Source organism: Desmodus rotundus, chromosome 3 (genome assembly GCF_022682495.2).
Source record: "Desmodus rotundus isolate HL8 chromosome 3, HLdesRot8A.1, whole genome shotgun sequence".
Classification (NCBI taxonomy): Eukaryota; Metazoa; Chordata; class Mammalia; order Chiroptera; family Phyllostomidae; genus Desmodus; species Desmodus rotundus.
This window is the reverse complement of record NC_071389.1, coordinates 182,397,903-182,664,505: the sequence shown is the minus strand read 5'-3', so window position 1 is coordinate 182,664,505 and position 266,603 is coordinate 182,397,903. Positions and strand designations below refer to the sequence as shown.

At 43.2% G+C, this 266,603-nt stretch overlaps 5 protein-coding genes, 2 long non-coding RNA genes, 2 other non-coding genes and 1 pseudogene across 9 annotated transcripts; 5 read left to right on the top strand and 5 right to left on the bottom strand.

Annotated features, from left to right (window-relative positions):
* Window positions 1-68,058: 68,058 nt before the first annotated feature.
* Window positions 68,059-85,020, bottom strand: LOC123478595 (uncharacterized). The gene is made up of 3 exons (XR_006653848.2): window positions 84,947-85,020; window positions 72,386-72,483; window positions 68,059-68,308 (listed from the first exon to the last, which is right to left on the bottom strand). It is a non-coding gene; the product is annotated as an uncharacterized lncRNA (long non-coding RNA).
* Window positions 68,300-69,471, bottom strand: LOC128780486 (cofilin-1 pseudogene; annotated as a pseudogene).
* Window positions 85,021-109,622: 24,602 nt separating the features above from the next.
* Window positions 109,623-109,694, bottom strand: TRNAD-GUC (transfer RNA aspartic acid (anticodon GUC)). Its single transcript has one exon. It is a non-coding gene; the product is annotated as a tRNA-Asp (tRNA).
* Window positions 109,695-110,043: 349 nt separating this feature from the next.
* Window positions 110,044-136,233, top strand: LTA4H (leukotriene A4 hydrolase). Its single transcript, XM_024579466.4, has 19 exons — window positions 110,044-110,333; window positions 115,871-116,001; window positions 117,491-117,611; window positions 119,917-119,985; window positions 121,013-121,117; window positions 122,050-122,102; window positions 124,448-124,520; window positions 124,789-124,929; window positions 125,798-125,821; window positions 126,265-126,335; window positions 126,809-126,920; window positions 127,459-127,603; window positions 128,552-128,655; window positions 129,068-129,138; window positions 131,128-131,182; window positions 132,065-132,160; window positions 134,417-134,499; window positions 135,146-135,250; window positions 135,929-136,233. The coding sequence occupies exons 1-19, from the start codon at window positions 110,175-110,177 to the stop codon at window positions 136,044-136,046; spliced, it is 1,836 nt and encodes a 611-aa protein (XP_024435234.1). The 5' UTR covers window positions 110,044-110,174; the 3' UTR covers window positions 136,047-136,233.
* A 3,736-nt stretch (window positions 136,234-139,969) lies between these two features.
* On the top strand, window positions 139,970-163,057 carry HAL (histidine ammonia-lyase). The gene is made up of 20 exons (XM_024579536.4): window positions 139,970-140,612; window positions 141,471-141,531; window positions 141,635-141,662; window positions 141,986-142,060; window positions 142,147-142,219; window positions 142,331-142,397; window positions 142,705-142,742; window positions 143,549-143,674; window positions 145,674-145,813; window positions 147,629-147,676; window positions 148,332-148,479; window positions 149,208-149,303; window positions 149,407-149,465; window positions 150,431-150,511; window positions 153,140-153,205; window positions 153,283-153,448; window positions 156,131-156,265; window positions 159,815-159,923; window positions 160,021-160,090; window positions 162,122-163,057. The coding sequence occupies exons 1-20, from the start codon at window positions 140,366-140,368 to the stop codon at window positions 162,260-162,262; spliced, it is 1,974 nt and encodes a 657-aa protein (XP_024435304.2). The 5' UTR covers window positions 139,970-140,365; the 3' UTR covers window positions 162,263-163,057.
* Window positions 143,222-143,342, top strand: LOC112322109 (small nucleolar RNA SNORA32). Its single transcript, XR_002976601.2, has one exon. It is a non-coding gene; the product is annotated as a small nucleolar RNA SNORA32 (small nucleolar RNA).
* A 5,492-nt stretch (window positions 163,058-168,549) lies between the features above and the next one.
* Window positions 168,550-182,438, bottom strand: AMDHD1 (amidohydrolase domain containing 1). Its single transcript, XM_053921902.1, has 9 exons — window positions 182,180-182,438; window positions 180,570-180,676; window positions 179,268-179,332; window positions 177,164-177,441; window positions 174,996-175,221; window positions 172,339-172,463; window positions 171,049-171,142; window positions 170,313-170,473; window positions 168,550-169,428 (listed from the first exon to the last, which is right to left on the bottom strand). The coding sequence occupies exons 1-9, from the start codon at window positions 182,314-182,316 to the stop codon at window positions 169,341-169,343; spliced, it is 1,281 nt and encodes a 426-aa protein (XP_053777877.1). The 5' UTR covers window positions 182,317-182,438; the 3' UTR covers window positions 168,550-169,340.
* Window positions 182,439-183,263: 825 nt separating this feature from the next.
* On the top strand, window positions 183,264-220,413 carry CCDC38 (coiled-coil domain containing 38). Its single transcript, XM_045187145.3, has 16 exons — window positions 183,264-183,485; window positions 188,924-188,977; window positions 191,662-191,762; window positions 192,172-192,337; window positions 196,634-196,698; window positions 198,720-198,883; window positions 198,995-199,075; window positions 201,464-201,627; window positions 203,914-204,000; window positions 204,731-204,812; window positions 207,585-207,642; window positions 209,111-209,262; window positions 210,518-210,653; window positions 215,027-215,232; window positions 217,230-217,323; window positions 219,694-220,413. Exons 2-16 carry the CDS (start codon window positions 188,938-188,940, stop codon window positions 219,805-219,807), a joined length of 1,710 nt encoding a protein of 569 aa, XP_045043080.2. The 5' UTR covers window positions 183,264-183,485; window positions 188,924-188,937; the 3' UTR covers window positions 219,808-220,413.
* Window positions 220,414-220,838: 425 nt separating this feature from the next.
* SNRPF (small nuclear ribonucleoprotein polypeptide F) lies at window positions 220,839-227,343 on the bottom strand. The gene is made up of 4 exons (XM_053921901.1): window positions 227,206-227,343; window positions 225,217-225,342; window positions 221,575-221,639; window positions 220,839-220,970 (listed from the first exon to the last, which is right to left on the bottom strand). Exons 1-4 carry the CDS (start codon window positions 227,206-227,208, stop codon window positions 220,904-220,906), a joined length of 261 nt encoding a protein of 86 aa, XP_053777876.1. The 5' UTR covers window positions 227,209-227,343; the 3' UTR covers window positions 220,839-220,903.
* A 125-nt stretch (window positions 227,344-227,468) lies between these two features.
* On the top strand, window positions 227,469-239,966 carry LOC128780613 (uncharacterized). Its single transcript, XR_008426548.1, has 3 exons — window positions 227,469-227,621; window positions 231,744-231,836; window positions 234,638-239,966. It is a non-coding gene; the product is annotated as an uncharacterized lncRNA (long non-coding RNA).
* Window positions 239,967-266,603: the final 26,637 nt, after the last annotated feature.

Here is a 266,603-nt window from a genome sequence, read left to right as displayed (position 1 = left end):
CCCCAGCACTCACTGGCTTCCAACCACACATGGGTCTGGGCTGGCTGGATTCAGGTCCTCTTCATTCGTTTTCTCATTCTGGGACCCAGACTGAACTTGAGATGGCTGGTTCTCCAGGAGAACCTGGAGGGACAGCAGGAACTCAAAAGAAGTGAGTGGAGGAGACATATGATGCCTCTTCACACTTGTGCTTAGAACTAACATGCGCTCAATTTGACTCACAATCTATTGGGGAAAGCAAGTTGTATGGCCAAGTCTAAAGTCAATGGGACAGGGAGGACAGGGAGGCAGGGAGGATTCTGAACAAGTAACACAAGCTACTACAAGAGGACATGGATGCTAAGTATACAAAACAACACATCTCAGGTCCCTCATGGTTGAACATTCCACAACGGATAACAGAACAGAGCACTATAAAAGGTAAAAAATATATAATAATAATACAGATGGATGAGAAGGCACAATTAGATGGGGCAGGGGGGAAAATGAATTTTAAAATCTATCAAACTAAAATATTCTAGAACATAGTGGAACAAGTAATATATGACACTTGTGAATTGATGGCATTAAATTTATGAATTGATGAGTTTCTGTAGAAATTCAAAAGTGGTTTGCCATCATTCCTTACTTTGAGGATAGCCTCAGTATTGAGGGAATGTGGGTACGAGTTGGGGGTGGATAGCCAAAGCCCGATGGGGAGGTAGCCCACGCTGGTGGGAAGGGTGCATGTGGAGGCAGGGAATGTGGGACCCTGTCCCATGCTGACTTGTTCTAGCTGTGTGACCTTGACTGAGTCACTCACCCTCTATGACTCTCAGCATCAGTTTTTATTGACTTTTTATGGTGAGCGCCAGTGTTTTACATTAAAACAATATGTTACGGACTAGCATTCAAAAACTTTCCTAAACTTCTTTTGAAAGACTATTTAAAAGAAATTTATAGACTTGCAGGCAGACCCTGTGGGAGATTTTGTTCTCCCTTTTGTGTTGTTAGAGGTCTTCAGTAGGCACATTTGAGAAGCATTAAGTTGGACCATCTTTTTTGCCCTCAGGCTCGTCACCCGGAGGCCAGAGTGGACTAACTACAGCCCACAGAGCTGGCCGCCTGTTCCTATATGACTTTCAAATGAAGAAAAATTGATTTTTCCTTGTTTAAAAAAAATGTTTAATTGTGGTAAAACATATAACATAAAATTTACCATTGTAATCTCTTTAAGTGTGTGGTACAGCAACGTGTTAGGTATAGTCACGTTGTTTTTGTGCAACCGATCTGTACAACTTCTTCATCTTGCAGAACTGAAATTCTATACCCCTTAAACACAGCTCCTCACTCCCCCTTATCCTAGCCCTAGCAAACACCGTTCTGCTTTTTGTTTTTGTGAATTTGACCACCTCAGATACCTCATATAAATGGAATCACACAGCATGTATCTCTTTGGCTTATTTCATTTAACGTAATGTCCTCAAGGTCCATTCATGTAGTATCGTGTGACAGGATTTCCTTCCTTTTCAGGGCTGAATAATATTCCATCGTGTGTATAGACCAGAATTTTCAAACCATTCATCTGTTGATGGACCTGCGGATGGCTTCCACATGTTGGTTGTTGTAAACAATAAGAATGTACATGTTTAAATGGTTAAAAACAAATCAAAGGAAAAATGATATTTTGTAACATGTAAAAAGTATATGAAATTCAAATTTGTGTCCATAAATAAGGGTTCATAGGAACATAGCCACGCTCAGGCACTTACACATGGTCTAATGCTGCTTTTGTGCTACAAGGGCAAGGTTGAATGGTTGTGACAGTGTCCACATGGTCTATAAAACTGAAAATATTTACTTTTTGGCTCTTTACAGAAAAAGTACGTCAATGCTGGCATAGGCCATCAGAGATGAGTGAGACTCTATCCTGTTTTCTAATTTGATTTAAAATGCATTTTCCCCCTTGTTTAAAGATGGTCCTTCCTTGCCATATTGGGTAAAAACCTTGGTGTCATTAACAAATGTCACATCCAGGAACTTTATCTTCAAAGGAAACCAAGTCATCGTGCTTTATTTAATTATTCTTATTTGGTCTTCTGATGAGGTGCAGAATAGCTGGCCTGCATTGTCCCAGTCTCTGAGACAGCCATTCAAGCCTCTCTCTTGTCTCTGAACAGACCCGAGTCTTTGTTTCTGATGGTTCGTTAAACATCACAACCGCACATGCCAGGGCCTCACCTCTGAGATTCTGAGGTTCTGAGCCCAGGAATCGGTATTTCTCCAAAGCTCTATCCAGGTGACCTCTCTCCTCATGAAACTCTTGTGAATATCTTACTCTCTTACTCATCCTTTAGGCTCAACCCCCACCTCCTCCAAGCAGTCCTCCAAGATCCACCAGATAAAGTACATGGCCCTTTCCCTTGCACTCTCACAGCATAATGTTCGAACCTTATGGCTTAGCATTATTTATATGCCTACCACTCCCTCATGCACCCCACATCTAAATCCCTAATGCCTGCCCAAAAGTACTAACATTTTTTTGTTGAACCAATCAATTCACCGATAATAAAAGGAATAATATAAATGAAAAAAATTTAAATGATGTTGTATAGTACTGATTGAAACATGTGAACAATCACCAAGAGGGAGAATAATCAATGGTATTTGGAAGGAATTAAAATGATTCTAGTGGAGGGATTAAGAAGTTCAAGCTGGCATTGACAAGACAGTCACGGGGATGTGAAGTACAGCATAGGGCATCTCGTCAAAAACACTGTAATAACTGTGGTGCCGGTGGGCACGGGACTTACCGGGACGGACCACTTAGTAAGTTACATGAATGTCTCACCGCTGTGCTCTACACCTGAAACTAATATAATCCAGGGTGGGCAAAAGCAGGTGCACAGTTTTAATACAGATAAACAATACAAGAATAAATTGTTTCACGTACCCACAACTATACACCTACTTTTGCCCACCCCTGTATTTATATCAACTGTAAATGAAAAAAAAATTTTAAGCAACCTAATTCCAAGCTTCATATTTCTTTAAATTCAAAATTGATTGAAATTCATGAACACTGAATTTATGTCCCTACACTCACCCCAGGTCCACACTGTACCATTAGAAAGGAAGGGAGATGAAAACATATTGATGGGGAGTCACAATTCCAAAAATTGTGAGTCACTGCTGTCACTTCCAGGATGAATACAACTGAGAAACTGTCTTGACCAGCTGCTGGTCAAAACCAAACATGGTCATAGGGCCTCGGCTACCCACAGGCCTACGAGGCTATGGCTGTACCTCAAGGTGGAGGAGGACAGAACACCATTCCGCAGCTGTGTTCAGGACCAGGCACCGGGGTTCGGAGATGAAGGAAGCTGGGGCCGTCGTGCTATTGCACTAGCTTTACGTTAACCCACTTCTGTAGGTTCTGCGGACACAAGGGGTGAGGTGGCCCCTCCCTGGAAAGTGGCCGTGAGTATTCCTAAGAGGGGGTCAGACATGGTAACATTACATTCATCCCCCTGTTATCCCCACAACACTACGTATTTCATGACTAAATGTCATGGATACGCAAGAAACAAAAATAATAATTATTAGGAAGTGTGTATACTGCCTCAGAGTCTAAAAATGCCATTAAATAGGTAAATTCAGCTGGTCCCCTAATAGTATGAATCCTGTTTTCTACTTGACAGCTGAGGAGCAGAGATATTAAGCAATTTACGGGTTCAAGGTCACACAGTGGTAAGTGATGGAATTGGGACTGAAATCCAGGTTTATGACGGAGATCCAAACCCTGCCCACCATCCTTTGCTGTGTGGCAATAAAGGATGGCAAAATGCCAGGAGAAAGAACTCAGGCAGAAGAGGTAGAGAAACTGCATGGAAGGGCAGGTTCCTTCCCTGACTTGTCCTATTGCCTTTCCTAGACTCAGGCTCTTCCCTGTAAAACTGCAAGCCAAGGGCGTAGGACCTGAGAGTGTCTAAGACCCTGACATGCTGTGCAGGTGTGGCTGGCTCTCAGCATGCCTTACCCCCTACCCGGTATTCACAGCACTTCTGTCTCGGAAGCACATGGTCTGGGAAACCTCTCAGCACAAGGCTGGGCCATTTGAATCTACCATCTAGAGCAGCAAATCGAAAACGTTGTCCCAACCCACAGAAGGAAATTAAGTTCACATCTAAACCCCATACACATACACATGGAATTGAAACAGGTTTCCCAAAACGGTTATTATTTTCTTTTTCTTTTTCTTTTTCTTTTTTTAACATTTACTGTTTTATTTGTTTGGAAAATGTCGGTTGCAGCCCACCAATTTGAGTTCACGAGCCGTGAACAGTTGAGATGCGCAGACTGGAAAGTTGAAAATGGAGGGTTTGTTTGTAGGGACAGAGCGTGGCAAGACGGGATCACAGAAGCCCGATGAGGCCACTGGGGGAACTGGCATAATATCAAAGGGAGAGTATTTGGCCGCAGACGCGTGAGTCACTGTCCTTGACGCCCCCCTGCATGTTCCCATTGCCTACCATCTCACCAAGCACTTCGCAGCCCTGTCTTCCCCGCATGTGATGTTTCAAAGACACTTTTGAATGTCCTAGCTTTGTTTATCCCTGGCTCGATTACCAGCCGGTCAGGCAGCACGTTTCTTGAGGGGGACTCATGGGGTACAGAGCCACCAGCTGCTCTACTTACCCTGGTGGGACATGTGCTGTTTGTAAGGCGGGCACATGACAGGGTCAGGGTGTCGCCACTGAAAGGCTGATTTGGCTGGTGGTCCATGGATAGCATCACCTTGGAGATGGTCTGAGACCGAGCTGACAGGTTCAGACAGTGAACTACACCGCTGAGCATGGCCGTTGACCTTGGGCCTCACCACGCAAGGCCTCATATTTAGCTCTGACCTTAACACCAAATGATCTTATTCTTACAGTACAGAGGCAGCTTGACAAAACTGAAAATAGCAGGTGGTCATCACATATCTTTTTAAAAAAAAATCCTCACCCAAAAGTACATTTATTGAATTTGGAGAGAGAAAGTGGGGGAGGAGAAACACTGATCTGTTGCAACCTAGGACTGTGCCCTCACCGGGGATCAAACCCACAACCTTCTGGTGCACAGGATGATGCTCCAACCAACTGAGCCACCTGGCTGGGACCATCACAAACCTTTAAATGTGCATCCCATGCATCCCATCCTCTAACCACATGCTTAAATGGCACTAAGAACTTGAAATTTTTGTTTTAAGAACTTGAAAATTTTGTATCCTTAATGATACGGTCACTAGCACAATAATATCGCATTGTGCCTTGTATATTAACAATTAAAATACAATGTGAGATTTATAATTCTTTTGTTTAGTTTTTAACATACCCAGACCCTTAAAAAAATGGCAGTGGAGTCTGCCTTTCTCAACTTTGAGAGGCCTGACCCACCAGGAAAAACCAGATTCTCGGTGACACAATTTTCTTCCTCAAGAAAGGAACATGGGCAGGTGAATTTCCTTATAATGCAGAGCATTCCTTCCTCCAAATGACTGACATGCTCGCCCCTCCGGTCCAGAGGACCCCTCAGGTAACCAGGAAGCCAAATTAACATCGGAGAATTTGCTGCCTGGTGATCAGCAAGGACGGCTCCCTGAGGCGAAAACCCTATCACAGAAAGTGCTCTCTGGAGACCAGAAGGTACCTGTTGCCCACACACAGTGTCCCCAGTTCTGCCGGACATTCCAGCCGAGGATGGCCCTTCCATCTGTGCTCTGCTCCTGACCATACCCCGCTCTGCTCGAACATCCTTTCTTCAGACGTTAAACTCCAGTCAGGTGGCTCCTCCAGGAGCCCCTGAAGAGGCCTGTTGTTCTCACCACATGCGAATTTAATTAGTTTAGTTTTCTGAGAGAGAACTCCCAAGCCCCAGACTGAACCTCCCTCTAGGCTCCACGCACCTTCAGCACCGCGGGCACGAGAGAGACGCTGTGCTGACCTTGAGGATCTGCCGGACTACAAGGGCGGGTCAAACCGAGAAACCTGTCGTGAACAAACCAATTGCAGACAGCCCGCTTCGGTTCAACAGCCTAGGCTGGCATCCCAGCCCTGTTGTGTGATTTTCGGAAACACAATGTCCTGTCTTGAAAATGGTAGCCCTGAAGTGTGGCTCAGCTGGATGGAGCATTGTCCCACAACCGAAAGCTTGTGGGTTCGACTCCCAGCCAGGGCACACACGTAGGTCGCCGATCTGGGCATGTATGATCCCCGGTCCAGGCACATACAGGAGGCAGCCAATTGATGTTTCTCCCTCTCTAAAAGCAGTGAAAAAAATGTCCTCAGGTGAGGATAAAATAAATAAATTAAAAATGGTAGGCCTGAGGCTGCAGGTGATTCAAACAAACCTCTCATGACTGGAATTCATTCATTCATTCATTCATTCATTCGTCAGCTATATCAGGAACTATGGCACAACTAAATGGCAAAGTAATACATGATCCCTGCCTTCAAGGGACTTCTAATCTCTTAGATTTCACCCTTCAATATATGATGATCATCAGAAAAATGTGTTAGCACGGGGATGACATGACCACCTTAGCAAGGCCATGTGCTACATGGGAAGAACTCCCACAGTGGAGTTCAATAGTCCTAGGTTCAAGTTCAGTTCTGTGACCTTGGGCAAGTTTCTTTAGCCTTTCGGCCTCCATTTCCGCATGCATAGAATGGGCATAATACAATCTACTTTGAAGTGTTGGGAGGATTAGAGCTAAAATACACAAAGTATTTTACAGCCAGCTTCAATAAACCATCTTTCCAATTTCCCTTTTGACCCTCAGCATCTAGTCTTCCTCCAAACAGCCAGACTGATCTCTTAAAAATGTAAATTGTTCTTCATATTACTGAGAACGAGCCCACTCAAATACATAGATTCCGACAAGGCCCTGCATGCTCTGTCCGGCCTCTGCCCCCCTTCCTGCTCTGTTTCCTTCTCTCCTCACCTCTCTCTCCAAGAAAGGTACGTCTCTCCTCTGTTTTCTCAAACAAGACAAGGTGGTCTCAACCACAGGGCCTTTGCTCTCTTCATTCCATGAGGAGTTATTGGTCCTTCACCAATCAGGGATCAGCTCCAACAACACGTTGTCAAAGAGGCCTTTCCTGACCAAATGCCCCCCAGTCCAGCCACCTCTATCCCATTTTCCTGTTTACTATTTATAACACCAGGCTCTCGTTCTCTTATTTGTTTTCTTGTGTACTTTCTGCCCCACCTCCCTCAAGAAGGTAAATTCCCCACAGCCAGAGTTCTTGCTTCTCTTATTCACTATATCCCCCAAACTGAGGCAGTGTCTGGCACATAACAGGAGCTCCATGAATATGTTTTGAATGTATGGTGTTGCCATTATGACTATTATCATTTGGTGGTTGAGTTTATCTGAGGAAAGATTCCACAGGTAATGTCTGAATCTTGAGCCAGATGAGAAATCTACTGTGCCTGAGACACAAAGCTGAAGAGAGTGAGTGAACTCCAAAATCAGGAGAAAGGAGGGTGCGGATCCTGGATGGGACTTTTTTTAGTCAATCCTCGCCTGAGGACACATTTTTATTCATTTTTTTTTTTGAGAGAGAAACAGGTAGGAAAAGAGAGAGAAATGTGATGTAAGAGAGAAACATCAACCAGTTGCCTCCCACACGCCACCAGACTGGGATAGAACCTGAAAGCTATGTATGTGCCCTGACCGGGGATTGAACCTGCGACCTTCACTGCGTAGGATGATGCTCCAACCAATTGAGCCACACCAACCATGGCTTGAGGGGAACTTTTAATGCAATATAAAAGGTTCTGGATTTGAAGCTAAGAGGTCTGAACTCTATGCCTAATTTTACCTTAAGCTCTTTCTGTTCCTTAACATCTCAGGCCTTAGTTTCTTCATATGTGTCATTTTTTAAAAGGTAGAACTAATTGGGCCTTAAAAGTCACTCCCCACACCCACCAACCCCTAACCCTAACCCTAACCCTTTAGGACCAGGCTGTTTCTGAGGACACCCAGAAATATGCACATGAGATAGGAAAGCTGAGAAGGGGGGAAGGGTGAGCCTCTCTCCTGCAGACCCCATGGATCCTCTCACCCGCCTACTGCACAGCCAGACCTACCTGCACCACATCACTTCCCCAGGTAAGGCCTGGAGCCTAGCAGCTGCTCACAGGGTATCAGCTGAATGAATGAATGAATAAGTATCCCTGGAACCAGCAAAGAGGGGCAACTGACAACTCAGTGGCTCAGAAGGAGGACCACTGAGTCACCAAGCCACTTATTGTCTTACTCAGTGTTCTCCAAGCCAAGTCTTAACAAAAGGTGGCAAAGAGTTTAACCTCCAGTAGGTCCACAAACAACAGTGCAGCAAAGAGAAAGCCTTTGGGGCCAGTAGCTGGGGGAAGGGGGGAGGAAATGAAACAGTGTGCTCTGCACACAACTAGCACACCCTAGCACACAACCGAAAGGCCTTATAGTCTGATTCCTTTTTCAGAGCAATAAAACCGGACTCTAGAATGTCAGCCATAAAGGGGGCTGCATCAGCTATCTATTCCTATGTAACAAACCACCACTTACCTGGGTAAAGCAACATTTACATTTGTTCATGCTTCTGTGGATCAGCAATAGTGGCTGGGCTCAGCAGAGCGGTTTCTCTGCTGGATTGCTCCTGGGACTGTGTTCATCTGGCCACTTAACTGGGCTTGGATAGTTTAAGAGGGCTTCATGCACATGTCTGGTGGTTGGTGCTGGTTCCTGGCTGAGCCTCTCTCTCCACGGGATCTTTCCTCCTCAAGGAGGCTGCCTAGCTTGTTCACATGGCCACAGCATCATTCCACGCTGCAGGACCTCTTAATGCTTAGATGAACATAGTGTTGCTTGTTCTGCGTTCTGTGAATCAAAGTAAGTCATAGGGCTATCCCAGTTTCCAGGGGAGAGGAAACAGATTCTACCTCTTGAAAGGAAAAAAAGCAAAATTACACTGCAAAGGAAGCACACACGCAGGGGTGGGAGAAATTGTGGCCACCTTTGTAAACGTTCCACGGCAGAGGACTGGAGGCTCATACAGGCATTTCATTAGAAACATGAGGAGACTAGATATACGGGCTAAGTGACGTGGTCAAGTTCAGAGAGGTAGTGGCACATCCAGAAGAGGAACCCGGATCTCCTGCATCTTATGCCAATGTTTTCACAATTCAAGGACCTCTTCTGCCTGCAGCCTCTGTCTTCTTTATCCAAACCTAGTGACAGAACCAGTCTGTGGAGCCCTCCGGCTTCTCAGGCAGGCTTCCTTCTTTGGATTAGCTGACCCATCCAAGCAACAGCACCAGGGCTCTGTTTCCAGGGCTGGCCGCAGCTGCCTTCGTTCTATGGGTCTCCTCAATAGGAAAGGAGATTCCACTCCACCTTCTGGTCCCTGGGGAACCTCTCAGGCTCCTAGGCCATTGTTAGATTTGACAGCAAAATCTCACTTCACTGGGTTCTGTTACAGCCATTTAATAAATGAGTGCTTTCTTGTTGTGGTAGTTTTTAAGGTAATATGTCTCTAGTATATCTTGGGAGGGTAGTAAACCAATCTGTTAGACACAATATAACTTTGAAGAATTATTTTGCCAAAATAGCTTCTAAAAGGGAAGGCTAGAGAGAATGATCATCATCATCTAACATTTATTGAACTTTAATTACATCCAGACACAGGGCTTAGCATTCACATTCATTTATTTCTCACAACTACCACATATGTGATATCGGTATTATTGCTATTCCCATTTCTAAAGAAGTCTTTCAAATGTCACCTCTTTGTCCACTTGCCAAATCCAAGGTCTCATTTACAATCTTTAATCTTCCCAACTCTGCAAAATTTGAAAATGCTTATTCACTCATTATTCCACTCATGCATTCTGTTAGGTGACAAGTCCTGTTCTAGGTGTGGGTGTTATAGCAGCAATCGAGTCAGAAACCTTTCTTGCACTCATGGACTCTCCTGTCTAGTGGGATGGACAGGCATTGAATAAGTAACAGCCAACAGGATGGTGTTGCAAAGCGGGAAGCCCTCTGAAACGTGAGTTTCTCTTCCCTTGGTTTCTGGACATTTAAACTCCAGATTCTAGTTCCTATTTCTCTGACCACTTCTTTGCTGATTCCTTTTCCTCCATATGCCCTTTAAACTCTGGCATTCACCAAGGATGAGTTCCTACAGCTCTTTCTTTTCTTTCTCCCGGTGGTGAAGGCAACAGTCCTCTGTCAACATAAGAACATCCATACTTGTAGAGAATTTGTATGAGTTTATTTGAGCCCTAGTGAGAACATATGCCAGGGAGCAAGATCTCAAATGCTCCTGAAAATAACAGTTGTGCAGCTTCTTTTAGGCATTTAAAGTTAAGGCAGGAACATAAGGAAGATTCCATAAAGCCGCGAGGAAGCGGGTATTGGATTACCGGATTGTTAACAAGACGGTGTGCTTTCTTGGGGAGACACAAACATTCAGTCTATAGGAGTTGCTGGCTAATTGAATGATGAATGTAAACCAGCTGCACACAATCACACCCAAGTAGAGCTCTGAGACCCTATAAAGATGGCGACTCCGGGCAGTTAGAAAGGAGTACCTATTTAGTTAGGAAGAGGAATTCTATTTTTTCCTTTTTGTTGAATGTATTGGGGTGACACTGGTTAACAAAATTATACAGGTTTCAGGTGCACAATTCCACAACACATCCTCTGTGCACTGGAGTGTGTGTTCACCACCCCAAGTGAAGCCCCAGTCCCCAATGTAATGGAATTAGGAGGCAGGGCCTCTGAGAGATAATTAGATCAGGAGGATAGAGCCCTCAGAAACGGGATTAGTGCCCTTACAAGAGGAGACACCAGAGAGATAATCCCTCAGCCTTGTGAGAGAACCAAAAGCAGATGGCTATCTATACACCTTGACCTTGGCCTTCTGGCCTTCTGAATGTGAGAGATAAATGTTCTTTAAGCCACCTAGCCCATGAGATCTTATTATAGCAGCCAGAACTAAGACAATTACCATGGTATCCTGGGCTGAATTGTGTTTATGCCCACAATTCATATGTTGAAGTCCTAACCCCCAGTAATACAGATTTGAAGATAGGGTCCTTAAGAAGTCATTAGGTTAAATGAAGTCCTTAGGGTGGGCTTTAATCTAATACGACAAGTGTCTTATAAGAAGAGGAAATTAGGACACAAACACATACAGAGAGATGTCCATGTGAAGATACAGGGAAAAGATGCCCATCTATTCAATACAAGCCAAGGAGAAAGGGCCTGAGAAAAAACTAATTCTACTTATACCTTGATCTTGGACCTCTAGCCTCCAGATTGTGAGAAAATAAATTTCAGTTGTTAAAAAAAAAAAAAAACCTATTATGTTCTCTCTTAAGTATGTCGACCTAGGTACAATGGACAGGGCTGGCTTAAAAACCTCTCCCTAAAGAAGTTGTAGGTCTGGGGCATGACCACCCACCATGACTTTTCCAGTTAGGAATTTATGATCAGACCACCCCGTGAGGTTACTTTCCATAGAACCCTCTTGTTCGTCCATACGTTCTGCTTCAGCCATCGACACTGGTTTGGATCTTGCCTTCTTCCCTCTGACTTGATACACTGTACCCGGGAGCTCTCCTGCACTCTGCAGCTCCACACCTGCCAAGGGCTCCCAAACTTGCCCTCCAGTCGCCTTACCTTTCCAGCTCCCTCCAGGATGTCATCATCAACTTACCCAGAATCACACCTTGGCCATTCATACTGATATTTTTATTTCTGCCTTCATCTACCCTAGCCTTTTCAGTCAGCTAAAATCCCACTCACCTTCAGGGCACAGCTCATGGCCAGCTCCTTCCAGAAAGTCCACCCCACCCTCTTCAGGTAGAGCCAATCTCTTCTTCCTCTGAACTGTTCTCAGATTTCCTCCTGGCCACTCCCATATTTATCAACTTAGAGAACAATTAGTTTTGTTGATCTCTGCAAGGGCTATGGTTTGCAGAGCAGTAAATGCCCAAATACTGTTTATTGAGCTGTGGAAGTCAATTTGGATCTAGGAAACTTTTTAAATTCCCCAGTCAAAAGCAATGCTTTTTAATGAGACTACACTTCTTTTAGCGTTTCTCTTAGGATTAGCTAAGTGCACCTGTCTCAGTCACGAGATCGTGGGCAAACAATCTCTTTGCAGGCAACTCCCCCCCTTCCCCCGCTCCCACCTCCCCATTTTATCTACTGTCCACCAACACCCTCCAATACCAACCTGAAAGACCAGTTACAAGATTGTTGCAATGGTCTCAGGCCAGTATGCTGGTGGCTTAGAGTAGATGCTGCTGCGGAGGGGAAGACGGCACCAGACTTGGTTCTGTCTGCTCTTGCTGTCATCCCAAACCATCCCACCAGCCGAGAGAGTCCTGGATGATGCCACTGTGTGCCCGGGGCCCCTGAGAAATCCACACGTGGTGGACGAGAGATACCCGGAGTTGGCCAGGAGCTCACATCCTCTCGTCTCTCCCTGTCTCCTTGGCCCTTTTCTTCTGGCTCAGCCCCACAAGAAGGAGAGCCTTGTTCTGTGCCAGCCCTTCAGAAGTTTGGGGAGACTGGCAGGGCACAGGAATGCCAAAAAGCTGATATGGCTGCAGGATTTGGCAGGCACGGCAGCAGCGGCGGTCTCTGCTTGTTCCAGCCGTGTGGCTGCCGATGCCAGTGCCTGCTGTCCCTACCCTGACACATTCTCAGATGACCTCTAAACGCTTTAGTGTTGCCCTGACTGTGAAAATAGTTTGCTATTGCTGTTGGTTTCCCCTTCAAAATAGATGAGCATTTTACATCCATTAAACCAAGGTGAGGCGCACTGGGCAACTGCTCGAAGGGGCTGAGAGGCGTCCAGTGACATTGGACTTCCCCACCTGTGCACCTGCTACGATTCACCCCACCTTCACGCTCCTCCAGAGGGCCAGCCTTCTTTCTCCTGGGACCCACGGTGCTCTCCCCTGCTTACCTAACTCCTCCTTCAAGTCTTTGTCGTCTATCACTTCCTCCCAGAGGCTGTCCCTGAGGGCCGCCTGCCAGTCTATGTTAGGTGCCCTATTAAATGCACTAGGGACTTTTTCTTCATAGGACTCACAACAATTATAATTACATACTTGCCCAGCAGGGTGGAAAGACATGCTAAAGCCCAGGTGTTTTCAGCAGTAGTAGTTTAATTTTTTTTTTTTTGTAACTCATTTCATCTACTCCCTCTTCTGCTCAGGGTCAGGGTAAAAACAAACAAACAAACAAAAGCCCTTAAACTTGACATGAAAGGTAACAGCCTCTTCCAGTTAAAAACAATCTGTTTTCCCCAAAGAATCAGTTATTCAAGGTTGATACTTCCTATCACGGTTGCCTCCTTCTGTCACAAGCCCTTTCTCACAGTCCTCCTTCCCCAGAGGGGGTCTGGCTGCAGGGAAGGGTGGGCCAGGGGCCCTCGGGGTGTTGGGTGTGGCAGGTGCACTGCCTGGGGCTGAGGAGGCCTCACCCTGCCCACCTGGGTGTTGGCCTCTGATGGCGGCCTTGCCCAGTCCCTGCTCTGGGGGAACCCAGGGGTCTCCTCCTGCCTCCCCATCCATGTCTGCTCTCACTGGCTGCAGGAACCCCCGTGACACCTGGGGCTGCCAGGGGGAGGGTCAGCTCCACCCTCCAGCCCTGGGCTGTGAGGCTGCATCCTGGCCTGCTGTGACAAGCTCCCACACTGGCATTCTCAGTTGTCCTGGGCGTATGTTTTCAGGAACTTGTATATCCTTGGTTTGCCACACACAGGAAGTGAGGAGAAATCTCAGGTCCCTTTCTACAGATACCCACCCACCACCATTTGGACTCCACTGTGGCTGCCCCATGGTTTGGGGAGGGGGGGTGGTGTCTGAGAAAGAGAATTTCCTTCAGGTTTCAAGCAGAAAGCAGAGCACTGTCTCCAGTGATCTGACCCTCCCTGTGCCACCTGAACTTTTCTCGTCCCTGCTTGTTTAGGAGAGGGGGACCTTACTCTTTCTCTCCCTCCTTCCTTCCTCCCAGGGGAGTAGGGCTGTCCCCTTCCCTTCCGGTCTCGCCGGTCCCTGCAACTCTGTGGAATGGACTCTGCACTTATGGGGTTGGCTTAGGTGGGCTGAAGCCCAGGAGCTAGGTTCGCCTTCCATGTGTAGACCTAAGCGTGGAAATTAGCCTTCCCTCTTCCCCACCTTACACATTTTCATTCCCTCACAAATTCTGTCTTTCAGGATTCTTTTCTTATGGGTTTAAAAACCGAGTCTGACCCTCAAAGCTGAGCGGAGACCGCTTTGTGCAAGCTGGCATCCTCCCTCTCTGAATCCGTCCATTCATGGCAGGGCTACATGGTTTTCAGGAAACGAAACTCACCTCGGCTCCATGTTAAAAAAAAAACACAACAATTTCTATTTTAGTAATTTGTGTGGCTCTTTGCTGAAGGTCTATCTCATATCTCTTTGGCTCAGGACTGTTTTCTTTATGATTAACACATGTAGCTGTGACTCACACGCACAGGGTCCGGCACACGTAACACTCCTCGTTTTACTACAAAATCTTTTATTACAAAATCATGAGCATGTAATTCTGTAACATAACAATATCCCACTCAAGCACACCATGTGACATTTTAGGTGAAACATTCAAATAAAAACTATACATTGTTACACCCATATTATTACTTTACCAGCCACACTCAAGCAGGCGTTACTTCTGCCAGACCCTGTGTTTTGTTGCGTGTTTAAAGCGAATGATTTAACTTATTAATTATCATAAAATGTCAAAGTTTTCAGGGACCATAGAGATTATTTAGTCCAATCCCTTTATTTTAGGAACCTAAGGCTGGAATGACTGAACTTATCATTCAACGTCACACAAATAAGGGCCGGCGTGGACCTTGAACCTCTCATTTTTCTACTCCTGGCTTATTACTGTTTTCCAATTCACCCACCTGCCTTCGCAGGAGATTTCATTTGCCTCTGTCTCTGAGCCAAAGTTAGGTAATTTCATAGAGAACCGGTTACCTCCACAGATTGGTTTATGGAGACAGACAATATTCCCCCTCGTACTCTCTTCACCTGGCAGATAAATATACAGATCTGTCATTTTCAGAATGGAAGTAGTTTTTCCATTATTACAGAAATCATACATTCCCACTGTAATGCAAAACTATAAAGAAATCTTTTTTTTTATTGTGTTGGTTTCCTAAAGAAATCTTTACACTGTATTCCTAACATTTAACATAGTCCTGTAAGCACGGAATCCTTGTTGAATGAATATTAATAAAGAAAATAAAAATCATGTGTATCTGCATTATACAGAAATAATTATCATTTACTCAGTGTGTATGATTCATGCACACGCATTCTATTCGTACCTATATGTGCACATTAAAAAATAGAATTAGATATTTATTTCTCTCTTACCAGAGCCCTTAACCAAACACACCAAACCATGTTTTAAGAAAACATTGGCCATTGAAGGAGGTCCCCTTGAGAGGCCAAGTTCCTATTTCTATGATGTCCCTGCTGCTGATACGCTTATGGAATCACCTTTCAACATTGTTGCTAATTATTTTATTCTCAGGATGAATAAATATTCATCCTTTAATGGATTTTAATTTGGAACAAGAATATTATTTGAATAATGGTAAAAAGGTGAATGTTACCGTTTTGGATCAAAAACAGCAAGTGGATATAAAATAATGAGATTGACTTTTACTGTCTGGCTCGTAAATTGCTTCGAAGATTACCCCCCACAAAGAGCCCCAAAATATCTCTGGCAGGGGATCATGGGAAAAGGTACCTATCTTCCAAGAGGATCCTTGGAAAGGATGGTTTGCATCTGAATGCAAAAATTCCAGCAGATGAGTTTTAAAAGGTAATTATATTGATTTATAATAATAGTTTTTACAAAACTTTATAGAGAACTATTTGTAGTTACAGGAAATTTAGCTTAGTAATCAGATTGTTTGTTTGTTTGTTTTTAATTAGAAAATTTAGGTCTCACAAGATTTGGGTTGAGCAGATAGAGGATTTTCTTCCCTATTGTTACAAGCTTTCTCCAGCAGTTGCTTTGAATTTGCCCATCATTACTTTGTTTCTCTCCCTCTGTTATCATTTAAGTTTCTGCTACTTAGTAACAATTCACAAAAGAAGTGAGCTCTTCACATCCTTCTGCACATCCCAATATATGTGTTACAGCAAAAGAGCATCTTGTCTTTAGGAAGACTCTAGTTGAGGCTCACAAATGTCTGTGGGGCCAGGCAGGTCACATAAATGAGTGCAGAGGGCTGTCTGTAAGGAAACACCAGGGCTGGCTCAATGACAAATGGCAAATGGCGGTCAGCCTCAGTGTTGGAAGGCAATAGGGAATGGTAGGAACTGGGGAAAGCCAAAGAACACACCCCCATGTAAAAGGTGTGCCTTTTACCTTGAGGGTATGTCAGCTCGGGGTTATTGTAACTGCTGATTTTCCATTCTGACAAGCAGTAACTCTGGATTTTTATCTTACCTCTCTTGATTTTCAGATGTCAGCAAATAATTCAAACATACCAGAGAGGCAGAGGAGCATAACGATGAAGAACTTGCACTGTGGAGTTCGACTGCTTGGGTTCAAATTCCACCTCTGCCATTTATTAATTAACTGTGCCACTCTAGGCAAGTCACTCGACCTATCTCTGCCTTAGTTTCCTTATCTGTAAAATGGGGATGGTAATAATAACACCTACCTTGTGGGTTTGCTGTGAAGATTAAATGAGTTAATATATGTAAAGCATATACATGCCTGGCCTATAGTTAGTACCCCAGAAATGTGAGCTTTTGTTATATAAGGTGAGAAATCACTGTACGGGTTAAATAAAGCCCACGTGCAGGCTGAAGTCTGCCCATAGACTTCCACTTTGGGAATTGTGGTCTAGATCTAGCAAGACACCTTTTGGTAACCCCAGAGAGTTTGTATAAAATTGTACTCACCAACTCGTCATCTTCCCCAGCACACCAAGACTGTAAAAGTCCGTCTAACCCTTAGCAACCCGCCAACTTGCTGATGAACACACAGCCCCAGTAGTCACACAGCGGACCCACAGGAGGGGGACCTGGGCAGGGCTCTGCAGGTAGAGCTGTCTGTCGTTAACATGCTGAAATACCTCCATGCTGGTTCACAAACCGCTGCTAGCCTAGCCAGCCCCACCCAGGACCTGGCCACCCCAGCCTCTCCCCGGTGGCCCTGGGCCTCAGACCTGCCTCTGCTCCCCGGCCTGGGACCTGTTCTGATGGGTTAGTGTCCATGCCATACCAGTTAAATATTTTGTTTGCCACCTCTGCACTTAGCAAAGCCAAGTAAGTTACAGATGCAAACATTAAAAGGCTTTTTTTCCCTCCTAAAACGTGTTATGTAACCTCTGAGTCTAAGTTTCCTTGTCTGTGAATTGAGGATAATATCAGAAGCTACATGTTGAGTTGCGACAAATGAGAGAAGCCACGCACAATGCTTCGCACAGGGCCTGAAACACGGCAACCTGCCCTCTAGAAGCGCTGCTGTGGGCACTGATTTAGGCCCTCCACCCCCAGCGGAACGTCGTGCCTTGGATCTCTCTTATCTTAAGGAAGACAATCTGCTTCAGTTGGACTTGCTCTTCAAGGCCTATGGATGTTCCCCTGTGTATGTTCCAAAAATGTTAACAACTGAATATAAACAATGTTAATAAAATTATAGAAGTATTAATAAAATAGAATATAGCTATATATTCTAGCTATATACTGTAAATATAACTATATTTATAATATAACATTGTAAATAATGTGGACAATAAGAAATGGAAGAAATATCTAACATCCCAATCCAGAACACCAGCTTCTAAAATAAGATATTTAAACATGATTATATAAGAAGAAATTTTCAAGAACAATTTGATACCTTTCGGTTATTTGGCCAAACTTTTGGCCCCCTGAGAGAAGGGTCATGTCCACCTTGGTCACTAGTGTATCCCCAGCACCTGCAGAGTGCCTGGTCAGGATAAGTACTCAATACGGATTTATTGAATGAACACTCGAATGGTGAATAATGAATGAAGACTGCGGAGAAGTCAGACACAGAACATTTGAGTCCGGGGGAGACCCGGCCTGGGTGTCCGCTCTCCAGGGGTTGGCTGGCAGGTACCACTGATTCAGAATTCAGTTTCTGGGAAAGTAGAGGAGGAAGTTGGAGTCAAGGTCCAGGATTCTACATGGGGACAGACCAAATCAGGCTCTCGGTGTCTGACGAGAAGCCCCAGCACTATTTTGCCCACCCCTGTATAAATCCAGTGGTCCTGAGCACTCCCCACCCCTCCTGGGGCACCTGCTGGGGTTGGGGTGTGGTGGGTGCTTTTCCATAGGCAACTACACCCCTGCTGAGCCAGGTGGGATGCAGAGCACCCAGGGCCCAGGCAGTCCCTCGCCTGGTCCATCATCTTGAGCATAACTCCACTGCCAGTCTCAGCCCCATTTCACACTCAGCCCTGGATGAGAAGGGCCCTTCCTGGTTCCTGCTGCTTCCCTTCAGTGGGAATTAAGAACAGCCTGGGGTCCATGTCCGACTTCAGGTTCAGGTCAGCTTGAGACTCAAAGAGCCTTATTATATCATGTCTCTCGGTGAGTAGCTCCTAATTTAGAGCCACAGGCCCTGGACTGTTGGCTTCTACAGAGGAGGGACTGTGTTTAGTGCATCACGGTATTCAGGGCTGCTATGCAGCGGGCACACACCAGCACAACTGTGGGCGTTTCTAAAAACATTCCAGTGCTCTAAGTGACTAAAGGGTTAACAGCTGGCGCAGGAAAGGGGGTCTCCAGCAGAATGTCCAGCAAGGTCTCCAAGAGCCAATGACTGGCTGCTGTGGAAACCCTCTTGGTTGTCCATGAAATGTAACCTGATGTCTGGCACCTTAGTATACAGGGTGGGTAAAAGTAGGTTTACAGTTGTGCGTACGGGAAACACAGTTTATTCTTGTGTTATTATTTATTAATTATTGTATTATTTTCCATACAAACCACTGTAAACCTACTTTTGCCCACCCCTGTATAAATAAATAAATACATGAATAAATGAACGGAAGGGTGTAGGCAACAGCTCTTCCACAAATTTGTGTTGCATGAAAGCGTTCTCTCATCAACTGCTTTCTGAACATTCGAGGGTCCCTTACCTGCAGCAAAGCATCCTGAACACATCTTAACCAGTGTTTGAAACTGGTTTCAGAAGTCAAGGTCTCCCTCTTACGTGTACCTGGGCTTTTATATAACACGCTTCAGTCCCCAGTCTGGGGCCCCTGTCAGAGGAGCTTTCTATTGTGAGTAACATGTCTGGAGCACAAGCCATATTTTGCTTTACATACTCAAGTGAAGAACTGGCCCCTGGCTGGACACAACAGCAGCCATTTGTTCTGGAAAAGGCAATTCAGAAAAAGATGTCGCCTAAAAAGCTGGAGTAGTCCACTCGGAGCTGTTTCCTGCGATGGGCTGGGAAAGATACTTGGGCTTAAGAGCTATTTGGGGGGGGCAGGGGGGAAGTTGGGAGGGAGTGATTTCATTTCCCATAATGGCATCTTCTAGGAAGTCTGTCTGTTCACTGTAATCATTTGCTCCTGCAGTGTGTGATTGGCCCGGCTGGAGAAGTAAAGGGTGCTCCTTTTAGCATCTGGCTGCTCCAGTAGAGCCTGGTTGGAAGCGGCTTCCACATCCCTACCAGGGTGTCCAAACTTTTGGTGTTTCTGGGCCACCCTGGAAGGAGAATTGTTGTCTTGGGCCACACATTAAATACATTGTGACATGTAAGCACAAAAGATCTCATCATGTTTTAAGTAAATTTACGATTTTGTGTTGGGCTGCGTTCACAACCATCCTGAGCTGCACGCGGCCCGTGGGCCACAGGTCAGACACCCCTGCACCTAGCCAGAGTTGAAGGTGTTTCAAGCAGTGGGAAAGTGGGGAGAAACTTCTCTCACTTCAGAGGTTGCCCTTGAGAGACCCTTTGCCTGGAGTCCCCATTTGGGGATCTGGCAACATTTTTCTATTGTCGTTCGTTCCCCATCTCTGCAGCTTGAGGCGAAGGGGAGCCATTTTGGTTTCATGCACAGGGACCAGGAATAGGGAGAGGAGGTCCCCCAAAGCTGCTCTCTTTTTTCATCTCCTTTCAAACTTAACCACGGGATTACTTCTCCATGTTAGAGCTGTGGTTTCCATAACTCGACCCTAAAACCAGAGAGCCGTGTGGCCTCAGGGCGGGTGGCAGAGATTCCTAGGGCAACTTCTTCTGAGCCCGAGTGGATAGAGAATAGCAGGGAGGTTGAGGGGGTGGGTGGGCAGGAATTCCAGCCCTTACCAGAGCAGGGATGCAATTCTTCTCACATTCCTTAAAAGTGAGGTGCATTTGGGCCAAGACTGGGGAGCTGAGCCCAAACCCTTGCTTTGTGGTAGGAGCAGTCACTCAGCCACTTTCAGCTTCTGTTTGAAGCTCCTAAAAGGGAGCCGCCCTGCCCCACACGGGACTTCAGGGAAGCCTGCCCTCCCCAGAAATGACAAATGGAAAAGACAGAATGAACTTGAGCCAGGCCAGGATACAGTCTCTGGAAAGAGGTTGTTTTTGTCTCCAATGCCATAGAAAACACATCCTTTTAACTTATTTAGTGGGGAAACAGCATGCTCCCCCATGCTGGAGGTTACCAAGGTGAACTGAATCCAAGATTAAAATCTGCCAGCCCAGTGGTACGTGGAAGCCTGGAAAGCCCAGAGAGGAAATCTAGTTCACTGTTGGTAAATTTTTTTGGATGCTGTTTATGTTTGAACTTTTCTCTGTTTTCCTGTAGAAGCTTCCGTACCCTCTTCCTGTGTCCCTACAAAAGGCCTGGACAATGCAGTCCCGGCACTGCTGTGGGACATGGGCGGGGCCCCACCTTCCTCCTTCCTGCAGGGATATCCTTTCCTATAGAAGAGGTAAGAATGTAAGGTTCATGTGAAAATGTTATTATATTCCTTATCTCAGTCATTTCGTGATTTGCTCTTTGGCGACAATAAGCCAGCCTGGCCACATTCACAATAGAGGTGGCCCCAGGTCCTCGTTTGGACTCGTGCTGTTTTCTCAGCTGAAGAGGGCAAGCAGCCGGTAAAAACGCCACTTGTTTTCCAGGATCTTATCAAGAGTTCATGTCGAAGGCCAGAAAGAGAAGGGAGGGCTCCATTTTTTTTTTTCTCTCCTCATTGTTTCCAACTGAATTGGCAGGAAACAGGAATCCTCTACCTGTCCCTCTTGGGAGCTAAATTGATTCGATTCCATTTTTCAGATGTATCCGCTACCACCAGAAGTTGGGGACATTTCCGCTCACCCCCAAAATGAATGTGTTCGCATTTACACAAATGACATCTTTCAAAATTGGAAATAAATTGAACAAAGAGTTTGAGATTGGTGATTGCTGTAAATTGCCTACCAGAATCTCAGATTTGTTTTCTTTTCTTATTCATCCCTGTGTAAAGTCCCTTTTCAGGTTGTGGAAGCCTGACTTAACTCCGTGTGTGTGTGTGTGTGTGTGTGTGTGTGTGTGCTCTCGATGCCATCAACCGCCGGAATTAAAATCTTTCACACAGAATTTCACATATGTTACAGGAGTTCACATTAACAGCTGCCTCAGAGCTAATGTGACAGATGGACAATGTGGAATATGGACAGAAGGTAAGTCAGCTTCTCAAGAATCATAGTGTGTTTGTGGTTGACCCAGTATTTTCCATTTAAATCAGTGCAGCCAGTTTAGTCAACTTGGACAAAAGTCACGGTCCATCTAGATTCTTCACTTTATATGAAATCAATCTTAGATAATTATATTTTGAGGACAACGGTTGTCTTACTGCCTATGGATGAAGTTTAAACATAGGAATTATACGAACCACAGTATCCCATAAACACAAGGAGCCTTCCTTTCAATGTCAACCCTTCACCTGAGAGCTCAGACTCAGAACCTCAGCTACTAGCTGGAGTCCTGAAACAACCCATTTTTAACTACTGGCAAGAGCACGGGAACCAGGACAAGCACTTTGGTTCCGTCTAGTGGACTCTTGGTTTTCCCAGGTCTCAACATCCTCAATCCAGGGTCTTGCCTCTGATCAAAGAGACTCTGCCCCCACCCAGTCTTACTATGGAACTTCCTGCTCCTCACCCCTCTGCCTACCTGGCAGCTCTTTGTGGCTCTTCTGCTGTGTTACGACAGTTGAGGGAGAAAGTTTCCAGTCTCCCTCTTCCTGTGGGTCCTTGGTGGCCCCTGGGGCAGCTGCTGCTCCCACACCTGTCTTCTCCTTTACTCCCGTGGCTGTGTTGGGTGAGAGCCATGCCCTCTGGGCCCCTCCTTGAGTACCCAACTGATGTTTTGGACACAGAAGTCCAGTAGATCTACCAAGAGTCACCCCAGATCATTTTTCCACCCAAGTGAGACAACCAACTTTAGATCAGCCTCTTAATGAATTAGACTTACGGGAGAATGATATTTCACATCCTTGTATTGTATTAGCCAATGCTTTCCCATAATCCCAATATTTCCTTTCTCCACTTGGTGTTTCCCTCATATTTCTGTTCCCTTTGAAGCAGCTGGGCTCTTCTGTGCAAACAGCCTCAGAGAAAGGATGTTACCATGGAAAACAGAGTCTGGAAAAGACTCTCCCTCACCTTTGATTCCAAAGCTTAGGCCATTAGGGAAATGGCAAAGACCCACAGAAAGGATAAGATATTGGCAGAAGTACCATGAGTGAGAACAAAGTTCCTCACCGGCCCTACCAAATGAGCTTCAGGAATTCAGAAGAACCAGAGTTGAGAAAATAATTGGTGTGGTCTGGGCCAGGAGGGCCAGATCCGAAGGGGCTGGAGAGCAGGCACAGAAACAGCATGTATAGAGCATCTCACATGATGCCGTGTCTCAGCCATGCCCATGGCTACACTAACTGTTTGTCCTCTGGCCTCTAGTAAGGACATCTCATCGACTATTTAGAGAAATAACAACTGGCCGCCCCCAACCTTGGCTATGTTATCACAGTTGAACTTACCCAATGTGATCAACCCAACACACAGTATCTCAGGACACTTATAAGCCCTCAAGATGGAAAGTGGGGCCCTTAGGCACTTGACAAGGTGTGCTATGGCATGGAAAGTCCCTTGTGTCTACAATTAAACAGAGTCAGCTCAAGATTGTCCCTGAATAAAACCAGTGGTTAATCTTCACACTCTCGGGACTTCTCAAGCGACCACGTTGCTCTTCCATGTTGGAGAACTTTGAACTGTTTCCCCAGAGCTTGTCCAGTGGTCTATTTGGGTTATCCTACCCTGAACTGCATTTCTAGTGTCTGACACAACCTTGACTTTGACCTCGATCTTGTATAATTGCCTGGTTTTCCAGGTTCTCGTTCCCTTTGCCACAGAACCCTGAACTCCCCAGCTCCCAGGCCAGGGATTTTTAGCAGCTTCCATCTCTCCACTTCACTGGGGTATCAGTACCAACACCCCAGCCACCCTCCTTCTCACAGGGGACACATCAATCACACATCTAGCTGTTTCACAACTTCTAAGACCCTCATCCCTCATCCCGTTTCCCTATGATGGAGTTAATTACAGATAAATGGAGTCCTCAGGGCCACACCATAAGTACAAGAAGGTGGAGGTTTTGCCTTGGATGAGTCAACATATTACATTAACAGAACAAACTTGGTCCAACGGCTGGGCTGGATCCTTTCTCACCAACGTGGAGTCCCTTCCTTCTTCATCCTCTTTCCACACATGTGACTGGCATGGTCAGAAATCCGGAGGACAAGCCTGCCCTCCTCCTCACCAGGGAAAGGATAGTAGGGTAGATCCAGACCCCACAGAAAGCCTTCTCCTGTAGCCTGGTGAGAAGACCCAGAGGGCTGCAGAAGGGGTTTGAGGGGCAAGTGCCGCAGCTGAGGTTTTAAACTCAAGAAGAAAGGGGGGAGGGACACCAGGTAAGTCTTCAGTGTGAAAGTTCTCTGATTGTGCCCGCACTGAAGAGATAAAAATGGAAATCACAAAGTGGAAGTATCATTTCTGGTTTATGTCACACACTTAGCATACTGATCATTTGCATGTTTGCTCTTTCCCCTTGCTTTTTCCTGCTTCACCGCGGTGTGGTAGGGCTCAGCTAATGCCTATGAAGGGTTCTACGGGTCTCACTCAGACGAAAGTTGCTGTCAAAGTGCGAGAATGAGCGCCATCACTCACCCTAATTAGACTGAAGTCAAGTGAATATTAACTAGATTGAAAGGTATAGAAGTGTTACTGTGTGTTTCAAAGGCTACCACCACCTGGCGGGAGGAAATGCTCGATGAAAGGCGATTTTTCATGGTGAAGTTATAAAAGTCTTCAGAGTAAAAATAAGAAAAGGAAAGGAGCAAACACCAAGGGATTCTGAGTGACCATGGCAGCGGACTCGTTAGCACAAACAAAGCAGGCCCTCAGCCAGGGCGACAGGATGACTGATTTTTACGCGGGATTTTCGGATCAAGTCTATTAAGGGATCTGCGGGCTCCGTGAGACTTTTGTGGTGGTGGCACTCGTAGGGACTGAGTTCCGGCTGAATCAATGGAGCATGGGTTGGGGGTAAAAGTTTTTATGAAAACACAGAGATTTTTGTGGTAAATTATGGTAGCTAGGGAGGTGCTGTTGGAGGAGGGGAATGTTCTAGAACACATCTTCTACCAGTTGCCCTAACAATCATTTCCATCTTTGGAGGCTCACTGCCTGACTTCTAGTGCTTGGTGACCAAGGGGCAAGTTATTTAACAGTTTCAGGCCTCAGTGTCCTCATTTCTAAAAACTGGAATAGCAGTGGCTACCTCTATGGGTAAGATTCCACTTTTAACTGTATCGCTGGGCCTCTTACAAGGAGCATTGTCTACTTTTATGATAACAGTGATAATGGCTATTGCTCATTGAGCACTTACTGTATACCAGGGATGACTCTAAGTTTGTATGACAATCCTCACAATATAACGCTATGAAGAAAGTATTTTTAAATTGAATTTATTGGGTGACATCTGTTAATAAAATTACATAGGTGTAAAGTGTAAAATTCTATAACACATCATCTGTATATTGGATTGTGTTCACCACCCCAAGTCTGTCCCCTTCCTTCACCATGTAACCCCCCTCTTCTACCTTCCCCGCCCCTTTTCCCTGTTGTTATCACCATACCGTTGTCTGTGTCTACAAGTTTTTTCCTTTGCGTAATCTTTTTCACCCAGCCCCAACCCTACTCCCCTCTGACAGCTGTCAGCCTGTTCTCCGTGTCTATGAGTCTCCTTCTGTTTTGTTTGTTCATTTGTTTTGTTCATTAGATTCCATATATAAGTGAAATCGCATGGTACCTGTCTTTCTGTGACTGGCTTATTTCACTTAGCTTAATGAAGAGAGTATCTTTACTATTCTTGTTCAGTGGATGAGATAACCGAGGAGCAGAGGTGTGAGGCGATTTGCCCGGAGCTAGCAAGTGTTAAATCAGGACTGGAAGCCAGAGTTCCGTCACATGACGTGTGCTCTTAGCCATTGCAACCAAAATAAATAATAACCACGTTTAAAAGCCTGTTCCACCTTCAAGATACAGTTCAACTCTCACTTCTGTGATGCCGCCTCTGACCACATCTGGCCATTCATTCATTCAACAAACACTTACTAAATACCTGTTATGGTCAAAAGGCTGGTTGGGGATATTATAAAATATAAAAGTCAAATAAGTGACAATCCTTGCCATCCAAGAGCTTATGGCATAGCAGTGGAAGATAAAGGAACCTTAAACACTAGAGTGGAAGGGCCACAAGGCAGAGAGTTCGAGGGAAAGGGAAGATGCTTCCATCTCTGGGAAGCAGAGCCAAGTCTGAAGGCAGGAAGAGCATCAAGACATGCAAATCATTCCGTGTGACTGGAGCGAAGGAGAGTAATAGACAAAGTGGCGGAGATGGAGAAGGACTTGACAACATACTATGGCTGTGGCCTTTGATGGTAAGGATGAGACCCAATGAGAAAGTGTTGCTTAGGCCAGCAATAGGGTCAGAGAGCAATTTAATAATAATAGCAAATATTTATAAAGTGCCAGACAGGATGCTAAGTACTTTTACATAACTTATTTAATCCACAAAACAACCCTAAGAGGAAGAAGATACTGATACTTCCCCAATTTTACAGGGAGCCAAAACGACAAGCTATTTAGGTGGCATAGGTAGGATTAGAACCCGAGCAGTCTGGGACCAAAGTCTGCATCTTTAACCACCCTATTAAACTATCACACACACACACACACACACACACACACACACACACAACTGGAATTATATTCTGGAGGGCGGGCCCCTTGTAGTACAGGCTTCCCCCACTAGCTGAGTGTTCCAGGAACCCATCTGTGTCAGTGTATTAGCTGGCGTTGTTGTGAGAGGCTGTGAGAGACTTCAGCGACTTATTTTAAAAGACTCTCTCAACGCATTTGCCCATTTTGTGCCTGGTGATTTATGAGCCCACAGGCCCACACCAAGCTGAGTGCTCAGCAGCTTCAACCAGAAACAACGTGACCCTCCCTAATCACCTGACCTCACTCCCAAGTGACTTTTTTTATTTCCTGGATGAAAAAAGTCCTTAAAGGTTAACATTTTGCCAGTGTGGAAGAGGTGGAACAAAAAACAGCAGACGCACTAAAAGGCATCAAAATCATCGAATTCAAAAACTATTCTGAGCAGTGGAAAAGAACATCTCGGTGGGTATATTGCATCAAATGGAGAGTACTTTGAAGGTGACTGAAGTTTAAACACATATGAATAAATACACAATTTTTTATAAACAAATTCTGTTTGTTTGCCTCCCCCCAGAAATATACAATGGAATATTACCCAGCCATAAAAAAGAACAAAATCCTACCATTTGTGATAGCTTGGATGGACCTAGATGGTGTTTTGCTAAGTGAAGATCAGAGAAAGACAAATACCATGTGATTTCACTTATATGGGAAGTTTAAAGAATAATATAAATGAACAAATAAAATGGAAACAGACTCTGACACAGAGAACAGACTGAGGGTTGTCAGAGCGGAGGAGGGCTGAAGGGCTGGGCGAGAAAGGTGAAGGGACTGAGAAGTCCACATTGGCAGTTACAGAATAGTCACCGAGATACAAAGTACAGCGTAGGGAATACAGGCAATAATACTGTAACAACTGTGTATGATGCTCTACTGGAAATATCAGGGGGGCACTCGGTGAAGCATGTGATTGTCTAACCACTATGCCATACACCTGAAACTAATATGAAATCCTATTAAGTATAAACTGTAATCGAAAAAAAATTACAAATAAAAATTTTTAAAAATTCCAAATAAAAGTTTAGTACCACCCACCCCCCAAATAAACTCCCTTTTGTCAGAGAAATATCTCTGGGGCTACCACGTGGGGTAGGTTGGGGAGGGGAGACACTCAAGTGGCAGGGAACCTGGTTAGGAGGCTATTTCAACACTCCCAGCACCACCCCAAACTTCCGTAGCTTTTTGTCCAAAGCTCACATTTGGTTCTTTATTCTACTGTTACCTTTCCATATGTTTAGTGGTGTTTTCTTCTCAAGTGAATGGGAAAAACTCTAAAACATGTGGTTTCTACAGTCCATGCAACATATAAACACACATGCACACATATACCATATGAAAGGGTTTGCATTAATAATTTCTAATCGTCCATCGTTCTCGGATGCCTCAGGGGATGGATCTTGATAATAATTACAGTAACAAACTGCAATGCAGGGCACTCTACAGGGCTGCCCTTGCCCACAGAGAAGGGTTCTGGTTCTGACCTTTAGGACACGCTTCTGAGGTGGATGGAGCAAGCATTATTTTTATGAGGAGAAAACAGATTGGGCGAGATTAAGTGACCTGTCCAAAGTCACAGAATGCCTAAGCACTGGAATCTGGACTCAAACCTAGGTATTCGATTCCCAGCCTGGTGCTCTTTTCAAAGCTGAAGGAAATTCGGTGATTCCCTATGGCAGCGCTCTCCTGAAAGCACAACCTAACGTTCACGTTGAACTTTGCTTCTGAGAAACCCAGTGTTTCAGAAACTGCATTCATCTTTTCAGCATCAAAAGGGGCAGACAGGTAGGACAAAACCTGCTTGCAAGGGGGATAAGCCCTAGCACAATGCATGGGCGCCCCAGAGCTGAGTGATGAGGAGCGAGACTGCAGACACTGGTGGGTGCCCTCACGGCGCTACCTTGGGCTGCAGCTTCCTGCATCTTCCATTGTAAGGTCAGGTTAGTTTTTTGGTCCTTGCATTCATCCATAAATACTTTGATGTGGAGGGACTTGGGTATAAATCACACTCTCTGACTCACTTCCACTTCAAAGAAATAATTCTGAATGAACTCACCCCAGGTATGTCAAAACACTGGAAACCACTGGCAATTCCCTGCTAACTGTTGCAAGAAACCCTCCTGGACGTGATCACAGGAACTGCTGTTTGTAGACATGTCCCGCACAGTCCCAGGCACAGGCTAGTCTTTCAATAACCAGTCGTTTCTGAGCACGGCTTGGGCCAGGCTCTGTTCCTGGTGCTAGGAATACAGTAGCTAATGAAACAGGTGAGGCTCCTGTCCTTGAGGAGCCTAGTTGGGGAAGACAGAGAATGAACCAGGAAATGAGCAAGAAGGTGTATCAGGTCCTGGAAAGTTCCATGAAGAAAACAAAACTGGTGGAAAGTGACTGTGAATGCCTCGAGATACAGAAGTCAGGGAAGGCCTCAGTGACTGGATGTCTTTCTTTGAAGGGCCAGCCGCCCAATGGCTGCAGGAACGCCATTTCGGCAGCAGCGCCCGTGGAATTAGCCTGTGGGGGTCAAAAGAAGGCGATGCGGCTGGCATGTGAACAAGAGGGAGACGGTGAAGACAGAGTTCTAGAAAGGAGGTGGCGGCCAGATCATGGAAGGTCTTTGTAGGCGGGGGAAAGGAGTGTGCGTTATATTCACACGCGACTGGAAGTCAGTGGGGGTGGTTAAGGCACAATGGCTTTATCTGACTTATATAGCCAAACCTTGGAGGTGTTGTGGGTTCAGGCCCAGACCACCACAATAAAGCGATTATTGCCATAAAGCAAGTCATAATCTTTTTGCCGGTGGAGGGTCTTACCTTCAATTTGTAAAACAATTTTAAAAATTAAAAAATAAAACGCAAATCTGCGAAGTGCAATAAAGTGAGGTATGCCCATATCGATAAAAGCTGGCATTGGGTTCTGGGTGCAGAGTGCAGTGCGGGGGACATGCCTCAGTCAGCGTGGGCTGCTGCAACCAAATACCGTAGACTGAGCGGGCTTAAACCACAGACATACATTTCTCACGCTCCTGAAGGCTGGGAAGTCTAAGAGCAAGGTGATACCAGCGGCACTTGTTGGTAAGGGTCCTCTTGCTAGCCGGCAGATGGCCTCCTTCTTGCTGTGTCCTCACGTGACAGACAGAAAGAGAGCTACGGCTTCTTTTCCTCTCCTTACCCCATCATGAGGCTCCACCCTCATGGCCTCAAAGGCCCCACCTCATACCATCACCCTGGGTTTAAGGATTCAACATATGACTTTGGGGGAGACACAAATATTCGGTGCATAACAAGGCAGGTAGAAATGGAGGAGCTGCACAGAGAGGTCCAGGTGAGGCACGGCGGGGCTGGGCCAGGATGCGCTTACGTGGGTGGAGAGACGCAGGCGGATTCGGGCTGTCCTTTGGAATCGGAGCCCACAGGGCAGGCCTGGAATAATTCCTTCCACACAGGTTTGCTTTTCTTTGTTTCCTGCCTTCCTCCCTGGCTAGCTCCTTCATTTCATTTGCTGAGCTTTGGCATAAGGTATTTCTTAGGTAATTTGCATCTTTTTCTTTAACTGTGCAGGTGAAAATTGTGCAGATGAGAATCGGTTCAACGAAACCCTATGGGAAGAGAATATGCCGTATGGGAAATACACAACCATCTCTCATCAGATGCTTTTCTTCCACTTGTTTCTGTGCAATTCAACAATGGGCTGTGATTGGCAGTGTTGAGCCAGGCATTATCTTTGCTCCTGGAAGTTTGGATGAACAAGACACGGACCTAGCCCTCAACAACATCACAGCTCAGTAATGGAGAAAGATGAGCAAGGAAACAAAATACAATAGAGAGAGACACCTGAAACACAAGAAATACGTAAGCTAGAGAACACCAAGGCAGGACAGCAGGAGGGAGTAAGTCTGAGAGAGAAGAAGAGGAAAGGCTTCCCAGAGCAGGTGCCCACTGGCCTGAGTGTCAGGCAGGATGGTTTCCTGGCTGACAAGGAGGGTGTTGTGGGTGGGGGGAAGAGCACAGGCAAATGCATGGAGGAAGGAAACAGTAGGGTTGATTTAAGGAACCGCAGGCTGCTCAGCAGTACCGAGGCAAACGCAACAGAGGGAGATGGGGCTGTGAATGTAAGCAGGACCCAGATCGTAAAGGGCCTCATTTATGATTATTAACGAGCTTGCACTATATTCTGTAAGTGAATGGGAATCGGAGAAGTAGTTCCCACTGGGAGAGACCCTCCAATTCGTTCAACTCTACTACGCATTCGTCAAGTGTACCTTTACAACTTGATGCACACACAGACACACACGTTATTTTTGAGAATATTTGCAAAGGTGTGTGAATGAGAGACTTTGAAAACATGTGGTTCCAAGGAAATTATATAATTTGGAAAGGACAGAGAATGAGGAGAGGGAAAATTCCAGCGGCCCAAGCCGAGATTCTCGGCCCCTTTCCAGCCGCTGGGGAAAGTCCGACGCGGGTAGGGCAGTCTGCTCTGTCTGCAGGCGTCTGAGGCAAGCCCTGCTCCTCCACAGAACAGAGCGATTCATGCAGAATGTAATGATAAGAGGCGCCCAATTTCCAGGGGCTCACATCCAATTACAGTTGCAGTAAGAAGGTGACAGGAGCCTGGAGGCCCGGTTGTGCCAAGGTACACATTTCCAGTGGGCACACCATTAAGGCATCTAGTAAAAAATCCTAATTGTGCTCAGAGGACTTTCCTAGAGCTTGGCAGCTTGGCCCCGGGTGTGGAATGTGGGGCTCCCAGCCCTGGCTGAGCAGTGCCTTGCAGCGTCTCAGAGGCTCTCGGGAGGTGGCGTGAAAGTCTGCAGCAATGCATGGAAACAAAACTAATTAGAATTCCACTAAATTTTTTAAGATAAAGCTTGGGAAAGGGGGTGTTGCAAACTGAAGATGTGAGAGGATGGCATTGCTCTGTGACGTTCCTGCTATGCAGAAGGAGCTGGGAATGTCGAGGTTTCGACATGGAAAAATCCCCACCAGGGCTTCCAGATGTTGTTGTTGGCTTTTTGGCTTGCTTGTGGGAATGGTAGGGGTGCAATCCCAGACTTTGTAGTGGATAAATGAATAAGATAAATAAATAAAATACAGCTCAGTGCATGGCCAGAAAATAAAGTGGGAATTGTTATATTATTTGGACAGAAAATGCTCATTGTCTCGCTGTCAGCTGCTACAAGAATCATTTAAATCTGCCCTGCCTAATGTGGTAGCAGCACTTTGCTGTTTGGGCTTAAACTTGCCTGGGCCACACATCAAGTGTTCAGTAGCCATATGTGGCTATGGACTACCCTTGGACAGTGCAGGTAGAGAACATTTCCATTGTAGCAAAAATTTCTATTGGGCAGCGCTGTTTTGGATGTCAGCTTCGCGGTGCTTTTTCCTCCGACCATAGACTGTGACTGCTGCTTCATATACGGTTGTGATGAGAGAAATAATTACAGTAACAAAAGCAACAATGGTCCACGTTGCTGAGCTCTCTCTCTGCCAGGCATTATGCTGATATCTTTCCAGATCTGGCTGCTTAATTCATTGAAAAGTTGATTTTTTTTTTTCTCATTGCTTTTTCCCTCTCCCCACCCCCACTCCAAGAAAGAAGCGGTTATTGGTTCTTGTGTAGGAGAGGTTGGTTCACAGAGCCACAGGCTGAAGTTGACTGAAGGCAACGTATCTGTTTATCTTTTGCAAAATGGCTAAGCTCACGGAAGAGATTGTGCTGGGTCTCAGGGAAGGGCAGAGGAGGGAAGGGAGAAAGGGAGAGAAAGGAAGGAAGGAGGGAGAATAGGGTGAGTCCCCCAGACTGAAAAGGGGACAAGGGTCAGAAAGACCTTTGGGTTGTGGAAAGAAACCCCCTTCTCTGGCAGCTGGGTGGTGGGTAGGACTGCCAGAGGGGGATGGTTGTCTGTGTCCCTAGGGAGGCTGGATGCAGGCCCTAGGTTCCCAGCCCTGACAGAAGCTTCTGGGCCCCAAGTGTGACACAGTCTCGAACCACTGAATTCTACAGGACCACCAGCTGGGCCACCTCTCGTCCATAAGGTGTTCTTATGTTAATTAGAAAAAGGCACCTTCTACTCCTATAAAACAGTGTGCTGTGAAGCTAATAGATTCCTGATATGGGCCAAATTGTGTCCCACCATCAAGTTCATACGCTGAAGCCCTGACCCCCAGTACCTCAGAACACGGCTGTGTTTGGAGTTAGGATCTGTAAAGAGGTCATGAAGTTAAAAGGAGGCCACAGAGTGGCGCTTAATCTGATCGAACTGGAGTCCTTATGAGAACAGGAACTTTGAACACACAAAGAGGCCACAGGAGCCCACATGTAAGAAAGACCATTCGAAGAAGCAGCAAGGGGTGGGGTGCGTTTGCAAGCCAAGGACAGAGACTTTAGAGGAAACCAGCCCTGCCAGTGCTTTGATCTTGAACTTCCGGCCTCCAGAAGTAGGAAAAATAATTTTGTTGTTTAAGCCACCCAGTCTGTGGCACTTTGTTACGACGGCCCCAGCAAACTAGTACAATGACTGTGCAGTCGGAAACCTCTCCCAGATTAGTCCTTCCAGAGCCTTTTCTGGGCGGCAGCCTGACTGTGGGCCCAGACATCAGGAGTCTCTCCTGTTCACGTACGAGCTGGGGCTGCTGGGAGGAGACGAGACCCAGTCGGGTTTACAGGGGTGGACACACAGGGATGGGGCCTCCAGGGGCTGCAGGGGATGGAGAAGAAACTGCTGGAGTGAGCTGAGTGTGTGCACAGCTGTGTGTACCTCACTGCTCTAGAACTTAGCTGACAGGCCTGGAATCTCCACGTCCACCTACACTCTCCCATAAACCTTGGTCTGCCTCTCTGGTGTGAAGGGTGCTCCTGCAGAGGAGACACAGGTGCAGAGCCTGACCTGCATGTGGACTTGGACAGCGAGGGAGTCAGCAGCAGCAGTGAGGTGCTGGAGGCCGGACAGTGCAGTTCCGTACTCCAGAGAGACCCTAGGAAGAACTGCCACAGGGCAACCCGCCGACCCAGTGGAAGGCGCGACTGCAGGCACGGTTAACGTTACGCAACAGAAACAGATTTCATGACTCTTCTTGCACACCTAACTTTGTGAAATAACATCTTGCTTTCTGTGATTTTTTAAAAACCTTTTAGTTTTATTGTGTAGTACACCACAGTATGTAGTTTATTATCCGGGTGGTGATATTTTAGATAAATACATGTTGGAAAAGGCTGCACTGAGACGATGGTACAGCGGGCTTAGGTCTCGTACTTCTCTTGTCAAACTTGTCTATTTGTCTGAAAGAAACGCTCTGGCTTCCCCTGGGACCCTGAGTGACAACGAATACATGATATTTTAGTTTCTCCACACACGCACAAAAAACGTCCGTGCTTTCTGTGTGACTCAGGAGCAGGGCTCCAGCAGGACGCTCACTGGTGGCTGCTCAAACAGAGTAGCTGGGGAGGGGTGACGGGATGATTGGGAGAGGTGGGCAGGGAGCGCTTTCTGGAAGGGCGGAAGCTGTAGGACAGGGCGGCATGGTAGGAGCTGTGGCCACTTCTACCAGAAGTGCAGCAGGCAAGGAGCCCGAGGAAAAAGTACCCCAACCCCATTTTCCCACCCTGTGATCTCTGTCATGAGAGGTCTCAAGCTGAGCCCAACCAGAAGCCCAGAGCAGGGTGATAAGAAGGGACAGTAGAACCAGGAGAATGAACGGGGAAATCAGCACACCTTCTAAACATTTGCCACTTCATTCAGATCCCAGTGACCCTCCAGGTAGGTCCGATTTTCCCTATTTGGTAAACACAGAAGCTCAGGCTTGGGGATGACTTGAAGTGATTTGGCCAGTTATAGCCCCTGTGCCTAGAAAAGTACCTGGCAAGTTGTAGGTGCTCACTATGTGTTCGTTGAATGAATACATGAGCAAACTCCTCCAAGATCACACAAGGACCACGTGGGAATGCAAAATTCGAACCCAGACTGTCTGAGGGCAAAGCTCACGGGCCTCAGGACCACATCAAGCTTCTTAAACCAAGGGCTGCATATCTCGGTAGGTCTACTAAAAGTTTGCTGAGACAATTCTAAAGGTGTATGCATTTATGTCAATGATTGCTTTAAAAAGTTAGTACTAGCATATCGTGGATCATCTAGATGATCACCTAATCCCCTAAAAAGCACCTGTTGTTTGATTTCGGCGCCCATGTCTGTGTTTGCATTCGCTGTCCTGTTGGCACAAAGTGGTGTCACGGTAATTACCTTGGGCTGATGGGAAAGGAACGGGTGTAATTAATTCCTAAGTAATTCGTGAGTGATACCTGTGGAAGTCAAATGGCCTCACAGAACACTGTGCAAACAAGAAAAGTCGGTGGGGGGCGGCTGCACACGAAAGAAGCGGCAGTGGGAGGTCAAAGCCAGAGTCTCTCTGTGGTCAGTGATTTAGGATCGTGCAAACACCATCTCTCACACTAACGTTTTCATGTCGAATTGCAGTGATTATACGCACATCAGTTTTGGGTTTTCTTAATTCAGTTTGGTTTTACAGTTGCATAGGAATTTAGCTATAATTTTATGCTTATATAGTTGTAGGTGAAATGTATTTTAAATCAACCCTTAAATGGTTTTTTTTCCCCTTTAAAATACACCCAGGCATCAGTCAAGGGTAGGAAATGCTTGTGCTACAGGCTACAAACTATGGTGTGAACTGCTTGCGGTGAGAACTTAACAGAGGCAGCCAAACCTGACCAGGGCTGTCTGAGAAAAGGGGAAATGTTGATCCCCACCCCAAAGCTGGGAATAGTTATTACTTATTAAACACCTACTAGTCACTGTATTGAGCTTCTTGAACATGTGCTATGAACTGAATATGACTCCCCAAAAATCCTATGTTGAAGCCCTAACCCCAAATGTGGTTGTACTTGGAGATGGGGCCTTTAGACAAGGTAATTTGGTTTTGACGAGGTCATGAGCATGGGGCCCTTGTGGTGGGAGCAGTGTCCTTGTAAGAAGAGACCTCACAGACCCCTCTCTCTCTCTCTCTCTCTTTCTGGTTGCCACATGAGGACATGCAACAAGGTGGCCATCTGCAAGCCAGAAAGAGGACCCTTACCAAGAACTGAATCTGCCAGCACCCAGGTGGACTTCTTGGACTTCGAAGTCTCCAGAATGTGAGAAATACAAGTTGTTATTTAAGCCACCCAGTCTATGGTAGTACTCTTTTATAGCAGCCTGAGCAGACTAAAACAACGTGCATTATCTCAAATCCTCCTAAGAGCTTTGCAATGTAAATATTATTTCCCCATTTCATAGATGAGGAAGCTGAAGCTCAGGGAGGTGTGTAACGTGTCAAAACTACAAAGAGGAGAACAAGAATTCATTTGTAAAGGTACGGGAATAAAGGCTTCTGGATGTTTAAACTACGCTCTACCTTCTAAGTCCTTTTTAATAGTTAACCAAGGATACTCCTACTGTCCCTGGTGAGTGTCGTGCTGCTGACCCTGCCAGAAACACTTCCCAGTCCCACGTGGGTACAGTCTGAAAATTTCCTCAGCTTTGATCTGTGCACCGCTTGTTCCATGGGTGCTAACCAGGGTGAGGCTGGCGGTCCAACTCGAATTGTTTTACATCTGAGCATCTTCGAGCTTAACCTCTCTGCCCACTGAAAAGCATTCCTTCTATAGTCACACAGCTAACACTTAGATGACGGAGGACTATAGAAGTTCAACTTCGTATTGCGTGAACCTGGGCTGCCCTCACTACTGCAACACCTTGTAATGAGGCTCCAAATCACCAGCGGCATTTGGGCTGACAAACAGACTTACAGGTCAGTCTTGCAGACAAAAGTAATTAGTGACGCAATCCCTCATAGGTGCACAGAGCTTCAGAGTCCAGACAGAAAATTCACATATGTGAATCATAGAGACTTCATATCAGGGTGTTACTCTTCACTTAATAATAGTACAACTGAGTTTCAAAAAAGCGAGATGACTTGCTGAAATTTTGAGCCCAGATCTTTGGACTGACTCTCAACCTAGTGCCCACTTTTCCTATTCTATCGGTTTCCCCCAGTCTGTGGAGTGTGGATACCTCAGAGGCCTTTGTGTGCTTACAAAGGAAGCTGTACCAGCAAGTGCTTGAATTCCACAAGGCCAGGGCTTCTTCCAGTGGTGAGGAGGCCAGGCGCTGGGCCCAGACTGCTGGATTGAAATCACAGTTCCCCAACCAGCCAGCTGTGTGACTTGGGGCAAGTACCTTAGCCTCTCTGTGCCTTAGTTTCCTCATTAAAAATTTTTTATATTACTATGTAATAATTTATAATAACATTAATAGCATCTACATTATAGTGTTTTAGGAATAAATTAATAATACACATAAAACCTTTAACATAACGCTTAACACAATGAGTACATAAAAAATACTCAAATATACTAACTATAATTATAATTATTTACCACTGAATTATCTGGCATCTAGATTAGTGCCTGCTACATAGTGCATCCTTCAAATATTTTTAGATGAGTTAAATATTTTAACAGAGGGTTCTAAAATTAATATTGTGGGGAGGGTTCCTTAAAACATTTTTACTTGCAGAAGTCAAAAGAAAGTATCTTCCTGTGGCAGCGATGTCTAACCTTGAATTTACAACATTTCTAGACGACTTCAAATACCCAGAAGAAGGTCAATTCCAAATTGCTCTGACTCTTAAAAACTCATTTCACATCCGTGGCTAGCCCACCTGGATGGCACCCCATCGGCACTCGCTCAGTATTTATTGCGGATGACGAATGCATTGTTTTGGGTCTGTTTCAGGCAGGAACAAAGGAGAGGAGTGGATCACAGTCTGGAAAATAATTTCTGCAGAGACTTGACCAGAGGAACTCGGAGGGCTGGTCTCGACATGACTGATGCTGCTTGAACGTTTCTCGTGGAGCATCAGCCCTTATACATAGGAGCAGAGGTGAACTCCCTCACGATCACGGAATTTCAAGAGGCCTTTTCTTTCCGTTTTCTAGATCCTCTACTTACTTTGCTGCAGTAATCTGAGAAATAGAGGTAGTTTTTCACCCGGGCGAGAGAGGCAGGAACTGGGCACGCAGTGTGTCTGCACAGCAAAACTCTTAGGCTGCAGCCTCTGTGATTGAGAAAGAGCCTTGGACAGCCCGTGATCGCGGGTGCGGATGGCCAGCAGGGCAGCCGAGAGCGTGTGAGCGAAATACTGCAGCTCGGGGGCGGGGAGGGTTGTTCTGTGGAATGCTGTTTCTCTCTTTGCCATCAACTTTGCTTCTCTTTTCTTATTAGACATTCCTAACTTGTATACGTTTATTTAGACAATTACCTTCTCAGAGCAATGGGGATTCCTCCTTCCAGGATGGATTTGCCCTTTTTGCCCTCTGCCACAGGGAATTTTCCCTGAGACAGGTTTTCGAAAAAGCACTCAGGGTCTTTTCAAGGCGCGAGGACTGTCCACAAGGCACAGTTGTTTTTCTTCAACTGGGCATTCAGTTCCACTGAGCCAGGAACGGAATCAAGGCCACAGAGGCTTTAACATTCAGACAGGAAGTTCTGCCCTTTGCCCGGGGAAATCAAGAAGAAGGTGAGGAGGAAAACTGTAAAGAAAGATACCAAGAGGAGGTCTGATACCTGCACCTCTCATATACCTTCCACGTTTTCCCAACACGTTTTTTAAGGTAGAAGTTGTCTTTTTAAAAACTAGTGATGAACACCCTTGAGCCATGGTACATCCCCAATCCCCATCTAGGCAGGGTTCTTGTCCTAAAGTCCTTTTCACGCAGATACAGCTAAGGAAGGTAGTTCCAAGAGAGGAAGGGGAAAGAACCTTAGAAAAGAGCTGGTCCTGTAGCCCTCCCAACAGAGTGTTCTTTCCACATGTAAGTCGTGCATTTCCCACTTTTTTCTCCCTGTCCACATGTTCACATCTTCCCCTTCCTTCCTTTCTGCTTGCTCTAGCCCCAGCCCCGTGTCTATTTCTGGCTTCCTTCAACCTGTCTCCTCCCATAATTCTTGTCACATCCTTCCTCCTTCTCCTACTCTGCCCCAGGGACCCTCCTCCCTCCCACCCGAAATCAATTTATCTTTATTTAAACCACTTTGTCCCACTTCTGTCCTCTCTACCATTTGGTTTCAGGATTTGGAAAACAGCATCTCTTCCCTGTGTGTGGTACCAGAAGCTACTTTACAAACTGTGGGGTCGCAGGCGCAGGGTGTACACACATCTAGGTAAATGTTCCACTGACAAATGTCCATTTTTGGACATTCCATGGACAAACGTCCCCAGATTGTCCATCTGGGGAAAAATGAAACCAAATTCACCACCTTCGTCCCTGTTCCTCTCACTCCCACTACGACTTTTCTGGTCCTTTTTCTCCTCATCTGTCTGGACACCCCCAAACTAGATTCCTTCCTCTCCTTCTTCCCCCAAAACCTATTGATATCACTACAGTGCCTGCCTTTTAAATGTTTTTCTTTGTCTCTGTTCCCAGCGCCCTGGTTTGACACTTCATCATCCCTCACCTGAACTGTTTTCCTACCTCCTAACCCTGCTCCAGAGCACAGTCTGTAAAACACAGGTGGGACCGCAGCCCTTCCCTCGCTTACAAAATTTCAGTGGCTCCTGTTTCGAAGGGCAAGTCCACACCCTACAGCAGGACATTCAAGGCCCTTCGCCATCTGGCTCACATCTATTTTTCCAGCCCCGTCTCCCATCATATGCTAGGTCCTCAGTCACCATGCATTGAATTAAAAAATGCTTCATTCTGTGATTATAGCAGCCGGGGTTCGGAGCCAGGGCTCCTGAGCCAGGTAAATGCTGAGGAACGGCTGCATTGAGGCGTCTGGGTCCTAGCCAGGCCCCTAACACTAACTAGCAGTGTGACCTCTGGCCAGCCCTCACCTCTTCAGGCCTAGGTGTCCCCGTTAATACCATGATGACTTTAAAACTACCCTCCAGTATTAAAGATGATGAATACGATGTGCAGCGTCTCCGAGCCAGACTCCATGGGCTGTGGTTCCTTGCCGAGTTACCCAGGCACTAACTCTGATCTCTCCGTTCTGTCCGCCTGACGCCATCATCTCATTCGGGGATGAGATCAGACTCTGGGAGAACTGACTCATCCCTCCCAGATTCACACAAGTTAGATTCGTACCAGAAAGCTCCTTTATGAATATGTAGTAGCAAGAAGATCTCCATCTGCCATCCAGAACAACTTTTCCCTCCCTAATGGTATACATGTATGAATATATTACCTAAATTTTTTTTTCCTTAGTAAGTTAAATTAGTTATCAAGAGACTGTTTGGACACATGGATTCAGAGCAAGAAGGGCTCATGATCCAGAAGCTCGTGTTTCCAGGCTGTGGTGGGGTCTGATGAGTTTTCTTTCTTTCACGTGTATGTCAGGAGTGTTTGAATGCCAGCAATAGACGTTGTCCCTAATCTCTTGAAGGTTTTCCCTGACCTTCACATCTGAAGTGGCCTCCCCGGCTGGTCTCTGTCATGCCACCCTACTTACTTCATAGCACTTAGCTACTGTATAATTATTTTCTTAATTTGTTTGTCCTTGGCCTCCCTCACTAGACAGCTCATTCCATGAGAGCAGGAGCCCTGTCGTTCGTGTTGGTAGCTCTGTCTCTGGAACCTAGGACAGTGGCCTGCCCACACAGCATGCTCAGAAATACTTCTGGGGTGAGTAAGTGAGTAGTAAGGGGGAGCTGAAAAAGTAAGCCCTAGGAACGACTGGAGACAGGGACAAATGGTAGCAGGAATTTCTGGACTTCTGTGTAGCCATCGACATGGAATGACTTCACTCCAGTGGCATTCGTCCCTCTGTGTTTCTGCTGCAGGTTCACACGCCCCAGACAGAGAATTCAACTGGCCCAAATGAGGATCACACGCCTGCCCTAGGGGCCTTGAAATTGGTTGCAGAGCAGAGCCTCACATGCAAAGTAGGGACGGTATATCCTCAAAGACATGGCTACCAGGGAGACATCCACCACGGTGATCGCCACACTGAGAGACTAGTCACCTGGACATAGCAATTCTGTTCCCTAGCGATACCGCCATAAAGTCTTGTTTGCTGTTTGCCACTTTGCTTGTCTCCATGGGTTCTGCTGATGTGGGTCTCACCCACTCAAAATCGTCACCTGCCCAAAGGAGGCAGACTCGCATTCTGCAGACATGATCTCTGTGCTCTCTGCCTAGCATATCCCAGGACATCTTTTTGTACATTTGTTTCTGATTTTCTAGCTCATGAATAAAACATACATCTACTTTAAATTTTAAAAAATGTGTGTGCTTTCACTTAGCCTAAATTCCTTGTTTTCTGTCAACCCAGTTTTGGATTACTTTGTTGTGGCTAACGCTGTTGGTTGTCCACCCAAAAGCAACTCAGGGCTGCGATTCACCCTGCCTCAGGGATGAATCATAATGGAAGCCTCTTTCTCCTTTGCCCGTGATTGGACTAGAGCTGACATGTAACCCACATCTGAGCTATGAGAAATAATGCAAGGTCTATTGGGGACTTCTGGAAAAGATTTTCCTCCCTGATGAGAGAGTCATATGGAGAGGAGGGCTTTTGTGCTTTTCCCTCCCTTCTTCCTTCCTTCTTGATGGGGATGCTATCCTGCAGGGATGTGATACTTGGAGCAATGGCAGCTATCTTGCACATATGAGGAGATCAATGTAAGGACAACTAGCAGAAGATAGTTGAGGGGAAAAATGTAAAGGCCTGAGTCCTTGATTGATTTTATTATTGAAGCACAGAAATCAACCTTGGATTTCCTAAGTAAATAATGGGTAATTAAGCTCCTTAAGGCATATAAGTAATTAAGGCATACCTTAATCTACTTTGTTGGGCTTACTGTAGCTTGCAGTCAAAAGTGTCCCTGCCCAATGGACCTGTGGCAAACAACTTCTTCTTGATCTAAGCTCCTACTCCTCAGCTTTGTCACACCAGAAACACTTCTGTTCCCTGGTAATAGGGGTTCTACTGAGCATTAGTGTAAGAGCAAGTCTGAGGAACAGCCCCAAAATTCACTGAGTTCCATTATAAACACTCTCTATGATTTACATCTACTTCTTACAAAGCGACCACGATGAATATCGTCTTGGATAAATACTATGACTCTTCATGCAGACCTCCCATGAGTAAATATATATTATCTAAATTTTTGGGTTCAGTTTCACATTACAATTTAATAGATTCTACTCTGATGTGATTTCAGGGTTTCTATTCAGAAGGGAGTTAAAAGTAGCAATTAGGTGGGAAGCAGGTGTGACATCTTAAAACCATATTTTTATTGCACTTTTAAGACTAAGAAGCACGTAACTGTCCATATAATGAGTGGGAGGGGTGGGGGCAGCCTCACCCACCCCATCTGCTCCTTGTCACTACTACCACTCCTGCCCTCAAAACCAACTGCTGAAGGATTTTAACCTCCCCCCTGGAAGCCAAGGTATCTGTCTCGAAGGTTTTCCAGCACAGGTTTCCAAGACTGGATACCTGATGAAATAAGACGACTGTACATCTACATTGTTATTGATGCTGTCACAGTCACTTTCTTGTATGGGTTATCACTCGCATTTCACGTAGAAAAATGCAGGCTCAAAGGGTGTAAGCGACTGCTCAAACCACACAGCTAACCCACAGAACCAGGTCTACGACGACCTTGGCTTCCTGATCATCACTCTTCCCGCTGCATCAGCTCAGGGGTGGGGTCTTCTGGATCTAGAACAGTGTGGCTACAAGGGAATGCTCCTGGTCCGAGAAGGAACCTTAAGAGCATACCTTTTCCTACCAGAGAAGAACAGAAAACCAGAATGTTTGGGGAAAATAAGGGGTTGTCCAATCACTCAATGGATCTGGAAGGCGGCTACCACTAAATAAGCAGCTCCATGTTATCACTATATATTTCTCCAGAATATTAACTGCCTTCTGTGCCACAATTGCCTAAATGATACTGACCAGTCTTAACTAGAACAAGCGCACCAGGAGGGACTTTAAATCTTTGAGCAGGAGGGAGAAGGAGTGGGCATACCCCACATGTCTCCCTGCACCCGTGGGCAGGAGGAATGTGCTTCCAATTCCTCTATAGGAGTGTTATCTGAGAGAAGGGTGCTGTGTCCTATAGAAAGGGAAGAGTGTCTTCAGGAGCAGGCTGGCCGACCAAGTGAGCAGAGGAGTTCCGGTCAAAGTCAGCCCTGGGTTTTCCAAGACCAAAGGGAAGCCAAGCTCCAGAAGAGACATGGAAAGTTAGAACAGGGCCAGAATGCGGGTGAACTGGAACTAAAGCAAAAGGAAAACTTATGTTGACAGACTGACTGACTGAAAAGGTTTATACATAAATGTGAAGAGGAGATTCTGACTTAGCTCACAACCAGGGTAGTGAGGTAATCAGCAAAGTGAGACATAGTGGCTTGGCAAACATGCCAAGAATGTGGGCCAGAGGGCCTAGAGGGGCCTGGGTTATTCCAGGTTGCCATGGTTTTTAGCCAAATGTAATAGTGCCAGGCAGGGAGGGTAGGCAGCCTTATGCCTCAAGGATGTCCACGCATACTCTGAAGTCTAGGACAAAGGAGTCTTGTTCATTCCCTTACAATATTGGCCAATGAACAGAGCAAGCAGTAGAGTGTAACCTTTAAAGGCATAGAATCTGGAATCAGACAAGACAGGAGTTCAAACCCCGGACCCACCATTTACTTGCTATGGGGCTTCGGCAGAATGACCACAGATATCCTAGCCTTTTAGCTCTCTTGTGGAGGACTCAGTCCCAGTCTACTGGCCCTCTTTGCTTCCTTCCTGTCCAGCCTGGATTCTATTAATTATCAGTTTGAACTTGGGTGCTCTGCTCCTCGATAACTTTCTCTTCCAACATCTGTCCTCCAAACTACCAACCTTCGCTCAACTGATTACCCTCCCTCATCCTACACTGGGTCACTTAGTGCTGCTGAGCCAACCAATACCTTGACCAATGCCCAGCTTCACTAAGCTCTGACTACATTAAGGTTAGGACCTTGAAATGCTTCCTCTTTTCCAACCTCCAACTTGTCTACTTCCGCACCCATTGTATTTCCGTCCCCCCACCGCTATCTCAGAGAGTCCTTGCTCCTTTTCTTGGGACCCCATCTATCTCCTCTAGGACTCTGTCCTTTCAATAATCCTTTTTGTCTCCTACATATTAAACTGTTCCCTCTCTCCTGGGTCCTGCACAGCCCCTAAACATATCCACATTTGTCCCATCCTTGAAGCAGACTTCCTGGGAACTCCAGTGGAAATGACTACCAAATGATAACATTCAGCATTCGAAGGAAGGAAGGAAGGAGAGAAATCAGCGAGATAAAGCAAACAGGCTGCAGGAAGGTGCGTTTCTTCTAGCTCAGGGTTTTGGCAAGAAAAAGCCAATGGGAATGAAATCTGAGGAACAAAGGGTCTGCATGAACAGGATGCCCTTTTCACATCCCACACTAAATTTGTCGTAATGCCCTTCTTATGTACAGGGCCGTGTCGCAGACATGCAGCGGTTCGCTCGACTCTCAGTTCAGTCTGGTGAGACAGGCGTGGGGAGACTGACTGAGTAAGGCGTGGCTGCGGGGGTCAGGGACAGAAATGATGAAACAAAGGGCAGAGTGAAGAACTATAAAAGCAGAGATTTCATGAAAGGAATGCTGCCACCATGTAACCAAAACAGACGCCCCCTTGAACTAGCTCTGGGGGTGAGTCTAGGAGGCTTACGCCCCGCTCCTCCCCCAGCCATTTACCAGATGGGTGACCTAGAGCCTTCCTGGTCCTCTGTTTTCTTCATCTTCCTAAGCCTGCCACCCAGGAATCAAATGAAAAAGCACACGGGGGCATGCTTTCGGAGTTACGAAATGTGCCAATGCAAGCCAAGGCCGCTGACACTGGTGAAAACTGGTCCAGAAGGGCCACGTGGGTCTGGGTGTGAGGATGGAGTGAGTAGAGACAATACCAAGGGGAAGTGAAACTCTGAAGGTTGGAGGGAAAAGGAACAGCTTTTTAAGGGTCACGAGGGAACTGCTATCTCCACCAATAAAATACACTCACATATTTCAGGGTCCACCCCAGCAGGGGGTTCTCCACAGGGACTCCCTTCTCAGCCATCTCAGAGGACCAGCATTGATTTTATTTAAAGAAGACTACAGAGTTCTTACAAGACAAAATCCCATCTTGGACAACGGGGAAAAGATGACATCAGTAATTACAAATCATGCACCCACCTAGAGAAGAGGTGGTACGAGACAATGGAAAGGGTAGGGGCTTTGGATCCTGGCTGATGTGAGTTCAAACTTGCCCCTTGGTAGCTGTGTGGGACTGCATCCATAGCTCAGCCGCTCTTCATCTATTAAGTGCAAGTGATAGTGTTCATCTCAAAGGATGCAGTTAGCTAATAAGGAAAACCTCCTCAGCGTTATGATGAGTGCTCAGCCCAACAGTTCCTGGGGTGCTGGGTAGGAAAGAATGAGGTCCTATTGTGAGCTAATTGACTTGAACCAATTTACTTTCTGTCTGGAAATGGAAGTCATACATTTGGAACACTAGTTTTCAACCTGGGGTCGGTTTTACACTCCAGAGGATATTTAACAATGTTTGAAGATGCTTTTAATTGTCATATTGGGGGGGCGGGTATTGCTACTGGAATGTGGCAGGTGAAGTCCGTGGATACTGCTAAACGTCCCACAATGTAAAGGACAGCTCCTTGGAATAAAGAATTCTTTGGCTCCAAATGCCAGTACTCTAAGGTTGAGGAACCCGGATCTGTCCCAAAGCTAAGTCTTTATTGCTCCTTCTATGGTATCTAGGCAATAAACCTGTGAACCCAACTGCACATGCGGAATTATCTGAGCTCTGAAGCAGCTGGTGGAGGGAGCTTATCATTGGCGATTCAGATGTGTTAGTTTAGGGCTGTGGGTCTTTGTCTGAGGCTGGAGTCATTCATTTAGAATGTGTTTGTTGGCCACAGAGGACACCAAGTTTGGTGGATATGTTAACATTTTGGAGGAGGGACATCATGTCCTAAGTCACCTTGACAAATAAGAGAAGTTGTTTCCCAAGAGCAGAACAGAATCCTTACTGGGGAAGAAAGACTGAGGCTTCCAGGTCATGGAGACGACCTGAAGGCCTCTGGGGACCCAAAGGAAAGCATGACCCATGGTTGAGAATGTGAGAGACAAAGATGAGACAGAATCTTCAGGGCTCTTCAGACAGAGCAAGGCCTTTTAAACACTATAGTGTAGGGCTTTACACTTTATTTTTTACCCTCACCCAAGGACGTGTTTACTGATTTCAGACAGAGGGAAGGGAGGGAGAGAGGGGGGAGAGAAATATCCATGTGAGAAACATTGATCGGTTGCCTGTTGCATGTGCCCCAACCTGAGCCACACTGGCCAGGGCGGGCTTTATACTTTAAAAGAGATGTGGAGCCCTGGCTGGTATGGGTTCAGCAACATCCTGCAGACTGAAAGGTCGCCAGTTCGATTCCCTGTTGGGGCACATGCCTGGGCTGTGGGCCAGGCCCCTGGTTAAGGTATGCGAGAGGCGACCAATTGATGTTTCTCTCGTACATCTGTGTTTCTCTCCCTCTCTTTCTTCTTCCCTTCCCCTCTGTCTAAAAATAAATAACACTTTAAAAAAAGACATGGAGAAATTCATAGAAAAGCCACAACAAAATCTGGAAAATAAAAGGAGTGTTCTGAAACCAGCTAAAGGAGTTTGGGTTTTTTAACATGGAAAAGAGGACTGAGTGTGCTTTGAACAAAAAAGATTATCACAAGGAGAAAAATGGCCAGCTGTTTTCCATCTCCATGGAGGAGCAAATTATAGGAAATAGGCTTAGATTGCAGCACAATGGTGGTTATGAATACGAAAGCATTTCCTAATTGGACCCTGGAACAGACTTCAGAGGAAGACAGTTCCATTCCCGTTACTCAAGTTTACTAAAAATAGGTGACGTCTCAACCTGACCACAGACAGGGTGCTGGGCTTGGTGACTTGCTGAGCCGCTGGTTTGACCACTCTCTGTGCCTGTGTCCTCACAAGGCACAGCTTCTTTGCTGCAGACTGAAAAGTTCAGTTGTTTTTCAATTCAGTTGTAGGGCTTATATATGAGTTTCCTAAACAACTCATTTGATGGATTTTCATTGGTTGATTATATTATGAAATTAACTGGTGGTTTTAGAGTCATTTTGACTTAGGAATTTTGTAACATTTGCTTTACTCATGGAGCGTGGACATGAACTTGTAAGTTATATTATGCTTGTGGGTCATCGAGTCAGCCTTGCATTGACCATGACACTATAACGTAACCCGATCCAGCCATTCAGACCACAGTAAACAAGGTTGGGAAATGGTTCCAGGCTTTCCATTTGCTCCAAGGGGGTGCTGTTTGTAGCTAGAGAGTATTATCGCATTAATGTCCAAGTCAACATCGACGTTTGAATGTGGCAGGTGAGGGGCTGGAAAAGAAGATGTGATCCTGCTGTGTTGTACAGAAATGATCCCTTCCATCTTCAAGGGAACTTACTAAATTGCTGGTAGAAAAGGACTCAGGCCATCGCAGCCTCATGCCATGTCCCGTGGGAGTCCGGGTGGTGTGTTTTCGTGGGTACTCTCGTGCACAGACTTTCACTCTTCTGTGCTCACACCCTAAGTGGGAGCAAGAACGTAGAGTGACTTTGTCATCCATTGAGTTTATAGCTTCTCTGCTAAGAAAATATTCACATTAGAGGCCAGGAACCAGTCAATCCTTGTGTTCTTAAAAGTTACAGACAACTAGTGAAATCATTGATGTGAATACAAAATGGTATGCATTCAACAAGAAATAAGCCTTTGCAAGGCAGAGTTCTAAACGAGACCCTACTGACCTGGTTTGGTCCCCTGGCAGGATTGCTGGCTGTACCCTAACAGCCAGCTCTCCCTTCTTCCTTTGATAGTATAGCTTCTGAGTTTTAGCCAGACCTATGACTGTTCACTAGACGATGTTTTCCAGCATCCTGTGAACTTAGGTGAGGTAAGGAATAAGTTTTGACTGATGGGATGTGGGCAAAAGTGATTTGGGCAGAAACCACATGTGCTATTTCTGGGCCATGTCTTCCTTCTTCCTGGAATGCAGACATGATGGCAGGACCTGAGCAGTCATATTTAATCATGAGGTAGAAGTCTTCTGTTGAAGATAATGGAGAATCAAGATGGAAGAAACTTGGATTTCAATATCATGAAGCTTCCACATTAGCCTTGGAATATTTATATCTTAACTGCTACATGACAGAAAAAATAAACTTCTACTTGTTTAAGCTACTGTAGCCGAGCAAACCGGGGCCTGTCCATGTGTTTCCTTGATGCATGACCCAACAGTTAGTGTTGAAGTAAATGGGTTTTGTTTACAGGATTCCAACCTTGGGGGGCTGGGGGCACTCCTGCTCGGGGCCCTGTTCTCCCACAAGACCCAGCACTTCCTTTTCTCCCCACCAGGCTACAAGCCAAAAACATGCCCCAGAGTTCCCCGTATCCTTATCTGTTCTTAAGCCAGCTACACAAACAGGTCTCCGTCCCCTCTGGAATGTGCACTTGTGGGTTTCAGAGTCGCCATCCTCTCACAGCAGCTCTCTCCTTCAGGATCTGGGGTACGTTGTCTTCAGCCTCCCTGTAGTGGTTCAGGGAAGCAGGCGCCGTGTTACATTGGACCATGGTGGAGCTCAGGGAGACACATGTCCCAAGAGAGTGGCCTCTCCGTATGTCCTTCAGAAAAGCAGAAGTCTACATTCCTGGTCAGGGTTCAGTTCAGATCCAAGCACCTCTCGCGAATCCGTGCTTGGCTTGGCAGGTCCCCACACAACTCCATAAGCTCTCTCCTCACACCCTTTCCTCAGACCGCACGGCTGCTTTCCTCACTACCCCAGGCCACACGGCATAATCCTAACTCCCGTCCAGCGTGGCTTCTACCTTACACACCAGCCCTCATAGTGGACCAACTTCATTACCAACTGCATAGCTGCTTGCTGCTTCCTCTCTCAGACCTCATGGCCAGAAATCCCCTGGCTCCTTCCTCAGGGCTGCCTGCTTCTCTTTCAGCCTGCCCTCATTTTAAATACTGACCCAAAACTTCCTATGAGACCTCATATATGGCCCCTCCTACAATGTGCTACTTTTGCCAGTTCCCCTGCATCTTTTACCTTCTTTTGGCTACCATCTTTAGTCAGGGCAAGAGTTCTCAGTGACACAGGGACATCACACCTCCCTGCCTCTCATGCAGGTGCTGTATGTGCCCCTGCTATGTCATGAGTCACTGTATGTTTTGAAAGTCATGTATGCCTCTTGCCCTGGGCAGCAGCACACATATTAACTTGCCTTTTGCTATGCAAAGTATCTTAAGCTGTATCATCTACTCCCCTTCCCCCAATTGTGGGCTGTGGGGAATTTCTTCTATATTCTGCGGTTATTTTTCATTTAGTAGAAAATATATTTATATATTGTAGCAAGAGGGATGGATAGACAGACTCACACACACAAACAAACAATACCTGAGATTTACTGGCTAGGGACCTAGTGAAGATCACCAAAGCATCAGTCATGAAGGACTCACCCCACACCCTGAAGTGGAAAGAAACCTTTCTAAACCACCACACTAAGAAAAAAAATAACCATGCAAAAGGAAAGACAGGGTTATCTTCCTATTTTCTATAGATAACCACTTCATAACACTGTTGTCACATGGAGAGGTAAAAGAGTATGCAATCAAAACTGTATAGAAAAATAGTATTTTCAGGTTACCTACCTGCCCATAGGGCACAGACAACAGTGTGGTGATTGCCAGAAGGACAGGGGGTGGGGAAGATGGGGGTGGGAAAAGTGAGGGAGAACGAGGACAGAAAGAGACTTTGCTTGGGGCAATGGGCGCTCGATGCCATGTGCAAATGATGTCTTATTGAGTTGTACACTTGCAACCTGTATGGTTTTGTGGACTAATGTTACCCCAATAAATTCAATAAAAAGTGTATTAAATACAAAGATGTTATCTCAGGTAGTTAATTAATAAATAAAATATTGTTATTTTAATGGATTTTATGGTGTCTATGGTATGTGTCAACATTTTAAATTTTGTAAATACTCATTTCATACCTAAGTTTGTACTTGTAATTTTGTTCTCTTTTCCTTAAAAAACTTCTCCAAAACTGAGTAAGCCTCAGGACCCACCACACCTGGATCTTCTCCCAGAAGGGAGTTGCTATGCACTTTAGTGAGAGGAGTGCCTCTCGGTGGGTGTTTCAGATGAGGATACACTGATCACGTCACATGACATTGTCTAGGAAACACCATCGGTCAGCCCCTCAGAAGCAAGCCTTCGGGCACTTCTGCGGAAACGGCCGCTGCTCGGGGTGGGGTGTGTTACATGAGTGTTAGTGATTAACCTCTAGATTAACCTGGAGGTGATGAGAGTGAGCTGTGTGTTTCCTTTCGATCCCTTGCAGACCACTTCTAAACAGCAAGAGTGTGCTGTTACTTCCCATCTGTCTAAAACTCAAAAATCAAGAAAAAAAATTTTTTTCATTTTTGGTCTTTCTCACCTCAAAACCTCAGTTGGGCACATTCTAGTTTCATTGAGCACTGTGACAATGACCTTTCTTCTGCTGTTGTCTGGGAAAAGCCACGATTCCATTCTCCCCATGCTCTTCTTGCCCCTGCCTCAAAAGGAGTTCTTAAATGGAGAAGACTGGTTCCATTTCTCAACCAAGCAGGCGGAATAGGCTAACTCTCTGGCAATGGCCTTGGCTAACCTCATCAAGCTGTCTGCTGAAGGGGGTGTAGGAAAAAGGGAGGATAGGTCAAAGGTGGAGAGAAAGTGAAGTCTATTTGTTAGAGACGGTGGCCACTACAATCCCCCAGTCCATGATGCCGAACCTCTCACGTGCCCCCTAGAATGACTTGAGTTCCCCACATCCAGGCTTGCCACCCTCCCCCAGCAAGAGCCAGAGTTATTTTTTATCATCAGATCATATCAGCCTTTTGCTTAAAAGTCTCCTGTGGCTGCCCATGGCAATGAAAATAAAAGCCAAACTGAATTTGCCTGAAAGTCCTTCAGTAATGTGGTGACTGCTTCTGCTTCTGCTGCTACGTACTGCCATAGTGACCTTGCCCGCTGCAACCCCCATCTCCAGGCCTGCATGCTCTAGCCTCCCTCCCTCTGTCCCTTCCTTTCCCCCGCCTCTCTCCTCTCTTTCCCTTTTCCTTTCTACATAACAGCTGTATTGAGATATTCACCTTCCACACAATCCACCTATGTAAAGTGCGCCATCAACGGTTTTTAGCACATTCAGAGTTGTGCAGCCAGCACCACAGCCAATTTTAGAACACTTCATCTCTGAAAAGAAAACTGTACCTGTGAGCAGGCACTTCCTATTTGCCCTGCAGCCCTGGCAACCACTAGCCTGCTTTCTATCTTTATAGATTTGCCTATTCTTGGACATTCCATGTAAACAGAATCAGACACTGTCTGGTCTTTTATGTCTGGTTTATCTCACTTAGTATGATGTTTCCAAGGTTCTTTCATGTTGTAGCATGTATCAGCACTTTATTCCTTTTTATAGGTAAATGATATTCTATTATAGGGATATACCACATTTTGTTCATCCATTCATCACCTGTTGGGCATTTTGGTTGTTTCCACTTTTTTGGCTATTATGAACAATGTTACTGTGACCATTTGCATATACATTTTTTGTGTCAACATATGTCTTCAGTTCCTTGGAGTGAACACCGAGGATTAGCACTTATGGACTGTGTAATAACTCTGTGTTCAACATTTTGAGGACCTGACAAACTCTCTTCAAAAGTGGCCGCACCATCTCACACTCCCACCCACAACAAACGCAGAAGGGCTCCAGTCTCTCCACATCCTCGTCAGTACTTATCAGTATCTGCTTTTTAAAATTGTAGTCCTCTTAGTGGGTCTGAAGTCATAATGGTTTTGATTTTAATTTCCACGACTGACAGTGTTGTGCCATCTTCTCTTGTGTTTATTGACCATTTGCATATCTTCTTTGAAAAAATGTCTATTCAGATTAATTTTGTAAGTGGGTTGTCTTTATGTTGTTCCACTGTCAGAGTTCTTTATATATTATAGATACTAGATGTATATCTGGTATGATTTGTAAATATTTTCTGTTATTCTGTGGGTTACCTTTTCATTTCCCTGATGGCATCCAATTTATCTACTTTTTATTCGTTGCTTATAATTTTGGTATCAGATGTAAAAAGGGCTTTGTTTAACTTCAGGTCATAGAAATTGACTTATATTTTCTTCTAAGAGTTTCGTAATTTTGGCTCTTACATTTAGGCCTATGATTTCTTTTGAGTTAATTTTTTAATATGGTGTAAGACGGGTTCCAATTTTATTCTTTTACACATGGATATCCAGTTATCCAGCTCCATTTGATGAAAGGACTATTATTTCCCTCATCAAATTGTCTCAGCATCCCCAGGCACACTGCTTTTTGTCCCTCAAATGGACAAGCAGATTCCTGCCTGATGGCCTTTGCACTACTAGTTTCCTTGGTCTGGAATCCTCTTTCCTTGATTGTCATTGGCTGTCTCCTTTTCATGCTGTAGGTTTCAGCTCAGAGATGCTAACCCTGGACACATCTAAGGCAGCCCCCATCCTCCACCCACCCAGCTCTTCTCCACCCTTGTTTTATTTTCTTCTTAGTACTTTATTGCCTGGACATATTTAATTTTTCAATAGCGAGAGCTATTTAAATCTTTTAAGGGGATAGGTAGATTTTCAAGTCAAGATAGTTCAGAATATTGACTTTGGAAGTGGAGGATTTATATAACTGCTATGTATGTGTGTTGGGGGACGGGTGGGGCGTGACTAAGAGAAGGGCCTGTGAATAAGAGTGAGAAACAACTGCGTGAGTTTCGGAGTATTCTGGGTGAACATCAGAATCAAGAAGCTATTTCTGGACACTGATTTTGGCAATGATTTTTTTTTGGATTTGACATGGAAAGCACAAGAAAAATAAGCAAAGGTAAACAAGGGGGACTATATCAAACTAAAAAGTTTCTGTATAGCAAAGGAACAATCAATATGAAAAAGCAACCAATAAAATGGGAGAAAATATTTGCAAACCCTATAGCCTATAAAAGGTTAATAGCCAAAATATATAAGGAACTCATACAACTCAATAGTAAAAAACCAAATAAACCACCCCCCCAAAAAATTAAAAATGGGCAAAGAACATGAATAGACATTTTTCCAAAGAAGACAAACAAATGGCCAACAGGTATGTAAAAAGATGCCCAACATCACTAATCAGCATAAAATGCAATCAAAACCACTATAAAATATCACCTCACACCTGTTAGGATAGCTATGACCAAAAAGTAAAAAAAATAAAGCAAGAATTGGTGAGGATGTAAAGAAAAGGGAACCCTGTTCACTGTGCAAATGTGAATTGGTGCAGCCATTATGGAAAACAGTACGGAGGGGTCCTCAAAAAATTAAAAAAAAATAAAAATACTCTATGATCCAGCAATCCTGTGTATACACACACACACATAGGAATATTATGTAGCCTTGAAAAAGAAGGAAATCCTGTCATTTTTCAACAACGTGAGTGACCCTAGAGGACATTATGCTAGATGAAATAAGCCAAACACAGAAAGACAAATACTGCATGATCTCACTTATATGTGACATCTAAAGAAAAAAGAAGAAGAAGAAAAGAAAAGAATTTAATTATAGGTAACAGAGTAGAACAGTGGGTATTAGGGGCTGAGTTTGGGAATAGGGGATTGATGTTGATCAAAGGGTACACATTTTCAGTTATAAGATGAATGAATAAGTTCTGGAGACCTAATGTGTAGCATGGTCACTGTATTTAATAATAATGTGTTATATACCTGCTAAAAGAGTGGATCTCCAATGCTTTCACCGCACACACAAGGTATGAGGTGATACATATGCTAATCAGCTTAATGCTGCTAATCATTTCACAATGTATATGTAAATCAAAAGATCAAGTTGTCCACCCTAAATATATGTCATTTTTATTTGTGAATCATACCTCAATAAAGCTGAAAAAAGAAAATCATCATTTGGTAACCGTCATACATAGTTCTAATTGACTCTGAAAGAATCATCGATTAGATTCTAAAATTAGTACAAGTTTGATGAGGAAGTGTCTATGAGAAATTACTTAGTAATTACAAAGACAGAAATAGTTATTTAATAACAGAGAAACCTGGCCGTCCCCACCTTCATGGTCAAAGGTAATAACACAAGGAATGGAAAAGGCTGACGTCATGTGTCTCCTGACAGGAAGCACTGCAAAGCAGCAGCGTCCCTTCTGTGGGAACCCTGCCAGACACACGGTACCTGAATCTCCAGAACTGCAGGCAAATCCGGGCTAGGGAACAGGCTACGGAGTAACTCGTCCATGCTCTCAGAGAATGTCAGCATGGAAGAGAATCTGAGGAACACTTACAGGTGAAAAGAGACTGAAGAGATATGATCACCAAATGGGATTTGTGACTCTAGACTGGATCCTGGACCAGAAGAATTGATTGTTTTTGCTGCAAAGGAAATTATTGGGCCAACTCACAAAATTCAAATGAGAACTGTAAATTAGAAAACAATATCCTGTCAATCTCAATTTGCTAATGTGAAAATAGGACTGTTATCCCACTGTAGGAAATGCCCTCGTTCTTGGGAAATACGCACTGGAGGTTTTAGGAGTACAGGGCATCGTGTCTGAATTTCCTCTCCAATGGTCCAGAAAAAATAATGCACACACACAGTGATAGAATGAAAAAAATAATTAGGTGATTGTTAACAGTTGGGGAATCTGGATGAAGAGCATACAAGGGTTCTTTGTATTCTTCTTGTAACTTTTCTATAAGTTTGAAATAGCTTCAAAATAAAAATTTCTAAAACTAAGAAAGAAGATGGATATCTCATGTGAGTCTTCCAAATCCCATTCACAGATCTCCATTTCGGTGTCTTCCCCAGTGGACTGGAGATTTATGATTACTTGGTAAAAATGGATTGACGATTGATGGGCGCTCAGAGTGCTTTTACATGTTCTCTTTTGAGTCTTATGGGAATTTTTAAAAAGCATCTACAATATAAATTTTAATTTATAAAGGTAGATACTGGGACAAACAACGATTGTCTAAGGAACAACAAGGAAGCAAATATTTGTCAACAGCTGACTGTAAAAGCTAGAACTGAAAGATCCCCACCAATAGGCCAGCCCTTCCTCTTAGAGTTTATGGCAACTGGTATAAAACAGAATCGTGGCCCAGAGGTGGCTGTAAGGGGGAACGAAAAGGCAGCTGAGGATATGAAACATCATGAGACCCTGAAATTCAATACCGCAAATTAATGACTGGGTATGGTTAACATAAAAAAATGAGTAGGTGCTGTTTTTCATCAAAAACTTTCTTAAAACGAAAATATATTTTCAATATAAATAAAGTCCCATTGCTTTTTTAAAGTAAAAAAGAGGAAGAGAGCCTTTTTATGAATTTCTTGACTATAGAAAGATTTTAATCTGCTGCTTTAAAGAATCCCTGAAAAAAAAAAAAAAACCCGTGTGAGGTGAGAGGCAGTGGGGACAGAGTTTGATTTATTACTTTTACTTAAAATATTTAGATTACATGTGAAATTCTGAAAGATTATTACATAAAACACCTTCTCCACATACTTCCAGTTGCCTTAATTAAACTCCCCCCACACTAAATCGGTAGTCTCTGGTTTGCAGGCTGGCACTCAATCCACTGAGCCACAGCAGCCAGGGCGGTAGTCTCCAATACTAATTTTGAGTTGGGGCTCACATGTAAACCTGAACATTGTATTTCTATTTTCTTTTCACATAAAACTTGTAATCATATATTCTATAATTTTTTTTCTTATGGATGGACCTTGAGGGCATTACGCTCAGTGAGATGAGTCAAATACTGTATGATCTCGCTTATGTGTGGAATCTAAAACCACTCCATCAAACCCATGGAAAAAGAGATCAGATTTGTGGCTACAAGAGGCTAGGGGCTAGGGGCTAGAGAGGGGCAATTGGAGGAAGGCGGTCAAAAAGTACAAAATTTCAGTTATAAGATAAATAAATACTGGGATGTATGGCATGATGACCACGGTTAACACTACTGCCTGTTGTGGAGAAAAGTTTTCAGAAGAGTAGACCCTACGAGTTCTCACCACGAGGAAACACTGTTCTCCTTTTCTTGGATGTTTGTGCGATGATGGGTGTTGACTAGACCCATTGTGGGGATCACTGCCGGCATGTGCATCTCAAACCGTCATGCCGCACGCTTTCAGCTTACACAGCGATACATTTCCTTGACTCCTCAATAACACTGGGGAAATACTTTTGCTTTTTAAATTTTATTTAGTGATTTGAGAGGGAGAGAGCGAAACATCGGTATGTTATTCCACTTATTTATGCATTTATTGATTGATTCTTGTATGTGCTCTGACCAAGGACTGAAGCTGCAACCTTGGTGTATCAGGACAACGCTCTAACCAACTGAGCTACCTGGCCAGGACGGGGAGAAAAATACTTTCTCTACTGTGTCAAAAAAAGAATCCAGGAACTGTTCTTGGCCAAAGGCTATCTATCCTTTTACATACTTTCCACAATGGATTGAGAGGTATAACTGGTTCCATTTCCATCTCAAATTTGTAATTTTACAATTCTAGCTTTTATTTCAATTGAGTTCTAAAATGTCACAGGTTTTCTCCCTGACCTGACCCAGTGGATGGTCTGGACCTCTCAGAAACTCCTGTACTTGGGTCAGACTTTTATCTTTCTGTCTAGACCCAAGTCCTTCTCTATGAGGCCAAAGCTCGAATTGCCCCAGAAAGCACTAGGAGGCAGCCATTCACTTTCCCTGCAATGCTGGTGACAGTCATTCTTTTTTGTCAGGAAGTTGCGAATTCCTGTTGACTCTGCAGCACCTGGGAGTTGGGGGGAAGTGGGTGAGTGAGGGCGAGCGAATGTCTGGCCTGTGTTATTCTATCTGCCCAGCTCCTCCCCACAAAGGCACAAAGGAGCACATTCAGAGGTCTTCTCTGGGGGGTCAGGGGGAAGACAATGATGACAAGCTCTGGGAACACACTCCAACTAGGGAAATTTTGTCTTTAACATTCTTGAGCGGTACTTTGGCTTTTAGTTCTTGCTTGCACAGAGTAATTCTTTGGAGGAGGTTTTTAAGGTCATGAAATCAATTTAGTGGGCTACAGCCATTCATTTTTCAAAAAAGATTTTATTTATTTATTTTTAGAGAGAGGGGAAGGGAGGGAGAAAGAGCAGGAGAGAAACATTAATGTGTGGTTGCCTCTCATGTGCCCCCAACCTGGGCACCTGGCCCACAACCCAGGCAAGTGCCCTGACTGGGAATTGAACCAGTGACTCTTTGGTTCACATGTGGCACTCAGTCCACCGAGTCACACCAGCCAGGGCTACAGCCATTCATTTTTTTAAAAAGTGTAATAGATTTTATTAGACCAGAGAACATTAAAGTGTAGTTAACTGTAGACTCTGGAGCCAGACCTGTTGAATTTGAGTCTCTGCTGTGTGACCACTTACTAGCCATATGGCCTTGGGAAAATTACTTAACTTCTCCATGCCTCAGTTTACTCACCTGAATAATAATACATACATACATATTTCATAGACTTACTATAAGGATTAAATGAGTCAATCTATGCAAAGCACTCACTCACTCACCTGCGGGTCAGTGGAGGCTTGGCTAATCCAGTTTGGCTCCTCACTTCTGGGCCCAGGTCTGCTCCACATGGGTTCAGTTTGGGGCCTGGGTGCATTTCTTCTCATCATAATGTTACAAGCAGAAAAGAGCAAGCCTAACTTCATAAGTGCATTTGAATCCTCCTCTGCTTGCCTTACATCTGCTGATACCCCAGTGGCTGAAAGGCAAGGTGCAGGAGAGTACATTTCCACAATCCCATTGACCAAAGCCAGGCACAGGGCAGAGCGCAACATCAATTAGGCAGGGAATAATAATCTAGTGAACTAAACCACTGAGCAATGATCTGGTGGTTGTAATCAAAAGAGTTTGCAAAGCATTGCTCCAAAGCAGGGGCCAGAAAATGACTGCCTACAGGCCAGATCTGCCCAGCCATCTGTTTTATAAATAAAGTTTTATTGAAATAGTCATGTCCATTTATGTACCTGTGGCTGCTTTTGTGAAAAAAATGGCAGAGTTGAGTACTGGCAACAGAAACCATGTGACCTACAAACTCTAAAATATTTGTTATATGGCCCTTTGCACAAAAAGTTTGCAGATCTTTGTTCTTAAAAGTGGAAGTTTAGGAATTGATGAGAATTCAGCATCAAATCAAATTACATAGTCCGCATACTCCTTCTATGCACCGGACAATGGTGATTGCTGCTCGATGACTGTGTGATTTGATTTGACACCCAATTGTCATCCCTGCAAGAAGTGGATGCTTCCTGGTTTGCAGCAGTCGCCATGTGATTTGAGGGAGTCCCACCCTACTCTGACACTTGGGCCTACCACAGGGCGTCCTCATTGGAATCCATATGCTGACTTTTCTATTCCTACTCCGTAAAGAATTCAATATTGTGACTTTGGTTAAAAGACACGCTACTTTTGTGTTAATGATCCTCTGGATTTTCCAAACATTTAAGCTTAAAGAAAATTATGCAATCATCCAAATAAAACAAAATATTTTGAAACTTCATTGGACCCCAAGCCCTGGGAAACTGAAGTCTTAGGTAGAAGCCCACACAGTAAACTGATCAGAGTGGAGTTGCTAAGGCTTGGGGTGGGTGGGGAGGGGACTGGGCTCAGGGCCACGCCCACTGAGCTAGGCCTTGCTCACAGGCTGTCCCCTCCAGAGTCCAAGGGCAACTAGAAGCTGCCAGGGCGTGGGATTCCTTCTGCCTTTGTGAGTTTTCTAATGCCCCAGAGGAGAACTCAGTTGCACAAAAAATATTATTGGGGGTTATTTTATTTTTGTAAGCCATATTCCATTTATTTGAGTAATAAATTTAGAATCCTACTTCTTTCTTTAAGCTTTTAAGTTACATTTACACATCGTATTGTGCTATTTACAGGGAAAACCTTAGGAATTTACTTTTTTGGGAAGCTTTGATTAAGGGTTGGTTTCCCTTAGACTTAGTTAATTAACGACTTTAAAGGTTTTTTAACTGCATTTATAAACTTAGTATACTTGATTTGCTTTTCAGTGACAGCAAACACTTAAACTCTTACTATATGCAGAAACTCTTCTAACCAATTTACACTGTTAATGCATTTAATTCTCACAGCGACTCTAGCAGGGAGCTCATGTCGCTGCCATCCCTGTCTCGCATCCAGAGAAACTGGGGTGCAGGGGGTAATTCTCACAAGGTCATATAGCTAATAATATCTGAACTACTTTGTAAGGCACAACCTTTGGCTCCAGATCCAGGTTTTGGTTCTTACCCTCTATGTTAATTAGCTAACAATAAATTAACTGACTAGAAAGAAAATTTCTGACCACTTTAGTTTACATTCTTATAAAACTAATAAAGTTAAGCTTATAAGTATAGTGTAACAATTTCAAAATTCCTTTAAATATTCCATAATTGATCGCAAACTTATTTTTGTCTCTTACAGAGAAGTCTCTTAATATAGCATATTGTCCTCCAATATACCAGATTCATTTAAACATTACAAGTACTTAAAATAGCAAACACTCAGAAGTTATTTCCAAACTTTATATTAAAACCCCTTAATACTATGGGCTTGATTTACTTCATCATCTTTGTAATTAACTCCCAATCTCCCCTGTCAGAAGACATTTCCCTGCTAAGAAAACAATCACACTCTCCCAAGCTGCCAGGAGTGTGAGCCACGGGGTCGATGCTGCCGAGTGTCTGAATAAGGGCTGAAAATTAACCATTGAATTTGGCCAAGCGGAGGGCACAGTGACCTTGACAAGAGTAGGTTTGGTGTGTAGATGGGATGAAAGCATAATAAAAAGGGTCAAGAGAGAAGAGCTGGAAAGGATGAGGAGGCAACATTATTATTATTATTATTATTATTATTATTATTGCCATTAAAGGGACCTGAAAACTGGGCAATAGCTGGAGGAAGAGGTGGGGTCAAGAAAGGTTTTTTTAAAAAAAATGGAATATATTGCAAATAAGTTGACAGAAGATTATTCCATTGGATGGGGTGAATGGGATGAATTCAGGAGAAAGAAGGGAAGTGATGCCCATGAGGATGCAGGGGCGTGGACTATAGATTTGGACCACGATAACCAGAGGGACAAGCGAGCAAAAGGATGCCGATGCTGGGAGATATGGTGGGATCAGTGGGCATTTCTTGCAATTGCTTCTGTTTTCTCAGGGAAATAGGAAGTGAGGTCATCTGTGCAGAGTGATGGGGAAGGGGATGCTGGTGGTTTGAGGCGGATGTGAAGTGGTCCTCCGCGCAGGCAGAGAGTCAAAGGACCAGGGAAATGTTGTGGGACTGCCCGTTACCAAGCAGAGCCCTTGCATGTGGAGAGGATTACTGCCATGGGACAGGACCAGATCACCAGGGAATGAGAACCGAGAACCGTCGGGAGAGGACGGGGTTGAGGGCTGAGCCTGGTGGGCAGAGCTTACTGTGGAGAGAGCCAAGGGCATCCTATCTGTGGGAGACCTTATTGATCCAGAGAGCCACTAGAATCAGAGAGTCTACTTCACTCCTCTGACTGAGTTAATAATTAACCAATCTTTTACTAAGAGGATCAAGTTCAATGACTTACCACTTGGACAGAAAAATGCTTTAGATGCTATCCACCAAAATGGGTCTCTGGTGCCTGCTCCCTTCCTAACCTATGTTTCCTGAAAGTCAAAGCCACAAGGAACTTCAAATAAACACAGCTGTAACATTCACGCTGGTAGCCTTTCAGAACCGAGGGGTACAACAGGTTTCACGGGAAACTGGACAAGTGGGGACTTATAGTGGTAACTTTTTGGTTGACTAATTATCATTCAGGGCAATAGACTGAAATTGTAATATCTCCATAGGGGAGCTAATTAAAAACAGGCAAACTGCATTTGCTCATGAAAAGTGTTATTTAAAAATCTGGCTTTCTTTCTGCTGCAAACGCTTCTCAGAACAGTTCCTCCCTGTGGATGTCTTCCTCAGGTCAGCCAGCCCGCCCCATCCCTGTCCTTTCTACACAGATACTGACTCAGTTCCATTCCATTTCCTTCCTCGGTCAGAGGTTTCAGTCCAATCCAGGGTTTCTCAGACTCAGCACTATTGACATTTGGAACTGGATAATTCTTTGCTGTGGGGTTGTCCTGTGCATTATAGGATGTTTAACAGCAGCTTTGGCCTCCTCCCACCGAATGTCAGTAGGCCATTCACCCCTACCCAGGTTGTGACGACCACAAGTGTCTCCAGACATTGCCAAATGTCCCCTGAGGGCAAAATGGTCCCCAGTTGAGAACCATTGGTCTCTTAGGATTGGGGACAGTGGGGCCCAGAGGTAACTCAAATTAAAGCCCCATGTGGGCTCTCCCATGGCAACCCTGACGGTATAAATTAAGTCTCTGGTAGAACAGGATGAGATTTGACAATCTCAGTGGTGAGAAATTAGACACTTTCCTGTCTGCACAGAATGTACAATAAACTGGCTAATCCTGCTTTAAAAAGAAAAAAAAAGAACTTGTCACATTTCCAACTTTCTCACCACTTGATGTGAAGATTCCCAGGACACGGTGGTTAGTTACGAACTGTGTGAAAGAGACAATGCACAGAACTTTAGAATTGGGGAAACGCAGGGAGAGAAAGTGAGAGAGAGGGGAGGTAGGAAGGGAGGAGGAAGGGAGAGATGAAACGATATAGAACCCAAGTACAAAATAGGAGTTCAGCTTGAACTTTGTATCTTTGACTTTGTAGGAGTTCAATTAAGTATCAAGCCTTTACCTATGACAGCAAAATAAAGAATGTGTTAACATTCAAGTCATTCAACTCCCCATTGCCTACAGGATGAAGTTCAAACTGCCTAGCCTGGCAATCAAGGCCCTAAGAGTGTGAAACTCGCGTCCACTGCCTGCGGGAATGCTTCTCTCTGTTCCATCTGGTCCACTCATGGTTCTACAGACACCTTGCTAATTCCTACTCCTGGGCCTTTGTATGTGCACTTGGCCCACCCAGCCTCTCAAATATTTAACCTTCAAGGCCCCAGCAATCCCCACTTCATTCATTCACTCTCTCACTCTGGCACTCCTAGGAGCTGCGTTGGAATCAAGAGCAATAACTAAACAGCCCTTTAGCAGTTCCTGCAGACCAGGACCAGATGCTGGTCTGAGCAATTTTTGCTTTAGATGCTGAAGAGAAATTCCTACTTCCAGGGCTACCCACTGCTACCCCATAGGTGTGTTGGGGGCCATCCGGCATCTGCCCCTGTGCCAGTGGCATTCAGTTCCCTTTGTCTTTGAGAGCAGAAGTGCAAAGATGAGAGAGCCAGCCAAGGGAGAGATGTTGGAAAAAGTGGCATGTCTGATTCAGCTGGAGGGCCAGTGAGCCCGGGGTGGGGTGGGGAGCTGCACTCACGCCACAGGGTGTGGGGGAAGGGTTGGTCAGCCCACACTGACCCTCGGGGTTGGAGAGAGGGGAAGAGGAAGCACATTTTTGCTGCTCCTGCTCAAGATTTCCTGAAGGCGGGGCTCCCTGTTCCTTGCTGAGCGTCCAGCTTTCCTCTGGGCACACGCTTGCCCCGGCTCTCACATACCCACACCTGGGCGGTGTCCAAAGCTTGCAGCACTTGAAACTCCACTAGTGACTCTGTCCCCAAATTCTTCTGGATGCTGAAAGGGAGGCCTTGATTCATAGGTTGAGACTTTGGCTTCACTGTAACTTCATTTCCCCGACTTGGAACCAAGTTCTCCAAAGAGCTGGGCCAAAACCTCGGCCATGTGAACTTCCCAAGAGCTTCTGGCTTCACTAGCAGGATTCACTTTAAATCTAAATGGCCTTTTTGAATACAGAACTGTCTCTCTTTAGCTTCCTTTCCTCTCTCCACATTTCCTGTTTCCTCTTCTCCCAGTCTCCTTAGTGTCTGCTCAGTTATCAAAGAACTGCTGTGCTACTTTCAGGAATGTTCTCGGGCCGGGCCAGGCCAGCGGGATGAGCCCCAGGCCTGAGCATTCCGGAAGCCTGCAGCCAGCTCTCAGCTCTCTCCCTTCATGGAGCACTGGGACCCATGACTAGCCCCTCTGGTGGAAATAACAGTCTTTGATGGACCCAGATTCTGACTCTGTTCAACTTCCTTGCCCTCTCTCCCAGACCATCCCTTCCCTTCCCTTCCCCAGATCCAATCAAAGTGGTATTGGTCGGAAAGCAGAATTGAGAGTGGTTGAGAAAGGAGATTTTTGGGTTCAGGCCTTTCTGCGCTTAACTCTCGACACCATCCATCACTTGGGCTAGTTACTCACTTTCCTCATCTGTGGAGGGGGGACAATGACAGCTATTCTGGAGGCATGCTAGGAGGATCAAATGAGATAATATATGTGTGTAAAGAGAATGTGCTATTCATCAGAACTCCTTGTAGGAAGGTAGAGCTGTCTTCGTTGAGAAAAGACTTTGCTAAGTAGAAACCAGGATCCTTAGGGCCAGAGGTGGACACTCCCAGCAAGACAAAGGGAGGATTTTGTTTGCAACTCCCGGAGGAAGTGGGGGGCCAGGAGAGGGCGGAAATCCTGCACTCCAGAGGTGACCCCTCCCCATGAGCACACCCTCCTTCCACCAAAACTGTGGGTCAGGTTTATTAAACTCATGGAATACTTGAAGTAAGTAATGAGGAAAACAGAGTAGGCATTGAGTCATGTCTCCCAGGAGCTGTGGGGCAAAACTCTGACAGCATTTCAGGACAAGAGGTATGGAAGCAAGAACATCCAAGGACAGAAGACGCGAGACCCTCTTGTGAAGGGGTTTGGACTATCAAAGGCCATGGATCGCAGAACCAGATTTCTCAGGGGTTGGGGGCACTAGCCGACCACCTGGTTAGCAGGCAAGAAGTTGTAGCTTAGTATTATTATTCCACTTCATGCTTTCCTGGGTCTTTCCCTGTTTACCTGCATTCTCAGCTTAGACATTGCTTCCTTAGGGAAGTGAAGCCTTCTCCGACTTCCCAGGTATGGATTAGAACGTTCAACTCTGAACCCCTCCATGTGTTCTTATCATAAGAGTTTTCACCCTGAGCCACAATTGCTTAGTTGCCTGGTCTCCTACTAGCCTATACACTTTATTCAGTCAAAGCTAAGTTTTTTATACCCTTGAGTTACCAGACCTAGCTCAGCACCTTGCACAATGTAGCTTCTCAATGAATATGCATTCAGTACACACTGATACAGGACTAAAAACCCACAGTCTCTGGTGTTCTGTAAAAACCAGGTTCAAATTTTGACCCTAACACTTAAAAGCTGTGCAACTCTGGGCAGGTTACTTAACCTCTCTGAGCCTTATTCATCTTCTCTGTAAATAGAAAGGCTTGTGGTCAGTGTGAGGATACAATGGGAAGATATGTAGACAGCGATGCCTGGCCAGTCAGTGCTCAGCAGATAGTGTGGTTCCTCAGCTCGGTCTCTCACGTTCGGCCCGTCTCTTCCATCCACACATCTCCAGCATGTCAAAGCCCTCACTGAGCACCTTGTAAATCCCTTCTGCATCTCCTTACTTCACAGTGTTTCTCTTGGATTTGTTAAGCTCCTCCGCTGTGCCAGAGCGTGTTCTGAAGTAGGAATCAGCAAACTGCAGCCCACGGGCCACATCGAGCCCAGCACCTGTTTTTGCACTGTCCACAAGCAAAGAAAGGTTTCTACCTTTTTAAACGGTTGGGAGGGGGGAATAAAAAGAGGCATATTTCATACACGTGAAAATCATTTGAAATTTAAAGTTCAGCGTCCGTAAAGAAGGTTGAATTGGCACACTGCCACACTCACTCTTTTCCGTGTGGTCTGTGACTGCTCTTACAGAGATGAGTAGCTGTGACAGAGGCTGAATGGCCCATGAAACCGAAAATCCTCAGCATCCAGCCCTGTATAGAACAAGTTGCCATTCCCTGGCCTAAGTTTCTAAGCAGTTCTCTGGCCGAGGAATACTGAGTCCTCCAAGTGCGTGAGAGGCGGGGACTACCACTGCCCTCCTCTTACAGTTCAGGTGCACACGTAGGAGAGAGGTTAAGAGACATCCCCGGGGTAAGGTGAATGGGGAGAGGTATAGGCAGCTTTGTACACCACGCTGGGACGCCTGGCCTTGAAAGTTCTTGATCAGGGGAGTGACGTGACAAAGTGAAACCTTAAGGTGATCACTATGACACTTGAATGGAAGGGGAGAGAAGGGTTGGGGCGGGGGTGGGGGTGGGGGGAGGGGATAGCATAGAGTAGGGATTAAGAATTTGAACTCTGGAGGCTCAGCTTCCTGGGTTTGATTGCAGCCAGCCACTTATCTGTATGACCTTGGGCAAGTTACTCAACCTCTCTCTGCCTTATTTCCTCAGCTCTACAATGGTGTGGGTGGGGGCCTTGGTGGGATAATAGAATCTAGACTCACCCTTTTGGGGTTGTTGTGAAGACTGGCAGGGAAACATGTTTAATTAATCTGTCTTTGAGGAGTGGAGCAGCCCCTTGAAGTTAGCTATGGTTATACCTATTATTCATCCTGACAAGAAGCTGCTCTCTTCCTCTCTCTGTTCCAGGAGCCATTCTGGGCCATCAAGACACAAAGAGGAAGAAAGACAAAATAACCAGACCTGCTTTCTGCCCTTAAGGAGCTCTGGGCCCACTGAGGGGGCCAGGAGAGTAATTAGTACCTGGGAATGTCACAGGTGCTATGATGGGCCATTACAGGGAGCAGAGACAGGAAGTTCCTGGCCCTGGCTCTCCCTTCCTTGGCTCAGGTTCTCACTCCTTCCTGAACACACCACCAGGCATCCTGGTGGGTTTGCCCCAGGCCTCCTGTGCCAGCCTGAATGGGAATAATGTGAGCACAGGCAGTTGTCCAGCTCCCTGGCATGGGGCTGTGTCTGGAAGGCTGTAAATCACAAACCAGCCCAGACACAAGGCCCCTGGGAGAACCTGGGCAGGAGAATAACTTGGCCACTTCCGCCTGCTAAATCACAAAACAACAAATTGACAAGAAGGGTTATTGAGGCTGAAAAAGCCTATCAGGTTCCAACCTGGAAACTGGTATTTGTCTTACTAATGTGCCTTTGAGGTATAAACAGCAGGAATCTGGAGGAATTAGGAATTTTATCGCACTATGTGCCGGCATCTCCTGCTTGCTGTGCTTTTTATTCTGTCACTGCCATTTATTAGTGTTTGATGTGTCATGTATATCTATGTACTTATGTGCATGAAGATGCAACTATGCATAGAAAGAGGATCGGAAAGGTACATAGTGCCTTTCAACTGAGATGGGGTGGGGCTGTTGGAACACGGAAGGAGGAAGGGGAGGCTGTTTATTAGTATCACCTGAATTCTTTTTCTTTTTAAAGATTTTATTTATTTATTTCTGGAGAGAGGGGAAGGAATGGAGAACGAGAGGGAGAGAAACAGCAATGCGTGGTTGCCTCTTACGTGCCCCCTACTGAGGACCTGGCTGGCAACCCAGGCATGTGCCCTGATTGGGAATTGAACTGGCGACTGGTTCACAGGCTGTTCACACCCGCCAAGGAAGTATCACCTAAATTCTTTTTCCCCAAATCCTCATGCTTGGGTAGAATACCTCATGCATATGTGTATTTGAAAAGGTGCCCCAATAATTCAGACATTTGCCCCTCCCTCCCAACCCCATCTCCTGCCTGATTCGTGACCACTAATGTACACTCGATGTTAACGGTAGTTATACCTGAGTGTTGGGATTATAATTTTAATTGTTTTCATCTTTTTGCTTTGCTGTTGTAATTAAATTCTACCATGAACATGGAGACTAGCATCGTCATTAAATGTGTTGGTTCTGGAACCAAACTGAGTTTAAACCTAATCACTGTGCCTCGGTGTTGTTATTTGCACGAGGAGAAGAGTAATAGCTGTCTAGCTGAGTTGTTGTAAATGGCTTAATACATACAAAGTTTTTAAAACAGTGCCTGGCACAGTACTGCTCAATGGGAGTTATCCATTATTATTAAAACAGAAGAAAAATGGAGCAATACATTCTTTAATTTTAGAAAATATTAACATTAAAAATATGAAGAAGGGGAGAAAAAGAACCCATGATGTTTGCACGTTTTTTGGATTGTGGAAGCTGGGCGGTAAACCCAAACCCTGTTCTCCCCATCTGTGAACTGGGAGGGTGAATAAAGAGAGATGTGAATGGGCTCTGTAAACTTAAAGTGAAGTTAAAGAGTGAGGGTCGGTTGTTACGGGGAGTAGGATTAATGCCGCAGAAAGGAAAAACCGCCCCTGCCACCGGCCGGCCACGGAGGCTGCAACAGGAAGGAGGTGGCTGGGCTTCCCCTTCCTTCTTGTTGGTTGGTTCCAGCCCAGACACCCCACCCTGGCTGGAGGGAGAAGATCGGGCCCCACTGAAGGGGACCCCAGCCATTCTCTTTTGGTCAGACACTAAATGGCACTCTCTGCTTTGTACATGCATTCTTCCCTCCCAAGTCATCTTGCCTTTGGTATCTCCATATTATTGCTTCTTAGCAAGTTGTGGACAATTTAATAGCTAATATTCACTGATGCCAGGCACTGTCCTAAGACTGTCTGTAGTGACTCATTTATCCTCTAAGCAGCTCTAGGAGATAGATACTTTTTTCTTATCTCCATTTCACAGAGGAGGAAACAGGCACAGAGAAGAAACTTGCCCAGTCTGCAGATGGCGGCTCTAAGACTCCAACTCCTGTGGTCTGGCTGTGGACTGCAGATGTCGTTGGTCACCAGACTGGAATTCCTTCCAAACTCGATGACAGTCAAGACAACGCGGGGGAGAACAGGCCCCAGGAAACCCATCATACGACAATCCTCTGAGACCTTAAGTGATTACCTGGTGCAGAGGATTTGCTGAGACTGGGAGGCAGGGTCCATACCTGCTGCCTGACCTCAGCCTGGAGGCTCCTTGGCGCTCACCAGCCCCAGGGGAGCCCGGAGAGAAGCTCAGGCAATCTGGCTCCACAGCCCAGCCTGCTCACCACAAACTGCGATTGTCTCGAAAGGAGCACAAATCGGTAAGGGATTGTCAGAAACCAATGTCAAAGCAGGATGTTGGTATTTGTGAAGAGTCTGCATTCAGAATCAGTTTCCACCCCATGCTTCCAGCGGCTGGTGACTACAACCACAAACACGTCGGTGTCTAGAAGCAGGTTGCCAGAGCCCCTCTGTTTCAGGAAGACCGCCCAGCCCTCCCTGCTGGGGGAGCAGCTGAGATCGTGTGATGCCAGGTGACGCCTGCTGCTCTGACAGCTCCTGGGATCCTCCTCTCCAGGATTTTGGACAGCATGTGCTCTGAAAGTGGCCTTCCCTCTCCCAGAACATGATATAACCCCTCCCCCACCCCCATCCTCAGCCTCAAATGGTTTGCAGATTGTCTGGGGTGACTATTTCCTGTGTTCTGAGATCCCAGGTGGTGAGAGCATTCTGCCTGCGGTCTGTGGACAGCATTTACTTGGAAAGCTGCTTTTATCAGTCAGGATGTGCTTGGTGGCAAGTAACAGAAAACACAGTCCAACTGGCATAAACAATAAAGGGGAGTTTATTGGCTCGTGGAACTGAACAGTCTCTGGATAGATTTCAGGTGAGGATGGATATACGTAGTGACTCAACCACGTCACAAAAGGCCTGGCTTGCTTTTAATCCCTCTCCGCTGCTTTCCATGTCAAGTTCATCTTGAGGCTGGTTCTTCTCAAAGGAGCAAGAGGACTTCTAGAAGCCTCAGAGAGCATGCTTCCTTGTTCATTTCTAGCAGAAAAAGAAGTAGCTGTCTCGAATGATTAATTAAAAACCCTGGACCTCTGACTGGATCATCTAAGGTCATATGCCCATCTCTGAACCAATCGCTGTGACCCCACACAGCCCGCTGACCATGATTGGTTTTTAAAAAATTGTTGTGTTTTTTAATTGCAGATCCCTCACTGACCTTGTTTCATGAGTGGCTGCAACCAGGGAAAAGGAGAGGAGAAACCAGTCAGATAGGGAAGGAGTCCTTTGCCCAATATTCCCTTTCTACAACATCTAGACAGATGAGTACAGAGTCACTACTGTGGTTAGAAGTTGGTGAGGTGGGAAGGGGGAGAACCTAGTGGCAGGTAGAACCTAGTGTCAGTGCAAAAAGTACAGACTCTGCCTCAACTGTGGTGTCCGGGGCGCTTGGTCTGCTTCAACCTGAGAGCAATCAGGTCACAAGTAGGTTAGAAAGGCCTGAACCATCAGGCCTTTGATGAGGGAGGAGCAAAGTCCACGAAGTGCAGAGTCTGTTTGCTAACTGAGGTGAAGGGATTGCCCTCCCCATGCTGGAATCCCTCCAGGCCCTCAGTTCTGGCAGGGAGCGGGCAGCCTGGAACCTCTGAGGGCAGGCCTGGGGCTGGCAGGTACTGCAGGCAGGGGCTGCATGGGGCTCACGAAGGCTTGCCCTACAGGGAGAACTGACGCCGGCCCCCAGCTTCTCCATCAGGGTGCAGCTGTTCTTGACCTCTTCCTGGCAGCTTGCTTATAATTCATGCTTGATCCCCCTCAGCTTCTGCTTGATAGCATCCTGGGAGCTGGCACAGATCACTCCGATCTTAAGGGGTGCACACTCAGGGTCCAGAAGATAAACATCAGCTCCTGCTGCTTACTCTTCTCTGTCTCCTAGGTTGGGCCACAGAGGGCATAGCGGCGGTCCTTGTCGGGCAGTGTCTTGACAAAGGTGGCATGTGGTCAGGCCCAGCCTGGCCCACATCACCTACCAGGATCTCCTGGCCCTCTTCCCTCACTCAGGAGGAAGAGCACCACCTTCCTGTGCTTCTTTACCTCCTCTGGCTTCCACAGCTTGCACTACTGCATGCCACTCAGTACCTTGGTAGTGCCAACAGAGACAGACATGCCAGAGGCCATGCTTCTGGAAGTGGAAGAGAGATGGCAAGGAGAGCCAGGGAAGACACCGAGAGCTGCTTCATGGCTGCTGGGGTCCCACTCAGACCACTGGTGCTATCAAGCCATCACTCCCTCCCACACCTGGAAAGAAGCACTGTGTCCACCACAGTGTACTGTTCCTTCCATTTCTGACATGGCTTTTCCAAGAGTCATGAAACACACCAAATGTCATTCAATAAAGCCATAAAGTAAATGACAATTACATTTTTCTAGTTGCTCAAATCAAAAACCTTGGAAACGTTCTTGATCCTTCATTTCTCTCACCCATTCCCATATCCATTTCATCATCAAACCCTATTAGTTTTATGACAAAATATGGCTAGAATCCGATTCCTTCCCACTTTATCCACAGTGTCACTGTCATCTAATATATCATCATCTTCCATCAAAACATTGCGAGAGCCTCCTACTTGGTCCCCTCCTATTTGTTCCCCTATGTTCTCACCTACAGAGAAGCCAGAGTAATCCCTGTAAATAGTATCGCATCATGTCACCCCTCAGCTCCAAAGCCCCTAGTGGCTCCCATATCACTCCAAAGAAAAGTCAGAAGACATAACAATGGCCTAGAAGATGCTACATGTTCTACCTTTTACATCTTCAATGTCATCTACTCCTCACCCCTCACTCACTCTACTTCAGCCAGACTGGCTTCTTGCTATATCCCCAAAATACCAAGTATGCCCCTGCCGTAAGGCGTCTGTATGTGCGGGCCCTCAGCCTGCAACACCCTTCTTCCTGATACCTTCTAGGCTCATTTCCTTTGTTCAAAAGTGGTGTTATCAGAAAGATGCTGTGTGGCCACCTTCTGTTGAACACACCCAGTCTTCTATCTTTAAGCCACTGACCTTACTTTATTTTTCAAAGCACTTACCATTACCTAAAATATTTAAGCATTGAAATGCCACTTTTCTTCCCTCCTAGAATAAAAGTTCTGTAATAGCAAGGTTATTTACCACTACAGCCCTAATATCTAGAACAGTGAAGGCATTCAATCAATAGTTACTGGGAATAAATGAAAGATTTTGAACAAATAATACACAAAAAAGGAAACAGCTAATGACAGATGAAACAATGTTCAACCTTACCTACAAAGCAAAGAAACTGGCCAATTTCTTGTTGGCCAAGACAATATTTTTGCCCATTAAATTGGCAAAACAATCAAGTAATAAACCTATCACTGTTAATACAGCAATAAAATTTGTATTATCTTGTATTATTGGCAACCATGCCCATAAATTCATTTAAGAGATGTTTATTAGGTACCTACTATATACATTGTGCAATTATCCAATATGTACTTTAATTCATAATAAAGTTCAAACTCTATGTATTAGTCAGGGTAGATTAGGTTAGCCATGGTAACAAATTAACTCTGGAATCCTAGTAGTTTACCATAACAAAGGTTCACTTCTTGCTCACTCAACATACCTACCTCTGGTTGGTAGAGAGGTAGAGTTTACATGTTACTTCCCCTCACATTGTGTGAGATAGAACTAGTCCCATGGCCCTGCCCAATGGCAAGAAGACTAAGAAATGAGGTTTTCTGCATGCCTCAAAGGAGTAGAAAGACAGACATTGGTAAATATTAGTAATGTCTCCCACAATCCTGACTCAAGAAATCTTACCACCTTACTGGAATAACCTAAACTACATAAAAAGCTACTTTAAGGAAAATGCTCATGAATGTCTTATTACTCTGATAAATTGAGAGAATTTTAAATGTTGAATAATGAGGAAATGGATTATGGAATTATAGTTTATCCATACACAATAGATTACTTCACAGACACAAAAATGATAGTTAATGAAAAATATGTGTATAACAACTAATAATAAAATAGTAAGCAGAAATTAGGAAACATAACATGGATACTAAGGTTATAACACCATAAAAATATACCTAAAAAATTTCTTTAAAAATACACAAAAGTGTATTCATTCAACCAATATTCATTCAACCAACATCTTCTAGATGCAATGTTCTGCGGATTCAGAGATAAAACACTGTGTTTGGACTGGAGGCGCTCCAGTCTTAGAAGTGTATTTAGAATGAGTGGAGAGAAACCCTTGTCTAATCAGGACAGTTATTGTAATAATTTCATGGCTGCACATAAAGTTCAAAGTAGTGTCACATCATGTCACTCCTCAGCTCCAAAGCTCCTAGTGGCTCCCATGTCACTCCAAAGGGTGGCCTTTTATTCCATTTTGATTTGAATCACCCAAGGAATTAGAAAGAATGAATCATCACTCACTCAACAGGTAGTTACCAGACATGCACTAAGAGGGTGACGAAGATGGTCAAGATGCCAGACCGTGCCCCCTGACCTCTGAGGGCTTCCACTCTAGCTGGAGTCCTACCTGTCAAACAAGCCAGGTCCTGTCTGGCGTCAGCTTCCATGGATCTCCGTTGCCAATTGTTCAACGACAGCCCCTGAAAGTTCCTGGTGCCTAAAATAGGACCTGCACGCTATTGGTGCCAGTTTTGGGGTTTCCCCAAAGCCTACTCTACTTATAGGCTTCTCTTCTCAGTTAATGACATCAACATCTTTCGTTGCTGCGGTGAAAACTGTGAGGTCATTTTTGACTCCTCTCTCACATAGTCCACATCAAATCTGCCAGAAAGTCCTACAGGTCCCAGCTTCAAAATATAAATCCAGAACTGGACCACTTCTCACTCCTCCCACTGCTACCACCCTAATCCAAGCCACCATCACCTTTCCCTGTTCCCGCATACTCTGGTCTGAATGTCTGTGTCCCCACAAAATTCCTACTTTGAAACCTGATGCCCAGTGTGATGGTGTTAGGAGGTGAGGCCTTTGGGAGATGATTTCCTCTGGAGAATGGAACTCTCATGAATGAGATTACTGCTCCTTACAAATGGGGCCCCATAAAGCTCCGTGGTACCTTCCACCAGGCGAGTTTACAGCCAAAAGAGCTACCTGGACTCCCAGCAGACACTGAATCTACCAGCACCATGATCTTGGACTTCCCAGCCTTTGGACCTGTAAGAAATAAATGTCTGTTATTTAGTCACCCAGTTTTTGATTTTTGTTACAGCAGCCCAGGAAAACTGAGGCACTGCAGGAACACCGTTAACCAGTCTCCCGGGTTCTCATCTCCTACAGTCTATTCTCCACAGAGCAATGGGTGAGTCTTTAAATTCTACGTCTAATCATGGCACTTCTCTGTTCCATTCTGTCCAAACCATCCTGCTGTGGATTTGAATCCCCAGTGCTTACACTGGCCTTTGTGGCCCTTCTCCAGAAGCTCTCAGCCCTGTCAGACTCAAAGCCTCCTTGTATTAGCAAATACTGCATAACATCTCCTTGCAATCCAGAAACGGACTTTATAGATCATATAACCTCCCTCCACATACAATTAACAAAAAGAATAACATGATGTCCTATCTAAAATATAAAGCAGAAATAGAGAACATAATTCATAACAAAATATGTATTTTAATATGCAAATATGCAGGCAAAAACATCTCCACGAATTTCAGAAACACCCACTATCAGATGACGCCACCCCATTGAAAACCACTGACCTTCCCAATCTGGTCTGCCTTCCTCTCTCTGACCTCAGTACGAATCACGCACTTCACTCACTCTGCTCCAGCCTCTCCTGACCTCCCCGTGGTCTCCATGCAAGGCACCTTCCTGCCAGGGTCTTTGCAATTGCACTCCTCTTCCAGGGAGCCACAGGCTCACTCCCTCAGTCCTGCTCTTTGGCTCATAGGTCTCTCTCTTAGCAGAGGCTATCCCTGACCACCCTCTTTAAAATTCCTCTCTCTCACCCTGGCCCAGTGGCTCAGTTGGTTGGAGCATTGTCTAGTGCACCAAAAAAGGTTGCGGGGTCCATCCTCAGTCAGGGCACATATGACTAGGTTGTGGTCCCATCCCCAATTGAGGCGCATCAGGGAGGCAACAGATTGATGTTTTTCTCTCTCTCTCTTTTCCCTTCTCTCTCTTTCCCTTCCTCTCTCTCTAAGGTTGGTGAACATATCCTCTAGTGAGATTAAAACAACAACAACAACAACCACTCTCCCCATATAGCACTTCCAGTCCACAACCCCGTCCTCCCCTGCCGCCTAGTCTTCATGCCACTTACCATTCAACATGCTAGGTGTTTTATCTCTATGATGTTGTCTGTGTCACCTCCATGAAACTACACATTTTTACTCCACTGTGTCCCCATTGTCTAAGTAGGTGCCTGAAACCCAGCATTTAATAAATAGTTGTTGAATGCATGGAAACAAGGAATGAGGGGTATGCACTGAGTGACTGAAGGGATTACACAGACATCTAGCAACCATGGCATTATTTCTGAATCACTTGCGTCCATCCCTCGCCCCTCCCGAAAACTTCTCCCCTCCCATATACTTGGTGCTTTCGCTTGCATACATTTTCCATCCCCGAGTTTAATGCCTGATCGGGCTTCCTCCACCTTTGGTGCCACACCTGGATTGCGGGTTTGTCTCACTACTGGGTTATGATCATGTTGTGACTTCATGGAAATGCCCATTTTATCCTCCTTCTTGCCCTGTACTCTCTCTCCCACCCCCTCACCTTCCCAGACACTCCATTTCTTTGTCCACAAATGTACTTGCCCTGATATGCCCATCAAACTCCCAGCCATCCCTCAAGGGTATGTTCCAGTGCCTCCTCCTTCCCCAGGGATGCTTGATCCACCTTCCAGAAGTCAGTTTCACGTCCCAGAGACCTCATAATTACTCGAAACCCTTCGGGCCCCCATCACATTCTTTGCTATGTAAAATCTTCACGTTTGCCTTATCCCTCCTGCTAGAGTTTAATATGTTTAAAGGCAGGAAGTGTTATTGATCTCTTGCTTCTCCCAGGGTGCCTGGTTGGTGGCCAATGAATATGAAATGAGATAATTTATGTCAAGCCCTTAGTACAGTGCCTGGCACATAGTGAGTGTTCTGTCAATGCTGTTTGCTTACACTAGCTCAATGCAAGGGAGGCAGAGCTCAGTTCCCCCCAGAGAAGAGCTATAACCTGTGAGGGCAGCTAGGGGGGTTTCAAGAGCATGGGATTTGTCTCTTGTTGCCTGTGCCCTTCCCATCTGTCGCAGGTCCCCCAGGTGCCCTGGCCCACCTGAGTTCTCCTGCCTGGGGATGACAGCTTCCCATCCCACGGGACTGCAGACATCTTCCCCTGTGCCTGTTGTAGGAGCTTACTAGGCTGCTTATCAACACAACCCACAAATGGGGGAGAGGATACTTAATTCTCCTGGGGCCAACCCTTAACTAACATGCAAGGGAGCTGTTGGAAAAATGCCCCATCTGCCTTGAATTCCAGGGGACAATGCTGAAGCATGTTCCTTGTGGTTCCTCTGAAGGTCCCTCATGGGAGTGAATCCCTAATGCTCCAATAGTAAACTGCTTTGGGGTTTTCTCTCTTCCTTGATTTATTTTCCCATTTCCTTAATTGTGCCTTCTGGAATCACTCCCCCAAACTACATGCACTCAAGTCCTGTTTGTGGGGGAACCATCACTGCCCAACATTCCGGAAGAAATGGCTGGCTAGCTCCTGAGACTGAAAAAAGCCCTAGATGCACCCCGCTATGATACAGCTTCCCTGTGGTCTGCCAGCGCCAGCTCCGGTGGCACCAGATGTGTCAATAACAGAGGAAGGATGAGGAACACTTGGGTTATCTGCAGAGACAAAAATTAAAGGGGAGGTGCATGTCAAGTTTATCTGAGGTTTTCCTCTACCCTCATAGAAATCGCCCCCAGGAAGTGGTTGCAGTGACCCATTATGGAAGAAAAAAGGCCTACGCTGGCCAGTGTGGATCAGTTGGTTGGAGCATTGTCCCATAGACATTCGGTTCCTGCTCAGGGCACATGTCCAGGTTGCAGGTTTGATCCCTGACTGGGGCATGTACAAGAAGGCAATCAATCACTGTCTCTTTTTCTCTCTCTCTCTCTCCCCCTTCCTCCTTCTCTAAAAGCAATGAAAAAAAATGCCCTTAGGTGAGGATAAAAAAACAAAACAAATAAAGCCTTTCCTCTGACTCTGGGATGTGATCAAGCAAGACTTCTGTAAGGAAACGTCCCCACCTTGCACAGACCAGCGTGCCATGAAGACACAAAGCACCCGCTTGTCTGTGGTGCAGCTCTGATGATGCCGTGTCGGTCATAATGAGGCTGTCATGTGTTCACCAGAGCCTGGTGCCTCTTCTCACCGACACATGACTAGAGTATAGTCCTCAGCTGCCTTTGCATTAGGTGTGGACATGACTGGGTGCTGGCCACTGGAATGTGCATGGAACTGGTGTACGCCACTTCGCAGGCCTGGCCATGGAAACCCCCCATAAATCATCCTCTGTGTGTTCACTGATCCCTGCCTGGGAGCAAAGGACTCCACAGACCCAGGAAGTGCAGCACTCAAGGTGGCAGCAGCCTGAGGCCCAGAGTCACCATGTGGAAGGTGAGAAGAAACAGCTTTTGACTGAGAAGAAACAGCTTTTATTGGATTAAGCAATTGAAATTTTACAGTATAAAGGGCCTGTTACAGTATCTAATGTTGCACCAACCAATACAAAAATTGGACCCTAGAGGTGGAATGCTGCCGTAACAAGAACCTAAAATAATATGGCATTGGCGTAGCAGCTGAGTGGTAACTGGTGAGGAAAGTGATATAAGGAGCTAGAAAAAAGGAAATGTGTTTTATAAAGTGGCAAAATATTTGTCTTCTTCAATGACAGTAAGCCTGCCTACTAAGCCAGCAGTTCTAGCGGAAGTGGTTAAGAGTCAGATAGGATATTGACTTTTCCCAGGGCAGGGACTAGGGTGAGGTGAGTGAGGCACTGAGGGGACAAAACAGAGGAGTCAGTCACTTGCACAACCTGATCTTAGCAAGGTCAAGATGAGTTCAGGGAAGATGGGCTGGTTTGCAAACAGAAATGCAAGAGGCTAGGGAGAGTCCAGAAACACAGGGTCTCAAGGGTTATAAAAGCCTACTCCTTCTGGATCCCAATCAGTGAAACAATATCATTTCAGAGACAAATGCCCTTTCTGACTCAGACCTACTAACAAAGATCTGACTGAGGATGTGACCTTCTTATCCATGCCTATTATTTCAGAGAGTCTCAAGATAGCTGCTATTAATGAGAGAGAGAGAGAGAAAGAGAGAGAGAGAGAGAGATGAGAGAGGAAACAAATAAACAAATGAAGCTTGAAAAGTAATTATTGGGAAAAGCTTGGGGTATGAACTTTGCTCATGAAATTGTTGGGAAGCAAAGATTAGAGCTTTCTAGGTTTTTAGGGAATTATATTGCCAACTTAAAAATGAGCCTAGATTTAAAAGCCATTTGACAGTTAGAACCTTGAGCCAACCCTCAAGTCTCTAAACTTGCACAAGTGGGAAGTAGGCTTCAAAAGCTGTGCAGTCCTCAGAGAGAATAGGCTTCCTAATACCCACTGCACAGGCTCAGAGGTGGCCATGGAGGATAACGATCAAGGAGGAACCTTTCAGAGAGCACAGGGGGACCAGAGAGCAAAAGACAGGAAACTTTCCAGAGAGACAAATTGGGGAAAAATAAAAAGGATGCAGCCAAGAACTTACTCCTACTGCAGGGCAGGGTCACTGCATAACACCATCCCATAGGGACCTCACCATCACTGGCGGTGTCTGCCCGTGTCTCCCATTCTTCCCTTTCCAGATGGGCATGTTTATCACTTTATCCCCTCCTTGCTCACCCTTTACATTGCGTATGAAGGGGGCAGGGAAGGCTGCTTGTCCTTTCAGTTCAGACGTCAATGGACAATGAAGCAAATACTCCATCCTGATGGCAAAGGCCCAAAAGCCCTGGATTTTTAGCTGAATGCAGTCACCAAGGGATGTTGGGTTGTCTCTTTTGGTCCGGGAATAAGTGTGTTGTCTGTGTGGGAAGAAGGGTTAGGTGAGTGAGGTTATGCCAGTGTTCACGAAGGATGGACACTGGCAGAATCTAATGTGTTTACCAACACCACTTCCTCTCTTACCTGTAAATACAGCTAGACTATACTTATTCTTCCTTTTGTGTCCCAAGGGTACACTTACTGATTTTTTTAGAGAGAGAGGAAAAGCAGGAAGAAAGAGAGAAACATCAGTGGGTTGCCTCTTGCATGTGCCCTGACTGGGGACCAAACCCGCAACCCAGGTAAGTAACATATTTTGCCGTGTATAATGCACATGTTTCTGCCCAAATTTTTGAGGGAAAAATAAGGATGCACATTATACATGGGTAGTACTAATTCCGTATCTATGTAAATGTTTTTAATTTTTTATTTATGCTTATGCATTAACAGTATAACTCTAGAAAGCCATAACAATATCCATATGGAAAATAATACCCTGGAATACAATAATTGCTTTTGTTTATAAATATAGATAAGTAAATAAATAAATTGAATTCAAAAATTAAAATGAGAGATTTTTTTCCTGAAAGTTTGGGCTAAAAACATGGATGTGCATTATACATGACAAAATACGGTAAATCCGCAATCTTTCGGTGTACAGGATGATACTCCAAACAACCGGGCCCCACGGGCCAGGGCTAGACTGCATTTCTTAACAGCACTCGCAGTTGAGTGAAGCCCTGAGTCTGAGTTCTGGGAAGTGATGCGGGCAAAAGATGCGCTCTACTCTCGGGCCTCACCTGGGAACAACCCTCCATTGGCTGGCTGGAAGAGAAGGATGTCAGGGCTCTAGAGTATATAGGAAAGCCGCAAGATGAAAGGAGTTTGGGAGCCTGACTCTCCTCCTCGTCACCTGTAAATGAGTTGTATGTAATGAGAAATAACCATCTATTGGTCTAAGCCAATCCAATTTTAAGGTTTCTTTGCTACAGTGCCTCTCATTACCCTCGTACAGCGTACATGATGGGTTTGTTGTCAGGATTGAATGAGTTCATATGAAAAATGGTGTTATAGAAACACTGGCTACTCTCAGTTGCTTGAGAAAGGGCAAAAATATGTCATAAACTATGCTTGGCAAAAAGCGGTAGCAGCAATGAAAAGTAACTTACACTCAGGATAGTGTTCCTAACTTTCATTGGAAAGTCTTGGAGTCTATAAGAGCCAGACCCCAATCTTAGGGCGCACTCAGGTATTAATAAGTACCTAGTCTGATCCATCTCCTGGCCAATCCTAAATTCCACTCCTTTGGTGCCATGTATATTTGAAAGCCAAAAAACTTATTTGCTTTAGAATCCCTAAAACAAACCCAGAACAATGTGTAGTATACAAATAGCCAGGTAACTTTAAGAGTTTAGCTTCCTAGAATTAAAAGAAAGGTAGAGACTCTCAATCATTACCTGCCACTGGAGTAGAAAATGCAGATGCATTTTTAACCCAGCCAAGAGCATAGCTGCAGAATTAGCTGAGTCTGGTGTCCTATCAACCTAAGAAGAAGGAAGGAAGGAGTGAAGGGAAGAAGGAAGGGAGGGGAGGGGAAGGGGGAGGAGGGGAGGCATGCCATAATTTTTTGACCACATTCTAAAAGGAAAAGTCAATTATTGACACATTTTGCTTACATTCTGAAACAGGTTTTTAAAACTAAAGCTTACTTTTTTATATCAGAATGTATAGCTTTGTGATATTCTGAGAAGTTTCATTTCATGCAATTCGACAAATACTTATTAAGGGTCTAGAATGTGCTTGGCTGTTTTTAGCATATTTGGCCCTGTAAAGTATCATGGTAACTTCAGAATGTATTGTTTTTAATATGCAAAATGCTTCCTAGTGTCACAAGAAATGCTGTACCACGTGAATAAGAAGACAGGGAACAATTACAGAAGGGAGACATTACTGGCACGAGGACAAAGAAACCCATCCTCCACCAGTATGACATTGCCTTACAGAATTAAATCAGCAACTATATATTTCCAAGCAAGGTCACATTTTGAGGTTCACACTGGAGCTAGAACATTAACATATCTTTTTTCAGGGTTGGGGGACGCAAGCCAATCCATAACACTGCTCGTATGTAGCGTATAGCTCCGGAAGGTGCTATACAGTAAATGCATCACCACTCGACTAAATATGAAAATGTCGTTGGTGGTAAATACGCTAGAGGTGACAGGAACACTAAGACACTGGAACAGGAGAAGCTAAGCAAAGGTTGACGGTGGTCAGGACAAGTTTCCCTGAGCAAGGGACACTTACACTGGGGCTGAAGGGGGCTGTCAGGTCTGGAGCTTTCCTGAGCAGAGGAATGACCAGACCGAGGAGAAATTTGATGAATGGTACATGAAAGACCCTCCACAAAGGGTGGCAGCTAGAGAAAACCTGAGACGGAGTAGCCTCCCTTGTGTCGCTTGAGTAATCTGATGGCCTCAAACAGTGTGTGTGAGCAGGAAATTCAGTCACTCCGTTGAGTCCGTGAAAGAAGGAAGGTCTTTCTTATCATCAGGTTCTCCTGCTACTTAAGTGTTTGTTTTGTTTGGTCTTTTCAAGGACCACGCTGAGTGAGCCAAATTTCATCTGCAGTCTTTTCCCTTTGGGATCTGGCGGAGGCCGCCAGGTGTTGTGTCTGACCAGCAAATGTGATCGCGTCACTTCCAGTGTGAGCTGTTTGAGAACAACGTGTCATATTTACGAGATTTCTGGATCAGTGGGAATCAGTTCGAGGGTATGATTTCAGTCCGTGCTGCTGGAATTGTTGTGAGTTTTCAGCGCGGCCCTGTGAGTGAGCAAACCTCTGAAAGTATGCTTTTATTCTTTCCACACACCCCCCAAAAGTCTCCAAACCTCAGCGATTCTAAAGGGAGTTAAGACTTCCTGAAGCAGTAGACAAAGAATTGAGTGTTACAGCTCCTCCGCCAGGTTCAGGTTACCTCCGACGGCAACTGGGCCACAGTATGTGGCACGGCGTATATTTTCAGGGCTCCGTGGGGAGAAGGGGAGGGCCCGCTGCCCCTGGAAAGGCTATGCTGTGGCTGGGTGTGGTGGGAAGTCACCCTCCCTCTTTGGGGACAAAGCATCCCACCCTAAGCCGGATAGTGGCATATCACAGCTCGGCCTCCCAATGTCACCCACTGGCCTCTGTTTCCCATATCATCTGAGGTCAGAGAGGCCCAAGCCAACAGAGGTGACTCTACAGCCTCACAGGAAGCTGAAGCTGTGAGAATAAGGATGTGCTGCCCAGCACACGTCCCGGAGGAGCGGTCGTGCACGGAGCCAGGCCGCCCTCGGGCCAGCCGCCAGGTCTGCCGCAGAGGGCCAGGTGGTGTTGGAGTTGGCCCACCACCTCTCCTCCATCACATTTTCCAGGAAGGGGTGGGCAGGGACGGGTGGTAAGTGGGGACATTGTCAGCAATGAATGCCGGTGTTTTTGAGAGCGAGCCAAAGCATTGTGTGTTTCAGGGGGCCTGGCAGACTGCCTCCACCAAGGGAGACGTGCCTGACGAGACCGCCACCCTAGCCTATAGCTGATTGTTTGAACTTTGCAGGCTAGGATGGGCATGGGTATGAGTCCCACCATGAGGGCCAAACCTTTTTTTAAAAAGTTCCGTCAATCTTTAAGCAACTGAAGCAAAGGCACTGAATGGTGGGTTTGATGAATTGGAGGTGAGCTTTTATTGCTAGTCTTGCCAATCATTTCCAGGGGTTAAAAGTCGACCTTTGCTCTCTATTGTTTAATATTCAGTTCTAGGTCTTAGCTGAGGCAAATGGGCATTAATAATGGTTATCCATACACACACACACACACACACACACACACACAAATAGGAAGAAAGGAAAGAAAGAAAAGAGCCTAGAAATAAGTTTAACCAAGGAGGCGAAAGACCTATACACGGAAAACTGTAAGACTTTAATGAAATAAATAGAAGAAGACACAAATGAGTGAAAAGATATTCTGTGCTTATAAATGGAAAGAATCAATATTAAGATGTCCACACTACCCAAAGCAACCTACAGATTCCGTTCAATTCCTATCAAAATTCCTGTGGCATATTCCACAGATATAGGACAAGTGATCCTAAAATTTGTATGTAACCACAAAAGACCCCAAATTGCCAAAACAACCTTGACAAAGATGAACAAAGCAGAAAGCATCATGCTCCCTGATTTCAAAAAATATTACAAACCCATAATAATCAAAACAATATGGTACTGACATAAAAACAGACACAGTCCAATGGAGCAGAAAACAGAGCCCAGAAATACACTCACACATGTATAGTCAGTTAATTTATGACAAAGGAGCTAAGAATATTCAATGGAGGAAAAACCAGTCTCTTCCATAAATGGTGTTGGGAAAACTGGATCACTTTCTTATATCACACACAAACTCACAATGGATGAAAGACTTTAATGTAAAACCTGAAACCATAAGACTCCTAGAAGAAAACATAAGCAAGCTCCTAGACAACAGCCTTGGTGGTAATCTTTTGGATTTGACACCAAAAGCAAAGGCAACAGAAGAAAAAATAAGCAAGTGGGACTACATCAAACTAGAAACTTCTGCACAGCAAAGAGAACCATCAACAAAATGAGAAGGCAACCCACTAAATGAGAGATGATATTTGCAAATCATATAGCTGATAAGGTATTAATATCCAAAATAGTATATAAAGAACTCATACAACTCAATAGCAAAAAACCAATCTGATTTTTAAAGTGGGCAGAGGATCTGAGTAGACATTTTTCCAAAGTAGACATAGAGATGGCCAACAGGTACATGAAAAGATGTTCAACATCACTAATAATCAGAGAAATCAAAATCACAGTAAGATATCACCTCACACCCGTTAGAATTGCTACTATCAAAAAGACAAATGATAACAAGAATTTGTGAGGATGTGGAGAAAAGGGAACCCTCATGAACTGTTGGTGGGAATGAAGATTGGTGTAGCCACTATGGAAAACAGTGTGGAGGTTCCTCAAAAAATTAAAAATAGACCTGCCATATGATCCAGCAATCTCTCTTCTGGGTATTTACCCAAAGAAAATGAAAAAAACTAGCTCAAAAAGATACATATTCACACACGCGCACACCCCATGTTCATTGCAGCATTATTTATAATAGCCAAGGTATGAAAATAGCCCGACTGTCCAACGATGAGTGAATGGATAAAGAAAATGTGGTACCCACATCCAGTGGAATATTATCCAGCTACAAAAAAAGAACAAAACCTTGTCATTTGTGACAACATGAATTGAACTTGAGAGCATTATACTAAGTGAAGTAAGCCAGATAGAAAGACAAATACCATATGATGTCACTTATATGTAGAATCTAAAAACAAACAAACAAACAAACAAACAACCCAAGCTCACAAACACAGAAAACACCTCAGCGGTTGCTGGGGTGGGGGTGGGGAGAAAAAACGGGAGAAGGTCAAAAGGTACAAACTTCCAGTTATAAAATAAGTAATGTGATGGTGATGATAGCTAATAATACTCTGTTGCAGAACTGAAAGTTGCTAAGAGAGCAAATCTTAAAAGTTCTTATCACAAGCAAAGAGTAACTTTTATAACTCTGTGTGGCGATGGATGTTAACTAGCCTTATAGTGATGATTACTTCACAGTATATATACAAATGTTGAATCGTGGTGTGAACTCCTGAAACTAACATAGTGCAATATGTCAATTTTACTTCGATTTTTAAAAAGAAATTAAAGAAAAACATCGGCTATGCAGCTTGCAGCCAGGGGAGCATAATCAGGTATGTGCGTTCACTGTCTGTAAAAGGCCCTTCCACTGTGGTCAGACTTCTTCCTCACATAACTCTCACTGCCCTGAAATAACCCAGAAGGACACAATCAGCAGAAGAATGGCCAAATCCAGAAGGGCCAACTTCTCGCCACTCTCGGGGAAATTTTCTTTTTCTTTTTCTTTAAACATTTTTTTTATTGTTGTTCAAGTACAGTTTTCTGCCTTTCCTCCCCCACCCCTCCCCACCGTTGGGGAAATTTTCTACCAGAAATGGGTTCTGTCGGCACAGAGCTCTCCTTACAGAGCAGGGTGGCTGAATGGGTTGAGCTTGGCCCCTTTCACACTCCATCAGATCCACACTTGTTTCCACTTGGAACATTCGATGCTGTGGGCTGTTTCCCACCTGGTCTCAGTCATAGGGGCCACCTTTGCCACCGGCAGGGCACCAACAAACCAGGCCCAGGCCCGTTGGTTACCAATGTGAGGCTGTGGTATTTGAAGCTGTGCGATCATTGGGAGACTGAGTGTTTGCAGGGATAAGGCTGAGGGGGTGGTGTGTGGCCCAGAGGGGACCACATATCACCTGAACTCACAGCCTGTTGGTCGTCTGTAATCCTATCGGTCAGGATTTCAGAGATGAACTCATAGGATTGCTGGATTTAGCAAATAAAAATATAGCATGTGCTGTTAAATTTCAAATAAACAATGAACACTTTCTAGTATAATTATGTCCCAGATATTGCAGGGGACATATTTATGCTTAAAACGTATTTGTCCTTTTTCTGAAATTCGAATTTAACAAGGCACCCGGTATTTTCTGACAACTCTGACCCAGGTGCAGGAGTCCTCCAGATGCTCCTCCTGAAGGCAGAAGTGAAAGGAAACCAGCCCTCCTTAAGTGCTGGCTTCTTCATGTGGTAATTAGCCTTTCAGCCCTTCTGGGGCTGCTTGTCAGACTGAGCAGTGTTTGCTTATGGGATGAACAATTTAACGCAGAGAACCTGAATGGCTAGTTGTCACCAGCCCAGCCAGAGACTTTTCACAAAAAAAGAAGTGTGTCCTTCAATAAAAATTACACCTTCAGGTAACTTTACCTCCAAGGCAAGCTGATGCCTTAGTGATGAGCCACCCACCCCAGCCCAGCCCTTCCTGCCTCAACAGAGCAGGTACACCCAGTGTGCACCTGGGCACGCGCTCCCTCTGTTTGCCCTCTTAGCCCCTGAACTGGAGGCGTGAGGAGGGCAAGCCCCACTGGTTTCCTTGGCTATCTCCTCATTCCTGCATTTACAGTATTTCCCTGACCCTATTTGCCTGAGAATCTGGGCCAATTATTTAATTAATTATTTTTCTGGGTGGGGTGAAATTCACATAACATAAAATTAACCATTTTAAAGCACATGATTCAGTAGCTTTTAGTACCTTTACAATCTTGTACAACCACCGCCTTAATTCAGTTCCAAACGTTTTTTATGACCCCCGAAGAAAAGCCCCATAACCAAGAAGTGGTCAGTCCCCAGCAACTTCCTTCTGGTTTCCTGAAAAATGGAGGGCTTCTCACTACTATGTTGTATTCCTGAAACCATTATAATATAATCCTGAATGTGAACTGCCCCTGAAAAGTAAAAGAAAAAAATGGAGGGCTTCCCCCGTGGGCTCCTGGCTTACAAGCCTGACTGCACTTCTTTCATTGGGTTGTAAAAGGAAAGGGTTCACAATGAAAGGGCCCTGGAAAGATGGGCATGGCGATGCAAGGAGCCTTCGGTCCACAGAAGAGGGTGCACCTTCGGGCGGGGCTTACCAGGGAGGATTGGCCGAAGCTGCCAGGCCGTGAAACAACAGGGCAGGCGGTCATCAGCATGGCATGAAAGACTGTCTTGTGAAATTACTGGGGATGAGGGGAAGGGAAGGGAAACCAAAAAGGTGCCCAATTGGGCTTGAGCTTCCGGGTTCAGAGGGAGCAAATGAATCACTGCGGGGAGGGGCTGACTTCCCCTTGGCCACTGAGTCCTTTGAGGTTTCCTGATTTACAGAAGGAGTTAGTTCCTTCTCAAAGGATCCCTTGACTCTGTCCTCTCTAGTGGGACCAGCCCTCCTTATTGTATATGAAATCCGGTGCAACTGCATTTTTGGAGACAGCTGCTACTTCCTGCAGTGAATTGTAGCACTTTTATTATCCAGCTGGGCCCAGCCTCCTTTATTCTTTTGCTGCCAACAGGGGTTTGTGGCTCACCACAAAACTGAAGCTTCCCCACTTTGAACGGAGTTGCAAGAGTTGTCCCCTTTGTTCAAGACTGGGGGGTCAGGTATTGAGCTAACACCTCCTTCTTTGGTAAAGGGTGTAAGAAAAAGAATGAGCGGTGAGGAATATCTTCCTGAGACAGTTCGAGCTGCCAGGGTGGCACAGGGTTTAACAGTCAGGAACTTAGCAAACACGTGTGGAGTGTACGTTTGTGCAAAGCACTGGACTAGAAGATGCAAATGAGGGCCGCCTACCTTTGGGTATTGCATTCCACACACCAGGCACGTGCCAAGTGCCTCCCAGATAGTCACTCACTGAAGGACAGCAGGCCTGAGGTTAGTTAGGTGAAAATGAGCTGCCTCAGGGTGGAGGCTGTCCACAATGAAGTTTGTCCTGGGCCCAGGCCTTATCCGCCAGCCCAACCATCAAGAGCAAGTCAGCCTTGTCCCTCCACTCTCCCCATGGGCACAGGATGCAGAGGTGTTGGGGTGACAACAGCAGAGAAGTGGAGGAACACAAGGTGCCCGGAATCCCTCCATGCACGGAGCCCGTCCCACCAGCACCTTCATCCTCCAGACGTCCCTCCATTACTGCCGTGGTCCAAGGGGTTGAAACAGCCGGCCACTGTGTCCAGCCTGTGGACACTTGGCTCAGGAATCGGAGAAGTAACAATACTCGGGTGGATTGTGTGCTTTGGGCGTCAGGCAAACGTGTTTGAAGATGAAAAACCCCTAGTACCAGTCACACAGCTGATGTTTCTACGAACAGAACCCTCCTTGGCCTGGCCTGGCAGGTAACCATTCATCCTGGGTTCGGGGGACAAAGGATTCTGCCAATGTAATTATACTCTTTTCTAATAAGGATAATTTGTGAAACGTCTAACTTAATGCAATTTTAGTTTATACACTTAGATGATTTCTTCCATCGTAACAAATCTGTAAGTTAGGAGAAAATCGTCATTGTGTCCTGCAGTGGGGATCGGAAAATACAGTCCCTGAGTTTTCCCTTTCATGCTGCACTTAGATAGCGATCCCTGTAAAGTGCGGTCCACCTGAAACCATGCCTCACTTTTAAACTACCCTCGAATCCCCTACACTTTCACCTTGTATCCTGTCTCGGATCAGGCTGTTGACAGTGTGTGTGTGTGTATGATTGAAGTCTTTCAAGGAAGGGTTAAAGAGTCAAGTGCAGATCGGCTTCTCTCCAACAGAGGGCCTGTGGAATCACAGTGCTTACTTAGGAGAAGTGGGATAATGAGGGGGTTGCTGGTTGTGCTGTTGCTTCCTGGGAAGCTTCAGGAAGGGCGAGGAGACTAATTGGCTGGTCTGGCAAACAATTCAAGATGAGTCCCAAAGCAGGAGCCAGATGCTGGCAGGAAGTGAATGGAAATTCACCTTTGCACTGGCCCTGCAGTGGTAGGTGCACAGATGGTGAAAAGCAGAACTCTGAGGGCGAGAGCAAAGGCCCTTTTCTCTGTCGTCTGCCAAGAAAGGAACAAAGAGGGTTTACCGGTGCCTCCAGGCAACAGCCTTTGCTCCCATTTCAGTTTCATCTAAGGAGTTTGCCCACATTGCAACCCTGGTAGTATGAGTTTAGTGGCTGCAGAGAGTGTCTGGGCAGTGTGACTAGGAAAGGCAATGAGTGAGGCTTCAGTGGCAGCAAAGTAGATGGAAATAATTGGCTGAAATAACGTGGGCATCCTCTAATCTGGGATGACGTGGAGCTATGAGATTGTGCGTGGCTAAATGCTAGGGGGCACCATTGACACGTGAATGGCCTGCCCTAGAGCGCTGCAGAGGACAGGGACACAATTCTCCCCGGTCCTGACTTCTTGGAAACTGAGCCTCCCATTGAAGTTCATTCTGCCAGCTCAATGGGGCTCTTCTAAGAAAAAGCACTGCAGGGGTTAGAAGCTGCTGCCCTGTACCCTCATTTCTGCAAGGGATTGGAGTATACGTTTTCCCAATATACTTTTGTAACTTCAGGTACAGAAACCTCATAGATTCAGATGAACTTGGTGGAAGGAAATAGGAAGGAAGGCAATATAAATTAGTAAAATTAAAAAGTCTGAGCATACTTATAATAACCTGGTATCTTCATGTCTGAGTACACAAAGGAAATCAGAATGGGACTATAAATAAAAAAGTTCTAAATGGCTTCAATGAAATGGAAAATTTAGTATTTGCTTAACTAGTCCTAACATAGGGCAGAAGCAAAGTTAGTTAATTCAATGGTTCAACAAGGTCAGGAAAGATTCAGGTTTCTCACAACCATCCCAGGCCATTCTCACTTAGCAGTTCTGCTTTGACCCTCTGGCCACCTCGTCTCACGGCTACAAGATGGCAGCCATGGCTCCAGACCTTCCACACAAACCACATGCCATCCTTTGCACAAACAGTCCTTTTCTATGTGTGTGTGCTGGTATGTGTGTGTGTTTTATCTGAGAGGAAAACTTAGTCAGAAGCATTCCATATTAGAGTATAAGTTATGTTGCTAAAACAAAAGACTTGAAAATATGATGGTTCAAACAAGAAATAAATTTGTTTACCTCTCCTGTACCAGTCCCAATGTAAATCTTTCTATCTTGTTTCTCTGCCATTCCTTGGAGCCACACTCTGGCTTCAAGTTGGATCACCAATACCACCTTCTACAGAAAACGGGAAAGAGGGACAGTAAAGAATAGCAATCACCTTATTAAAAACATGACTGGGAAATTAGACAAATTTTTTTCTCACATCTCATTGGCCAAAACTTAGTCACACGGTCACATCTTGCAGCTAGGGAGGCTGGGAGTATAGTCTATGCTGTTGGGCATGTGCCCGGCCAACACTGGAGGGATGCTGCTATGTAGAAAAGAAACGAGAAATGAGTGAGCAGAGGCAATGAACCTTTTCTGCCATGCTCCCCTAGTAGATTTCTGCTCTCGTCTCATTGGCCAGAATTACTTCATCTGATCGGACCCAAACCACTCACTGCACGAGAAATGAGACCAGCATGATTGGCTTAGACCAGGGTTTCTCAGCCTCAGCACCACTGGCATTTGGACTGGGTCACTCTTGGGGGCGGGGGGCGGGGGTGGGTGGTCCTGTGCATTGTGGAATGTTTAGCAGCATCCCTGAGCTCTACTCACTAGATGTCAGTAGCACACCCCTCTCCCTTGTGACAACCAAAAATGTCTCCAGACATTGCCAAACTACTTTTAGGTAGGAATCTCTGGTTTAGATCAACCAAAATTTTACCCTGGAACAGGAATAGGATGCCTGTTCCTTGACTCATATTTTAAAAGGTGGGCACAAGTCAGAGCTATCCTAACAGGAGTGGTGGACGAAATAGCCTAACAGTGTCCTCTATGATCAATCATGGAATAAACGTCAAACAACATGTTAGCAAATGGAGGTTCTACCTAGCATTGCTAAGTAAATAATTTGTTTGTTTACTTAAGACACATATATGCCTTAAGAGTATACCTGATACCAAAGTGTTCCAAGTATTCTAGGCTCTGGAAATATAGTAACAAAGCCAAGTACAACATCTCTGCCTTTATTGACCTTGCATGTTAGCACACGGCTAGCTAAGAGTCAGCTATGGAGGTTGTGTAGGGTGGTAGTGAAACATGGGAATCAGAATTAAACACTCCTGGACCCACATTTTGGTTCTGCCACTTACTAGGTATGTGACCCTGGACAAGTTACTATTAACCCTCTGGGTTTCATTTTTCTTATCTCTTCAATGAAGATAATACTACTATCCACCTCTTAGGGTTTTTTCTGAGAATTAAATAATATATACTCCTTAGCTCAACAATTGTCTCTAGGTAAGTGTTAGCTGTGTTGTAGCAAAAACACACTGGACTAGGAGTCAGAAGTTTTGCATTCAACAAATACAACATATATTATGTTGCATATTTGTTGAGCATATATTATGTGCCACACTCAGTTCTAGACACTGGGTATTCTGGAGAGTCAGAGAACTAAGCTATACATGGTGTCCTTAAAAAGTCCTTCAAGTTCAATATCTAGAGGGGTGGCACTGGGGTGGGGTGAGGGTGAGAAAATGAATGTAACCTGGGTATAGGTCCTGGCTTAAGCCTACAGTTTTCTTGTCAGCATTTGGATTAGCCTAGCACATAATAGGTGCCCAATAAAATGTCTCTATATAGTGAGAAGAAAAATTCTGACTAGCAAAAATGTTTTGTAAAGTACAAAATCCTGTGTAAATGTCAGTGGAGTCAAGAATGCTGATAATTATTTGTCAAACTAATTGCCCTGACTGGTGTGGCTCAGTGGATTGAGTGCCAACCTGCAAACCGAAGGGTCACTGGTTCAATTCCTAGTCAGGGCACATGCCTAGGTTGCAGGCCAGGTCCCCAGTGAGGGGTATGTGAGAGGCAACCACACATTGATGTTTCTGTCCCTCTCTCTCCCTTCCCCTCTCTTTCTAAAAATAAATAAATAAATATTTTTTAAAAAATCGAATTATATGCAAATTAAAATTATAAAACTTTTTCAAATACTTGAAAGTTATTTGACTCCTTAAAAAGATTGTAATTTTGCTTACATTATTTTCCTAATAAACCCTTTCCATTATGGACTAGAAAAGTAAACTTTAAACCAACTCATATCCAAATCATGGCAAATATGGGTAGGATCTAAATGAACGGGATTTCACCATGCAATTTATCTGGGTTTTATATTTTTGTAAAGCTATCACGTTAAATTCACTGACTTCATCTATAAAAATAGATTCCAATTTGCTTAAAACTTATTTTGGCTGAATAAATGGAAACAGAATAATAACAAATGACAATCTAACGAATTCTAAAAATTATGGGTGACAAAATTGAGTCTGTTCTTCCAATTTGCTGGTCATTATTTTATTCTGACTTTTATTATTTTTTTCTAGCAAATCAAGCTGTTTCCACTTAGGTTACTTCTAAATCTCCAAAGGTAGCTGCACTTAATACCAATCAGGAGGCAACTGAAAAGTCTAAGAGAAAACAGAGGCCCCAAAAGTCGTGTCCTGCTGAAGGAAGGCCGCACGGGCTGTTATCACATGCCTCATTCCTCTAAAGTGTTTCATTGAGATCTGGGAAAATAAAAAGGTAAAGTGTTTGTTGAATGCCTGAGGGCAGAGGTGGAAAAAGCAAAGGTAGGCTTTCCAGAGAACTGAATTCGGCAGGAAATTGCAGAATGAGATTTGGCTCGAAAACACAAGTTTATTTACCAAGAAGGAAACTATGAAAAGATCAAAGCACCCATTCCCCCTTGCACATTCTCCCAGCTGATTCTAGGTCTGACCTGTGAGATCAGGGTGAGCGGTACTATATTAAAACTAGAGGAACCTTCCACGTTCCCCTTGCTGCTTTGCCTAAAGTATGGGTCGCTGCCCAGAGGTGCATGGCGGTGCCCAGCTTAGAGCTTTTGCCCATTGGACAGGCCTTCGCACACATGGCTAACTGCATTGCTTTTTATACCCTGTGACCCATTTATATATGTTTTTCCACTAAAAATATCTGTGGAAATAAGCATAAGTCATAATCCCTAAGAGCATTTTTACCTATTCAAAGTGAAGTAAAACTAGAACAAGAGTTAAAGACACACAAACAAGGGGCCTCGTGGAGCTCCTTCCTCATCAAGTCAGCTGTGAACATTACCTGGTTTGATCTCAGAGGCTGAGTGAAGCATTCACTGTGAATCTTTTTTAGGCCCAAAAGTCTTTTATAAAGAACTTTTGTTTACCGTCGGCACTTGTTGTACCTAACAGATACATTTGAGGGATCTACCCAACCCACAGCCTGGCCATCATGGCCACAGCGTCCGTTGGGTGGCCTCTTCATGCTCCAGCTCTCCCTGGGGACCAGTGACAGCATTCTTTGTCCTGTGCCCGTCAGGCCTCAGGAAGGTCCCGGCTTCCTGCCGTGGTTAACCTCTTGGGACTTTCTCATACCTTATTTTGTGTGAGTGTGTGTGTGTGTGTGTGTGTGTCCTTAACCCTACCCGTACCTCCACAAGACATAGTCTCTCTAGGAAACTTTTTGTCCCTTAAGCCTATACCTGTGCCACTTATTTCCTGCAGGGACCCTGACAACCCCATTCCCTGTAGTATTTACTATTGCTACTCTAACAAATTACCGCAAGGTTGGTAGCTTAAAAAAACCCCACATATTTATTTTCTTACAGTTCTGGAGGCTGGAAGTCCAAACTGCGTCTGACTTGGCTACAGTCAAGGTGTCGGCAGGGCCCCGCTCCCCTGGAGGCTCCAGGAGAGAATCCACTTCCTCACCCTTTCTGGCTTTACGCACTGCCCACATTCCTTGGCTCACGGCCCCCTCCTCCGTCTTCAACGCCAGTGGCGTCGCACCTTCAAATCTCTCCCTCCCCTTCTCTCTCTGACCTCTGCTCCCCTCATCATCTTGCCTTCTCTGACTCTCTCTCACTCTTCTCTCACTCCCCTGCCTCCCTACAAGGCCCCCTGGAATCAGATTGGGTCTGCCCAAATAATCCAGGACAATCACCCCATCTCAAGGTCCTGACTCCACAAGTCCCTTTTGTCATGTAACATAATTTATTCACAGTTCCAGGCCTTAGGACACCTTTGGGGATGGGGGTTGTAATCTGTCTGCCTTTCTTCAAAACAAGAGATCCTTCTGTTTTCTTTCCCAGTACTCTGCCACCCCCTACACTCTATTTTATCTATCTCCCTTACCACATTCCATCAAACTTTATCCATCCCATGACCCAGTCTGTTTCCACCCTGATGGGCTGGGAAGCAAAAGAAAACTAGTACCAAGAGGTCCATGCATAATAATGGTCTTTTTGTACTGCCCCTCCCAGATCGTGTTTACGTTTTAACCCTTCTCTGATGCCTCAGAGAAGGGAATAGTAACAGGGCTTCTAGGTACTCCCTGAGGAGGTGGTGCCTCTGGTGTTTTAGGGCCCCCTTGATTGTCCCTCAAAGCCTGGAGGTTATGAACTTTCAGAGGAACAAGACACTATGGTATAGTTACTTGTTAGGAGCTTGGGCTCTGGCTTCAAATTATGTGGAGTTTAAAGCCTTTTGCTGTGATGGATGAGCTGTGTGATCTTGGGCATGTTACTATACATCTCCACATTAGTTAAAATACAGGCCAAGATACTGTCACAAAAATACCTCAAAATATAGTGAGTCAAAAATAGATAGATGTTTCTTATTTACATAATATCTAAAGATAGGTTTAGGGTAGGCACGTGGCTCTGTCCCATAAGCTCATCCAAGGACCAGGTTCCTTCTACCTTGCGCTCTGCTCTCCCCCAGCTTACCGTCCTCGCTGTTGTGGAGAGTTGGCTCACCACGGCCCGTCCTTGTCTGAGCATGGGGACAAGGAAAAGAGGAAGCAGTGGGCAAGCAGCTTCCTTTTAAGGATAGAACCCTGAAATTGCAGATGTCAATTTTATTTTCTACTCCCATCCAATTGGCTAAAATTTACTCACATGGCCACATTAAACTGCAAGGTGGCCAGGAACCCAGTCAAAGTGTATGGGGTTCTATTACTTAAAGAAAGGAAGAAAAAAATGGAAATTAGGAGTCTCTGCCACATTCTCTGCAGCTTAGTTTTCTTATCTATAAAATAAGAACATCATTTTGGCGATTAAATGTAATACATAGAGAGAGATTAGAATATTTGCCAAACATGTAAGAGTTCAACAAATGCTAGTTTATATTACAGTAACATATGAGGGGGGAATCCCCCAAACTGGAATTATCTCCTGGAGGGTGGGCCCCTTGTAGTACAGGCTTCCCCCACTAGGTGAGTGTTCTAGGAGCCCATCTGTCAGTGTACCAGCTGGCGTTGTTGTGAGAGGTTGTGTTCACCTTCCGTGAATTTTTTTTGAAGACTCAACACATTTGCCCATTTCATGATGGGTGATTTATGAACCCACCTGCTCACACCACGCTGAGTGTTCAGCAGTTTTTGACCCAAAATAGCATGAGCCCTGTGCCCCACCCTCCCTGTTTACCCAATCTCACCCTGAACAATGTTATTTTTGTTTCCCCAGATGAAAAAACTCCTTAAAGTCCCGAAAGGAAACATTTTGCCAATGTAGAAGAGGCGAAACAAAAAAAAAATAGCAGAAGTACTAAAAAGCATCAAAATCAACAAGTTCAAAAACTGTTTTGAGCAGTGAAAAAAACATCTCAATAAGCCTAGTATATCAAATAGAGAGTACTTTGAAGGTGACTGAAGTTGAAACATGTAATAATAAATACACAATTTTTTATAAATAAATTCTGGATTTTGGGGTTCTCCTTCATAGGCCTCTCCCTCTTCCCCTCCATGATTGGGTCTGAATGCCTGCCCCAAGGTAAATGCATAGCATGAGTGACCCAAGGATGCTGGAGTCTGTTCCAATTGGTATTGGCCCCCTGGGTGCGTATGGCCTGGCTGGTTTAAAGGTGCAATTTAGGGTACACCACCTGGCACCCACACAGAGCCTGGCTCACCCAAAGTGCTGAACAAACATGAGATGTGACGAATTAAATAATGTCTTTATGAATGTGAGGTAAGTTCAGCCTGAGCAGGAGAGTTGGGAAGGAGAGAAGCCAAAGAAAGGGAATGATGGGGAGGAGGAAAGGAAGGCGATGGAGGGAAAAGAGGGGATTTTGTGTGAATTAGAAAAAGACTTCCGTTTCTCAAGACACGTGCGTTACCCTCGCCTGTCTCGACATTGTGATGGGACACATGCCTGGCCTGCTGCCTGCTGCCATGTGACGGTGCTCCCTGGAGTCGCTCAGTTTACAGCCTGTGCGACCCATCCCACAGAAGCCATGCAAAGGTCACAGGACGGGGGATAGTCGGGAGTAAGAAAGCAAAGCCACATTGGTACGAAGTACAAGACCAGAGATTGGAAACAAAGGCGATGTTTGGACAGATTGTGTTCCCCCAAATTCATATGTTGAAGCCCTAACCCCCACTGTGACTGTGTTGGGAGGCAGGGTCTTCAGGGAGTTAGTCATGGCTAAATGAGGTCATGGGAGGGAGGCTAATCGAATCTGACTGGTGACTTCATAAGAAGAGGAAGAAATACTAAGATCTTTCTGTCCCTGTGCACGGCAGAGAGCAGGCCGTGGGAGGGCACAGTGAGAAGACAGCCATCGACAAGCCAGGAGAGGCTCCACTAGAAACCACCCCCGCAGACACCTTGATCTTGAACTGCTAGCCTTCAGAACTGTGAGAAAACAGATGTCTACTGTCTAAGCCACCTGGTCTGTTGTTATGGCAGCCTGGGCAGACTAATACAGCGGGAAAAGGGGAAAGGTTCACGACAGAACAAAGAGAGCAGAAGCCGGAGGCAAAGGAGAAGCAGGAGAGAGAGAAGGTTCCGTTCTTTACTTCATACTGGGCATCTGGGACTTCAAGAGAGAGTTTTTTAATGACTGATAGTCCTGTTAGTTTGGTCCAGTCTTTATAAATAAGGCACTACTGCCACCTGGTGGGAACATACTTAACCCAGTAATTTATTCTCTCCACAAGCATCTATTGAGTGCTTTCTGTGTGCAAGGAAGCATGCTAAGCTAGTATTAGTGAACGACTGACTAACACATACTATTTGCTGAGCTTTGTCCTATGCGCTTTACATAGAAAAATGATTAAAGCTTCACCACAATCCTCTGGGTATTATTATCTCTGTTTATGTAGGAGGAAACAGATACCAAAAAATTCAACAACTTGCCCCAGAGGCTATATAGCTACTAAAAGAGAGTCAGATCTTGATCCAGGTAGCCTGGATCCTGGCCTCTTCACAGATGCATTCCCTGTCCTTACAGCTTCTTTCTAGTAAGAAGTAAGTAACCAGTTTAAAGAAAGTGTGTAAAATATTAATAATTTGAAATGACAGCATGTGACGTGATGAATTAGAGTGTTTGGGAGGGGACTGAGCCTAGAGCAGGGTCACTTTTAGGGAGGCTCGTGAACTTGGTGCAAGATATGGGCAAGGGACTCAAGCAGGCTGAAGAGTGGGGCTGAAAGGGAAGGGACAGATACCGGACAAAGAATTAACAGGCAGTGGGACGAGTGGGGCCAAACAGTGCTTAGCTCGGGTGCTACCCCATTCTGTGTGTTTGTGTTTGAGGGTTATTCCTGAAGGATTCTGTTTCTGATTTATCATCACAAACCTTCCTCTGCAGCTAAAAGAGGCCACATTCACCTGACTCATTAGGGTACTGGCCCAGACTGGGAGGGTTTTAAAAAATAGGAAGTCCACATTTCACAGGAGCTGTTTCAGCAAGAGGGAGAAGGGAGGGTGGGAAAATAAGGGGAAGGCACAGCAGATGAGGGGGGAGAGAGAGAGACAGAGAGAGAGCGAGGGAGAGAGAAACTATAAAGCAGTGCTATCCAGTAAGCAAGCACTGGTCACTGTTTAAATTGTAATTTTAACAAATTAAATTAAATTAAATTAAATTAAAAATTTAGTCCCTCGGTTGCACCAGGCACATCTCAAGTGCTCAATAGCCACTGGTGGCTGATGCTACCGTGATGACCTGCATGGATACAGAACAGTTCCAATATCACAGAAAGCTCCATTGGACTCCTTTCTCGTGGACGATGGGGCGATGGGGCCTCCCCAAGACAGAGCTGGGCGTGGGTCACCCAGAGACCATCTCACAGTGGGAAGTCTGCAGGTCAGTGACCGTCAGAGAGCAGAAGTGAAACAGATGGTGCCTCTCCTTCCTGCTGACTGTCCCCCAGCAGGCTGAGATGTTAAATCACATAGGATTGGCTCATTTTGGGGGGTGAGGTGATGAAAGTGAAGGGGGGCCTTGTTCCCCCCTTCTTCAGGGTCCTGGAGCTGGTTATAGAGTGCTATTGCTCATACCTTCCAAAGGTCTCCTTCTCAGTGTCCACATGGCGGGTGGTTAGATAAGGCAAGAACCACCTCACCTACCAACCTCCGTCTTGCTCAGGGCCTTTGCTCATAACTGATGCTCCATTAAATTATCCAGAAGCTGCCTGCAAACACTCATGTGGGCCTCTGGGCCCCTATGAAGATCTGAAGGTGTTTAATAAAAGCTCTTTTTTTGTGTCTGTGTATGACAGTCATGCTTGTTTGCTCATATGTGAGCCTCTGATTTCCTAACATTAATTTTTCTACTTGTGGTAAACTGGAAGAGATGGGTTATGTAGACAGGCAATAACCAGCTGGTAATATTAAGTTTTCATTTAGGCTAGATGCTAAAGAGAAGCTTACTAAAGCCCACAGACACAAACACACAGAATGGGGTAGCACCTGAGCTAAGCACTGTTTGGCCCCACGCGTCCCACTGCCTGTTAATTCTTTGTCCGGTATCTGTCCCTTCCCTTTCAGCCCCACTCTTCAGCTTGGTTGAGTCCCTTGCTCACATCTTGCACCAAATTCATGAGCCTCCCTAAAAGCATCCCTGCTCTAGGCTCAGTCTCCTCCAAAACACTTCGCAGTGAATTCAGTCAACAAATATTTATTGAGCATCTACTGGCCTCAAATTATTATAGTCCAGTAGGGAGATACAGTGGCATAAAGAAGGAGACCTAAACATATAGACACAGAGCGGGATGTATCTGTTGGTTAATATTCCTTTGGTTGTACGTAACAGAAACTCCAGCTGGTATAAGCTGCAAAGGGGAATTCTTTCGCTCATGAAGTCCAAGAGTGTATTTGAAGTTAGGAGGCGTGTGATCCAACAGCTCACACAACGGAGGCAGCAGAAACATTCCCCACGCTCTCATTTCTTCCTGGCTCTCTGCATTTTGGCTTCCTTCTCAGGCACCACGGGAAGATAAGAAAACTTCACGCTTGCAACGGACCTGTGTGTGTTCCTCTGCAGGAGTTCCTGCCACGTTCCAGGGTGCACTCTGATTAGACAGGCCTGGCTCACAGCCTTACCTCTGCACCGGGGCTCCTCAGTGCTCTGATCAGTGAGACCTGGGCCCCAGGAGCTGCCCCTGAAATGAGGTGGATCACAGAACTATTGCCAGAGGAGAAGAAAAACTAGAAGCTAAGTAGACAAAAACCAGCAAACGTCTCAACAGTATGCGCATGACCTATTGAAAACCTGGAGAAACAGGTGCCCAATGCTGCGTTCACGTCGTGGAAGGTTGAACAGCAGAGCGTAAGTCTGAGTTGACTGTTGAGAAGAGAGCAGGAGTTTGCCATACAGACAGGGAAAGGGGGGGTGGCCCAAGCAGTCCCAAAAGAGGATGAACTGTGTGCCCATATTTTTGTACCAGGCAAAATCTTGATAAAAAGCCAGGCTCTAGGGACATAGTGCTGCTTTTAATTCCAATTCTGGAACTGGCTAGGTGCATAATCTCGGCGGTTTATTTAACCTTAGGTTACTTACCACTTAACTAACTTGGTTACCTAACCAGGGCAGAGCTCATGCCTCAGTTTCCCCATCTGTAAAATGGGGAAAGTAATAGAACCTACACCACAAGTTATGATAATTAATTAAAATGTTTCTAAATGTCTAAAGCAGTTAATAGGGCCTAACACATAGAAAGTGCTAAAATATATATATATATATATATATAGATAGATAGATAACATAAAATGTCTTTATTGATTAATGCTTGCTATAACCTAGTTTAAAATAATGGCTTACAATGACTTTGTATAATGCAGTACAAATTTGGTTTTAAAAAATCGCAACAAAAGAAAAATAAAACTTGACCTTTCACCCGACCGTTTACGGAGTTGACATTAAATGTCATACAGAATCCCAATCCTTCTAGTATGTAAACCCCCCTCTCTCCAGTCAGACTGTTGCAAGCTGTTATCCCACAGTTGCACATTTTATACAAAATGTAGTTTCTCTTTCCGGCTTTTGTTTCCTAAGGGCTAATCTTACAGACTTATTTTTGCAAAATGTTGCTTAATTTAGCCCACGCAGCCTTATGAGACAACAACCTGAGACAAACAATCACAAAGGAAAAGAACTTAACAGAATGTATGCACTTTGCCTTGTGTTCATTTTGTCAAGTTTGGGCTCTGAAATCGGATCCATAGTCTTGTTATTCAGAGTCTGCGACTTACATGTTCTTAATTGATTAATTAATTAATGTGTACACCTTAAGAGGCTTTAGACAGATGTTCTCATTATATTTCAGTCTTTGGAAACCCTCCAATCTCCACCCTTAAGAAACAATGGCTTTCAAAATGGTCTAAGCAAAAGGAAATATATCTTATTCGCAATGTTTTGTGCGGTAGGGAAGAAAGGAAGTTAGAAAAAGTCCTGTGGGGAGGCCAGGGCACTGGGCAGTGCTCACAAAGGATGTGCCCTGCGGCCCGCTGCCTGTGTCCGAACCGCAGCTCTGCCCCATCCACACTCAGTAAATTGAGCGAGTAACTGATCAGAGCCTCCGTGTCCTCCTCTATAAAACAGGGGTGGCGATAATGTCTATTTCACGGTACTAGCCAGTCCCCAAGAAGTCCCCAGTCCCCCCAATGATCCCCACCTCCTGGAGCTCATAGATGGACATTCTCCATCCTATTGTCTCAGGGTCGGTCTGTGTGACCGACTGAAAATGACAGGAGTGGTGGTAGGTCACTTTCAAGGCTCAGTGATGCTTGTTGAAAGCTGGAAAGACAGCTTTCCAGCGGCTGGTAGTGTCTCCACTGCTAGCGGACCCCAAACCTCAGTGCATCCTGTCCTGACCACCAGGCCGGGGTGAAGCGGACGACCCCCGGGCACATCGCCCTCTTGTGTGGAATGTGACGGCTTGTGTTTTGGAAATGCATCTGAGGGTTCAAAGGAGCGTGAGTTACTTCTCTGAATCTGCTGTTGGTATCTGAATTTGCTCTTAGGCATCAACTTCACTGGAAGCATTTCCCCTTCAATTGCCCATCCAAACCTGACACGCTGATTCAGGAGGGCTTTCCAGAGGGGGGTGGACACGTGCGCCCAGCAATCACGTGGGGGCAGGCGGAATACATGAAGTCTCTGGCTTTATTTGCATGTCCGGTCCGTGTCACAGGGGTGGCTTGTGACAGACGATCGTGAACAACTGTATTTTGTTCTTCTGTTGTTCCTTTGACTTTTCTCGGTGGGCTAGTATTTTCTCTGTCTCTGGGGAAACCCTTCTGCAGGCTCAAGACTTTTCTAAGCCCTCAGGCCCACATGTCACAGACGGCAGTCTCCGTGCAGAAGGTAGAATGCGAGCACGAGTGAGCCACGAGAACGTGCAGAACTAAGGGTTCTCCTGCTCCAAGGTGAGGTGGGAGTGTTGATTTAACAAACACAACAACACTGTGGTCAGCAGATCCGATCTGACAAGGCAGCCCCCCACCCTGACCACCGCCATGCAAATCAAAATTATTAAGACAGTTACTTAAAATAACAATGTATATTCATTATCATTGACAATGGACATTGCCTTCCATGTATTTTGTGCCTTGAGATACTTGTTAATTATGCTAACACTTGTAGAGAATTTGTTAATAATCAAATAAACATTTATGGAGGGTGTGCCCCCAATTTCTACTATTATTGGTTAGCAATACAAAAGAATTAGGGACCCTTGCATTATGCTTCCACGCAAGCCTCACTGCTTCCAGGAAGGTGCCCACTGGCCTCTCCATCGAGCCTCTACAGCGTGTGTGGAATGGTCCACCTAAATACTCTTTAATTATTCAGTTTTCCACACCGCTCTTCCGTGGTTTCATTTGATGGTCTCCATTTCCCAGTGAGTTTATGAATGTCCAGAGGACAAGCAGGCATCCATGCTGCCTGTACCTATGAGAGGTGTCTGGTAACACCCCGGAGTGGTGGTAATGCCCCGGAGTGGTGGTAATACCTGCCATGAGGGCCCACTTCAGACCTAAGGTTTGTTCTGCAGTTACTCCTCTCCAGGTGAAGGGGTGGGAGTTGAAGAGAGAGCGGAAGGAAAGATGGAAACACTCAAAAGAATCTGGGAGATTTGCTGTCACATTTCTTACAGAGAAGAAATAAAAGCCAAATCTATCACAGAAGATAACTTGATTTCTAGTTTTATACAATTCTGGCCAATGATTTCTCTCAGAAATGAAGAGGACGCCTTTGAGGAGAGAGACTGGGAAATTCTGGGACCCACATCCTCGTCCACCAGCACCAACCTCAGCATCCATGCACATCTTTCCTTTCCGCCACTTTCCTTCCTCCCTCCCTTCCTTCCTTCCTTCCTTCCTTCCTTCCTTCCTTCCTTCCTTCCTTCCTTCCTCCCTCCCTCCCTCCCTCCCTCCCTCCCTCCCTCCCTCCCTCCCTCCCTCCCTTCCTTCCTTCCTTCCTTCCTTCCTTCCTTCCTTCCTCCCTCCCTCCCTCCCTCCCTCCCTCCCTCCCTTCCTTCCTTCCTTCCTTCCTTCCTTCCTTTCCTTCCTCCCTTCCTTCCACCCTCTCCTCCCTTCTTTGATTCCTTTCAACTGGATCATTTGGGTTTGGTTTTCTATTTTTATTTTTTGGTGTTGAGTTGTGTGAGTTCTTTATAAATTTTAGATATTAACCACTTAACAGATGCATCATTGGTGAATACATCCTCCCATGCAGTGGGTTGTCTTTTCATTTTGTCTTCAATTCCTTTCTATCAACTAAAGACCTACCACGTCATGGGTGCGGAGCTGGGTGCTGTGGGAGAGGGAAAGATGCTGCAAGGTATGTCTGGGAGAAGCCTGCCACCTAAAACTCCTTTGGGAACAGAGAGAGGTTGGAAGACACATAGAAACTAACTGGAAGGACAAGAAATACACACGGGTGATTCTCCTGATTTGCAGTGATTATGTTCTCTGAAGTAGCTCGAACACTGAATTAGCAAATCCTGAACTACTGCTCCCAGGAAAAATACAGAAGGGTCCTGAGAACCCCTGGCACCAATATTTTCATCAACCGACCAATGCATAACTGTGTTTTACATGCGTTTCTGTCTAGAGACACCTTATTCAATATATAGCTGACTCATTAACACTAAAGACACCGCTAATAGCACTGTGACTCACGCCTGAACAAAACCTACCCAACACGCGTATTATCTCTGTAGGCACTTCACAGCACTCCCACGCTTGGGAACCCTACACAGCACTCCACTATTTGCTTGGAGGGTATTTTAAACAGCCAAGTCATTAACAAGAAGCTCAAAAATGTGAAAAGCAAGACCGCAGAAAGGACACTTGTTTACATTATAAGAAGCATAAACAAGAAAACTGAGCAGCTGGGACGGCGAGCCTCAGGCAACTCAAAGTTTCCTCAGCTCTGCCCGTGTCCACAAATGACCAGGAAGGGCTGCAAGTATTGGTTTCAGGGTACCACATAAATTTTAGCAAGTGGAAAAATTCACAAATATGAAGTCTGCAAGTAATGAGGGTTGACTGTATGTGTATATATGCACACACATGTATACATATATACAAATAGGTGTGTATACAAAGTTCCCACTAAGAAAAACTAAGGACCATAAGAGGAAGGAACAAACACTGTGAAAACGTGCATGGAGAATGGGGGCAGGGAGCAGAGAGGAGAGCGGTGAGCAGGGAGGGCCTCCCAGCATCGGGACCTAGACGAGCGAAGTGAGGTGTGTCTGAGAGAAGGGACAGGGTGGCAGGAGAAGGAGCCCGGAGGAGGCAGCTTGGAAGGAAGGTAGAAGCCAGGTCAGGAGGCACGTGGTGGTGCGTGACTCAGCTTGAGAAATACTGAGGCACACACACCTGCGGGGAAGGCAAGAGGAAGTCCACCACGTGAGTCTCTTACCGGAGTCTGCTCAACTCCAAATACCGAGTAAGAGAATCTTTTTATACGAAGTGACAAAATAGTAGATAGTTCTCCAAACATGAATTTGTAGATGAGAAGAATGTTTAGGAGGAAAGCCTTTCAGGTTGGTCTTTGCTGAAAACATATTTCACAAGTAAGTAGCAACAACCTGGTCTGTTGGCAAAACAAGAAAAATTGGGTTCAAAGCCAATTAACATGAGGCAGAAATATTGCTTTTGAAAATGAGGTCCTGTAGATACTTGTCAAATTCCACTCATGCTTGAGACAGTCAGAACAAAAGATGTAACCACCTGCGCTGATAAAATACTACAGGCCACTTAGTAGGACAAATATAAGTAGAGCTGGAAACTTGTCAGAAAAAAACCAGTATGGCTGAGCCTGGCACTCAGGCTCACCTAGACAAGAAAAGAGTGGCTAAAAGAAACAAGCATAATCTAGATCGGCAGCTGTAAATAAATTTTTTCTGGTAACTTGAGAACAGCTTCCCTCCTTGCTTGGTCTACCTTTCCCCAACTCAACCTGGCGGATTGATGGGTTTATGTCCACGACTATGGAACCCGGGTTATTGCAATTGGTGAATTTTGGGTTGGTGCAGAGGCCCCAAACAATGGGTTTTGGCATGGGTCCAGCTGTCCAAACTTCAGAGTGGCACGTCAAAACCTGGCTATAATGTGTTCTCCAAAAGACATGTTCCCGAATGCCTGTGGCAGCACTATTCATAATAACCCAGAACTAAAAGACATTCCAGTGTCCACCCACAGTAAAGTGGGTAAGTAAACTGTGGTATTCCCATACATGGAATGCCATGCACGCATGAGACTGCACAACCCAGAACCACACACAGTGACTTGGAGGCATCTCGCAAGCATAGTGAGTGAAGAAGTCAAGCATGAGAGTGCCTACTGTACGTTTCCATTTGTGGGAAGGCAATACAAATAGCAAAACAGATAGAGGTCAAATGTTATCGGAAGTCAGGCAGTGGTTATTTATCCCAGGGAGTGAGATTTCCAGAGCCTGGAAGGGGATGTGAGGGGGCCCCTAGGGGGCAGTGGTAAGGCTCTGTATCTAATCTTGGTGCTGATGGTGTTACTAGTCTGAAGTCTGTGTGCCCGAAGCATCAAAAGGTCAAAACGCAAAATGTCAGGGTTTGGAGTAAGGAAAGGTGTATTGATTGAGAAGGTGCCAACCAAGAAGATGGGAGCCCTCATCGTTCCTCCAATCCATCTTCCAAAAGTACAGAGTTTAGGCTTCTTATATGGCCTGGGAAAGGAGACTGGGGAGGAGCTGTTTTTGGAAAACCCAAGCTCCAGCAGAATTTCTCTAAGGATTAGCACATCTCTGTGCAAGCCAAGGCAGGTGTTATTCTCCTGAGGGCCACGGGAACAGCGCAGGCTTCAACAGGATGGAGTCAGAGAGGCCGAGCATTTCACTCTGTTACAATTGCACTGCGTGTTCACTTTATAAAGTTCAGTGAGCTATACACTTATGATACGTGCATGTTTACGAACGGATAGTATGCTTCATTAAAAGTGTTTTTAAGGTATTTGCCATTAGCAACAAGTTGATAGAGCATTCTCTGTCACAAGCAAACATATTGTCTGGTGACACTGGAGGACGAGGGGCTCAGGAGGTGGCTTTCTCTTTGCCTCCAAGTCAACACGGAGTAAAGCACTGAGTAAAAGGATGCCTGGAACCTCATATCAAATCTCATTCATTCATTTACACATTGGTTCATTCATATAACGTGCTCAGAGAGGGAAAAGGTGCCATCTGGGATTTAAGAACACTCCTGCTGGTAGGGGAGACTGACCAGCAAGCTGGCAATTACGCAGGGTGGCAGGTACGGGGTTGGGGAGGATGTTAGGGTATTAAGGGATAACTGACTGGGGGTTCCAGAGCTGTGGACTTGGGAGAAGTTGCCCTGACACACTTGATTAACCCTTGCACTGAATTTCCGCCAATCCCCAAGGTATCCTTTGCGCACACAGATCTTCAGGGGTATTATTAAAATGCAGATTCTGATCCAGTTGCATGAGATCTACCTGCATTTCTGATGGGGCTTTTAGGAGACACTGAAGCTGCTAGTGCTGTAGCCACTCTCTGTGGGTAAGAGAGGTCATGTGACCAGCAGTGATTTCTTGGCCTGGCTCCAACCCAGCACAGCTTGACAATCTATCTTGTTCAGGCTGGTCCCTCCCAAAGGTACACACAGAGAAACAAAAGACAGACCTGTGTGGAAGGAAACGCTGAGCCTGGTGAAGCTCTCCACCAGACCCTGCCTGCCGTCAACCATGGTGGGGACAGAGAGAGAGAAAGGAAGTGGGAGATGGGGGGCAGGCGGGGTCGGGTGTCACGCTAGTTTACAAAACTGGAAGAACTTTGACTTGTCATTGAACTTTCAACTTTTCATTTTTGGCCTGCCCAACTGCCCAACCTTTTCTTGACATGAAGAATAGACTAAACATGTAAATAAAAACATAAAATTCTCACACAAGCCAAAACAGATTTAACAGAAAAATAAAGAAATGGGTCAGGGTTGCCTCAACCATTTTGTGAGCTAAATGAAAAAAAAAAAGTGGCTGAAATCGTGTCTCACTCATTGGAAGGAGGACAGGAAGGGTGTCACATACAGCTTGTTCTGTTAGGGAAGGAACTTCTACTAGACTCGAGCCTAGGCTGCAGGGAAGGAAGGCCGAGTCTTGGGGGGAAGAGGAGGAACCTGCCAAGGAGCACTAGGGGGCTGGATGGGAGGTGGCAGCTTCCAGCCTGAGGAAGAGCAGCAGGAAGCAGACAGGTTGAGTTTCGTTGGACAAGTTTCGTTCAGCAGGGCCAGAGGGGGCCAGAGCTAGAGAGCCTGATGTCAACAGGAAGTCATGGGAGGTGGGTTTTGGTTTTGTTTTTAGATTTTGGTTCTGGTAACCTTTATTTTTAAAAATATCAATCAATACATTTTTTGGAATAGGTAAGATATTCACATACACCCAAATTCAAAAGGCTGAACAGGTCACTCAGTTGAAATAGCGACTTCTCACCTGTTTCTTAGCCACCCTACTTTTCCTCCCCATGGGTAAACCACGCCACGAGTTTCTTGAGAATTTTTCTGGAAATGTTTTACGTACATATGAGCAAACTGAATATATATATATATATACATATATATATAGCCTCCTCCCCCTTTTACATAAGAATAAAACGTCATCTATGACCTTATTCTGTCAAACTTTCTGACTACATTGCCTCTAATCTTTCCAGACAGGAGCCCAGTCTGTTGACTCCACCTCTTCACAGTTTCTCACACGCTGGGTGTCCTCTCCTGGCCCAGCTGGTGCATGTTCTTGGCTAAACCACCCCCAGGCAGTCACATCTTCTGATAAAAGTAGAGAATATGTACTGCAGATATTGGTGAGACCCTGAAGGGTTTAAGCAGGGCAGTGATGTGATTAAATTAGAAATAATGCTCTAGTGAAAAATGCAAGATACAGGGAAGAAGGACCTATCTGATAAACAACATTTTTCAAACTTATGTAATAGTCCCCAGTAGAGTGGTGCCAGATCGATAGACAAGGGTAAGTATGTACCTGGGCCCACACTGATAAAACCCTTCCACTGAGACCAGGCGTCTTAGTGAAGACTGAGTTTCCTGTGAATGACAAACCCAAAACAACACTGTCTTAAACAACACAGAAGTTTATTTCTCTCTCGAGAAAAAGAAATCCAACAGTAGGCAGTCTATACGGAAGTCCCATCATCACCAGAGACCCCGATACTCCCAGCTCATAGCCCCTCATATGTTGTGGCTGCACTGCCCTCAGCACATGGTTTCAACCTCAAGATACAGTGTAGCAGTTAGAGTACCAGCCATCAACTCTGCATTCCAGGTAATAGAGGAAGGGTGAAAAAAAAAGTCTTTTTTAAAGACACTTCCTAGAAGTTGTAATTGACAGTTTTACTTACCTTGGCCAGAACTTAGTTACAAGGCGTGACTGCAAAAAGGCTGGGAAATGCAGTCTTCTGGGAGGCAATGTGTCCGGCTAAACATCGAGAGTTTTACTGCTAAGTATAAAAAGAAATGTAGATATTGGGGAGATAACAATGGTCTCGGCCACACCAGATGTATATAATCTGGAACAGAAAGAAGAAAGGCAGGCCTGGCTGGTGTGGCTCAGTGGATTGAGTGCCAGCTTGTGAACCAAAGGGTCGTGGGCTTGATTCCCAGTCAGGGCACATGCCTGGGTTGTGGGCCAGGTCCCCAGTAGGGGTTGTACGAGAGGCAACCACACATTGGTGTTTCTCTCCCTCTCTTTTTCCTTCCTGTCCCCTCTCTCTAAAAATAAATAAATAAAATATTTTTTTAAAAAAAGAAGAAAGGCAGATTATTATGGAGTATATGAAGCATTGGACTAATTTGTGGGGTTCTGTACCCCCAGAATTATTCTTTCCCAAACACATCTCTGCTTCTGGCCCCTGGCCTGGATTCCTGCTACTATGTCTTCTTGGAAAGCTGCCCACCTCACATTCCCATGTTCAATTCTGCAGCCCCTATCATTTTTCCTATTATAACCTGCTCATTCTCCAAGCCCCATCCAACTGCTGCATTATTATTCCCTACCTCCCCTTGAGGGTTAGAACTTGTCTCTCTAGAACTTCATTTATAGTTCTCCTTGGGCCTTGGCCTTCATCTTAACATCATGCTGTCTCAGGTCATTGGTATAGCTGTGTGCTAGAGTGTAAATTATCCAACAGGTGGGGCAGAGCCTTCCCCAACTCTATTCTGGGTAGCAGCAGTGAGCAGAATGCCCTTAGTAAGCATCTGCAAGCTGCATTGACCCCTTGAAGAAAGGAAAGGTCTGTGTGAAGCAAGGGGAAAAAACCATGAAGTCTGTATACCCTTTTTAGGACAGTGTTAATGCATCAAATGCAACTTCCTGAATTTCCTAAATGTAAATGGATTTCAAAAACATAGGATCATTGCTAAAGTTGTAAGCCCTCTTTAGAGGCCCAATTCAGTGTGATCTGCTTCTTATTTCCCATATTTGGTTGTTGCTCATTTTCTAGGTCTTCCTGAAAACTCTTGCTACCAAAGAAGAAAAAATAAGTCTTAAAATTATCAAAATAAACAAAATAAAAGCCAACCAAAATAATAACGCTAGCTAACATGTGACAGATGCTGACCCTTTGCTGAGCTTAGTGCTAAGCATTTTATCTACATCATCTCATTTCAGCCTTTCAATGACCCCAGGAGGCCGAGGCATCTCATTTATCTTGAGGCGACTGAGGTCTAGAGGGATTAACTAACTCTTCCAGGTGAGCTGTAGAGCTGGAATACTTCCTGTTCATATAGCCCTGCAAACATATGTACTATTTCCTTTCATAAAGCTTTATATAAATAATTTTTTTCATCCTTGATAAAGTCTCCTCTCGTACATACCCTCTGATATCATGCTCATTTTATAGAAGCAATGGATAGTTTCATTTAAAAAAAATTACTCTCAAGCCACCATTGCATATCAGTAACACCCCCATCATTTGTGAGTTGCTATGTTGTACACTATATTTGGGGGGTCAGTGGTATCAATTCTATTGCGTCATACTTGTCACCCTCTATTTGAGGGCACCTAGAACACTTTTCGGCTTCAAAATTGTTTACAAATATCAATCCTGTCATGATTTAGGCTCTATGAAATAAAGATGTATACAGATGTAAGGTATTGGGTTTCATAGTTGGACATGTTTTTGCTTTATTTTCTTTTGTCTCGACATTTGGGTAGAATGATATCCTCCTTCTACCCAAATGTTTAGCATCTTTTTCTGTTGCTGGAGCCAAATGTAATTGTTAGACCACTCTGATACGGAGTGGAGCTGTGCAACACGCCAATGCTCAATTCCTCAGCTATCCCCCATGCTTTTTCAAAATCTTCTATTTCCCTTCTCTAGAAACCCTTTCACTTCTGCATCCCAACATGTTAAAGTTTCTTCTCCTTAAAAAAACAAGAAAAACACATTCTCAACGTCACATTCCCCTCTATCCCTCTTTTGTCTTCACTTCCCACATTGGCAGAGCATCCTGACAGAGCAGCTTATGCTCCATTTTGCCTCTTCTCTTTTATTGCTCAGCCCACTGCTTGTTGTCACACACCTTCAACTAAACCACAAATGTCAACAAAACCACCATCCTCCCCACTGCCAACCCTTTGCCAAATCCAAATGAGACTTTTTACTCCTTATTTTAATGGCCTTCCAGGCTGCACTTGACATTGCTGGCTGACTCTTCCTAGTTTATTTCATAAGTTCCTCATACTCTAGTTCTCTCCACCCCCTCTCCCCCTTAAAAATTTCAGCTTTATTGAGGTATAATTGACAAATAACATTGAAGGTGATTTGATTGTGAAAGGATTCCTCCAATCCTCCAGCCCCCTTTTATTACAGGCCAGTGTTCTCCCAGCTTCCAATCTCTTCTCACAGCTCTTTACACACCCTCCCTGGGCTGAGCTTACCCACTGTCAAAGTTGCAGCCGCCACATTATGTGATGCTTTCACGTCAACTCCAAACTTCCCCGGGGCTGTGGACTCACAGGCATGCCAAGTGACTCATACACATCTCCACTTTGACCCCCATATATTATCAAACTTCCTATGTCCAAAACTTAGATCTTTTCTACCGAAATTTATCCTCTTTCTATAATTAATTACCCAGCCATGGGCACCAAAAATCTGAGAATCATTCTAGGCTCCTTCTGAGTCTGAGAATCCATTTATCTAAGTATACTTTCCAATCCTTCCTTCCTCTCTGTCCTTACTACCAGTATGAAATTTCCTTTGGTAGGCCCCAGCATCTTCTTCTTGGACTATTGTTAATGGTTTCTTAACTGTCCTGCCTTTTTGACTTTCATACCCATTCTCTGAATACTACAAGTGTTCTCTTGAAAACATAAATCTGACCATGTCACTCCTCTGCTTAAATTTCTTCCATGGGTACCACCCCATTCAGGCACTCCGGATTAAAGGCCCAGCTGCTTAAGGTCCTTGGAGACCTGTACTCTTCCATCCAGTTTCACCTCTGAGGTCCCATGGTAAAGGCCAGCGCCATCCATCAATCCTTCTTCACCTTTCCCGGGAGCTGAGCTAGATGTCCCAGCTCTGCATTCTCCTTGTGTCCAGCGCACACTCATATCACAGGACTCTCTCATTACAGCATATTGAAATAATCTTCCCACATTTTTAAGATGGGAATGTTGGTTTATTCTGTTTTAGATCTCCAGAGGCTGGAAATGTACATAATCAACACACAAAACAAACAAAAAACCCTTGTTGAACTGATAGAAATGAGCTCACTTTTTTTATTTTGCTGGATCACCAAGTCAAACCAGCAACAAAACAGGTCTGATAACATAAACCGTAACTTGGATTATTTTTTTCACACTAGCTTTTGTGATATTTATGAACATTTTCACTTGCGAGTGTATTTTTGAAGAAAAAACTTCTCCTTTGTCTCCCCGTCGGGGAATCGAACCCCGGTCTCCCGCGTGACAGGCGGGGATACTCACCACTATACTAACGAGGAGATGCACACCAACAGCTTCTTCTGATAAGCTACTTATTAAATCTCATTCCACTGGCACTATTCACAACTACAAGTAAGTTTTACATTCTTTTAATGTCATTATACCTTCTACCAAGATGCAATGGAACTAAAATGAAGGCGTTCGGTTTTATGCTATCCCGGCTCCACTTATTTCTGTTCCTACTCCCTTCCTGTTCCATCTCTCCCCCCATTCAGGAACAATCTCCAGCTCCTTTGCACTTCCCGACAACACACTCCCAGGGTGCAAAGCGAACGCCTTGTCGCGCTGCATCACGGAACTTGTAGTTCCATCCATGCCATTCCCCACTCTTCTCCTACTGTAAGAAACAGCTTTTCCCGGCAGGCGCAGCGGATTCTTCCTCCCGTTTTAATCTCCCCCCTTTCGCCTCTCCCTCAGTCAGGGTGTTTAGCCGCTGATTGTTGGGGTGCCGATCGCGTGCTGCGGAACTCCCTAGAGCCATGCCAGAGGTAGTGGATTCGTGCTCCTTGGCCTCTCCAGCGTCTGTCTGCCGGACCAAGCATCTGCACCTGCACTGCAGCGTTGACTTTACTCGCCGGGCGCTGACTGGGACCGCCGCGCTCACGGTCCAGTCTCAGGAGGACAATCTGCGCAGCCTGGTATGGTGGGATGCGCACCCAGTGCCCGCCGCTTCCTCGCCACCCGCCTCTCGTCCCTCACCCGGCTGCAGCCCCTCCCAGACCCGCACCCCAGTCTGCTCCGCACTTTCCTGGTTCCTCTCTGGGTCCTCTCCTTCAGCTCCCTTCCCTCTATCGCGCTCCTCTCCATCCCCACTTTCGTGTTTGCATCGCTTCCCTCACCCGTTACGTATACTCAGGTTTCTCCTCCCTCCAGCCCCGGGGCACATCCTGGTGCCACATCCACGCTGCGTTCCTCACCCAGCGCTCAGATTTCATTTTAGCACGAATCCCCGCACCCTCAGAATCCTAGTTCCCCGCCCGAATTTCCCTTGTGGCTTCCCCATTTTCTCGGCTTGGAGCCCAGAACTCCCTCCTCGGGCCCCAGAGTTCTTCCAGTCCCCAGGGCTCCTTTCTCAGTCCACACTCTCATCTGAATGTCAGACTCAGGTCCTCCAGTTGCCTGATCCCACTCTTCCCTTCCACTCACCTTTATTTCAGCCCTTAGGTCTGCAGTTACTTCCCTCAGTCTCACTGCCAGTCGTTCCCAAACCCCTTAGGATTCCCAGCACCAGACCCCTTTCTTCACCTCGCTTTGATACTTCCAGTCTCTGTTAACTCCCAAAGCATCCCTTTTTCTCCAGGGTCATGGTCCTTCCTACCTTAGATTCTTGCCACTGTTCTCTTCTAATAATGTAAGAATGTGTGGGCCATTCAAGCTTTTTAAGGATGTCTCAATTTAATATATCAGTTGTAGGTTCCAAAGAGCAAGTAATGATAGTACTTCTTCAAAAAGATGTATGTCTGCAAGCCCTCCAGCTACTTGAATGATGAAAAACTTGTTTAGATTTATGGAATTTTATTAAATTATTTTATCTGTACATAACCTGTTTTCAGTGTTCTCACTCAAATTGTCTGATAGTATTTGCATTGTACCTTTCACCTGGAGAATTTCATAGGTGAGAATTTTAGAAATAAGAGGGATAAGAAAAATAGTGTGTTTTGCATAAGGTAGTGTGGTGATATCTGGCAGGGGTGTCCAACCCACCACCCACTGGCCACATGCAGCCCAGGATGGCTATGAATGTGGCCCCACACAAAATCATAAATTTACTTAAAACCTTTTTTTTCTCATCAGTTTTCTTTAGTGTTGTATATTTAATGTGTGGCCCAAGACAACTTTTCTTCTTCTAGTGTGGCTCAGAGATGCCAAAAGGTTGGACACCCCTGTAAGTTTAGGTAAGAATTTGTGGTTTTCATGCCTCTTTCCTGTTTGTGTAATAGGTCTGTATTTTGAGTTCATTAATATGAACTAATACAGCACATAACTTTCTTACCCTTTGTTAACATTTTGCTATACTAATTCTGATTTGAAAACTAGGTCAGCTCCTCTGTGTATTGATATATGGTCACCAAAAGTACAATAAGGAAGAAAAGAAAAGTATTATAAGCAAGAAGGTAACTATTTCCTTATAGGTTACACTTTGGTCTTCTTGAAGTACAATATTATCCTTTAATTGCAGGCAGCTTTTCCTAGGAAGGGTTGGCAGGACTAAAGTCCTGTTTCAGTGCAATCTCTCCTTTTATTAAAAGAAGGGAATTTAGATATCTTATCCCTGCTTACTATGTATGACCTTGCCCTCTATCTGGTGAAAAATAAAACTTTATCTCTGCTCCATGAGTAAGCAAGAGTCAGGAGGACTAAATTTGGAAAAGAATCCCGATCTAAAATTCTGCCCATTGTTTTTACATTCCCCAAATCTGGCAAAAAAAGATTTTTAAATTATGATTTCTGATTGGCATGTCGGTTTAGTAAATTAGAGCCTAGAATCATAATTAAGTTAGATTTTATACAAGGAACGCTAGTTGTAGTACAGGGACGTCTGTTTATAATTGTTTGCTTATTTATAACAATAATCTAGACCAAGAGTTCGGTTTTGTTTATTTGCAGTTAGGTTGTTTCTTTCCTCCACTAGATTATAGACTCTCTTAAAGGTGGGCTTGGTGTTTCATGTCTGTGCATGTAAAGAACACTAAAAAGTGTGATGAATTAATGGATGAGTCCCATTAGAAAGCACCACCGAAGCTTAGCATGGCTGCCCTGATAGTCGTGCTAATGCGATCTCGAAGGTGGGGTGGCACCAAACCTCACCATCAGTCACCATCACCAGTGGAGCGGACCCAGCGCCAGTGCCGGTTGAGGACCTTCTGTGTTCTTTGCATCTCCTGTCCTTGGAGTCCCTGATGCTGAGGAATGCTGAAGCTCTAACAGGACTGATTCCCAGCTTTCCTAAAAATTCTTTGGAAGTTTTTTGTTATCTGCACTGAAGTTTAGGACTCATTTGTGGTAACTTTCAAGCATTTGTTTCTTGTATTGAAATTTTCAGTTTTTCGCTGTTCTTTCAGTTGGTGGCTCAAAAGAGGTTTCAGTGTGTCAGCCAAGATCATATACTAGTAAGAGGCAGAAGACAGGAATTGAACACAGATCTTTCTGGCTGGAAACCCTCCTGTCTTCTCTTAAGTAAATGGCTGAGCTGGGAATCAAATCAAGGTGTTTTTTGGTTTTTATTTTAATGCATAACCCCTTGTGTTTTGTTTGTTCGTTTAATTACAGCACTTTGCAAATAATAAGTAGAAATGTAAATAGAGGCATAATGAGGCATAACACTTTTTTATTTAAGCCCTGCTTTGTTGCAGAAAGAATTTGAGACTGCTTAAAACAGCATATATAGTATAAGATTAAAAATAGAGAATGTAGGCCCTGGCTGGTTAACTCAGTTGGTTAGAACATTATCTCAATATGCCAAGGTTGTAGGTTCGATCCCCCGTCAGGTCAAGATACAAGAATCAACCAATGAATGCATAAATAAGTGGAACAACAAATTGATCTTTCTCTCTGTGTGTCCCTTCCTCTCTCTCAAATCTATAAATAAAAACTGAGAATAAGAATAGGAGAATGGTGTCCTTGCCGGTGTGGCTCAGTGGATTGAGCAGCAGCCTGCAAACCCAAGGGTTGCTGGTTCAATTCCCAGTCAGGGCACATGCCTGGGTTGCGGGCCAGGTCCCCAGTAAGGGGCATACCAGAGGCAACCACACATGGATGTTTCTCTCTCTTTCTCCCTCCCTTCCCCTCTGTCTAGAAATAAGTAAGTGAAATCTTAAAAAAAAAAAAAAAAGAATGAGAGAATGGTTATAAGACCAGTATAAACAAGAATAGTTATATATGTAGATTCAAATCAAGTTTTTAAAACAATAGATATTCAGAAATAGCTACTATAATATGAAGGGACACAGGAGTGACTATTCTTAACAAGATTAATGAAATCATATTCTGAATATGCAAGTGTAGAAAGATAAGTCAGTCCTACTAATCTAGAGTAAGGGCAACAGTTGAGGTACTCCAAAAAGAGAGCCCCCCCCAATAATTACCATTAGGAGACAAATAGAGGGCACTCATAACAAATCTGGTTGCTCTTTAAAAAAGGAAGAGTGAAAAAAATTAAACCAGGACAGATATTTCTTCCCAACCAAATATTGTTGATTCTAAAGAGGTGAGAACCAAATCAACGATTGCCCTGGTGACTTCCCCAAGCTTCCACACAGTTAGCTGCTATAGAAGAGACACCTAGCCTTCTAGCTCCCCATGCTGTTCCAGGCCAGATTTTAAGAAAGAAATGCAGAGGTGGTGAGATCAGACTACAGGCAGTTCTAAGGCAGGGCCAGACCTAGGGTGGTGGTAAAAGGAAGAAAAGAAAGCATGAGAACACTATAAAAGAAAAACTTGTTAATTGACTATGTGGAATTGGGAGGTGGGATCGATTGTGGGTTATTTGAATGTTTCAAATGTTGTGTATCTTAAGGAGTTAGTTCCATTAACAGAACAGAGAAATCAGGGAAGAAAGTTGATTTTGGGACATAATCGTGGCTTCAATTTTAGAATTTTTAGGAGGCTCTTGAATATGAGCAGTATTTCCATGGAGCTGTTAAGCAAATAATTAGAGACCTCCAGCTGAGGCCCCTGGGGGAAGGGGTACAAATTATAGTCATCAATCAGCACAGTGATATCAGTTGTTGATGTGGGTATGACTGAGGTAGGAAGTGAAGAATATGGTAAGAAAACCTAAGGATCGAGGCTGGAACATTGGGACATAGTCATATTTAGGAGTTAGGAAGGAGGGGGAGGAAAACCCACTAGACAAGTAGGAAAACCATTTATGGGCCAAAATCAATGAAGCCAAGGGAAGGACTTCCAACAGATCATGTGGCCCATAAGGACTGTGAGTAGACAGAGGTCAAGGTTATTGAACAGAAAAGACCTATCAATGAGAAGGACTGTCCATTCACCAACTAGCAGAGGAGCCAGAAGCCAGATTGAAGAGGGGGAAGGGAGAGGAGATTGATGAGGAAGTGGACATAGCAGCCATAGATTGAGGAAGTGGACATAGCAGCCATAGATTGCCCTTGGAGTTTAAGAAAGGAACGAGAAAAATGAATAGTTACCAGAGTGAGCAGAAGGATCCACGGAAGTTTTAAAAATAATAAGGAAGGCTTGCTTAGGTTGTTTGGAAACAGTCATGTGACATGGAGAGATTAAAAATTCTAGAACGGGAAATTAGTTGAGAGACAACGAAAGGGTGTGGGGTCTAGGGCTTAGAAAGGGATTATTAGAATGGAAAATACTCTGATTTGCTGCCACTTCCTTCCTGCCCAAAGCAGTTGTCCTTAGTCGGCCATGGCAGGTAGCTGTGCTCTCCCAGTCCTCCAGGGCACTGGGTCGGAGTGGCAGTGCCTAGTGAGGCTTTTTCTAGATACACAGCAGCAGCAATTAAGTCTGTTTATTTGCATAGCAAGTGTCAGGGTTTGTTTCAGTTTTTGGAGATGCGAAAGTACACAGGAGCCGGACTGTGTTAATTCTAGGAGGAAGCATGGTAAGACACGTTGAGTCATGATGAAAGAAACTTAAGTTATTCAGGGGCGTCCAGCCTTTGGCCATCTCTGGGCCACACTGGAAGAAGAAGAGTTGTCTTGGGCCACACAGTGAATGCACAAATACTAACAAAAACGGCTGAGCAAAAAAAAAGGGTTTGAGTAAATTTATGATTTTGGGTTGGGCTGCATTCATAACCATCCTGGGCTGCATGTGGCCCAGGGGCTGCGGGTTGGACACCTAGAGTCATTTTTTCAGAGCAGAGAAGTTTTAGGAGATAGAAGCAAAGACATTTTAATTTAAGTTTGACTTTTACTACAAGCCTGAAAGTTGTGTGACTTTTCCAGACTTACCTATCAATATATATATAGCTCTTGGAACCCCAAAATTTTCAGGAACTGTGGGTCCTGAAGGATGGGGCCTGTGCTAACATTTTGACTCTTTTAATTCCTGAAATTTCACTGTGGGTCTTAATTTCCTTAAGTAGCTAGTTCTACTCTATAATCATTGCAGTTAACTTATTTCTAATATTCATTTTCTCCTGTGTATAAAGCTATGTTCTCATCATTTTAAAATATTAATTTCATTCTAGGTTTTGGATACAAAGGACCTTACAATAGAAAAAGTGGTCATCAATGGGCAAGAAGTCAAATACACTCTCGGAGAAAGACAAAGTTACAAAGGGTCGCCATTGGAAATCTCTCTTCCTATTGCTCTGAGCAAGTATGAATGTTGCCCTCTTTTATAGCTAAATATTGGGGGGAGTATATTTTTAGTTAATTTAAACATTTTTTGTTTTCTATTTTTAGTTTGAGTGTATGTAGTAATTGATACACTACTGCTCTGCTATTCAGATTGAGGTTTACAGTGAAAAATATACGTTCTGCAGATACTAAAGAAATTCCTTGTATGAAATATTCAAGAATAGGACTTTGGATAACTGTTACTTTTTACTCAGCGTTTTACCAGTATCTAGTAAAATGTGGTAGTAGGAGCATGCCGTCTTAAGGAGGCGTTTAAGGATCATCTAGGAAGCTTTTACGAGCTGCACATTTTTCACCTTTTCCCAAGAGGCCAGCCACTTTCATTAATGGAATTATAACAGTGACACACATGGAACCATTTCTATGTAACAATCTCGACATCAGTGCTTTTGCAATCTTTTACCTAATCCTTGCAGTAACCCCCTGGGATATGACCTGCATTTTACAGATGAGGAGAGGGAAACTCAGAGAAATAAAGTAACGTATTCAAGAAAGTGACAGCCAGAATTGCCATATTGTGAATATCTGCCAGTTATTGATATATTGGAGAAGGGAAAAGGGCAGGAAATCATTGGCCGGGAAGAAGGACGGTCTACCTCACCTTTCAGTGGCCGTTTTCATGCCTTCTCTTTCCGTTTAAGAAGAAGAAAGGAAATCCCCACACATAATTTGTGAGGTGGATATAATTAACCCCATTCTACCAGTGCAGGAACTATGGCATAGGGGGGTCAAATAATCTGCCCAAGTTCACAGCGCCCGTGAGGGGCAGGGGCAGGATGCACACGGAAGCGCCGCTGCAGTCTCTAGCGCCGTCTTGCTGTTGCCCCATCGTCAGTGCTGCTCAAACTATTGGGGGCGGGGGGCAGGGAGGGGGAGGATCAGTGTTTGTTATTTCCGATCCATTATAGGCTGATACTTTTGTAAAATGCAATAAAAATGAAATATAAGGAAAAAGCAATTAAATACAAGCACAGATTCTTATTACTAGATTCAGCAAACAAAAATCACTCTAAAAGTTTCTAAAAGCTTATTCTCAGCTTCGTGACTCACCTTGTCCAGTAACAGTCTGCACACCCGCACTGTTGCGCGGGAGACTCTGGCACCCACTGCTGTGGTCGTTGAAGTTCCGAAGTTATTTCTTCCGCTTTCCCACTATCACAGAAGATCACAAGGTGTCACACACACACAAAGCATGTGACACACGGTGGGGTATTTAACTCATATCAGTTCCTATTCCACCTGCATGGCGGAATGAAAAGGACCCCAGTTGCATCAGATAGGAATGTGGGAGGCAAACTTACGCATCTAGGAGGTAACATTTCTAGAGCTTACTTTCAATCAGTAACAAGACCTCATCAAATTCTATTTATATTATTCAGTGCTTGTCTTATGAATTCAAATTTTAGATTGAATTGTACTGTACTAATATACTGGTTTGTTTCATATAGAAATCAAGAAGTCATTATAGAAATTTCTTTTGAGACATCTCCACAATCATCTGCTCTTCAGTGGCTCACTCCTGAACAAACTTCTGGGAAGAAACACCCATATCTCTTCAGCCAGTGCCAGGTAAAAAGGATTCAGAATGACTTCTTATTCCCAGCTCGTGAAGTTGAAGGGAGCAGAGCGATCAGAGCTCTCATGGATAGGCTCATGGGCCTTACCCAAGATAGCATTTTAATTTATCTTATATTGTAAGAATAACATTTTTATTTCTGTCTCTCACTGTGAATACGTTTACATATTACTTTTAAAAAGAAACTTCCTTTAATTTGAAAACATGTTTACCTAGATTGGACTATCTAGGTCATATTTATAGTTATATCCCCAGCACCTGGCATAGAACTTGTCATAGAGTGTGCATGTAATAAGTGGTCATAAAATGAAAGGAAAACATGAATAAAACAAAATATGTACTGGTGACAAACATTGCTGACAATAAAGAAGTAGAAAGTGAAAGATCAGATTTCCTAAATCTGTCCCGACCCCATTACCCAGAAGTAACCGCCACTGAGTTTGGTGTACAGCCTTTCTAGAGTTTTCTTACACATTTACAAACGTATGTATTAAATGTACCTTTAAAACAATGTGCTTGAAACTACTTCTGTTTAAAATCAAAGAATAAAGAACCATTTAATATAAAGTGTTATGGTATAACACAAAGATAATAAGTATCAAACTCTCTTCTGAAGGAAAAAATAAACTAATCCTGTTAGCAATCAAATAGTTGACAATTAAAAGGAACTCACTTCATTAACCATTTACTCTATTTCTAAGCACTGTTAGACACTTTACATATTTTAATCCTTTAATATTCCCGTGTGACAGATATTATGGTGGGCTCAAATCTGAATGCAAGCCCACAAAAAAGGAAGCAGTGTTGGCACATCCATTAGACATGTTTACTTTCTATTGCCAATTTAATATATTTTTAATGTAAGAAACCCTTATTCAGTAAGCTGGCAGAGACGGAACGCTCTAGGCAAGAAGGTACAAGTTGTGCGCCCTCCTTTAGGGGCCTCTGACGCTCAGTCATTCTTAGGTTACAGGATGCCCGTAACCTAAGGTTGGCAAGAAACGCAAGATTCGTGAGCCACAAGAATGTGGATTTTGACTATATTATTCTATTTCTTACTGGCCAGAGTTTTTGAAATAAAGGAAAGAGATTTTAGTTAAATTCAAAAATTTCTGCAGTTGATACGAAGCATGTAGACATGATTTCGTTTGATGAATTTGCTCACAATTGTTCTCTGTGCACATTGTCCTCTGTGACCTAGGTTTGGTCTTTTCTAGTGAAATAGGGATAAAAACCCCTTGGTGTTGCTGGGTCACCTAACCAGAGACCATGAAGGAGCTCTAAAGGCATGGTCTCTGAACCTCATTTTGGGAGAAACACAGGTGGCTATTCTAGTTCTACTTAACCCATCCAGAGGTCATTTGGGATCTCGTATCTTTGGAGGATCAACTAGATCTGAAGTGAAAAGGGCTGAAGTTTGGGGGTTTTGATGGAGTTGGGGTGGCATCAAGTCTGTCTAGGAATTACAACAACTGCAGAGAGAGACGTATCAGTGTCCCTTTAGGCTCAGCAGGCTTTCGATGAGGCTGGGGTTCCTTTGCTCACCAGCAGTAGATACAGACTGACTTGTAAACAAGCCAAGACATAAGATTGTAGGTGCTCTGGCCATCCTCCTGGATGGGCCCAATGCCCGGGACGGATGGATGTGGAAGCCAAGAGACACTTTACGTGCCTCTTGAGGGTATTGAGAGAGACTGTTCTCCCTCCTTTTCTCCCTAGGTTTTACTTTCAAAATTTGTTACAAGATGGAAACATCAAGACTCTAGCAACGTTTCCCAAGCTGTGTTTCTCAGAACACTGGCTTCCCATTAGATGTTAATAACTAACCAGAGAAAAATGGGTTTCGTGTTGCAGTAAGTGTGAGAACCCGAACAGGTTTCTTTATCATAGGTCTTTTCAGAGCCTGCAGGAGACTGATGTTTCTAGTGACTCTCCAAAGCAGGGATGTTGTATGCCACAGTTCCCAAGTTTATTTCACCAAATAGCCCTTCTTTCCCGGGGTTCCTAACAGCTCCTCACCAGGCACTGCCGTTGCTCGGAGCGAGAAACACTGCTTAACACTGCTCCATCCTTCAACCGAAATGTGAGCACTGACCATGTGTTAAAATGGAAAAGTCAGATATTTTAAATCTACACATTGATTTTTGCTACTTTAAAAGACCCCAAGAAATGTGAGATGTATTTTTATTTTTAAAAACAATGTGTCTAAGAACAGTGCTGCAATTGTAATGGGTTTTTTAGTGACTTGGTATATAAGAAAGGGAAAAAGCTGTTTCTTTTTCTTTCTCCCCCTCCCAGGCCATCCACTGCCGAGCAATTCTTCCTTGCCAGGACACTCCTTCTGTGAAATTAACCTACAGTGCTGAGGTAAGAATCCCAAATATTTACTGCATTCAGTGGTCCCTGTAAGGGAATGTGGTATAAATAATAAGCAGAGATAATAATTGAGTTTTTATAGCCGGAGATATTTCACTAATTAAGTTGAGCGTGGTCTAGTTATTTCCCGAATGCTTTTAGTTCTAGCATCCATTGTGGTTGGAGCACTTGGTTCTGGAGCTTCCAATTCTATGCCTGCCGCAGTAATAGCTTGAAGTACCAGACCATGCAAGGAAAATAGGGTGGATGCTTAATAGGATGGATGCTTGCTAGATCATTACTATTCAGAGGATAGTCATGATTCTGGCATTCACTAGAAATAAAATCTTAAGGATCGTGGAGCTAGGGTGCACGTTTAAGTGACCACATACACAGTTTGTGCCAGAAGGATCTTTTCCATACAAATTTTCAGACAAAAATATTTCACAGTTTTTGGCAATAACTTTTAGTTTCTGATATCATGACCCTTAAAAAGTTCTTCTATCTGTAACCTCAAGTTTATCTTTTAAATACAAAATTGTTCAAAACTGTATTCTCTGTCCTGCAGGTGAATGTAGGAGCCTTTTGAACCTGTTTGAGGCATGGGGGGGGGGCGCGGGGGGGGGTGCTGTCAGCGCCAGGCATAGTGCTGGGCCCGTCATGTACAGCGTCTGTTCCCTGCAGCAACCTGCAGAGTGTCGCCCTCATTTGATGGAGAAACTGAGGCTCAGGGAGGTTATTTGCCCAAGTCCAGGCAGTTAGTCAGTGGCAGAGCTGGGATTTTAATTTAGTTTCTACAGAATGCTCTACATGTGGATGGATGAATGCCTAGAGAGATAGATAAATGTGGATAGATAGTTTGTGTTTACTTTTAAGGACGCCAGTTTTACATATTGCTAATTCTCTTTACAAAAAGGATACATAGGAAGTTATCGGGTCTACAGTCTGTTAGTCATGAAGGGGAAGAAAGGGTTATTTTACATAAGTAGTTCAAGAAACAGAACCTTTTACTCATCACTGGAAATGACTTCTCTGTTAGGTGTCTGTCCCCAAAGAACTGGTAGCACTTATGAGTGCCATTCGTGATGGGGAAGCACCTGACCCAGAAGACCCGAGCAGGAAAGTATACAGATTCACCCAAAAAGTAAGTTCTTACGGTCCAGATCTGGTAGCTGAACTACAAAGAGCTTTTGCCCATCCAGAGAGCAAATTTGCTTTTGAAATATTTCAGCTTGTTTTTTATTTTCTTCATTTCTTTTTTCTTTGTGCTTTTAAAATATTTCCTTCTACAGTGCTGTGTTGAAGAAAGAGGTTGCTGGGTAGGCGTAGTGGGGTGCAGGCCACCTCCCGTTTTCCCTTGTCCCAGTTAGTGAAGCTGTACTTTCTCCTGCCCGGGTGCCAGAGTGTGGCATGTGGTTGTTGAGTGTGTACAAGTGGAAGAGCTGTTATAGGCCAAAAAAGCCCTCTGTGACAGTCATTTAGGTTAAATTTCCTGTGGAGCTGGTAATTTGACTTGTATCTTTGACCTTTAATGACGTGTGTGTGTGTGTATGTGTGTGTGAACCTCCTTAACATAACATGCATTTGAGCCACAGCGGACAATTTCACTCCCACTGCAGCTTCTGAGACTCTGAGCTCCCATACCTTTAGCACCCTCTAACTGCTGGATTATTTTGTATATCTTTTAAATACACTGGGAGTGGTTTAGAAAAAGGAATTTTAAAAAAAAAAATTTTAAGTCAAGATACAAAATTCCAGAACACTTAAGAGAAAGGTGCCGTTGCCTTCTTAGAGGTTAATTTTTGAGAAATGCTTAAAGCGTACTGTGTACTCCTTTGTCCGGTCATGTTTTTCGCATCTCAGAAGCTTTCTTTCCTAGTGGAATAAAAGGGAAATAGGTGTTTTGAAATGTTTCACATCACAGTTTTGAACGATTTGATCCGTCGAAAATGAGAACTACTTGAGAAGTACAAAAGGAACGTAACCGACACTGCTGTTTGGGTGTGAGTCCTCTTACTCCGTCGCACTTCCGAACACTAATTCCAGCACGTGGTCTGTTTCGCTTGCCCCCTTCAGGTCCCGATCCCCTGCTACCTGATCGCTCTGGTGGTTGGCGCTGTAGAAAGCAGGTGAGCTTTGGACGCGTTTGGAGATTTGTGGAGAGATTGGACCTTAGGCGTGCTGAGCACTTGTTTGGGATTAATTGGTAGATCATTTTGTGTGTTTTTCAAGATGTCGAGCTGACAGTTCTAGAATAATCCCTATCTAATTATAAAATGTAACAAATTAATTTTAAATTAAAAAGGCTTTACTGGTCACTGAGTGCTTAAGTTTTCCAAGTAGTATAGAATGAGCACGCTCTTACCTTTCGTTAGAGATCTGGGATCTACTGCGCTTCTCGTAGCCGCCTTTGCTCAGCGAAGTTCTACCTCCTGGTGCTGCCGCCACAGGTAGGTATGGGAAACAAATGAGATATATAACAGATGAAAGCATTTGTAAATATTAGAGAAATATAAGGTATTTTACTAAAATTTTACCAGTTTACAGAGTGTCCTTTCTTTGGAATTTTTTTGTTCTTATTGCTAAACAATGAAAATAAGCATACCTGTAGTAATCACATTCTCTAAATTGCCAGAAATATGGACGTGATAGAGAAGTCAGGCAAAAACATAGGTTCTGTTCCCAGCTCCGCAGTTACTAGCTACATTTTGGGTCACTCACCTCTTTGCGTTTCATTTTTTTCCACCTAAAAGTTAGAAATAATAATGTGGATTTCAAAGGATGTTTATGAGGATTAACATACCTAACACATGTAAAGCTCCTGGCCTGTGGGAGGCACTGACTAAATGCTAATTACAATAACTACCACCAGCAGCTGACAGTTATAAAAGGTCTTGTTAAGGACCGACTGCAAAGCATTATCCCACTGAATTCTCACACCTCTGTATAGTAGATAGGATTATTTTTTCCCATTTTACTAATGAAGAAACCGATGCTTGATGAGTTGTAGTAATTGGCTTAGAGTCACACGGCCAGGAAACATGCGAGCCAGGACGCAAACAAACCCAGGCTCTGTGAGCTCACCCCGAGTAGGCCTGCGCCCACTCTCCTGCGCAGCAGCCGGGTGGCAGCTGCTAACCACGTGAGGCTTGAGATGTGCTGTAAATGTGAAATACACACTGGCTGTCTAAAGGCCTGGTATGAAAAAAGATGTAAAATATTCCATTAATCATTTTTATGTTGATTACAGGCTGAGAGAATATTTTGGATATGTTGGCTGAAATAAAATATATTAAAATTAATTGTATGTTTTATTTTTCTTTTTTGAAAAAATGTGGCCACTAGACAGTTTGAAATGACACATGTCGCTCGCATTTGTGGCTTTCATTAAATCTGTGTCGACAGCGCTGGCTAACGTTGCCTCTCGGTGTGGTCTGCAGACCAACAGCTTTGGCCTCACCTGGGTGCTGGTGAGCAGAGCAAGTTCTTGGGCCCTGTCCCAGACCTACTAAATCAGCTTGTATTTTAACAAGCCCCCCAGGTTATTTGTATGCACATTAAAGCTTGAGAAGCTCTGCTCTGGAGTTCGCTGCCTCTCTGGGGCAGGATACCGAGGCAAGTCTTGTTGTTCGGGGTTTTGTGGTCCCTGAAATTTTTTTTTTGAGTTGAAACTCTGTGTAAGTGATACATAGTTGTATCTGTTTCTTCCTTCTTTATTGTGGTTTAAGAAATAATACTTAACCACCGTAACCGTTGCTAAGCATACGGTTCGGTGGTACTAACTATATTCGCGTTGTGGTGAAACAGATCTCCAGAACTTTTCATCTGGTAAAACGGAAGCTCTGTACCCTTTGAACAACTCCCCATTTCCGGCTCCCCCGGCCCCTAGTAACCACCATTCTGCTTTCTGTTTCTGTGAATTTGAGTGCTTGAAGTATCTCCTAAGTGGAATGAATCATAGAGTATTTGTCCTTTTGTAACTGGCTTGTTTCACTTAGTGTGATGTCCTCAAAGTTCATCCACGTGGCAGCACGTGACCGGATTTTCTTCCTTTTCTGTTTGTTTCTTTTATGTAAGAGTGCTCAGCCTCTGCGTGCATACCCACGCTTCCATCCACCTTGTTCTGGAGTCATCTCTGGCTGAGCTGCGACTGGGTTTCTACAGTCGTGAGACCCAGGGGGGAAACGAGGTTGCACATTTCTCACTGATACTGTACAGTAACCTTTGGTGGGGTTGCCGGTCTCAGTTTGCATTTGGCCTGGACTGTGTCCCCTCATAGAGCTGCACGGCAGTTGCCGCATACACAACGGCAGGCTGGTATCTCACAGAGGACATTGAGCCTCAGCCCCGCCCCTAAGCACATGGTAAATCGCGCTCCTACTCTAAGGATTTGTATGCAGTACTTTAAATATCTTTCCTAGAACTAGGTAATTTGCCTTGAATTTCTGTTTTATTAGGCTTTTTAATTTTGCAGGCAAATTGGCCCGAGAACATTGGTATGGTCCGAGAAAGAGCAGGTGGAAAAGTCCGCTTACGAATTTTCAGAGGTTGGTCATGTAGTCACCCTTCTTAATAATTGTGGTGGACAGTCGTCATTTTAAGCGTTTGAGTATGAAATGCGATGGAGTTAAGTGGTGTGGTAAAAGAATCAAATACATCTAATTTAAGTGACTCTGCATCTGCTACAGTTTTTATATTGTTTTCATTTAAAATAAGCATCATTAACTTATAACCTTCATAGAAAGCAGTGATTCTTTTAAGAATTCATTATGGTAATAATGAAGACATACAAACGTATATGCATTAATTTTCCAGACTGAGTCTATGCTTAAAATCGCAGAAGATCTGGGAGGCCCATATGTATGGGGACAGTATGACCTATTGGTCCTGCCGCCGTCCTTCCCTTATGGCGGCATGGAAAACCCTTGCCTCACTTTTGTAACTCCCACTCTGCTGGTAAGTGTAACTATTTTTCATTTGAAATTGCGTTCTCCTCAAATATAAACCTAGCTATGAAGAACGTTAGGCTCCTAATAATTTTTTTAAATCTTTTATTTATATAACCCTTGTTTCTATTTTTATTGTTTACTGCGGTTATCATCATCTGATGATGACTTTGGCCATTTGGGAGAAAAGAATATTTTGTGTAAGTTGTTTGGGGATATTAGGGGGTGGGGAGCTGTGTAATAACAATCCATTGATAAATTATTTGTATCCAGACAAAGAAACTACACCATGTACACTTGGCATCATATAGGTGCTGGTTTAAAAAAAACAGACCTCACTTTACCATGGCTGGGAAAGGATTAGGCCACAGTTTATGGCTCTGTTTTACACGCCTTGTAAGGTACCTCGGATCCTTCCTAGAAGAAGTAAGTGGGATTAGCAATTAAATGAGGGAAATAAAATAACATCATAGGAAACACTATAAACTTTAAACATATGTATTGTGAGTAATAGAGAGAGAGAAGGTAAGTAAGCGTAAATAAGAGCAGATACAAAAAATGAAGTGGGAGAAATGTTTCCCAGGAGTTAGAGACAAGTATACTGGTCCTGCGGGTATTGGAAAAATTCTCTAGGATTATTAGGAGAGAAAGAATTAGGCTGTTTTGTCAGTTGTGCGTTGTTAAGAATTACGTTGTTTTTTAGTCCTGCATTGTCTGTTTCATTTCTTGATGCATGTCTCTTCTGGACTCTGAAGTGCCGTGCAGAAGTGCAGTGAACAGTGAGTGCCAGAAGGCATCTGGGTGTAGGCGTCTCTTAGACGTACACAGAGTCCGTAATTGGGTTACTGAAATACTAAGGTGATTCTCTTCTTTTTTAGGCAGGTGACAAGTCACTGTCCAATGTAAGTTAAACATTAATTATTTATAAACATTTATTAACATTTATTAATACTTCATACCCCATGAAGTATTAAGTCAATCGAATTTAAAATACCCATTGCATTATGTTGAAGAGATATGGTTATAAAAGAAAACTTGAGATTTCTTGTTGTAAGACATTATTACAGTAACCATTAGATTGAACAGATTTAAGAACATTTTATCATTTTATCTCCTCATATGTTTATTAAATATTTTAATGAAGGGATGTATCCATGTAATCTAATATTTTTTAAATGAGCGAAATTATTTTTTGCTGAACTGAGTAACAGTGTGAACCTCTCAGGTAAGTGTTAAAAAAAATGAACAACTGGAATAGAAAGAACTAGAATGCTTAATAAAATGATGAGTTGGTTTAGAGTCAGGACACCAGTTTTACTCCCGTTGTGTCCACTCTTTCCTTCAGGTGATTGCACATGAAATATCTCACAGCTGGACAGGAAACCTAGTGACCAACAAAACTTGGGATCACTTTTGGTGAGAAACATTATTGTTATTTCTTTTTTGGTTCTTGTTGTTGATTCATTTCTTTTCCTGCCTCCCGCCACTCCGAACTGCTTTGTGTGCGTACCTTGTTTTTCTTTGATGTCCTCTCCTTGGTAGATTCTCTTTGGTTTCGTGCTGTAACACTGTCGCAGGGTTAAGTAGAGCGGAGGCCTTCAGTTTATGCTTGTTACTGAGTTCCTGGGAAAGCCACATTTTAGTACCCGGACACATAAAACCAGAACCATCGCTTAATTTTCCCTGTTGCCGTCTGCTTGGCTGGGCTTCCCACTCTTCTGGATTGAGTGCGGGGAAGCCACCCAGGCAGCCTAACCAGACTGGAATGGTCATGCTTTACAATTGCTTTACATTGAAGAAAAGCCAAAAAGAAAATAACTTGTTGATTGTAAAGCCTTTTCTTCTCAGCTGTGTCACTGTTTTTATTTTTATTTAAAAAATTTTTTTAGGTTAAATGAAGGACATACTGTGTACTTGGAACGCCACATTTGTGGACGGTTGTTTGGTGAAAAGTTCCGACATTTTCATGCTCTAGGAGGATGGGGAGAGCTACAGAATTCGGTAAATGAGTCATACTTTTAAAAGCAATGGTCCAAAGTTCTATAAGTGTTCAAAAATTTGACTTTGAAAAGCACCTTTCCTAAGTAACAACAAGAAAATCATTTTTACAGCTGTGGAAAATCAAGCAGATGCTGGTGAAATGTTCTATTGAACCCTACCCTAAATGTGATCTTGCCCAGTACGTACGGCCTCATTGGGTCTTCACAATTACAATAGTCAGTTACTGTGTTTCAGTTTTATTTGGTATATTTATGTCACTTTTAAGGGCTATTTCTGAAAGCTGAATTTGCTGACCAGGTATTGAAACATTTTTCTGGTCTTTTACAAGAAAAAGCTTACTATTGGGCAACAAATACCACTAGTAAACTTCCAGAAATTTACGCTAACATATCCTACAGTTTCCAGTCTCTAAGTTGGGTATGTTCTAGCCTTCCCTGAAGTTATACCACTGAGGGAAGTAAGCCTTCCCCATTGGCTTGTTTGCATGGTGGTAACTCGCCTTCACGTGTGAACATTCACCTAATTTTGTGCCTTGCAGATAAAGACTTTTGGGCACACGCATCCTTTCACCAAACTCGTGGTCGATCTGAAGAATGTGGACCCGGATGTAGCGTACTCTTCAGTCCCCTACGAAAAGGGCTTTGCTCTGCTCTTCCACCTTGAGCAGCTTCTCGGAGGACCAGGCGAGTCATTGGCGTTTTCCGATTTTGTTTTTAGGATAATGTGAAGAATAAGGGAGAATGTTTAACTGTTGTATTTGCTCCATTGTATTCTTCCAGCTCCTTCCGTATGTAGCTGCTGAAGAAATCTTTATCATTACCTGTACTTAAAACCTTGAATAACCACTGAGTTCAAAATTGTGCCGCTTGAATTTAAAAAAACTCACCAGTTTTTTAAAAATTAGGAAAATTGTATATATTCCTTGAAAACAAAAGTGTGTGGTGTAGTTTATAAGAGTAACGAGGGAGAGTCCCTCAGCCGCTTTCTACTCTGCAGACATAACATCACCGTTAGCGGTTTGCTGCAGGTGGCTCCAGATCTTTTTCTAAGTGTAAATGAACAAATTGGCAAATAAATGTGTGTAATTATTTTAATTACAGAAAAGGACTCGGACTACATACTTATTCTACATTTCCTCAATTCAGTATTTCATATATATCCTTCCACATCAGAACATACAAATCTGTCTTAATGCCGCCATAGTGTTAACATCGCGTAGATGTGCTGAGTCTGTGTAACCTTCCTTGTTGCTGGGCGCTGAGGTGCTCTCCTTTGCTGATTGACTTTGAGAGCCCTTCCCCGTCGGGGCCCATTCAGCCTGTCTGATCTCCTTTTTCTCCTTTCTGGTCACACTAGGGTCATTGCTTTTAGAACTCATGATGTGTATTCCTTTTCTGTGTCTTCATTGTGCAGTCCCTTACCTGTAGTTCCTCTTCTCCCTTCCACCAAATTACATACATTCTTCAAGTCCCAAATTAAGTCCCGCCTCCTTTCTTGAACGTTCTTTCACTCTTACAGTCCTCATTGGCTTCCCTCTTCTCTGGACTTTCTGGTTAACAGTACAATGCTAAACACCAAAAAAAAGTTAATTACCTTTCCATTAATAGACTTTTTTTTTTTTTAACTCTTAGAGATTTTCCTAGGATTCTTAAAGGCTTATGTTGAGAAATTTTCCTACAAGAGCATAACCACTGATGACTGGAAGGACTTCCTGTATTCTCACTTTAAAGATAAGGTTGGCTGTTAAGAACTCTTATTTTTCATGTCCAGTATTATCTTTAATGGCTATTTGTTAGACGGATCTGAATTACTTAATAGCAGTATTGGTCTAGAATTTAGACTCAATCTTTCATGGTATTTTTTCCTATTTAATATATGATCTCAATAACATGAGCTAATATGTGGAAGTATTTCAGAGAGATCCGCAATAGTGTCTTAAAAATTTATTTTTTGTATGTCCTTTTCATATTTTAATTATTTAACAGAACACTATTAATATAAATTTATTTTAGAAAAAAGACTTCAAAATTATCTTGGCATGTCCACATAGACAAAATTATAGATTTAAGGACCTAAAAGTCTGTTTTAGATTTTTTTCAATAGAAAAGATTGTTCTGTAGAAAACTGGATGTTCTTACTGCTGACAGGTCGATATTCTCAATCAAGTTGACTGGAATACCTGGCTCTACTCCCCTGGACTGCCTCCTGTAAAACCCAAGTCAGTACTCACCCTGTTAATGGTTTCCTTCTCAATCTCCTCTGTCCTAAAGCTCCTCAAAATACCTGAGCATTGTCTGCCTTCCTGAAGCTGTCACTAGTTAGTGAGGAGAGGAGAGTTCTTAGGGGTTTGAACCTTAAACCTGAGGTCAAAAGAACAATTTCCAGGATATTTAAATACAAACAGCTTAATTCATTGCACATAATTATTTAATGCCTCCTTTTTGTGCAAGGATGGTGAGACATGGAAGAGTAAGCTATTGCCCTTTCCTGGAAAACATTTGCAATCAGAAAAATATCCTAAGTATGATGTTAATCATTATAACAGTGTTAGAAGTTATCATTCTCATTTCCAGAGGAGGCAAATGAGGCTTAGCTAGGTAAAGTGTCTTGCTCAAGGTTACACAGCAGGTAAGAAATAGGAGTTGAGATGCAAACCCTGGCTGTCTTAACCCCTCCAATATAGAGCCTTTTAAACTAAGCATCCTCCTCAATTAGGCGCCCGAGCCCTGGTTTTCCACCAGTCCCATGAGGATGTACACTCACGTGCTCTGGCCAGGAATGCTGTCCCTTTCATGCGAGCACTCTTCACCCAGTTCATTCCAGTCTCAGCGCACGAAGTACTTACTCCATCGTGGGAGCATTTCTCGACCTCTCTGACCAGGTCAAGTCTCCTATGTTGGCGCCTCTTGGTGCTCTGTATTGCCTCTTCATGGCTGTGGCCACAGTAGTAATTTTGCATTTATTTGTGTGATCATTAACGTCTTTCTCCTTTACTACATTGAAGCACTGTGAGAGCAGGGCACATGTGTCTGGTTTTGCTCATTACTCTTCTTAGGACCTTGCTGTAAATAAGGGTTGCTTCCCTCCTTGGGCTAAGCCCTACCTAGTTCTTTTCATTACAATGGAAGGAAATTTCAGGGCACCAAGAAACACACCAGCCAAAGGTTTTTTACTCTCCTATCATTCCTTTTGAAATAAATAACATTCTAATTGAACGTGATTTATTTACTGCCTGAGTAATCCAGGATCTGTGATACCATTAGGTCTTGAAGACAAACCCAAGGGTTTATATAAAGTCCACAGCTGATGTTTCATGAAGATAAATTGGCAGCTGACTCAAAGAAGGTCACTGCTTTGACCCTTTTATTACCTCCATGGAGCATGAGCTCTCTTGAAGCAGGTTCAATGGGAACTTCTCATCAAAACGCAATTGATTTAGGCCCACAGGCCAGGTGCCCCTCTGTTCTCTAATAGAAACATTTCACAGCAAGCACACAGGATTTATGGGTGAAGAGGACAGTGTTTGCAAGAATTATGCACACATTACACAGTTTCTTCCACTGTTGTAAAACATGATTTATTTTCTAAGGTGAGAATACACAAATCGTAGCGCAGCTTGCTTGGTTTAATAGTTGGAGTTTGTCATTTCTACCTTTTTCTAAAAAGAGAGAAACACAATTATCATATGGTTTCAGAGTCTCCCCAGGGTTTTCTGTGACACTGGTATTTCCCAGTGATTAGGACCGTGCCTGTCACGTAAGTGCCCTCAGACTTACTGGATGGTGGGATGGTTGGAAGAACAGAATGTAAGACCCATGAGAGCGAGGCCTCTGTGGTTTATCTGTTGTCCCAGGTGCCCAGAACTGCCCCTGCCGTACAGTAAACACTAACCATGCTCAGCAGAGGCCCGGCTCCTTCAGCCTCGGCTACTTAAGCTTTTGACCTGCTGGGGTGTTTGGCATTCTCTCCAAAGAGTAATCAGGAGTTTCATTAATTTGGTATGCACTTAGCTTTCCGAGTTCTTAGATGACACCAGTAATATTTAAGTCAGGTGGAAGATTTCCTATTCTTGGCACTCTGGAGTTCCTTATCCTTATTTAAAAATAACTTTGAAATTTAAATATGTTCTATAACTTCAAAATTGTGTTTATGCAAAAGCACGTTCATTTTTATAAATTTAATCTCTAATATTTATTCATCTTTGCAGTTACGATATGAGTCTGACAAATGCTTGTATTGCCTTAAGTCAAAGATGGATTACTGTGAGTAACAATGTGTGACTCTGACCCTGTTTGAATCGCGCAAATATGTCTGTATGCATGACGGTGGCGGGCCAGGGGTGGTGGGTACTTCGCTCATGAACTCCTGTATTTGGAAAGGCCGTTTGTAAGTCAAGTTTGTCCAGAGTGATATGATACTCTATCATCTCCCAATGCATAAAGTTGAAGGGGAAAAACAAGTAGATGTTGATAACATTGCTTCTGATTTTTCTTCTTTTTAACTCTTAAAAAAGTACACAAAAATATTTGCATCTTCTCTTTTCCTCATAAGTCATTTATAAGCTGTTACACATACCAAGTAAATCTAAAATGACCTTGGACGGCTGCTAATGCTAACGGTTAGGGAAGGGTTGAGGCGCATTTGCTCTGTCGGGATTATTGTCCATCTCTTTGAGACTTCCTAAAGAGCAGCTGCTTCCTGTACACACTGAAACATAACCCGTAGAGAAGCCACAGAGATTATAAACCTTGGATAATTCTTTAACGGAAAATTTAGGAATAATTCTTGTAGGGGAGGAAAACTAATTTTTTCTGTACCCTCTGAGTTGTTAGCTGAGATCTTGTAATAAAAGACAGATTAGTGTGAATGGTATAAAGGATGTCAAAAGTTTCCCCACTCTTACTATTAATAGTCTAATTTTTTTTAAGTAATATAGATTTTAGGAGTCATAGATATAGTGATTCAATCTCAGAAATATTAAAGTAGCTAAAGCTTAAATTTATTTATAATTTTATAAAAATTATAAAAATAATTTTATGTATTCTTGTATTTCTGCCTTTTTCTTAATGTTTACTTTTATGTCAGATGAACCAATAAATATAAATTGTACATGAATGGAAATAACCAGGTAACATTTATTTTAGGCCAAAGAAGATGATTTGAACTCATTCAACTCAGCAGACCTGAAAGATCTCTCTTCTCATCAGTTGAATGAATTTTTAGCACAGATGCTTCAGAAAGTAAGTACTAGCTCAAAACATTAGCAGTTAGAATGGGCATAAGGCACAGCATTTATGTCGAACCCAACTTGGGAAAAAAACATTACCGTGGAAACTAATGGAAAAAAGGACAAAATTCATTCATTTACTTAAAAACATTTATTGAATGCCTACTATTTTTTGCATTGTGCTGAATATAAAAGTATATATAAGAAATATATAATATATAACCTAGTAAGAGAGGTCACTCATGCAAAATTTAGCAATAAGAGGACGTATATTTTAGTGATCATTGGAGAAAAACTTAATTAGGAAGGAGGCCTCCCAACTGCGGTAATCAAGGAAGGATTTGGGGGGAGCAGGACTGGCCTTGAGCAGAGCGGGGTCAGCAGGGAGGGAGGCATTCAAGCCGGAAGGAGCAGTGAGTGGCGGTGCGGGCCCGGTGTTGCAGGGTCCTGCAAGGCTCTGGTGAAGGAGATAATGCAGGTGGCACAAGTAGGTCTGGTGGTGTAAGTCTTGAATGCTAAGCATTTTAGATTTTATTCTAGTCTCTAGGAAAGGATTTAACTGTTTTTTTGAAAGAGCCTTATTTATTTATTTTTATTTTTATTTTCATTATTTTTAATTCTCACTGGAGGAGGTGCTTTTTAGAGAGAGGGGAAGGGAGGGAGGGAAACAGCAATGTGAGAGAGAAACATCAATTGGTTGCATCTCACGTGCGCCCTGACTAGGGACCGAACCCACAACCCAGGCATGTGCCCTGATGGTGAATTGAACCCGTGACCTCTCAGTTTCTAAGACAACACTCCAACCAACTGAATCACACCATCCAGGGCAAGGATTTGACATTTTTCACAAGAGAGTCACTTGAGGAAATGGTGGTTGTGGAAACTACTTTGCTGGTGACGTGAAGGCTGGTGGTGATGTTAGGCGGGAGGCTGGCGGGAGGCTAGAACGTGAGGGGGGGCCTGGTGGGAAGGGAAAGAGCAGGACAGGTGAGAGGGATGTCACACAGGATGAAAGGTTTTGTGACTGACTAGATTTGGGGGTTAACAGGGAAGAGTTCAAGCAGATTTCAGGGTTCCAGGCCCAGGTAATTAAAAGGAGATGTGAAACCGAAAGGAGGTGCTGCATTCTGAGAGGGAGAAAATGACTGGGTCTTCTCTACTACCTGACACGGAGCTCTCAGGTCTAAAGACCTTGAGAGGGATGGAGAAGACCTGAATAGAACTTCTGGTGGAACTGATGCAAAAAGAGGAATAGGATCTTGAGGCAGCAGGGGCCTGAGAGAACCACTTTCAGTACAGATGTCTGTGGCACCGCTGCATGGCCGGGCACCAGGCAGAAAGAACGCAATGGGATGACTTGGCAGTGGGAATGGCAAACCTGGGGGAAGTGGGGGAGCCTAGGAGGGGCCCTAACCAGCTGACCTTCCAGGGTGCACTTGCAGTTTAGTTGAAATTAAATAATATGGGAAGGGTCTAGCAGTCAGTAAGAGCAGAGATGGTTAGTGAGTTGTGTAAGGTGGGGTCGAGGCTGGCAAAGACGGTTACCCTGGACCTGGTGGCACTTCAGCCTGCACTTCACAGGCGCCTCAGACTCTGCTTGTCCAAACTGACCTCTCCTTGCTTTCCTCCACCCGAAGGTGTTCTCCCTGTCAGCATGGGTTAAGATGGGCACAGGAGGCTTATGAACCTCCTGGAAATGTATTTATACAATTTGAGTTTGTGCTTATATGGTAAATGTATTTTTTTCCCCTAAAGAAAGGGTCCATATTATTCATCAGATTCTGATGGGTCTGAAATATAAAAGTTTAAACACTGCTATTTTGTAGGACTATAGGTAACTTAAAAGGGCTTTCAGAGGAAATATACAAAGATAATGCTGGGGGGAATTTGTGAGGAAAAAAATTAAGAAACTGATTAAATCTGGAAAATGGAATAAATTTAAACTATATAAGGTATAAGGAAGAACTTGAAAGACTGTGGAAAGAATCTGAAAATTGCTATTTATATATCCCCAAAAGCCTGAGGAGCATGATTCTCTCTTAATTCTCTGTGTACCTCACAAATTAAATTATCTGCTCCCAGTAGAACGTCCGTATCCAGACTAAGTTTGCACAAAACTTATTTTAGAGTGCATTTATTTCTTTTACCTTTATCTAACTTACTTTTACATTATAAAATACTTAGGATTTTAATCTGGCTAAGAATTTCTCTCCAGCTCCTTTCTTCCAAGGAATCCTGTTGAAATGATACTTTTTTATTTTGCTCTTAGGCACCTCTTCCATTGGGGCACATAAAGCGAATGCAAGAGGTGTACAACTTCAATGCCATTAACAATTCTGAAATACGATTCAGGTACATCATTTTAACTTGTCTCTGTGGAAGAAAGCAGAAAACTAGTTTCAAGGGTGGATTAAGGGAAAGCAGAGGATGAGTCTTGAGAAATCCTAGTCAAATTTATTGCTTCTATATAAATAATTGGTGTTTTTTTAAGGAACAGTTGTAATACCTATAAGATGATAGTGTTCATCTTTTTATTAGAATTTGTCTTAAGCTCTCGCCTTTAAAAAAGGTTAGGATTAAGGATTCAATGGTCAATACACGTTCTTCCACAACTAGCCAAACTGACTCTGAAATGGAAATAGTTAGAAGTCTCTGATTCTGTCATGTGGTTAATCTTCCTTAATTCAAATTGGTAGTGAGGCTTAAACCAAAGTTTAATTCCTTCAGAAATTGCATATATTAGGTACACGAGCACCTGCTTACTCCAGACGTATGATCTTTTTAAAGAACAAATTCCTCTTCCTTCTCTTCTCCAATTATTATATTGTATATATAGGTATTTGAGATTCTCTGAATAAAGACATAATATAAAGTGGTGTACAACGTAACTATAATAGGATGATTCATCATTACAAAAATTATTTTCATGTATACCTGTCACATCCTGCCTCTTCCTTCTCCTTTCCCACCTCATATCCCCTAAAACTCCTCCTTTCAGATGGTTGCGGCTCTGCATTCAGTCGAAATGGGAGGAAGCAATTCCTTTGGCTCTGAAAATGGTGACTGAACAAGGAAGAATGAAGTTTACGCGACCCTTATTCAAGTAAGAATCAAATCAAACTATGTTTTGAATTTATGTAAGGATGGGGAAGAAAAAAAATCTTAAGCAGATTGTTTTTGTTGCTAAAATACTGTGTCAAATTCAATCTAAAAATAATGCATATTATTAGGTTTGTTAAAGATTATAGGTATAATCTTTGCATAGGAATTAAGACTTCTAAATATTTAAAATTTGAGATAATTTAATTAGCTTTTTTAGAAGCATTATATATGGTTTACCTCTTATGGGCCAAATGGGATTAGGCACTAATGAAAAGTAAATAAAACCAAGATGATCTTATAGACACAGAAAGATCTTTAAAAGCAAGTAAAAGATGATTGGTGAGGAGGCATGGACAAGAATGTCTGGAGAAGGACTGAGCAGGTAAAGCCAATTTTTTTTTTTTGATTCAGGTATTGCAGTGAGGTAAAAGAGTAGGTTGCTTGACATAAAGGAATGCTTTATAAAGGAAAAAAGTTGTATTTTGCCTGCAAGATACATTAAAACATCATCTCAATGACGTTATTTTGACTATCGACTTGGCAGGAATTCTGGAAAAAAGATAAATCATGACATAAATGCCCATGATTAACCTGTCTGCTTTTCGTTCCCTTTATAAGTACAATAAAACTTTCCAACACAACCAAACAAGTCATTATTCGTCGTCTTCCTCTTGTGCAGGGACCTTGCTGCCTTCGACAAGTCCCGTGACCTCGCCATCCACACCTACCGCGAGCACAGGGCTGGCATGCACCCCGTGACCGCCATGCTGGTGGGCAAGGACCTACAGGTGGAGTGAGGGCTTGCCCCTTGCTCCTCTCAGACATTTCTCTTTTTTAAATTGAATCCATAAACAAATGTAGAACTTCAGCTCATATCATAACTAAAAATGTCTTTTCACTTTTGGCTTTTTATTATTTTGTCAGTGCTTTTCGTAAATAAAGCTACTTTCCCCCCCCCACCCGCCCCATGGCATGTTCTTGATATAAAGTGAATTTTATAAAAGTGTAATCTTTTGATTTATAAAGTTTTCAGTTTCTTATTTTCTCCTGGTATGGTCACAGAATACATCAACATATTATTTACCTGTTATTTGAAGTTCTGTAACTTGAATCGGCTGCACACCAAGAGTTCAGCATGATTAGGGTTTTGCCTTCTAAGTAACAATAAACATGAACACTCAGTTGGATTTGCCCATCGGCCCGCTGGTGGACATAGGATGAACTTCCATATCAAATCGTGTAAACTCTGGTGGGAACACTCTGCTCCTCCCGCCTGGATCCACCTGCCAATCCCCTGGACTTGTCCTGCTCCCCTGTCCGTTAGGGCCTGGTGACCGCCCCCTACACACCAGTACTTCCCCTCAGTCTCCTGTTCAACCTGCCTCATCTCTGTAGTGGTCAGCAAACATTCTTCACCCACATAGAGCGTTAAGCTGTAGAAATAAATACTGGAAACAATACAACAACTTGATTCAAATAAGAGAGCAAAAAAGTACACCTGCGAATGCCAGGTGATGCCTCGGCACAGTTTGGGAACTGCTGTCCGGTTGGTTAGGCTTCTTTGACTGTAACTCACAGCAACCCAGAGGACTGGAAGTCAGAAAGGGAACAGGGGGGTTACTTCAAGGACACAGGGTAGAGGGAGGCCATTGGAGCCTGTGGACAGACAGAAGGGGACTGGCACTCAGGACTCTGGAGCCGTCGTACCCCGGCTGCATCGCTGTTTCTCCAGTCCACACTGTGTAGCCCGGCTGCCCGGCTCCCACTGTGGCAAACAGTTCTTTCCATGTGGAGAGACTGTCTTAATTCCAAATCTCAAGAGGTGAGACTGACCCAGGTCGGGTCCACTCCTGGCCAAGTAAACTCCAGTCAAGAGGAATGCTGTTTTTGAGTACGTGTGTGTGTGTGGAAGGGAGCTATATCGTTATTAAATACCCCCCCAAAGTCCTGATGCAGTGACAAAAGTCTCAAAACAGGAGCAAACACCCAAAAGGTGGGGCAGGTATCAAAGGGGCAGCTTCCTGTCTGTCCATCCCTATGACCCTGAGGCTGCTCCTCCGTCTCTCCCTAGGACACGTATCCACTGCAGTGCGGTTCTGCTCCTCAAGTCTCTGTTCTCACCTGTCTTCAGTGCTGGGAATACCAGGAGCGAGAGTGCGGTTCAGACCCCTGGTCTATGATCACGTTCTAAGTGGCTAGACTTTAGCAAGTCCCCGAGCCCACATGATACTTTTGGAGGTGTCTCTGGCCCTCTGAGCTTACCCCATATTCTCAGCTAATGTCATTCATTTTTCAGTATCACTGCTGTGTGATACTGAAAGTGAATTGAGGCAAGGGCCCCTTGAAGGGTGGTGTGGAAGGGTGCTATGAGGAAGGTAGAGGGCGCTAAAGACAAACGGAACAGATTTCCCTGGGGCTGGCGTTTATTCACTTCAGCTGATAGGCATCTGTGAGTGTCTTTGTGCCAGACAGGATGTACACAAAATTTCCGGATGAACAAAGATAAGTAATTTGTATAAAATGCTAAAGAAGAGGTATGCTAAAACAGCCCAGAGAAAGGGGTTTGGGGAATGCTTTCTGGAGAAGAGAAGGCATAAACCGAGTCTTAAGGAATAAGAAAGATCTATCTAACCAAGCAAAGAATGCTGGAGGTGTGTTCCAGGTGGAGAAAGAATAACATAAGTAAAGGTATAGATTTATGGGTTCTTGGGTCATGAATTTAGCCAGAGCCAATGGAAATAGTTAATCTCTGTTCTACTATGTCTAGGACCCGTGCCTGGGAGCCTCAGGTGTCTGGGCGTGATTCAGATTGCAGGGAGCTGGTATCATCCCTCAGATGTCCCATGTCTGGCCTGGGATTACTCAAAAGCTGGGCTCAGTTTGGGTTTTCTCACAGCACGGGGGATACGTGGACTGAACAGTCTTCCTTACATGTCTGCGTCCATCACCAGAGAGAAAGCATCACAAAGGCAGAGAATGTGTGCTATTTATTCCCCCAGCACCTAGCATAGTGACCCTGGGACATAACAGACATTCAAAAAACACTTCTGGAATGAGTGAATGGAAGAGAGCAGAGAGTTAAGGTGCTCTGTCCAAGGACCTCAGCTTTCTCCGAGAGGGAGGAGGTAAGGTCTTCCCCTGAGGACTGGGGGTGGAGGGGGTAGTGGTGGATATTGAAAGGTCCTTCAGGAGTGGGTGAATATTTGGGGAAAAGGGGGGATCAGGGAGCAAGGAGAAGGGCAGTGTGTGGTCCACACCTTCACAGGACTTTCTGGAGCAGAGCCCTCCGCCTGGGTGAACACAGACAGCGGTTTGTGTGGTGACCCAGCAGTCGGGTTTCACTCAGAGTGAAGCATAGGTTTAGTGTTACAAAGGAATTTCAAAGAGCTGAAGAGAGTGGTCCGGGGGAGCAACTAGGGGACCAGCTTCCTGGGAAAGCCCTGAGGAAGCAGGTGGGAGGCAGAAGGAAGAAGGACCTGACCTCTGTCCTAAGGGCAGAGACGACTGAAGTAATGGTGTGAGTGTGTGTGTGTGTCTGTGTGGTGGGGGGTGGGAGGGGGCTGAAGGCTACAAGGTCACAGTTAGAAGGTGAGTGTTGGAATTAAAATATATGTGTGTCGAATTCAGGTGATGACAAATTCCAGGGTGTGGTCAGGATTTGGGGGGCTCGAGTGCAAGTTTCCATAAGGCTCAAGGCGTGGTAGCCCTTTATTTGTACCCATCCTGGGAAGCTGTCAGAGAAAGAGATGCTGGAAATGCATGTTTTCTGCAAGCGACTGTGTCTCTAGTCCCAGAAGAAATCTGTTTTCATGGGGACAGACCTTTTAGGATCTTCCTGTTGTGTTAATCAAACCTCTATAAACTGGCTCACTACTAAACTGCTGCTGAACCGTGTGCCCACTACGAGACTAGTGCCCACATCCAGTTCTTTCTCACACTCTACAGACTTTCTAAAAGTCTGTGGTAATGAATGGGGCACAGGGAGCAGTTATCTGTGTTGAAGAACCTTCATTGGATTAGGGATATTCATGTGCAAAGATGGAAGAATGTATATAAAGCAATAGAGGTATATAGAGTAGGAAAGTTCAGATAATAATCACAAACTTTTCTGTAGCATTCCCAGTGTACCAGGTGCTGCTCCAAGGGCTTTACATGTCTGAACTCAATCTTCTCAACAGCCTTTTGCAATAGGTACTATCATTATCTCCACTTTATAGATGAAGAAATCGAGGCCCACAGAGGTCAAATGACTTGCCAGAGGTCACACAGCTAGTTAAAGGCAGAGCCAGGATTTGATCCTAGGTAGTTACAGCAAATACTGTAGGGAGGCATTTATTACTTTTGCTTTCTGAGGAGGAAACGGAGGTCATTGAAGACCTCATTTGCTGCAGGCTAATAAGCAATGGAGCTGGAGGCCCACCCACAGCTGTCTGAGCTGTTAACCGTTAAGCCATGGTGGCTCTTTCGTCCGGATGATGACCTTTAGCTGTGAACATGATCTCTGGCCTTTGCAGTCTCCCTCTGCAGAGGGGCAGCCTCAGGAAACCTGGGCAGTGGCAGGGTAGTTGCTCAACACATGTTTGTGGAGTCAACAAATAAGTGAGGGTTGCCACACTCCCCGGTGTCACAGTTGGCCAGCAGGGTGTATTGTACACTTGAGTAATTTCCGATAAAGATAGGAACAGCGTGTTTATAAGCTGCCTGTAATGGCAGACAATGCAGACAGGAATGTGGAGGGGAGAAATCAGGAGCCCTGAGGAAAAGGGCCCGCAGCCACTGCCAGCAGGTGGTAGGACCCTCAGGCCTTTCTGCCAACAGGGTTGCATGGTAGTGGTACAGGGGGCTGGCCTGCCTGCATCCCCCTCTCCGCCCTAGAGCTCAGCTGCAAAATCCCAAAGGGATACCGTGGGCCTTTAATAAATATTTGTCCAATGCTTGAATGAGTAAAGGCAAGGGCGGTGGCATATTTTGAAAGTCCATCCTCGCCCTCCCCGCCCACCACACCTCTGTAGTCACTGCTAGATAAAACTCTCCGCTCCTGGTGACTGTCCCCTGTGGAGGAGCAGGTGCAGCCTGGTTGTGGTGGCCTCATCAGCCTGCAGGAGCAGCCGGAGCCATGCCCAGGTACACAGTACACGTGCGCGGGGAATGGCTGGCTGTGCCCTGCCCGGACGCGCAGCTCACGGTGGGCTGGCTGGGCCGCGAGGCCGTGCGCCGGTACGTGAAGAACAAGCCAGACAACGGTGGCTTCGCCTCCGTGGACGACGTGCGCTTCCTTGTGCGCCGCTGCCAGGGCCTGGGCCTGCTGGACAATGAGGACCCACTCGCCGTGGCCCTGGAGGACAACGATTTCGTGGAAGTCGGTGAGCGGCAGCAGGGGGGCAGCGCGAACTGATGCCGCATGACGTGGCTTAGTGCTCACGTCCCTGGCAGGGAGGTCCGGTCGTCATCCCCAGTGCTGGGGAGACGGTGCGGTGCTGCTAGGCCTCCGTGTGCCCTAGATTCTCACGCACCCCTGCGAGAAAGGTGGCTTCTAACCCCCGTTTTAAAACAGGGCAACAGACTCCCAACGGGAGTCAGTGAGGCCATTAGTAAGAAGCAAAGATCAGATCTGCAGGTTTGAATCCCTTTGCAGTTGTTGAATCACTTTGTCATATATAACTATTTTTAAAAATATTTATTTATTTTTAGAGAGGGGAAGAGAGGGAGAGAAACGTTAATGTGTGTTTGCCTCTGGCTCACCCCCTACTGGGGACCTGTCCTGCAACCCGGTCACGTGCCCTGACTGGGAATCAAACCAGTCGCCCTTTGGTTTGCAGTCCAGTGCTCAGTCCACTGAGCCACACCAGCCAGGGCTTATATAATTATTTTTATGCACTTAAAGAAGATCTTTTTGCCCTTCAAAATGTCCTCACCAGATGAAGAGGCCAGTGGCAGAGAGGAGTTCAGATTTGTACATCAAAATAAAGCTGGGATGGGAATAGAGGTGGGGGTTAGAGCTTGAACTTTCATTTAAACCTGGGTCCACCTATATCTCTGCTGTTTGCTGTCCTTCCTTGTAAAGATGCTAAGAGCCCTTGAAAGTGTCTGAAGTCGTTTTAAAGCAGCCATTTTGATAGACTTCAAAGGCAATTGAAGAGACCTTCCTAGCTTTACCAGCCAGGCCCAAAGTGGCTCTCCGTTGTGATCAGTAAGGGGTCGTTCTTGTGTTCTTGTTTCAGTCATCGAAGGGGATGCCATGTCTCCCAACTTCATTCCATCACAGCCGGAAGGAGTTTACCTGTATCCTTTCCCGCAGGCTCCCTGGCCTGCTCTGCAGGCTCCTGCCAGAGGTGGGGCTGGGGTTCTTCCACACTCCCCAGTATTTTCCTTTACCTGGCTTCAGATACAGCAGATACCGAGAGCCTGAAGAGGTAAGCTTCAAGCCACTATCTCTTTGATAAGAAAATGAAGTCCCCCTCGTTTAAGGAGTGTGAGCAAAATTTATGAGCAAACCCTATCCCATGGGACAGGACTTTGTCCGGCTCTGGGTAGTAGAGAAAGGAATTATGCTTTTCCATTTCTACCATTCCTTACTCAGCCTCCTCTTCAATAAAGTGTCTTTTAAATTAATATATTGATTAGCAGTAATAAAATTTCCGAAGTGTCAGAGTTTCGTTCTGCTTGAGGCTTCCCTACTCTCCTGTTCGAGGAACTAAGCTGTTCTGATTCATGGAGATCCCCTTCCTTTGTGCAGTACATTGCCCTGGATGGGGATAGCCTGACCACGGAGGATCTGGTCAACCTGGGCAAGGGACGCTACAAAATAAAGGTATGGGAAAGGGAGGGGTGTCCTCTGACCTTTTTGCTACATGTGAAAACCTTCAATGTGCTCAGCTCTGACCAATGTTTTCCTAGCTCACCCCAACTGCTGAAAAGAAGGTGCAAAAATCCAGGGAAGTCATAGATAGCATCATAAAAGAAAAAAATGGTATCTTTTCCCCTTTGTGTCATACAATTATTTTTATAGACTTAAAAATATGGCCTTAAAAAACTGGCCCTAATCAGATAATGTCTGTCTGTTTGTTTGTTTGTTTCCCAGTTGTTTACGGCATTACTACAGGTTTCGGGAAATTTGCCAGAACTGTAATTCCTATCAATAAGCTAGAGTAAGTTTGATTCCTGCTCTCCCCACCAAATGCACCCACATTCACATGCCATCTACCCCCATTTTTCAGATTCCTTTCAACAGAGGAAATAATGTTTGCCCCAATTTACAGATGAGGGGGATGAGTCTCGGGTTAACTTGCACATGAGTTGGTATTGAAAAACACAGGCTTACTGGTTTCTTTCACTGCCTCACGCGGCCTCACCCCGCCCCTCCGAAGATAGAACTGTCCCTCCCTTGACTTCCCCAGAGGAGGGCACATTTTCACCATGGGGTATTTAAGAGTGTTTTTTTCCTTTCTCTTTCAGGGAGCTCCAGTTCAACCTAGTACGTTCGCATTCTTCAGGTAAATCATTGCAAACATTGGGTGCCTCCTAGATCTTGTTTGATTGACGGAACAAAGTGTGGTGCCTCCTGTAAGAGCCGTGCAGAGCTAGTGCATTCCAAGGACAGGTGCTTTGGGGGAACACATCAGACAAGACCACCTTCTAGCTGAATCTCAGAAAAAGGGATGGGCTCGGTAGACGGACAGGATTGAGCGAAAAATTAAAGCTGAAAGTCAGGGAATGAGTTGATCCGGATGAGTTGAGATCAGACCATCTGTCAAGAATCAGCTCCCATCAAAATGCGAGGCGACATGTGCTGAGGAGTTTGCACGCTATTCTAAGGGCATCGGGTGGAGAATGGGGGCTCACTGCAGTGTTCCAAGAAGGGAAACTGAGAAGGCAAAACTGGAGTTTCACCTTTGTCTGGAAGATGAGACATGAAGAAGCAAGTCAGGCAGGAAGGAGAGCAGTGCAACCCTCAGAGGCAGGAGTGAAGAAACAGTCATTACCAAGGCTTTTGGAAAGCAGTGTCTCATTTGCCGTGGACGTGACCACAGAACATTTTCCTACAAGGTTTTCTTCCTGCTACACTACCTGTGTTCAGCCTATTGGGAATATTTTATTAACCCTTACTTATTTTCATTGCCTAGATCAGCACTGTCCAATATAAATATAACACAAGCTTTGTGTGGTCTTGTAATACCCATTGGTAATTAGTAAGATTTTCTAATAGCTGTCTTAGAAAAAAAAAAAGAAGTAAAGAAAGATTTGAGAGATGAAGGCAGCCAGGAGGTGGAAAAGATTTTGTTTTTCAATTGTTTTGTAGGTGTTGGAAAACCACTAAGCCCTGAGAGATGTCGGATGCTCTTGGCGTTAAGGGTCAATGTCTTAGCCAAAGGATACAGTGGTATTTCCCTGGAGACCCTCAAACAAGTTATCGAAGCATTTAACGGTAATGCAATGAGCCCCCGACTGGCCGTCCATTGAGGCTGGGCACGGCCCATAAGGGTAGACTTGATTGATGGGATGGTGAGAAATTGGATGAGACAAGAAGACATAAGATAATGGAGATGGGTGGAAAACGGGCTTGGCAAGAAGGAGGATAGCTAGGTGGGGGGAGTATGGCCAAGACACTTTCTCCTGTGTACTTCAACCCACTCTCCATCATTCTTCACTTTGTATTTGGCATTTTTAAGACCAGAACCAGCTCTGCAAGTCTGGCCTTACATTCAGGGGTGGGGAGAACTTTGATTGAATGGTGCTCAAGGGTGGTTATAGAAGTAGCATCACGTCATCGGCAAACGCCATGACTCCTGGATGTCAGTCCCAGAGACTGATTCAGTTGTTCTGGTTGGTGCCCGGGAATCTGAAATCTTAATGATACCCAACTGGTAAGATTGCCAGACTTGAATAACTGAAATCCCCCAAAAACAGAACTGAAAAGACATTAAAGGCTTACTTGCAGTTCAAACTCTTTGGAGCTTGCTTCCTGGGATAGGAAAATTCAAATACGAAGACAAGGTTTGAAATGCTTGAGAGGCCATTGTTCATTTTCACAGATCCGGATAAACATTCCAGGTCAGCAGAGTCCCGGGGACTCTTTGGGGTGAAGGAACGGGAGGAAAAGCAGGGCTGGGCAGTAACACAGACAGGAACGCATGCTAGAGCTCCCATGCCAAGGACACAGGGACCCTACACGTGAAATGCCAATCAGTGAATAGCAATTTGAACAAACAATCCATGGTATACAGGGCTGTGGTTTCAACACCTATTTCTACCCCCTTCCTGGTCTGCCTTACAATCCCAGCTAGTACAAATTTGGCTGTGAACGCTGGGTGAGTCTAAGGTATTTCTGGGGCTCGAGAATTCTCAGAATTCGCCAGGGTGACTTCTGATGTGGAAGCTGGTCTGGGGGTGGCACTGTTTTATCCTATTGACAGTATTTAGCAGTTTGCAAAAACACTGCTACTAGGTGTCCGAGTTTACTTAGAAAAACGGAGCCTTTTTTCTGGTAACTTATTGGGAATTTCCTGCAAAACAGTACATGTCTGTTCACAAGCAGTGGTGAGGTGGCAGACCGGGAATCTGGCAAAAAGAAGAGACCGAGTTTCCTAGGACTTCACCTCCCCAGAAAACCGTCCACACTTTTCTGGTTTCCTCCCCAGAAGACCATCCACACCTTATCTTTCTGGCACATTTTATATTACTTTTCAAAAGTCAATATTTACACATTTCCAAATATTCTCCAGTAGGTTTCAATGGCCACACACAACTCTCAGTGGTATAAATCTCTTAATTCCTTATTTAGATCATTTCTAACTTTTCATTCTTAGAAACAAGGACAAAAATGACCACTATAATGACCCAGCTAGTTTTTGATTACATCTTTCAGATATATTGCTAGAATTCTAGAAATTTCTAGGTCAGATTAGAACATGCACAGGAATAGTAAGTGAAGGAGCCAAGGGCCAAGGAGGAGGAAGACGTTAACAGATCATCTTTATGATGCGGGTTCCAGACCATCTTTCTCCCAGGCAGCCTGACCTTGATTGCTTCTCTGTATACAGTTCCCCCCAGCCGCCTTCCCACAGCGAATCTGGGCAGGTCCTGGCTAAAACCTGCAATGCTTCCTATCATCCTTAGGAGAAAGTCTAAATTTAAAGCGGCCTGCAAGAGAAGGGAGGGTCCTCTTTCCTTCCTGCTCTCCCTTACTCCCTTCCCTCCCTTTTTTCTTCCTTCCTGCCTTTCTTTCTCCCTTCCCCTTACCTCCTTCTGTAGCACCCCATCCAGGTCCCTTAAGTATTAGTTGTGCTTGAGGAATTGTCTTCGCCCAGGTGTTTGTACCAGAAGAGAGTAGTAGACCCTACAAGGGGGAGGTGGGTCTCATTGGCGAAGTGAGGTTGGCCAGAATGAAGTTCTCCTGGAGTAACTGGTATCTGTTTCCCTCCCAGCCTCCTGCCTGTCGTATGTTCCAGAGAAAGGAACTGTCGGTGCCAGTGGAGACCTGGCTCCGCTCTCTCATCTTGCTCTTGGGCTAATTGGAGAAGGAAAGATGTGGTCTCCAAAGAGCGGCTGGGCTGATGCTAAATATGTAAGACTTGAACAACAACGTCCATCTGTAGGAGTTTCCCTGGGCTGGACACTGGGTGTATGGCATGCTCTAGATCACTTAGTCCTTACGGCAGCCCCACGATGGGGCCACAGTTATCCCTAATTTATCGATGAGAAGACTGGAGCTTAGAAGTCAAACCAGGCAGGGTTGTTAGCTTCCATACCCAACTGTCAGCCTCTGGACTTGGTGATCTCCTTGGTGGACACGTCCAGCTGCCAGTGTTGATCCCAAGAATTTCTTCTGCACCTAAAACACTTCCGGTGCCTATCCAGGAGGTCACGTGTTGTCACAAGGTGACTTAGTTGCTGGTCTCACAGGTACTGAGCTGTGAAATATAGCACTTACTCTGTGGCCTCTGGAAAGAAGGTTCCATTTCTCCCCAAGCTCCCACCCTGGAGGCTAATTAGAAAGGCTTGTTTTTGATAAAGCTTTCATGTTTTCTTCATTCATCTCCAAATTCCGTGAGAGCAGCCTGAAGAATTATTTAAAGTGCCATCTCTGATCTATTGTTGGGAGGTCCCCTAACAGTAAGCAAAGGGTCGAGGACCAAAGGGGAGGGAGAAGACAGGGAAACAGATAATCCTTATGGGGTACAGGTTCCAGACCACCTTTCTTCCGTGCGGACTCGTCTGGGTTGTCTCTCTGTGTGCAGTGTTCCCTCAAACCCCTTCACTCGGCGAATCTGAGCACGTCCTGTCTACAACCTGCAATGCTTCCCATTTCCCTCGGATAAAGTCTAAACTTCATGTGACCTACAAGACCCTTGTTTGTCCTGTTACCGCATCCCCCCTACCTTCCCCACCCCCGGTTCTCCATCACAAAAGCCAGAGGTTCCTTGCAACTGGAGTGTGCTGCATCCTGGGCAGAGGGAGCAGCACCGGGCCTTCTTCTCTTCCCCACTCACTCCTGCTTCTCCTTCTGAAAAGTCCACTGGGAAACTCCCCTCTCTGCTCCTTTGGTTCTTTTTCCTACCCCCAAGTCACCTTTGCTCCCGCTTTGTGTTCTCCTCCATCTCGTACCCACTTCTCACCTCCTGGAACACTTAACATTCTGCACTGTAGTTACCCTTGAGCTTGTCTGTCTCCCTACCCTAGCCCCAGCCCAAGACTCCGGACAGAGTTAGATGTGTCAGAGGCACTCTAATAAACCTGAGAAATTGACATAGTAAGGGGTGCTGGCTCTGTCTTCCTCCTTCCCTGGAGGGACCTTCACTTATTGATGGTATTTACCTCTTTTATTTCAGAGAGAGATTATTCGGCCCTAGCTCCCCTCAGGATTCTGTTTCCATCTATTAGGCCAACAATCCTCCTTTCATTGGTGCTCACACATATGCCACACAAGTGAGAAGCCCTATGCTGAGGTTCTGCCAGTGTTTAGATACATAGGAGGACTTTCGAGGTCAAGCTCCGCAGGCAGGGAATGTGCGGTCAGAAGCCTAGCCCTGCCACAGTACAGGTGTGCGTAAGTGCTCAGGAAGCTGCAGGAGAAAGGTGAATCACTAAAGTGGACACTTAACACAAAGGACCTAGAAACCAAAACTCAAGGTTGATTCTGTAGACACCAGAGCCCCTGATTTAAGTATAAAAATCATTTGAAAGCTACATCTGTTTTCAGACTAAAGAACAGAACTAGAGAAAAGACCAGAGATGATAAGTAGAGCTAATTCACGTAGGTCTAATCTTTTATAACACAGACCTTTGGGCTTAAAGATCTTTCATTGGATTCCTGATGAAATTAGTAATAAGCTGGTATTTCATTTGTTACCCATTTTAATTTTTTAAAACCATTCTTTAGGTCCTGGAAGCCCATGGATTGAAGCCAATTGTTTTGAAACCAAAAGAGGTAAGGAGATTCAAGGAAAATTTGTTCAAGTCCCTATTTATGCACTGTTTTCATTCTTAACATCAGTCTCACTGATTTCTTTAAATACACATGGCTTACATGTTTGTTGAAAGTTAGTCACTAAAGAAACAACTCCTCCATAAGTATTTAAAGATTCTTCATGCCATAAATGCTTAGGGGCTCTCTTACCTAAGAACTTAAACTTTAAATCAGAATCTCTAGGGATCCCCAAGAGATGCTCTAAGCCAGCAACCATTAGGATGCTGTAAGCCAAGAGTCTTGGACCAGAAATGTTTTAGAGTATCTTGTCTATAATGATGAGAAGTTAAAGAAGAAATGTGGCATAATTAAGAGCTGAAGATTTTATATGCCTTCTACACTGGAGCTATTCTGCTGCCTTGAGAATGGGGACACTTAACAGCTGTTTTATTTACAGTAATTTTATAGATTTATAGTAATGATTTCACATATGATGGCACTTAGTCCTAAAGTGCTTAAATAAGCATTACTGCCCTACAGTTCAGAAAACGTGAAAAACCATCATTTAGCTGACTGGCGAACTTCCCTCCTGCAAAAGCAAATGGTACTATATCAACTTGTACAACAGGCTTGTTACAAAGAAAACAGTAGGAATCTTCTCTCCCCTGCCCCAAAGGGTCTGGCGCTCATCAACGGGACGCAGATGATCACCTCCCTGGGCTGTGAGGCCGTGGAGAGAGCCAGTGCTATTGCGCGGCAGGCTGACATAGTGGCGGCCTTGACCCTTGAGGTGCTGAAGGGCACCACCAAAGCCTTCGATACTGGTCAGCATGGTTCTTCTGTTTGGTTGCTGTTCATTCAGCCAGAGCTGGTGGGGTGGGCTGGTCGAGGTCTTTAGGCACGTGAGAGGTGGGGTGGGTGGTAGGGAAGAAGGAGGAAACCCAAGAGCCTACAGCATACCCAATACTGCTCCGACTTTGTCTAAATTCTGCCCCACTTGACCTTGAAATGACCACATTTTACAGATAAATGCTGACCCTGAGAGTTAAGTGACCTGCCCCCGATCACCTAGGTCTGACTCTTTCTAAACTATGTGCTGTTTTAGTAATCTGTTTGCAGGGTTTTAGAACAATAGTAGGATTCAGGCTGGTTGCCATTAGAAAATTTGGGGAGAGGGGAGCTTTAGAAGTGGTAGCTTACCTTGAAAGTAGCGTGTTTGAAAGACTCTCTACTATTACATAGGTCAGAAAAACTGTCAGGCCACTATAGAGCTCCCTTCCACTATAAGCCTAACTCTTTTTAGGGTAGTCCAGTGTCTTGAGTTGAATTCGCAGTAGCTGAATTCTCAACAGGTCATTTGCACTTGGATATTTAAAGTAGAAAGAATAAAGACAATAAGGAATATCCTGTTTTTGGAGTTAAGTTTCTAATCCTGAGTGGTGGTTAAGGACCCCTGGGACTTCTGTGTCAGTACCCTTGATGGCCCTGAGCCACCTGTGGTAGTGCATTCTAATATGAGTTGCTCAGACTTTTGCCCCTTCATCAATTCTAGACATTCATGCTGTTCGCCCTCATCCTGGGCAACTCGAAGTTGCTTTTCGGTTTCGGTCTCTCTTGGACTCGGATCACCATCCATCAGAAATAGCAGGTCAGGGTCTTTTTATGTGAGTGGGTTTATCTTATTTGGGTCTGTGTTTTGTGGAAGAGAATGGATGACATGTTTCCTGCCCTCCCCTCCACCTCTCCCACAGAAAGTCACAGGTTCTGTGACCGGGTGCAGGATGCATACACCTTGCGCTGCTGCCCACAGGTAAGCCAACAGAAAAAAAAATTCCCTTTCTCTCTCCCAACTCCGGGGTGGGGGGAGGGCAGTGGGCAGGATAGACAAAGAGGAAGGTATTAGAAAATCATGTAATGGCCTATTAGAATCCAAATTTCTTGGCTGCCTCTATTAAAAATTATATAGACCACACTTCTGATTATTGTCACGTTTCTACTCCATGTGGTAGGCTGGTTGTTTCCTTTTGAATTGCCGTGCTCAACCCTGTAGAGATTCCATCAGACAACTTGCTGTGTTGGCTTCATGCCCTCACTTTCTAAAATTCTGAGTAACAACATCATCTCAGTCAGCTGGTGGAGTTTTACTTGGTCCCACTTTTAGACAGAACTAGACCAGCCTGCCAGGGCTGTTCATGGGAAGGCTTAATCAAAATTCAAGTGCCCATCCTACTCTACCTTATCTGCATTGAAGAGGCAGATGTAAATCACTATAAATGAATCCGTGAAGCTTAACTTTAAATAATAAGTGCAGATGACTCGGGTTAGCATGGTGATTAGTTGATTGAGAGATTAACCTGCTTCCCAAGAATGAAAGAATACAGGGTGGGGCAAAAGTGGGTTTACAGTTGTTCTTATGGAAAATAAGATAACACTTAAGAAATAATAATACAAAAATAAACTCTGTGTTTTGCCAACTCACAACTGTAACCCTACTTTTACCCACCCTATATTTCAGCTTGTGCCAAATCCCAGTCTACCGTGTAAGGAAGACTCCTCCCTGGAATAAACATTCTCACTTCCTTGTGCTCAGCACATCCTAGTCTAGCTAGCTAGATCATAAACATCTATGGGGAAGAACTGCCAAGTTCACTCTAGTGTAAGAATAAATCCCGCTTTCCAAGATTCTTTCTATTCTAATAAGAATATCAGACTCCATGCGACAGGCACCATTGTCGGTGCCTTCCATGTATTAACACATTTAATCTTATATTTTAGGTGCATGGTGTGGCGAATGACACAATAGCATTTGTGAAGAACGTGATCACCACAGAACTAAACAGTGCAGCAGATAATCCTGTATCTTTTGACTGTTTACTAAGCTGTAATTACAGAATTTCAGCTGGTGATTTTGAGATTTGAAGTGATCATTTTGTGTAGCTTCTCTGTTCTGTCACTCTACTTCATGAACTGAGTACCTGAGTCTCGGAAGGTAGGTAACTGTCTCTAGATCAGAGCTGGGAAGTGACGGAGGCAGGTCTGTGAACCTGATCTCAGGTTCAGAGTCTCACGTGCTGTGCCTTCCAAATTGACCCATGGAGGATTAAAGGAGGGATTTCAGCATCGGCTGAGACATTTCATGAAGCCGTGTGCCCTAAAACCCACTGTTGAGGTCGTTGGTAGAAGGATGAAGACCTAGGTCACAGGTGTGATTGTGGAGACCCGGGGTAGATGGTGTTTATGCAAGCCTTCCTGGTTCTAGTATTAAATAGAACGCCACTTTTTAACACTGACCACAGTGTTGATCCAAAAGTTATGGCTTTCCGCATCAGAATTTTAATTTCTGACGTGGACATCACGCAAATCAGTGCTTCTCCATGTTTGCACAAAGAAGAGTAAGAACCCTTCCCTGTCTCATGGATGGGACTCAACTTTCTTTCCTGGTGTGGGCACCTCAGAGCCATCTTCTGTCAGCTGTGGAATGTTCTGTGATGGCTTCATTCTCCCAGAAGCTGATGTGATCAGTCAGGGGGTCACATTGGCAAAGTCTTCACAGAGGCAATACTGCCTATGTAGACCACCAACCCCCTGAGGAATCTGTTTTTCCTATCCCACGTTTTTAACCCTGGAGACAGTGCTGAACGAGCTGCAGACAGGTCCCCAGCCATGGTGTGAGGTCTCTCACAAGACCTCTCCTGTGTGGTTTCTCTGACGAGCTTACTTCAGGATGTGCACTTTATATCCTCTCGGATTGTTTCACACTTCAGTCAAACCCACACTAAATAGTCCTCAACTCACTAACCCACCTCTACACCATCCCACCTTCCAAATGGAGTAGTTTTCCTGAACTCCTTGTAGTCTTTTCTCGTCTATCCGTCCTGTAGAGCGGAAGTATCCATTTTACTCTTACCTAATTTAGGCTTGAAAGGGTATCTTAGAGAGTTTTAAAAAACATTAAATTACTGGAAATGGGGGAGGAAATAATTCCCTACTAAATTCTCCCCACCACCACCACCACTTGCTTCAGCAAAAATTTCAGCCAAAAGTCCTTTATTTCCTCAATTAATGATTTCTCATTGCTGATGAATTTCCAATAAACTAGTCTTTGGGAGTTCTCCTGCAGTACTGGGGTTACCCAAAAGAATATTTGTCTAACTTTTCTATTGCAGATAGAGAGCATCTATTACCTACTTGCTGAGTATTGTGGAAGTTAACTTCTAATTGCTATAATTTAATAGCCAACAAACAAATTTGGAGCTTGAGAACAATAGAACATGCTTACGTTCTAAATTGATACAGAGATCACTTGCTACAAGGATTCAGAGAAGCAAGACCTGTGGTTGGGGTGGGTTTACGGAGAAGAGCAAGAACAGGGCCTAATATGCCTGCGGTTATAATATACAGAAAAGGGTAACTCCAAACTTGACTAAGATAATGTAACACACGCATCTCCAGCTCTTAACCTTTCTCCACAGAATGAGTTCCTAGTCAATAGGTAATGAATATTCTTTAAAACTTTTTAATTCATTTTTTACTTTATTTATTTATATTTTTTTAGAGAGAGGAGAAGGGAAGGAGAAAGAGAGGGAGAGAAATAGTGATGTGAGAGAGAAGCTTCAATCGGTTGCCTCTTGTGTATGCCCTGATGGGATCCGAACTCACAACCCAGGCATGTGCTCTGACCAGGAATCCAACTGTTGACATTTTTGCTTTGGAGGATGCCACCCATCCAATTGAGCCACACCAGTCAGGGTGGTAGTGAATATTCTTTAGTTCAGTGGGTAATAATTAGCTCTTTGGAACCTGGAAGAAGGGTCTGTCACTGCCTTTGTCTGTTGGTTTAAGTAAAGTACATGATGGGGTGAAATGAGCCCTGAGAATAGCAATATTCAGTGAGTCCAAAGCTACCTCTGACTTAAACAGGTTTATGACGACCTACTGGCCACCATTTGCTGTGAACGCTGGCACAGGATCACTGAGAAGACAGGTTTGTCTGAAAGTTTTCCCAGAATTGATTATTCCAGACAATTTGGTAGCTGGTCATCAGGAAAGCCTTCCATTCAGCAGGTTCTTCTGTGGAGCACAAGCTCACAGCGCCCACTGAAGAAATATAATTTGCTTTTAAACTCGTGTCTTGGCCTCTGCTCTTAGTTTCAGGTTATAAACTTTTTGAGGGCCAGTAGTAACCACCTGATTAGTATAGTTGTAGTGCTTGAGAATCTCAAATCTCAAGAGAAAACAGCCTTTCATGCCTTGTGTTTCTTTGGCCCCAAATTGGGCATCTATGATCCTTCTTCAAGGTTATGTTTGTTTGTTTTGTGTGTTTGCCCCTTGATGTCAGCAACTGCTTGTGGAAAAACTCTCCTTCTCTCCACCTCGCATTTTGCAAGGGCTGCCACCTCAATGTTAGGAATCAGCACTTGGGGAAAGCATCATACTTGGATTAATCAGCAAGTGTTATATTCAAGCCTTAACCTGTTTTGAAAGATGGTCTTTGCCAGCCGGGGAGAGACTATTTCTGGAGGAAACTTCCATGGTGAATACCCAGCCAAAGTAAGCCTTTTAGAATTGCTGCTGCCCCTGGAAGTGTATTCCAAATATAAGCCAACTGAATTGAGACACTCTTTCAGGCCCTGGACTACTTGGCCATTGGTGTCCACGAACTTGCCGCGATCAGCGAAAGAAGAATTGAAAGGCTCTGTAACCCTTCCCTCAGCGAGCTGCCTGCCTTCCTGGTTGCTGAAGGTGGTCTGAACTCTGGATTCATGATAGCCCACTGCACAGCCGCCGCCCTCGGTAAGGACACTGCCCGCTTCCCAGAACGCAAGCCTGCCCGGTGAAGGGCCTCTCCATTTTACCTGAAAATATCAAATTTTGTCTTTGAATAAGATCTAACTGTTTCAACACCTCCATTTGCATCCTGCCTCTCTTAATACAAAAGCAGAAGGTTGTCTCTTTAATATTTTATAGAAAAAATATAAAACAAAATCTAACCAATATTGGGCTGAAACATAACAACACACTAGTGCGATTGTAAACGATGCGGCTTCCCCAGTTTCTCTGTAGGAAACAATTTGACATCACATACGAACTTGATCTTTGTAGCTTTTCCCTGATCTCAATTTGAAAATGATCAGAAAGATCATCTGAAGCTTGAACTGACCTGAATAGTTGGACTTGGGAGACATTTCATTAGATATTCCAACCCCTGAAAATGTGGTCCCAACATGCAACAATGCTTGTAACAAGCAGGAGGCCCTGTCTGAATACTGAGCTCCCACACACTGATTTCTGAGCCAGCACTGAAAGGGACAGATCAGTAACTCATCAGAAGGAAGTGCTGAGGACTTTGCCTGTATTCACCCAGTCAGTCATCACAACGATGTCGTGAGGCGTGTACTGTTATCACCTCCACTTTACCGATGAGTACCCGAAGGGCTGAGAAGTAGTGTCACCCCCAATAGCACACAGCTGGTAGGAGGCAGAGAATTCGAGCCCAGGCATGCTGGCACCCAAATCTGTGCCTCAGTTAATAAGGAAGGTGTTTTAATCAATACTTAATCCTAAAATGTGGTAGCCACGTTGAACACTAGAAATACAGATATCCAATTAAATTTGAATTCTTTGGGACAGACTTGTAGTAAAACTTATTTTTTTAATCTGAAATTCAGATTTAACTAAGCATTCTGTGTTTCTAACTGGCCAACCTACCCAGAGGCAGGATAGCATGGTGGTTCGTTGAGAGCACAGAGTATGTGTTCGAATCCTGGCTCTGCCATTTTCAGTGTGATACGGAGTGACTTTCAGTCCTGTTAACCCTCAGTTTACTCCTCTGTAAATGGCATGATAAGTTTCCCTAGTGGGGCTGTTGAGTGTGAAATGAATTAATGCAGGGAAAGCCTTAGAACTATGCTTGGTACTGAATATAGTTGCTCTTACTATTACTCCTAATCCCTTCCTCGCTTAAGCCTCACGCTGAAACTCAACACAAATAACCAACAAAGGGCCACTGAAGTCATCTTCTCCTCTGTCTAGTATCTTCTATTTTTTCACTTGCCTGCTGATTAAAATATCCCTTCAAAGGGGAACAAGTTCTCATATTAACATGGGGGGAGAGGTCATTGATTTCTAGAGAATATTACAGACTTCGGGAAGCCCCGTTCGAATGTGGTTAGCTTGCCAAGCTGCCTATTGAAGTTGTTCGGTTTGCTTTCATTATAATGAAGCTGGCGTTTTTCTTTTTTTGGCCATTTGTATGTTATGTTTCTGAATGAGCCTCATCACAGCCACCTGACCCAGGGAGCGGGTTCAGGGCCCCAGGACCTGGGTCGCAGTGCTGACATCCTGGGCAACCCAGGACGAATGGATCACCCTCATTAAAGCTAGATTATTCCAGACAGGATTCCTTAGATCAGCGATTTTCAACCTTTTTCATCTCATGGCACACAAACTAAACCAAAAATATATATTATTTTTTGCTGGCATGATAAAAAAGTAGGTATAATTTTGATTCATTCACATGGGACAGCTATTGGTGTGCTGGCTGTTGTCATTTTTCTTATTTGACATCTAAGGGAAAAGAGGTCAGTGCCCCTGACTAAGTAGTCAGGTGTTGCACATTTTAAAAAGTCTCACAATGCACTGGTTGAAAATCGCTGCCTTATAACATGGAAAACAGTGGATACTTCACTCAGAGACGCTCTCAGCGCCACAGAAAGAGGGGAAAAGACTCTCTGAGTTTGACCTTTCCTGGCTTCTGACACTGGAAAGAAGGAACTCTCTAATCTAGGTCCTTGCTACTTCAAGTATGGGCCTCAGACCTTGTCACTGGGGAGTTTGTTAGAACAGTGGAATCTCAGGCCCCACCCCAAGCTCAGCACTGGCATTTTAATAAGGCCCAATGATTCGTATGCCCTAGAAAGTGTGAGAGACATCACTCTGCGGTCCTCTCTAGAATCCCCTCACCTCTCTAAGATACCTCTGGCAGCCTTCAAGCCCTTGATCAAACTCAATCCATTCACTTATGTCACTGTTGAACAGTCTGAACTGTCAAATCTTCTCGCCCAAGGTCTGTAGACCCAGCTTTCATCCCCACATGCCACACTTGAATTCCAGTGTCACCTCTGCTGGTGACATAACCAGTCAAGTTGTTCTCAAGGACCTGGAAAGGACCACACATCTATTTTTCTTAGTCTCTCTGGCATGCTAAATGCTTCCAATGGTTTCAGCTCAACTTTGTAATATGAGGATCTCCACTGGTTGTTACAACTCACTCTACTTTAGAGTCCTTCTCACTTTGGGGGAAAAAAACCACCCTACTTCCTCTTTCCAAAGTAACTTTGGGCCATCTGGTGCTTGGATAACCACCAAGAGCTCCTGGAGAGGGTGTTCCATGCCATGGAGCACTTTGGGACAGCATGTGTCACTTTGGCAGTCTTTCCTGTTGGAACATACTTAACACGCACTGGCCTCTTGCAGTTTCTGAGAACAAGGCTCTGTGCCACCCCTCGTCTGTGGACTCCCTCTCCACCAGCGCTGCCACGGAGGACCACGTCTCCATGGGAGGATGGGCAGCGAGGAAGGCCCTCAGGGTCATCGAGCACGTGGAGCAAGGTAACCCCAGTCAGTCCGGGATGGTGGGCCTCACCGGAAAACGACTTCACCAGTGGTCCTCAAAGTGGGATTCCCACGGGCAGCATCAGCCTCAGCATCCCTGGGGCTCATGTTAGAGAGGCTCGTGTTAGAGGGGCAGATGCTCAAGCCCCTCCCCCGGGTTGCGAATGAGAAACTCTAGGGAGGGAGCAGAAGAGGCTGGGTTTAACAAGTCCTCCAGCTGATTCTCACACTCGCTGAAGATTAAGAACCACCCTTGCTGGCTAAGCTGGTGCATCTGCTGGCTATTTTATTTTTAAAAACAAGACTTTCCAAATACCTAAAAGTGGGGAGATTAGTGCCATGACCTCATTTACACTGTGACTCAACAGTTTGCACAGTTGCTTCATTTTTTCTTATACTTTCCTCAAATGATTTACAAACAAATCCCTGTTATATTATTTTCTGCCTTTAACTCTTAAATATCAGTGCTTGCTCATCCACCAGAACACGGTCATCACGGCCAACAAAGCTTTCTGTCACCGTCGAGTACATATTTAAATTCTCCCAATCAACTTGGTGTCTTTACAGTGGGTTTGTTCAAATCAGGATCTAAGGCCCACAGTTTAAATTTGGCAGCCAGGGTTTTGAGCTTCTTTTCCTCCAGAACAGTCCCATCTCCCCCCTTTTCTTCCGCCTTCATTCCATTGACTAGTTAAAAACCAGGTCAGTTTTCCAATAGAAACCGGTATCCTGAACTTACCTGTTGCTTCCTTGCGGTGTTACTTCTAACTTGTTCTCTGTCCCATGCGTTTGCTGTACGCTGCAGTTGGTTCTTAAGGCTTGAAAAGCTTTAGATCCAATCTTTTTGGCCAAGATACTTCCTAGTGGAGCCTGGGTTAGGGCCACATCTCCCTGCCTTCTTCATTACTGCTTGTTTTGTTTTTTAAAGAGAAATTGCCTTCCTTTAGGACTTATTTTCTAAGTTCCTAAGTTTTTGCAACTGTATAAAAAAGGCAGTTGGCTGACCAAAGAATATCACTATTTTAGGATAAATGTGACAGAGTTAAGTATTCCTTTTTATTGTATATTTTTTTGGTAACAGCTGCATTGAGAGATCACTTACACACCATGCAATTCGCCCATTTAAAAAGCACAACTCAGTGGCTTTTGGTATATTCGCAGAGGTGTACCACGACCACCACAATCAATTTCAGGACATTTTTATCAGCCCCCAAAGGAACCTTGTACCCTTTAGCTAGCACTTTCCCACTTTCCTTCTCCCATCCCCCATCCTCCCAGGCTTAGACAAACTAATATACTCTCTCTGCATTGATCTGCCTATTCTGGGCACTTCATACAGGTGGAATCATATCATATGTGGGGGGCATTTTTTTGTGATGGGCTTCACGTAGCATAATATGTTCAAGCTTCACATATGTCATAGCATGTGTCAGAACTTCATTCATTTTTCTCCCAAATAACACTCCATTGTATAGATGCATCCCATTTTGTTTACCCACTTGTCAGCTGAGGGACCTTTTGGCTAGAATGAGTAACGCTGCTATGGACATTTATGTAAAAGTCTTTGTGCATTCCTATGTTTTTGTTTGTCTAGCGTGGAATTGCTAGGTCATACGGTAACTTTATGTTCATCTTTTTGAGGACTGCCGCAAAAGTGGCTGTACCGTGTTGCATTCCTACCAATGGTGTTGGGGAGCTCTGATTTCTCCTCATTGTCACCAACACTTGTTATCTGTCAGCCACAGCGTATTCTTAATGTTCATTCTCAAGATGGCCTTCCTATCGAACATGCTGCTCCGGCCCAAAGTCCCCCTTATCAATTCTCAGCTCTCTCATTCAATTCTTCAGCCAATCAACATTACCTTCAAAAGACACCAACTCGAGCCTGTCATGTCCTTTTGCTTGGTCTCCTTGTTTTCACTACTGTTTGTCTATAGTCACCATGTACAATAACCAGGGTGAACTCCTTACAACATAATTTGACCACACCATGCCCCTACTGAAAATTTGCCGATTACTTCTTACTGTTCAAACCAAGTTCCAACCGCCTTCCTTAGCCTACAAGGATCATGCAGGGCATGATCTGGCTTCTGGCGCGCACCGACACCTCTCTCCATCCCCCTCTCTACTCTGGAGCCACAGTGTTATTCTCTTTCCTGCCAAGGACCCATTCCTCCCTCAGCCCTCTGCCAGCAATACTGTTCCCTGGGGGCTTCCCATGATTCACGTCCTCACTCCAGATTTCACCGCAGACGCCTTCCCTGTTCACCCCGGCTAGTGTAGCGCCCACCATTCTGTACCCATCTTGTTTTCCTAATAGCACTTAGTGCTCCTGACATACTTAGGCCAGTTTGTCTCTCCCAGTAGCCCGTAAGCTCCATGAGGGCAGGGATCTTGGCAATCTCACTCATATCCCTACATGGACCTAAAATACCTAGCACAGTGTTTGGCACAGACTTGGTGTTCAAATGTTCACAGTACATTAATGTGGGCACTATAGGTCCAAATTATTGGTCCAAAGGATAGACCTACTCATCTGATGGAGTTCTATACATTGATATCAAGTGCAATTAAAAAAAAAACAGAATTGGCAGTTTGAATTTCAAGCTTGTTCATTGTTACTTAAGTTTGCTTTGATTCCGATAATAAACAAATACCCACAAATCTTGGAATCCAGCAGTGTCGGATATAAACCAACAAGATGAGTCCCTGCTTATTACAGCCCCCAGGGATTCTTCACTGCACAAGGGGTGCAGAAAGATGGTAATTCTGCCTGTATTAAACAGTGAATGCGATAGTCATTCTCTCTGCCCCCTTGGAAATCAGAGTCTAGCCAGAGAGGCAGACGTTGGACAACCACTTGGCAACTCTTAGTAGCACTTACCAAAATTCTAAGTAAATAATAGCGTTCTAGGAGAACATAACTGAGTCTGAAGGATTAAGGCCTGAACAAGTAGGGCCAGCGAATTGGGAAGCGAGGTGCAAGACTAGTTTTGTAAGGGAAGAGGTGCGTGCACGAGATAAATTGTTCTGACCTGCACTGAGATGACGATGCAAGACATTCAGGCACCGATTTCTAGGATTTCGGTTTTAGTGGACTCGGGGGCCTTTCAGTCTGGAGGCCCGGAAGGGACATTATACAAAGTGGGGGAAAAGTCGGCTTATGGTTGTGAATGTGTGAAACACAGAGTTTATTCTCATATTATTATTTATGAATTATCGTATTATTTTCCATCCTAACACTGCAAACCTACCCTGCAGAATCAGTCCTAGGGCAACCAGAGACTCTGGGCTCATTCCCTGGCTTCTTGGATCCTTTGATGAGGTTCTTTGGGTGCAGGTATTTCAGGCTAAAGGGAACAGCAAGACTAAAACCAAGTGGAAATTTACACAGATTTTTCCATCTCGGTGGAGTGAGGTGAGAAGGGGAAAAAGCAAGACATTTCCCTGGACTTTTCCCGCTTCTCACCATCCTCCTCGGAGTGGTCCGTAGCCCTCCAGCCGAGGTCAGACCTTAACCGGCCGCCCCTCCCCCTCTTGTTTCAGTGCTGGCCATCGAGCTTCTGGCAGCCTGCCAGGGCATCGAGTTTCTGCGCCCCCTGAAAACCACCACTCCTCTGGAGAAGGTCTACGACCTGGTGCGCTCTGTTGTAAGGTGAAGTCAAACAGGTCCCCGGAAGTGACGCCGTTTCAGAACTGGGAGTCCTGGCCTGTTACTGCTTGGCTGACGGTTTGACTTGCCTTCTCTGTAGGCCCTGGATAAAAGATCGTTTCATGGCTCCGGACATCGAGGCAGTACACAGGCTGCTTGTAGAGCAAAAGGCAAGTGGCCTACTTGGCTTATTTCTTAGTTTGGGGTTTCATGGGAGAGTAAAGTAGAGGGGGTCTTGGACATGCATTGTCTTATTCTTTTGTTTTCTAGCTATTTCTTGGAAACGAACAAAAAGTTACTTAGGCGATTTGCAAGGCCACCACCAAAAAGCTATCAGATAAACTCTTAGGTGTCCCATGTTGCACCCAAACATTGAATACCTGAGGACTGGAAGCGGAAATAAATTTTAAATGGAATTTTGGAACAAGTATGCATAGGGAGAAAATGAAAGTTTCCTGGATCCCCTTCACCAAGAATGTACTTTCTCATTCAAAAGCACTTTCTCTTTCTATAATGCTTCCACCACCGCCGCCACCTGGTCCCATGCCTGCATAGATCAGAGGAGAAAACAAAGTCCCAACTTTTTACTTAAAGGGCTGTAGGGCTGCCCAGTGAACTGGCGCGCCCTGTGCATCACCCTGGGTGACATATGTTCCCTTTGCGGCTGATTTCCTCCAGCTACACTGACTATAGGCTTGTCTGAGAGAGACAATTGCCTAGCATGCTGACTCATTTTAAATCTATATTTTAAAGTTCTTTAAGCCTTTGGTAGTAATTTATGGGTATCGTCCTCCCCAGAGTTGCTTGATTTCCCCTGAAATCTTTGCTCTGCTCTCGGGGAAGAGTTTTTGCCTTTGACCTTTATACCTGCCGTTTTCAAGTGCGCCCTGCGCCCTCTAAGTGGAACCCCTTGCTTGCTGCCAGCTTCGTTGCTAGTACAGAAGTGTGTGAGAGGTTAGCCTTTTTTTTTTTTTTAATTGAAATACAGTTGGCACAAAACACTATATTAGTTTCAGGTGGACAACATAATTATTCAGTATTTGTATATATTGCAAAATGATCACAGCAAGTCTAGTTAACATCCGTCACCATACATTTTTACAAATTATTTTTTCTTGTGATGAGAACTTTTAAGATCTGCTCTCTTAGCAACTTTCCAATGTACTGTGCACCATTATTAACTGTACACACCGTGCTGTCCACTGCCTCCATGCTTACTTGTGTTATAACCGGAAGTTTGTACCTTCCACCACTTGACCCATTTCACTTACCCCTACTTTCCCCCTCTAGCGACCATCGGTCTGTTCTTTGTATCTGTGAGTTTGGTGTATGTTATTTTATTTTATTTTAGATTCACACATACGTGAGATAAGCCAGTATTTTTCTTTGACTTATTTCACTTAGCATAACGCCTTCAATGCCCAGCCATATTTTCACAAGTGGCAAGATTTCCTCTTTTTTTAGAGAGTTGAATAATATTCATATATGTGCATATATATCACATTTTCTTGGTTTCTCTACCCATTCATTCATCAATGGACACTTAGCTCGCTTCCATGTTGTGACTAGTATAAATAATGGCAAGGAATGTGGGGGTGCAGATATCTTTTCGAAGAGTTTAGTTTTTGAAAGAATACATCATGTAAGGTAATTCCAAAGAATAGGCAAAGAAGGCTCCTCGGCTTCAGTGGCAATCAGGTAAAAAGCAGCTGTAAACCAAGAACAGGGCCTTAACCCTGGGTCCTGAGATGTTACACTTGACCGAGAATAGATCGGCGGGCGGAGGTAAAAACTACACAAGGGTCTGAGGCAGTGCTTCCCACGCTGAAATGCGCATGACATTCAAGGCTTGCTTTAGAAACACATGGTCAGACCCTTCAGCGACTTTCTTAGTTCTGTCCACACCTACTTCTCTGGGTTTTGTTTGTTCATTGGCTCGTTTGGCTTCAGAAGAGTAAGCCACTGAAAACCTTCATGGCAACTTTAGAGAAGTTTTGGACTTAGTATTTTAAAAGCTTTGAATGTACTCAAAGACTAATTGACACGGATGGTGTGTTAGATGCCTTCTAATAAAGGCAAGCAAGCAGATGTTATACGTGTCTAGTCGGGTGGAGACAATGTTCTGGCTTCAGGTGAAGTTGATGTTTAACAGCATGTGAAAACAATGTTGTCAACGTTTCCGTTCTGTCCTCATTTCTCAGGTTTGGGAAGTCGCTTCACCATACATCGAAAAATACAGAATGGAGCATATTCCTGAATCGAGACCTATTTCTCCAACGGCCTTTTCCCTGGAATCTCTACACAGGAAATCCAGCACCATCCCAGAGTCTGGGGACCTTTAAAGGGCTTTGTCGTGGAATTGTAGATCAGATGGTACTTAGTTTAACAGCAAGCGGTGTTATGCTGAAGCAGAGACTTGAGAACTTTTTTTAGGTAGATCAATTCATTATATAATTCAGTTCTTCTAACACCTACATTGGTTACACTGGTGGCAGCGTTACGGTTGCTAAATCTCGTGCCATGTCCTTATTGATCTGGTCCAAGGTGCAGCAGGTGTTTTCGATGATAGGAGTTTTCTTTCTTTCATGCTATCAAAAGGCCACTCACTCCTATGGGTGAGAAGAGCAGCCACACTGCACGGGTCTTTTACTCTTAACATTAGATCAACTCAAGTCCTGAAACAGACTGATGGCATTCTTTTCCCAAAAAATTAGACTTCGGTAATTTTTTTTTGCTTTGGCAAGCTCTCCACTAGTTAACTTGGGCTGATTGTACCATGACAAATGTTCCTCAATATGCCTTCACAAATAACCCTTTTAAAAATCATAATTTGTCTTTAAGTTTCTCCTTCTTCTATTAATTGAATCATAGTGAAGAATAGTCAATAGGTCAACAAGAGGTTTGTGTAAGGAAATTAAGGAATGATTGCTATTGGAATGGCCCTTACTGAACTGTGCATCTCCTATTCATCAGTTATCACTACACATGTCCAAACAAGGACTCGGATGCCTAAACTAGAGTTGGAGGTTGGTATTATCACTTCCCTACTATGTGTTAGTACATGATTCACACTGTTCATTTTGTATTGAATTATTGGGGCGACACTGGTTAATAAAGCTATGTAGGTTTCAGGTGTACACTTCCATAATACATCTGTATATGGTATTGCGTCTTCACCACCCACATCAAGTCTCCTCCTCAATCACATTCCTGTAATAACACTGCATAAAGCCTCCTCGTTTCGCAGACAAGGAATCTGATGATCAGATCCAGCCCCTGCTGGCATGGTAACCATTAAAATGAGACCCCATTGACAAAGACCAGATGGGGCCCTAGGATGGATTGCCCAATCTGATTTTTTTCCCCAAAAAGAAAGTTTTAAAGGGCCTTTCTGGGAAGGCTTCAGTGTAATTTTCCAGATGAAAGATGGGTCAGAGGACTTCTTGGCCTCCCAGATCTGTGACCTGGCACGCGACTGTGCGAATGGGCGCAAAGCTTTCCCAGTGCAGAAGGCTGAAACCACATGTTGAAAAACTGCAGTCGGTTCAGGAAAGGACCAACCCACTGGCCGGATTGCCACCTGCTTACAGCCAAACTGCGTGCAACACTGTATTGCACAAGAGAGTTTCCACCCCAGACTGCAACCTGTCTGCGGGAAAGGTGGAGACAGGAGTCAAAACCACTGCCCACAGCAATTCAGTGAACAAAAAATGTGCTGAGGAACCTGTTTTCCAAAAGGATGTTCTCGATGCTGTTCTTTGCTGAAACGCAAACACACACACCCCCATACACACACACTAATGAAGTTGATTCATTCTTCCCTGTGAGCTGCAGCTGAGCCAGTAAACCCAGCTGTCTGATGAGTGTTTTTCATTCCAATTTAGGGAGTGCTGGGTCCCATAGGCCCCTATGGTCCTCGGGGGCCCTTTGTCTTTGAGCTTTTTCAGGCAGCTCTCATAGTAAACAACATCACATGCCTTCAAGAGAATGTCAAGGTCAATATGGAATGAACTCAATTGTCTTATGTTGTTGCTGCATTCTCAGATTTTTAAAACAAAGTTTAACACCTCTTTAGGGAAAGGCTATTCTAACTGAGGTTAATCAGGTTTCTCAGAGATGTAGTCAATGACTGTTCATCCTCAAAACAGTATCTTTATAAAATGTGATTGACTCCGTCTTTCTCTCTCTTTCTCACTGAGTAGCAGCAAGAGAGTTGGAGGCACCATAACTACCTCACCAGCAGGCTCACATGGCTTCTTCACCTGCTGTTTGGGGGCAGCCAGAGCAGAAGCCCCAAAATGCCAGGACTTTTTGAGCTTCTGCTGTTTCTGTTGGGCAAAGCAAGTCAAGGTCACTTTGGGAGAGTAGGACTCAAGGGCATGGGCATGTGGTTTGGGGGCCGTTACTCTAACAATCTGCCACATACATAAAATCTCATACATACGCAGAAAATTTTGAGAAAAACATACTTTTCATACTACTTAAAACTTGTGTCTCATTTCTGGATCTGGTTGCTGGATTATTATATTTTTGTTAAAACTAATTACCTCATGATCACTTTGCATTTGGGGGTGACTTCTGTTGAGGTTATTTACTAAATTTAAACATTGACAATATACCAGAAAACAAAACTGAAAGAAAAAGGAGAGAGAGTTAGTGGAGCCTGGCCGGGTGGCTCCATTGATTCAAGTGTCGTCTGTACACCACAGGGTTGCAAGTTCAATTCCCAGTCAGGGCACATGCCTAGGTTGTGGGTTCAATCCCCAGTTGGGGTGCTTGCAGGAAGCAATCAGTCGATGTCTCTCACATCTCTCTCTCTCTTTCTCTCTCCCTTCCCCCCTCTCTAAAATCAATAATACATCTCCGGGTGAGGATTTTAAAAAAAGAAAAAAAGAGTTGGTGGACATTCATTTCAGCTCAGGCCGAAGGCCTAGTTAGTCTCAAGGTATTCCTGTTCTCTTCGCTTAGTGATTAGTTAAGAAAGGGCTGGGGTTGCAATCTGAGCCAATGAGACAGAGTTTAACTGGAGGCTTCGAGAATTGGTTTCCTCTCTGGAGAACATGGCAGCCATCCTTTGTCATCCTCCTGTTTGACCTGAATGAGGAGACATGGAGCAACCATGCCTGCTGACAGCCAGCCCACCCCAAGGTGGGCAAGTGGCCTTAGGGTGATGCCAACACCAGATGGCAGAGCAGAGGGGAGGAAGGAATCTGTGTCATCAGCATTATTGAACTTCCAGATAAACCAGCTCTGAAGCCTACTCTTCCTGTGAAATTTCCATGAATGGGCCAGTAACCTTCCTAACTCTCTAAGCCAGGTTAGGTCAGGTTCTGATACTTGTAGCTGTTAGCATTCTACCTGGCACAGCTACTGTTTGTGAGGTGCTACACCAGGGTTGGGGTGCAGCGATACAGCGTGTGGTCCTGTAACCAAAGACTTTCCATCTAGTGGGGGGCATGAAGCAACAATTACTAACCAAGAATATGTCTTGGAGGAAGGCACAATAACTGCAGTGCCTTTGGGTCATCAGGGAGGCTTCCTGGAAGAGGTGATTAAACCAGGCTTTGAGTGATGGGAGTCAGAGAGAGCAGGGAGAAAAAGAAGAAATGTAAGTTAAACTTTAATGTCAGCAGGCATTGTTGCCAAGAAATCAATTCTATGTTTGGTCAGTTTCTCTCACTAAACAAATGGTGACCAACATGGTCCTGGCCTTGCCCTCACAGCGTGTATGTAGCCTTGGCAGTGGGCCGGAGGATGAAACAACAGCAGCAACACATAGCAGTAAGGTGGGACCTTTGGGGAGTAAGTATAGGCCAGATCATTGAGAGCATGAGAATCCATGCAAATGGGACAGTAGGGGAAGCGAGGCTCCGCCAGGACAGGCCACCTCTGGGCACTCACAGGGGTGTGAGTGAGGGCAGATTGCTCTGGCTCACTCGTGGGCTCTACCATCTGGGCACCGGGTGCCTCATGCCTGAAGTAGCTTCAGTAGAACCCACTGGAAAATATGTGCCTCTGTATTTTAGAATAACTTCCATTCAGAAAAATATCTCTCCAAGAGGCTGGCATTGCCTTTATCCTCTGCTTACTGTTATAAAGACCAAGATGCTCATGCTTTGGGGGGTAGGGGAGAGCCTGGCAAAACTAATTTAAATTTAAATATCACTGTGTTTAACCACAGTTCTTTTTAAGACAACCACCTCTTAATACTGTCTGCCTTTGTTCTACTCTTTAATGTTCTTCTTACTGCCCTAATTGGATTGTAAGTTATCTGAAGGCATGGCCTAGCCTCAAAGCAGAATTTCAGAGCTGGAGGGAATCCACCCTCTGTAGATACACGAAGAGTTAGAGAGGAAATCAAAGCCCAGACGTCAGGTCCCTGCTTTGTGTTCCCTTCTGAGTACCATTGCCTCTCCTGTCCCCCTCAGGGTCTGGTGCGGGCATCCTCAGCTCAGCTGGGCTGATGTTGCCACTGAGGGGACAAAATTGGTCTGGAGAGGCAAAAGAAACTTACATGTCACAATGGTTTCTGGTCTTCCAAAGCTCAACCCTACCTAACAAAATCTTATTCCTTAGAAAGAAATTATTTTTTTCCCCTGGGAGGGTGGCCCAGTAATTTTAAAATGTTGAGAGAAGAAATGCTAATCTAGGCCAGTGGGGAGCACAAATCAGAGTGTTCACATCTCACTTTCCAGCTGGACATCTAGCCCCTGAGGTCTCCTCCTGTCTCCACTGAAGCACTTGTTCAAGGTACCATGCCAGAGTCCACTCTCACAACAAATATTTGAGTGCCTGCTCTGTACACTGAAGCCAGATTAATCTTTTTACCACAACACTCTCGTCCTGATTCTAACCCACTCAGAAATACCCAGCGGCTTTCCCTGTCTTTTTTTTTTCTTTTTTTAAGATTTTATTTATTTGTTTTTAGAGAGAGGGGGAAGAGGGAAGAAAGAGGGAGAGGAACGTCAGCATGCAAGAGAAACATGGATTGGTTGCCTCTCGCACATGCCCCAACTAGGGACCAGGCCCCGGCTAGGGACCAGGCCGCAATCTGGGCATGTGCCTGGACCAGGAATCGAATCTGCGACTTTTTGCTTTGCAGGACAATGCCCAACCAACTGAGCCACACCACTCAGGGCACTTTCCCCAACTTTAAAATGAAGTTCTAACCAGTGAGCCTGACATTCAACGCCCTGTAAAAAATGACCTCACCTTGTAGTCTTAGCTCCCTCTGAATGCTCTACTCTAGGAAGACTCATCGTCTGTCTTCTGAACGTTTCGTGATACTCTACCTTGGAGCCTTTCCCTCTCATCACTATCCTCCCAACCTCCAAAGCTGAGGATGGCAACCTCACCCCCACCCCCACCCCCACCCAACCTTGGAACTGTTCCTTTGGTTTTGCTTTTACACGTGACTCCCCCACGAGCATCATCCTTTGACATTATATTAAGGAACCCATATGCTCTTTCCAATCCACACAATAATTGTGTCCCTAGGTTGGCCTGCATCGTGTATTTTGATAAGTAATTTTTACTATGACAATCTGTGTGTCTGTGCAGACATTCATTAATTCATTTATTGATCATCTGCTGTGAACCAGTCCCCCATACTGGATCCTGGGGACTCAACAAGGTCCCTGCCCTCTACTAACTCACAATGAAAATTACAATGGTATAAAAACTGTATTTGAGGTAAGAGAGCATGTGGGGTGGGGAGTGACTAGCTCTGATTCCCACCTAGAAAAGAGAGGAACAGCATTCTAGACAGAGGGGACAGGTCTGTGAAGAACAGAACTTGGGTGGAGAACAGAATTGGCCTGAACAGCACATGCGGGTGGGTGTGTTTGAGGAATGGGGAGGAAGCTGGTTTGGCTGCGGTCTTAGGCTGCAGCACTTCTTAGATTTTAATGGGAACATGGATCAGCTGGGGGCTTCTTAAGGTGCAGACTCTAATTCAGCAGGTTTGGTGTCCGGCTGATGTTCGGAGTTTCTAGCAAGCTCCCTCTAGTTGCAAGAGCTTACTACTAGACACTGGCCTGGGAGGACTAAGGTAGTTCCCGGTGGGTATCCTCTTCTGCTTTCCTTCGAGAAAGACATGAATGCTTTGATTTGAGTGAGTGTCTCCTAGAGGGAAGTAAGATGCACTTCACTTTCTTTCTCTATAAGGATAAACTTCTGCATGCTTCTCCAGGACAGTCCTAATCCATAGTGTTGGCCTTTATATCTATCTCATACAACCTGAATTCCTGCCATTGATGGGTGATCCCGCACCCCCTCAAGTCTCCTCCGCTAAGCACGTGAGGGAGACAGCCAGAGCCCCCACACTCAGTAAGTGGTGACGGCAACGTGCCAGGTTACCCTCAACGTTCTAACGAGGCGTATCTCGATTTGGTTTATACTGAACAGAGTAAAGCCTCATTGATTCAGCCTCTGTTCACCTGAAATGGGTGGGAATTTGGGTAGTTATCATTTACTCTTCAAACTGTTTCTTCACAAATAGGACAAAGTGTGATAATACAGTTGTGATCGTACAGATGATTAAAACATTTAAAAAGATTTCAAGTAAACTCACATAGCTTTCAAAACAACTATTTACATATATAAATAATCATCCACTCTTCACGTGTAATTCTGTAATTTGTTTATTTGCTGAAAAGCTCTCACAGACCAGGCCGCTGCTGTACCTCCAGGGCGGCAAGGAAGCAGCAGTGACCGCGTACACTTATTGTGAGTCATAACGTGTTCGCTACACATTTGTAATGTGAAGAATCAGAACCTTAAACACAATTTTGAAAGTGACATTATTGGATTTGGTCAAAATGCACTCATCACAGAAGTCTTGAACTGTGCTGGGAAGTCTATTTCAAGCTAGAGTTGAAAAGAAATGAGACATGGAAGGACCGTGGAGTATTCAAAAAGCATCTAGAAAGACAGACTGGGTGGGGAAAGGAAAAGCTATTTGCTTGTTACAGAAATCTACATTTTCGCCGAAGCTGGGGCATGTCACTTGGGTTTCCCTCCACCCCCAATTTCCACTAAATACTGTTGAACTGAAATTTGAAAAGCAGAAACAAAGTGGGAATTTCAAGCCACGTCTACCTAATTGTCAATCCACTTTTTCCCACAAATGTGTTCTTTTAATAATTCATCATATGAAACCTAACAATGTTTATAACAAATCTTTGTGAAATAATTTAATGTTTTGAGGTGATCGTTGCGATTGGTTTGCTGTTTCTGTGTCCAGTTGCATATTAAATGGTAATAAATGAATCCCTTGGGTTTCACGAGTGGGTTACCAAAACACTGAAATACATTTAGTTTTAAGTGACATCATTTTGGCAAACTACTAAGGTAATTTGTATTTTAATATAACTGTATTGATGTATTTTATGCAATTGAAGAGTCTTCCCTTAAGATCTGTCACTTTTTATAGATGACTTTTCCTTTAGCTATAACGTATTCAATTAATTCATTATGGCCTCCAAACTGGTAAATCAAATGCTCCCACCTAGAAAGAAATCAAACATTGCTTCAATAAGACAAGTCAAAATGATCACTGTCATTAAATGCTAGTTTAAAAATGCGTTTTCTAAAAACGTCTTTATACCTAGTCATTGATATTTGGGCTTTCTAAAAAATTAGCATATTACTCAGTAGCCTATGATAACTCAAATAATGTTTAATAATATCATTTAAGTATTTGATCCTAAAATATTTGATTCAACTAAGTAACGCACAAATGGCAACATCAGCATTATTTTCAATAGAGAGGGTGGTTTATGGCTGTGGACAGTAGAATTATAGAGCCGCTCTCTTCTGCTGAACACGAGGCCCCAGAGCCGTGATAGGCTCACGAGAGTAAAGGACGGCAGATTTAGAACAATAGGACTCAACCTGTCACAAGGGAGACCCAGATGGCCGCAGGCTCTGGGTAAGAAGGAACAGCAGGAACACTGTTGAGAGAATGCTGTGGGTAAGAAGGGCAGGAACACTGAAGCAAGGATTTGGGGGTCCCATAGGAATAAGAAGTTGGAGTGGTAATGAATCAGAACCAGGGTGACAAGCTGAAGCTGAGACGTGTGTGGCCCAGCATGGCCACAAGGTCAGAAGCCAAGCAGAAAAACAAAAACACGTGCCAGAGGGCACAGCGAGTCCAGAGTCCAGGTAGACAGGGTAGAAGCCTGGAGATCCATGGAAGATGGAAGATGGACGAAGAGACCGCAAACCTGGTGTACCCTGTAGTTTAGGACCTATAGGGGGACTTTGTTATAAACAGGTGAAGATGGAGGGGACCCGGTACAGAGCCTGAAACAAGTAATTAGTGGAAAGTGGATTTAAACAGGTGTATATACTACAATGGGCACCAAATAGCTTAGCTGGGAGAACACTCACCTGGATGAATTGATGATAATGAGATCTCCCTGTTTGCCAACTTCCAAAGATCCATGCGTGTGAGATTTCCCCAGCGCATACGCTGCGTTGATGGTGGCAGCGGCCAAGGCCTCCGGCATGGACATTCTCAAGTTTACGCAGGCCAGGTGCATGACCATTGGCTGAGGTGGGGAGAGGAGAGTGTTGGCGGGAAGTAACAAAATGCAGCCGCTGCGTGGGATGTTTCTCAACACAGCACAGCAAATAATGGTGATTGAATGTGTAGGTAGAAAGGACTGGATTGGTATGGGAAAACATAAACTTCCACATAAAGATTCTTATGCCTTAGAAAAGATTCCTTTATTATAGAGATTGCCCCCATGTGTATTTAATATTTACCTATAGCTTTTCAAGACCACTTACTGTATAAAATGAAACTCCCCTCCATGCTTACTTACTAAAACTTCCTCGAGCTTATCCTATTCTCCCAGAGGGGAAATGGATTATTGTAAAACCATGATGCCCAAGACTAAATCAGAAAATAATTCGAATAGGACCTTTTCTCCTTTCTCTATGCCTGGAGGTGTTTGTGTGTGCAGAAAAATTCACGTACACTACTATCTATATCTTTGTTTCTTGTTTCACGGGAAAATATTTTTTCGTGTTCGATACATTTTAACACAAATATTTTAAAATTATTTATGTGCTTGGTGGGAGTTCAATACTCTGCTCAGAAAGGCATATTAAAAATAATTACCATTGAAAAGCAATAGGCATTAGGGTTGAAGTCACTGCCCAAAGCAACTATTACTCCTTCATCTAACATCTTCCTGGCTCGAGGTTGCTTCAGTCTAAGGGAGGAAAAAAAGTTGTCAGTATCCAGAACTGGAGCTTTTGCAGAACAGATGATCAGGATGGAAGAAGACTTAAGATACCCAACCCCTCTGTCAAACAGAAACTCAAAGTGAAGCGATGAGCTATTGATTGATATTTCCTGGCTGCAGTCTACATTAATGTATGTGTATAAAGTAGTAAGTTTCAGGGAAACACTGAAACGGTTCTTTCTTTTCCCTTGTAATAGTTACTCAAAGCCTTGTTTTTCAATCCCTAAGGCAGAGTGTTTCAACCTTGGCACAATTCACTTCTTAGGCTGGATATTCTTTGTTCGGGGGGTTGCTCTGTGCCCTGTAGGAGGTTTAGCAGCATCCCCGGCTTCTGTCCACTCATCGTCAGTAGCACCACTCAGTTGTGACCAAGAAAAATGTCTCCAGACATTGACCAATGGCCCCTGAGGGGCAAAATCACCCGAGATTGATAACCACTGCCCTAAGGCCACACCTGCAGAATCACCCTGGTGAGGACCATGTGTCCCAACTGCACAGAAAGCACCGGCCCTAAGAGTGCTGGCCTCCCTGCCCACAGACTCAGCGGCTGTCATGTGAATGGAACAACGGAAAGAGTCAGATCTCAGCTCTCAGATTGGGTGGAATTAGAGCAATGGCAATTATATGAGATGGACTAAATGTATAATTGCCACGGACAGCGTAGAGCAAAATTCCTGGGGAGATTTTACAAAATACACATCTCCTCTCACTCTCAGGATTGGTGAGGATTCTGGCACATAATTATGGCTCCCACACTCCTCTTCTCAGAACACAGCTCATGCAGATTCTGAGCACTGCTAAATATCCCTAACATCTTATGCATGGTTTTTAAAGTATAAAACCTATTGCATTTTTTTCTAATTGTAAAGGTAATGCATTCTGATTTTTCTTTAATTTAGAAAACCCAAAAAGTAGTAAAAAGGAAAAAGAGCCACCCTTCCCAGTAATTCCACCACTCAGTCAGTTTAGTTCTGAGCTTGGTCCTCGGCATAATTCATTTCTGAACATTGTTCCAGAATTGGCATCTTCCATGAGCTACGTTTTCTTGATCTGCATTTTAAAGGGATTTATAAGGGCAATGAAATAATAGTTGGGCATCTTGCAAGGCTATGTCTTCACAACTTGTACTTGCAGTTCTTGTGTGGGGGTGAAGAGGACCTCACCTTAGCATGTAGGCGGTGGTGGGCAGAAGGACAGCAGAGCACCTGGCTGTTGCCATGGCAGCAATGCCTTCATCACTCACTTCTTCCAGGTGACTGATTGCCCGGGCTCCCAGTTCAGCTCCGAGCTAAGCAGAATGAGCAGAGAGAAAAAGATTTAACTGACAGCAACAACAAATTGGTAAAGTGACATAAAACTGTTTTTCCTGCAAAAGTAAACAGCACTATATTATTAAAATTTCTTGCCAACTACCTCTGGTAAGCACAAGCTCCAAAACAGGTAAAGGGTTTGTGATGGACATTCATTTGATGATTATCTAGAGTGCTACTTCAAAAACTGTTCTTAGACGCAAATGCTTACTGACAGTATTCATACATTTGCTAAAATATATATATAGGAATCTGCCCTGGCTTGTGTGGCTCAGTGGATTGAGTGCCAGCCTGCAAACCCAAAGGTCCCCAGTTTGATTCCCAGTCAGGGCACATGCCTGGGTTGCGGGCCAGGTCCCCAGTTGGGAGTGTGTGAGAGGCAACCACACATTGATGTTTCTCTCCCTCTCATTCTCCCCCCCTTCCCCTCTCTCTAAAAATAAATAAATAAAATCTTAAAAAAATTATGAATCTTAGGAATCAGAATAAAATGTTGAGTAATATTGGTAATAAAATATATTATAGCATCATAAAATCACAATAAAAAGGTATCTTGGAATGCCCTTGCTCTCAGTGAAAACAGATCAGTTAAGAAAACAAACTTTTAAAATGTGGGATCAAATGTATAATGAGAATACTACGTGAGCTTAATTTCTCCCCAGAGGAAAATCTGGGCTAGATCGCTGGGAGGAAACCAGGAAGAGGTGACGCTATGCTGAAAATGGAACCATGCTTTGCAGTGGCTTTCTTCTCCTGCCAGTTTACACACCCGAACACACACACACTATGTCCCCCGGGGGGTAGGTGGCATGTTTCACACCTTCCAAGGAAAGGAGAGTAGACAATATTTGACATTACTCTGTGGCCCAGGCCCGGGAGGCTGCCCGGGAGACCAGGGCAGGAAGAGATGACCCCCAGCAGCAGCTGGCTCAGGTCTGACAGCATTTTGGACCGCAGGACACACTATGCTCCCCCAGAGGAGTTCCTTTCTGATTTTGGAATCACCCTCACTTTTCCAAACTTGATTTGCTCATCCTGGGTATTGACCTCTATTGATTTCATTTTCCAGTCACTCTCTACAACCGAAAGCGTCTTGTTGACCACCCAGCTCACATTCATTTAACAAATGCTCAACAACTATTTACTTAATAAAGGCCGTTGGTATGCCAGGCGCTGTGCTAACCTCCAGGCACTGGGCTGTGTAAGAGTGGCGGTGGTGCGGCAGAGGCGATTTTAACGCAGTGGGATAAGTACAGGGAGGAGCTATAACCCACTGTTGGAGAGGTTTGGGAAGGACTGCAGAGAAGCTGTGGCTAAGATGAAATGTGGAAGGGAGTTAGAATTAGTGAGACAAGGGGGGAGTTCAGACTAGAGAAATGATATATGCAGAGGCATGGGGTATGCAGCATACTTAAAGTAGTTTATTGTGGCTGTTTCGTGGTAGAGAGGGTGAAGGAGGTAAAAAAAAAAGGTGGGGAGGAGAGAGAGAGGAAGATAGAGGTAAACAAGAAGGGCTGGATCTTGGCAAATAAGGAGTTTGGAATTCACCCTGTGAGCAATGGCAAGCCGTTAGGTGGTTTTAAGCCATGGAGAGGAGGGATAGATGAACTAACCGGATGGATTAAAGAAACAGATTAAAGTGGAAGCAAGCCTGGAGGCAAGAGCAGTTGTTACAGGAATCCAGGTGAGAGCTGGTGGTGGGTGGACCTAGGCAGTGGGCTGAAGAGAGATGGATCTCAAGATATTTAGGAGGAACTGGCAGGACTTGCTGGATGGTTGAAGTGCGGGTAGGTGAAGGGGAGGGAGGAGTCAAATGACAAGGGGTTTTGCCTTAGGCAATAGGCAATGTTTTCATTCATTGGGGCGGGAAACACAGGGCAAGGTTTGGAAGTGATAGTAAGAGATCAAGCAGGACGTGTGGAGGGTGAGGCCCCTGTGGGGTATCCACATCTGTATTAATGCCCCGAGGGCAGTTGTTCATTTAGCTCCTCACCCCCACACAAGAGCTGTCTTTATTCACTGACGGATTCTCAGTGGCTGCAACAGTGCCTGGCACACACTCCACACTCAAGTATTTGCTGGCAGCATGAATACATGAATCTGGGCGAGACATATAGATTTGAAAATCATATCAATGGAGGGCTTCACCAAAATCCATCTGGATGGTGCCACAGAAAGCCCCTAGGAGCTGCATGTGAAATGAGTAGACTCTGCTGGTATGACTTTCTGTGCCAACCAAAACAGGCCGTGAACTTGGTAAAAGAGATCCCGAAGGTACTTCTTTTTCTGTGAACACCTCCAGCAGGTGTTAAGTAAATGACTAGCAAAAAAAAAAGTGAATTTCTAATAGAAGTCAGGGATTCCAAGGCTCAACCAGTGCATTCCACACACTGCAGATAGAGTGAATCCCCACTCCAACTTTTCAAAAGGCTACTCCTGTCTTTGAACAAACTAGGTAAGTTTTCCATAAGATGGGTATTGACAAAGGAGAAGCAAAAGGGCAACTGTACCTCCGCAGCCTTCATCGGGTGGAGTTCATCCCCGTGGAAGTTAATCTGTAACCCTATATCTTTTCCACCTTGAAGAATCCTTCTGGTGGAATCAAGGTCAAAGACACCCTTCTCACAGAACACATCTATATTGTCCACGTGAATTTGCCCACTTCTGCTAAGTTCCTTCAGCTTCGGGAGGTGGTTTTTGATGATGTCATCAGCAGCTTCGGTAGCAGTTTTTCCTCTGAGGGAAGAAAAGAAGATTTCTATGAGCAAAATTTTTAAAAAAATGGAGATAGGTTTTTTTGTCCTTGGAGAACCTGAGAAACTGTAGGTAAACGACCTCAAGCCTCAGACAGGATCAGAAAGAATCACAGCTCGAAAAGAATCAAAGCTACGATAGAGGACTCAGCAATGTGACCTGCCCACAAAGCAGAGGTATTGACAAGACTCCTGTGTGCGCTGACCCCGCCCATACACAGAGACTCAAATCCTCACCCATTCTGGCACACCAGTGCTGCCTCTGGGAACTCCAGCAAGGCCACCTGGCGGACAAAATGGATCTACTTGTCAAGGGCACCTGGAGGGCATCGTGGATGCTTCGCTGACAAGCCAACTGCAGGCCTCTTCCCTGGCCTCCAGCTGTCAGCTGGCCCCCAAATTCTCACTGAGATTCTGGGGTAGTTATATACTGGGAAGGGTTGGGCTTTTGAAGGCGAATATATACAGAGCTCAACCACTCGCTGGCCACGTAACTTTTCCGACACGTTATTTAAGTGTCATTAGCCATGTTCTGAGCCTCGGGCTTTATCATTGGGGATCAAGATGCAGAACTCAGAGGCTCATTGGCAGATGGAGAAATTTTCTGTAAAACTTTAGCCCTGTGTTGGCACATAGAAGCCTCTCATTCAGTGAGAACCATTTGAGTGGGTAGACAGATGTGGACCAGGCACTGTAGGAGACCAAGACTGTAGGAGACAGGCACTGACACATAATTCTTAAGACAACTGTATAGAATAGGGTATTAGGTAGCTCTTTTACAGGTTAATAATTCATGTTCAAAAAAGTTGAGATGTCCTCAAAATCACTAAGCTGGATTCAAAGCCAGGTCTGCTACCACTCCAAAGCCTGAGACTTTTCTACTAGGTCACACTGTCCTTCCTACTGAAGAGACCAGACGGTCACACCCCTTATATGTCATTTGGGGGAAAAAAAAATCTGCTTGTATAGACAGGCTCTCCCAAACATCTGAGGGCAGTTTCAAACTTTAATAATTTCAGAAGTATAAATGCTAAAAACACAACAAACACCATTGGAAGTATTAAGTATTTATGTTTCTTTTCTACTTAATTCATTTTGTGAATTTTTAATAATAATTGTTAATGTTAAATTTTTAGTTACTCTGAAGATGGTAAACACAAAATTACCATTAAAATTTTATTCTTAAAGTTCACAAAATGACATACATTTATGAAATATAGAAATTCTTTTTCAAAGAATTTGTGTAAGCCTGTAGCATTTCTATATCTACGCTGTGAAAACTTAAAACTGCACGAAGACTGTGGGGAATCCCTGTGAATTTTGAAGCCCTGGTTTTCCTTTGGATCTCTTAGTTCTGCAACTGTGGGCCTTCCGGTCTAGAAATTCCCGGAGCGGTGAGAGGCAGATGCAGAAGGAGAAGGCCATTCTCTGCAGTAAAGCCGTATAGATAAAGGGGAGAGCTGAAAACCCTTTACAACAATACAACAATACAACAATAACAAACACGTTTCCTATTAAACAAGCAGACATGAACAAAAATAAAAACTGTTCTGAGTCACTTCGAGATTGGGTGTTTCTACTACAGGGTGTTACTCTCTAAAGTGCTTTTATGCTGTTATGGGAAACTATTGAGGTTGATAGCTGTCATTTTAAAGGACCTAAAAGGGACATTTCTCTTTGTTAACCAAAGAGTTTTGAGCATCTCCTCTTCCTTCATCACTAAGGTCTAGTGGAGGTCACCTTCCTAAAGCCACTTGAGAGATGACTGCCCATGAGAATGCAAACACCTTTCCAAAGGCTTCTACTGGTGTCTCCTCAAGAGCTAAAGTGCTGAGCCACAGTGGGGGTGGGGGTGGGGGAGTGGCAGAGAGATAGTGGCCCCCTCCATGCTGTAGTTAAACCCGGTGCCCATTGGCTGAGGTTACTTTGGCACTGAGTGAGCCCCGCAGTAAGTGGCCGAGATGCTGAGGTCCATCTGCTGCCGGGCGCGCTCAATCACGCGGAGCATCTTGAGCTCGGTCTCCAGGTTGAGGCCGTATCCGCTCTTGCACTCCACCAGCGTGGTCCCCGCCCGCATCATGCACTGCAGCCGCTGCTGGAAGGAGCCGAACAGCTCCTCCTCCGAGGCTTGGCGTGTGCGCTCCACCGTGAAGTTGATCCCTCCTCCAGCCTGGTGGATGTCCATGTATGTGGCTCCTGCCAACTGAACACACAGCTCATCGTTAGGCCGAGCAAATGCAGGGAGGTTGCAGGCAGGTCTACAGAACCTACCTGCAGGGGTGATATTCAACATGATTCACAATCGATATGCCATGATGGCACCAGCCAATCAGAAAGGGGCGGGGGATGTTTGCGGTATTGTCTCAGTTAAGTGCTAAGGTGGCAGAGATGGGAGATGTGGTGGAGACTTCTGGTCTCAGGGCAGCTGCAATTTACCACCCAGAACCGAAGGATTTCAGTATTTTAATAACCCAGTCCACCCCAGTGTGTACCAGTTAAGTCTCCACCTATTAAAAAACAAAAACAAACACAAAACAAAGCTTAGGCTATTCCAGGGAACCCCACTACAGTCATTCAAATCTCCACCCACGCCACCCAAGGGTGTTCCCTCTCCTTGGTATTAGGCCACAAGAGTTTGGGGCCTGACATCTGGCTCAAGCAAATGAAGAGGCCCTTTATGGGATCCCAGTGGGCTCTGTTCCTCTGGGCAGCAAGGAACATGGTGCAAACACAATATGCCTGTGGAGGGTGGGGGTGGTCTCCCCCAAGAGCTTTTCTCTGGGTTCTGCCGTGGTGAGCTAGAGAACCCGGTGGGCACCCCTCCCTCTATGGACCTCCCTTTCTGCATCTGTGCAATGAGAGAACTGGACTGCAGATCTCCAGGTGTGCTTCTTAACTCTGAAATCCTGTGATTTAATGCAGAAGTCTTAAAGGCAGCTCTAGTTTGTTGAGGAAGGCACACAATACCTGAAGAAATTTTTCCTTTTTCTGAAATAATGCAATTTAGCCGTTAGGATGCATACATTTTTAGGAACAATGTGAAGAAAAGGTGCGGAGAAAACTAGGCGCATATTACTAAACGAAAGGAGCCAGTCTGGAGAGGCTACACACCAGATGATTCCAACTACATGGCAGTCTGGAAAAAGCAAAACTGTGGAGACAGTAAAAAGACCAGTGGTTGCTGGGGGTTGGGGGAAGAGAGGGATGAACAGACAGAGCACAGAGGATCGTTAGGGCAGTGAAACCACTCTGTATGGTCCCACAATGGCAGGTCCATGTCATTGTACATTTGTTAATAATGCGTCAATGCAGGACCAGTGTAACACATGTACCAGTCTGCTGGAGGATGCTGAAAATGCAGAGGGCTGGGGCACAGGGGGTGTATGGGAAATCCTTGCAGCTTTCACTCAGTTTTGCTGGGAACCTAAAACTGCTCTAAAAAAAATAAAATCTACTAAAAACAAACAATGTAAAATGGCTCCAACCCGGGATTTGAGGGTTGACTACAGCTAATTAATTACCAACAGACTTCTCTTTATGCTTCTTAACAAATCTCATTTTTTTCTGGGAAAAAAGTGAGCACAATATACGACATTTTATTTGTGTTATTAGTGATATATTTTTCCTGGTTTGACCTTAATGAATGGTAATTTTCCAGCTGCTTCCTGGAGTCTTTTCAGAGACTACTAGGACTGGCGGGATGGAATGGGGGGAAGGAAAAGAGAGGAGAAATAGGTTAGCAAGGCAACTCAGCTCTGTTAAAATGAAGATTCTACACTTAAAAATTTTGAAAACTTTTATATTTAAAATGATTGCTAGCCCTGTGCATAGTATGAAGATTTGAGGCAGTTATAAACTAGTTAAGTTTTATTGTAATTTATCTGCCATAGTCCAGGCTGGTAAAAATACCCATTAAAAAGACATGTAGGCATATGTTGCAAAGCCTGGCAGCCTACAGACTCTTTAGAAAAAGATTTGTCTATGTTCGTTTATGCCTCATTTTGATTTGCCGTCATTCGTCGCAGTTACCTTCATTGCAAACTCGTGAACTCTTTCACCAGCCCATACTGGATGTGTGTGCGCGTCCACCAAACCTGTAATCAATAAATCAAGTCATTTTTAAAGTTAAGAACCAGAAAGCCCTAGCTGGCAGGATGACTATACCGTCCTGCTCTTTGGAAAGCACGTGGTGGTCAGCTATCTTGGGGGGGAGCAGCGGAGAAGGAAGAATTTGTCTCTGTTTCCCTCCACATAGAGGAAACAAGAGGCCTCTCTGTGTAGTTGTTCTAGAAGGCTCTAACAGAGGAGGGTGACTCAAAATGATGAAAACATTCCTTAAAAAAATACAGCTCTTTTTGCCCTCTTAAGCCCATGCGCACCAAAACCAGGATGTCAAATCTACTAATCGAGCAAAACCAAGGACTATATCACCAAGGAATAATCTGGGAGTGAAAACAGACTCATTCAATCCCTACCCTCAACCTTGGAAAAAGATGAAATCAGGAAGATGAATCTTTCTTCAAGAAAGAAATGCATTTTATATATTTATAAAGAAAGAGAAACTACAAAGCAATCACTTGGAACTTCTGTTCACCCCGGTACAGTTCGGAAAAGTGTGTCTTTCCAAGACATTCAAAATACCTAAGAGATAAAATGGCTGATTAGTGGGTTCTGATTTGGAGTAAAAGCAACAGTCCCTGTTCAGATTGCTTTCTAGTACATTCTGGTTTCTCACAAGGTTTCACCCTGACTTTGTCTTCTATCTCCCAAGAGCCAGAAGGTAAAAGCTCTGTCGGATACACACAGTACACACCCTAAATGTACAAATCTTAGCCTCTGTGTGTGCACAGAACTCAGAATTTGTGAAACCTATTTTGGATCATTACATGAAGCCGTAAAACATAGACTTTGGTGGCCAGCAAACTGCTTCATTGTCAATCACTAAAGATACAAATGAACTTCAGTGAAATCTGTTCAGATTTTTTTTCCATCTAAAGACGAATCCTTTGTTTCACACTCTCTAATTTAAAGTATGTTCTGGTAAAGATAGCAGTTTTCCCTGTTTGCCTTCCCATCCTGCCACAATGCATTAATAAAATTCTTCCGACAGTTTTGAACCTAAATACAACACAGCTGGTCTGTCTTCATTGTGAGTGGGAAGAAGTAGAATTGATGAGTGGGTTTGAGTCTCAGTTTGCCGTTTACCTGGTTAGCAGATTCAGGTGAGATATTTCACACCTGAACTCCAGTGCTTAATCTAAACAAGCTACTATTCTTCATCTTTACATTCTTAAAACTGCATTCAGGGTTTTACTCAAAAGAAGTTAATACCCGGCAAGATGCATTTCCCAGAACAGTCAATTCTTTCTTCAAACGTTTCTTCAGAAAACTGTCTTTGGATAACATCAGCAGGACCGATGGCTTTTATAAACCCATCCCTGAAGAAAAATCAACAAGTCATTAGTGACGTTTGGGGAAATATTGTAAGAAATATTGTAAGAAATCTGACCAATGATTTAGACTATATTGTCAATGTCTCGGTGTTTATCCTATTTCCTTTTTGGAGGTGTGTCTTTGGAAAAGCAACTCGAGCCACCTGTCAGTCAAAAAGTCACATCATATGTAACAGAGAATGCTGACTGTTCTCCGATGTCAACATTTCCTTTTCTCACAATGCTAGATTCCTAAACTTCACCAGGACACACACGTGACCGCCCAGAAAAAAGATACATTTCCCAGTCTCCCATGGGCCTGCTGTGGCCATGCGACTAAGTTTAAGCCAGTGGGATTGTTTTCTGTTCCACTTTCCTGCTGGCTGGAACACAGACGCAGAATTGACGGAGCAGCCATGTGGGATGAAGGAGTGACTGGAGACGAAGGGGTGTGCACAACAGAGCAAGACAGGGGGGGCCCGAACCCTCAAGAATCCTTACTTTTGTGCAATTCCGTTAACTGACTTTAACAACTTTTTGACAATAACACGGGAAATGTTTCTATCCTTTTGTTAATTAAAAACACACACAGTCCCTAAAAGCTGGACTCTTGTCCAACCCTAAGCAGCCTCAGCTTTGGGTGAGGATGATTGCTCTTGCACAACCGTCCTGCCACGTTGCCCTGGGAACTGGCACCCGACCCCATCCCCACCCCAGGCGCGCCCTCCCAGACTGGCCGTTCTTGTATTTGCTTCTAGCAGGAAGCACAGAAGGTTTAATAAAAATAATTGAACATGTCCTTCTTTTCTGGTGGCTGAACCTTAATATCCAGGGTGTCCAACATTTTGGCATCTCTGGGCCACACTGGAAGAGTCTTGGGCCACACATTAAATACACAAACACTAATGAAAACCGATGAGCAAAAAAAAAGTTTCAAAGTAAATTTATGATTTTGTGTTGGGCCGAATTGGTAGCCACCCTGGGACGCAGATTGGACACCCGTGATTGCTGTGGTTCTCAAGCTTTAGTGTACTGAGAAGAGGGTAGGAGAGGTATTTGTAAAAATTCAGGTCTCAAAACTCCACCCACAGAGATGCTGATTCAAAAGATCTGGGGATGGAGGGTGGGGGATGGGAGTAGGCGGGTGGGTGGTCTGAAATCTGCTGTAAAAAAATCTCAGGCCATAGGACGCAGGTGGTCTCTTGGCCACACTTCAGGAAGCACTGGAAGGAACCCCGACCCCTTCCGATTGTTGGACAATGAAATTTTGTCGGCAGAGGCGGGATCCTGATGTGCCCCGGTGCCAATTGCAGCTTCAGTGCGTTTTTCCTCGGAATGACAACCTGAAGCAATCAAACATGTTAGCAACAGGTTTCTAAAGGCTGCCCAGCCAACGTCTCCCTGGGTTCGGGGAAGCTTTCCCCCGGTTTCCCTCCACAGCGCACAAGTTAGAGAAAAAGCGCCAAGCAGGGACTTGTTTGTGGGTCCCCCCAACCCGCCGCCACTTACGTGCCCACCACCAGGCTGGCGTCCTCCAGCACCACCAGGCTGCGCAGCGCGTCCCGCACCAGGAAGCGCTCCCCGCGGGCGCACACCAGCACCACTTGCCGCGCGTTCTCCAGCAAGAGGCGGTGGTTGCTCGCCATGTCGCTGTGTGCCGTGGGTCGCGAGGTATGGGTCGCGAGGTAGTCGCCGGGCTGGGGCCACGGAAGGGACCGCAGAGAGTGCAGGTCCGCAGGCGGTGCCGCCAGGGGCCGGGAGGGTGGAGCAGGGGCGGGCGCTCAAAGCCGCAGCCTTTCCAAAATCGCGAGGAAAGCGCGCCCCCCTCCAACCTTGGCAATGGCAGTCCCACAATGCTGATTGATAATCAGTGTTATAATGAGTCTTCGCTGTTTTGGTCACCTTGTCACTTTCTTGGGTAAATGTGGTAGAGATTAGAAACTGAAATGCTGTCACCAGGAGAGAGATAGGTGGGCTGCGACTATCACTTGGCCAGGTGGAAGGGGGTCACTGTAGGCGAGGGCTTTCCGAGTGGGTAAAGTGGGGAGAAACCAGATAGAGGCAGGTGCGCGGACCTGGGACAGGGCCCCGGGAAGGGACAGAAGGCGGGAAACCTCTGCCCAGGGGGCTGGCTGCAGCCTGGGACACTGAGGGCCGCCTGCAGCGGAACCAGCAGGTAGAGTGGAGGGCGATGCGGTGCGGGAGCTGCTGCTGCGTTCGCAGGGCCTCGAGGCAGTGTGGCGGGTGCCGCGCATTCTTCGGTTGGCCGGTTCCGCTCCGGGATGCTCTACCAGGCGGTCTCTGAGATGCAGGGGGCCCGGGGTGGGGGCGGCTAGAGCCGAGACTGGAGAATCGATTGGTGCCTCCACCCATCTCCCCCCTGTCTCCTTCCTAGAAGGATTGGTTGAGAAGGCTCCTGGAACCTCGTTGAGGTAAAAGTGGTTTCAGCTCCGTGCGCCCCACGCCCCCAATTGTATCTGGTCGGGCCTACCCTCCCTTTGCACCGAAGGTTGGAGACTGAATCAGGTTTGTTTAAGGAAGACGGCCTGTAATTCTCACCTACGGCTCTTCCTGCCTATCAGTTGCTGTGAAAACACGGCCAAGACCGGGTTTTGTTGGGAATTTCTCGATTACTTTATTCAGCTTATATTCTTTCAGTAGGAGCTTTGTGTTGTTAGGCCTGTGGAACATTTAAAGACACGAAGAAGGGCAGTTTCCCTGCCCGGCACAGGCTGCAATCAAAAGGAAGACACTTATGGATACAACAACATACCATTAAAGCAGGTGCGAGGCCTGGAAACCCATAAATATAACAGTAAGTCAATTTAGTGCCATTTTAAAGCCATTTAAAAACAAAGAACAGAAAAGCGAAAACTCTTTTAGATGACACAATAAATAAGAATATACTTCGGCTTCACATTGTGTCCATTAAAAAGAGAGCCCAGTCAGGGAGAAAAGAGAGAGCAAAGGAAAAAATTGGAAAAGAATTCAGTAGACAATGTGAGTAAAAGAGACCAAAAAGGGAGAAAAAAATCCACAGATTATTCATAATAGCACAGACACATGATCACGAACAGATGTGTGTGTCTACACGCAGATTTTAAAAGAAAGGTACAATGTACAGAGAGAAATAGAGGAAAGTAGAAGTAGTGGAAAACAGAAACACAGAATCCCCAATTCATAGAAAAATATTACAATTTTATATTATAAAATTTATGCTAAAGACTTGAATGTAACACTTTGCACTTATATTTGCAGGGTTATGCAGTTATAGAGGTTGAAGTGAAATTATAGGAAAATAGAAGACTTTGGGGTTCAGTAAACGTGTCTGAATCCCATTTCTGTTGCTTATGAGCTCTTTATTTTAGTCCTGCCCTTTGTCTTGCTGGTCAAATAAGTTAAAGATTAGATTTCAACAGTACTAGGTCCCCTCCTGACCTCACAGAATGCACCGTGTCCTTAAAGTTTACAAGTTCTGGACAAGTCTAAAAGAAATCGTACTTTTTAAAATGGGGATTTATGTCTGTGGGTGCAGTGAGTGCACCCACTTACAGTCCAGACAAACAGCACTGCCCGAAAAGCCCCTGCAAATGAGAGGTCTGCAGAAGCAAGGAGGGGGAGAGCGGGCATCCCCCCTCCCTGGTCACTGTTCAGTGATTACAGAGAGGAAAGATAATGTTTTCCTCTGTGGCAACCAACATCCCTATATTGCGGGTGCTTAGTTTACAGAGTTACTGTCACATCATCTGACTCACACTGGCTGATTTCTTTTCCTCGATCTTCCTTCCCCTTGACCTTCAGTTATTTGTTTTCAGTTTGCAAAAGGGGCAGTCAGAAAGGCCAGCGATAAAGTCCACACCACATAGCTAGCTTGACGTCAGCGGGGCCTTAACGGGTCAAGCTGCAGATAGTTTCCTCATCACTGCTCTCTCCCTCTGACGTAATCACAAAAAAGCAGTCCTTGGTCAGGCCAAGGACCTCGAGGCTCCTGGCTCTCAGGTAAACAAAAAACTGCTAGCTCTAGTCTACAGAGAGGACACAGTTCACAGCCCTTCTCTCCCATTTGTCCAAGTGGGTGGGAAGGAGGTGGGAAAAAACTGAGAGTCATTGGGTCTGGGAGAATCTGTCTACATCTTCATTTGCATGTGGGAGATAAAGTTCTTCATCTCATATTGAGAGAATCTGGATATCCACTTTCATTGAGTTTGTAGAGTCGTCAAAAAATTTAAACAGAAACTTCTTTGAATAAGATCTGATAGATATTGTTATTGTTAATTGAATTTAGAGTTGGTCTAGTACTAAAGTTTAAACAGTATAAAACCCACTCCTCTACCTCCACTTCCACGAAGCTTCTGCACTAAGAATCTGCAGAATCTGATAAGACTCTGCACTAACAGGGGGTCAGATTCCCCCAGTTTTCACTGACATTGCTGGTAGGTTCCTCTCAAGTGACCTAATTTCAAGAACTTTAATTCAGAGTTTCTCATAAAAGCTAGTTGTCAGTCATCCCTCCTACTCTTCAAATGCTGGTAGTTTTTCACAGAGAGAGAACCAGAAAGAGGGCACACCTGGGTATCTACTCTGAAGACGGTAGGAGCAATTATTCCCCTGTCAGCCTACTGTGCATAAGCACTTTGCTTACGTTATCTGTGTTTGCAAATAGCAACAAGCCTGTACGAAAGGTGTTAGTATCCACACTCGATAGAGGAACTTAAGGTATGCTTAGTTCAATTGGAGAGGCCAAAAACCCAAAACAAAAACAAAACAAAAAAGGAAAGATAAGAATCGGAGGCAGGATGCAAACCTGCTGGCCCCCAGAGGCCAGGGTCTTTCCACAGCACCGTCATGCGTCCCCTGCTATGAACCGTATCAAAGAAGCTGACTCGGTGACCACATATAATTGCACAGTGTTAGAGGAAGGCAAACGTTAAACAAATCAACCAGCATAGTGCTCACTTGGAAGAACAGCATATTTTACATCCACGTCCCTTAGATGTCTCATAAATACGTCAAATTTAGCATGTTCCAAACTGAAGCTTTGCTCTTCCCAACCGCCCCCTCCCCCACAGCCTTCTCTGTCTCCGTTGATGACAACTCCATCCTTTTTTTACTGGGCTGTCTATCTCATACCCCATGTCCAAACCCTCAGCCACTTCTGAAGATCTATTTCCCAACTTTACCTAGAATCTGACCACCTCTCACCATTTCCACCACTATCCCGATACCTCATTATCTCTTGCCTTCCAACAGGTACCCCTGTGGGATCCTCACCTCCTACAATTTCTTCTCAGCTCAGCTGTCAGTGATTCATTTCATGATTCTCATTTCACTGAGTAAATAATCCTCAGGGCCTTTGTTATCCCTTTGACTCACCCGTCACTCCCCTTCACCCCTGTGCGTACCAGTGTCCTTGCTGTTTCTCAAACACACGAGGTCCCCGCCCTCCTTAGAATGCTTTCTCCTTGGGTTGCATTTACAAGGCACTTACTATACACCTGATGCTGCCCGAAGGGCGGGACGTCTGTTAACTCACCTAACAGTCCCAGCAGGTGGGCGCCATTCTCACCCTCCCTTTTGAAAAATAAGGAATTGAAGTGTGAGGGTTACGAGCATAATGAGAGTCCAGTTCTTAGTCATTAGCCTAGGCCACGTCTAAAAACAATGGCTTGCAACCACACAGCACCCTTTTAAATCCCTGATTTTTCTGAGCTCTTTATCTTCTGCTGTCGGATGCTGGATTTGAATATGTATTTTAGATGTAGATTTTTAGGCATTTGCTATGCAATTCAACAACACTTTCCCTCTTTTCTGGTACTGAGCTACTGGTTAGTCATTATACTATTTTTATTTCGCTCAACAAAGACATTCACCAGCTTTGACTTTTTTTTTTTCTGGTTGGTGCGTCATATTTGTTTAGTTTAGAGAACTTTATGGTCCCTTCCTAGGCGTAACTGGTTCTCTTCTGCTCTCGTATGTTCTTCACCAACCAGTTCATTAATCAGTGGGGGGTTAATACATATGGAAGTACAGAAGTGTAACAACTTCTAGAGACTATTCATTCTATTACGTGTTCTATGAGTTACTGGAGAGATAGAATAGGAACAGATATCTGCTATTCACAGTTGGCTTAGAGAAAGGGGAACTTCCACTTTCCTGTAAGAAAAAAGTGCCAGAACCCATGAATAGGTGTTTACTGCAGCCAGACTTTTTAGGATAAGTGGAGTGGGAGTGGGGATGGAGAGGAGGGCACATCAGAGAGAAGCACTGAAGGAACAACAGTGTGAGAGGAAAGAGGTGAGCAGAACCTTAGGAGTGGGGATAAGTGCAAAGCGGAAATTTAAGAAAATCGACAAGTCTTTATATTATCAACCCAACACATTATCATAAATTTTTCACCAGTCTTTCTTTCCCACCTGTCGGAATAAACCTAATACCTATGAAAAAATTCCTCAGTAATCTAAAGAAGCATAATATCAGTGCTGTAGATTTTTATTAACTTTTCTCTTTTATAAGTTTTAATGCAATTTCTTTTTCATCTTTGTTTTTATAATTACTGGAAAATCGCATATTAATTACTAAATATTAACACTTAATTACTCCCGCTTACTGAGTTCTTTCTGTACGCAGGGCACCTTGCCTTGTCGTTTATACACATGGACTCATTGAATCCTCATGAAAGCCTTAGAAGTGGAACTATATTCCCATTTTATGCCATAGGAATCTGAGACTCAGAGACACTAAGCAATTAAAATGTAGGTTCCATGCAGACAACGGTTTTTGTCCTTTTTGCATATGTGTCTTATTTTTTAATAGCCCTGTCGCCAGCACCTGGAACAGTGCTGGGCACATAGGAGGTACTCCAGAAATACTCTTTAATGTTAAATGAACTTGCTCACGCATCTGTAAATGACAAACCAACAGGTTTGCCCAAAGTCTGTGCTCTTAATCACCTGCTACAGTGCCTCTGGGACGCTTGGCTCTTAAGTGTGGCTCTTTGAGGATGCTGAGGCACAAATTAAATCAGAAGCCTGAGATAGGATGTTTTGTGCCATTTTTCTTATTGTGGGTACACCTTTTGATATAAACTCCTGAATATCCTTTCTTCCCCCCAAATGAAAACACCATTGTTATTATATTCATTGTAAAAAGTACACAAGCTCAATGGGAAATTTGAGTGATACAAAAAAGCACACAAATTCTAGACAAGGGTTAGGGTGAGGCAAGTGAGGCACTCGCCTTGCACACAACATTTAAGGGGGAGCAAAAACTCTGTAATCAAACATTTTAATTCACTATTTTAAAAAAATAAGGTTTAATGCAGAAATCCATAATGAACAAAATATCAAAATGTTGAGACCAGATCTGTGGGCTGAGACAGGGTGTGGCGAGGGAGACGCTCATTCTCAGGGTCCTCTACGTGCGATCAGATCCCATCTACACTTAAATGTGTGATATTTTTTCTTTAATTATTTGCTGCATTTTGGTTTTTTAAAAATTTTTATTGTTATTCAATTACAGTTGTATGCCTTTTCTCCCCATCCCTCCACCCCACCCCAGCTGAACCCACCTCCCTCCCCCACCTTCACCCTCCCCCTTGGTTTTGCCCATGTGTCCTTTATAGAATTTTGATTTCTTAACACTTGCATTAGCATGTTATTTATGTCACTAACTGAGTTTTTCTGGGCATTTCCTTAAATTTTGCAGCTAAGGTGAGTGCCTCACTCAACTAACCCACATCCTAAACTGATAAAAATGAAAGGAGAGATTGTTCCAATTCAGAGATGATCATTATTAATGTGTGGTAAACATTTCAAACACCTCCAAATAAGTGGCATGTGTTTTTACCCACAGTATTCCCATCCTTTTGCTACATATACATTTACTTACAGATAAAATAGAAGTAAATACTGCTACAGCATAGTTTTTAGGGGCCACATGGCAATCCACATTTTGTGTGCACCATTGCGCCTCCTACCAGTCTCGAAGTGATTTCTTCAGTTCTGTAGTTGTAGGCCTTCCACTCAGCTCTATTTCTGACAGTTCTGAATGGTGGTCGTTCTGTAGTTCAGTTGTAATTTTGATGTGGTTGTGCGAGGAGGCGAGCCATGCTCACCTATGCTGCCATCTTGGTCGGCAGTCCCTGCACTACTTTTAAAAGCAATAAAGCCTATTTGGGAGTTACTGGCAGTTGAATTTAGCGACTTTATGCAAGGTTTATAGAGTTTTTAAATGTGTTTTATTTTCTTTGGACAGGACCAGGAGACAAAATGTCATCACATTTTTTGTCAAAACCACTGGCTTCTGGAGGTAAGGAAGAAACCAGCCCCTGAGTTCTTGCTTTCTGCCTAGTACAGTTAGTCTCCAAAGGGGCTGGGCAGGTAAGAAAAGGAGGGTACTACCCAGTGAACGTCAGACATGGTCTCTCTACGTAAAGAACGTATAAACTACTTGCTGAGACAGTTCTTTTCTAGTTTTTAATTCTCAAAAGAAAAATCTTTAAACACTGTTGTATTTAGCGAGATTACCAGTCTTTCATGACATAAAATGATTAACTCAATTATTTGTTATAATAAATGACATGAATAAGTACATTTTATGAAAATCTATCCTCTCCTTTCCTTTACCACCCTCTCTTTTTATCCTCCCACTTCTTTACAAGTATTCAAGGAATTAGTATTGATCAGTATGTAGTAATAACTTTTTAAAACATAAATTTGATAAAGATTTAAAAATTGGAGAACACCAAGAACTTGTTATGGGTAATAGGCACTGTATAGGAATTCTCTTTGAAAGGAATTTGGTCCTCTCTGTATTTAGAATTAAAACATTTAGCTGCAGCTGATAGAATGTATAAAAACAACAGGGGCTTAAATGTGATAGAAGTTTATTTCTCTCTTAGATAACCAAGTCTGCACCTAAGTACTCCAGGGTCCATCCATACGGAGGCTCACGTCAGGGGCCTGGGCTGCTTCTCAGTTTCGCTGGCCTATATTCTTGATCCTAGGCGGCTGCCTCTGTGCTAGTGATCACACCCATCCATATTCCTGCCAGCAAGAAGGGGAAAAGGGGAGGGGAGGCGCATGCCCCTTCCTTTTAGGACATTTCCTAAAAGTTGCACTCACCACTTCTCCTGACATCCCCTTTGCCCAGGACTCAGTCATAGGGCTGTATCCAGCTCCAAGGGAGGTCGAAAAATATAGTCTCTACTTTGGGTAGGTGCCAAGCTAGAATTAAGGTCCCTATTCTTATAGAACAGCTAGTCAACCTTTTACATCATGGCTTGCATAAGCTAATTTCTAAAATTCTGTGGCATAGTCAAAAACATTTTTTGCTGATCTAACAAAAAAGCATAATTTTGACTCATTGACACCAGGTGGCTATTGTTGTATTGGCTGTTATCTTTTCTTTTTTTTTACAATCTATAGGAAAAGAGGTCAGTACCCCTGATTAAACACTCAGGTGTTGCATGTTTTAAATATTATTGTGGCACACCGGTTGAAAATCGTTGCCATAGAAGAAAGGAAAACGGGTACCGAGGGACCACCAAATTACCTGAAAAGCATTTAAATAGGGTGTTGAGAGAATTTCCCAAAGTACCGGTATATTGGAATTGATCTCCCAAGGAGGACAGGTCAAGGGATAAAAAACAGGCGGACAACTCTGAAATCAAACCAAATTTATTAAGGGAACTCACGGACAGAAGAGAGTCTTGGGCATCAGCAAGAAGGTGGATTTCCACACCCAAAAGGGACGAGGGCTTGATATATGTAGTCTGCAGGCACGCAGGTGGTGTGTAGCTGAGTGAAGTGCGCTAGATAAGAGCTGTGCGTTCCAAAGCATTAAACAACCTAACGGGCCTACGTACCTACATGAGACACTCCTTTCAGGTGATATGGGCAAACTGTTGATCGCTCAGAGCAACTTGCTTCTTAAGATGGCCTTGGTCACGGCAAGCACCAGAAACCATTTTGCCTAAAAAGGACCATGCTGACGATTTATTCTGCAGATAGGTGCGCACTGGTGATTAAAGAGGTGTATAAGAATAGTCACTCCAGCCTCGTTTATAATAGGAGAAGACTGGGCTCAACCATAATGTCCCTCGGTGTGGGACTGGTTATATAAAGTATGATACATCCAAGGAATGGGCCACTGGATAGCTGTTCTTTTTTGATGAAATAAATACATAAATGCTGTTGTAAAAATAACGGTCCTAAATATATGACTAACTAAACAAAAGCAAGACCAGAACAGTAAAATAGTATGCATTGAACAATCTATTTCATTAAAGGACTTAGGTTTCTTTGTCAAAAACTGTGAGGAATTAAGGTAAGTTAGTGTGGTAAACACTCATGCACAAGTTTTGTGTGGACAAATGTGTTCATTCCTGTTGGGTACACACCCAAGCATGGAATGGTTCGATCACACAGCAGCTCTTTGTTCAACTTTTTGAGGAACTGCCAGACTGTTTCCCAAAGTGGCTGCACCATTTTGCATTCCCACCAGCAGTGTATGCGGGTTCAATTCCTCCACATCCTCTCCCATACTTGTTATTATCTTCAACTTCTTTTAAGACTCTCTAGACTGAGGGTCTTTGCAAGGGCATTGTATGGGTCTATTGTGGTGGAAATGGTGGTGTAAGGGTCATGGTGGGTATGTTTGTAGGGGTGGGAAGAATCACCATGTTAATATCTCAAAATATGATCCCACTAACCTGTAAGAGGCCCCTTTATCTAGATACACACACAAACACATACAGACCCATTCCCTATGAATCACCGAGCACTGTGCTCAGTGCCATGGGAAACAGACAGATGAGCTGTGGCCCCCGCGCCTGGATGCAGGCCCCACATCTTGCTGGGGAGGCAAGGCTGACCGCACCCTCCTCCTCAGAGACCCACTGACCCCCCTCACTCTCCCCTGGCTGTGGGAGCCTCGCCATCTGGTCACTAGAGAAGGGATGACAGAAGTTTTCCTTTTCTTTTTCTTAACAGATAAACTAAAGGATGAGTCCATCAAAAAGGAGGGGCCATATAAGGTCTTTTTCAAAGATCTCTTTCTTTTCAAAGACAGTGAAATGGCCGAAAGGAAAAAGGTATGGTTTTATGAAAATCCCAATCCCAATCAATGTTAGAAACTTACCCTCTTATCAGTCACTTTTACGACACACCGTGCTGGGGCATGGTATGTACACACACACACACCAGAAGAGCACCTAGCCCATGGTAGGGACCTAATGATCGCCCCCTACTGGAGGAAGACAGACACACACTACAATCCACTATGACAAGTACACATATACCCTTACTTCATTGACTTTAATAGCCACATCTTTTCACATTTTCTCGTTCCTGAAATTGAGACCCAGCTTATACAGATGGGGTAGAATACACAATGGGAAGTGCATAAGATAATAGTGAATCTTACATTACATGACATCTTGTTTTACGATAATGTTATTTTTGGTATATTAGAAATTCTTTTAAACTTTCCCACTTGGGCAGGAAAAATTCTTGAACCACAGCAAGAAAGTCCACCAAAAGTCTACCTTTTCATCACGAATGAAGAGTCGTTCACACCTGAGCCAGTTAGCATTCCTCACTGACACCGCTACTGGCTCGTTTGAGAAATTCATGCTGGACCCTGCTCTTATTCTCAGATTATCAGAAGGTGAGTCTAAATGGCTGTTTGTTTAAAAACATTGTTTGAATACTTACTATTGATATTGGTGGCTATTCTGGAGATGAGAAACACAAAGTGTGCTGTCTCATAATATGGTTGGGGGGTCTTTGTAAGTGGGGGTTGAGAGTCGGGAGAAAATATATTTTGAATAAGAAAACATACTTTACCAAGAAACAGACTGTCCCTCATTTGTGTGGCTCTGAGGAAGGCAGTCACTGCCTAAACGCCACAGCATCAAAGTTAATGGCTCTGGCCATTTAAATTCAGTTCTATATCTAGAACTGAATCTAGAACGGAATTTAAAAGAAGTCTTTCTAAAGGGAAGTCTTGCTTGTCTGGGCCATATAACTCATATCCCAAGAATCAGGAAGCTAATAGAATTAAATAGTTTGCCTGTGGTTGCAAAAACATAACCTGTTTTGGTGACCTATGGAGGCAACATGCTAAAATACTACAAACTATTAATTACTGCTCTGTGACAGAGCGAGGCCTGGGAATCAAAACATCATGGCCGTTTCTTACTTATCAGGTCAAGAAGTGCCTACAAATCAGAGAGAAAGCAGTTTGAAGCTAGCAAGGTTAAAGTGATTAATACCAGGGTGATGGACTGATTAAATCATTCTCCAAAATGAGTCTTATTCAAATTTCTAAATTAAAAATTAAAATGGAAGGGAGGGAGGGAGGAAGGAAGACCGAGTGTCCAGGATTTGCTGTGGTAACTTAAAAAACCATTTCTCCGGCTCCCAAAGTCCAGGCGCTTTCTCAAATATTGAAAACATTTTTTTTTTCACAGAAAACCACTTAGGAAGGGACTTTTGACTCAATAATGACTGTAGAAATGGGAGGCCTTGTCGACTCGTTTAGATGGTCTTGGCGGTACATCTCCTGTGCTCTTGTGGGAAAAAGCGGCAGATGATGGACGACACAGCGATGTCGGTGACTGGACCCCTGATAGGGCAGGTCTAGTCCAGTCTTCTGTGCCATGTCTACAGTTCACCTGTGTCGCATGGTGAACCCTGAGTCATCAAGTGGATTTTAAATCACACATGGCATGTTTTAGAAAGGGTTCTGCACAAAGGAGCCAACTTCTAAAATCCGTGCCACTCGAACAGCTCTGAGATAACGAGGAGGCACGACATTGCAAATGACCCCGTTTGACATCGTTGGTGGTTAACAGAGGGGTAAATGATGTCGGGCAGACTCTTGAAAAGGAAACAGTAAAATTGTCCAGTATTATCCAAGGTAACCTGGGCTCGGTCCGCAAAGGCAATCAGGTTGTCAGTTTCCACTGATTACACAGATATTTGAACATTTTCATTTAAAATAACAAACTCCCCCTCTGACGCTTTCCAACTGAGAACTGATTTGGGCAAAACCCTCATTCCCGAACCTTGCACTTCCTGCCTGAATTCGGATTACAGACAAACCTACATGATAGTCCAATGAGCAAGTGACCCCTACTTTGGGAGCCTAGGTTATTTTATTTTTGTGTAGGCAGCAGTGGCAAAGTACTACATCACCATCAAAAAAAATTACACGGGCCACTGCCATAGACCGATCTGCTAGGAATGTGACAGAAGTGCACTTCCACCTTCCCGCACCTGGCAGCTTGACTTAAAGGGCAACACCTCTGGGTCACATCTCCAGGAGTGGTGAGGGTCTCGGGCACCCAAGAACGCTAGTGCTTTGCGCGGGGCTTTACACACATGGTCTCTGGGTCAAAGCAGCTGCCAGAGCTTCTTGAGAGCTAGAATCACACTATAGCCTATCTATTTAGAGCTGAAAAATCACATCCACTCAGCCAGACAGTAGCATGTTAAAGCACCCTGGAATGGTGAGCATAGCTATAATATTTATAATAACCCTATAAAATAGGATTATTTTTGGATATTGAAATTTACTTTCAATTCATCTGACCCATCATAATTGATCAAATGAAAGCCATGGTAAGGCCTTTAATTTTTTTCTATTAAAAATGTTTAAATAAATTGAACCTGAATCTAAACATGGGAGTTTGAGAACCATGTTAAACACAACCACCCCGGCCCGCATGGCTCAGCTGGTTGGAGTGCTGTCCCATAAACCAGAAGGCCGGGGTGCGATTCCCGCTCAGGGCACATGCAGAGGTGACAGGTTCCAGTTGATGTTTTTCTCCCCCGCTCTCCCTCCCTTCCCCTCTCTCTAAAATCAATTAAAAATTTAAGAAAATAATTCCATGAGAATGCAATCTGCCAGATCTATTATGTGTGAAATTCTACAGGAACATCGACCTGGTTTCTCAATTAAAGAAAAGGCAGGGAAGAAAGGGTAGTGTGTGGAGAGAGGGAGGTGGCTGTTGTAGATTTTAAAAAATAGATTTTAGGAGACATACCAGCCAAATTGATCTTTATTTAAATTTAATTGTTTTTTAATTGTAAATAGTTTTTTTCTTTTTGAGACAGCTGGAAAAATTTAAACCCAGACTTGGTCTACAATACTGAGAAATTGTTAATTTTGTTTGGGGTGGTAGTGGTATTATGGTTATGTTTAATTTTTTTTTTATATATTAGAGTTAAATACTGAAGTATTTATGAATGAAATAATGTCTTGGATTTGCTTTAAAATATTACAATGAGGAGAAAGATGGAGGGTGGCAACCAGTGAAGCAAGACTGGTAAAATGTTGACGACTTTGAAGTTGGTGACGTACATGGTGGTTCATTAGGTGACTGCTTTTATGAATATTGATGATTTCTATAAAAAGCCTTTTTAAAGCATTTAAAAATAAACTGTGCTAATTAGGTGTTTTTTACTTTCATGTATGTTATTTTATTTAATCCTCAACAACATGCTGTTAGTTGATTTTGCTTCCTCCTCTCTTTATCTGAGGAAAATGGCTCAGTAGACTTGAGTTTCTTACTCAAGGTCATAAGTGGGTGCAGAATTTGAACCAGTGCCTGTGTGACTCCTAAGCTGCTTCTTTGTCATCCGCCCTCACAGAACTATTCATCAATGATTGTGATCATCGTCATTATTGAAAAATTAAGTGATTATTCCAGTTGTATTTTTGAATTAATGACAGCTAACAATCATTAAGAAATTACTACGTGTTCCACAATATGTTGCCTCACTTCCTTTTCACACGCCACCATATGGTAGACAGTAATGGTAACACACCCACTCAGTAAGTTACACTGTGGTAATAAACCCGTCCCGAACCTCAGTGGCTTACAACCGAGCTTTATGTCTCACTCACTCTCCGGCTTTGCTGCTTTTCATGGAGGCCTGTACTGAAGGAGCAGCCCCTGCCTGGATGTTGCTGTAGTTAGGGCAACAGGGAGACATGTCTTCTTGGGAGTGACATAGGTCATGCCCACTCCCATCCCATGGGCCACATCCAGTTAATGGGCAAGCCTGGCATTAATGGAGTAGGGGCAGGGGTGGGGGAAAGGAGATGATCTCACAGAGAGGGGCGGCAAATATTTTTGAACCATAATATAATCTACCATAATTAGCATCCTATTCTACTGAGGCTTGAAGAGGGAAAGTCATTTACTCACGATCCCACAGCTAGTAAGAGGTGGAGGCAGAGCACAATCCCAGGGAGACTGTGGGCTTCCTCCTGCAGCCCAGGCTCACTGGTTATTTGGGAGATACTATTTTCTCTCTTCTTCTAAGTACATTTTCAGTAAAAGATTTTATTTGAAATCACGCATTCTGCTGGTCTTTCACAAGGCAAACATTATTGAAATATAGCCTACATACTGTGTAATTTTTCCAGAACAAAGAAACCTTGCCAGGAAACTTTGGTATTTTCTGTTGCTAAATAGTAAGCTGATTGTCATCTTTTCCTTTCCTGCCATAAATTGGTTTGTAATCTCCAAACACACTTTACCTAAAATTCCAGTTTTATGTCCAGAATGGCCAAAAGGTTAAGATTTAAAACAGCTGAGTCATATTTAGCATAGGCTTCAGGGTCCTATGCCCCTCCTTCTACCTGTTAGCTGTGCAATCTTGGACAAGCATCTTGACATCTCTGAGCCTCAAGACTTCATGTACAGGATGGTGATAGTAACAAGTACCTCATTGGGGTTAGTTAGTATTAAATAAAATGGTGTTTTGGAGTGTCTATTCCAATAAAATTCCTGGAATATTATGGACACAAATAAATGGTAGTTACTCTAATTAAATTAGTTTTTAAGTCCAGATACATACTGAATGCAATCATGTAATTACATAGCTTTTATTTTATGCATCTTGGAGGGATAATGAACTAAACCTAAGTCAATTTCAATTTTCTTTAAAGGTGCAGATGCAAAAAGGACTGTCCATGAATTTATCAGTGACCAGAGAAACAGGTTTCTGCTCGAGGTAGTAAAAATGATTTTTCTCCCATTAGCCAAACATAAGACTTCTTGCATAGCATGGCCACATTTTCACCTTGACACTTTGTTTTCCATTACGTGCCCAGATCTATTGCCTTTCCTGTCCTCTTCTTCCAAACCAGGCTTTGGCCCTCATCATTCCACCAAAACCGCTTTTGCCAAATTAGAATGGTCACTTCACAGGCTTCCTTTCACTGGTCTTTCAGAAGCAGCTGTTTCATTGGGTCACTTCCTCTTTCTGGAAACTTTTCTTCAGCTGGTTTCCGGGACCCACTCTCTCTTGGTTCTTCCACATCGCTGGCTGCTCACTCCTTTACAGTTTTCCCTTCCTGTTCCTTTTCTCCTTGCTCTCTAGATGTTGGAACGCCCCAGGGCTCGCTCCTCACCTGTGGTCCACTACGCCTCCAGGCCTTGGCTTTCAATCCTGCTTCCATATTAACAACTTCCAGGTTTACTTCTGTAGCCTGACCCTCTTCCTTGAACTCCAGACTCACAAATGCAACTGTAGTTCTTCACATCTCCACTTAGATGCTCAACAGGCATCTCAGGTGTCCCATTTCTAAGACTTGGCCCCTGATGCACTCTTCCTGACCCCTGAAAACCTGCATCTCAAGTAGTGCTCCCTATCTCAGTAAACAGCAATTCCATTTCCCCAGTAGTTTAGGCCAAAAATACTGGAGTTATACTCCACCTCCTTACAACCCATATCCAAATACACTTTCAAATGTTTTGTCCAAAGATATCCATAATCACACCACTTTTCACAACTGCCACTGCTGCCACTCGAAGTGCACGTCACCAGTATCTCTTGCATGAATTCTCCACACAGCACCAGGAGTCTATTCCCACCTGTGCCCCTCTTCTGCTGAAGATCATTCATTAGTGACTTGCTTGGTGCTCAGCGCTTTCTCTCCCCCCACCCCCAGCCTGACATTCCTACCACTCTCCGCTTTGCTCCACCTGCTCCAGACTCACTGGCCTCCCTGCTGTTCCTGGGACACATCGCCCGTGTCATTGCCCTAGAGCCTGTGCACATAGGCTCTCCCTTCTGGGAGGAATGTTCCTTCCTCAGATTCGCTCCCCACTTCCTTCTAGCCAGTCTCTGTTTCATTTTCACCACACCAGGGAGGCTTTCCTTGTCTACGTAATGGCAACCCTTGCCCTTACCCACTGGACTCCTCACTCCCCTTTATTAGACTCCCCCTCTACTAGCATGCATACCCCATAAAAGCGATTTTGCTTATTTTGTTCACTGCTCTAGTAACACCACTTAAAACAGTCCTGGCACTCAGTAGTCACTCGACAAATTCTTGGAGAATAAAGTGATAAATGAAATAAGGTTTTTGTTATAAACTTAGAGCATCTAATTATTGGCTGTGTTTAAAATTATCTCATTTACAGTTTTAGTTAATGTGTATTATAATGTATGTGGCTTTGTTTATTTATAGTCTATTTTCCACGCATGGCATTAAAAACCCTAGTGGATTCTTGTATTCTGTACTAAAAAAATAGAAGCTGATGTCAAAGTTGGATTTGGGGCTCCTTGAGGCTGAGTGCCACCTCCCTGGGCTGGCCTGGAGGGAGGCATCACTGGCCTGGCAGCTCTGGAGCCTGCCTCTCCCTCGGTGCTTCCCATGGCAGGGACCTGCGAGGCTGCCCCCAGCCCAGCTTTCCAATGCACAGAAAGCACTGGAGGGACACTGAGGGTAATACAGGTGGGCCTACTCTTGGAGCAATATGTAGCTGTTTTTGATTTGTGGGGCCCAGCCATTTTGGAACAATATAAAAGTGAGAGAGGAATTAGTCTCCCCTCTAATTATCTCCCAAATAAAATTCCTCCATGAAATAAAGGCCATACAGAGCCCCAAGATTTGGGCGTACCATTTTTTTCTGATACAAATGACCACTTACAATGCAGGCTATTTCCCCCTTTAGTATGAGACTGTTGAGATGGGCTAGATGTGTGGAATAACGTCCTTGATGCCCTTCTGTTTTCAATATTCCTAGTACTCTCTGTCAACCAAAAGGAACACAATCACAAAGTTTGAGAAGCTCATGGAAATGGAGGAGCGGCACATCCTAAACGCAGAGACCAAGCTCCAGGACGATGCGATAGCCTTTGAAGAGTTCCTGCGAGAAAACGACCAGCGATCTGTAGAAGCCCTTAAAGTGTTCGTTCTTTTCCCTCTAGCCGAGTCGCTTTCTACCTCCCGCTTCCTTTTCTTTAGTTCCTCAGAACACAACACAGGGCAGCACAAACTAACAAATCTGTTACTTTTCAGTGCGGCCCAGGAGACGGTGAACAAACTCCACATGACGGCTGAGCTGAAGAAAGCGCTCCTGGACGTGCAGGCCGTGAAAAGGTGAGGCCGGGACACCGTCCTAGCCTCGTCGAGTGTCCGCGCCCCACTAATTCCCTGTGCCCCACGACCTCAGTGGGAATAATCCTCACCCACTGACGAGCTCATAAGTAGGACCACATTTTTATAATGAGCACTCTGCTGACCAAGGACCGTCTGTGACCAGGCGTCAGACGGCACAGTGCTCTCTGGCTGCAGAGTTTCTCTGACTTGTCAATATAGAAACCAAGAAATTTAGTTGAAAAGAAGAAAACCAATGTTAGGAGAAAACGAATTATCTTCTAAGTGTCCTTTTTCTTTCATTCTACGGCACATTTCTTCCCACATTTTAACATCTCTGCAGTGGGGATTCCTTTTAAAATTATCTTGCAATTATAATTGGCAGTATTTTTTATATTTGCCCTTATATTTAGATATTAAAAATGGATCTATAGTGATAAAAATAAAGGAGCAGGAGTTTGAGATAAAATGTTTGTACGATCTGCCACTTCCCCCCTACCGGCCCCAAACCTGGATGTTTTTCTTCTACGGTCAAATGTGTCTCACTTGATCTCATTGTAAATATCTAAAGAAGCTTCCTTTTGTCACCATCCTTGGACAGAAATTTTACGACCCAGGAGATTCTAGTCTTGGTTTCAAAGCATGCTAAATGTTGTTTTTTTTTTCTTTTTGAGGACTTGATGTTTAGTTTTGCTCTAAAACCAAGTCCTAGACTTAAGACTTACAACCTTGACCTTTCTGGGGAGGAGGACAAGAAGTTGTCTAAAATGCAGCAAATGACCTGGAGGGCAGTTTCTTTGAAACCAACTGTTATGAACAAAATGTATGTTTCACACACATTCTGGCTCCAGCAGCCTCTTCCATGTTAGGAGCCCAGTTGAAGGCACTCTGAGATGGAGAGTTCCCTTCCCTCCTTCATGCCCCAGTGTGATGAGACGATCCTATCCATTCATAGCACTAGAGTAGCAGCCTCTGAGTTTGAATGAAGTGCTGCATTCACGCACAATGGCCACCCAGACAAACACTCCAGACGGCCTTTCCGAAGAGAACTTGCCGATCGTTTTTGTGCCGCACATTCTCAGCAAGGTGAAGAAGGTAATGAAAAACCAGCTGGTAACAGAGCAAGGCAGGCAGGCGCCTGCTCCCCATTTCCCTCCTTTCTAGTTAGGGCCCCCCTGGTCCTCCACTGCAGGGAGGGCTGGAAATCCGGGCACAAAGGGAAAGGGGGCTGGTTCTGAAGCCTTTGCTTGGGAGCCGCACAATTCTAGCCGTTTTAACCCTGCTCTTAGTAGCGCGCCTTGGAGGCTTTCCATCTGAAAAAGAAAGTGGTGGTACAATGAGGTGCTCCCAACGCTTGCGACTGGTGATCTCTGAGGTTCTTCAGTCATTTAAAACATCCAGATTTGATTCTCAAATATCACTCACACACCAGGGCTTCAGGAAGGCTCTGACCAAAAGCAGTACTGATGCTGAAGATACTGATATAGGAGTAATATTGATAAGCGTACTGAAGAGTGTTTAAAGAAGGCTCTGAAGCAAGAGGGTGGAGCTTGCTTTCGTGAGGGCCTTCGCTGCTATTGCAAACAATCCTTTTGGGTCCACTTTGAAACATGATTATGGGAAAGCCGGGTGAGGCTGGGGAAAGGCTTTTGGTCCAGGCCTCAGTGCTGTGCTGGCTCCACCATTTGTCAGGTGGCTTAGCAAGTCATCCATTTCTTCTTTAAAGATAGGAATGATGATGCCTATTTTTATTTTTAATTTTTTAATATACATTTTTAAAGATTTTATTTTTTTATTTATAAAGAGAGGGGAAGGGAGGGGGAAAGATAGGGCGAGAAATGTTGATTTGTTGCCTCTTGCAGGTCAACTGAGGATCTGGTCTAACCCAGGAATATGTTGACTGGGAACTGAACTAGCAACCTTTCGGTTTGCAGGCTGGCACTCAGCCCACTGAGCCACACCAGGCAGGGCAATAATGCATATTTTAAAACGCTGTACTGAAGATGAAATTACATCTACAGCATGTCCTGCATATTTCCCAGTACATAGTGGGTGCTATTGAATGTTGTTTCCTTTCTTCTCATACAAGTACCAAGTACCTTCTAATTTCTCCCTGTGTCTCGCACTCAATACAACATTTCCCTCAGCAATAAATAAGTAGCGTGTGTCCTAATCGTGCTTATCCGGGGGCATGTTTATTCCAATGGATTTCCTAGAGGTTATTTCTTTTCATCTCATATCTTACTGCTGCCTATATCTTTATGGCCACACTTAGAATTTTTGTTAAGTAAGTATGTAATCAAAAGAATGAATTTTGTAAAACCTTTTTTTTAAAAAAGGACATGTTTTCACACAGATGTGTCTAATCATATCTTCATTTCCTTTGAGTAGTGAGATATCAAAAGCAGAATTCCTTCTTAAAGAGTACATGAAATATGGACTTTTTCTGCTGAAATTGTCTCCAAGATACTGGCAGATCCAGCAAGCACTGAAAAGGGTGCAGGTGTCAAAGAGTAAAGAGAATATGGACAGCACTCTCCCCGAAATATTAACAAGTAAGTCACATCCTTCATTTTAGTAAGTATCCCTAGTTCTAAAATGTTCAACTTCAGTGTTTGTTTGCTATTTATTAAGTAGTTAATACTTCAAGCACAACCTGAACAAGGATTCTTACTCTCTCTGATATTATATATTATTAATTTGGAAACTCAGGTTAATTACAGATATAAAGCAATAAAAATATATACAGGGAGGCACAGAAAATATATTATTTACAGATGATATGACAGCATACCTAGAACCTCCCAGACATAAAGCCTGAAAAATAATTTGAGTAAATGAACACAAAGTCAATTATATTTATTAGCCTAACATATTAACCTAAACAAACTAACTTTATTAATTAAGAGATATACTAGGAAATTAAACCCAAGAAAGCAACAATAAACTTAATTGTGTGACCTGGAGATTTGACAAATAGAGAAATATATCATGTTTTTAGATAGAAAGATTGAACTGTAAAGCTGACAACTTTTCTGAAATTGATGTATAAGATTTATGGAATTATAATAAAAATGTGACCAAAAACTTGTCAGGGACTTGGGTGTTGGGTTGGGGAGAACTTCACTCAGTGATTCTGAGGTTCATCTAGAAACCGAAATCCTCGTGAAGGAAGAAGGTAATGGAGAGGGGAGCCATTACTAGCCCTGGACCCGAACCGAGGTTTGGTTGCCTGCCCCAACAAAAGCCGAACTCGTGCGACAGGCGCTGGTGAGAAGGAAGGAGGCTTATTCAAGTGCTGGCCATCTGGGAAGATGGGAGACTCTCATCCCAAAGCCCATCTTAACATCTCAGTGCAGGCAGAGGCTTTATTAAGGAGGGAGAGGGGAGCAGAACAAAGAGATCTGGGGGCTGGGGGCTGTGGATGCGCAGGCAGTGCCCCTGCTGGTCTGGACATGGGTTTTCATGGTCAGCAGCCTTGAGCTGCCCATCGAGTTTTTCCACAGCTGCATTCCTGTGTCTGAGCCGTTGGGCCTCAAGGTGAGGCTGCTCCTTTGGTTCACACAGGAACTGAAACTGCTGAGCTGCGAAGTACACTAAAAAAAAACCCTTGTAACATGCAAGTTCTAGTTTTGAGAGAAAAATCAGGTTAGAGTAACAAGTTGAGCTTAACGTTTACTAAGATTCATATGGGTAGCTTTATATAAGTATAGTGTATTCATTACCTGTTACAATCCTTTAAGATACATAACATATTCTCACAGAGTCTCAGAAATTAAAACAGTATGGTAGTGGTGTTTGGAAGTCAGCTCAATGAAGGGAAATAGATCCTATTATATATAAGAATTTAATAAATGACCAAAGTGGGGTCACCAGGGAAGACTTTCGCTTCTAGTAACTTTGGGGTAACAAGAACAAGACACCTTCCTGCCTGAAAAGTCTGAAAAACCTATGAAGCAACAGTTTTCAGACACTGGACATCAGGAGTGATGCAAAGTAACCCCTTAGAGAGAGGACACAAATGTGAAGAGCCCTAGGACGACCCCTGGGTACTGCCCAGGGAGTTTCCCGGGTGCAGCTGAGGAAGGGGGAGCCCAGGCGGGGCCAGTAGTCCCCATGAATTGAAAAGACAGAGCGGATCCAGGGTGGGCACAGTGGCTGGAGTTCCCAGAGCAGAGTACTGGGGAGGAGAGGGCTATCCAGAGAGTTCTGAAGACCTGCAGATTCTTCAGCCGAGAGCTGATTCTGAGACTCTGGGGTAAGAACATTCACATCACAGAAACTGATCAACTACAAATCAGAGAATTTCCTCCCAGGGAGCTGGCTGTTAAACATTTACTTGCACACCGCAGACTGCTGCCCTGCCCAGTTCCCCTGTGTCTTTCACTGTGCTGAGTGGGATTAAACTGGATCAATGTGAATGAAATATTGAGGGAGCACAGTGATGATGTCTGACAAAAGAAAAGACAAGTGAAAGGAAAAGTGAGAAGTATTCACATCTAACAGCTTAAGATTCACTGCTCCCAGCCTTGCCTTCTAACTGGAGGATGCTCAGCCAGCAATGAGTGCTCAGTCCAGAGCAGTGAATGGCTTGCACTGGAGTTTTAGAGGTTATGGCAGATTGATGTGGGAAACGGAGACTTCCTCGTGCCCTGCAGGTTAGTCCTCATCACTCTGCCTGCTCCAGAGACTAGCCCTTGCCTTCTACCTCATATAGTTGCTGGGTATGATGTCCCCATCTTACATGTCTGCCCCTGGAAGCTTTTACAATAACTCTGACTTCCCTCAGACAAGGCTGTCCTCAGACATGTTTCTCCCCTCGCTTTATTTTCTATTTCTAGAATTAAATGCAAGGAAAGAAGAGGCCAGTGCTGAGGACGTCAGGACATCATTTTTAGATGACTATTCTCCGGGATCAGGTAACCAAGGTAACACAAGAGATTTGGAACTTCGTTCACAAAAGTAAAACCAGAGCAGGTACCCTTCTCACACTGGAGGTCCAGGACTTGTAAGCGAACATGGGAAGAGGGCGGGGCGAGTCAGGCCTGCTGCGGTTCTAAGACAGAGTAGCAGAAAGTGTGGTTGGAAGTCAGCACAGAGCAGGTGTGAGGAAAGGTGACCTGGGGGCACCTGGGGGCCACGGGATGAAACGGCCCGAGACCATTTCTGCCCACTGCTCAGTGTCAGATCAGGATGAGGCCTAGACACTGACGTGTGGAGACCAAGTGCACGGAGATGTGGGGGGAACAAGGGCATGGCCAACGTGTATGTGGCAAAGGTGGGTTTCCCCACAAGATGTACTGATTGAAAGGTTCGCCATTTTTTCCCTCTCGATTAAAAAAAATTCCGTGATTAGGAATATATATGATTAGGTAAAACTAGAACCGTGATTTTTATTTCACAATTTATGTCCCTGATTTTGTGACTTGTATCGTTTTTGACAAATGCCACTCCCAAGACCAGTGTGCCTTTGATTTTATTCTTATGCTTGTAATCCAATTTCAGTAGAATAAAAGAGCTCCATTTTCTATGATTATAATTCTAATACTTTTTTAAAGTAATGGGCATATCTACACAGAACAATGTGTATCTTGCACCAAATAACAAGGATTAATTTCTGATGATATTTCTTTTCACCTCTACCATTGCCAACGACAGACTTTGCCTGGACCTTTCAAACAGGAAAACTGCGCAAGAAGTCCACTCACGCCGCGGAGAAAAGCAGGACATCCTTAGTAAGGTAGAACACATACTGGATGCACCCTCTGGGAAACAATGTCTTTCAGCAAACATCTCTGTTAGCCTTTCTTCAACATACATACCAGGTAGCCACGCCCACAGTAGGGTGCTGGAGGTGGCAGTTGCCATTTCTGTGTGCTGCTGAGCTGACTGAGGTCTTACAGGCCTCCCTGCATTCTCTGAGAAGTGTCTGCAACTGGTATTTGCAGAAAATTCCTGCCCCCTGCATCTTGGGTCTTTGCCTCTCAGAATCTACTGCTCACTTGTTTATTAAGTTACTTTGCTGGACTGTGTGTTTGCAATTCACCAGGTCATTCAGAATTGCTGCAGTAGGACCATAAAGCATTTTTGTTTGTTTCAACCCTGCCTAACCCAGGGAGCTTTAAGAAAATATGTTGATGCCCAGGTTAGGTACACGGGTCCCAAGGAAAGGCTCTGGGCCAGCACCACAGAATCCACAAGAGTCATACATGACCAAAGTCAACACAGACACCGTGCTCTGAATTCCAGGGGCACTGTGGCCCTTAGCAGTCACTGGTTTTGTTTTGTCCTTAATTAAATGTTTATTTTGAGGTAATTGTAGAGTCACATGTACTTGTGAAAAATAATAGAGAGATCCCATGCACCGTTTACCCAGATTCCCCCAAAGGTAACATCTTGCAAGACTGCCATACAATCCCACAGCCAGGATACTGGCACTCATACAGTCAAGATGCAGTCAAATACAGAGCGTGCCCCCAGGATTCTTCACGTTGCCCCTTTATAGTCACATCCCCATCCCTCTCTCCACCCTTCGCCCCGGGCAACTGCTGAACTGTTTCCATTGCTGATTTTTATCATTTCAAGAGCGTAACCTAAATGGGATCGCACAGTATGTAACCTTTTGGGATTGGATGTTTTACTGCACATAATTCTCTGAGCATCAGTCCAAGACGCGGGGTCGATCAACAGTCGGTTCCTTTTTGCCGCTGAGTAGTGCTCTGTGGTACGGACACACTACAGTTTGGCTATTCGCTCTTTGAAACACATCTGGATTGTTTCCAGTTTGGGGCTATAATGAATGGCATTGCTGTAACTGTATTTACACAACTTTTTGTGGGACATAGTTTTTATTTCTCTGGGATTAAATACCTAGAATGCAACTACTGGGTTGGGTGGTAGGTGCAAGTTTAGTTATTAAAGAAACTGCCAAATTGTCTCCCAGAGTGGCTGTGCCATTTTCCATTCCCACCAGCAATGTATGAGGGATCCGTTTCTTTCCTTCCTCACCAATATTTGGTATTTCGCTACTTTCTTATTTTAGCTATTTTGATAGATGCACGTATCTCGTTGTGCCTTTGACTTGCATTTCCGCAGTAGCTAGCGGCGCTGCGCATCTTTTCATGCGCTTGTTCACATCCTTGGGGCCGCTCAGGTGAAATGTCTATCCCTGCCTTTTGCTTATTTTCTGACTGGGTGGGTTAACCGTTGGCATTTGAGAATTCTTTATATATTTAGATACTAGTACTTTGTGACCTTGTGGTTTGCAAATATTTTCTGTCTGTAGGCTGTCCTTTCATCCCCTTAAGAGGGTCTTTTATTTGGATAAAGTCCAATTTATCCATTTTTCTTTTATAAACCATGCTTTATATGTCAAGCCTAAAACTCTTTGCCTAGCCCTCGATCCCAAAGATGCTTTTCAGGTTTTCTTCTAAAAGTTTTATATTTGCCTTAGGTCTGTGATCCATTTGGGGTCGTGTTTTATATAAGGGATGAGGTTTACATTGAGCTGGGGGCTTTTAGTGGCCCGTGGATATCAGCTGCCCCATCACCTCTGTTGAAATAGCTTTTCCACTCGAATCGCTTTGGCCCCTGTGTCAAGAACCAGCTGGGCACGTCCATTCGGGCCTGATGCTGCGTTCTCTACTCTGTCCCACTGACCTCCGCTGACACCACACGGTCCCGACTACCACAGCTATCCTCTTGACATTAGGTGGACCGATTCTCCTTACTTCATTCCCCCTTTGTGTTAACCACTCTAGTTCCTTTGTCTTTCCACATACATTTTAGAATAATCTTGTCTATCCCTACAAAAAAATCTTGCTGGTATTATGATAGGAATTATGTTAAATCTCGTTAGAGGTTGAATTATGTCTCCCAAAAAGATATGTTAAAGTCTTAATCCATGTTATCTATGAATGTGACCTGATTTGGAAATGCCAAGTTCCTATTTCTCTCTGTTCCCATCATTTTCAATATATCCTTCTTAAAGAATTTTTCCAGAGCCCCTTTGCAAGCCACATAATTGTTCAAGGATGCATCTTATCACCCATCCCCTGGCCAACATTTCCTCATTGGAAGATATTTTTTAAATTAAAATGTGTCCTTAGAAACAAACACAAATATTGTATCACTCAGGGTACAAACTTTCTTTTGAGCACTAGGGCACATGTAGTTTTCCAAGACTGCAAGAATGGATGTGGCAACTTCGGGGCATGTGTTTCTTTAAAACAAATGACCTTACTCTGTTGATGCACCTCAAATAACTGGTACTGTATGGCAGAGCCCTTTCTCGTGGTCTCCTGGTTTGCACATCACCCTTGTCTGGGCGAGTCTGATTTTCTTTTATATGCTCATAGAATCCACTGATTCCTGAATTAAGAAGGTCCTTAAAAGGCTCAACAAGCTATTGAGAAAAACTATGTTACAGTTAAGTTTCCGAAGAAAATTTAGAAGTGAAAGCAAATCTGTGGACAGAAAATGGCTCAGAAATCAGGTATTTTTTCCTTTACAGCCAATCCGCAAGTAGGAGTTCGGAAGACAGTTCAGATGATGAATTGGACTATGATCTGGTAACCATATTATGTTTCTTGATTTAAATACTCATTTTTTCTTTTGAAATTAAAATTTCCTACTCCAAATATTCTACAACTTTCCAGGAGAAAATACAATTCTGATACTATTCCCCAGTTGTATATGTAGTTCAACTTTGTCATCAGATATTTTACGAAAAGTAAGTGTCTATAAATAGATAACAATTTAGGGGATATATATTGCAGTCTTCCTGTAAAAAGCAGCCACTTCCTGACCTGACTGCCCACCAATTTTCTGAGGCTTCAGATCTACTGAGCAGCTGAACCGTAAGATAAATCGACCTTCGATCAAACAGCCCTTCACAGCGACAGGATTGGCTTTGAGCTAACTCCACCCTAAATACAACCGTAGAAACTCAAAAGAACTAAAAAAAAACCCCTTAAAAACACCATCCATTATTATATTAAATGTATATATATATAAAATATACCCTACTCATCTTTTTTAATTATGGTAAAAAAACCATAACATAAAATTTAGCATCTTAACCATTCTAAGTGTACGGTACAGCGGCGTTGACTTGCGCACTGCGGGCAACAGGTCTCTGCACCTTCTCATCCTGTGAAGCTGAGACTCCACACTCACCGAGCAACTCCCGGATCCCCCGTCCCCTCTAGACCCTGGCAACCACGGGTCTGTCTTCTAAGGTTTGATTACTTTACATACCTCATAAAAGTAGAATCATGCACTATTAGTCCTTTTGTGACTGGTTTCACTTGGCATGTCTTCCAGGTTCATCCATGTTGTAGCATGTGACCAGATTTCCTTCTTTTTAAGGTCCACTGTATGAATGTACCACATTTTCCTTTTTTTTATTGTTATTCGGTTAGTTTTCCTCATTTTCCCCCATTACTCTCCCCTGCCCTACCCTTCCACCTCCCACATTCAATCCTCCCCCCCCACCCCGTCCCCATTTCTTTGGCCATGAGTTCTTTATACATGTTCCTTGACTCTTCCCCTTCTTCCCCGCCCCCCAAATTGTTTTTATCCATTCATCCACAGATAGACATTGGGGTGTTTCCACCCCTTGGCTATAGGAAATATGATTAATATGGGTGTATAAATACCCATCTCTTTAAAAATTAAATATACTTAAAACAATACATATTTATTCCTAAAATTTTGGAAAATATAATTAAAATATGGGGAAAAGATGACCTTCACTTCCCCCCCATCTTTATCTTTCTTCTATTCCTTCTCCCTTGCCTCTTCCAGCCACCCTTGCTTCTTTTCTCTTTTCCTCATCCTCTTTTCACCCAAAACCTCTCATCTACCCGCAACACCTCAAATATCCTCTTCCTGAGGGCATAGGCTCCTTTGCCATTCTCTACCCGTCTCTCCCTCAAAAACAGAATCATATTCCAGAACATATTTTTCCAGGTAAGTCACATGAATATAGACAATATATTTCTAAATAAATTGTTTTCTTCATTATTGACTGATTAGGAGCCAGAGCTTTATTTCAAAGAACCAGCAGAACTGCTTCAAGTCCTCACAGAGCTGGAAGAGCAGAATCTTACTTTGGTACAATATTCTCAAGATGTAGATGAAAATCTTGAAGATGTGAATAAAAGAGAAAAACTTATACAGGATAAAATGTAAGTAATTGAAAACAAGGTTTATTCTATTAAGCAATTTCTAACCAGAGACAAAAATCCAATGTATTCATGTGTGGTCCTTCCTTGTGGTCTCTCTCAATTGAGGGTGAAAATTTTATTAATAGTTTACATTGTGGAATGTACAGAGTTGAAGTTGTATTTACACAGAATAGACTGGCTTTAGTTTAATTTTAGTCCCTACTTCCCTTCATTTGTCAAAATATTTTCCTAGCTAGCTGCAATAAAAGATTAAAAAGAACCGACGTGTCACCTACTGCCTTAATTTCTGTTCACTACAACTTTTACCCAATCATCTGGCTAATCAAATCATGTTTTCAAAGATAATGCTAACAAACGCATTTTCCTCAGCTGTGACTCTCCTCAGCAAAACAGCTTAAATGGTGTTGCCAGTTTTGTAATGTCCATGTCAATATGTTAGGGTTATGATAGGAAGGAATTTGTCAGGGGAAGGACGCTGGGTTTGGTGACTCACAAAATTCCTGTTGTAAAATTTTGTATTATTACAATTTTGGCAAACAGCTTCAAGTCACAGAGAACAGAGCTTTATGTCTACCCACCATAAAAATGTCTAGAACCTTTTTCCGAACAGTAGCTGGGCCAGAAGACGGCAATCTTTTTAAATAGTATGTCAAACTACATTAAACTTTGGAACAAACGAACTTGTTTAGAAGTTATGGACCTAAAAATCATCTCATGGCCCCCTGTTATCACTAATGTATCCTTTTAATCAATGTCTCCCCTCCCAATCCTCACAGCTACAGTCCCCCTGCCTCTGACGATGCGATTTTGGACGACAGGGCGGGTGTGGCTGGGCAGGAAAAGGGGGTCCACGTCAGAACCCATCTCTAGATCTATATCCGCATCTCTAGGGCAGGGAGTCAGGAGGGTTTTAGCCCTGGCTCCCCAGAGGTTTGAGAGCACAGACATACTGGATCTCACACCCTGAGCTCCCAACACCTCAGCTTTGTTGCCCTCCATGAGCGGGACCTGAGGACCTCAAAATGACAATAGTAGAGGGGAAGAAACTGCTTCCTCATGGCAGTTAAAAACAGACTGCATTTTTCTCATTTTAACTTGAAAAGTTGCATGTACTTTGGCTATGTCTTAAATTCGGCTTTGGCTTGCTAGGTATGGGATGCTAATGCACGATCTGGAAGGAGTGTTGAAGCTCCTGACTGATGGTTTATTTCACCAAACCACATATTACAGACAAGTGTTTCTTCTTTTGCCATAGAAATAGCAACATAGAGTTTCTTTTAGAGCACAAGGAAATGCTTAAGGCTAACTGTCTGAGAGAAGAGGAAAAAGCAGCAGAACTGGAATTAAGGTCCAGGCTGTTTAGTTTTGGAGAATTTAATTCAGAAGCCCAGGTAAGCCTTCTTTGCCTATGGTGATTTTATTCCGGCTCGTGATGATCATTTGCACTGCCTGTGTACCAGATGTTGGGATGGGAGGATGAAAGGAAACCACAAGCCCCGGGCTGATGACAAAGGCAGAAAACCAGCTTGGAATGATCTCGTCTGTACATACGTCAATTTACGTAGTAAGATAGAAAGCATTCAAACTGGCATTAGGGTTCTCTTAAAATGTTGCTCTAATTACTACAAAGTATGATGTTGACATTTTCCCTCTATAAATACATTTCTTCTAGTGAGAGTGTATACATATTGAAGTAGCTCACTGCCTGTGATCATTTGGGTAGTAATTAAGGAGCAAATAATTAAGAGAGGAGACACTGAAACAACACTGAATGCAGTATCTGACCAACAATGAGCTTGTAATAGATTTTGGCCTCCTTGGTCCTGCATGGATGATTCATTACCGGAGCACCTGTAACACACACTAATGTACTCACTTATTTACACATTAGTCTCTCCCAGCTCAACACAAACCCCTTGAGGGCAGGGATTTCTTGCCCTTCTTAGCTAAGTTTAGTGTCCCTAAACTAGGTGCTCAATAAATGTTTGTTGAATGAATGATTAGGTTTCTAGACCCACAACTCCAGCAAACATTGGTTTTCTTGTAAAAATCTCAAATAAAATGAAAATTCATGCTACTATGTGACGTTAACATCACATTTATGGTTATGAACTTGATCTTCAAGCAGTGGACTTGGGGGAACTGTATCAGATGACTGCGCTTCCCTACCCATAGGTAAGCAGGGTTATAAAAAGCTCCCCTTCGCACACACACATTCCTAGGGGGGTACAGCCCCGAGTTAGGGGGGATGGGGTTGTGCACTGCTAGAGCACAAAGCGTGATGACAGCTATCTTTCAATTCTTCAATGCTGGTTTTTCTTAACCATTGTTTTTATTGTGGTAAAATGTGCGTAACATAAAATTTACCATTTAACCATTTTAAGTGTAAAATTCAGTGGCATTAAGTATAGTCACAACGTTGTGTAACCATCACCACTACCTGTTTACAGAATTTTTCACCACTCCCAAATGGAAACTCTGTACCCACAGAACACGATCTCCTCATCCCCCTTTCTTTCCAGCAGATGGTAAATCTCCATTTGCTTTCTTTCTAAACTTGCCTATTTTAGGTACCGTTTATAAGTGAAATCATGCAATAGTCCTCTTATGTCTGGCTTATTTCACTTAGCATGTTTTCAAGGTTCATCCATGTTGTAACATGTATCAGAATTCCTTTTATAGCTGAAAAATATTCTCTTGTATTTATTTACCACATTTATCCATTCATCTGTCGATGAACACCTGGGTTGGTTCCACCCTTCAAATGTTTAATTCTGAAGCTGCTTGACATGAACAATTAAGATAATGTGATATCTCCCCCTTCCTCACACCAAACCCCTTTCATCCAAGTTTAGGGCAGCTATTTTAAAAAGTAGCATTTTCAATACTCTTAAAACTTTGAGGCAACCTAAACAAAGAAGGTGCAGTTTATCTGAAAATTACTTCTAAAAGACTATCTATGAAATTTTGGTCACAAGGGTTTTGGCATCCATGTATTGCACTCTGGGAAAACACACACTATCCTAGAGAGGTAAAATACTGGGTGGAAAAGGGAAGGAGAGCAACAAATTGGCAGGGGAAAAGCTTTCTTTTCTTAGAATTTTCTTGCTTGCCTACTCCCATTCTTTCAGGTCTCAACACGTGCAAAACATAATCCTTTATGAGTAAATAAACATAGTTGCACCTAATTTTGATACTCACAAAATTATCAGTTACTTTGGAGCTACGATAACTATAAATTAGATTCTTTCAAAATTTCCACACTCCTAACTGTACCTAATCCTCTAAAACATTTTTCATTGATTTAATGTTACTTTGATAATAAAATTTTAAATTCAGGTATAATGTTGAAATTGCACAAATCATAAATGTATCTCTCAAAGAATTTCCTCAGGGAAGAGACCATTACGAGCATCCTCTCCTCAAGGTGACCACTATCCTCACCTTTCCCACCATCAATTAGATTTTATGCTTTTGAACTTCATATAAATGGAATCGTGTAATATGTCTGGCTTACCTGGAGTCTTTCTCTCCAACACTGAGATTCACCCATGCTCGTGTAGCAGTTTGTTCATTTTCACTGGACATGAAATGGAATGTAAGCTATTTTACTGCTGTTTGCAGAATGTGTTCCTCTCTGGTTTAATTTCCCTCCCAACAGGGAGCCAATCCAGTTCAGTTGGGGGAGTTGTTTATATTAAACACACAGTTTAGAATGTGACGTGGATTAGAATACGGAATCCTTGAGTTGGAATTTTAAGTGACATCTAGACATCTCCCCATTCTACTCAATTTCGATGTTATTCCTTGTAAACACTGCTCTGGTCAGATCACTTCCCATTCTGTTGGAAAGCATCTGAAGTTCTTTCCGGGCATTTTAGTCTTCCACAATCCTGCCCCACTGTACCACGAGAAACAGGTACTTACTCCCACCCCTCACAGCCACTGTTCTGAGGTGCTCTGGGCCAGGCCTGCCATCTGGTGGCAGACCTAGGGATTGGACTGACACTTGGCTTCCAGTCCTGTATCGTACCCCTTTCTTTGCCCTTCTAGGTTGATCCAGGCCCTCAATCTCTTTTTCTTGGTATTTTCTTTAACCTCATTCCTTAATCCTATTTTTCATGCTGTTCGTACCTTAAGAAAACACTTCTCTTTGTCTTTTCCTCTCTTGCTTGACAGGAGGAACTTAAAGATACTGCACATCCATCTCTAAAATGCTTAAGTGTTCCAGGTCTCCTTCAGAAATTTCCATCAACTAACCATTCCCATATTAAAGTTGCTTTTTCTCAGAACCAGACCTCAATGTATTTTTTTAAATGACTCACATTGCAGCAATATTGTTTTTTCATGTCCCAAGTACATTTCAGCCCCTTGATTTTTTTTAGAAATATTTTTCTGTATTTCTACAGATTTCTAAAGGAGTGTGTGGTTAATATAAATGGGAAATACAGTAAATGTTATTTAGAAATGATGAGAAAAAAAGGAGCTTTATGGCAAGTAAGACTTGCTGGGGTTTTTTTACTTTTATATTATTTCGTACTTCTCCAAATTTTCTTAAAAAGCCTACTTTTAATATAATTAGAAAATACAGTAAGTGTTACTGTAGAGAGAAAGGGTAAACAGGGCCCTGTGTGGGAACCAGGGCCATCAAAAAGGTGGTTAAAGCAGGAGGTGGGAGACAAGCTGTTGGAAGTAAACTCTTGGTAACATCTTGTAATTGTTGGTGGCTCTGTAAGGAGTCCCATGACTCCAGGAGTCACATCTGTCTTGAGTGTTATTTGTCCTTGGCTTCACGGTGATTCTCATCTTCTTGAGCAGAAGGCAATGGGGCCGAAAGCTTCCTGGAAAATGATTAAATTGGCCCAGGACTTTATTGAGATCCTCTTAACTTCGAATGCTGGGTACAGACTGGAGAAAAAGGATGGCACTTTTCTTTTGGTCCCGAAACACGTTATCTTCAAGCTCAAGAATCTCTACCACCAGTTAAAACGGAGCAGTAGCCAGGTACAGGGATCAGCAGGTTTGGCCTAGGCCTCTGTTTAGACTAGAACACTGCAATGGGTTCCCAATGGAAGCGAGTGAAACTTAGAACTTCTCTGAAGACTTTTATACGTCAGCCTGGGAATCCGTTTGCTTATAACTTTTCTTTTCTTCTGAGAGAATACATCCATTTATTCAGCAAACATTTATTAAGTGTATAGTTATGGACAAGGCACTGTTTTAGATGTAAATGTCAACCTAAGAAAGAGCTCCTGCCCTCCAGGCGCTTACAGTCTAGAAAGGAAGCTAAGGCATGCACTTAAAAACTACGGGATGATTATATAGTTTTAGCAATCCGTCTAGTAAGCTCAAAAAATGAAAAAAAGAAGCTCACAGCTGTGCTGCAAGGATGTAGTAGAGAGACAAAATAGGATTGAAAGTGTGTGTGTTGCCTCTACTTGAATGCTTAGGGAATCAGATACACAAAAACATTCAAGCAAAAAGATTACAATTATAATTACTTTTTAGACCTAGATTGAGCTGTTTTGAAAGAAAATAATCCGAGTTGTTACTACAGCAATGATCTGACTATAAATTGTTATAAATATCATTGCTGCATTTTCTCACTCTTCTATGTAGCATTAAAGTTCTTCTTTTAAACAAGAAACTTTTGGTAGCATATAAAACCCTTTTCATTATAATACAATAAAACAGAACTTTACACTTAATGAACAAGCAAATAGTGATGAGAGGTTGTTTTCTGTTCTTTTCTTCTCACTCTCAGGAAAAACTGATAGACTCTCTTAGTAAAAAAATTAATCAAGTGTACAATGTCTGCATCGGAGATGGTGAGGTTGGCAGCCTCAACCCAGTCCAAAAGCTCGTAAAGATAGAGTCTCGCCTGGTGGAACTGAGTGATCTCATTGAAACCATTCCCAAAGAAAATGTGGAGGCAATTGAAAGGATAAAACAGAAAGAACGACGGCAAAAGTACAATATCTTATATAAGTGCAGCAAGTGACTTAATGAGTAGCTGGTTTTTTTCTTGGATTCCATTTTTAGCAAGCTCTCTTATATGGCAAGGATGACCACACAGACACAGTGGGAGGAACCAAAGCCAGCCCTGCCCTCCTCAGAGAGCCATTATTTAGTGGAGAGACATTCATCCTATATTCTTATGAAATAAACGTGCCATTACCAATGTAGGCACTGTGGAGGAAGGGACCCAGGTGACCAGACAGGTCAACAACTAACCTAGTTTGGGATGGGTAAGGGGTCCTTTTAGCCTGGAAAAGTGAGTTTTTGGGGTGAACGTGCACTATTTATATGAACATTTTTGAAGAGCTATCATGTGGAAGAATGGCACTTGTAATGAAAAATCCCAAGGCACAGATTAGAAGCCCTTCATTGGAAAACTGCAGAGAGACTCAATCTATGAAAGAATTGTTTGAAGAGACACGCAGTAAGCGTTTTTCTCTGTGCAAAACTGCCAGCACTTCCGTACATCACATTTACACATCAATTCATCCATTCCTTAAGACAATCTCATGAGGCTTATTGTCCCCAAAACATACCCCACCCCCACAAACCCACATCCTTGCCTAGCTTGGGACCTTTCAGAATGCACCAATCTACAAACAATTTTCACACTGTTATATACTACCTTTGAGCCAATGAATATTATAAGTATATGATCCCTAGTATAATGTGGCATGTAGAGAATGCTTACATGTAGAGGTGGAATGATGTTGATGTTATAGCAATGTTGGGAGGCAGACTAGTACTATGGCTAGGAGTATGTGCATGAGAGCTAACCTACCGGAGTTCAATCCAGGTTCCACCTTGACAACTTCTGTGACCTTAGGCAAGCCAAATAATCTCTTACATTTCAACTTACCTGTAAAATGGCAGTAATAATGGCAATAGTGACTTGTAGTGCTATTGTGAGGATTAAATTAAATGATCTATGTAAAAACAATAAAGCGTATTTGGCACATAGTACTCAAATATTAGCCACTAATATCAGATATTTTGTTATTGCTTACTGTATTACTGGTGTAGGGGGGATATTGCTTCCCCCATATAAAAATGATGTCCAGAATGTATTAAGGTGATCCTGATGGAATTATGTCAAATATAACATTTTTAAAAATTATAAATGAAAGATGACTCCTTCCATAACATGACCTGTGATTAATTACACTAATAACACTTCTATCTTTTTTACAGTAGGAAATGAATTGTCTTCCAAGGGTAATTACAACTTATTTTCAGTAGTGACACATGAATCTAATTCCAATTGTTTACTGTTCTTATCAAGAGAATTTTAGTTGATTTTTCCCATGGCTTGGAGGCACCTAACTTTACACTAATCCTGCATCAAAAATATTTGATAAACGTAACACTTAAAATTAAAGGCCCATGAAATTGCTACCACCTAGTGAATGCCTATTCCCTACTGGGCACTGGAGCAGACAGACTACCTAGGACGTCTCAGCTAATTTTACCCTCGCAACAGCCCTAAAGAAAACAAGACAATCTGAAAAGATGAACAGGAAAATACACTTTTGTGGTAATTTGTTGAACTATACACGTGATCTCTTCTGTATATGTCAGTAACCACGGTTGAAGGGGGTGGGGAAAACCGGAAGTTAATTCAGGTGGCTGATGCACAGATTAACTGTGCAGTGAAATGTGAGTGACGAGACGGCTTTGCTGAGCTGCTGCTTTAGACCAAGATGGGGGGTTTTTACTTCTTCCAAAATGGTGACATGCAACTTCTTCCCATTTCAACACAATCGGGATGTGCTGTTGGGCTTTCGCCCGAATAGTCAAAAGCCACAGCCATGGGTGAAGATAAGTTATTAATTTCATTTAACCTTAATGGAGACCTTATAATATTTTGATAGTTCATTATCAGATATTAATAATGTATAGGTTTTTTTACTTTGCGACTTATAGTTAGAGAACACTTTCCCTCTTCACAGGTTGCGTGAAGAGAAAATGAAAGAAAAACAAAGACACCAAGAGGAAAGGCTAAGAGCTGCTCTGGAAAGAGCAGTCGCACAACCAAAGAAAAAGGTCTGTGGTTTGTTATCGATAGGTCCAGCTACATGTGAGCGCTTCAGTGGTATACAGACAAATTACCTAATTCGTCTAACTGATCCAGGTTACACCTCAGTGAAATTTTTCCGGCTCACAGCTTCAATTGGTTCACAGCTTCTCTCTCTAGTTTCTTGTGATTTTCAGAATAATTCAAATTACTGGGTAACAGTTTTCCATTAGGACTTCTTTTCAGTAAAAGAAACTTGTCCCCTCCCCTTTTTCTTTAGCTCCAGGTTCACGAAATCAGAGAATTTTAAAGACTAATTTTTTTGAATAGGTAGTTCAAGTATGTTTCAAAGTTCAAAAGATACGAAAGAGTATTCAGTGAAAATTTAGTTATCCTCAGTTCCCCTCCCTGGAGGCAACAACTGCTAAGTTTCATCTGCGTCCTCCTAGAAATACCCTGTGTATTTGTATATACCCTTCTTACAAATGATAGCTATGAACCTTGCTTCTTTCCCTTGACAATGGAGATAGTGAACCCAGAGAAAAATAACGAGATCAACAGTATAAGTTACAATGATATACTCAGTGTCACGTCAGATTTACAAGATAAATCGGGACCAGAAGCCAAGGTTATTTATATTGCAAGATTACCTGTACGAAGTTTGGGATTGGGCAGTCACTGTGAGCTTGTGGTCCAATCCATGCCTCTGCACTGGGTGAGGGCCTTGTGTTTCCACGACACTCTCCCTCCTCTAGGTTAGGGTCTGAAACATATTCCAGGAACCCAATTTCATGGTTTTCTACAAAGCTAATGTGGACACTGACTCTTATCATAGTCATAGCTAACTGACAGCGAATGCTTATTGTGCACCTCACTACCAGCCTGTTGAGGTACTCGAAAAAAGTTCCAAAGTATGGTAATTATAAATATGTATGTCAAAAAGTAATGATTACCTTAAATTCTTTTGTTTAAATAAGCGTTTCACCTGAAAAAGTGCCTGCACTTCTCTAGTTCAAGTCTTCCTATGAACGCCTGACTTGCCCTCTTCTTCCCCAGGGAGGATTAACCATTCGTCACTCTCCACGTGCATATACTCTTCACTAAACCCACAACGCTGAAATGATTATTCTTAAACATCTCTCTCCTTCTAGACCATGAATGAGTTTTATGACTTCTGTATCTCCAATGCCTGGCACATAGCAGATACTCAACAAATGCTCATTGAATAAATAGACTAAAAATGACAATGAAAACTAAAATTCAAAATAAAATGGAGATCCGATAAGTTGCCAATGTATGAAAACCTGTGATAGTTCTTACCAAGCTGGGATACTTCATCACTGTAAATGTTCTTAGTTTTTTCTTTTTTTATTGACTTTATTAGGGTGACACTGGTTAATAAAATTATATAGGCTTCAGGTGCAGTTCCACAACACATCACCTGTATACTGTATTGTGTGTTCAACACCCCAAGTCGTCTCCTCCCACCAACACTGCAGACAGTATTAATAACGAAAGGTATCAAAGGACATCACTGACAGTGAAAACAAACTCTGACTTTAGACAAGAAACTCAGGGATCATGGTCCCCTAAGGACATTTTGTTGGTATAATTATGGGGAGTAGCACTATTGTTATTTAATTCACTGAGGTTAGGAATGTCAAACATTCTGCAATGCAAGGGACAGTCTCACATAGAGATAATGCCTCTGTTGGGACACAATGGAGATGTCCCATCAAATCTCACCTGCAGTAGAATATGTAACAATAGATTTTTCATCTATTTAATTGACACAGATTCAGATATAAAAGCTAAACCAAAAAGACTGCAGAGAAAAGACTAAAAGACAAGTATAATTAGTATGATATACTTGAGTGTGTGCTCCAGAGAGAGTGAACAGGTGTGAGACCAAGGATCTCCCTAAGCCTGCTCTGGCGGCAACACACAGGGTTCCTAGTGTTTAAGGCAGCACACGGCTGTCTCCAGTTTTTGTTCAAAAATGAACAGGATTTTCAAATGCCGGTCAACTGGTGGTCAGCAGAAGAAAGTGATCTCTTCTAACCAACAGAAGAAAAACTAGCTAGGACACAGAGATGAATTGTGGCCTCAAACATGGTTCTTTCTGACCATGTCTGAGACACAACTTCACCTTAACCCCCCCCCCCACTTCCCATAAAACCTGACTGCTTTGTCTTCTGCATACTAGGGCGTTCCACTTGTTACTTAGCTTTGTCTACCACATTGGACATCCATTATTTATCAATCCCTTTGTAACGGACTATTTACTATTTCAAACCATATTGTTCCTTGGAAAAAATCAAGTTAATTAGTATTTCCCTTATACTTCAATAGAAAAAGACTATGCTAAAGAGTACTAAGTATTTTTTCTTTTGTTTCAGGTGGGAAGACGACTTGTCTATCGTTCAAAACCTCCGTCTGGTAACAAACAAGAACTACTTTTAGTCAAGGCTACAAGAACAAAATCAATAGAGGACGAATATTTTTTCACTTGAATAGGAGCCGTAAGACATCAGCACAATGTTTAAGCATATTGCATAGATTCTGGTTCACGCTAATGGCAATATTCTGCACCGTATGCTAGCCTAGCCAATTTGCGGAAGACATGCTGTTGTTCTAAAGGTTATAGCATTGGAAATGGAAGTTATTTTCTTTTGTTGAAGGCTTTTATTACCCATAGCCTAAGTATTATTCTAAACATTTTATACCTATTCTTTGAGCTGTCCCAGTTGGGGATACACATCCCAAGTTACTTTATTGATGTCACTATGCTGAATGGCCACTAAATTGTTGTCAGCGGCATTCTCTGACAACATGAGACTTTAAATGATCTCTTTTTTCCCAAACAGTCCACAGGAAAGTTCATAGTACACATTTTATCTTTGTGGAATACGTGGAGTATACATTTTAATAATGTACAACTCTAAAACATGTTAAGGGTTTTGAGGAGTCTAAAATGTAAATGAAAACCACTAGGTTATGTTCTCAGAACGTAACTGTGAGAATGGTTTTTAATTCACATTAAGAAATATTGTTTAGAAACTTAATTCTCTTAAGTGAACAAACTGTGTCTTCAGCCTGTATCAGTTCCCAATTGTGCTCTATATCCATAATCGATTTTTAGCTGATGTTTCATTTTAGCTATAATGTGTATATTCTTAAGCTTGCATGTAATTTGCCCCCTAAGTAAAATAATATATTATATGTTAAGTTTAGGAACATATTTAACTTTGCACATGTCAAAAATGACCCAAAAATAACTTAAAAAAACAAGTTGCTTTTAAAAGGTCTCGGTTAATATATAATTACAAGAAAAGGGCTGAAATTCACCTTCATAAACATTTATAAAGCATATAAATAACAAGAGTATTGTTGACCAAAACAAGAGTATTGGGTTTACAAAGAAAACCAATTTGAATGAAACTGAGTGGCTTTTAGGGCATTACTTTTGTGAATAATCTTTCAAGTGTTTCAACATTTGAGTTTTGCATGTAAATATCTGAATATGAATAGTTCACAAGTCAAATTGAAAAACAAGCATACATTTTATTATCTAGATACAAATATAAAAAAAATTCCCCACAAAAGATGCTATTCTCTCATCTCCCCATCTTCTTCCTCTTCTTCAACACCCCTGATATAAAGGACATTATTACACCTGTAAATAGAAAAACAGTCCATTTTGTTGTTCCAGCAGGACACCATATATCTGTTCACGATTACTAGATTATTTTCATTACAGAAATACAGAATGCTGAATTTACAATATAGACTTTTTATCTTCTCTCTTATTTAAAAAAAATGTTTTTACCACTGATTTGTTAAAAAGCACACAGCACTTATTTTTTACCATGTGGTGGTTGTAAATGGCACCTTTATGACCTTTCAAAGGGAATAATGATTAAAATTTGGAGGTATATAGTTCTAGGAAATGAGCATTAATGAAAGTCCCTAACAGCAGCCAGATCCACCTAATTCGAAACCAAGCTATTGTAATTAAAACCACTAAAAAAAAGCTAAGATCTAGAAAGTTTAATACTAATACAAGAAAAATCTTAAGGATGAATAGTTCCAAAATACTTAAATGTGTAATAAGTTTAGCAATTTCAAAGATTCCTGAAGTGTAGTTTTAGCATGTTATGTTAAATTTATAGTGATTTTAAAAAGTAATTCTGAAATTGAGGCATTAAACTAGTTCATTTACATGGGTATTTCTAAGGCTCAGCAGTAACTCCTTACATATAATACAACTGTTTTCTTACCTTATTAAAACTTCACCCAGGTGTCCAGACAATGCTCCATCTATGTACTCTTCTGTATTTGCAAGCTTTAAATAAAAAGAAAATATATTAATAATACAAAAGAAAAACAGTAAAACACACTAAATACTGGTGAGAGAACGTAACTGAGACCTTTCTATACCAACAACTCGTATTTTTCTGTAATTAATATAAGATTAGTTTTCCATTACTATTGCAGTACTTTTGGTTTCATATAAATATTTGGTAAAGTTAACACTGATGGATGTAGAGCTATTATGTAATAAAGCTTGTTTCAACATAATTTTAAAAATCTCAGTTGTGTAGTATTTCTTTCTGGTAGACATTAAAACGATGTGTCAAGGAAGGCAGTCTCCCAATTTATGAACAAACTGATTAAAAAGTTTTCCAACAATTCAGTTTTTCAGAAGCAGACATTAACTTTCCTTGGATTAATTTTTGTATTGTAGTATCATATCGAGGAACCCAATGGGTACACAAAATTGTAACTAAAATACTTTTATATTAGTCACCAACCAAACCAAAGAACTGAGTAAGAATTTTTTAGCCCTGACTGGTGTGGCTCACTGGGTCATCGTCCCACAAACTGAACGGTGGCTGGTTCGATTCCCACTCAGGGCACATGCCTGGGTTGCAGGCCAGGTCCCTGGTTGGGGGTGTCCAAGAGGCAAACTGATCGATGTTTCTCTCTGTCTCTTCCTCCCTCTCTTCACCTATCTCTAAAAATAAATACTTAAAAAAATCTTTAAAATTAAAAAAAAAATCTATCTGCTAATAAACAGGGAAAAACAAGTTCTTAAAAGGAGGTTAAACAATGAAGAGTAACCTTATACACTTCTAGTTATTAAATAAATAAATCACAGGGATATAATGTATAGGACAAGGAATATAGTCAATATAATAACTGTACAGGGACAGTTGCTTACTGAACTCATTGTGGTGATCACTGTAAGATATACATAGAGAAATCACTATGCTGTACACCTAAAACCAAGTAATTGCATCTATTATACTTTAATTAAAAGCAGAAATCACTAAAAAAAATTTGACCTAAAACACCTTAGGAATTGGGATTTGAAGTTCATTCATAAATATTTAAACTCAACATTTTCCTTCCTGAACTGTGGCTGGCGGGTTACATACCTATTATGTCATAAACATTTGTTTATAAAGGGGATCTTTTAGAGACGAGGTTTGATGAAACCCTTCGTGTTTCAACTGTTTAGTGTGAAACATTTAAAACATTTTAAAAGTTTTTAAAAAGTAACCTTTATAGTTAGGGAACTATATTACTTCTAATTTTATATCAAAATATTTAGCTTTCCTTCTATATACAGGTAATAAACTCTAATTTTAATTTGTTAAAGATTATAATCTGTGCTACCTGAGACTCACAAAAGATATGAGCAGGAAGAAAAGGCGAGGGAAGTTTCCTTTGTTAGCTGGGCAAACGGCAAAGTGGAAGAAAAATAGGGTGTATAGAGGGTGTGAGGCAAGGCACATGAAACGTGTTAATGAATTAATACTGCTATTGGGTGTTATTCCCTCTCCTACAGAGAACAAAAAGTAACCTCCTATACCAGAGAGGTTTTGTCTGAAATACATGTGTTTGTTGAGACAATTAATTTTGTACATAACAGCTCTCAGAAATAATGTATTACTATCAACGGACTTTTTAAAAAGTGATTTTTGGCAGATATTTAACATTTAACTGGTTTCTAAATTACACAATGCTCCAAAGCATTCTATCACATTGGAAATAAAATCCAAAGTCCTCACTATCACTTAAAAGGCCCTCTGACCACGACTGCAACTTATCATCATTCCCCTAATTCATTCTGCTCTGGCCTTCTTGCTGTGCCTGGAACATACCAACCACATCACGTTCCTACCACAAATCCTTTGCTCTCGCCGTTCCCCCGTTCTCCCTCCAGCTGCTCTCTTTTCAGCAACTGTTCAGTTGCTTGCTCAGTTCTGGTCTGTTTATAAACTTACTTCCTCAGAGAGGCTCTCCTTGGCTCTCCCCTCTCACATTGCACACTCTCGGCACTCTGGTCCCCTTCAGCTGTCTTTTTCTCCATGGCACCCATCTTTACCTGACACCACTATCACATTGTGTTACCACCTCCCACCACTACAACAAACTGCTTGAGGGCAGGGACTCTGCTTTGTTCAGTGGCTACTGACAGGGCCAGGCACACGAGTGAACAAACTCAAAGGCATCATCAGTGTGGTTCCTTGGGTACGTTTCAAACCTGGCAAGCTCACTAGGAAGTTACATTACTTTTAAAACCAAATATTCGGTAGTAGTCTTTATTCCTTTCTTCCACTAATATAATTCCTGTAACACAAAATTCACTTTTAAGTCTATAAAAGTATACAAGTCAGTGCTTTTAAAATTGTATAGCCATCACCACTATCCAAGTCTGGAACATTTTCAGTACGCGGGATGTGCTCTTTCAGACTTTTCTATGGCCTTGGCAAATGATTCCTGCTTGGGGAATTTTCCAGGTGAAAACCATGCTCTATAAAAATTTGGGGGACCTGAGCATCATCTGTTCAGGTGAAAAACAGTATGGCAGTTCCTCAAGAAATGAACAATTACTGTGTGGTCCAGCCATTCCATTTCTGGACAGGTACCCAAAACACCTGGAAGCAGAAACTCTAGCAAATACGTGTACAGCCATGTTTGCTGCATTATTCACAGCAGTCGAAAGGTGGAAACAACTCAAAAGTCGACCAACAGAAGAACAGATCAAAACAACATTCAATGGGATATTACTTCAACCCTAAAAAGAAATTAAACTCTGCTACATGCGACACCATGTATGAGCTTTGAAAAGTTAAATAAGCCAAAAGGATAAACTATGTGGGACTCCATTTAGATAAGGTACCTAGAATAGAGACAGAAAAGTTAGTATTTTCCAGTGGCTGGAAGTGGGGGAAAAAGTACCCATTACTTTTTAATGGGTTCACAGTTCCCGTTGGGATGATAAAAAAAACTCGAGAAATTGATAAGGGGGATGACAGCACAACAATGTGAATGTAGTTAACGCCACTGAGTTGTACACTTGAAACTGGTTAGTGCTAAATTTTATGTTATATAAAAAATTTATCACAATTAAAAAAAAAAGACTGAAACATTTACAGAAGTATACGTAAGTGTAACAGACATGCAGTCATTTGATCAATTCACTTCGCTGATACGTCTTTTTCCTCAAGAAATACTTTTATGGAATTACTCTGATGTCGTGCCTTTAGCATTCACTAAAAGACTTAAGAATTTCACTTGAAAAATTTCTTCCAGCGCTGTGTGCTACTTGAAAGGTTTTTCTTTTTTGCAAACTAGTGTGTTTCCGTTCTAGCATCATGAATCAAGGTCTGAGCTCTTCTTACTTTTAACGACAAGGAGTCAAACCTGTGGCTGTATTTTAGTTTAACACCATGTCTCACTTGTAGTTTGTTACAGTTGTACCAGCCTCCCTGACCTTGACATTTTCCCTTAACTTTTGCTTTGACTGTCAATTTAAATAATTTCATCTTCATAAGTCACATTAAACCTTAGAGGACTAAAGGTGAAGAAAATAAGCACAATTTCATAATTTTTGTAAGTCTTTAGCTTACCTGCATGTTCATATAGCCATCTACAGACACCAGGTAGCCTTTGTACTCCATTCCCCACTTAAGTTTCACCATGACTGGCTTCCCTGTTAACCCATTGAGGAAAGGTTTGGGATTGAGGGGCAAACTCTGCACAAAAAAACAAACAAAAGAACAACTCAAGTAATTCCTAGAGCTCCGCACCCACCACCCACTCTCTACTACCAAGGCACCAATATTTTATGGTATCCAAAAGAAGCAAACTCTTGACTCCCTCTCGCATAATTTTCACTTTTATTTGTCAAAAGGCATCAGGGAAATTTAAATACCCAGTCAGCCAATTTCATCTTCAAACCATCAAAACTTATAAAAGTATTCATTATTCCCTTAAGAAACACCGAATAGCTATTACACATCACTCACTGTTCCAGGTTATAAAGAAACAAATAAAGGGCAGTGGGAAAAAAAAATGCAGGTGACAGTCCCAGTCCTCAAGCAGCTCACAGTGGGAGGGGGAAGGCAGAACACACACGAGTAGAGATTCTGCTGCAACGTGGAAAAGGGCCCCCTTTTGCTGTAAGGGTACCAGGCCAACCCAGCACCAAGAGAAAAAGAAAAGCTGCCTGAAGTAAGTAATGCTTCCACTTTATGGAAGAGAGGTATTTCCAGAAGGCAGAGACTGCACAAGCCACAGGAGGGAGGGAGGCAGCAACAAGGCGCTCTCAGACACACGCGAGCTCAGGGCTGTCCGAGTCGCGCACACGAGGCTGCAGAATGAAGAGGGAGCGGACCGCACTTGTCAGTCTTGCTTGAATTCTAGGAGCTAGAACTGGGACTTACTCCACTCGCAGTGCCTCTTACAGACGAGCTAATCACTTAATGTTTGTTTCTTCAGCAAAGCAGTATTATCCCCTGCAAATTCACACTTTTTTCCCCTTCATCTGCTCACCGGTCAGCCCTAAGAACCTTGGCTACTGAACCCTTTTAAGATAAACATACTCAGAGTCATCCCAAAGGGCACGGAAATTACAGCAATAACCTCCTAATGAAGTGTCCGGTTTTCACTCTTGTATTTCTCCAACTTACTGTCCACATGGCCACGTTACTTTTATCACGGCATAACCCTGCTTAAAATGCTTCGGGGGCTTCGAACTGCAGGTGGAGTTGCATCCCGACCTCCTAGCGCGGCCTGAGAGGCCTTGCCGGACCCTATCTCATAATCTCCGTTCTGGCAAAAGGCTGTGGCTTTCCGTCCATTCCTCCCAGTGGTCAAGCCTTATTTCCAGCCGTAGGACCCGCGCTCCCGTTCCCGGAGCCGGGTACACCCTTCTTTCAGTGACGGGGCGGTATTTCCTTTCATTGAGATCACGTTAAATCCCTCCCCTTCCAAGGATGCCACCCCTTACCACTCTTCCAATGTATCATCGCGCCCCCTCACAGCATTCTTAGCACTTCATATTATTTGCAATTAGAGATCTGTTATTACTTGATTAACGTCTGTCTTCCATGCCTGACGGAATTAACCTAGGCCAGGGTCCTCACCCTTTTCTTTTCACTTCCTATTCCCACCGCCTAGCACAGTATCTGGCAGGTAGCATGCGCTCAGTATTTGCTAAAAGAACAAATAAATACTCCAAAGCCTGGGCTGTGTGTTCCACGGCGCTGCGAGGCTGTTGGTCCCAACATCGTGGAATGAAAGCACACTTTCATTTCAAAGTGGGACGTGGAAACCCTCTTTGTCTTTACCCCGTGGGCCCAGCCAGCAAGAACACCTCAGGCTCAGAGTCCAAACAAAGCAGAAGGGGAAAGCGGCAGGGGCACTCACGGGGAGCTCAGGGCAGCGGAAGGGGTGCGGGACTCAGAACCCCCGGGCACCGAAGAAAGGGCTGCGACCGGCTGCGCAGCGCCTCGCCTCGCCCCGCCCGGCGCGGATGAATGGGAAACGCGCGAACCAGCCAGCGGGCTCGGCGACGCTGTCCACGCGCTCTCCCTCGCTCCCCGGAGCCTCCTTACCATCGCGACGACGAGCAAACGCTGCAGGTTACTCGCCGCTGGCCCAGCTCTCGTCCGTCTCTCGTGACCGGAGCACCTCGAGCAGAGTCCAAATCGCGGAGCTTTAAGAAAAATGGCCGCCACAAAGCAGCGTGACCCTTCACCTCCGACTACAGCTCTTCCGCTTCTATGATTGGTCGCAAAGAGATGTGCGCTGATTGGAGGAGGTGGGCAGTGTATCCTGGCAACCAGAGACGCCGCGGTTGTCCCTTTCTTTTCAAAGACTCCAAGGCCTAACTGCTGCCTTCCGCCCCTGGTGTCAGTAGGGTCCTTGGGAGGCTGCGAAGATAGTGAGGCCGGCCGGGTTTCTGGTGGGCTCAACCGCCTGCCTCGAGGGTTCGGCTGAGAGATGCAGTGTATCCAGTACACTGTAGAGCGTACGTGATTTCTCGCGAACTAGGCTAAAGGGGTTTTCCTTTGTTCTGTTACACCTGGAGAACGAGTTCGGGACTCACGAATTTCTTTTTGACTTCCCCACAGACTCTGTGATTTGGGGAAGTCAATCCCCTTCTGCCCGACCGTTCGGTATTCTGTAATGCTCATTTCGACGCGCTTTAAAGGATGTGGGAGAAGCAAGACTAGACTATGGGAAGAGAAACGCACCAAATAAATTCAAGTACAGAATGCATTTCAGAGGAGGTCAAATTGAGTCTAGAATGTGGTGTGGTGGGCTCCCCTGTCCATGTGTTTCTTTTGCATTGCCAGCAGACACCCAGTACAGTTTTTATAAATACAGTCTTATGTGTATTTATAATTAAGGAGGTGGGGGATGTTGACTCTATCCTGGACTAATCCTTGACAGAGTAATAGTATTGGTCGCAATCTCACTTGTTTTCCCCCAGTACAGGCTTTCAGCTTGCTCATATCTGAAATGCTAAATGTAGCTCTTTGAGAATACTCACTTTGAGTAGTACAGTTTTTCGATTTTGTTATTGCAGCCCTAAGCAGATGACTTTAGAATTTAGGTTGAAATGTTGTGTATTTAGACGTTATGGAGAAGTGGGTAAGACTTTGGAGGCAGCCTGAATTCAGAACTTCCGTCCATCGTGTGGGATGGTATTGGGCAGTTTCTTAACCTCCTAAGGTCTTTGTTTCCTCAGCTGTACGTGGCTTTTAAAAAGTATCCACAGCGTTGCGAGGATTAAATAATTAAGTGGAGAACGCTGACAAAATGCAGTAATTTTTAGTGTAGTTTATGCTAAACAGTAGGAATCCTTTATCACAAAGTTCAGTGGGGGTCTTTTCCCCCTTAGTTCCTGGATCTTTAATGCATATTTAGCTTTTGTACAGACTGCGACCGTTCCTACTATGTGCCAGGCTCCTTCCCAGGAAATGGGAATCTTACCACACAGACGGATTTAGTAGTTATGGCCCCATTTTTGAGATAAGAAACAGGTTTAGCAGGTAACTTGTGCAAGGCCACACAACTGGGTTACCTGAAAACTCTTTGCTTTTTCTACTTCATAACTTTCAAAAGCTCAATATATACTTGGAACTCTTTTTTATTAAATCTATTGGGGTAAGGTTGGTTAATAAAACTATATAGGTTTCAAGTGTACATTTCTATAATCACCTGTATATTGTATTGTGTGTTCAACACCCAAAGCCAGTTCTCTTTCCACCACCATTCATTCCCCCTTTACCCTCCTGTACCTCTCTCCACCCCTCTTTCCCTCTGGTAATCACTGTTGTATCTATGAGGTTGTTTTCTCCTCCTCCTCCTCCTCCTCCTTTTTTGTTCTTAATTCCTTCACCTTTTTCGCCCAACCCCCAACCTCTCACCCCCGACAGCTGTCAGTCCATTCTCTGTATCTATGAGTCTGTTTCCATCGTTATAGTTTATTTTGTTCATTAAATTCCACATATAAATGAAATCATATGGTATTTGTAGAAGATATTTTATATATACTTTAGAAGATTTATTTTTTATCTATTATCTCAGTGAAGGGAAGCAAAATATTTCTATAATCTGTATAAAGATGGTTGTATTTAAAGTTGGTTCTCCTCATGTTAAATATTAATTTTATGTGGATCCCAAAGCAAATTAAGTCTTGAACATCACTGGAAGCAAAAAGGACAAAACTAAAGCTGTCCTACTTCAGGCATGTCCTGAGAAGGCAGGGTTCTTTGGAAAATACAGTAGTGCTAGATTTTAAACTGTTCAGTCTTCCATGTATGTCGAGAATGCTGGGCAGTAAAATACAATTATTTCAAAACTGCACACAGTAAAATGAGATTTTGTAGTGATGTTAACACTTGTATCTTGATTCTCAGAGTACAATAGAGCAATTATAAATGTAATAAATTAAGAAGAGAAACTAAAACAGGATCTGCTTCTGTCTGATTATCAATAACAGTGAAAAAGAAAAAAATTTATCAGCAGAAAATATTTTTATTCACAGGATAATTCATCCATTTATAATTATTTAGACTCAATAAAAATTTTCTTTTCCCTATGGGTGCGTATTCTGTTTGGGAAAAAGTCTAGATCTTGAATCTAAATAATAATAATAATAATAAGAATAAGAATAAGAAGAAGAAGAAGAAGAAGAAGAAGAAGAAGAACGCCAGCAGCAGCAGCATTATGGATGTTATTTATTGAGCACTTATGTGGCAGTGCTTTACATAAAGTATCTCATTTAGTTCTTACAGCAGTTTTGTGAAGTAGGTATTATTAGCTACAGTTGCTAGGTAACTTGTTCAAAGTCCCATAAGAAATAAGCCTTCGAGCCAGGATTTGTCTTTCTCCAAACTTTTTTCCTTTAGCTCTTCTAATCCAAACTGAAAGAACCTCAGGGAAAACAAACAAAGCGTCTTAATTCTTAATTCCACACATAGTTCATAGCCTCAGGAGACAGTGAAATTCCTATACTGCAGACTGAGCGGGAACTATTTTGAGATATGTGACTGTCAACTTAATTACCCATATACATGACCTTCTGTATAGTATCAGATTCATCTGTCAGTCTCTGAATCAGGTTTTGGTGAGTGGTCAAAATTAAGATCACTCATATCAGAATGTTTGCCGTGCTTTATTTCATTCTCGGTCTATAAGCAGAGGACACACAGACAGCTCCTGAGAGTTTAAATTAGAGGAAGACTTTCTTAGCTTCTTAAAAACCTGCCTATTTTGAGTGGTAGTTCCTCATAGGCTTGCATAAATAGACATTTTCCCGTGGCTCCCTGCTGATTCTGAGCGAACAGATTCTCAGCCACCTGCTGGCTGGCGAATATATTGTTTATCCTCATCTTTACTCTGTACTGACAGCCTTCATGATAACTTGCTTAGAAGACAAATAGCATGGCAGACTCTGACAACTGATTAAGGAAGAATACAGTAGATTTCTGCCAAATATCTCCACCATTTTAATGTGAACTAACAGTAAGTTTTTGTCACGATAGAAGAAGGAAAGGATGATACCCAGAACTATTGCCTTCTATCAAAAGCAGCATACTGTCCATTTGCATTGTTTTTAGAGAGGATTCGATGAAGTCAACATACAGATTACGCATAGCATTTTGCCTTTGCACATCCTGTTCCCTTGGCACGGAATGCCTTTCTCTTCCTTCTCTGCCTGCCTTTCCAGAGCCAGCCCAAACAATACATTCAATATAAGTCCTTCCCAGACTCCCATGGTATCACTCCTTCCTCTGGGCTCTAGCAGTACTTTTTTTCTGCCTCTGGCATAGCAATTAACATGTTGCAGTATAGCCTATATAATTATGTGTCTGTCTTGACTCAACTAGAACATTTCTGAACACAGGGACCATAGTGTGCTTATTCATCTTTGCATCCCCTATACCCAGAACAGTGCCTAGCGCAGAGTAGTTGCTGGTTTCTGATTGTTAAGTGACTTCCCTGCCTTAGTGTGAGAATTTTCTTGTTGGGGTCCAGACCTACTTAGAGTATGGTTACTGAAATCATGGCAACTATTGACAAGTGCCATCTCTGCTAATTCCTTCACGTGCAGGCTTTCCAGTTTCCCATTCTGTAACATGGGGCTGTAATGATACCTGTCTCATGGAAATGAGTTTCTGCAAACGTTCTCAGTTCTTTTTCATGATTCTAGATCTATTCAGGTTTTCTGCTGTTTGTTTTTGAGTCAATTAATGTAATTTATATTTTCCTAAGAATCATTCATGTCTAGTTTTAATTAATTTTCATAAAGTAATAAGTATTCTATTTGTTGATTTTTCTCCATTCATCTGGTTATATCACATCCCTAATATGTGTGTGTGTGTATGTCTTTCTCTTTTCCCTTTTCTAGAGAGAAATATGTTAAAAAAATTTTAATTTAGTCTTTATTCTATTTCTGTCTGTCACCATTTAGTCTCCTTATACCTCTTCTTCCCATGATGTTAATTGTGGCTCTCTCTGGGTGATACGATTATGGGTTATTTTAATATTTTTCTGTTTTATTCCAGATGTTCAGAAATCAATGTATATATTACTTACATGTTCACAAAAATACTTAAAGAAAGATGTCTTTATTTCCCAGTAAGGAAACCGAGGCCAGGAACATTACACAGGTATCGTGGCCTTAGATTGGAACCAGGAACCCTGGACTGGCTCCACTACTTTTTGTGATAAGGTAAGAACCATGAAACCCACCATGATTTCTCTAGTTCTCATCTGATATAAAGACACTGAGCCACCATACCTGCTCACTTCCTCTTGTTCTCATATAACGGTGAGGATTGTTAGAGCTGGGTAAAAGATCACTAAGAATTAATCTTTGGGGCCCAACTCACCTTGTATGGTAAATTGAATTTTTTTTGGTAACTCAGCATATAGTTGATGATGAAAGATACTGTATAGCAGAATGATGATGGACAACTCAGTTAATATGTGAGGATAATATATTCGGCAATGAGTGAAATATTTGAACGTGTAATTGGAAGGTGGATGCCATCTATTTGATGTTTTAAAATTTCTTATGATTCTATAGTATGATTTTTAAAGGAAACTACTTTTTTAAAGGCTCTTTGTGGTTTTCCAACTCACAACAAATTAGAAAGGAGAGACGTGCAATCCAGTTTGATTCAACAAATATTTTTGGATTACTCACTTGGAATCTTTTACTAGACCACAAATAGGGATGCTTTAATTATCTTGTTAAGGACATAAACTACTTTCAAATAGACTTTCTACAATTAGGTTTTAACTATTAGATAACTAGTTTACTACCCAATAAATCACTCAAGGGCAGGGAAGTCATCTTAATTCATCTTTAAACTCTTAAGGACTTGTTTGGGGCTGACCACATAGTAAATGCAACAATAATCGTGTCCTTTTCTACTAGGTTATGCACTTTATGAATGCAGAACACTTTCCTTATTTAATTGTTCTAAGATTGTCGTTACCAAACCTTAGAATACTGTGACTCAGCGGAGGAGTTTAACAGACTTTTAAATTAATAGTGATAATAGTAGATGACATTTATCAATGTGCCAAATATTGTGTTATCCCTTAAATTAATTATGACACTGAGCCTCACAATAGCTCTATGAGACATTATTAGTATCTCCATTTTACTGAGGTTCAGAGAGATTGTGTATCTTATTCAAGGTCACATAGCTTAAACATGGTTTGGCCATAATTTGACCTACGTCCATCTGATTCTCGAGGTGGATCTCTTCACTATGTTGATCACCAAACTCAATAACTGTTTGGTGGTTAAATACATGGCTGAAGTTTCATTGAAGAAATTTGTATTTATTTCATCCCTTTTCTTAAAAAAAAAAGATTATGATTTTACAAACACCTTCCTGTAAGAAGGAATAACTACAAGTGCCTATAAGATTTATTTTACTATGTTTTAAAGATTCACCATTGTTTTTGTACCAATTATGTGTCAATTATAATTACAGATATCATTTATGTATCAGTTTATATGTCAATTATAATTGTACACCCCATTGATTCTTCCAGTTTTAGAGAGATAAAAATTTAGAATAGGTAATATACAAGGTCTGTCCAGAAAAAGTCCAGCCATTGTTAATAAAATAAGAATGGTTTATGTGACATCCATGTAACCTGGCAGCCAAGGACAGTGGACTGGAACACACATGTGTGAACAATGATGACTTCACTTCACTAGTCAGTGGGGGCAGTAGACGCCATTGAGTGAGCATGTGTCCTGTGAGGCATTCACATTCAAAATGACCGGGCAAGTAGAGCGATGAATCTGCATCAAATTTTGAGTTAAGCTTGAATGTTCCTCTGTAGAAACAATTCGGATGATTCAGAAGGCTTTCGGGGATAATGTGTTGAATGCAGCACAAATAACAGTGTGGCGCAAATACCTCAAAGGTGGTTGAGAATCCATTGAATGTGGTCGATTTTCTGGAAGGCCTGCAACAAGTAGAACGACTGAGAGTGTTGAACGTGTAGGGGCTGCAATCAACAAAGATTGGCAACTGACAGTGCGAGAACTAGAAGCTGATCTGGGGATTCCAAAACTACTGTGTCTGAGATTTTGATTCAGGATCCTGGCATGAAAGCTGTGGTGGCAAAATTCATTCTGCGGCTTCTGCTACAGGAGCAGAAGGAACATTGTGCTGTAGTTGCTAATGATTTAATTCAAACCACTACCAATGAACCAGATTTCCTCAAGAAGCTCATGACCAGAGATAAATTGTGGGTCTGCAGCTGTGATCCTGAAACGAAGGCCCAGGCGTTTCAATCGAAGTTGCCTGGTTCTCCATGCCCAAAAATGGAGCAGCAAAATTGCAGCAAGATCAAGACCGTGTTAACTTTGTTTTTTGATTGGGAAGGTGTTGTCCAACATGAGTATGCCCCTCCAGGCCAAAAAAATTAATAAGGAGTACTACTTCAATGTTCTTTGTCAGTTGAGAGATGCAATACGATGAAAATGGCTGCAGCTATGGGCAACTGGTGATTGGCAGCTTCATCACGACAACGTGCCTGCTCATGCATCACGTCTCATTCAGAGTTTTTTGGTGAAACATCAAATCACCCAGGTAACCCAACACCCCTACAGCCCAGACTTGGTGCCCTGAGACTTCTGGCTTTTCCCCAAACTAAAGTCACCATTGAAAGGGAAGAGATTTCAGACCATTGATGAGATTCAGGAAAATACAACAGGGCAGCTGATGGAGATTCCAACAGAGGATTTTGCACAGTGTTTTGAACAGTGGCAGAGATGCTGGGGGAACTGTGTGAGTGCTCAAGAACTGTGCTACTTTGAAGGGGACTGAGGCATCACTGTCCTTTGTACAATGTTTCTTGTATCTTTTTCAATAATGTCTCTATTTTTCATAGTACTTGGCTGGATACTTTCTGGACAGACCTCATATATTTAATTCAAATTTTAGTTTTTACTTACTGTTAAAAAAATTTTTTATTGTATTTTTTTCCATTACCATTTAGCTGGACCCAACTCCTGAGCTGTGGCAGGAATGGCTGCTAGAAGTAGCACTACAACTGAAAGTGGGCACCTGTCCGGACTGGAATGGCCTCCTCATCTGCACCAGCATCCAGCTAAGATGTGCAACGTACATTTGTTGGAGCAGGAGCTGGGTCATCAGCCTCCTGGGCTCCTGCTAAAGCTATGAAATGAAAAATGATAAACCAAATGCCTGCATTTCCGGTGTTTCCCCAAAAGACAAAACAGCCAGACTTTTCTAGAGAAGCCTCAGCTTTGGACACAACTCAGGATGGCCTCCTGATGGACAATCAAGCAGATGGGTTATATGAGGTCTGTCTATGCTTCTGGCCGTCATCTGAGGGTTCTTCCTTTGTATCTGTCTCTGAGTTATCCAGATAAGATCATGTGCAACTCCTACCCCATCCCACCATGATCTCCCACAACTTCTAACCCTTTGGCCCTGGCTCCTTGGTCTGTATGTTGTCAGGTCCTGTTACATTAAGGTCAGCACCATGTTCTATCTTAGCCACAGGAATCTTCCTCTTCCTATAGTGCCTTGGAGGCTTCGAGAGTGGTGTCATTTTCTGGGAAAGCAAGGGACCTGCTTCCCCAGACACCACACTGCCAACAATGCCCCCTACCGCTGGTGATGGAGCTGGGATCTTCACTGATCAGCTGTTCCATCTGGCCAGGTGCTGGAGTTGGGAGAGGAGAACATATCACCGTTGTGCCTGTATTTCCAGTGGCTTGGCACAGACAAAATACAGCCAGAGCCTTCCAGGGATGCTGCAGCTAACATGCCACCCCAGGATGCCCTCCACACAGACAGTCCAGCAGATTTGGTGGTCTGAGGCCTGTCTTTGCTCCTGCCCAGCTTCTGTGGGTGTTCCCTGTGTATCTGGCACCTACTCTTTCTGATAAGCTTGCCAGCAAGTCCTCACCATCCCACCACAACCTCCCCCAACTTCTAACCCTTTGGCCCTGACTCCTTGGTCTGTATGTCATCGGGTCCAGTTCCATTAAGGTCGGCACTGTGCTCTGTCTTGGCCACAGAATCTTCCTCTTCCTATGCCACCTCAGAGGCTTTGAGGGTGGTGTCATTTTGGGGGCAGGCAAAGGACCTGCTTCCCCAGACACCTCACTGTTGACAGTGACATCTGGCTTCTTGTTGCCCTCGGTGGTTTGGCCGACCTGCCCTCCACCACTGGTGATGGGGCTGGAATCTTCACTGATCAGATCTTCCATCTAGCCAGGTGCTAGAGTTGGGTGAGGAGAAAATAACACCTGTGTACCTGTATTCCCAATGGCCTGGCACAGACAGAACACAGCCAGAGCCTTCCAGGGATGCCACAGCTAATATCCCACCCCAGGATTCCCTTTCCATGGAGAGTCCAGCAGATGGCTGGTTTGAGGCAGGTCTTGCTTTTTGGTAGCCTTTCTTGGTGTTCAGTGTATGTCTGACACCGACTTCACCACAACTCCCTTTCTGTTCACTCCCATACCACCCCTACCTCTCCCACCTTCTCACCCTCCATGTCTGCTTCCTTAGGCTTCAGGTCATCTGGCCTGGTTTGCTTAACATGGGCACCATGTTCCAGATTTGAGACAAAAATTGTTAGGTTTGTGTTGGGCTTGGGCGTCTTTGGGGTAGGTGGTCTTCTCCATTTTTTCTCTGGACCTTGCTCCCTAGACCCCTGGTTGGCTAAAATTGCTTCAAGCCTACTCTGGTCCTTGGCGGGTGGCGCATCTTCACATTGCTGTTGGAGACAGGGCAAGGTTCTTTGTTGACCAGCTGTTCCTCCTGGGCTTGTGCTCCAGTTGCGAGAGGAGAAAAGATCTCTCACATGCCTCATGCCTGCTTTTCCATGTGCTCCTGACCAGCCACTGCGGCTGCTCCCTGTGTTTGGCATGACCCCTCTCCACAAGCTTTCTTTCATCTTCACTGCCACTCCCACGTCTACCTCCCCCACCTTCTCGCCCTTGGACTCCATCTTTTTGGCTTCCAGGTCATCTGGCCCTGTTTGTTTAATGTGGGCAACTTGCTCCATGTTGGTTTTGGAAATCCTCTTTCTGTGGAGCCTGGGCAGCTTCCGTCCATGAAAGGGCCCTGGTTCCCCAGAGTTGTAGGTGGTGACAGGGATTTCAGGGTTTCCATGGGTCTCGTTGTTGTGGAGCTCTTTGCCCTCACTGGTGAAGACGTGCCCTGGTTCTTCCTCGGCCACCTGTTGGTCCTCCATAACCACGGTTGAAGTCTGCAATGACAGTGTCGGGTAGCCGGTTCAGAGGCCTCAAGCCCTGCTCGGTCCTAGTCGCTGCTGCTTCTTCCCACTGGACTTTCCACTTCAGCTCAGGCCCAGCTCTGTGTTTGCACAGACCTCCACCAGGAAAGTTAGATTCACCTCCAGGGCTCGGGATAAACCGCATGCACAGGACCCCATCCATGCTCCACATCCACCCTGCCAGGCTTGAGCTGGCATGTGAGCGTGAGCAGCCCACCACTGTTCTCATCAGCTCCTGCTTGGGGCAGGCTTACCCACATGAACCCCCTTAAACACGCACACACGAGTAGGTGTCTTAGGGCTGCTCAGGTATGATCTGAGTGGTGGCCTGGCCTGAACAAAACCACCCTTGTCCTCTCTTCATTACCTCTCTATTCTGCCGTGAAAAGGGCCACAGGCCTCTGGGGTGAGCCTTGAACCAATGGCGTCCTTTCGTCTCCTCACGGCCTCTTTTAAGGTCATGGCCTCAGGATGTCCCTACACAGTAGCAGAACATGATTTCTGTTGAAACATCCCTAACCAAGTGACCAGGGTAGGGGCAGCTTTAGAAAGTGCCTGCTTGGTTATCAGGGTTCCCATTTCTGTTGGGCTCTATTGTCAGGAAGTGAGGTCACTGCTTGGGTGCCTTACCCCAAGCATCTCCTCAGACAAGAGCAGTGACTTCACTTCCTGATAATCGGGGACCTTACTACACCGACCGTTAACATCCTCATGCTGCCCCTATCGGCTCACTTGGCTAGAGACCTTTGCAGCACAGGATGTCTTATTGTCTGCCTGTCTCCCAAGGCCTCTGGCGGAGCAGCAGCTGGTCCGTGAAGACCCTGGCCTGGTCTCCACCACTGAGGGGCAGGTGCGCCACACCACCGACGGCCAGAGCGGGCAGAAATGACTGTGGCCACCTGAGTTGTAATTAAGCTATATACACAGTTTTGTGCCTTGCTCTTTTTTGCTTGCTAGTCATGTAACTATTTTTTAAAGGGATATGTTTAACTGTGTTTTATAAGGGATCCTGTTAACTGTGTGTTTAACAGGAAGTAAGTTAAGTCACAGACAGTAGCACCCTGGCTGCCTGCAGCGGTAAAGAGACTGAAAGTGTAGTACTCTCAAGATGCTAGTTATGCATCGTGGAAGGAGGCGGGAGCTGTGTATAAATCCAATGTGCTTCCCAGGGAAACTCCTTAAACACATTTAGAAAAGCAGTTTCATGTGCCACTTCAAACTTGCTTGCTTTGTATAAACAAGCTACTAGATAGAAAAAAGCATTCCCTATACATGCAAAAAAGAAGCAGAGGAAACAACTTAGGGGGAAGTCCTTTGAGTCGGCTGGGAGGCCTCCTCCGTGTGTATGGATGTGGTTTCTGGTCCCCCATACAGGGATGTGCCTGTCATTTATGAGCCATTAAGTTATCAATGAAATTCTGTTCAAAATCTGGTAGCTGCTCTGAACAATGACTCACTCCTCAAGTAAATAATAACTCCATCAAGGATGTGAGATCCAATATAAAATGTGTTAACCCCGTCTACCCTGCTTCACGTGACAGCCCCTGGCTACCTCCTCTTTCAGAATCTTACTCCCATTCCAGACAGGAGGTTGTCTTCCCGGTTTCCTAGGACTGCTCATTCAATAATCCCATTTCATCCACTGAGCTCCCTGGGGATAATAAAGGAACTGAAGGGCTGCCTTAAAAATCTCAGACTGTCGATGAGATTCAGGAAGATACAACCGGGGCTGCTGGTGGCAATTGGAGAATTGTGTGAGGTCCCAAGGTGCCTGCTTGGAAGGGGACTGAGGCATCATTATCCTTTGTACAATGTTTCTTGTATCTGGTACCCTCAGTACATGGCTGGATACTTTCTTGACAGACTTCATATGTAATGTGTTCATACATGTGTTTTCTGTATTTCACTGTGAGGTTTTTTTTTATAAGTTCTGTAGACTTCAGTGGTGGTCTACCTGGTTTCAAATCCCAGTCTGCTGTTATTTACTTGTAGTCCTGGGAAAATTACTTAATTTCTCTGATTTTCAATACTTTATCTAAAAAATGGGGATAATAATAATATTTTCCCCTGGATCACTCATAATACATTTCATTACACCTAGCTAGGCATTTTTAGTTTGATTTCGAAAGTCTTTTTCAAGATATATTTGATTCTTTGCATAAAATGTCTATCAGTTTTCAGAGGTACTGAACTGGTATTATATTTTCAAAGACTATCTTTTAGTTCAAAGACTTTGTCTCAGGAGGTCTCCAGTCCTAAAAATGGCTGTCCTGTCAGGTTACTGACACTAGAGGCTCAGAAGAAGGATGCGATCTCAATGAGGTCCCTTCCCATGCATTGACTTCCCACTATGTCAGGTAACTTCACAGAAAGAAAATCTTTAATTAGTAACTGTAGCCTGTACTTCTCATTCTAACCATCAAGACGAGTGCTTTTTCCATATCTCTTTGCAACTGGAAGATATATGTTTGTTAATATTTTCTTGATCTCTCGCTCTTTCCTCCTCTGCCTCACCAGTTAGTTCTTGCACAAATAAGCCTGCTAACTATATTCAGGTAGCAAATGAACAGAATTTATTTTTGTCAGATGAGGCCTAAGGGCCCAGTGGATCTGTTTGGAATGTGTTAGGCTATTTGTTAACTAAGGTGAGGTATGGTGAATTTTTGGAAGCACAATAAAAAGGAGTTTTTTGTTCTAAGACTAGGAAATGATTTTTGAAGTTAAGTTTAGGAACAGTTAAGATGTGGGATTTGGACGTGGTCACCGGCAAGCAGTGTCCATGGCATTGTGGCTGAGACAAGACAAATTCACATGGACTACCACGTCCCGTGGAGGAAAAGGGACAGCACAGCCACTCTCTCAAGAGGAGAGCACCCCTACCTTTGCCTTGACAGGCTTTAATTGGCTTAGTTTGCATAGGAATACAGGGCATATATGGAAAGTTCATCAATCATTGTCAGGCAGTAATAATCAAATAGATACCATTCAAAGAACTCTGAGGGCTTATTTAGAGTCAGGGTCAGAGAGCTAAAGGACCATACAACTTTGGGGAAACAAACTCATTTCATGCTTGGACCCTTATCATTTAAATTGAGGGTATTAGCAAAGCAGGTTTCACAGGATTTATGCATTCTTTCTTAGGCCTGATCGCCCTGGGGAACCTGCCCTTTCCAGCACAGGGCCACACCCACCTCCTGCATTGTTTCGGGCTTAAGTCAGGGAAGGGAAGTAAGGCAGCCAATAGATTAGGAGACTTATTGCAGACAGAATGAGCACTCAGGCCATGTCAAAGGCAAGGGGAGAGGGTCCATCACCCCCTTTCTCCATAGTCCCCAAGTCCTTCCCTGAGCACCCCTTTTGTGACTGTGCCTGTCTTAGGTCATCCCTCCCTTGAGGAATCTTACCTGTCATTGGCTAACCAGTCATGCCCTGGGGGCCGGGCAGGGTGAAGTAAAGTGGGCAGAGGTAGTGCCCCTGCCAGGGATATCAGCTTTGTCTCCTTAGTGGCTTAGGGTCTCAAGGTCTCTCACTCAGCCTTAGCCACGGGGGGTTACAGCTTCTGAAACCAGGCAGGGTGGTTCCCAACAGGATTTTTGATTTTGTTGTATGCAATCCTGATGGCTAAGAAAGAATTAAGACGTTAACAAATGCTAATTTTGGACAGAAGGTGTAAGAATGATTATTTTCTTTCTGTATTCTTCTACATTTAAAACATTTCCTATGGGGAAAGAAGCCCAAATTTCTCCTCTTTGAAAATGTCAGAAACAATTTGCCTAAAATATCATTTTATCATGTTAGTACAGTGGTCCTCAACCCTGGCTGCTCATTAGAGAATACTTTTTTTTAATCCCATGCTTGAAACCAAATACAGAGATTCAAATTTAATTGTTTTGAGTTGGGACCTGGGCATTATTTTGTTTAAAAGTGTTTCATACAATTCTAACTTGCAATCAGGTGTGAAAGTCAAAGGGGTAATTAATGTGCTGCCTAATCTAAGTATCTTCCTGATCTCTCAGGAAGCTCCTGGGGAAAGAAATGGACTCCAATACTTCATTTTATTCCTTGTGTAGCATTTGATTCTATTTGTTGTTTGATTGAAGGTAAAAAGGAAGATAAGAAGGAAGAGACATGACCTGGGATCTGAACTTTACAATTTAATGATGTAATTGTGACCTATCAGAGGCTGAGATGGTTTATTTTTGAGTCTCAGTGCCACACAATTACATTATTATCAACCTTAAACTAAATCTCAATGCCTGGCTTCGTTGCAGTAACTAGAAATTTTACATCTATGACCAGAATAATAACAGAACTGTTCCGAGGCCCTTGTCAGTCTGGCCAATGAATGCGTGTTTGGCTAAATGTCAAGGGCGTCTGCTGCCCTCTGGAGGGTATTGTGTTTTCACAGATGAAAACAGCATTGTCCGTGTATATTCCAAAGCAGGTGAGAAGTTGTGAAACAAAAAGGTTTCACAGTCAAATTACTTGGAAAATGCTAATTTTCTCTGTGTAAGGAAGTCACAGTGCCAATTAGCAAAATAAAGACTAAGAAATTTTATAATAAAGAAATTTGGTTTCCAAACTAATTGCACCATTTTCTCTCCCATCTAAACTCTGTTAATAGTGCTTGGGAGACTAATATTATACAAATAACATTTTGTATTAATAATCTAAAAATAACATTCTAGACTTGGAGGAGAGAAAGGAGAAAATTTTAATGAAAGATTTCTTAAGGAAGCTAGAAAAGGGGAAGGATTTATGAAGTAGATGCATTGACATGAAAAGATCCCACGTCCGGGCCGTGACATTTCGACTGGAGATTTATAACTGTCTGTGGCGGTGTGATGTGCCATGCAAGAGTATTCACGTTTATCTTTCTTAGCTCTTATCCCAATGAAACGTTTGAGATGTTTGTGTTGTTGCGTGACAAATGGACTTGGGACTTGTATGTGTTGACGTGAAGCTGATTTCGTGTACTGTCAGATGCGTCAGGAATCATATTAGACCACAAGTGTATAGAGAGCAGGAGGCGAGGCATACTGGTGTTCCGCCCAGAAGTCCAGTTAGTGCAATTTGCAGCCGTGTTTTCCTCAGGCTTGGAAGTGGCACATTAAGTAGAAATAAATATTTTCAGTCAAGAGGCTTTTGTGTCATTCTTTTGCGTCATTAATTCTGTGATCCTTGCCAATTAAATATAATTCTCATATGTAAAAGGACTCTTCCTTTTTGAAAATGCTTCATACAACCTCTGACATAGTATGTGCTCAACAAATAGAAGTTCAATGTAAAGACAACTGCTGAGCAGAGATAGCAACAGACTAAAGAGTTGTGGGGTCAGCGTGGGAGGAAGCTGAACCTGGAAGTAAGGACTAAAAAGACCAATTGGCCCATCCCAATTTGCCAGGGACTGTCTCAGTTTTAGCACTTAAAGTCCTACATTGGGGAAACTCCTCAATCCTGAGCATGCAGGGATGGTTGGTCACCCTAACTCAGAACCCAGAATATCCCAAGAAAAAGCTAGTGGTCAGAACACAGACACAGAGACTGAAAACATTAGGATGAATGCCCCTGAGATCGATATTTCTCAGGCAGATGGCAAGCCAGTCTCAGAGTATGGGTCGGGATAAGCCCACAGAGGGAGGTCAATAAAAACCCTCACCTGAGGGAATCTCAAGGTGCTATGCACCAGAAATTTTACAACTAATTTCTTGAGTGACATGGTGATAAGACTAAAGTAAACAATGAGAGAGGGATAGTCTCTTCAATGAATAATGCCGGGGCAATTATTTACAGTAGGAAAAAAAATAAAACATTCCCTATGTCACACAATACACAAAAGTTAGCAACATAGAAGCCTAAATATGGAAATCAAAACTTTAAACATTTTAGAAGAAAGTAAAGGAGAAAAGCTTAATGAAGGATTTCTTAAATAAGCTATAAAAAGGGAAAGGTTGATAAAACTGATTGCATGAAAACAACAAGACCCCGTGAACACAGTGAAGAGCCAAGTCTCAAACTGGGGAACAATAAATGCAATGCATCAAAGCGATAAAGCAGTTGTATTATGTTTTTAAAAATTCAACAATTCATTAAGGCAAATGCCAGCAATCCAATAGGCATTTGAGAGGAACAAGCAATTCACAGAAGAAATTTGAGTGGTAAAAACCATTTTTTAAGAAGCTCAGTTTCACCAACCAGAGAAATGTGAATTGAATAGAATGAGATAACATGTACGCCAAGCAGATTGTCAGAAATTCAAAAGCTTGGCAACACCAGCCGTTGGTGAGAATGTGAAACAACAGAAATGCTCATACTGCTGGCGAGGGTGCAAATTGCTACAATCACTTTGGAGCACAAATTCTCACTTATAAATGTTTTAAAAACAAACTAAACAAGAACAACAGACAGAATCATGGACATGGAGAGTGATCTGATGACTGTCAGATGGGAAGGGGGAGGGGGAGAAGAGGTGAAGAGGTAAAGGGATTAAGAAATACAAACAGGTAGTTACAGAATAGCCATGGGGATGTAAAGTACAGCATAGGAAATGGAGTAGCCAGAGAACTTATACCATGACCCATGGACTTGAACAATGGTGGGGGGATTGCCTGAGGGAGTGTGTGGGGTAGGTGCTTAGTGGAGGGGGGCAAAGGGGAAAAAACTGGGACAACTGTAAGAGCATAATCAGTAAAACGTAATTTAAGAAAAATAGAAGTAAATAAATGAAATAACAGAGGCTTAAAAAATAAAAATAAAACTACATACCTGAGCACTACTTTCTAGGTAGACAGGTGTAGAGAAATTCTCGAATGCGTGCACAGGGGTCACGTGTGTTCTCTGTTCCGTGGTTTACAAGAGCACAGGGTGGAAAAACCCCAAGTGTCCATCAGCTGTAAAATGAATTTGGTATAATTCAGTCAAGGGATTACTGCCCCACAGCAGTTAAAAGAAATGAGACAGCTGATGACCGATACGAATACATCTGAAAAGCATAATATTGAGCTAGAAAAAGCAATTGCCAAAGAATGTTTACAGTACGGAATCTACATCAAGAATAAAAAATACAATGTTTTGAATTTTATAGATACACAAATAGGTAATAAAAATATAAAAGCAGTCACAGAGATAAAAAACCAGATAGCGGTCATTTCTGAGGAGGAAAAGATGGAAATGAAATGAGGAAAGACCCAACAGGGCAGCAGATGTGCCTCTTAGGTTTTACTCTTAAACAGCCTGAGGCAAGTATAGCAAAATGTTGAGATTTGCCAAAACTGGGTGACAGACATACGAGTGTTACTTTGTTCTCTGTGCTTCTGTCTATGCTTTGAGTGTTTTATTTTTTTGAAGAAAGTAAAAGCAATCTTATTAACATTTAAATTCAGACTATTTCAAAATTACTCTAAACTATTTTAAAAATAATGAAGCAGAACTATGCCTTTAAGAGTTGGTCAAGCCAAACTGAACATCGTTTCCAAAGAGTAAGTCGAAGCCACCCAGTGTCCTGATGCACACGTCGCTACCGCGGAACCGACACTAGATGTCACCTCACCCCGCGCATTCAGTTCAATGTGAGCACTTTGGTTGAAATGAGAACTGGATTATGTTTTATAATTCTTTTCTCCCGTGGATATAGAGAATGAGGAAACATGAGGGGCTGTTTTGGTTCATCATTTTATCCACAACCCCTACTGCACATTAACAGGGTTGCAAAAATATTGTTAGCTGAACAACGGTTACCAGAGATTAACAAGAGGAATGTTTAATATCACCGAAATGTATAAAATTACATTTGAAACAGTTTTTCTTCCTTTCTTTTTATTGGTGTTCAGTTACAGTAGTCCCCATTCCCCCACCCCCACCCCATTGCTGTCCCCTGCCCCATCCAACCCCTGCTCCCACAGACAATCCCTACTCCATTGTCTTTGTCCGTGGGTCCTTTGTACATGTTCCTTGACTTGACCCTTCCCCTTCCTCCCCGCTCCCCTCCCCCCCTCCCCCTCTGGTCACTGTCAGTTTATTCATTATTTCCAGTCTCCGTCACAGTTTTTCTTTTAAAGGCAGCTAGGTATTTGAAGGGTTTCCACAGAAGGTTTGTGACTCTCTAATCTAAACACTCAATCTGTGCTCAATGGGGAGGGAGCAACATTTTAGATTCTGACCCAAAATTGTATCGCAGTTTATTGGCATGCTGGGTCTTCCCCAAACAAGGACTCCTTGGATCAATCACTGTTACCCTTTGGGGGGATAAGCCCCTTTGACAATCACGAAAACCATGGACTTTCTAAACACTTTTATATAAACACACAAAAATTGTTTCAGGCAGTCTCTGCAGATTTGCAGGCCTCCTTAAAGCTCATGCAGGGACCCGCAGGTCTGGATCCCCTGCCTGAGACAGGCAAAACCACCTGCTCGGGTGCTTTCCCCAAGCTTCTCACACTTTGCTTCCTCTCTGGCAATAACCGGAATGCGCGGCTAGGCCTGCACACGGGATGCAGCTGAGCAATGGAGTCATGTCAACAAATGCTGTGGAAACTGACCCTGTAAGTTCAGGTGTTGACCAAACGTGGGCAACATCTACTTTGGAAATACACAGTTTATAGGTACCAAGAAAGTATTTATGTATTTTTCTATTAGAATATTTAAGAAAAGAAAAATGTAATAACATACTTCTTTGCTAAAATATTTATTTGGAAGCTTGTACTTCCCTGGGGAGCAAACTAAACCCCAGAATTGCTCCACAAGTTAAAAATATTTCCTTGTACTTATCTGTCTGACTGTCTTCATTTTACACATCCTAACTGGAAAGATCTTTTAAATGTTTATTATTGATCTTCTTGTCTCATAAATATTTGAACATGAATCTTTAGCCCAAACTAGGTAATAGTTGATTTTATGAATACAAATTAATGAAATTTTACTACATTGTGTAAAAAATACTCAAAATCAAATAAGCTTGAAACCTCTTCACCTTCTTAGTTCCAGATTCTTTCATTATTCCAAAGGCCTGCTTTTTCCAGGGACTCTCAGTTCCGTTAGTCACCATATCAATCTACCAAAACCAAGTGGTGAACGACAAACAGAATTCTTTATCGTGATAACCCTTTTATTTAAGCTACTTACGCATAGTTACAATAGGTAAATTGGGTCAGTTTTTAAAAACTGTAGTTTTACTCAATAAACATTATGTTAATGCTGTGAGAATGGTACCAAATGGTACCAGAGTTTATTTTTTCTCCTATTGCACTATGTAACTCTACTGTATGTACTAGGCCATGGTAAAGTAAACCAAGAGTATTTGAGAGTCCTGATTTGGTGCAGAAACCGTGTATAGGCCCAGCCAGTCACAGAACCCATTGTGAAATTACACGTGACAAATGAAACATGCTGTTAGAGGACAGAATCTATCTTGGGTTCTAATTGTTTGACCACTAAAAACTTGCATAACACTTTCCAATAAATATGGAAGAACATACGGACTTCATCAGAGACTTAAAAGGCTCCATGTAGCTGTTTTATTGGGACAATTAAAGAAAAATTCAGTTTTGTTTCGTTAAAGCAAAGAGCTTGAGTAATGGTCCTTCTTTGTAATTGACAATGTCCCTAGGATGTTTTCTTAAACAAAATGATTAGTATAAACATTTTAACTCTGTGGAGAAAAATTTATGTTTCACAAGTAAATATGTAACCATTTAAACAACAACATATTTAAAGTTTCATTCATTGATTTAACTATTTCTCTTTGGCCTTGTGAAACAGGAACATCTGACTTCTCTTTATAAGAAACTATTATGAGTGCGTAATTGAGTGCCAGCTTTCTCCTTGGAGAAAATCATCCTGTATGAGTCGTGGCAGGCTTAATCAATAGACACATATTTTCAGTTCTGTAGCCAAGACTGTACAATAACATTTGATCATTGTCAATGTATGATTCTGTGATAAAATATTTTCTTTTTTTCTTTTTAAAATATATTTATTGATTATGCTATTACAGTTGTCCCATTTCTGCCCCTTCACTCAACTCCATCCTGCCCACCCCCTCCTTCCCACATTCCCCCCCGCCATAGTTCATGTCCATGGGTCATACTTATAAGTTCTTTGGCTTCTACATTTCCTATGCTATTCTTACCCTCCCCCTGTCTATTTTCTACCTACCATTTATGCTACTTATTCTCTGTACCTTTCCCCCCCTCTCTCCTCCTCCCACTCCCCTGTTGATAACCCTCCCTGTGATCTCTATTTCTGTGGTTCTGTTCCTGTTCTAGTTGTTTACTTCGTTTGCTTTTGTTTTTGTTTTAGGTGTGGTCAGCTGATTTCTCAAAAGAGACCTTACAGGCAAGAAGGGGCTGGAAAGAAGTATTCAAAGTCATGAAAGGCAAGGACCTACATCCAAGATTGCTCCATCCAGCAAAGCTTTCATTTAGAATGGAAGGGCAGATAAAGTGCTTCTCAGATAAGGTCAAGTTAAAGGAGTTCATCATCACCAAGCCCTTATTATAGGAAATGTTAAAGGGATTTATCTAAGAAAAAGAAGATTAAAAAATATGAACAGTAAATATTTTCTTTTTATATGCTAATACCACATACTGAATTTGTGTTTATTTTACCTTAATTCATGACACTTTAAAAATTACTAGTTTGGCGAGGACTGCTGGGAGTTAGCATTAGACCCTGGGGGCTCCTGAAAGCTAGCTCTACTTCTTTACGCTTCTCCTGGAGAAATAGCTCAAGTTATCTTCTTTTATTAAATTGTAAGCATATTTCAAGGTCTTGCCATCTTTTCTCCTTCTTTGTAACAAAATAAGGTAACTGGGGACACATAGAAACCCAATTGATATAATTTTGGCAAAACAGAAAATATGTTGAACTCGTTCTGATCAAACCCCACCTGCACCACGGCCCCTCCCCTGCCCCCCGGGGAACGTTAGGTGTCCTGAGAGCAGGAGCCCATGGAATCCCAGTGCCTTAAGCAACGCCTGGCACCCAGAGCAAACTCGATCAACAACAACTGGATCAATGAGTGAGCAAATCCAATTTTTAGGATTATGCGAATCAGTCCTCGCAGTCTCCACTCCTCAAACAGCCTCGTGACTTTTAAAGATTACCAAGAAGAATTCTTAATTATAAACATTCTCCAAATTCACAGAGAAAATTCCGCTCTGAAGGGATCCCGTGGTCTTTAGTATTCAGTATACTTCAATGTTTTGTAGTGTCCTGGGCCACTAGGTTGTTTAAAGACTTTCACAAGGGAATAGATCAACTGCATTAATTTTTACGTGCACTATCCCTAAATTTGTCAAATTACATTCACTTCATATGTTTTAAGATCATTTGTGAAAACTTTTAGACAGCGCTGGTTTCAGTATTAAACAAGTACTATATAACTATGCTTTCCGACTGTTCGAACTCACTGGACTCAAATGCGTAGAGTGCCACAGTGTTCTTTGCTTGAAACCCGAACTTTTATACACCCCAAATAATGCTGAAATGTAAGAAAAACTTTAGAAGGTTTGCAACTTCATGTGTAATTATGTGAGCTGGCCAATGGTGGAAGGGCTGTTTACCCTGGGAAAGGGTGAATACTGGTCAGAGCGTGGACTTTGCAGCCAGACCATTGTGTGAGGGTCCTGGATCAGCAACTCACCAGCTCTGTGACCTGAGGAAAAGTAACTCATCCTCTCCTTACCTCATTCCCTCATCTCTAAAGTGGTGGTGATGACCCAACCTTGGTCATAGGATTGTTGAGAGACCACCTGAGTTAGTATCTGTGAAGTCTTTAGAATAGTTATCTGGATCATATTAAGTGTTTTGCTAAGCAAACGATCAAGAAACATAATAGCAGATGTTAAATGGCTACCATCCAGAGATGTTATAAAAGAGATTTTTGCAATTCAGAAAGAGGATCTCTAAGATCCCTTTCATTGTTAAGTTCTGTTATTCTACTTGACCTCTGTGTGCTCTGCTCCCATACGACATGACTACCTAGTGTATCCCAAACACTCCTTCTTCACTTTATTTTTTTTTACTTTGTTTTTAAGTTATATGTTATTGATAATGCTATTAAAGTTGTTCTAATTTTTCCCCTTTTGTCTCCCTCCACCCAGCAACCCCACTGCCTCAAGCAATCCCCACACCACTGTTTATGTCCATGGTCATGCATATAAGTTCTTTGGCTACTCCATTTCCCATATTGTACTATACAGCCCCGGGATGTAATTATCTATTGTACTTCTTAATCCCTTCACCTTTTCAGCCATTTCCCTTCACCCCCCTCTCATCTGGCAACCATCAAAACACTCTCTGTATCCATGATTCTGTCTCTGTTCTTCTTGTTTGTTTAGTTTAGTTTTTAGATTCAGTTGTTGATAGGTATGTATGTATTGTCATTTTATTGTTCATAGTTTTGATCTTCTTTTTCTTACATAAGTCCCTTTAACAATTCATGCAATAATGTTTTGGTGATGATGAACTCCTTTAGTTTTTTCTTGTCTGGGAAGCTCTTTATCTGCCCTTCAATTCTAAATTATAACTTGGCTGGGTAGAACAATCTTGGCTGTAGGTCCCTGCTTCTCATGACTTTGAAAGTTCCTTGCCAACCCCTTCTAGCCTGCAAAGTTTCTTTTGAGAAATCAGCTGAAAGTCTTAGGGGTACTTCCCTGTAGGTAACTGTTTTTCTCCTGCTGCTTTTAAGATTCTCCCTTTATCTTTAACCTTTAAAATTTTAATTATGATGTGTCTCAGAGTAGGCCTCTTTGCATCCACTTTGTTCAAGACTTCTCTGTGTTTCCTGGATTTGCGTGTCTATTTCCTGCACCACATTAGGGAAGTTTTCTTTTAGTATTTTTTCAGATGGGTTCCAATATCTTGCTCTTTCTCTTCTCCTTCTGGCACCCTTATGATGTGAATGTTGGGATGCTTGAAGTTGTCCCAGAGGCTGCTTACTCTATTTTCATTTTTTTGGATACTTTTTTATTCTTGTTGTTCTGATTACTTGTTTTTTGCTTCCTTATGTTCCAAATCATTGATCTGATTCTTGGTCTCATCTGCTCTACTGTTGTTTCCTTATAAATTATTTTTATTTCAATTTGTGTATCCTTTGTTTCTGACTAGATATTTTTTATGCTGTTGAGTCCCTCACTAAGTTCCTTGAGCATCTTTATAACCAGTGTTTTGAATTCTGCCTCTGATAGATTGCTTCTCTCCATTTTTGTTTAGTTCTTTTTCTGAGGTTTTGATCTGTTTTTTCATGTGGCCCATGTTCCTTTGTCTCCTTATTTGGCACCCTCTTCTGTTTGTTTCTATGTTATAGGTAGAGCTGCTATGACTCCCTGTCTTGGTAACATGGCCTAATGTTGTGGGTGTCCTGTAGGAACCAATGGCACAGCCTTCCTTATCACCAAAGCTGGGTACTCGAGGTGTACCCTTTGGGTGGGCCGAGTGCACGCTCCCCTTGTAGTTGAGGCTTGATTACTCTTGGCAGATCAATGGGAGGGATTTACCCAGGCCAGTTAGCTCTAAGGACTGGCTGTGATCACTGACCAGCAACCTCCACCCTCCATGGAGGATCAGCTGTGCAAGGGCAGGTTGGTGGTACTCTGACAGGGTCTGTTGCTGTACATTGGGTGCATAGGCTCTGGGGTTTCCCAGGTGGTGCAGGCCAAGGTCAGATTCCACCTGTGTTTTGCCTGGGGCCACCTTGCCTGAGCTATAAAGCAATCTAGATGGTTGCTACTTGTGCTGTGTGCTTGGAGATTCCTGGGTGAAGCCAAGCTGTGAATCTAAGTTGGCTGCTGCTACTAGTGTCAGACCTGGGACCACTTAACAAGAGGGATGGGGGCTGGTGGCTCACTGAGGCTGGTTGTTTCTTGTTTGAGAGGATTTGGGAAGTTGTGACGAACAAACGAGCCAAGACCAGCCATTTATATGGAAAAGCAGCATGGGTGGGTCCATAAATTGGGTGGGATGAAGTCTCTGGGGATTTCCAGGGCAGGCCAACAGTGTTAGTCAGGTTGATGGAGTCTCAGATATGGCACCAGAGTGCTGGCTCTGTGGCTCCGTGGGGGACAGGTTGAGAAGGGACAATGGCATCTGCCTGCCTTTCTATCTGGGAGAAAGCTGTCCCCCCAGCTCTCACTTTGATGCCACACACTTTAGTTTCTTCCTGTATGCCACTAGTGACTTTCAAGCTGCTACCCCAGTGCTGGAGCTCAAAGGGAGTGAGTATGAGTAAGTCCCTGTGTGGGTTCTTTAAGAGGAACTGCTTGGGACTCCAGAAGTTTCTTCCACCAACTCAATCCCACTGATTTTTGTAGCCAGAAGTTATGGGGACTTATCTTCCTGACCTGGAATCCTGGGCTGGGGGCCCGGTGTGGGTCTGGGACTCCTTACTTCTGTGATATCCCTCCTGAATTTTTATCCATCACTCATGAATGTGGAATCAGCCTTTTTGAGTCTCTGCCCCTCCTACCAGTATGGATGGATGTGGTTTCTTTAATTCCGTAGTTGCCAGACTTCCATTCAACTCAATTTCTAATGGCTCTGAGTGATGGCTGTTCTACATTTTAGTTTTAATTTTGATGTGGTTGTGTGAGGAGGTGAGCCACGTTTACCTATGCCACCATCCTACCCAGAAGTCCCACTCCTTACTCACTTTAACCTTCACTTGTGGTTTTGGAGAACGTCCTCCCTGCCCTTATTTAGGCTATCCAAATCTTACCATTATCTACATCCAGCTTCTTCCTCCTCTTCTTCTTGCTTCTTTTCCTTGCCATCCCTGTCTCTTGTGTGTTTTATTGTTTATATTATTCTTTCATTGTTTTAAGTGCAATTATTGTGTTCCCAATCAGATTGTAAGCCTCTTGAGAACAACCTTATGCTTCACTTATGTTTTCCAGCACACAAGTAAATATTTAATTGAATAAATAAATAGTACAATGGAAAGTAAATTGGGAATCAACTCTTTAAGCAATAATTAAATGCAGGTAGAGTGGATTATATACTCAATGTTTAGACTATCGATGAGCAGTTCTTATTTCTAAAGAAGTTTTGGTTCATAACTATCTCTGCGCCCCCCTCATTTTTTTTGGTCTGATCTACTGCTGGTGAAATATTTGTAGATTAGCTGGTTCCCCTTCATTCTTTCTCTTCTGAAATGTGTGGTAAAGTAAAAATGCCTAGAGCAATAATTTGTGGATAAAAAACAGCTGCACATGAAAAATAATTGATGTGGTTTTAAAATTACTCTGAGGTAGAAATTAAAATGCCTTTTCAACCAATGCTCTCAAAAGAGTGCTAAAGCTAATTCCTTGTAAATCATGAAACAGAAACAGAGGAAGACCCAAATTTTTGGACAGTCAATTAATTTTAAAGAAGTAGTGTTTTAAAAAGTTTTGTCTATTATTAAAAATACTCAGTTTTCTGAGAGCACTTAGCTGTAGTTAAATAAAGTCTCATCTATATGTGAGTAATGTGAGTGTAATCTTTTCCATAATTATAAATAAGAAAACTGATCCCTTTGACTTCTTTATCAGTTAATTTTTAATAGCTTTGTAGATTTAATTCTTTTTTTCTATTATGCTTCTAACATTTCCCAAGGGGTGCGACCCAAATGGCAAACATCATTTATTCAGCTTATTTTTCAAGGGGGATTATCACAGCCCTACTGCCCTAATGCCACTTATGGGTACCTGGTGTGCAGGTGTGTAAATGATGTCAGACATTGAGACAAGATCAGAAGATTCACAAAATAGTACTCTATCAGCACAACACAGCAATATTTGGTTGAATTTTTGAATGTAGATCTACATAGGCCCATCATTTCTAAACTTAAAAAATACTTATATTTCATTCACTTACTTCTTCATCCAAAAATTCTTAGCTGTAGAAGATGAGTTTGTAACACAATTCTAATTCCCTGGTTTTCAGAGAATGTCCGAGTAATGTTAAAAATCCAATACTTTCTTTTAGAAGAAAATAAACCAGGAAATAAAAAAGGTTTAGTCATTATTCCTTAAATTGCAGTATCTCTTAGCTTATTTACACAGGAAGCAGAAAAATTAAGCAGCATTAAAATGCCTGATTGATTTGAGCCTATTGTTAATTTCGGTACTTCATAAATAGTAGTTAAATATAAAGATGAAAACACGAACTTATGTTGTATTTAATCTTTGAGCCCTAAGACTTATGATGTTTAGCAATGTCTGTATAAAAAGATAAAATATTCTAAGTATTTATCACATTTACTATATTCTAATAGTTTGCTTTATCAGGGAATTTGCTATAAAATTACATAATTATTGTAATTTAAACCAATGCATAAGTTTTGGAAAAAGCAACAGGCCGAGACAATATAAGGCAACTAAGTATCTGAGGATTAAGATAGAATTAAAGCAGTAATTAGAGTGTACTAAAATTAGGCAGATAGGAGGGCTTGAATTTCAATCACACATGAAATGTATTTTAGGCATTTAGAGTGGGTAAACTTGAATGTTTTCTTATGAACATTTTACTAATAAATTTTTAAAAAAATCAATGGCAACATACATCTTTTCAACTAATATAAATAAGTATAAGAGAAAGAACTCATGTAAGTGCACATTGCGTGCAAGGCACTATTCCCAGAGCTGTATGTGTAATGACCGACTCAATCCTCATAGACAATCTGTGAAGTAGATACTATGACTACCCCAATTACAGATGAAGAAATGGAGGCATGCAGAGGTAGATAATTTGTCCAAAATCACTCTGCTAGTGAGTAAAAGATCTGGGATTAGAATGCCGGAATCTGAGCTCTTAACCATTTTACCACTCTGCCTCTGCAGCATGATCAATAATTCACTTTTGTTAAAATGTGAATGTCTGGTTAAAATAGTAACTTACAATATTTTGTATTTAATTACAATAGGGAATATACAAGTAAGTTGTATAGAGTTTTTGAAAATAGGAGTATATGCCAGAAATCACGTTGTTGGGCTACAGAAACTGAAGACATATCGTGATATTGAAATTTTCTTTAAACTATTTAGCAAAAGGGTAAAAATGCCCACTGCATCTGATAGAAAAGAGGTAAATAATACTTTTTATTAAATGCTTATATGCCAAACATTATTCTAAGTGCTTTAACTTATTTAATTGTGCAGAATTTTTAGAATACATCTTATTACTATCCTCATTTTATAAATGAGGTTTATAATTGGGAGGTAATGCTCACCATGCCCTCTGTCACTTCTATTCTTTACTCCTGGGGGTTCATGGGTCTTTGTTGTTGTCTTGTTTTATATGGGTAATTTAGAAACTTTTAGGTGGCTTTTTCTGGTAAGGAAAGCTGGGATCTGATTGAGTTGAAAGATAATTGCTGCTTCATGACAGAATAGGGGGAAAAACTTTAAGGCATTTTGCTTTCTACCTGCCATTTCGCTAACTACGGCATAGTCTAGGTTAGTAGAATGGTAATGGCCAGGAGCTCTGGAGTCCAGTATTTCAAATCCTGGCTCTGTCTGTTCTCGGGTGATTTGGGGCCAGTTTCTTAACCTCTTGAATGGGTTATAGGGAAACATCTCTGCCCTGTAGGGAATGGGTGGAAGGTGGTGAGGATAGAGGAGAGAACTATGTGCAAGGTAGTGAAAGAGGCAAGAGGGTACAATGAAGTATCTGAAAATGTTTCCTCCTATCCTTGCTCAACATTTCCCATTACTTTGATGTTTTCTATTTGTTCAATGATGAAGTCTATTCCATTTCTCTCCGCTTCTTCTTAGTCATATGAGAACTTTCTCGAATGAATGTGCTTGTAGGAGAGCTGACCTGCCAGGCCCACCCAGGCTGTTGTAGTGAGATCACTTCACAGCACTTGCTCTCCATCCGTGCGCCAAGTTTCCTGGTGTGTCACTAATGCTGTCTGTGTACCACACCCACAGGAACAACTCAGATTTTTCTTAACCACATGTGATATTGGGTGAATTGGCGTATTTTTAAAATAGGTCACATAGCTGTCTAATTGATCATTTTTCCTCCATTTATTTTTCCCAGAAAACTTTAACATGTTTATTTATAATTGTTATGAAGTTAAGCTGCTGAAATGTGTTCACTGAAACGTTTTGACTTATATTCATACTTTATGTCCCCACATTATATTAAAAATACACACACAAGTGGAAATGGAAAAACTGCCAATACCTGCTTTCTATCCCCTATTTTCAACTTGCATTCATATACTTAGGCACCTCTTGACCACGTGGGGGAAATAATCTAACATTTACAACTACGAATAAGAAGAGAAAGCAATTTTTAAAGAATAAAATGTTTCCCATCATAGTGGATTCTTAAGCAGGTTCTCCATGTATGCAGAAGGCTAGCTGGGTGTTTTTTAGCATAATTGTTACCATTTGGCATGGACAGCACACAGGTTGGTATCTTCAAAAAGACCAACCAGACGAGTCTCACTTGCCTCTTGCAAAGCACCAATAGCTACACTCTGGAAGCACAGATCTGTATTGAAGTCCTGAGCACTAGATGCTATTTCTTGTACCAGATGCTATGAGGGAAGTTTGTGAACAAGTTCAATGGACTTGTGATAACTTCTGAAGTGGCACTGTACCAGGCCTGTAACAATGAGGTTTCCTTACCCCTCCCATGAAGGGCGTACTCTTGTGAGTGACTTTGGTAGGCAGTTGCTTCCTAGGTGCATTAGCACCAGTGCATTTGCAGTCAGCTTTGTGTGTGCCGTAGTGTAGAAATCCTCCTTACTTACCCTCCTTCTTCTTCAGCTGGAGCTCAGCAAGCTAGGGGAGATGTGATGGTGGCTGCAAACACCCCTCCATTTTCAACAAATACATATTGAGAACTCACTCTGTGTCTGGCACCAGTGATGCAAAGATAAATTGATCACAGTTGCAGTCCCTGGCCACCTCACAGTAGCAACAAACCTAATATGTCTTATACATTGTCAGAGCAGACTGCTTTTGCTTTTGAAGTTCAAGTTGCTATCCAACTCTTAACTATTCATAGCTTTTTCTTATAACCTGTGGTTTCTATTTTTGCCTTCTGTTTAGCTTGAATCCTAACATTATTATTTGCAAATATGTCAGAGCATCTAAACTTTTTCCTTTTCTATCACCTTTTCCTTTTCACTCCTCTTTTGGCTCCATCCAGTGGGGTTTTTTTTGTTTGTTTGTTTTCTGATAGTGCAAGCTAGTTGCATGTACTCTGTACCTAGCACGTATTATTTCCTTTGTGGTATTAACTCCTGTGAGGTCTTGACCTGTGCTATTCAATACTGAATGAATGACTGTGTAAAATATTTCCACAAATATATATATATATATATATATATATACACATATATATATACATATATATACACATAAACTCTAGATGTGCAGCTACAAAGATGAATTGGCTATAGTCTTTGCCCTTTTTAGTCTATAAAGACCTGCCTTCCTAAAACAAGAGAAAACTTTATGGCTTCAATCAGATAAAATTAATTTTGACCTTGCTTGGGCATGAGATGAGAGTCCAAAAACTTACAGTTGAAAATCTAGTGTCTCTACATGTTTGGTGTTCGTCATTAGCACAGACTTTTCTCAGTGAAAAAGTAGCAGCTATCCTGTGTAACCCTCTCTCTCTCTCTCAAAATAATTTTCTTATGGTGGAAACTGAGCTGTAATGCAGCTTAAATCTGGGACTACGCCAAACAACTAGAATTTATTATTACCATCATCACCTTACCATTATCATTATCTCATCACAAATATTATTATTACTACTAATGAGATTTACAACTCTACTAGTTTTATGTTGATTCTTTCCTGCAGGAATTCCTCCCAACCCTACCCATTTGTTAAAACCTCATCCTAATTGTGTTTATATACACAGAAATGACAATTATTTAATTATATAATACTAAAGTAAAAAACACTGAATTGATATTGATTTGGGGTAGAAAAACATTACCCTACTGAAGTGATATTATAGTAACATGTCTCTCAAACATAATAATTTGTTTCTGCTTGCAGCCAAAGAGTATTTCTGAAACACAGTTAGGGTTATTTTTGGAGTCAGACACTTGAAGATCATCACTATTTGCTTGAGAGGGACCCCACAGTCCTAGACCGAAAAGTGAAATATATAGGCAAGCAAGTTGTGAACTGCACAATTCTAGTGCATGACATTCGCAAAAACAGTGATGTGATGGGTGCCTCTGATGTTGTGCAAAACAGCAACCTGCATGTTTGGAAGTCCTGAAAACATCGTGGGAAGAAATAAGAACACTTCACTGAAGTGTTAGGTAGACCCATAGTCACCTCATTGCCTTTGAAAGTTATTTCATTTTTTAATGAAGTTTTTTTTTCTGTAAACCATGAGTATTAAGAAATAATCTGAATGAAAAGAGAAATACAACTTCTCAGTAAGGAATTGACTTCACAATCAATATTCAATTTCGCAAAAAAACACCATTGAAAATGAAAAAAGTATATTTAAAGCATAAATTTAAAAAATGTATAAAGAGCAATTCAACTAATAGAAAAAGGAAAGCAATGGGACATGATTAAAGATAGGCTATGACTCTCACAATAGTTCAGATTGTTCAGATGGTACAAAACACGTAGTGCTGGGTAAAAATAAAAATGTCTTTAAACACTTTGCTTACATCAAAAGGTAATAAAAGAAATCACCAGTCTTCCGATATTGTGACTATTCAAACTGTACTAAATGTTCTAGTTGGTATAATTGGCAGTGAAAAACAAATAAAAGTTGTAACAATTAGAAAAGAAGAAACAAACTGTATTTATATGTATATAATGTGGTTGTTTATGCAGAAAAATTCAAGACTACAAATTATTAAAACTAAGAATTTAGTAAGGTTGCTAGATACAAGATCAATATACAAAAAAATTATATTCCAATATATCAACAGAGACTTAGAAATATTTTTAAAAATATATCATTTATAAAAACAACCAAAAATAGTGTCTAGGAATAAGCTTAATAAAAGATTGGCAAGGTGTTTATGAAGAAAGTTATAAAATTATTAAAATGCCTTAAAAAGTACCTAAATACATGGAGAGTTATACCATGTTAATAAAAATGCAAACTCAATTCCCTAAAAATGTAAGTACTCCTAAAGTCAATGATAAATGTAATTCAGTTTCAATTCAACCCAACCCAGCAGATGTGAGTAGCAAATAGAACTGAGTTCCTGGTATTTTAGGTGAATCTGGAATTCTTTGGAGAGCCTCGTATAATTAATGATACCTCTGATAGAAAAATAATCCTTATAAATTCTGTTATCAAAGGATGAATATTCAGATATATACTGCAATTAGAAAAGCTATCTTATTTACCAAGAACTGGAATATTTATTTCAATATTAGGAGATTAATAATGTGATTTCTTGGCAAAGGAATTTCCGTCTCAGTTGCAAGATGGCATTTTTCATCTGTGACTCAGAAGGGAGGTCTGGAATACCGGCCCATTGCCTCAGACACAGACTCTAGGTTTTCAGGTCTAGAGAGGAGAATGTTTTAGCAAATGCACCCTGCCACACATGAAAACATCCAAAGCATCCAGAGGTATCTGAATGACTATACCTCACCCAAAGGCCACTTGTTAAACTGTAACAGACATGCCATCTGTTCCTTCAGAGGCCAATAAGTGATCTTTGAACAGGGCTGGAGTTAAAAAGTAAACCTATGCTTCACGTCTTTGCATTGTCATAACTAAAACAAAACAACTGACTTGCTTTAAGTATGCAGTCAATATTTGCTTCTCAGATTGGCTCAGTGCTTACCTTTTAAAGGAAGAACACAGTTGTGAAAAAAGTTTTCCAAATAGTCTGATTTGCTTTGAAGCAGCTCTTAAACCTATAACTCTATGTGATCAGCTAAACTTTCTGTACTACAGTTACCTTTCCAACTCTGTAACCGTGAGTTTAAGATATTTTACAGTGAAAACAGGGTCAGTTCAATACATGAGAATATGGATGCTCTTTTTAAGAGTTATATTATTTTTTTCATTAAAAATTATGAATTCTCAAGATAGATACGGAGTAAATCCTTGGTCAATAAGCTTTTCTTCTTTGGTTTTTTTCAATGATAGCTAAAGATTAAATCCTCGGTCAATAAGCTTTTTTCTTTTGTTTTCTTCAATAAGCATGAAAGCATTGTCTAGAATTGGAAAAATCTCAGACTAGTGACGTGACGGGTGTTTCCTTTCAACCTTTTCTTCTGTGTTTCTGGCTCACCTTCTCACCCAGCTTTTCCTCTCACACATCCTTTTCATTGTCAGAAACGGTACTAGACAATAACTAAAGACTCCATGGAAAGCATGCATGGAAAATCTGTTTCCTCTAATACATTTTAAGCATAATTTAGTTTTCATATACTTTGCTCTTCTGTTGTCTTTTCACTAGTTGCTAAAAGTGAGTGCAGTGTAAAAAGAGTGAAATCAGTAGTCATATAGATGACTTCAACAGATCATTCAATTTGGTCGAGTTGTCATTTATAGAACATGCCATCTAACAATCGAGGAATACACATTCTTCTCAAACGCACATGAAAGACAGACTGTATTCTGGGCCATAAAATATATCTTAACAAGTTTTTAAAAAATAGGAATTATAAGAGGTATGCTCTTAGACCACAATGAAATTTTAAAATATTTTGAATTAAAGAAAAAAAAAGTACAATACAAAATTTGTTGGATAGAGCAACATTAATTTGCTTAAAGAGAAATTTATAGTGTTAAATGTGTATGTTAGAAAAGAAGAAAGGTTGAAAGTCAATAACCTATGTTTCCACTTTAGGAAACTAGTGAAAAAGCTCAATTTTATATATAATCCAATAAAAGAAATGCAAAAAAATATATCACTTTTCACATATTGAAGTCAGAAATTTATATTTCTAAAGTATAATACCCAATGCTGGTATAGATAAAGTGAAATAAGAACCGCATGCTAGTGGTAGTTGTACAAATTGATACAACCCTTTTGGAAAAGAAATTTGGCAGTATGGCCTTAAATCTACCTTTCCGTTGTCCTGGTATTTTCATGTTAAAGATTATCAAGAAATAATCCCAGATTATGAAAACATTTCACATAGAGAGGTAAAAAAGTATTATTTATAATAGCAAAATCTGAAAATAGCCCAAGTATCCAAATAAGTGTGATACCTAGTGAAACAGTTGATGGCCATGAAAATTGATATTTTGGGAGAATTTCTTAGAACTTAATAATGTGAAAAAGAGTATGAAACAAAAATTGTATGGATAGAAATAAGATCAGAAAGAAATATAGCAAAACAAAAAGTTTCTTGGGAGGATGGGTTTGCCACTTTTATGACTTTTCTGTATTACTTAAAGTCCTGTAATGGACATCATGGTTTTGCTCATGGGCTTTGGAGACCAGCAGCTTGGGTTCCAGTCTCAGCTCTGCCATGTCTCAGTTCTCATTTGTAAAGTGGGGATGATGAGTAACGGTCTCTTCCTAAGGTTACCGTGAGGACTGGCAGTCACAACATATTTAGAGTGTTCAGCACTGGGGCCTGCCATACATGAAGTCCATCCGTTACTATGGGTTATAATAGGAAAAAAAAATCTTATCAAGACTAAGCACATTAGGGCACATTCATTCACATTTGCATAGGGGAGTTTTTATTTCTTCATAGAACTCTATTTACTTACCCTTTGAATTATATACATATTCAAAATATTTGTTTACTCATTGCAGAATATTTTTAGTCCATAAAGGAACAATTAAATATCCGTTTATGTAGCAAAAAAAAGGGGTGGATATACTAGGAAATAGTAAGTGTATTTGACTCTCTTTATATTGAAGAGTGCCATATCTAGGCCCACCCCAGTGAGACTGAGAAAAGAATTCAAAGCTACTGGCTTTAGCTACTTATTACCTCAAGTCTGTATGGTTGTTTTTTTTTCTTTCCAGAGTAAGAAATAGTAATCTGTACCTCCTTTTCTCCATTGGGTGGGTAGAAAGTCATAGAATATAATAATTCCACTGAGCAAACATCCTATAGGGTCATTAGTAGGCGGAGAAATCTCTTCTTGCTTCAGAATTTTTTAAATAAATATTTTAATATTGCTTTAAAAGTGTTAATATAGTTCTATATACTTTCATAGCCAAAACGAGTTCTGTCTATAGCAGGAGTATCATGTATTCTAACAATAATTAATCATTTTTTAAAAGAGATTCCTTTTCTCAGTTGCAATAAAACTTGCACTGAAAGATCCCTGAAGGAAGGAAGGAAGGAAGCGGAAATGATGTCCCATTCCTTTATGATGAGGAAGCTTCTGTAGTTATGTTAAAGAGACGAACTGCATGCATGAAAAAGTGCTTAGACTTCACCAGAAGTGCTGAGATGTTTTTGTATTCATTTTGTATTAACTTTGACTTTAAGGTTTTTATTCCTCAAGTTTAATATATAGAGAATATTTCTGTGAGCAAATAGCATTTATAAATACAGAAGATTTAAGGTAGGACATTGGAGGTATTATTTTGAGTTTTACAGGAACATAAATGAACTTATTTCTATTTTAACCTTGTGTGGCTATGGTTTCCCAATTTCTTTTGCCCATCATTTATAGGTTTTCAAAATGTATTAATACTCTGAAGCCGTTACCTTGAGCTCTGAGGATGGTGTCATGGTTCGACATTGCTTAATGAGGTTCTTCTGATATTCCTGGTAACTGAATCTCTCTTTTACAATGAGCTCCACTATACTGAATTTAGGGTTAAAACAAATTGTGCCATAGACTATCCTCCAAATTGCATTGCACTCTTATGAGATTTGAGATTAAAATAGTTGGAAAAGTTCTTGTGCTTGAAATTGCAGTACAAGTTTAGGATTAGAAAACATCTGTTGAAATTAAGAGCTCTAGGTAAGACCAAACTAGAAGTATATCTAGCTTAATTAACAGCTCAAATACATTGTCCTATATTATTAATCTTGAAATCACATTTGTAGACAAAATTTTTTACTTCTTTTTTTAAATCAAATTGCTGCTTTAAGAGATTATGGGCTTTTTAAAATTGGTTTTATAATTTTTGGATAATAGTTTCTTTGACTTTAAGCTAAAGAGCTAAAAAAATATTTAGTAGCACCTTAGAGCTCTTGATTGCTGACATATGAGTGCTTCCTGGGCACAGAGAAGGCTCAATCCCAGCTCAGTCACCAAATCTAACTACTTGTAGAGACTTGACCAGGCTGGGGCCTATGGGATAATAGGTTTTAAATTTATAATCTCAGTGAACCTCAGTTTTCTCATGTCAAAAAAGGAGGTTGGCTTAACTAACATCCAAAGTTTTTTCTTCTGCATAAGAAAAATGCTTTATTATGATAATTGCAAATTAGGTAAAGTTATAAGATTAATGGTACATGTTTTTGAAATAGTTCCCTTCTCTTGGAGGTTTCATTTCTGCCCATTGTTTCAGCTATACTTTATGTAAATGATTCCTGAACCTGCATCTGGAGACTTGGCTGCACGGCTGAGCTCTAAAGCCAGGTTAGCTAACTGCGACACATGACTGGCTTCACATTCTCTCTAAACCAATCTGTTCAAAATGGAATGGACTTCTACTATCCCACCTCCCAAAACAACTAAATTTCCTGATTTTCCTCTTCTTTAAAAAAGAAACTATTATTTTTTCCTTCAATTTCAAAAAAATGTACTTATTGATTTTATATAGAGAGAGAAAGGGAGAGAGGGAGAGAGATTTGTTGTTCCACTTATTTATGCATTCATTGATTGATTATTGTATGTGCCCTAAGCAGGGATGGAACCCACAACCTTGGCACATCGGGACAACACTCTAACTAACTGAGCCTACCTGGCCAGGGCAAAACTACTTTTCTCAACTAACCAGATTCAGAGTTACCAAGTCATTTTTAACTTCCTTCTATCTTATGTTATTTCCTATGATCAACGACAAAGTCCTGTCTATTCCTTGGGTTTTGTTTTTTCTTCAATCCATCCCTCTGTTTCCATTTTTCTATTATTACCTTGGTTTAGACCCAGATCTTCTCATAGAGTAGCTCTTAACCCTCCTCCCAGGTCCTTTCTTTTCTAATCGATTTTATGCTATTTCTAGATAATGGTGGCCATGATTGTGTAATCGCCCAACACAAGTTAGCCCGACTCGCTGCAGCCTTTAACTTTTTGACCCTAATCTACTTTTTCTTCTTCATTTCCCATTGATCCAATAAACTCACTCTCCTGGAGGCACTTTATATATTCGCAGCTGAGCAGTTATGTGACCATTACCAGCAAGGCTCATCCACATCAACCACAACATCCATCCATACCAGCCCACTTGGTGGGGCCCAGCTAAGTCCACATCCTCCATGTAGCAGTTTTAACCTCCGGAGCCCACAGTGTTCCTCCTGTCTCTAATCACCTACTCCAGGTGCTGCTTTATCATATTCTGCCTTAAGTTGTTATATTTTAAAAGTAAAAACATAATCATAATAGTTAAATAGTATTGCTAGAAGTTCAGAAGACAAAAAAACAATCATCTTTAATATTTTGATATAGTCCATGTGTTTTCAAATGTATGTTTTCCATAGTTATAATTAAAGCATAAATATAATTTTGCTTTTTTTTCCCCTCACTCAATATGTAAGAAAAAAAAGACTATAATTGAGGATAATAAAGTAATCCATGAAGGATAATGAAAGATAGAGGGGAACTAACCCTGTTGGTAGAGGAGAAAGAAAGAAAGGTGTTAGCAGTTATGGTCTGAACTAAATTTCCAAGGACTGCCAAAGCTAGCCAGGAGGAGGAGAAAAGAGGAGGCAAGGGAAGAGAGTCTACGGGAGCAAGAGGCATGAAGCCCTGTTGTCTACCTCAGAGACTGCAGATCTCAGTGACTGTGGGTGCAGCTAGAAGGCCCGTGGCAGGAACTGATACATCATAGATGGTTGGGGTGCCAAGTAAAGCAGAATGACTTCCATCAGTCAATGACGGGGAGCAAAACAACATGTTAATAGGTGCTTGGGCCAGATACATATGTGAAATTGCTAACTTTTAATGACATATACAACTATTGGGCTACTTGACATTTCTCTCCTTTTCTATCTAATAGAAGCCTGGCTGTTACAGGGTGGCAATGTGCCCAGGTAAAAATATCACCTCCTAGACTTCCTCATGGTCTGGAGAGGCCACATGACCCAAGTTCTGGACAATTAGATATAAGTACGTGGGTAAGGCAGCTGGAAAAGGTTTTTAAGACTTAGCTGGCATATATCTTCTTCCCTTCTCTCTTTTTCCATTTCTCTTGCCTGGAATGGGGACACAAGACCTGGAGGTGGAGCAAGCATGTGTGACCATGAGGAAGAAAACCACAGAAGTCATGATGACTTCACTTAGAAGCTGCACTGGTACTGGACTGTCTACCTCCTGACTTCCTGTCATGTGGAGAAAATTAGTCTCAACTGGTTAACCTACTGAGTTGGGTTTATGCAACTGAATGCAATCCTATCTAATATAATATTATGTCCTTTTCTTAGAGATTTGCAGTGAATTTAGCATATTAAAGATTCCATAGGAATCCTATGTTAATCCTTTGTTTAACCAAATGTTAAGGTTATTTGACTAGAGAACTCTTTTCTCTCACAAGACTTAGTATATCTCACTGAACACGAGTGTTTTGCAGAAGTTAGGAAAACGCTACCCTCTTTGTGTTGAAGCAGTAAATAGATGGTTGTGACAGCCTACAGGATAGGCGATACAGGAGGAGAAACGTGTTAGGGGAGAAAGATAATGAGTTTCTTTTTGAATGTATTGAATTTGAAGTGTCCATTGTTAATTGAATATGCAGCCCTGAAGCTCATGAGTGAGATTTGGAGGTAAGCAAGGTAGGTGGTGGTTAAACCCATGGCTCAATGGGTTAAAATTAAACTGTGGTTGTTATAGAAAATATTCTAGGAGTGTTTTTACCAATGAGGAAATCGGCAGTCTAGTTTTGAACCCTTCCTTTAACTGCCTTGCTATGCCACCTCCTTGGAAGAGGAAATGGGAAGAATAATCCACCTAAAGTCAGACACACTGCAGTTCAAATCCTGACTCATCCATTTACATATCTGTGTGAACTTGGTTCAGATACTTAACTTCTCTGAGCTTCAGATTCTCATCAAGGGGTTGACAACCCATCCTTAAAGCATTGTTATGAGAATAATAAAGTATTCAGCACTGTGCCTGGTAGCTTATAGATGTGCCATCAGTGCCGATGCCTCTCTTCCTCCAGCTAGAGATTTGTTGCATTGCTTCATACCTCCACCTCCTGTGTAGTGCCTTTTATAGACGTATGACAGCATTTAAAATTAAGCCAGGACAACAATTTAGCTTCTATCTATTACATATCTCTATATAACTGAAGATGAAATTCTAGGACAGGCAAATACTATATGATTTTACTTACATGTGGAATCTAAAAACAAAGCAAATAGCAAAACAAAACAAAAATAGACTGATAGATACAGAGAACAAACTGATGGTGCCAGAGAGGAGGGGTTGGGGGATTGGGCAAAAAAGGTGAAAGGAGTTTAAGGGGTATAAACTTCCAGTTATAAAGTGAATAGTGGGGATATAATGTACAACATAGAGAATATAATCAATAACACCATAATAACTTTGTGGTGAAAGAGATTCACTAGATTTATCAATAGTATATATATATATTAGACTCTATAAGGTATATGAATTTTGAATTACTATGTTGTATACCTGAAACTAATGTAATATTGTATGTCACCTATACTTTTAAAATAAATATACGATTTTTAAAAAATAAAAAAAAAAATCGAAAAACATCACCAAAAAAAAAAAATCCCAGGGCAGGTGAAAAAAGATTGTATATACATGATAGATTTGTATTTTACTATTTTACATATTTAACTAAACTTAAAGTGTTTCCTGTGCGTCTTGCTCTTTTCTAGCACTTTGTAAGTATTAACTCATTTAATATTCATAATAAAATTATTAATTAGGTACAATTACTATTCCTATATGGCAAATGAGAAAATGGCTGCACTGAGAAGTTAAACAACTTGCCCACAGTCACACAGCTAGTAGGTGGCAGATCCAGGATTGAAACCTGGGGAGTCGGACTTCATAGTCCCTGCTCCTAACCACTACTCTGATATATAAAAGACATAAATAAATAAAAGGAGTCACCCATATTGCTTGCTGTTCTTTCATCCTCTTGAGGCCTCTGGTAGTTGTTTTGTTACCTACTTCCCTGCATTTTAAAGAAGTGGTCATTTGAGTCCAAGCATCTTTTCATCTATGTCAGAAATAGCAATACGTAGGGAAAGTTTTAGCTAAGAGCTGTTTAGAGGAGAAAGTGTTTAAAATTTGTGTCAATACGGTGCTGCCCAGAGCAGCTATCTCTGTAGTAACAACAGAACTGTTCTTGTTTGTTTGAACTTTCTAGGCCCCATATAATTAATCTAAACATGAGAGATCATGCGTAGAGTTTTTTGTTTTGTTTTGTTTTGTTTTTAAAGAAAAGTACTGCTTACCTTCTTGGAAGAGCACGTGTATTTTCAGAAGCTCTCACTCCCTTCCTAGGAATGAGCAGCTGTAGCCAGGAAGCACATGCAGTAAGAAACAGTGCCAGTGGCAGAAGGCTGAGATTAAAGCTGAAGGAAATTCCCAAGATGATGTCTTTTAAAGGGTATTTGAA

What these genes read in the sequence shown, in the direction of transcription:
- SNRPF (XM_053921901.1), bottom strand. An exon ending in ATGGCTATATGAACATGCAG is followed by an intron (nt 221,640 to 225,216) that starts GTAAGCTAAAGA and finishes TTTTATTTAAAG; the next exon opens with CTTGCAAATACAGAAGAGTA. An exon ending in CTGGGTGAAGTTTTAATAAG is followed by an intron (nt 220,971 to 221,574) that starts GTAAGAAAACAG and finishes TTCTATTTACAG; the next exon opens with GTGTAATAATGTCCTTTATA.
- LTA4H (XM_024579466.4), top strand. Translation starts at nt 110,175, where the DNA reads ATGCCAGAGGTAGTGGATTCGTGCTCCTTGGCCTCTCCAGCGTCTGTC. An exon ending in CTTCCTATTGCTCTGAGCAA is followed by an intron (nt 116,002 to 117,490) that starts GTATGAATGTTG and finishes TGTTTCATATAG; the next exon opens with AAATCAAGAAGTCATTATAG. An exon ending in AAAACTTGGGATCACTTTTG is followed by an intron (nt 126,336 to 126,808) that starts GTGAGAAACATT and finishes AAATTTTTTTAG; the next exon opens with GTTAAATGAAGGACATACTG.
- CCDC38 (XM_045187145.3), top strand. Translation starts at nt 188,938, where the DNA reads ATGTCATCACATTTTTTGTCAAAACCACTGGCTTCTGGAG. An exon ending in AAAACCACTGGCTTCTGGAG is followed by an intron (nt 188,978 to 191,661) that starts GTAAGGAAGAAA and finishes TTTTCTTAACAG; the next exon opens with ATAAACTAAAGGATGAGTCC. An exon ending in AATTTAATTCAGAAGCCCAG is followed by an intron (nt 210,654 to 215,026) that starts GTAAGCCTTCTT and finishes TCTCACTCTCAG; the next exon opens with GAAAAACTGATAGACTCTCT.
- HAL (XM_024579536.4), top strand. Translation starts at nt 140,366, where the DNA reads ATGCCCAGGTACACAGTACACGTGCGCGGGGAATGGCTGGCTGTGCCC. An exon ending in AGGGACGCTACAAAATAAAG is followed by an intron (nt 142,061 to 142,146) that starts GTATGGGAAAGG and finishes ATGTTTTCCTAG; the next exon opens with CTCACCCCAACTGCTGAAAA. An exon ending in GGCTGCTTGTAGAGCAAAAG is followed by an intron (nt 160,091 to 162,121) that starts GCAAGTGGCCTA and finishes CTCATTTCTCAG; the next exon opens with GTTTGGGAAGTCGCTTCACC.
- AMDHD1 (XM_053921902.1), bottom strand. Translation starts at nt 182,316, where the DNA reads ATGGCGAGCAACCACCGCCTCTTGCTGGAGAACGCGCGGCAAGTGGTG. An exon ending in GCCAGCCTGGTGGTGGGCAC is followed by an intron (nt 180,677 to 182,179) that starts GTAAGTGGCGGC and finishes ATTTTTCTTCAG; the next exon opens with GGATGGGTTTATAAAAGCCA. An exon ending in TGGGAAATGCATCTTGCCGG is followed by an intron (nt 179,333 to 180,569) that starts GTATTAACTTCT and finishes TATTGATTACAG; the next exon opens with GTTTGGTGGACGCGCACACA.